Source organism: Podarcis erhardii, assembly GCF_964252035.2.
Source record: "Podarcis erhardii genome assembly, chromosome: 1".
Classification (NCBI taxonomy): Eukaryota; Metazoa; Chordata; class Lepidosauria; order Squamata; family Lacertidae; genus Podarcis; species Podarcis erhardii.
The window spans coordinates 46,507,356-46,746,340 of record NC_138497.1 but is presented as its reverse complement, the minus strand read 5'-3'; the positions used below and the strand labels follow the sequence as shown (position 1 = coordinate 46,746,340).

Sequence of the window (238,985 nt, the reverse complement as noted above, 5' to 3'; positions counted from 1 at the left end):
AGGCAGTGGTCTCCAGCAGTACCAATGTACACACACTCACACAGAGAGAGAGAGAGAGAGAGAGACCTAGGCCACTTGGGGATTCTACAGGATGCATAGCTGATTTAGGGCACTGAAGCACCCTGAGATGTATGATTGTGCTTTTCAGGGGCATTTCTGTGCCTCCAGCTCTACCTACGATGCTTAACCAGGAATGTGGTCCATGGGAACATGCCCAGTACTAATTCACTCACTTCACTTTCAGCTCCTGTGCTGCAAAACTGCTCCACGCACAGCTGCCTCAGCCATGACTGTGTCTGTGGTGAGTTTCTTTCCACTCACAGCGGTTCTTGGAGCAAAGCCCTTGGAGTCCCCTTGTAATAATACCCAGCCATGATTGCATGCATATGGAACTGGCCAGGGCAGGGGCTTTGGGGCAGCAATCCAGAGCTCCAGAATGAGAAGGAGGGTCCCCAAAATACAGCAGGGTGGGTTTATCACACATTGAAGAAATGTGTGTTATCTATAGAATACCCTCCACATGAACAGTAGGTCCAGAGTCTAAAATGACCACAGGCTCTGAGAGCCAATGAGTAGCATGGCTTGGCTGACAGTTTTGTTTCCAGTGCCATCCAAGATTGCCTATGACACTTGTCCCAAGGGGACCATCCTATTCCCTAATGTTTCAGCTTCCAGAATCTTCCTCTCCTCATTCCTCCATAGAAAACGAGTGTTGGCCTCCCATGGGTCTGTTACATTGCCAGCAGGAAGGTAGGACACCCTGATTCTGGCGCTAACCTTTTCTTAAAGGGCAGCTTGCTCTGTTGGTGAAATGCTCTCGGGGTTTGGCAGTTTCCCTCTCATGTTGAACATAAATCTGCAGGCCTGTAACTTAAACTCACATTTCTCTGCTCCTATCCCAAACAATGTTCCTCCTGAATAATTATTCCCCTTCTGCTTTCTGACATCCTTTAAAACATTTATAAACAGGGAGCCTGCTGTCTCTCTTAGGATCCTCTTTCTGTGGACTGAATACAAGCAGTTTCTTTAATAGCCTCCCCCGTCCCCCGCAACACACACCTTGCTCTGAATAGAGATGCTCTTTTAATCTTGGAAGAGGCATTCCCTATTCTTTCTGAGGCCAGGAAGGGTGTCTTTTTGGAAATGGCATCTGTTGTTTTAATCAGTACTACAGTCATACCTCGGGTTACAAACGCTTCAGGTTGTGTTTTTTCAGGTTATGGACACGCCGAAGCCCGGAAGTACCAAAACAGGTTACTTCCGGGTTTCGGTGGGCGTGCACGCGCAGAAGCACTAAATTGTGCTTTGCGCATGTGCAGAAGCATCAAATCGCAACCCGCGCGTGCACAGACGTGGTGCTGTGGGTTGCGAACGCTGCGGGTTGCAAACGTGCCTCCTGCACGGATCACATTCGCAACCCGTGCGTCCACTGTATGCTAAAACCTTTTTTAAAAAAGTAAATTTACTGCCCAATTAATCAGAGACTTTTTTTTAGATTGATTCAACACATTTGCATCAGTGTGGTTTTTTCTTTAACCAAGTCATCTGATTCATGAATCCGTTAACTTGCACTCTGCTTTGGAAATGGAGCAGGGTAACTTGTCTAGTTCTCTTCATGCTTCCAGCCCCATCACTCATTTCTGCGGCTGGAAGTATCCTTCATAGCCATGGCAACCCATGGCAAACACTTCTCCCATCATCTTACATGGTGGAAAGCACCATAGAAAGCGAAGGAACATCTCAAGCCAAACATGCAAAGCTGCCTTTGTTATTGATCAGGCCAGATTGCATGGTTTTTATTTCTGTGTAGGAAATTCCACAGTCAGAATCTGTAACTAATTAGCTGCAGCTCTGAGAGAGCGGAGAAGAACTTAGGTGGAAGGGAGAGTGAAACTTAAAAGATTCCCTTGCTCCGAGCCCAGTTGTGTATGCCTCACTTTCATTGGAGAACAATAGCAACCTTTCCCCTACTACTTCCCAGTCAGTGTTAAACAGATACCCTACGTTGGGAGGAGCCAACATGGTGCCTCCCAGATGTTGATGGACTCCCAGCTCCCATAATCCTTGGGTCTTATGGAAGTTGAAGTCCACCAACATCTGGAGAGCACGGCATTGGCTACCCCTGCCCTCTGTAGACCCGTGTGCCTTACTCAACTTGTTGTGATGAAAATGTCCATGGAGGACACAGAGGGCCACGGCTTCTTTTTCACAGTTTTCCGAGGCTGAACTCCATCAACTGAGCAATCTGTATGACTAGGGAAGGCTAAATCTAGTGAAGTGGTCATGCAATTGCTTGGCCATAGCCCCCGCCTCCCCACTGCTTCAGTGTTGACAATGCCAACCCCAGCCTTAAGCCTCAGCTCTCAACCTCATTTCTGCTTGCTTTCATGTGAGTCGTGCATATGAGTTCTGGGCTGCACTTGTGAATACACAAATACTTCTCTTGATGCTGATGACTTAGGGAAGCTTAGAGCAAAGTTGGGCACGTATCTTAAATATCTCTGGTTCTTGTCAGTGTTGCAGTCATTTTGCCTGGTGATCCTGCACTGCTCACTCACCACCCAAAGTCACATGGAATTAAGTTAATGGATGGACTCAATTTGACAACACATAGAGGAATGCATTAACTTTAGAGTCCATATCCCAGTCTCACCAAGTATCTAATTGCTAGGCCTTTTGTTTGTTCTTGCTGTGTCAAACTGGATGATTGATTTGGCCAGACAGGAAGATAACATGCAGAAGTCTCTATAGCCAATCTGGATCCCTTCCTTTGGGCCTGATGAATCTACACCTAGCTATTAAGCATTTAACTCCTTTCCCTGACACTGAGTCTTCTTGGTGTCCGCTGCATCCTGTCTCTCTCATCTTCAGTCTCAAAGGCTATCTATTAGTGATTCACAAATGGTAAACAGGGTTCTATACAAAACCAGAGAAATACATCCCCCCCTCAACTAGGACCAAAGGATTTGTAGCTAAAAGAGGAGGTGCAGATGAGTTGCCTTAATCAAGAAATTGCAACGTACTGTATACTTTTTCCTTTATATCTAATGATAGACAATGAATGTCTTGATAGTTCTTGCATTCCACTGCTCACCCACTGAGGTTACTCTTGAAATTTCCTCTTCAGTCATGGATCATTCTTCCTACTGCAGTTCCCTTGATGCCCATAGCTCAATTGCCTCTAATATCACAGTAGGCTGGCTTGTGTTGTTCTTTCAAACCCTAGCTCTAGGGTTACAAGCCTAGCTGTAGCATAAAAGGACTGGGTGGAGCTCTGAGAGGCCACATCTATCGAACCAGCTGGTCCGCTATTGCAAAAGGCGTGTTGCAACCTTGGGATAAGGCAGCTGATTGGTTATGGGGAGCAAGTAACCCTGCAAGTGTGAATTATGAGTTCCTTAAGCAGCTTCTGATAAATTAAACAGTGCGAGCGTTGTATTTACACCATGGGTTTTCGCATGACACCTGCTGTTTGGCAATTCTTGAGGCTTATGTCTATAGATTGACCCAGCCCTTCTTTTTCATGCAGTGTCTCATAGCGTTCCAGCCACTACACTTAGGGGACAAACTGTTTGAAGCGGGCAGTATTACGAACAGGGAAAACTGCCTTATACTGCATTGGACCATTGCTCCGTCTCCCCCAGCACCCTCTACACTGACTAGCAGCTATCTAAAACGAGTTTCAGGCAGGGGGTGTTCCCAGCCCTACCTGGAGATGCAAGGATTGAACCTGGGGGCTTCTCTCCTTTCCACCAGTGTAGGGGGGAAACGGGGGGAGGCATAGGTCAGTGGCAGCGCATCTGCTTTGAGTGCAGAAGGCCCAAAGTTCAATACCTGGTGTCTTCAGGTAGGGCTGGGAAAAAACTCTGAAATCCCAGAGAGCTGCTGTCCGTTAGTGCAGACAATACTAAGGCAGGTGGAACAATGGTCTGATTCAATTGAAGGCAGCTTCCTAAGTGTGGGTGCAGAATGTGTGCCCTGCAGCTTCAGAAAGCCTGAATATCAAGAAATCCCATATTTTCGGTGGTAGAAATTTGTATGCAAGGAGGCCAAGTCAGTTATACAGTGATACCTCAGGTTAAGTACTTAATTCGTTCCAGAGGTCTGTACTTAACCTGAAACTGTTCTTAACCTGAAGCACCACTTTAGCTAATGGGGCCTCCCGCTGCCACTGCGCCGCCGGAGCACGATTTCTGTTCTCATCCTGAAGCAAAGTTCTTAACCTGAAGCACTATTTCTGGGTTAGCGGAGTCTGTAACCTGAAGCGTATGTAACCTGAGGTACCACGGTATGAGCCGCTACCTTTCATTTTTCTGGTGTTCTATTGCTAAGAAATTCCCGTCTGCCTATTCTCTAGTTTCCCCCCCTATAGGATTGTCAAGGGCACACTTTTGCATTGTCGGGTGGACTCCAACTGGGGAGCCACCTTTGAAAGCCTTCCCCACTTCCTTAAGAGCCAAGCAAGCTCTGTCAATACATGCCTTTTGGCTCCCAGTCAAAGGAGGCGGGGTAATAGCACTCCTGCAGGCAGCTCATGTGACAAGGCTCCCGCCTCTCCCTCTCCTCAAGGAAAGTGTTTCCAGAAATGCAGCTGTGTTACTATATTAAGGTGTCCCCACCTGCCTTTGTTTCTAGGCCATCCCAAGCCAAGCTGCAGGGCGAAAGCAGAACATAATTGGGGGGGGGGGGAGAGTCTAGCAGCACCATATAAAGAAAGACATTTGAGCTTTCCCTTTGCATGGTTTCTGACATGATAGATTTCCCCTTCCGGGAAGACAGTTGAGTATTAAATAGAGCTGGCAAAGGCTGCATTAGAAAAATTCCCTTTCCCATCACTTCCATGGCATCCTGGAGGATAAATGAGGCCAATGGCTGGCTGCACTGCTCCTGCAGACCCTCAGAATAGCCAGCGTCTTTTGTTTTGCTGCACTCTTATTCCAAGCAATTGAAATCACGGTGGTGGCTTGCCTCTTTTCTTTGAATCCCCTGTCCTTTGTTTTCAAGCATTTGCTTTACTAAAAAGAACTTCCTGTTTTAAGTCAGATTTAACTACTCTACCCGCCTTGTGCAAGCTATTTGCATGTTCCTAAATTTATTTAGGAACTAGTCTTAGTAATGCTTGAGCATAATGCATGTGGAAAAAATCTGTTCTACAGCAGCAAGAAGCACAGCTGGTTAGCTGAAGCCTGCCCTTCCACAAAAACATCCTGCCCAAAATGTGCCAAGTGTTTAGAAGGCCAAAAAGATATATAGCATGGGAAGTGCAGAATCAGTTTGCTTCCTAGCAAAGTTTTAACTGGGCATCAAAATTGTGTGGTCGTTTGTGAGTGACTTCATATACCATTCGTTCCCCAAATTTATAGACGAGTTAGAGCAGCCATGATGCATTTGGTGGCTGGTGCTAAGCTAGCCCTGTTCTGCTGCTTATCAGCTGCGTCTGCCGAGTAACAAATGGCTGCGAAATGCCGGTGCCCATTCAAGTGTGCAGAGATAACAAGTTTGATCCTTCCTGGATGATACACTTCAGATATAAATTTCCTTCTATATGGAAATCAGGCAGTTTAAGGAGAAGGCTGGGCTAAACCTCTTTTTCCCTGGCATGTCAATTTCCATATGCAGGGAGAGGGTTGTGGAAATAAGTGGCTTCCCTATCTGATACAGCCCAGGAAGAGCTACACTACGTATTATTGCTTGGTATCCAAAAGAGCCTTCAATCAGGTAGGGCTGTGCTTGCCTAATTGGCTGAATCGTGGAGGGTGGGTGACTTTCAGGTTGCTGTGCTGCTGACTGCTCTGAGACCCTGCTCCCATCTTACTTCAGAAACGCCTCTTCTCCACGCTCGCTTGTGGGATGTAGTGGCTCTCCACACCATTGCTAGAACATGTCTTACCGCCATACAGTGCCTTGGAACAGCTTAACACTGCATTTTGATGCAGATACAAACTGCAATGCTGGGCTGGGCTTGAAATTGTACGCAGAGAGCAGTGAGGCAAAGAATCTCTTTTCCAGAATAAACATTGTGCAGCAACTCTCCAGTGCGCTTTAGCAGAATTGCCAGTGGCTATTGTAGCACAGGATCTGACCATGGTGGCAAAGTACCAGATATTCACTAGAGACTTTTCAAGGACAGTTAGGATCACAAGAACAATGGTATTTCTGGATATATTGTGTAACGTAGTAAAATGTACCTCGGCGACCCATGGATATTTTGGAGGCTTCAGCTTACAGATGCCACACGCCACGTGCTAAATTGTTCCGGTACTTCATTTATCTCAGTGTAAGAGCTGTCCTTCTCCTAAGTATGTTTAAACAGATGTTAGTCCCACAGAGTTCAACAGGACTTGTTTTCTAGTAAGTGTGCTTACTATCACAGCTGTGGTCCTGTCCACACGCAAAGGTTCTGTTCCAGAATGTGTTGTGTGCCGTACAAAATTTGTTTTATGTTTAAAGGAGGAAAAAGTCTACAAAAAGTATTGTCTTGATAGTGACAGAGCTCCCATTGGCTCTAGGGATTGTTTCCAAAAGTCCCTGGCAAATGTCAATCTAGATCAACCTTCAACCTCATGCCCTCCAGATATTTTAGACTACAACTCCCATCCTCTCTGACCTTTGGCCATGCTGGCTGGGTTTCATCAGAATTAGAGTCATAGAATCATAGAATTGTAGCGTTGGAAAGGGACCATCTACTCCAGCCTCCATCCATGGAGGAATCCTTCTGCCTAATGTGGGGCTTGAACCCATGATCTTGAAATTAAAGGTTGTGGTCAAAATCATCTGGAGTGTACCAGGTTAGGGAAGGCTAGTGTAGATATGGAGTCTTTAAGGACTCTTAAGCAGACTGGCATCATATAGTTTACAAATCCCTTCATATAAAGGTAAAGGGACCCCTGACCATGAGGTCCAGTCATGACCGACTCTGGGGTTGCAGCGCTCATCTCGCTTTATTGGCTGAGGGAGCCGGCGTACAGCTTCCGGATCATGTGGCCAGCATGACTAAGCCACTTCTGGCAAACCAGAGCAGCACACAGAAACACCATTTACCTTCCCGCTGGAGCAGTACCTGTTTATCTACTTGCACTTTGTCGTGCTTTCAAACTGCTAGGTTGGCAGGATCAGGGACCGAGCAACGGGAGCTCACCCCGTCACAGGGATTCGAACCACCGACCTTCTGATTGGCAAGCCCTAGGCTCTGTGGTTTAACCCACAGCGCCACCCACGTCCCTTCATATAAATGTACAGGATGAAAAAGAGAAGCAGCAGTCAAAAATAGGATCTTATGCAAAAGATGTGCCAAGCTCGTATCACCTTTCACACCTCCCATCCAGGATGCAAACACATGTTGGCAAGCAAAGTGAGAATCCATGCGAGGAAAACTGACGTTCAGGTGGAGATGCAGATGGTGCTCATTTGGAGGTTAGATATGCTAGTCGGTGATAGAAAATAGGAAGCTGTCAGCCATGAAGGGTAATAATCTTTCTCGTCTCAGGACTGAGACCAGATGGACATTTGCCATGATCACAGGTGGGAGAGAGATGGCCAGGGGAAAAGGTGACATTCAAATAATTTGAATTGGTCACACAACGACATTCAGTAGTAAAGGAGGGCAGGATGCATATTAAATGTTCTCACTTTTGGTTCTAGTTAATTCCTCTCTCTTTTTTTACATCATTGGTTCTCAACAGCCCTAGAGAAATATTTGCCATTCATTAACACCCTTTTTAAAAAGTTGTTCATATTTCTTGGCCACTCTGCTCCTAGACCTCAGAGTAGACTATATTTAAAGATAATCCACAGTCAGATCAAGTCAGGTCCAAACAGCAGCCAAGATTAGCACCACCGGTCAGGTTGCAGCTTGGAGATGTTGCATTTCCCTTCAAAGGTTGCAGGATGTTGGGGGACAGTAACATCTCAGCTATGATGAGGAAAGCCCCATGTGGCTTCTGAGTTACTCTTGCTAATGCAGGGCATTCTCAGGATCTGGAGCCCATGAAGGTGGCCAAGAGGCAAAGAGGGTGCAGGTTCAGCTTTCCTCATCCTTGCAGAACAAGCTACACCTACTGAGATCCCCTCACGCTCATTTGAAAGCAATACAGGAAGATGCCCACCTTTCTGCATTGTCTACTATGCTGACTAGTAGTAGCTCTCCGTAGTTTCAGGCAGAGGTCTTGCCCATTACTTGCTACTGATGCTTTTAATCAGAGGGACCAGGGACCAGATCAGAACTTTCACCATGCAAAGACTGTGATCGTCCCACCTAACTAGACCACTGGGGGAAACCTGACCTGCAGACAAGTGGAAGCAAAACAGTACATGCTTGAGAGAAATCATTCACATTGCAGTGGTTGACAGTATGATCATGCCAACATGAAGGTGCCTTTAAAGGAACATGAGTGAGCATCATCTTGAGTGAGCCTGCAGGTGCTCTTTTTGTATTTGGAGATTACTAGGCCATGCTGCCGCCCACTGGAATCAGTATGGGAATTTACTCACCCTGTTAATGTGTTTCTGTTCCCCTCTCCTTTTCAAAAATCATATTTTCCGTTTCATCAACGGTTACAAGTAAAATAATTTGGCTACGAGCCTGAAAGAGCTCTCTCAGATTAGCACATCAGCCAAAATGTTGCAGATTGCGATGGTGGGACACCACATCATTCTTTTTCTGCCCCCAAAAAATTTTTGGCACTTAACCAGCCCATGTGGGCACATCACAACCTAGGTGATGAAAGATGATCAGGTGTATCTTCCCAAAGGGTGAAGTTATTATGACTTATGGGCAATATTTGAGGTGCTAAATCTACTCATGGCAAATTGTACCTTTATTTTATTTTTCTGGAGACAAAGACCTGTATTGCTGTTTAACTTGTGATGAGGCAGTTCTATAGAAACAGTTACTTACTTGCATGTACATAGGATATCTATAGCAACAGTTTATGGAAATGAATAATATATGTATAAATATATATATATGTACCAAAAATGCAATAGATTACTGGGGGGGGGGATGGAAATAAATCAAATCCTACACAAGTTTCATTATGGCAGTCTGGTGTTCTTCCTTCCGTTACAAGCTTCGAAAGCAATTGCCATCAGGACTGCAGATCATAGTGAAAGATGTGAGCAGCATCTTTATGGCAGAGATCTTTGAAGGAGTGATATCGTTTTGTTCTGGCTTTAGCACTTAAGGGCTTCCTTCAGAACCGTCAATAGAACGGATACATGCATGAAATCCTAAAAGAAGAGAGTGCCTTTAGGGAACAGGCTGTGTCCATTGCCATTGCCACTGATAAATCCTACATCTGGAAATTGGAGAAGGTTTCCCATTAGGAGCATGTGCCTTATTATACACAGGATTTCTTGTTTGTTTGTTTGTTTGTTTGTTTGTTTGTTTGTTTGTTTGACACTGCAGAACATGTCTTAAAGCTCCCCAATTGGCTCCCAATACAGTATACAAAAGATGCACAGTATAAAACAGCTGCACCAACAAAGCTACAAGTCACATGAAACATTCATAAATCTCAGCACGGACTGTTTCAAGGGCTTCCTTATTTAAAAATTAACCGCTCAGTGAGTAGAAACTCTCTGGCAAAGCATCTTTGACAGCAACCTGTGCTCTACAAAGCTTTACCCATAGGCATTGCCTTTTGTATTGAACCCACCTGCCTAGCCCCATTGCCTTGGGGTCCCCCACCCCACCCCACATCCCTTTGAGTCCCAGTTGTTTTCATGGGCCTGTGTTGGATTGATTGAGTCCATCCAGCTTTCCATGGGTGCTGCAGATAAAAATATGCACACAATTGTGCAGCTGGTGGGGGAATAAAAATGACTCACTCATATTACCCTCCCCATAAATGGTTTGTGAGGTCATGTACGTGTGTCCCCCACAACCGTTTTACCCCAGCAACAACTCTAAGTTAAGTTAGGCCGAGAAATAATAAGTAACCCAGTGAGCTTCATGGATAAGTGGGGAATTGAACCAGAGTATCTTGGGTCATAGTCGTGACGTTCTAAACACTGGGCCTTACATACCCTCCAACATTTCTCCGGTGAAAATAGGAATGACTTGTTCCATTAAAATAATAGAATCATAGAGTTAGAAGGGTGCCTGAGGATCATCTAGTCCAACCCCTTGCAATTCAGGATTATGCAGCTGTCGCACGCGGGGATCAAACCTGCAACCTTGGCACTACCGGCACCACGTTCTAACCAACTTAGCTATTATTATTTATATGCCGCCCATCTGACTGGGTTGCCCCAGCCACTCTGGGCAGCTTCCATATATAAAAATATTTTTTATAAAAAATTAAACATGCCTTCAGATGTCTTCTAAAGGTTATATAGTTACTTATCTCCTTGGCTTGGGGTTGTATAACTCCATATCCTCCAACATTTCCCCAAAGAAAACCAGGACATCCTAAGGAAAAGCTGGACATTCCAGGATCAAATCAGAAACCGGGGTGGCTTCTGTAAATCCAGGAGTCCCCGGAAAATAGAGACATTTGGAGGGTCTGGCCTTAGAAAGGGCCTGACACTGGCATGAATAGCGTGTGTTGTGATCAATGGGCTGCTTGGAAGCTGCGCTAACAAAAACCCCACAATATGGGACATGAAACTGTCTCTCACGCACATACTTCATGTGGAAAACGATTTGTTCTTTACCAGGAACTTGGATTCACTGTTTAAGTCTGAAATGCCTTCGTGGAAGAAGGGGGTGGTCACACTTGCAACTCTTGTGTTTCAACCCACACAGGATTATCACCTGGGGTCCCATTTTTGTGAGGGTATAATAATGCAAAATGCAACACTCCCTCTTAAAATATGCTGAGTTTTGGAAATGTTGCATCTTTAAACTCTGCTGTGAATTTTGCACCCCCAACAAAAGCTCTTGAAATGATGCCTGATTTTATATGCTTGTGAAGATTTATTTTTTTTCCACTCCAAAGGCCACTGCTTAGCCATGTCTGCCGAGGCGACCGACTTCATTTCTTAACAGTGGCCTCTGACTCATGACTGGTGAGAGATAATGAAAGCATTTAACAAGGAATGAAATGTCTGGTTCCAGCAGCACACAAGCACCATCGCGTCCTCTGAGGACTGACCTGAATTATTAGACATGTCTTCCCCCTTCTCCTATACAACCTGTCGCCTTCTTTGGATCCCAGGATGGAGTGAGGCAGAGAATCTGCAAGCAAGGGTGCTGTTGCTCTGATAAGGCAGCCAGCTTTTCCTGTGAGTTATCTACCGCCTTTAACAACTGCATAACAACAACCCGCCCCCCACTGTATCTCCATATTGGGAACATTGTACCTGTTGAATTTCTGCCTGCTTTACAACTGTGCATTAAGAGCATCCAACAAAGAGCTTGTTGGATCAGACTAGTGGCTCATCTCATCCAGTATTCTGTTCTCACAGAGGCCAACCAGGTGCCTGTGATAAAGCCCAAAGCAGAACCTGTGATCAGCAGAGCACCTTGGCTGTGTAAGCACAGCCTGTCCTAGAACTATCCTGCTGCCCTCAGGTGCAGCAAAAGCCACAATTACATTGGTAGTACAGTGGTACCTCGGGCTAAGAACTTAATTCGTTCTGGAGGTCCGTTCTTAACCTGAAACTGTTCTTAACCTGAGGTACCACTTTACTTAATGGGGCCTCTCGCTGCCGCTGCACGATTTCTGTTCTCATCCTGAAGCAAAGTTCTTAACCCAAGGTACTGTTTCTGGGTTAGCGGAGTCTGTAACCTGAAGCGTCTGTAACCCAAGGTACCACTGTATTGAAATAAGATTCATCTGCTTGTCCTGTTGGTTTCTTTCCATGGAATTGCAGCGGCAGCTAGACTGGTGAGTGAGCAGCTGCCAGGCCCATCTAACACCAGACCTGAAAGACCTACATTGGCTCCCAGTACGTTTCTGAGCACAATTCAAAGTGTTGGTCCTGATTTTTAAAGCCCTAAATGGCCTCGGCCCAGTATACCTGAAGGAGCATCTCCACCCCCATCATTCAGCGCTGAGGGCCTTCTGGCGCTACAGGGCACCAAGCAGAGGGCCTTCTCGGTAGTCACACCCATCCTGTGAAACACTCTCCCATCAGATTTCAAGGGGATAAATAATTATACAACCTTCCATAGACACCTGAAGGCAGCCCTATATCAGCACACTTTTAATGTGTGATGTTTTGTTGTTGTCTTTTTGTATATTATGTTGAAAGCCGCACAGAGTGGCTGGGCAACCAAGTCAGATGGGTGGGGTAATAATAATAATATAATAATAATATATTCCAACTCTTTTAATAAAATGAAGAAGAAGAAGAGGAGGAGGAGGAGGATTTTTGTCCCACTCATCAGGCACCTCTTGTAGCACAAGCTCTGATGACACGCTGACACTTTACAGCCAGGTGAAAAACCTGGGTATTTTCTGTGCTCTTGAGATTCCGAGTGTTTAATCAGGTACAGGCCCCCTCACAACAGACAGGTATGTCTCTACAGGATCCAAAACTGGTCCCTTATTCTCCGCCTGCATCTGCTCTCCCGAAGGAACATTTTAATGAGACTCACACAGCTGTACTATCACACAGTGAACATTAACCATGCTAATTGCCTAAAGTTTAGCCTGTGAATACTCAGTGAGGGATACCTCAGTGACTTGCTGGTGTTGGGGGGTGGGGCTCAGTTCAGCTTCCATGAATTTGAAATGCAAGGCCAGGCTTGTGGAGGAACACAAATCCAAGAAGGGAGCATCTTCTGAAAGAGCTGCTCTATAAGCTTGTGTGACTTGTGCCTGAGCCCGGAGGAGGAGCTGATATCTCTGAAGAAAATTGCCATGAGTTGCCCAAATCCATGGAGGAAATTGTGTTGCCAGGCACCTTCACACTTGGGTATATAAAGGCCTGTGTGAAGTGAGGGGGAGGGAAGCTGAGGCTGGGAAGGAATTAATTGTCAGACAACTGCAGCTGTTAAGGCCTAAGCTGTGGAATCAGCTGGGAGATGCGGAGAGGCAACACACACACACACACACACACACACACACTCCTGTCTACCTTCCTGGATTAGTTTCAAGCTCTGTGCTTGTGCACCATATGCACAGCCATTCTGTAGCTCAAGGTCATTGCAGAAAAGGGAATTGAACAGCTTTGCTTTCCCAGCTAGCTTGAGTCAGTCAAGCTCCCATAGCAGTGGAGCTTAGCCTTGGAAAGGGTAAACAATGCTGCCGAAGTCTGCATGCAGAATGGCTCCTGGCACAGCTATTACGCTGCCTGTCTTGCCAGTTCCTCCTCTTCAAACTAGCCATTACCTGATGCAGAGCAGCAACAGCCCTGCCCATCCTCTGTCTCTCTACTGGAATTCAAGCACTGGTGTTTCCAAGTGTAAAAGATGCATTTCCGTAAGCTGAGCTGAGCCCCGTTCCAAATGAAAGAAGAGGCGGCATCCCAGAATGAAGTTTCAGAATGCTAGCTTGAATTCCTATTCAGTGAAGGGATTTTATTTTTTTTAACATCCTCTCCCATTTTCCAGAGGGTGACCGTGTGATTCTTAAAGTTGAGAGTATTAAGAAGACGTAAATAATTGTTGGACTTGACATTCACATACAGAAGCAAACCAAAAACATTTTCAGCTAGAGTTTCTATGAACAACCCTAGACCGCCGAAGCTCCGTCTGAATCTCCTCCCCTCTGACACCAGTTTAAGACTCTAGCCCTGCTCCACCTCTTCCTCTGCTCTCTCCTCCTCTGGGTCCTCCTGTCCGCTGGGGCATTCCCCTTTCTGGACTCTTCTGACGCTGAGTCCCCTGACTCCTCCCCCTGCCTCCGGCGGGCTTTAGGACCTGGTTCCCAATCCGGGTTCTCTGCTGTCCCGTGTGCCTGTACATTTGAACTTGGCGCTCGCGCCCACCCAGTGACCTTCCTCCTGACCGTGACACTGCTTCTGTCACTGCTTCCCTCTTCTGGGAGGCTAGCCGGACCTGACCTCCCCTCCGTTCCCTGACTCTCTGATGGAGGCGTGGTCAGCCCTGACTCATCTTCTCTCCCTGCTGGGGGAGACGCTGGCCCCGACACCTGGGACTCTTCCCCCCCACTGCGCTCTGGTGGGGAAGCTGGTCCTGATCTCCAACTGCTGCTCTGGGAGTCCCCGCTGGCCCCTTGCTTCTGGAGTGTCCCCCTTGGGACCCCCCTTGCCCTGGCCACCGGCGCCCCCTTCTGTGAATCTTCTGATTCGCTGGAGAGGCTCATGGAATCTCTCGGGCCACTGTCATCTTCTCCTAAGCTGCCCTCAGATTCTTCCCCTTCGCTCTCCATTTCCTCTCTTCCCTGTGCCTCTGTTCCTGAGCCCCTGACATCCATCCCCCCCTCAAAGCCCCCCCTTCCCCCTCCACCTCTTCTGGTGTGGGTTCCGGGTGCTCCAGTGCTGTGGGGGTGAGTGCAGGATACAGTTCTTCCCCCCTGGTGTGCAGCCAGCCGGCTGGATCCGGCCAGTCCGCAATGGGTTCGTCGACGTCGATCTCCTCTGCTTCCATCTCTCTGCCGGTGTGCTCGAACCCCGGATCCTCCCCCAACACGTCCATGTCCCCCTCTCCCCCTGTTGCCTCGGGTGACGCTGCGTGCGAGGGCCCGCTCAGCAGTTCCCTGCTCCACCCCACCTCCGGTTGATCTTCCCACCAATAAGAGCGGTCTGTGCCAAACCCTGAGAGTGATCCCTCTGGGGAGCTAGTCTCTGGCGCCGTTTCCTCAGCTGATGAGAACCCCTGGAACGTGCTGGCTGAAAGTGTGGGTGTGAAAAGATATTCATCGAAATAATCTGCCGGCATGGGTCTGTGTGGGAATAGTGCATGAAACTCGTCTTTGAGGTAGTGCTCCTCTACCGCATAGTAAGGCACCCACCTGTTGGCGCTGGCCGGGGTACCTTCCCTGGCTAGGAGATATTCAACCCCCTCTTCCCCCATCTCGAGTCTAAAATCTCTGTGGCCTCGTTGAGTGGCGCCGCCCTCGGTGACCCCCTCTTTGTGGGCGCCTCGCTGAGCGGGTCTGGTGCGGTCCCTGGCGCCTGAAACCTGTGGGGTTCCTTGTAGGGTGTGAGCACTGATCTATGAAAGACCGGGTGCATTCTGGAGCCCTCCGGGAGTGTCAACCGGAAGGCCACTGGATTGATCTGTGCCTCGACTTGGTAAGGCCCTAGCTGCTTGTGTCCGAGCTTCTTCTTAGCTAACGATCTGGCCGGCACTGCCTGGCCGGCACTAACCAGACCCAGTCCCCCACCTGGATGTCTTCCCCAACTCTCCTGTGTCTGTCTGCCTGCATTTTGTAGGCGTGTTTTGCTACCTCCAACTGCCATCGGAGTTGCTCGTGGACCTCTTGTAACTCCACTGCCAAGGCCTCTGCTCCCTGTGGCTCCCCCTCCCCCACTCTCTCTAATCCCGGGAAGGTTCTGGGGTGCCGCCCATTGTTGGCGAAGAACGGTGTCACCCCCGTGGACGCGTGCTTCGTGTTGTTGTAGGCAAACTCGGCCAGCGGTAGGTAGTCCACCCAGGTCGAGGGCTGTTGATTCGCGTAGCATCTCAGGTACTGCTGCATGATGGCGTTGACCCTCTCCGCTTGTCCGTTGGTCTGCGGGTGTCGTGCCGACGCTAAGTTGATCTTGACGTTCAGGATGCCCAGCAGCTTCTGCCAGAAGTTCGAGATGAACTGGCGACCCCGGTCGGACAGGATGGACCGCGGTAAGCCGTGCACTTTGAACACGTGGTCTATGAACAGTTTGGCGGTCTGTTCCGCCGTGGCCACCTTTGCGCAAGGAATGAAGTGCGCCATCTTGGTGAACATGTCTACGACCACGAGTACCGCTGTTTTGCCCCGCGAGCTGGGCAGATCTGTGACAAAGTCCAGGGCCACCCTCTCCCACGGTTCGAGCGGCGTCTGTAGCGGTTCCAGCAGTCCCGCCGGCGGCCTGTGTACTGGCTTGGCCCTTTGGCATGTGTCACACCTAGTGACGTAATCTGCGACTTCTCCCCTCATCTTGGGCCACCAAAAGTGTCTGGCTACTAATTCCGCCGTCTTGTCCTTGCCGAAGTGCCCGGCGCTGGGCGCGTCGTGTAACTGCTGCAGCACTTTCGCGCGGAGGTCGTCTCCCAGCACGTAGAGGGCCCCTTTGCGGATGAGCAGCCCGTCACGTATCTGGAACTCGTCGTCCTTCGCTGTGCCTCTTCGCACCTCCTCCATCTTGGATTGTGCGAAGGAATCCGTCTGCAGCGTGCGACGTACCGTGTCCAGGTCCATGGTGGCTGAAGCGCATGCCCACGCTTTCGGTGCGAAAATGTGTTTGGCCGCCACCGGTGCCGCTTCCTCGAGATACTGCGGCTTCCTGGATAGCGCATCCGCCATGACGTTGTTGTCTCCCAGGATGTATTCTATCCTGAAGTCGAAATCCGCAAAGAACTCCGCCCAGCGGATGTGTCTCTGGTTCAGGAACCGCGCCGTGCGCCAGTACTCCAGGTTCTTATGGTCCGTGCAGACCTGCACCGTGTGTTTGGCTCCGATGAGGAAGTGCCGCCACGCCTTGAAGGCTGCATGAATGGCCAGCAACTCCCTGTCCCAGATGGTGTAGTTCTGCTCCGACTTGCTGAGTTTCCTGGAGTAGAAAGCACACGGCCTCCAGTCCCCTTGCGGATCTTGCTGCAACAGGACCGCCCCCACGGCTCTGTCCGAGGCGTCCGTTTCAACCCTCATTGGTTTGCTGGGGTTTACGTGTAGCAGCTGCTCTTCGGACGCGAAGAGACGCTTGAGTTTCTGAAAGGACCGCTCCGCCTGGTCCATCCAGATGAACTTCTTCTTCTTGGAGCTGAGGGTGTCCGTGATGGCCACTGTCTCCATCGCGAAGCCCTTGATAAACTTGTGATAGAAGTTGGCGAAGCCGACGAACTTCTGGACCTCCTTCCGATTGCGCGGGCTCTTCCAGTCCAACACCGAGCGGACCTTGGTGCTGTCCATGGCGAGTTCCTTGTCGGACAGCTTGTAGCCCAGGAAATCCACCTCCGTCATGTCAAACTGGCACTTCTCCAGTTTGGCGTAAAGTCTGTGCTCCCGTAGTCTCTGCAGAACTTCCTTGACGTCCCTCTCGTGAGCCTCCTGCGATTCCGAGAAGATCAGAATGTCGTCCAGGAAGCAGACGCACTTCTTGTAGAGGAGTCCTGCTAACACGTGGTGCATGAAGGCTTGGAAACAGTGGGAGCCATTTTGCAAGCCAAACGGCATAACTCTGTATTCATAGGTGCCTAAAGGCGTAAACATGGCCGTCTTCCATGCGTATAAGGTTGTACGCCCCTCGCAGATCCAACTTGGTGAAGATGCGTCCCTTCCTCACCCTCGCAAGCAGGTCATCGATCTTGGGCATGGGGAATGCCGTGGGCTTCGTCCTCGGATTTATGACCCTGTAATCAACTACAAGCCTCTTTTGGGGGGTGTCTTTTTTCTTCATGAAAAACACGGGACTGCCCCCCACTGCTTTGGATTCTTGGATGAATCCCCGCTTCAAGTTGTGATCTATGAACTCCCTGAGCTCTTGCAGTTCGTCTTCAGACATGGAATACAGTTTTCCAGTCGGCAGCGTCGCCCCCGGCAGGAGGTCAATCTTGCAGTCGTAGGGCCTGTGGGGAGGCAGCTTGTCCGCTTCCTTCTCGCAGAAGACCTCCAAAAATGCCTTGTACTTGTCGGGCACCGCTTGCAGCATGCCCAAGTGTAGCTGTGGTTCATCCTCTCGCCCCTCATCTTCCTGGTTAGTCAGGATGCAGTGTTCTGCACAGTAGGAGGAGCAGAAGGTCAATTGACGCTGGTACCATGCTAATGCCGGGCTGTGCCTGTCCAGCCAACTCATGCCCAATACTATGGGCGTGTCCGACAGGTGGGTGACATTGAAGCTGATGACTTCGCGGTGATTTCCAATTTGCATCACCATTGGCGGTGTTTGCTGTACCACCTGTCCTCCCAGTAGCTCTCTGCCATCGACCGTGACGACGTTCAGGGGCATTGTGGCTGGTAAGAGCGCTATGCGATGTTGCTTGATGAAATCCACTCCTATAAAGTCTGCATTACTACCACAGTCAATGGTAATAGGGACTTCCATGGTGCGTCCATTGGGGAGCTGGAGCGATGCGGTGAGTTGCACCACTGGTTTGGGCGGGAGGGGGTCTGTGGGCTGTAAAATCCCTGGGGACTGCTTCACTGACTCGCCTGGCTGGGCCCCAGTGTCTCTGTCTCCAGCCAGACTCCGTCGTTTCCCTGCAGCTGTTCTCCCTGCTGAGCTGCTCCTTTTACTGTTGCTGAGGCTGCAGTGTGCCTTTGGAGCCTCTGGGGACACTCTTTGGCCATGTGCTGAGCACTGTCGCAGATGTAGCACTTCCTGTTCCCTCTAGGAGCCTTCGCCTTGACTGCTCCTGGTGTTTGGGCTCTGGTTGCTGTCTGAGCCCTGGCACCACCAATCTCCATCGGCTCTTCTCCTCCCCCCAGAGGAGGCATGGACTGCGCGCGCGCTGTCTCTCTAGGTAGGAAAGGAGTTGTTCTGGCTGGTGTGCTTTCCATACGTCCCTCATCCCTCCTCCAAGGGCGTTCTTCCAGGCGCACCCCTATTGCCAGCGCTTTTTGGATGACTTCTGAGGTGTTGTTGGGTCTCTCCCCCCTCGCCAGCCCATCTTTCACGGCCCCATTTAGCCCCTCCCAGAACAGATCTCTGACTGCAGCTGAGTTCTTCTCCCAGCCCAGCGCATTTACTAACGCAAAAAAGCGGGAGTGATATTGCCTCACAGTGGCTTTGCCCTGTTTCAATCCATGCATTTCCCTCCTGGCAACGTCCACATCCACTGTAGATTTAAAACAAGCGTCCATAGCCTTAATAAAGGCATCTGAATTTTGGAGGGCGGGATCATTGTCGCGCCAAAAATTGCGCAGCCACGCTTTCGCTTCCCCATGCAGATGAGTTATTATGAAGCCTACTTTCTCCTCCTCATCTCTAAAGTCCTTCCGAAGCAAATTGAGCGCGAACACTATGTCTGCTCTGAAGTTAGGATACTGCTGCAGGTTCCTGTCGAAATGGGCTACGATGCTGCCCCCCCTTTTCCCGAGGCCAACTCCCTCTGGCTTAGGTCCTGGCAGTCCCTCCTTGCCCAAACGTTCCCACCTGGTCTGCAGATCCTGGCAGAGTGCTTCGTCCTCTCTCTTCCTGGATGCTCCTATCTCCATGGAAAGCCTCGTGACTGCGTCTTGCAGCTGTTTTACTTTCTCCTCTGTAGTCATCTTTGCCGATCTTCGTGAGCTCGCAAAACGCCGAGTTTTGCCCCCCCCCCGCTGCGCCCACTCACGCTGCGAGGGTTTATTTTCTTAGGGAGACGGAGCTTACTGTCAGAGCTGCCCAAGGTCCCAGCTCACAGAGGACCAACGCCAGGTCGTTGTTATATACAAAAGTCTTTATTGAAGTTCAGTCTCTACTTCAAAGCCGTGGCGTGCAGCTCTACGTCTTAAACCCTAGACCGCCGAAGCTCCGTCTGAATCTCCTCCCCTCTGACACCAGTTTAAGACTCTAGCCCTGCTCCACCTCTTCCTCTGCTCTCTCCTCCTCTGGGTCCTCCTGTCCGCTGGGGCATTCCCCTTTCTGGACTCTTCTGACGCTGAGTCCCCTGACTCCTCCCCCTGCCTCCGGCGGGCTTTAGGACCTGGTTCCCAATCCGGGTTCTCTGCTGTCCCGCGCGCCTGTACATTTGAACTTGGCGCTCGCGCCCACCCAGTGACCTTCCTCCTGACCGTGACACTGCTTCTGTCACTGCTTCCCTCTTCCGGGAGGCTAGCTGGACCTGACCTCCCCTCCGTTCCCTGACTCTCCGATGGAGGCGTGGTCAGCCCTGACTCATCTTCTCTCCCTGCTGGGGGAGACGCTGGCCCCGACACCTGGGACTCTTCCCCCCCACTGCGGTCTGGTGGGGAAGCTGGTCCTGATCTCCAACTGCTGCTCTGGGAGTCCCCGCTGGCCCCTTGCTTCTGGAGTGTCCCCCTTGGGACCCCCCTTGCCCTGGCCACCGGCGCCCCCTTCTGTGAATCTTCTGATTCGCTGGAGAGGCTCATGGAATCTCTCGGGCCACTGTCATCTTCTCCTAAGCTGCCCTCAGATTCTTCCCCTTCACTCTCCATTTCCTCTCTTCCCTGTGCCTCTGCTCCTGAGCCCCTGACAACCCTCTTGACCAAAATGCTCAGGGTGATGATCTTCAGATGGAAAATGAAATCAGGGAGACATCTGAAGTGGCAGGTTGAGTAAATGCATGTTCTGGTCACGACACAGGTAAAAATTCTAGATGTCCTAAACCATTATGCTTTAGATCAGCCATGGAAGCAGAAGGGATTCAACTCTGAACTTAACTCTAAGTGATGCCCATCACTTCATGTAAGTGTTGTTGAAGCATGAGAACTGTGATGACTTAAGTGTTATCATATATATTGCCAATGAAGTCTAACGCAGTCATGTTTCATTTCAAATAAGCCCTGCTGTTGGCATCCATCTGTCTGGAGAGACAATGGAATGTGCCTCCAGGGGTGAAGCCCCAAAGTGACCTCACCAGGGCACAAGCCTGGGCAGTGTGTATGGAAGGTCTGGGTTGCCCAGACAACAACCCCTGTCCCCCGGGCCTTGCTGATGTGGTGGTCCATTGATGTGGTGTAATGTACACTGTGAGAGAATAAAGTTCACATTTGCACTGATGGGGTTCTGAGCTGGTAGCAACTAATAATGAAGGGATTCTGAGGTCATCGTGGATAGCGCAATTAAAATGTTGACCCAGTGTGTGGCAGCTCTTTAAAAAAAGTGGAGATTATTAGGAAAAGGATAGATAATAAAACTGTCACTGTCATCATGCCTTTATATAAATCTATACTGTGACAACACCTGGTCAGCACAACTTGGGGGGGGGGGAATAGCGCAGAGCAGAAAAGGGCACCCAAAATAATTGGAGAGCAAGAACAACTCCCAAGGAGGAGGAATGGTTACATTCAATGCTTGGAGCCATTTCAATTAGAGGAATGGTACACATAAAATTATACACGGAGGGGAGAATGTGGAGAGGGAAGAGTTTTTCTTCCTCCCTCAGAATGCCAGAACCACCATCCAAGGATGGTGAGTGGCACAATATTCAGGGTAGATAAAATGAAGTCCTTCATGAGGCACATAGCTAAAACTATGGAATTTGTTTCCATAGTTTGTTTCCATGGTTTCCAAGATGTAGTGAACGGTCACCAGTCCAAACAACTTTAACCTGAGGTTAGACATATTCCTGGAGATCAGGCTACCAAGCTGCTAGTTATGGGTATACATATTGCCTCTGGGATCAGAGGCTGTATTGCCTCTGAATACCAGTCACTGGGGAACACAAACAGGAAAGTGCTAGGTCATCATGTCCTCTCATTCATTCATTCATTCATTCATTCATTCATTCATTTTTTCCTCCAAGGAGCTCGAGGTGGCATACACGATTCTCCCCCCTCTAAATCTCCACAACAACCCTGTGTGGTAAACCCTGTGTGGTACATTAGGCAGAGAGGCATTGACTGGTCCGAGGATACCTAGAGAGCTTCATGGCCGAGTGGGGATTTGAACCCTAGCCCAGCACTTAATAGCACACTCTTATGGGTTTTCTATAGACTTTTGGTTGGACACTGTCGGAAACAGGTTGCTTGGCTAAAGTAAGCCTTTGATCTAATCCAAGGAAGGTTCTTCTTACGTTCTCAGGGTTATAAACTATTCCATTTTCTAATTCTCTTGACACAGACATACATATGGGCACATTTTAAGAATTTTTAAGTCGCTTTCTAATTAAATGTTTTAATAACAACAATTTAAATGTAATCTTAAATATATAGTTAGCCTTGTAGCCTGAGGATGTTGATCTCTCTCCTGGACCATAGCTGAGGAGGACCTAAGCACAACGGTTTTCATGTACCCCAAAGATTCAGTTTATCCTGTCTATAAACCAGACTCTAAGTTGGTGCCTGCCCTGAAAAGCCATTTAACTAGCTGACTGGGCTTGAGGTCATTATTAGTAATTATATCACTGCTGAAGACAAGGTTTGGCTGCCTGCCAGTCCTCACTCCAGCTTCCTATTCTGCTCTCACCAGAACAGAGAAACACACAGCCAATCAACCAAAGCCTTGACTGAACCCACATCTAGTTTTTCATTACCCTTGAAAGATGCTTTGAATGCTCAGCATGAAGTTCCTGGAACAACACTTGAATCGAAAAGTCTTGCAACTCAGAGCCAATTCTCATGGGTCTCTCTGGTGCGTAGCAGCAGCGTTTTTGGTCAGGTTGCATTGACTTTTCCTTCCCTGCCATGCATGGAGTTGATTGTGCAGATGCAGATGTCACACACCAAACTTGGCACAGATCGTTCTCTCTGTGCTTGCAAAAAGCTAGTGCTTTGAGTGCTGCTCACAATGGTACACAAAAACCAAACAGACACATAATACATGGTTTCTCCATAAGACCCACTCATATAAACTTATCTACATGCAAGGCCATTTTTATGAACTTGCAATGCACTTCGTTATTTTAAAATGTTGGTATAGCAGCTAAAAATATATTATTTTATTTGCTGGCACATGAAATCTTAGACTTGAATTGCCTACAGTCCTGGTCATACTTTTACAGCAATGAGTCCTATTAAAACCAATGGGGCTTACAACTAAGTATATGTGTAGGATCACAACCTTAATTTGGGTTGGCTTAGCCTGCTCAGCTTTCCATTTAAAGGGTTTCATAACTCATGTGTTTTGCTTCCAGTGCTTCCATTTGAGGCCCAAACAACTCTCAGTGCAAGAGAATATGAGGAATAATAATGCATTTTCTTGTGATCTAACAGTGGACAATGCTAAATGGTTCTCTTGTCCTTTGCAGAACTTGGCTGCATCATACGTATGAGTCCGGGTATATAAATGTGCAACTTGTTATGTGCTCTAATCTCATCATAATGAATTAAAAAATATTAAAGGTTACAGACAATGCAAACAAGAAAAAACAATTCCATTTTTTTATAATTCATTGTGTTTTAATTTGTTGAGGAGGTGGTGGCAATAACGTCAAGTGATACTTCTTTTGACAATGTACATTTAAATGCTCAGGTGATTCATTTTACAGAGAAGCTTCGAAGAGTGCATATTTTCCCAAATGCAGCCTCGGCCATCTTCCTATCTGACTTCCATTGATCCCAGTGGAGCTACCCATTACTTCAGCAAACAAATTGCCCAGGAGTTTGCTTGTTAACAGTAATAAGGAATGGGATGGAATTTGTAAAGGAGAAATAGTGGGCAGAGAAGAGTATTCTATTCTTCCCAGGGCTCCTCCCAATTAACTGGGGAGACATGTTGCAGGTGTGCTCTGCAACATGTCAGTTGACACAACAACAGTGCATTAGTGGTGGGTGTATACTGCATCACTCACACAACATTCTGCTTTATTAGTTATTTGCCATCTAGAGGGGCACCCTTGAGGTATAGCACAACAGAAGTGGTACATTTGTTGTAGAAAAAGCTGCCGGATTTCAGTTGGAAGCCTGGGGACATGCACGGATAGGAAACTAAATGGGATGTCTGCTGCAAAACTTTTGCAGGTGCGAACACTATGAAAAGTGAGGCCACCCTGATACCATTATGAGTGCAAATCATCATGAATGGGCATGATGGAGAGGTCCTCACAAGATGGGGAAACGGTTAAGAACCTCCACCTGTCAGCGAATCCTTTCCTGCAAATATCCTCCCTCCACATTAGTGCCACATGGCAAACACAAGATTTGTAACTCCCCTGCTTGCCATTCTGCATTCCATGGACTGCTTCAAGTTCATAAAAAAACAATGCTTTTGTCATTTCAGACAACTTTTAGGGCCAAGAGAGACATGATTTTAAACGCCTCCTTGGGTTCCATTATTGCAGTTCATTATGGGAGGTATCCAATGGTGGGATTCATCAGCAGAATGAGGGGTGAGGGCAATTTCCCCTGACAATTCCCTCTCCCCTGCCACCTTCCAGGCCCCCCCTTAATCTGCTCTACAAAACATGTTTAGGGGAGCACAAGGGCTGCAGGAAAGGGTGAAAACCTCAAAATTGCCTCCTCCCATTCCTCAGATTGATTTGTTGTGTGAGCAGATGGTCTTTTTTCCATTTGCCTTTTTTTCTCCATTTCTCTGACCCTAAAAAATGCCAAATCAGTTTCTTGCCTTTCTATGAATGCTCCGTGCTACTCAGAGCATTACTCAGCAAAGGGATTAACTAAAATGTACATAGTTGCGTTGGCATTTCAAGATAACACTGTTCACCCCATCCCTTGATCTTAAACACAATATAATTGAAAGCAAATCCAATTATTTGAGAGCAACTTACTCCCGAGTACTGCAGGTTGATGTACTGAGCCTACAGAAATGTGTAGCAGCAACAGTGTCCAGGATGGATTGCTCTGGCACAAGACAGGCACCTCATATTCTGGGCACATCCGTCCTGCTGCAGTCCCATTTCCCAAAGGTTACTACTTAATTTTATCTGCGTAGCGTTGTATCAACTCAGATGACACATTTCAACCCCATGGTGACTGAAATGTCATCTCAGTCTCACTCCCTCTGGGCAATACTGGGCCATACAATCACTGTGCGTAACACCACATCTGGTAATAGAAGCTGATGGGATGGAAGCTGCAGTTATGCCAACTTAGTGCTAAAACAGTGCTGTAGTTCATAAACATACACAGTGATAGCAAATGATAACACTTACAGAGCCAGCCAGCCAAAATTAAACTTTTTATGATTGAAATCTGATGCATGATTCTTGGGGAGCAAGTCCCTTCGGTGGGGTTTACTTTCAAATCAAGATTTAGGCTCTAAGTTTCATTGCTTTCTATGGCAGAAATAAGCAAATTCATAGCTGAAATCTATGGGGCATAAAAGTGGTCAACCTTGGCTGGATTGCACCCTTATTTCTGAGTAGTGGGTTATGGCACTTTAAAATAGATTCTAGAAAATCTATTTTATATTGCATATTGCAAAACGTTTTACCAGCAACATTTCCCCCCTCACTTTTGTTTCGTTTAAGATCAAGTCTGAGGAAGAGCCTGGTGAAACTAAAAAATGAGCATGCTCCTTTGTGACTGTTAGCAGCTGGCCCAAAGAGAAGTATTAGGATTCTGTTCTTGCTGGAGTTTTCTTTTAAAACATGGCGGCCTGCACTTTTCTGAAAATAAAGCCTACTTGCTTCTTTACCTTAAATGGTGGCCTTGAACCAAAGCAAATGGCAATTTTGAGTAGTTTCCCCTGGCATATTACAACAAATTAGTTATGGAACATATACAATTTATGCATCTACATACAGCCATTCTTTCTCTAAAATCAAATGAAAGAAAAAGGGTCAAACACAATGTGTCAATCATAAGGACATTCAGACAACCACAGGTCAATGTTATAAACAGCTTAGTGCCCTGTCTCCCACTGTGCCAGTACTGGATCCTTCAAAAGAAAGCTACAAGAAAGCAGGTGCTTATAGAATGAAGGAGCCCCAGTCATCTTCCAGCTTCTTGCAACTGGAGGCTCAGGATATCTTGACAATCACAATGTATTCTGTAGCCATCTTAAATAATGATTGGTAGAGACCTAGGGTCCACAGAAGAGATGTAGGACACTACAACCATCTTAGGTTCACTTCTCTTTTGTTTTGAACACAGCATCTAGAACATTTGCAGGTCTTCTTTTAGGGAGGGAAATGTGTTGTAATGGCCATTTTATATTTTCGTGAATCAAGCAAATCCTCCATTCAAATCTACAGGAACACCAGACTCTAGATTTTTCACTTTAGCAAGGAGTTCTGCTGCTCCTGCAGCACCTTCCCTGGGCCTGACTGCCATCCGAGTGCAGCTGCTACACCAGATGTGCAGTTGCTGCTGGATCAGGGCACCACCATGAGGATACTAGCTGTGCGCCCTCATCTCTACACTGGAGAGTCCTTTAAGCAGTTACTAAAATCTGCAGGTTCAAGGAAAGGGCTGACATTCTGAGTTCCAAGTCTCTTAGTGTTTTGGAAAATATATAGTAATATCAGAAGCTGCCTTATCCAGAATCAGACCATTGGTCCATTGTCTACACTGACTCAGCAGGGTCTATCCCAACCCTGACTCAGCAAGGGTCTATCTCAAACCTACCTGAAGATGCCAGGGATTGAACCATAGAGCTTCTGCATGAAGAGCAGATGTTTTACCACTTAGATACAGCCCCAGCCCCTGCTTTAAACACTTTAAAATGTCCTTCCGACAACTAGAGGAAATTTTGGCTGGACCATGCTCCTAAGAACTGTACATAGCCATTGATTTAGATGGAAGAGAGTTAAGCATGGGCTTAAATCTGTGATACTTAAACATGCTTAACCTGGACTAGTGATGCTGCAGTGCAGAGGTGGAGTGCATTCAAAAGGCTGAACTTGGGTTCAATCCTTGTCTTTTCCACGTAGGGCTGGGGATTCAGGGAAAGACTCTTGTCTGAAACCTGGAGAACTGCCATTTGCCGTAGACAACACTTGAGCTAGCTGAATCAATGGTCTGGGCTTTGCATAAGAAAACTTCCTATGGATCATGCACACAGCCATGGGATGTTGGGTGCTCTACCCTAAGCACATGTGCTGCTCCCATTTTAAGTCTTCGGATCAGGCCTGAAGAAACAGTGTCCTTTGGCCTAACTTAAATGTTGGCAGGTCAATGTGTTCGAACAGGAGGGTGGTGGGACTTTTCCAGCCTGAGGACAGCATTTCCTTGTGGGTAACTTTCCCGAGGCTGCATGCCAGAGGTGGGGGAGACCAAAGGCAAACAGATGGGTAGAGCGACAGATGCAAATGCAAAACCAGAGGCTTCCTCACACACAAGCACACACACCCTTCTTCACCCCAGCAAGCGAGAGGCATTATCACAGTGAAGGACAAATTCCAGCCAGGCAAAAGAGCTTTGAGCAGCATGTGGAGTAGGGACAGTGATAGGATGTGGCTTGGGGAACATTCTGAGCAACCTGGAGAGCGATATTTGGACCCCAGGGCTGAATTTTCCCACCTACTCATATCCACTTCAAGCCCATGTAAGCAGGAGGCTGAGGGCATGGCCAACAGTTAGGGATGGTGTTGAAAACAACATCTGGAGAGTCACAGGTTCCCCATCTCCACATACATGTTACCAGAGAATTGGGAGGACTTGGACTGGTAGCACCCAACATGTAGCTTGGGCCTTACTGTCAATGACTAGGAAAGAATTGAGCTGTTGTATCCTTTGAAGGTCCTCTACATCTAAAAGTGTGCTTGTGAGGGGGGAGTTCCTCTAGAGAGGGGTAGGCAACCTAAGGCCCATGGGCCGGATGTGGCCCAATCGTCTTCTCAGTCTGGCCCACGGACAGTCCAGGAATCAGCATGTTTTTACATGAGTAGAATATGTCCTTTTATTTAAAATGTATCTCTGGGTTATTTGTGGGGCATAGGAATTTGTTCATTCCCCCCCCCCAAATATAGTCCCGCCCACCACATGGTCTGAGGGACGGTGGACCGGCCCATGGCTGAAAGAGGTTGCTGACCCCTGCTCTAAGACACCTGCAGCGAATGATACTTCTCAATATCTTCACCACAGCTCTGCATCAAGGACGGATGTGGAAATGACACTGGCATTTCTCTTGGGGTGCTAGAGTGGGGGGGGGGGGACAACAGATCAAACACAAAGCACAATGCCACACAGTTTAAATGCCTAAATACCAACAGTTACAACAGTTCCCTGCTTTGCTATTATCATAACACATGTGAATCTATTACGGCATATCTGCAATCATGCACTGCAGTGGGGATGGGGAAACATAAAAAAAACAAACAAACCATGTGTCTTCCTTCTAGTAGAACCCAGGAGGTACAAGATTTGTGAAATCTACACTTGGACAGCAAATACCACAGAAATTTCTTTGAATGTCCATTCTCTTTCATGTGTGTACAGGTGTGTTTGTAGTGACATAGATCCTTAGGTGGCAGGTGACAGTTGTGTGCTGGTGCCAAAAGTCCAGGAACAAGCCCAGTTCTGGTCCACGGAGACTCTTCTAGGGCTGGAAGCAGAAGGCAGATGCTCTCTCTCGGAGAAGTTCTCGGCACAAATGACAACTCCAACTCCCTATAAATAAATACAGTAATAAAACCATCAGATCAGTGAGTGGTCCTGGGGTACATCAATCAATGTCAGGCAGAATAAGTGGGAAAGCTATTTAAACCGCACTACACAAGAGGACCAGTTTGCATGTCACACATTTCCTACAGGTAAAACATTTGCAGGTTGGAGGACATGCGGATCCACATGTGTGATCACAAATATGCATATTCCTCTGTGTGTGCATGCTATATGGATAGGCTATATGTATTTTATATTAAGGACCAAATGACAAAAGATGCAGGCGTTCTTCAGATGTTTCCCCACTGGAAGCATCAGTTTTGATTGGCACCCATCCCTCCACTACTCTGAGGTGGTACAATCCTTTTTTTAAAAAAAATATGTGGGTACACACTCTAATCTGAAATATGCTGTGCACATCTCTGTGTCTGTGCATGAGTGCAGGTACGTATACCTGCATTAGAGTTTTTTAAAAGCAATATTTAAAGCACCACACAACTACAACTAATTACAGTGATGTTTGTCACAGTTGTGTGATAAAGACAAGGCTGGCATCCATTCATCTTTGAAGACAGTGGAGGAGTGTGCCTTTGGGGGTGAAGTCAAGCTGTTGGAAGGTTACAGCGCCTGCTCTCTCCCACTTTGCAGTGGAATGCAGCACCAAATGGGGTTACAGATGCTTCAGGTTACATACGCTTCAGGTTACAGACTCCGATAACCCAGAAATATTACCTCAGGTTAAGAACTTTGCTTCAAGATGAGAACAGAAATTGTGCGGCGGCAGCAGGAGGCCCCATTAGCTAAAGTGGTGTCTCAGGTTAAGAACGATTTCAGGTTAAGAACAGACCTCCAGAACGAATTACCGTATTTTTCGCCCCATAGGGCACACCGGCCTATAGGACGCACCTAGTTTTTTTTGGGGGGGGGAATAAAGAAAAAAAATATCCCCCCCCCAGGCACGAGCTTTCCCCGACCCCAACCCCCAGAACAGGCAGTTCTCCGCAAGCCTTGGGAGACCGGCGGGAACTCCCGTGGGCTCCCAAGGCTTGCAGAGAACTTCCTGAAGCCTGGAGAGCGAGAGGGGTCGGTGCGCTTCAGCGAAAGCCTGCATTCGCCCCATAGGACGCACACACATTTCCCCTTCATTTTTGGAGGGGAAAAAGTGCGTCCTATAGGGCGAAAAATACGGTAAGTTCTTAACCCGAGGAACCACTGTATAAACAAGGGGGATACAATGATGTATTGCATACAGTGTGCCTAGTGAGTGGCAGTTGTGTTTGCCAAATATACAATACCTTTCCTTTTGGGTGGTTTCACTAAATTGTATTGTATTCAGCCTAATAAACAGATGGATAGTTGAAGATGTGTCAAAATTACTTCTGTCCCCCACTTCCCTATGAGGCTGATCAGAAGGAAGTTAACTATGTAGAGATTTGGCAGGCAGTTGACTCTGTGAGGTAGGATTTTGGACTCGCATAACACATTTAATTATTTAGTTAACTGGTTGATTTCCCATGGCACAGGCATGGGCCTCATTACACAATCTGGAAAATCACTCCTTAGCTTCTGTTGAAGTCACCACACACACACACACACACACACACACACACTCAAAGACACAGCAGCTTCCACAATCGATATATATATATATTTAAGGAATATTTTCAGGAACACTACAATGAGATTGGATTCCCATTAGCCTGTTCTTGCCTGCATAAATTTGTTTGTATCACAGCTAGGTAAGTGCTGACCTATAGTCACAATGCTAGAGATTATTTCCAAAAGCCATCACTTCGAAAACTTTGAAGGAAAGCAAAATTTGACCCGAGTGTGTAGCGGAGTCAATAAGATAGCTGTTAAAATGAGTAACTAGTGGGTGGGAAGTAGGAAGAAGTTTTCTTGTCTGCTTTTGCTGCTGTAATAAAGAACTATTTAACACTGAGCTTTGTGTTATTGGCCTAAGCCAGGGTTGGGGGACCTGTGGCCCAAATGTTGTCAGACTCCAGTCTGCATCAGACCCAGCCAGCATGGCCAGGGATTGTGGAATTTGTTGTCCAACAATATCTAGCTCGTTCCTGGTGTAAGCTGACCTAATACAACAAAGGAGAGGTTACATATGCCTGCTTGTAGACCTATCAGTTTCAGGAGATGCTGTTTCATCATGTCATAATTCTACAGTAGATGGAAAAGTGGAGATTGCTTCTGGTTACTCGTCTTTAACAATACCAGAAAGAACCATGATTTGCAAATGCCTACTTCTCCCTGCTGCTAAATATGCATCAGTTTTCAACACCTGAGACTCTAAGTCAGTGTTTCTCAAACTTGGGTCCCCAGCTGTTGTTGGACTACAACTCCCATCATCCCTGATCACGGGTCTTGCCAGCTATGGATGATGGAAGTTGTAGTCCAACAACAGCTGAGGATCCAAGTTTGAGAAACACTGCTCTAAATACCCTTGCAACTTCAGGGGCAACCCAAATTTGCCATGAATTGCTTTGGAGAAGGCTTGCTCTGTTCCAGACAAGATCCAAACCTCTCCAATGCATGCTGATTCAGTTTGTGATGTAGGTTTCATCTGAAGCAGGTGTACACCTCTAAATGTAAGTAGGTTTCATGAACAGTCATGTTTTATAAGTCAAGAAACCACCCATTTGGTTTGTGTTACTTTTGTTAGTGTAGGCTTCTAAAATGCTTGCAAAGCAAGTTATAAGTCACCTGAACTCATCTGCTGGTGCAAATCCTGTTTGATGTGCAAGGAGTTTGCATTAGTATTTGTGAATTCTTTGGCTAAGTCACGTTGTGTAATTGCACATACACAGCATGATTTACAACAATGACTGCTTTACCTTTTTCCATATCTTGAAAACGTCTTGACCTTGTCCCATATTTTGGCAACATGGGAACAGGCCTTTTCTGTGGTGGCTCCCTGTTTGTGGCATGCTCTCCCCAAGAAGGCTCATCTGGCACCTTCATTACATATCTTTAGGCACTAGGCAAAAACATTTCTCTTCAACCAGACACTTGGCTGATTAACATTCTATGGCCTTTTAAGTATTGGAGGGAGTTTATGGATTGGTTTTGCTTTATTGTGTATTTTGTTTTCCATTTTGTATTTTTCTGTTGTGAACTGCCCTGTGATCTTTGGATGAAGGGTGGTATACAAATTTAATAAATAAATAAAGTTGGAAATGGTACCCTGAGTGCTCTCTGAGCAGAGAAACAGGACAGAAATATTTAACAACAACAGCAAACAGCAAATAGGGTAGATTCCAAGCAACGTTACCTTCAGGAGGTTCAGAGACTGGTGGGTTTAAGCAATACATGTGATAGCCGCGGTCACAGTCATCACAGAAGAGCAGCTGGTCCTGATTCAAGAGTGTTAGGAGGAAAGAGAAGAAGACAAACACTAGATTAGTCATAGAAGCTGAAAGTATCTCATAAATGGGTGCATTGTGGTACTATAAATATGAAGTTGTGGCAAGAAGACAACAGAGAACATATATGAATGCAGATAGATACAGGAGCATCCCTCCTGCTTTCTGAAATGGCTGTCACTCTGTTCTCACTTTTCCACAGGCAGGAGTTCTGGACATAGCTGGCATGCATGTTGCAACTTGTATTTCAAATGGGGGGGGGGATCTCTCATTTTGCTCAGGGCATGGCCTAACAGCAGCATCAACACACACACAGAGAGGGGGTGGGCTTCTTGTAGCCCTTGCATAAAAAAAGCAAAGTTTCCTTGCTAAAACAAGAGGGGCTTGTGTAAGCAGCTTATTTTCTGTTTTTTATTATTGTTGTTGCCAGTTATTATCTTGGAAAGATGCTTAAAATCTCCAGTGCCAAGAGAAGCTGTTTGCCAGGTGGAGCAGAACTGCTATGTGGGTCGCTGTTGCTTAACAGGATGAAGGGGGAGTGGCAAGGCAATGGGAAGGTTAGTAAAGGCAAAGGGACCCCTGACCATTAGGTCCAGTCGTGGCCGACTCTGGGGTTGCGGCGCTCATCTCGCTTTATTGACTGAGGGAGCCGGCGTACAGCTTCCGGGTCATGTGGCCAGCATGACTAAGCCGCTTCTGGCAAACCAGAGCAGTGCCACGGAAACGCCGTTTACCTTCCCACCGGTGTGGTACCTATTTATCTACTTGCACTTTGACATGCTTTCAAACTGCTAGCTTGGCAGGAGCAGGGACCGAGCAACGGGAGCTCACTCTGTCACGGGGATTCGAACCGTTGACGTTCTGATCGGCAAGTCCTAGGCTCTGTGGTTTAACCCACAGCGCCACCCACATCCCTATGGGAAGGTTGGCATGATGCAAATGCACCTGAGGAGTTAATCCAGCGTTCCTCCCGGTGAGTTTGCACTACACCAACCTCTCCACTGCCTCTCTCCTGCCCTTCTCCGTTCCAGTAAGCTAGGACAGTGGCTCTATCCCATCTTTTGAGCCACTTCTGCAGCAGAGATTCAGCAGGCATCCTCAATGCTAATTTTCAGCCATCTCTTGAAGACCCTTTAACCGAATTTTCTCAAGATGAGCCAGTCATTTTTAATGATTAGTCAATATTTTATTTATGGTCTCTTTTGCTTTACAACAACCTCCTTATATTGTTGTGCCCCATCTTGATTTTTATATGAGTGGTCAGGTTTTTTAAAATAAATATATATTTTTAATTAAGCAACACTAAACAAAACAGCAAATTAGACCAGGTGGGAAATTCAGCAACCTACTTAAGACAAATGACACCAGTGGTATCAGGAGGAGGAGGAAGAAAGGTAAAAAAAAAAATCCATCTTCAGATCTGAGATTTCCAAGCATTTTACTAAAGAGTGCTTACAAAGCTAATGTATATGTAATTGAACTGTGCTGTGATTCTACCACATTACCTTGGGGACTTTGCATGTTCTCCAATGTCCGCTGCCTGCAGCCAAAACATATTCCAGGTCCTAATACACTGAGGCTTGAACCACCCTTAGCTATCGTAGTTCAAGTCCACACATATTCAAACCCAGATCAGAAAGGAACAGGGAGGAAAGGAACAGGGAGGAATGGGGCAGGGAGAAAGGAATGGGGCAGGGAGGAGAGAGAGCATATGCGCGCACCAAAACATTATAGATCATAGAAAAGGCTATCTTCTGCTTGCGGAAAGTGCTGCGATTTAAATGAATGAACGTTACAAATGAACTTGTAGCCTTTAAACTAAGTTGCTAATCTCAATACCGGTAAAGAAGATGAACTTACATCATTCTCAGACGTCCCACAGAGGCTGCAGGATTTGCACTCAATGCATTGCCACTGATAGGTTTTGACAGCCTCAGTCATGTTTGCTGTGAACTGCAAGCAGGTTGGGTGACCTGGAGAAATGGGAAATGTCCACTCTTAGTCAGGCGCACCTTGGATTGCTCCTTTAATCAAAGTCATAAAGTTCAGGAACAAAACACACATGGACATGGACCAATCACAACATGGGCTCCAAACTAATGGATATCAAAGAGGAAAGCAGGCATTAACCCTTTTGCTGCCGGGCACAAGAAAAACCAAAGTCATCCCTTCCCGCTTCCCCATTGGCAAAGCAGTTTTATTCAGAGCTCTTAAAAACATTGTGGGCTTTTTCTTCTTTTTCCTCTTTTACAAAAGCAAGGAGAGTGAGAGGAAGGAACAAATAGCACCTCCCTCTTCCAAATGAATCAATGTGGGCTTTGCCCACCACCTTGCTTGGAGACCAATTTGAAACTTGCGGCTGCAATAGAAATTTGTATTTTTAAGAGCTCTGCACTCCCAAGGTTGGTTCGCACAGAAGAAACCAAACTGCACAGCTAACCTTTCAGGATCAAACAAACAAAAGAAAAACACACCTCCCAACGACCCCCAGAACCAAAAATAACCTACAAAAGGAATAAACGAAGGAAAGCTAGCATAACAGTCACATCTATTGGGGACAGCTGCCGGGACTCTGGCCCCCTTCCCTACATGCGTGTCGATTCCAGCTTTGCAAAACAGCAGGACTACGGTAGCAGGATCAGCAATGGGGGGTTCTGGAGGGGAGGGGGGAAATACAAACAAACAAACCAAAGGTAGGGTCAGTGTTCCTTCTGCAAAACAAGAAAGACAACAGTAGACCACTGAGATAATGACAACAATCACCTTCTCAACCACATCTCCCATCCCGCCAAGGTTTGCCTACACATATGCAATCTTCATCTCTCACAAGCAGTCTTCTACATCCCTGTCTCAGCAACTCCCAAGTTTTAACATGCATCCAAAATGCACATGTGCAAAAGTAAGCAAAGGACGTACGTGTGGCTTCATACAGGAAAAGCTTGTCATTTCAAGTATTTGCATGGCTTAAAACTTGCAATCGTTAGCAATTGGGCAGGGGTGGGGACGAAATGACTTTTGATTGGAACAAAATCAATCGGTGTAAGAGCTGTGCTCAAAATGAACGTGGTTACAAGGAGCAGCAACAAGGAGCAGTGAAAATTCCCGAAGAATTGATCCTCCCTCTTGTTGTATTTCTGCACAATGCTGCGGCTAGACAGCATTCACCTTTCTTTTCTTCCAGTCTCTCAAAGGATCTGAAGAACTCCTAGGGGATAATGGCTCAGCTCTGAAGTTATTCGGTCTCAATGTGGCTGGCTGTCATGGGTATTGTCCCTTAGCATTTCCTGCAAAGCACAAGTAGACTCAAGAGGCTCCAAGTTCAAGGATCATGGGCTGGAGGGAGGCTGTTTAAGCTTTCACCTTCTTCCATTTTTCTACTCAACTCCCCCCACTGCTTTCCATGGGGAAGGAGACAAAAGGAACCTGTATCTTTTTCCACAGAGGTGGAGAAGCAGCTGCTGGAATGGAAAAGACTGAGCAGGGAGGGAAATGACAGATGGAAAAGAATAGAGCATGTCCTCCTACCCACCATTCCTTTGTTCAGGCTCACTTCCTAAGCATAGCTGTCAAGTGACCCTTATTTGAAGGGACAGTCCCTTATTCCAGCACCATGTCCCGCTGCTGTCCCTTATTGATGGATGTCCCTTAAATGTCCCTTAAATGATGTCCCTTAAATTTCAAAGGAAGCAGCTCCTCTCCCTCCCTCCCTCCCTGCCAGCCAGGGAGGAGGGAGGCTCCAACTGTGTTGCTTGGGTGTGTTGCTCCCCCAATAAGAAGTCTAAGAACGACTGGGGGGTGGAGCTTGCATGCCTTGTGTGTGGCTAGTTAATGCAAGCTGAGGGATTTTTTGAATGCTGGACGCCATTTTGTTGCATCTTAAGTTGAGGCTGCATAGGCCTTGTGGCGCATGTGATTCAGATTCTATTCAGTTGAACCTCTGGTTACAAAGTTGGTTGGACAGTGTTCTCGAAGCTACCCAGCATGAGTTTGAGCAGACTGCAGGAGGACAGGAAGACTGGAGTGCCTGGAAGAGGTGAGGCTGCAGGTCCCTTATTTTGGCTGCTGGTCCCTTATTTTCAAATCTGTAAGTTGACAGCTATGTTCCTAAGGCTGCTTTTGGTCTTTAAAAAGGTCAAGGGAAACATGAGCACCACTGCATATCACATCTAGTTTAGGTCTCTGAGCAGAGCCACCAAACTCAAAAGACCACGTAACAGCCTCCATTGTATTTTTGTTGTCTCCCCTCCACAAATTCTATTTTCTAAGGTGAGCACTTGAGAGCTAGTGAGCAGCCTAGTGAGCAGCCAATTCTAAACAACCGTTTGCAAGTATGACCATGCATGTGCTATTTGGGTGGTGCCACCTTGCATTTGTTCCTCTCAAGTCTAGCCATTCAACCTACTTGTCCGGGTATGTTCACTCATCTTGACAGTTCCATGAGGTTTTGAATGTACTTTGCATGTTAGGAGTCCCACTGATTCCTGTGTAAGGTAAAGGTAAAGGGACCCCTGACCATTAGGTCCAGTCGTGACCGATTCTAGGGTTGCAGCGCTCATCTCACTTTATTGGCCGAGGGAGCCGGTGTACAGCTTCCGGGTCATGTGGCCAGCATGACTAAGCCACTTCTGGCAAACCAGAGCAGCACACGGAAACACCATTTACCTTCCCGCTGGAAGGTACCTATTTATCTACTTGCACTTTGAGGTGCTTTTGAACTGCTACGTTGGCAGGAGCAAGGACCGAGCAACAAGAGCTCACCCCTTCACGGGGATTCGAACCGCCAACCTTCTGATCGGCAAGTCCTAGGCTCTGTGGTTTAACCCACAGCACCACCCGCGTCCCTGTGATTCCTGTGTATCCATAGCTTATTGTATTGTAAAAAAACGGTGGACCTGATTGCTAAACCAAACACTGAATGGGAGATCTGTGATTGCACCTCCCTGTATAATTTTTTTTTCCTAAAAGCAGCTGTGATGGAAGGTTGGAATGAGGCAAGGTGTGGAAAAAGTCTTGCCTACTATTCTATGGTACAACACTAATCCACATACGCGCCCCCCCCCCCCCAGCCCTAAGGCAGAGCTGTCATTAGCCACATACAGGGAAAACATACAAGCATATATGTAAGTTGTAAGCATATACATAGTTGCATGCATGGTTTCACCTCTGTAAGTAATAAGAGATCTGAGAACAGTGATTTGGACCAAAGCCATCATGTGCAGGGGAAGGGTTAAGGCCCCACAACATGTTGCAACTCCAATCCATCTCTTTTCCCCACCCCAGATATTTTGGGAAGAAAAGTAATGTATAATTTGGTGCTTATGAGTTTAACGCAACAATGCAAAACTGCTATGTCACCCGTTGCAGTAGGATATTACACATACTTCGGGGTGTAATTCTGTATATTTTTGTCTGTGAAATCAGAGTAGGGTCCCCTGATCAAGCACATGGTGATTAATTGGAAGTCTGCCTGGTGGAACAATTCACTTCTACCAAGCGAAATTAAAAAAAAGAGCGGAAAAAGGAAACCCTCACAAAACACAGTAGCACTGAACTAACAACTTGTTATGAATGTTTAAAGGCAGATGTGTGTGTTTGTGTGTGCATGTGTGTTGGAATTTACAATAAGGTTCATAATCATCTGTGAGCCTTGCAACCCATAACTATATGGGGAGACAAGAAATACATGTCTGTTGGTGCTGGTTATTGTTATTGTTATTGTTACATCATGTGACTGATCTTAAAACAAAGAAAGATGCTTGAGACTTACATGTTACATTTGAAATGACACTTGGGGGGAGGGCCCCTCCTATCTCAGTGAGGCACTTCCCTTATTATTAGATTCAATTCTCTACCAGCTGTCCAACTATCTAGTACAACAAACAAGAATTTATCTAGTCATTTCAGCTGACTGAGATTTAGGATGTGTGACATCCCCGTGAGAAAGGTTTCCTTCTTCAGATTCTTTGTTTGCTTTCCTTGAAATTTGTGAAATGTTTTGCTTAAGAGTCCTAATTGGGGGATGGCCTGGGGATGGATAGAATCACCCTAAAGTTTCCCCAGTCTTGCTCTCCTTTCTGTGCTTTCTGTCCTTTCTCCCTCATTGGCAGGCATCCCATAACAAGAATCCCAAAAATTACTGCCTCGGCCCTCTTTCACCAAAGGCCCATGCACATTCTTTACACAGAATCTCCAGCAAAATGCAAACTCTTCATCACAGTCAACTGTTCTGAAGTAGAACCATTAGCCATTTCCTAGCTTGCAATCATCTCTGGATCCGTTGGTCATCTCACCATTGCTTTACAGCAGCCCCAGAATTAAAAACAGAGGTTTTTGTGAAGGGATTTCTTTCTAAAAGAATACTGTTAGTCAGGTACATGTGAGAGAAAACAAATGGAATTCTTGAAGAAGAGCTTGCTTCCCAACACGCACACATATTTAAAAAGAGCGGTTGTCATTAATTGTGAAACCTTAATGACCAGAAATGCCATTAAGGGCAGGAGCAATTGCTGTATGCAGACATCCAATGACCACTAACGACCTTAACACAGCTCATTTATGCTTCTTCATTAGCAAATTCTCCGCTACAAGATTAATTGTGGCCACATATGCACAGCCACAGCAACCAGACATCTTAAAGCAAATCAATATCCTCTCCAAACAACAACCCTAATGACTTCAGGAAAAAATAATGGGCATTTACTTAAGAAAAATATAATATATCTACTCCTCCCCCTTTTACTAAATGGCTTTCCTTACAACAAAGATGAGGTTGTGCCAACTGGGCCAGGAGGGGAGCTCTAGGACCTAAGACAGCAGTTCCGTCCTCTGATTAGCCTTGCATGACAGCAGTCTGGAGGCAAGTGATTAGGCTAGGTGGACTTCAGGGAGGAAAACTCAAAGAATGTAAAGACAGGATATCACTCCAGGCTGGTATTTTCTTCTCACTGGTACACCCTATATTCAGTATTTGAGTAACTGGAAATTGAGGGCCATTATGGATTTTAATTGGTCAACGGTTGATAGGTCACATCTACAGTAAAGCAGAGTGTGGCCAGATTCACATTTCATACTAAGACAAACCTTGGCTTAACATGAATGAATGTGCAGCCTCCAGAAAGCAGCATGCAGCTCCTCCCTGGTCCTTTTTGCTGCTACACTGGACTGGGCTGAGCTAAGCCAAGGTTCTCCAAAGCCACACTCATGGAGCCACAAGCTGTAACCAAAAACAAACCAATATTTGGCTTAAAATAACCTTTAGACCAGGTCTATGTTGGATGGCAAAGCCACTCCCCCAGTGGATGGCAATGGGAAGCTCCTATTTCTAATACGATCTTCAAGGCCCAGTTTAGGCTAACCAGCATTCCAAATACAAATCTCAGCATTTACATCCTTGTCCTTGCCTTGGCAGCTTCCTAAGCTCAGTGTTGCTGAAAAGCTGTCAATATAACTTAGCTGTGTGCTGCGTCTCTGCCCTTCCCTGATCTTGCCCCTCTCCTAGGACAACCTGTAAGACCTTTCATCTAGCTAACTAGGAGCACGTAATCATAGAACAGCTTCCCTAGGATGCAAGGTGGCTCTATTTTCCAGTGTAAGCCTTGCAGGTGTGTACACTAAAGTTATGAAAAACCAGTTTGTGCAATTTAAGAGTCAACACAATACCGTTACCAGCTCAGCCTCCAATGCAATGTCATAGCAGTACAAAGTCATTACCAAAAGTAGGCCAATTGACTTCCCAGGATTTAATTGTGTTAAAAGTGATAGCTCTCTTCTTGTTTCAGAATTAAAACTCCAGGAAACAATTCAAGACCTAGGTGTACAACCCACTGAACTCAGCGGGAGTTTATTCTGTGTAAACAACTACAGGATCAAGATACAAATGCTACACCATGAAGCAAGGGAACCTGTAGCCTTCCAGGTTCTGCTGGATAAAAGCTCCCCTCCACCCTAGTCAGCATGGCCAATGGTCAGGGGCGATTGGAAGTGGAGCCCAATAATGTTTGCATAGTACCAGGTTCCTAATGTATATTCCTGATACATAGTGTTGTTTCTGGAAGACTTGTGCTTTATTATTATTATTTTTAACAGTCACTGGTCAGACTGTATTATTTTCCTCTGAACTCTCTCTCTCCTACTTGTGGTGGTTTTCTAAACAGAATCCACAAGTACAGGTCCTGATTGCAAATTTAACCCCAAATTCAAAGAGTTGTGGGTTCCTGAACCATGGGACAGATTTGAAAACTTAATGCTACTCTCTCAGCAGGTCTGCAAGTTGTTCCTGAGGTAAATCATATTTACCCAGTTCAGTGGACAATTGGTCAGTGATTGGTCAAAGTCTAAACACTGTAGTGGGAAGATTTGTTTATCATAGATGACAGCTTCCATTTATAGAATAAGTTATTGGTGTTTTTTTTCAATTTATGTGTTGTTGATGCTTACAGTTCACAGGCAGTTAAGCGCACAGAGGTTTGATGAAAAGATAATGAATTTTTCTTCTGGTTACGAGAAATTCCCTGGTTTTCTATTAATAGTGTTAGAAATTACCAGTTATATTATGAAGAGCAGTTATTGGACCTGTTCCTTGCCAGCACCCAGCACCAAATTGATCCTGTGAGGAATGCTCACAACCAGTCATCATCATCATCATCATTATTATTATTATTAATTTATACTCCGCCTTCTCCCCTGACAGGACACAAAATAGCTTACAGATAAAAACAAGAACCAACAAGAACAGAGAAAAAACAATCATTAAAAACAATTAAACATTGATAGAATTAAAACTATATACATATATACCTATCCCATTGTGTAGCACTTAAATCTGTTCTTTCTGCTGGCCCACTATGGTGTGGGGGAAAGACATTACATATCTGAAGGAGAAAAAGAACAAACTTTTCAAAGGCTTGTTAGTTTCTAAGTTGAAAGTTAGCGGATAATTTATTTTAAATAGATCAAATGTTTAGATTTGCTGTTCTTACATCTCAGATTAAACAGGTGTCTACCACAACACTTACAAAGATACTCACAAATCAAATACATAACTCACTACGGACAGGCATTCCCTATATAGTATGCTGCACTATCCTCATATGTCCTATCAATATCTCCATGATCATGGCTACTTAACTATACCATCGGCACATCAATTCCTATTATAAAGTGACATACTAAGCTCTCAGAAGAAAGGGATGTATTGTGAACAAGATTCATTCTTATGCCATTCTTTTTCCATTCATAGTCGCCAAAGTGACCATTAGGCTGAGCTGTAAGTGGCAAGAGGTTAGTTGGAGGTTCTGATTGGTGATCTTTCAGGTTTTAATTATAGTTTATATTTTAAACTCAGGCTTAAAAAGAAATGCATTGTATGTAAATACATTTTGCTGAGTTACATGTATTATAAATTTTATCTAGAGCTCAGCAGCCATGGCAAGCTTCCTTTTCACTGAACTGAGAGTCAAAGAGGAAGAAAAACTCAAAAGCAGATGAAGTTAAAGGAACCTGGGTTCTTCACTGTGACACCTAGGCAAAGAGGAAGAAGGCTCAAGACAGAGCTAAACTAGGATTCCTCATCACAGCAACCCCTGTAAAATGATGTGTCAGTCCTAGGGGAAAGTAGTTTTGCTATATAGAACTAGAAGACAACATTCTTTAAGACAGAAGTTTTCAACCTTTTTGGAGTCCACGGCTCCCTTGACCAACTGCATTCTTTCTGCGGCACCCCTGTGGGGCTCAGGAGCCCAGTTAGGTCATCCCTTGCCTGCAGAGCCGGTAGCCCCTCACCTCTTTTCGAAACCCTCCCTTGTAGAGTGTTCCCTCAGCCTCCGCTCTTCTCCCCTCTTCTTGGGAGTCCTCCAGGCAGTTGCTGGTCTCTGAGCTCTCCCGCCTGCCCCAAAGGAAGATGCCTCCTCATGCTGCCCCACAGGGACCTGGGCAGAGGATTCCCCCAGTCCTAGTGGCCCAATGGAGACGAGCCAAAGGTGAATGTGAGGCCAGCACCTCAGCTTGGGAGGCAGCAGCAGGGCTGCTGCAACAACAGCTGTGGAAGCCTTTGGAAGGCAAAGGCACGAGAGAGCATCAGAAGAGGGAGAGAAAGAAAGAGGGACAGAGGCCAGTGTTGCCCACGGCACCCCAACCACCATTCAAGGCACCCCAGGGTGCCAAGGCACACTGGCTGAAAACCACTGCTCGAAAAAATCTTCATCCAAGACATCCCTGTTGGAGGGTTTAAACAGCTCAACACTGCTCACAGCTCCATGTCAAAATGCAACCAACTATCAATTTCTGTATCAACCACTGTGGTTCCCATTGCAAGATCCCTGTATTCAACAACTATGCACATGAAACTAGGACTCCATGGTAGGAATCTTGGCCATATTTTCACCGCAAACCCAATAAAATGCATCTCTTTGTTGCACATAAAATTCTTGAAACTTCAGATGTAGTTTGGGGCAATTGTTTTGTTGCATAGAAATTTGCAAGGTTTGTGACAAATTTTTATATTTTCTATTATGCGATGTACAGTATATGAAGATCTTTTATATTTGAGTGAGAAGAGCCCAAGTTTCATGCTCATCACCAGATTTTAAGACAGTGACATTTTTGTTACATTCAAGGGGCCATTCATTATTTAACTTGTCGATAATCAGAATCTGACTTTATAGATAGATTGAATTGATGATTCCCACCTATTATGACTGTAGGAAAACACAAAAGAGAATCCCAGTGAAGGATTCATATTGCTACTACTTACATCACTGTTGGTGGTTTATAAGTGAGACATGTTCAAAATGCTAGCATGTATCTTCCTATCCTAACAACACAGCTCCTGGTCAGGGCTCCAGTCAGCCAGTCAGCCAGCTATGTTCTCCTCTAGCATATGCCATTCCACTCTTACACTTTCCCATTTTTCTTTTCCATCTGACACCCAGCATTCTGTGACTACTGAGCATCCTCAGTCCTCACTGGGCTGCCCCCTTATGAGCGTGTGTGCGCGCACATACATTTCTGCAAACCTTGATATTCCTCTGGATATGCTGGTACCTCCCTGATGTTTCTCAGTGGCCCCATTTTGGCCCTAATTCTATTATCACTTGCCACCTGAGTTTGCTATTGGAGTGAACTGGTTTTTTTGTAGTAGATCTTAAGTATATTCAGGTGCCAGGTGGATAAAATGTAGATAAAAGAATGGCCCCTTCTGTAAACCGCTCATGGGAGCCATAGAAAGCAAGAGAAGCAGCAAAGAAACTTCTCTCCTGGACATGACTTAAATAGGCATTACAGCACTGTTAAAAGATCAGAGGAAGGAGAAGCAGACTTTTCATCTGCTATAAATAAGCTTCTTTAACATAGTAAAGGCAAGACTGGGAAAGGCCAAGAAATACAAATCTGTGCTTTTCTAAACAATATGCAAACTGACATACAGCCATCCTTCGCACTTCTCCAAATTTTGCAATGCAGTTTTCCAGCCAAGTACCATGTACAAAAATATGCAATTTTGTGGTGTGCATAAAAATGTATATACTAGTGAAAATAGCATACAAAAAAGCATTATATAAGGGGAAATGGCTTTAAAAAAATGTGTATATTAGGATAAATTCACATTAAAATGTTGCTGAATTTTCATGGGGACTTCTAAAATAAAAACAAATGTGATGTGGAAATGTAAAGAACCTGAACTTAAAGAGTGGTGAAATGAGAAACTGAGAGAAGTGGAAAGAGAGAAGAGAGAAGATATAAAAACATCTAGCACGACACAGAAGTTTGGAGATAATTCAATAAAACCAAATCCTCAGGAAAGAATCAAGGGTCCTGAGAAAAATACAATAGCAGAGTTCTGAATGATACCCTTCTTGGAACACTTACAAGACAGAATGCACAAGAAGTCACAAAGAGGAAAACAGATCAGTGCAAGAGGAAGAACTTCGGGACAAAATGTAAGGAACAGGGAGGTGCATGTACAAATGTAAACAAAACTTGCATCCATCCAACTTTAATGGCAGAGCCTTTTCTGGCCTAGATCTAGGAAATGCAAAACAGCTAACATATGAGCTGAGTTACACACCCAAGAACTGCCTCACCTTCAATATCCTGGCAAGGAAGAGCCTTTACTAATAATAATAATTTTTTAAAAAAACACACCAGGGCATCAGACTGCTGCATTAAAGATGCAGGGCTGACACCTGGACCCAAGCATGCAGTAATTATTGATTGGAGCCTTAACCTGAGATCTGTTGATAACATGGCTTCCTTATAATTCTCCTTGTCAGGCTAAATACCTAGTGCATTGCCTCAACTTTTACCAAACGGCCCCTTACTGACATTCCTAGTTGCTAGGCAAAATGCTTGCTCCTTGCCTATGAAATCTGCTGGGGAAGCACTCAAATGACCTTATATTGATGCATCAGCTTGTTAATGCACTAGATAAGGCGCCCAACACTGTTCAATTCCTGGGGGTGAATTAGGTCACTGCGACCTCCAGAAAACACAGATAAACACACACACACACACACACACACTACATATTACAATGAGCAAAGCATTATGGGGAATGAATTGCTAATTGCCAAAGGCAGTTAGACAGCTTAACAATCCCAACAGGGAAGAAATCTGTCTTCATGCAAAGCAAGGGGATTTAATGGCAGGAAGACTGATATGTAAAACTGGAATTTAAGCTTGTCATGTAAGTGCTCTGAAAATAAAGCCTCTTCCAACTTATAAGATACTACCAATCAAAAGTACATAAAATTTAACTTACTCTGGGCAAATCTTTCATGCTGAATGTACCTCTCTGCAAGGGCATTTTGCTATACTTGACTGCTGAGCTACGGGCAGACAAACAATATGTTGATAGGAAGGAAGAGAGGCTGGGTGAATTACCACAATGCAAGAGCTACAAGGGGGTGCTCCCTTTGTACCCCCTTTTCACCCATCACGACACCCTCGGCAAACTTCATCAGGGGAATCAATTTCTTCAGGGGCTCAGGAAGTCATCCCTATATGATGCAGGCTTTTCAGCCTGGCCAGTTCACACACCACAGAGCTTTCAATCAACTTGCAAGCTCACTAACCCTTTCAAAATGTGCAGCCAAGCAAAAACGACATGGTCATGGTACGCTCAAAATTCAGGGTAGCAGACTGGCTGTGGTTCTTTCCACCCCCACCCACAATACTTAATAAACAACACCATTTCCCATAAACTACACATGTACCTTTAAACTTCTTTATAAAGCTATAATGCAATGCAATAAAGCTTCTCTCTCATCCTTACTGGGTTAGTACAAACAGGCAGCGTTGTGTGTGTGCATGATTTGTAGTGCTGCCCAACAGACAGACAGATTTAAGGTAATACTTACAAAGAATGAATCTATGCCCATGTACTGCAATGGCTTCTCTGGCTGATGAATGAAAGAGAAAGTTCCAAATGCATCCTCTATCATTTCACTCTCACCTGGAACTAGCCCAACGACCTTCTGAAACCGAAAGATCACCCAGATACTTAATCTTCTGTCTTTTCAAGTATTTTTTGAAACACATCATGTTTCGTTATGGTATTTTGCATCGAGTCTACAGATTTTGTACGTACAAGAAACAAAGGGATTTATTGTAGTGGATTTTCCTATATCGGAAAAAGCTAGCATTGATTCAAATATTTATGTAAAGTTGGGAGGAGGAAGAGGTAAGAAGGAAGGTAACTGGAAGAATGTTCTTCTTAATCCACAAAAGACATATGGCAATTGACAATATGCCTAATTTTATGATTAAATATATCCTGCTTGTAGGGGATACTGTGATTAGTTTTGTATTATTAGATGTTATGTGGACATGGGATGTGCAGATCTTATATGGCTCTTACGTTGACGTTTACATTACATTCCTACGTTTATTTAGTGGTTGCTTATGAAATGTGAGAGAGAGCAGATTCAATACAGTAGAACTGTATAATCTTAAGAGCAGGAAGGGGACCCAAGTCCAACCCAAGTCATCTAGTCCAACCCCCTGCAATGCAGGAATCTCAGCTAAAGCATCCATGACAGATGGCCATCCAACCTCTGCTTAAAAACCTCCAAGGAAGGAGTGTCCATCACATCTCGTGGGAGTCTGTTCCACTGCCAAACAGCTCTTACTGTCAGAAAGCTTTTCCGAATGTAAGCAAGTGCATCACATTTTCTATGCACCAGGTCAACAATGTGTCAGTGAGTCATACTGAACTGAAAACACTTGGAATAACGTATATGAAGAGTTCACATAGCACCTCCAGGGGAGGTTGCAGTTCAGGTTGTCTGAACCTACGGTATATTTGTTTGTGTAAAGTACCCTTCGCCAGTCTAAGGTCCTCTAGTGGTTTTGGACTCCAACTTCCAGCAGCTTTAGCCAGCAGAGTCAATGGTCAGGGATGATGGAAATTGTAGTCCAAATTGTCTGGAGGGCATCTGGTTGGAAAAGGTTGGTGTAAACATACCTTCGGAATTAGACAGCGTATAGTCATTCAATTCAGAGTCATTGAACAATGCTTTGCAGTTATATCTTTTACAAGAGAGAGAAGTCTGTAGGTTTACACAAAACGTTAAGGGATGCAAAGACCATGTGCTAACACACTTCATAGGAGGATTCTCTACCCATGGGCTCTGAAGAAGCCTGACAACATACAGCTGATCTATTAAATGATAGGAATACATTTGAATGGGTGCCTATAAGCAGGGGGTGGAGATCTTATTTCCAGTTTTCTAGCAGTGTCTTTCTTAGAAAATGGTATATTGTTTACTATCAACTCCAGTACTAAGCAACACACTTCAGAAACATTTTTTACTGTGGCATGTCGTGTTATATTGTGGGGGAAGATTATAATTTCCCAGAATTAGTAAACTGAGAACTAAACTAAGTACAGCAATACACATAACTAGCATGTGCACATGATGATTTAACTGTTTGTGTCATGCAGATACGCACTATTCAATAGTTCCACCTTTTACATTTAATCCTGCTGACACCTGATCGTAATACTAATGCACTGTTCTAATTCCCATGTCTAATAAAGGCCAAACCAAAATAAGAAGATTCTGTGCTGAGTTCTGCTCAGTTATTTACCTTCAGAGACTATTTCAACCACTTGATGTGAGTTCAATGTTTAAAATTTAACTTCCCATTAAAGAGAATGATCTATTGATTCCCCCCCCCTTTTCTTTTCAATTAGAACCAATTTAGTTTGCTTCCATTAGAAACAGAACATTAGCAAGATATGGTTATCATGTTTAGTTCTGTACTAGCAGTTGATCGTCAAGATCTGCATTTAGCACAAGCCATTAGCGAATAGATGGCTGGGGCTGCGAAGCTCATCCTGAAGTTCAGAAAACTGTATCAGGACTCATTGCTTCTAATGTTCCTGGTGCTACTATAGAAAAAAGGTTGCAAGCATGCGGTGAATTCCATTTTTATACCAGGCAGAATTGTTATGAAAGAGCAGCTTCTGCTGCATAAAAACGCTTACCTGGAATAAAGCCCCATTGAACTCAGTGGGTCTTACTTCTAAGTAGATATGAATATGAATCATTTACTGTCTGCAAATAACAACAGGCCCCAGGGAGATTAGACTGGCCTCAACCAGAACCAGGGCCTTTTCAGCAGTGGCCCCAGCCTGGTGGAATGCTCCCTCACAAGAGACCAGGGCCCTGCGAGATTTGACATCCTTCCGCAGGGCCTGCAAGACGGAGCTGTTCCGCTAGGCCTTTGGTCAGGGTTCAGTCTGACTCCTTTTGTCTTTGTATAAGAACAAGCATGAGGGAGGTTTCCCTGCCCGCTCACAGGTCCTTATAATATCAGCGGAAACAGTTGGTCCTGGCGAGTATTAACAGCTTTCAATTTTAACCTGGGGGTTGTCATTTGTCCAGTTTTAACTTTAACTTTAAATTATTTGAATCAATTTTGGATGCATTTTAATCGATTGATTGCTTGTTTTTATGCATATTGTATTATTTATATGATGTTAGCTGCTCTGAGCCTGGCTCCGGCCGGGGAGGGTGGGGTACAAATAAAATTATTATTATTATTATTTGAATTGAAAGGGACCCTAAGGGTCACTTAGTCCATCTCAACATGTGCTCCCCCATCCAATTTGAAACCATACTGGACCCTGCTTAGCTTTGCAAATGTGCCAGCAATTTTATTGCTGCACTACCAGGGGTGGGAGTAGGGTTAGGATTGCGTTGTAAACTCTAGTTAACAAAGGATTTCAGGGTGCTGGTACATTTAGACTTTTAAAAATAGTTATCAAATAGGTCTCCCTAAAGGGAATGGGCTGGATGGCAGGATGGGGTGTAGGGAATTTGGCCTCTATAACAGACTTCGAGGTCTAGTCACTGAACTTGCTACTGAGAAACGAATAATGTATAAGCAGGTCTTATTAGAGTTGAGGAAAGAAGTTTTCAGGTTGCTACATGTCCTGAAATATTTGGCATAGTTCTGATGGCACATTCGAGGGGGGGGGGACTACTCAACCCATTTCACCAGATATATCATCTACAAAGGGACCATTGAAAAGATGTGCTGATTAAAGTACAGTGGTACCTCAGGTTATGTACTTAATTCGTTCCGGAGGTCCGTTCTTAACCTGAAACTGTTCTTAACCTGAGGTACCACTTTAGCTAATGGGGCCTCCTGCTGCCGCCGCGCCACTGGAGCACGATTTCTGTTCTCATCCTGAAGCAAAGTTCTTAACCCGAGGTAATATTTCTGGGTTAGCGGAATCTGTAACCTGAAGCGCATGTAACCTGAAGCGTATGTAACCTGAGGTACCACGGTACAGTTCACCCCGTCTGTCCTATTAATGCTGACATAGCAGTGACAGAGTGAAAAACAGCACCATTTCACCAAACTGTACTTTAAAGTATTACCAAAAGCACTGATGAGAACACTGGTTTTGAACTGGAACTATAATAATCGCCTCTACAACAAAACACAAAAACATTTCTGTAGCTACCGTAAATCTCAACTCTACAGGCAGAACTCTGCTAGGCAGAACTATCAGACAAGGACTAACACCTGTGAATAATTTCCAAAGTTTTGCATCTCTTACATCAAGCAATGGCTACAAAAGGCTGTTTCAAACTGTTGTCCATTTTTCAGTACTTACAATAAATCTCTGTTTCCGTAGCAGTTTTTAGCTGGACCTCATCTGTAGGTCATTCAGTACTAGTGCAGTCAAGTATTTCTAAAGATATTGAGTACAGTGCTGTTACAGGAGTTTCTATCCTGAAATATAGAAGCTTTTCATGAAAGAGGAGGAGGAATTTTTAGAACTTGGTATTACTGAATATGATGCTTTCTTTTGTGGGGTCGTTAATCAAATTCACATTTTAGCGCTTATGCTAGTTAAAAAAATCAGGCTAGTAGAAAAATTGGGCTCTGCCTAAAGAGATGCCAGCAAAGTGGTTTACATGGTGGTTATCCTCTTTTGGAGGAGAAATGGAAGTTCCTATTCATAGGGAGCTCTGTAGTGTAACAATGGGCTTAAATTTTGTGCACACCAAACTGCATTTAAATCTGAAAGGGGATCAAGTGTACATTAACTGTAGGTCAATTTATGGCCATTAGATAGATAGATAGATAGATAGATAGATAGATAGATAGATAGATAGATAGATAGATGATAGATACACACACACACACACACACACACACACACACATTAAGAGAGGAACTACTGCGGGATTCTATTTGGTTTTACATTTCATTACATATACTACTGATCAGGCTGCCACACCAATTTTAAAGTTTCTATGAATTGTGCATCAACCTTACAAAAGTAATCAAATGCGTAGACTGATTCTGTCAGTCTGATCCTCAGCATGTTTGCTTCAGAGGTAAGTCCCGCTGAGTTCAGTAGGACTAATGTCCTAGTTAACCAATGAAGGCTTAAGCATTCCTAAGCAAAAGACTTAAGCATTGTGCTTTAAACCTTTAATGATTCATCACAATCCTTCTGGAAGTTCTGCTCTGAAAGCCCACTGAAATGTATGGGAATGTACAATAGCTGTAGCATGCAACTCTTGTGCAGTTTTCTCCAAAGGACTCTGCCCCTTGCCCCTTGGTTCCCTATTATAGAAACTACTGGAGTTTGTGCATAACCTGCTGCGGCTTTCCTGGGAGGGACTGACACCTGTGGAAGGGCCAGACTACAAGCCATATTGAACAAGCATTATTTCGAAGGAAAAGCGGCCTTTAGGGACTCCAAGCCAGTTTCCCGCTGAGAATCTCCCCAGCTGCCCCTGAAGGTGTGATTGACAGAATCTTTGAGTTAACAGTAATTGGGGGTTCAGTGGGAATCCAGTGAGGGACCCTAATCTGGGCCTGGGAGCTCCCAGAATGCATTTTAAATGGCCTTTTGAAGGTTTATTTCTTCAAAATAAAACTGGTCAGCTTAACCATGCTGTTTCTTTTCATGCCCAATGGAACATGTAGTTTTGCCTTGCATCTCAGTGGTAGCTGCTTTGCCTACAGAAGACCCCAAATTCTATTCCTTGCATCTCCCATTAAGAAAGACCTTGGCCTGAAACCTTGGAGTCAGTCAAACTGCCACAGTAGATAGCAGAAGTGAGCCACACGGACAAAAGTCAGACACAACATCAGGTAGCCTTGCACATCCTGTTCTCTTCTCTACCTTCACAGCAGCCGCTGACTATGACTATGGACAAAGTCAAAATACCAATGGAAAACAAAACAAAACAAAAAGTATGTTAAACATTTGTATTTCAGTTTTTGTTTGTTTGTTTTTTGAAAACTGAAATAATATTTTACCACATGGGGAAGCAAACAAAAATAAGTAGAGAAGGAAGTTTTATTTTCAGTATGGAGGACAGCATTGTAAACAATGAGGACCTTTAAAAACTATGTACAGCAATTGCAGTTTCACAAATTTTTTTCCTTTTAAAAAAAGGTTGGGTAAATAAATATTTACAGAGAAGTATACAGGAGGCGCCTTGGAAGTTGAATTTAAGTGAACACAAAACACAAGTTAGTACAGTTTGTGCATTTTGCATCTAATGGGAACATTTGTTTTTAATGGCAGCATAAGGTAGTCTGCAGATTTCCAAGTGAAATCATTGAAGTGACTGTCTAAATGGGTCTTCTGTCACTGACCCCAATAAGAGTTCTGCCATTGATTTTAATGTGCAATGTTCTGGAGCTCCAGCTCCTCAGTAGGATGCAGATTTGACCTACTGAGTTGAACATATCTGATGCTTTTCCGGACTGGATTCTGCATTGCCCCCACAACCAGCATCCCTGAAAGAACAACTGAGCATGCAAAATTCATAGCACCACTGCTGTACAGTTGTATATTTCAAAGTGGTTTCACTCCCCTGGACGCCTGAGCAAGCTCAATGAGAATGCATGATGGCTGGGTTTGCTCAGTCCTCTTAGAGCAGGATCGCTCTAAGAATTTCAGGAGAAGGCTTCAGGTTTAAATTGTATGGGGATGGTGTCATTACCTTTACTCAAAACCAAATCGTATAGCAGACTCCTGTGCACACTTACTAAGGAGTAAGCCACATTTTAACTCAGCGAGTGTTACTTCCAAGTAAAGGTGCATAGAAGTACATTGCACAGTACAATTCGAAGGCTCACACAATCAACTTTTTGACATCATCTGGTAAGCAAATATCCACTGAAAAGTTGTATCAGAATGGCTTTTCCAATTGGATTTTCCCAGAAACTATTCTGGATTAACTGGAACCTGGGGTCATGTTCATACGTCCTTCCCAGAATAGGTAGGGATCACTCTTTAAAAACTGTCACATAAGCACCAGCTATCAGCATGTCACATGTTGGTCCTAACAAATTACTATAGAGAGAACTATGACCTGTGACTAGATCCAACTGTATAAACTTTGCTATTCCTGGAAAGATTTTTTTTTAATATTCTACCTCTTCCCAAATATTATTTCAAATGCCTTTTAGAACAGTTGTAGAGAAAAAGGTTTCTCTCCAGATGTATTGTCCCGGTTGCTTCTTTTTGTCTTGCTTACATTATTTGTGGACTACAGCAAGCAGCTGATAGCTGCTGATAGCTCTTGAGTAGAATAATCAACGCAGGAAAACAACTTCTTTTCAGACAACAAAATCTATTTTATAAGCACCTAGTTTAAGTGGCATTATTGCTGAGAACTGGTAACACCCAAAGTTCCTGCCCAAGATCCAGCATTTCATTTTCAAAATATTTTGTTGAAAGTTTTGACTTTTGCCCTAATACAATACAACCAAGCAGGAAAGATTAGCAGACATTCAGGAAAATAAGCCAGAACAACTTTAAACTTACCACATCCAGTTTGGGGAAAGAAAAAAAAAGGAAAAAAAACACACCCAGCGTGTGTATGAATGGCATCTTTAAAGTAAGAGAAAGCATAGTTTATCTTTATTTTCATAACTTAAAAAAAAATTAACCTGAAAGCAAATAGTCAGTCTTTATCTTACATTTAAGCGCTCTAGGGAAAAATCCCCTCTTCACAAGAATTGCTTTTAAATTTTGAAGTTAAATGCATTTTAAACAAAAATACTGTGCAACATCAGCACTACTTTTCTCTCTTAAATATTCAAATAAATAAAATAACTTGTTCTATTTTTTGTCAAGGTTTTTTCTCTCTCATTTTGTTTGTTGTTTTCAGTCACTTCTACTGTAAATCAGTTCCAGTTTGACCTGGGCTTTTATATATATATATATATACGCACACACAAACTCATACAACACTTAAAAGAAAGGGATTTTTTTTAAAAAAATGGAAAGGGTATCTTTGTATTGCACAAGCTTAGGGAATCCCCAAGACTTCTCTGAGCAAGTGCCAGCAGGCGTTCCACAGTCCAGGCTCCTGTGTGGGATGAGACACAGGTATGAAAGGATCAGGCAATGAGAGGAAGATCAGAACATCCTGGCTATTCTTGGTTGGCTTCTTCCAACAGTTTTCTTGAAAGATGATGGATTCAGAATAAAGTGAGCGCAGGCCCGTTATCTGCAGAAGGAGAGGCAATGAAAGGGAAAACTAAAAAAGCAACCCTCATACAACAGGCAGAACACACTGCTCCAACACCCCCTCTTTGCACATTCAGTGTATTCCTATTGAACAGAGTCCACAAACAAGAATGAAAGTGCTCATATGCCTGAAACAGTTGCACAGAAGAGTGAATTTCAGCAAGTATATATGGATGTGCCACAGGGCTGCTGAGGTGAAAACTCCTCCTGATGACTTTCCAACTATTTTTTTTTTTAAAAAAGTGCAGGAGTCCTGTGCTTTATTGCCTCTAGGAGCAAAGATGAAAGCCAGCACTATACACTTCGCTGCAACAAAGAACGGCAATGCTATAGTTCAGGACAACTCTGTGACTACAAACCTAAGGACTGCAAACCATAAATGGCAATCATAGCTGTGTTGGTTTATGTTGGAATCAAATGAAAAACTTGCAGTTTATCCTTGGCCTAAATCTCCTGCTACAGGATTACGCTGACACCAACACCTCGGCCTATGAGCTGCTAAAAATAGCCACAATGACTACTTCTCATAAAAGTACATCACACCACCATCACCATTCTGTATACATGTACACATGCACACCCACACTTCATGATTGAAACATTTGCTGAAGGACAATATTGAATTCTGAAACCAAGAGGAGTAAGAAAGGATTTTCATACAGTGCACCAGCCAAATTCAAACATTTCACCAAGTTAACTCAAATTCTATGCTCATATACAAAATTGATTATTTTGAATGAACCTAATTTACATCCTTTGTTATTGACTCAATATTTTCTTTCTCTTTTTTTCAAAAAGTGAGAAAAAAAGGTGTGGTAATAGGAGAAAAATATATTGGAAATATCAACAATGGGAGTTTATGAACGTGGGAATCTGACTGGGAGTATATTGGTAAGGATATATATTTATGCAGTCCATTGGATTGTGGTTCCATTTGTACCTACAATCCATTACTTAATTAGTGTACTTCAACCATATTATTCAATGGGCTTAAGTATGGGCTGGATTGTGGCCCAGTCTATGTTTTCAACCGTATCTGCACAACCATGGAGATTTTAAAGGTTTATTAACAGCTGAGATACTTGGGGTTCTACAGCAAATAACAGACACCACACTTATGGGAATACTATTAGTGTATGTGGGTTTATGCATACAGAGAAAAAGGACAAGAGGGTTGATTTGGGTGTGCTTGTCCTACACCTGCAGCTGCTTAAGTGTGAGTCGGCAAACTTGTGAGTCAGAGAGTGGCTCAGCACAATCTAAAGTATAAATGTCCTTGTGTTTATAGCAAGTTTGCCTCGGTCCCTGTTGCTTGGCTAGAACCGAATGCTGCAAGGAGGACAAATTGCTGGAAATACTTTTTATTACTTTTGCTATGAGCTGTCTCTTGGGACAGACTGAGGTAGGATTACTTTATGCTACAGTTGAATATAACTGCTAAGCTAAGGGGCTGCGTTATCCTTTGGACTACCTGTCAGTAAAGGAACTGACCCTACCCAAACTGTCTGGTGTTTTTCTTTCCCATTCTGGGTTCTCCATTTGCACATTTGCTGTAACCTTTCATTCACCTAGGAGCAGAACATCCAGAGGGCAGATATTACTATAATGAGCAAAATTCCCAAAGAACCATACCTAGGCCTATTCCAACTTTCAGATTGCAAATTTTGTTTTGTCCCTGCCTCTCATGATGATGATGAAAAGAATTTGCTGGATTCAAATATGACAGCAGGCACAGAAGGCATTTAGCACAGATGGTGTCCCTTCTACAGGCTATGCTTATCAACTATCTGATCCGCTCCAGGCATTAGCAGGAATCATTTTCTGTATCTATGGAACTACAGCCACAGGCTGAAAAACAGCAAATCTGAACAACTTCTAACAATGAGTAATAGATGGGGGAAAGGGAAAACAAGTAAGGGTGAAACCACATAGACTGCCCTCACCACATATGTGTCCAACGCATAAACTATGGACCATCTCATTATATATAGTTATAAAATTATTTTTGCTACAGTCACAGTACTTAAAATGGGGTGCTTTTAGGCAATATGTTTTTATCAAGTTGGCAAATATTAGGAGAGGATCAGATTACCACCCATCTGCCATTAACTTCCATGGTGTATCAGGAGGTACTGCTCTCCGTAACTCAATGATTTGTGAGAAGACAGCTGATAGTGCCAAAAAAGAAAGAAAATGAGGAGGAATAATTGCTACAGCATTGGCCTTGGGAGATATCTGTATGAGAAATGCGTCTGGAAGACAAACTGTATTGAGGAGTTAGTGACCTGACATGGTTACCCTTCCTGCATCTGTTCCTTCTCCCTCCCTCACTCTTGTTAAGTTTTTGATGGTGTGAGAACAGTCTTTAATGTCCTGAGAATGTTGGGAGGAGGTGAAGCCCCACACACAGCTGCCTTAATCAGTTGTGGAGGATAATGCTGGGTGCCTTCTTTGATGCTGGACATTGTTTTGAGAAAGTGAGGCATTGGGAGGGGATGGTATGCGCATAGATACACAGGCTATCTATCAAATTGGACGGTTTGGGCAGAGTTTCTTTGAAGCTTGTGCCTGGACTGATCGGCCACAGGGCCATAAAAACTGAGGTCACCTGGGGGAGTCACTTCACCAATTCTTGAGGGCTTCCAAGTACACTTACTTGTGTACTTATTAGTATGGTTTCTGAATCTCATTTTAAAAGAATCGCCTTCCGCAAGACAATATCAAGTCAGGAGGCTGGAACAGATGGTGCAAGTTGCCCCCCTGTTTCTTGCAATAATGAGATTTTGTATTGTGGGAAACAGAGCAGACTTTCTTTTCTGTACGTATTAAATGAAGGGTGGTGCTTCCACAACCCAAGTTCAAACTCGCGCTCCCTAGGACTGCTCTATACTAGGCTACAAGTTCTTCACCTCCACATCCCACAAAAACTTTGCTTTCCAGAAGTCCCTTCTAAATGCTGTCACCTTTTCTTAGTTCTTGCTTTATCACTCTAGAATGTTTTGCAAACATTCAAGCACCAATGATGCTATATACATACAGTAGCTGTTGCTGGGAACTTGGTGTATACGGGAGTAACACACAAAGATATGGTCTGATCTTAATCCTATTATCAATTAAAGGCCGTAGAAGCACAGAGTCAGACCCTTGGCCCATTTAGTTTGTTATTGCCTTCCATAATATGACCCCTCTAGAAGTCTTGCACTAAAATTCCCATCAGCAATGGTGACTGGGGCTGTTGGGAGTTGCAATATATCATAGGAAGTCACTAGGTTGGGGAAGGCTGGTGTATACTGACTGGCATATAGGAATATTTCCCAGCCCTCCCTAGAGAAGAACATCCTATGTTAAGTCAAAGTATCACTGATCTGTTATAAGGGGACAGCAAGCAGTAACATGGCCTCGTAGAATAATAACAGGAAACAATCATTAATATAAAATATGGATCACACACACACACACACATACACCCCACATACATATATACACCATGACACTTTTTCAAACTTACATCTATCTTAAAGTCAGGCTTTTAAATGAATTCCTCTCAGGAACTCTACAATTGTCTAGGTCAGAGCTAAAGATGTCCCAGCACAATGTCAACTCTATAAATACCTAAAAGCATCACACAACACAACACAATGCTATTGTCCCTATGCAAACATAGTGCTTATCCATGCTGCACTTTGGGGATCTTAACCAATGTTAAGCTAACCGTACTTGAGTGCTGGCCCAGTTATGATGATCATATCCCACCTTTATAGCCAAGATATAAACTACTCTTTTGCCTACACATGCAGCCCCTTTGCTCTTCCGTTTGTAGCATGAGCAATGAAAAGAAGCTTCTAATAAATCATAGTTTATTGTGTCACCTGAACCAGGAAACTATGGTTACCAACCAGAACAAGCCAGGATATTAAAGCAATTTCAAATTGATATGATCATCCAAACTTAGCCAGTATGTCTGCATTGTGCTCTTTAAACAAGAATGCAGAATAGTTTGGGACAAACTTAAAAGTGCAGCCATTTCACAAACAATGAAACATACTTCATTTTGGAACATACCTTTTACTCCTGCTGCTCAGCTCCATGGTGCTGGAATGAGAGAGATTCTGTCTTCTCTACTGCCCTTTGAAGATTAGTGAGTATTGCTTTGGTTTATTTCAACAGGAGCTATCAAAAATAAGACTAAATGGGTTTTTGTTTTTTTGTTTTTCAAAAAGTAAAAGAAACGTGAGGTATTTTTTTCCTTTTCATTTCTTTCAAGGTTCACATCCTTTGTTTCATTTTTGCAGAATCTGTGACTTGATGGTTGTATTCCATCCCTGTGCTTGGAAATGTCTTTCCACAACGTAGAAGGTAAAGGAGCGAAACGTAAAACACAAAGCAGTGGCTAGAAAAAGATGCCAAGGTGGGGGAGAGATGAAGCATTCTTTACAGAAGACAAATGTGTCCAAAATAAGGAGGCAAGAAATTCCTCAGTTTTATGTTCTTTGTTGATCTTCCTTGCCTTTTTATTTTTCAAACTGTTAAAGGTGAGGACAGCAGGAATATGAAGGGGGAAGTCACAAAATCCAGTGTGCTACAGTAAATGCAAACTTTTCACAGTGCAAAAGTCACACTGGCAAGGGATTGAGTTTCCTTTCCATCTGGGAACTATCCATACCACAGCGGTTTCTCTTTCTGTATAGTTAGATTATCAAGTAGACTTCATTGCTTTTTTTCTCTTTTAATCTCAAAAGGTCTCTTTTTTCTAATAATATATAGAATATATAAATAAATATATAAACACTCTATGAGGCGGGTTCCTGGTGTCCAACCCTTCTGTACTTTTATTTTTTGTATCTGGCTGATATATATTAAAAGTCCAGAAAATTAGCCTTCTACTACTTATTTGTTAAAGACATCTACATTTCAGTGGTTGTAAAGAAAGGAAGGGGCCATGAATGATCATGAATATAAAATAACCAAAACTTTTTTTTTAATAAAAAGAGAAGGTAAGTTTTCTATTTTAAAAAAATTATACCGTTGTGCTTTCAGTGTACACATCCAAAAGTGAAAATGGGTCTAACTGGGGACAGGGTGGGGTGGGGAATGCAACAGCCACAATAAACGTAGCAAAAAGGGCAGGAAGTAGCTCATAGAGTTTGTGTGTGATTAGTTAGTTTAGCAGCTGCCCTTTTTCTTTGTGGACGGGGAGCTGCTGCCCTGGTTTGAGAGAGGCTCTTCTGAATCATCCTCTTCAAAGCCGTGAAAAGTTGAGGTGTCGCTTTCGGATGTGGAACCGAACAAGTCCTCCGTAGTGTGTGCTGCTGCTGCTGCTGCCGCCGCCGCTGCCTCTTCCTTCCTGCTTTCTCTTCCCAAATGAGCTGACATGTATGATGAATATATCAGCACATGGGTTAAGCAACAGGCATCATCATTAATTTCATCATTATCGCTTATTATCACTATTCAACAGTTCAAACTAAAGAGATCTCCCAGCCATACAAATATATATATATGTGTGTGTGTGTGTGTGTGTCTGTCTGTATATATCTAAAGTGGGGTTGAGGTTGATAACAGAGCAGTAGAACAGCAGCAGGAGCAATAAGGAAAGTATAAACTGAATTGCATTTGAAAGAGTAAAAAGCAAAACAACCATCACAGTTGCCCATAAACTAAGGCAGCAAAAGGGTTAATATTGTTTTCCTCTCTTTAAAACATACAGAAAACATTTTTTGGTGATTATTTTGAGCAGCTTTAAAATAACTCATACTGTGTGTAATAGTGGGAATTCATTAAGAGTATGGAGTAACATGACTGGCCTTCATTTTGGCATCAACTGCCCTAAATGTATTATTTGAGAGTAATAATCCATTTCAAAAGTTTTCCATAACTTAAAAAAAACAAAAACCCCAAAGCACCCTCATCCTGATCTTTCTGCACCTGTTCTCCTAAGTGGTATAGTTCTTTCGTAAAACAAAGTGGAAAACTTTTTCAGAACTAGTAAATAAGTAAATACATATTGCCAGCTTAGTAAAGTTTCTCTTTGTATATATGTACATATATAAAAAGGCAGATAAAGCAAATTTTAAACATTTTAAAGCATTTCATCCAAAGAAAGAAAGGTTTCTAATATGTAACTTTGACACAATTTTCAGAATACACTATATTCCTGGATCCATCTTCGGAGAGTGAAACAACAATACCCCCATTGTTTCTTGTTCAGTAATTCCAATTAGCATGACTTCAAATAGATGAAGGAAGTAGATATCGAGAAACTATTCTGATGTACAAATATCAGAAAATGTTCTGATGTACAAATCATATTCCCAAAGATGAAAATACATGTAAAATAGTAACACTTAATGATTTTACTATGTCTATACAGGCAAAGCAGTTAACCTGTCTCCTTTTTTCATATAAAGGAAGTTTCTTCAATGGGTAAATTAGTAAGGTTTTTGTTAGAATTAAGAATGATGCGCCCCCCAGACTGTATGTGCTTGTACCCAGCATGCTGTATACAGACTCAGACATCTGTGTAACAGATAACTGACTCTGGTAAACAATTCAAACTGAGTAATAGTTGCTTTGCAAAAGGATTCCATTTACGGGAGTATCCATCTCCCCCTCCTCCAATGGTAGCTTATACTAATATACTGGACTCTATAGTTAGAAAGTCTAAGTGTCACATTCTGCAGGTGGTTTGCAAATATGAAAAATAAATGAATAAGAAAAAGCTTCATATCTAAATTATAATGTAAAATTAGGGATGCTGGAAATACAGTGTTACCTCGGTTTAAGAACAGCCCTGTTTACGAACTATTCTGTTTACAAACTCCGCAAAACCGGAAGTAGTGTCCCGGTTTGTGATCTTTAGCTCGGTCTAAGAACAGAATCCGAACGGTGGAAGGGCACCAGTGGCGGGAGGCCTCATTAGGGAAAGCGCGCCTCGGTTTAAGAACAGACTTCTGAAACGGATTAAGTTGGTAAACCGAGGTACCACTGTATAGACAGGGGCTACAAAAACAAAAAACAGCCCAGAAGACTTGGATCCAACTTTAGCTGACTCATCCCAATGGTAAGCATATTCCTAGCAGAACCTAGGAACACATCTGAAAGACTAACAGATTTATTGTGGCATAAGCTTTAATGTTTTACAAGGCTGGCCCAAATTACTGTGATGCCTGAGGAAGAGAAGCAACTGCCCCCTACACTGCAAATCATGGTACACAATACCTCAGGCCGGTCAAGTTATTTTGGCACCTAAGGCAGAAAATCCTGCAGCTGCATCTTCCTGTCCCAGGAAAGTACAACAATGTCAAATAAAACAACCAATGCTTTTTTTTCTGGCAGTAAGCACTGGTTCAGTTGTACTATGGAGGCTCAGCCTCATGTTGCCCTTGGGGAGGGTGAAGCTTTGGAGTACTGATACCGTTTTTCCAGGGGAAAAAGCACTGAAAATAACCAAGAATTTTCTGCCATTTCATGACACACAAAATCAGCTACCTATGACAGCCACTTTACTCAGCCTAATGGTAGGGCTGGTGCTATAAATGACCTCCTTGATTATAAGCATGGAGTCTTATCCTCAGCTAGCAGGTGTATGTGTGTATTTGTAATTCAATATACTGGTAATGTTTAAATGTATGCAGAACGGGCCTAGGTTTGCCACCTTTGGTTGGGTTAAAATAAAGGATAGGTCGGGCAAAATATGGGACAGGTCAGAGGGGGGGGGGCTAAAAATCCCCCTTGCTCTCGACTAGGGTCCAGGAAAGTGGGCACAGATTGCAGCATAAATCTGTTGTGCTTTGTTTACTCTCTGTAAAGCACAAAATAGCATTCTGCTGTCACCAGCAGAGTTTGGAAGACGTAGGGACAGTTTTTGTGACCCACCGGTTTTGATAAAAAGTTGACTACTGGTTTTTAGAAGAAGTTTCTGCGTTATTTGGACAACAAAAAGTAGATTATCCTACCATGTAATTAATGTCAGGAGCAGAATCAATGCAACAGATTTCAAATTCCAAGGATTTTTGTTACTATAGACACTATACAGATGCCCACCACATCCTCCCAACCTCTCTTATGTGCATGGGAGTTTCCTTTCACCAACACACACCATCAGTCAGCAACCCTACATGTGTGAAAACCTGCGCAGAAAAGGGCTGCATGCACATAATCATGTGCATAAGAAGTAACTGGATTGAACCTTATGATTTTAACCCATGGGTTTATATTCCCCCAAATCCCCCCCCCCAAAAAAATAGAAACAAGTTTAAAATGGAATAAACATTGTTAAAAACTCCTTTTTTCCTTGTTAAAAACAATGCCCCAAGTAGAATGAAAACATCCATACAATCCCCAAACTCAACAACTGAGCTGGACAAATCTCAAGATGATAATGATAAAAGGATCACAATTTATATTAAAACAGACGCACATAGATTAAAAGCATTTTTTTTTTAAAAAAAAAACCTCTTCATAGTATTACACTGCAAATGTTTGACACACATCCTCAGTCTTATGCAATATTTTGTGTATGCTTGTGCGTGTAAGAGAGACAGAGAAAAAGAGACAGAGGAGAGCGCAGTGGAAATAATTATCCAAGTTGAATGAGAACAAATCTCATCTGTATATACGGTTTTTAAAATGCCCACCCAAAACTACATGTCTAACCAACTCCAGTTGTACAAGAAATTATAACAATAAATCCACAATTCCTAAGTATGAGAAAAAGGAATTTACACATGTCAGTCACTCACAGGAAGTTACAATAAGGAATCACCTACCAGATCGCCCACAGTCTGAACATGAGACAAGTTCCTCTGGTCGTCCGCTTTTTTTATTCATGTTAGATCCTCCAAGGCAGAAATCACAGTAGTTATTGGAAATGATGGCCCCATCTGGTCCTTTCTGGGCTGCAGGTAAGAAACATTCTTGCTTAAACCAGGAGACATGCAGTATGCAACTTTCACTCTTTTCTCTACATGGATTTGAACAATACATTTGACAAAGAGAATAACTGGAATAAAGCTAGTTCAGACTGCCCAGTGCATGTATCTGGGTGCCCCATGACTCCTGTGCTCTACGGCTGAAAATTAAATTGACTGGATCAGACTACAAGCAATTCCTGGTGAGTATTTATTGTGAAATTAGTGTGCCTCGTGCACATAAGGTTGCTTTTCGGTGTTTTGCAGCAATCACACTAGATCATTGACATTAAAATGCCATCCCGTGTCCCCCAGACCCCTGGTAATCTGGATTTACCTTTTCACGGGCGGGGGGGGGGGTCCAATAAGTGAACACAATTCCCACCTGTTGCCAACATCCCATTTGCAATATCTCAGCAACCCTTGCAAATTAACCCATCACCTTTGAGTCTGGAAGCATCTTAAACTAATTCAACTTAGTTCTCATTGAAATCAAAGAGACTTGAGTTACGACTAACTTGTCCAATATATTTCAACGCAACCTAGTTCAACTGAACATTTGGATCCAACCCATTTTCTTTTAAGTCAGAGAGCAAAAGCCAATGGCGTTCCAAATTACGGTACCGCTAAACAAGTTTTAAGGGCATCCAAGTGTGCTAAGCAATACCTCAATAATTTTGAGAACATTTCACATTTCTAAGTGCTCCTGAGAACTTTGTAGATGACTAGCTTTACAATCCTGGGTGTTTAATCTTCTCCTTTTACTAACTCTTAAACTGCAATGTTAAGCATACTTAAGGATTTTTCATAAGACCACATTCACAAGTAAAGGGAGAAAAGGGCAATCTCTTCCAGCCCCACTGCAGCCCTATGTGCCTGCTGGATAAATTTTCAGATGGGAAGGGTTATTTGTACTTGGAACCTCATTAATGCTGGAAATGTTGCCAACGGTGACTAAGGCTGGACCTCAGGGCTAAAGTCCAAAACCTTATGGCCCAGTATCCCAGTTAGGATATTCCAGTGAGGTCTTGTGCAGTTATAATTTTGTGCTGTTTTAATTTAACTTCTGCTTAGAAGTATACATCAATATTTTTAAAAAATTAAATAATGTGGAGATTGTCTTTCAGAACCTTTTCCCCAGCCCCCACATATTTTCTAGTGCTATCGCCAGTTTTATTTGTTCACTGTTTAAGATTTGCACCCTGCCTTTCCACCAAAAAGGTGCTCCCAACATGGCAAACAACAATAATATAAATACTACTAGTAAAACATAAAATAGTAATTAAATATACATCCAAAACTGAAAGCAAGGCAGATAAATTATCATTTAAAATGACTAAAGGTGACGTGTTAAAACCAATTACAACAGCCTGGCCTGTCTAAATAAAAATGTCTTTGCCTGGTGGCAGAGGTTCATCAGAGACTGTGTTAATGGCTGAACCTCTTGATGCAAATATTGTAACTCCACCAAAGGGGGAGGTGTGTGCAGGGAGGCCAGCACTGATTTAAACTGGAGTTTTTTTTTACTCTAAATTAAGCTTTATGACACTACTCTAGAAGACAATTCACATCCCAAATCAGGAAATCTACCATCAGCGCCAGGAAGAGACTGTGCAGTAAGGCTTGCAAATAACAATAAAGATCGCCAAGCACTTGACTCACGTTAAATAAAAGTGCTATTTAAAACAATTAAGGATAACAATATAATACAATGGGGTGCATGAGACTTTTGTTATCTGCTTATTCTGCGTCTTATAGGCCACTATAGTCCTTTGTGCTGGCACCTCAGATCAAAAAAGCAGAGTGGGGAGAATGAAGCCCCTGCATTTAGTTATGAGAAAACAAAAGCTCTTTGTTTGAGGCCTAGGCTGAGAGCTTCTCTGTCCTGCGCCCTTGAGCCCTCTTCTTTCCAGTTCAAATCTTGTGTTCAGAATCTGGCTTCCCTGTTTCCACATATTTCCAAGCCTTTATCCCTCAGAGGGGTGGCTGACATACAGTCTGAACCTATAGGGTAAGTGGCACTGAGCTGCCTCGTGTTCCTTCCCGCCCCCCCTACTGCTGACAGAGCTCATCTCTCTGCAGGTCTGACATGTTTCCATGACAACCAGAATCCCAGGCTCCTGCTGCCTCTAGTCTTGCCACCTGTTATTACCCTATCTCTCAAGTGTAAAGAGCTGATTTGTGGCCTCTTGTTTCCCCGTTCAAAAGCAAGTTTGCAAGGAATAGGTGGGATTCAAGAAATGAGAAATTAAAAAAAAAAAAAAGAAGCCACAGATTTGCATCAGCTAATAAATGGGAAAGGAAGAGCAGTAGAAACGGCAGAGAGGAGACAAGCTTTTTGGAAGCGCCTTGCGCTAACAGAATGAGAGATTGAATCCCTGCTGGAGACATGTCCACCTCCGGCTGGCTTATTCCCAACATTTAATGAGAAATGGAGAAAGTCATTGCGGGTGGGTTTCAAAGGGAATGGTTCATTGCACAGACCATTACATTTATTTTATTTTTTTATTCTTTGCACACAATAAAGGTGTGGACTGAAACAAGACATAGAATAAATCGGTCAGAGTGCTGAAGGACAATCCAGACGCAGCTTACACAAAACTTAAGACATTTCGCATTCATTCAAAAGGAGCCTTTTCCCACCCCCACCCCCCACCCCCAGATGCTTCCAACATTGCATTTCTCTGCTGCTGTTTTTAAGAACATTGGCTCAAGATGTAAGTCTTTGTAGTGGCCTGATTTCACAAATGGCTTGGAAATTGCTCTGATTATCCCCTCCACTCCAGCTGATTTGCAATCACCTCAGTTCACAAGGGAAGCTTCTCTTGGTGCAAAGGTCACCTTTGTCCTTCCAGCAAATGTAGAAGGGAAAGTGTGCAGTTTATGGGATCCGTCTAGAAGACCTGGTCTACACATAGAACAGGTCACCTTCAGGAATATTTTGCCTCAGAACAACATATGTATTCCTCTTTCCTTAACATCCAGCAGAAGGAGGGGTAAATGGACTGAAGGTGGGATAAAAATGTAAATAATCATAACAATAACGTGATACTGTGTTCAGTGAAAAGACACTGCTGTCATGCTCCTCAATGAAGGCAAGGGAAAACACTCTTTGCATTCAAATATACTTCCTGCCATTGACCAAGGAGAAAATACCACTGGGGGGGGAGGTCCCTCATGCAGCATTCCAAATAGCTGGTGCTTGGTGTGAGGAACAAATAGTTTCTCTCCCACTGAGAAGCCGTCTTGATTTATTTATTCATCCATAGCCTCCTGCTTAGATGAAAATAAAAGTTAAGAAGTTTCAAAGGAGATGTTGCATGGGAAATGGGGGGTAGCTTGGGATTCAGTGGGATAAAGGCATCATTTTGTTTTCCATTTCTGGAGACTAGGTATCAAATTATGCTTCAGATCTAAAACTGACATCAGCTGATCAGCGGAGAGGTTCCAATATTATTTTATTTTAATCTGTCCTGGTCCAAATCAACCACAATGCAAGGTGGCTTCCAGTAGGGTTGTCATCCCTCCCCTGACACTACAGATAAGAACAGAAAGTTTCTGATGGATCACCAGAAAATACATGGCTGATCTCAGGTGTGTGTGCCCCCCCCCCCCCATTTTACTCATCTGCACTAACTTTTGCATGGCAGACTTGAAGACCTGCTTGTCCCACTGGGGGAGAATGAGCACAATGGATGATAGGACTGAGAAACAAAAAAAGAATAACAGCTACAGCTGCCCTTTTTCCTGTATATGGAGCAATTAAAAATTCCATGCCAAGTATGTGGGGTAAAATGAGGCATTCCCAGGCCTACTGGTATTCTTATTTGGACTTTATGGTCTTGAGTTCCACAATGCAGAAATGTGTCTAGCTTCTATTAGCATAAGAGTCCTATATGCTAGCCATACTCTTCAGCACAGAGTGTGCATTCAGATGCTGCATATTACCATGAACAGTTGGGATGGCAGAAGCATTAAGCACAGAATGCTGCTAATATGACAATGGATAAATATATTTAAAACCAGAGTACAGTAGTAGAAAGTAGGGCAAAAAATCAGGAGCAGTTAGCATTGTTGGAGCTATCTATGACTATGCAGTATGAATAGTCACACTCACTATTTTGTAGAGCCGTGCAAAAACTTTTATGAAAAATATTATACACTCCAAAAATAGCATGCTGTCTCCATTTCTTGAAGTGGAAAGGCCAATTTAAAGACTGGTCTTGTGTTGCTGCCCTCTGAACCTCTTGTGGAGGAGGCATAAGAAGGGCTTCCGATGATTGCAGGGTCTGGGTGGGTTCATATGGGGAGAGGCGATCCTTGAGCTATTGTGGTCCTGAGCTGTTTAAGGCTTTATAAGTAAAAAACAGGACTTTTAATTGGGCCCAGAAAATAATTGGCAGTCAGTTCAGTCAGGCCAGGATCAGTGTAATATGTTCAGACCATATTGCTCCAGTGAGCAACCTGGCCAATGAATTCTGCACCAGCTGAAGTTTCTGAACAGTCTTCAGAGGCAGCCCTACATATAACATGTTGCAGTAATCTAACCTAGGTTACCAGAGTATAGGTGACAGAAATTGAGCTATTCCTGTCCAGACAGAGGCACAGCTGGGCCAGCAGCTGAATCTGATGAAAGGCATTCTGTACCACTGAGGCCACTTGAGCCTCAAGCAACAGCAAAGGATCCAAAAGTACCCTCAAGCTACATGCCTGCTCCTTCAGAGGGAATGTAGCACAATCAAGAGCAGGCAACCTCCCACCCATCTGGTCTAGAGAAACACCCACTAGTGCTTATCTCAGTCTTATCTGGATTGAGCTTCACTTTGTTGACTCTCATCCAGTCCATTACCAAGGCAAGACAACAGTCCAGCACCTCCACTGCCACACCTGAAGACGTAAAGGAGAAGGAGAGCTGGGTGACATCAACATATTGCTGACAGTGTACTCCAAAACTCTGGATAACCCCACTCAGCAGTTTCATGTAGCTGTTAAGCAGCATAGGAGATAAACTGAACCCTGAGGAACCCCACATTGAAAGCTCCATGGGACCAAAGAGCACTCCCCAAGCATCAGCCTCTGGAAACAACCATTCAAGTAGGACCAGAACCACCACAAAGTGCTGCCACTCATCCCTCCAGAAGGATACCATGGTCAATTGTTTCGAAAACTGCTGAGAGGTTGAGAAGAATTAACAGGGACACATTTCCCCTGTCTCTCTCCCAACAGAGGTAATCATACAGGGTGATGAAGGCAGTTTCTGTGGCAAAACCAGGCCTAATCCCTGGTTTTAACATCCAAAGAACCTGAAGGATGGTATAGATGGGGCAAACTTAACATCCCATTTTGGACTCTATTGTTTTATGAAGCAGACCTTTTGGAAGCCAGTCAGTTCAAATTAGGATGCCCTGACAAACATTTTCTCCAGAGTCCTTGGGAAATATACTTTTTAGACATCCACAGTGGCCAGAGTGGGGGATAGAAAGAGGTTTTTCTTGCAGCAGCTAACGTCAGGCAGCAAATCTATATCTGATTTTGGCAGATTCCGCACCAGCCTATTATTACCACAGATACTGCTGTGAAGAGATACTTGAACAGAAGACATGGATGAACTAGGAGGAAGGAAATAAGCAAGAACCCTGTACTGTGGCAATGATCTAAGTTCCACCACCCCACATGTCACAATGTATTCTGGATTTGTTTTGCATTCATTAAACTGGGCTTCTTGCATTTCTTTCCCATGTAGCTAAGGAAATAATCACAGCCTGCCATTTACCGTGCACTTGGCCTTTCCGGCCATTTCAGAAGGCTGCAGATTAGTCATATGGATTAACACACCCCCCCACTTCCCTTCCCAAGAGCCATACAGAGAGGATTCTTGAAGTCCAGACCTTGTGACCTTGTGGACCTGTCAGATCTGATTCACAACACGCACCCAACTTAGGGAGTGGACAGCTCTGGCATTCTGGCTTTCCCTGCCTCCTCCCTGCGTACAAAGGCACCACTTAACTACTACGTATTAGCAATATGAACAATTAGCATTCACATGAAAGACGGATGGCAACATAAATTAAATCCTGATAAGTGAAAGAAGAGAGGTTTTCAGGCTGTAAATAGACATTCAAAGAGAAGCCAGGTTTTGGCTGCAGGGGGGACGGGAGATTGTCTGAGTGACTGAAAGAGCGCACTATGTAAAATCCTGTTCCCAGATACAGTGGTACTTGGCACTTTAGCTAATGGGGCGTCCTGCTGCACAATTTCTGTTCTCATCCTGAAGCAAAGTTCTTAACCCGAAGTAATATTTCTGGGTTAACACCTCTAGGCCTGCCAGATATCCAGGTATGGGTATCCAATAGGTGTAGGACCTCTGCACAAAATATTTAACATCTGTAGTTGCAAATAATTTGGTTTAAGCAGATACAAGTTGGATTTTTTTTGCATATAGGTCCTTTGCCAGTGAGATGCTCATGCATAAACAGCAAGTGAGAAATGCTTTCATTGTGAACAGGGAGGGCAGACTCAGTCCTCCCATCTCACATGAAAGCTAAGTTTATCAGAACTGGGCCAAGAACAGAAGGCGTTTGAAGACGCTGCAGAAGCCATCAGAATCAACCTCAGAGCAACCCTACCACTACACCCGGTGAAGTGGCCCACCTCAGGCATCTTCTTATGGGGATATGCGGGTCATGAGTGGATACAGCCAGCCAGAAGTGGGGTCCAGAGGAAGAGCAAGACCTGGAAGGAAAGCTCAAGGTAGAGGAAAGGGGGCTGTGGTTAACACATGTCAGGGAACTGACATCAGAGCAAGAGGTGGAGGCAAGGCTCCAAAGCGATGCTGGAGAGGGGACCAGCAGGGGGCAAGGAATTCAGCGTAACACCAGTAGAGAAGGGAGGGAGATGGAGGATTCGGAGAGAGGTCTCCAAGACACTTCACCCGAGACTAGTGGAGAGAGCACGGGGACGCCTCTGTCTACTCCTTCCTTGCGTAGAAGAGTTCCGCGCAGTTAGAGTAGGAGGAGACTTGGCGTCAAACAGCTCTTATGCTGGAAGAGGCTCAAGAAACGCCCACTGACGGATTCTGCAAGCGACTGAACGGCCACGGAGTGAGGGCTGTCAGCCAAGGCATGGTTAGCCAGGCACTCTAGCCAAAAGTAACTTACACACAAGTAACCCCTTATAACCATTACAACACAGCCACAGGCAATTTAAGAAGCTAAGAAAGGGTTAAAAGCTGAGTGTGAGTTGAGTGTGCTTAGAGCCAGCAGATACAGCATGTAAGGGAAAGGAAGGAAGAGATAAGGAGCTAGAGGTGAAGGAGAATAGGAAGGGACTTGTGACAAGGGATGGCATGGTGCACCTAAGTGCTGTGGGCAGCTGGGCTCAAGGTAAAGGCTGTGTGAACAGAGACCATAAAAAGGGATAGCAGCAGCAACAACAGGCCTGAATGGCCATGTTCCTGCTGGAAAAGTGCAAATCACTGAAAGGATGAAAGCAGGGTAGGCAAAAGACAGACACTTGGCTTTCATAAGGCAGGTGAGCTATGCCACCCTGCTGGGCTATGGGATATGGCTCCCTATGGTGTTTAACTGCCCCCATTGCAAATCTGTGCACTGTGACAAGCTACCCTTAAAAGGCAACAAGCTGTCATTTGGTTTGTCTCATTTCTTGTGAAGAGGACATGGACACTTCAGATGGGACAGCATGCAGCAGCTGGTCTTTTGGAGTATGTTATTCTACTTTATCAACTGCCGGACCAGTTTTGAGTCCAACTGAAAGTCCTAGAGCTCACTGTTAAAGCCCTAAAACATTTGGAACTAGGATGGTTAAAAGACCGTGTGTGTTTGTATATATAAGTAGCTTGGACTATGTTTTATTATGTTTTTATATGTGCGGGAAGCCACCTAGAGTGGGATGATGATGATGACTATAATAATAATTGCTCACTGTTGCTCGCTTCACTCACCAGCTGCACCTCCCTGCCACCCCCTGTGAAACCTCCACCTTTACACCTGACCAAAAATGCCACAAGCTTATTTCTCTTGTTTTCAGCAGCAGCAGTGACAGGGGCTAGTGTGGGGTGGTTTGCAAAGCCCACTCCACCCTCATCCTGCCGCTTCCTGCAACGCAAGGGAGGTACTGCTACCACTGAGCAGTCAGGGCTCCCCTCTCAGAAGAAAATGCCTACGAGGATTTCTGTGTTACTTCTGGTACTACTCTTCCTCCTGTGAGTAGCATTTGAAAAGGGGGGGGTGGGGAAACTTCCCTCTTAAGCACCTAAATCTCATAGCGATTAACAAATGTTAAAGGAATTAATATGGCTTTAAGCCACTGCCTAGCCTAAGGGTGAGGAAGGGTGAAAGACAAGCAGCTTCCCTCAGAGCCATCCTGCCAACAGCATGCATAATGCCACATGGAATTATGGTGCAGGGCTAGCCTGAAATGCCCCTGCTACCTAGTTGTATAGACTTGAGTGTGTTTGTGTTGTTTACTGTGCTGTGGCTCGCAGTAAGACACAAAAGGAGGAACACGCATCAGTTTCTAATGAGTCTGGTAGGACCCTTGATGCTCAGCAATCCCCATCACTTGAGAATGTAACAGAGGTGATAAACAACTTGACTTAATTTCCTGGAGCAAGCTTAAGGGTGGTGGTTCTGTACATTGGGGGAAACCCAATGTCAGCTGTGTTGACATTAGCATCTTCCTTCCCCATCCCTGGAACAATTTGTGAAATGTTTTTAATCACAGACCAGTAAGGTAGAAGACGGACATAAAAGGAGGATAAACATGCACACAAATAACTACTACCGCTAGAGCTTGTGGTAATTAAAATCAAAATCCCACTGCATTAAATGAAACAAGAAATCTCAGCTAGATCATACATGACAGGTGGCCATCCAACCCCTGCTTAAAAACTTCAAATGAAGGAGAGTCCACAATCTCCCGAGAGAGACTATTCCACTCTCTAACAGCTCTTGCTGTTGGAAAGTTATTCTTGATGTTTAGTCGGAATTTCCTCTCTTGTAACTTGAATCCATTGGTTCAGGTCCTACCACAGTAAAATGGTTTGCCATTTGTTGATAGTCACAAGAATTCAAACAGATCCAATATGACTACTAGCAGAAATGCAGTGAGGTGTGAAATCCACCAGTGTTGATAACTTTGAAAATGACATATTTTATGATATAGAGATAGGAGAATGAGTTGTATGCTAAATATGGGGATAGTATCCCCCCCCCCCCCAGTACTGGATAAGGCACAGGGGTCTTTGTAGCATTAATAATAGTTTGATCCTAGCAAAGATTTTATGTTACCGTCGGTACAACTTCACCCCAGTTATAATAAATTCTACTATAGCCTTTCTTCATATAAGAGCTATACAACACTTAAAATAAAAAAAAAGACTCTCAATATGTCTAAAAGCACGGTAGAGATTAAGTGTCTCCGGGCTTTGCTTTCAGCAGTAGAATCAGCATCCCCTCAATAACCAGTCTTAGGACTTTCAAATAAGAGTTGAGAGGGGGACATCATTACCTTTTGAAACATCCAGAGGCTTTCTGGAGCAGAAAATATTATCAGATCTAGGCCTAGGCCCTTGCGTCCAACTTGCTCCCTTGATATTTATGGAGATCATATCATGTGTCACATAAGAAAGACATTGGAAACGTGCAGTGAATTTTGTACAATAACAAGAAGAAAAGAGACAAAGATAGAAGATAATAAAAAAGTGTGTTTTCTTGTTCTCAGAGCTAAACCACAGTGAAACGGCTTGACAATGGGCAGATTGGGTTCCCCCCTTTCGCTTGTCTTCCCTCGACATGTTCGCCCCATGGGAGCAGTGATGGAAAGTGCCCTGCTGCAGAGTTAATGTGAGGTTTGGAGCTGAATTTTTTGACTAGCTGAGCTCAGCACCTGGGAAAGCTGCAGTTGATTAGCTCCTCTAAAAGCCCAGGTCCCAATAATTCACAGAGGAGCAAAGTAATTGTGGCCACTGCTGAAATGCAAGGATGCAGGTAGCCCAAGAAGAATAGATGGTGGATTTGGAGCATTCCACAAAGGAGGGGGTGGGCAGAAAGAGGAGGGAAATGTATATTCTACTCACGTTTGTGATTTTCATTTCTGTGGACAGGTGGGGAGCGTGTCTCCTGCTCTTGAGCATCATCCCCCTCCTCACTAGCAAGGTGGGTGTGAGCATAATGGTAGCTCAATCCTGGCCTGTTCTTGTAGCGCTTTCCACAGACTGTGAACAGAGAAAACACAAAGAGCAGAAGACAGAGGATGATACATCAGTAACAACTAAAGTGGCCTTAAGTATTTCCTCACTGCTGCTGCCTTTCCCAGACAAACAGACGTTTATTTCTATTTCATAACACCAGAGGGATAGCTCTTCACTGAGGGCTAAATACCCACAAACAAAATACCTGTCCCTCCAGTCAGGTTTGAAGTAAAATATTTCTTTTAAAACACTCAGAAGAGGCAACCGGACATGGACTGAAAGTCTGAGGAAAACGTGTTTTCCACTGGACAGTGCATAGCTGAATAAATGAAATGTAGAGTAAGAATCGGCCCCAAAGGTATCTCAGGGTGTATTCAGATGTGGGGAATATTGCATTAGTTTTCTGGATTATAATTTCATCCCATTTTCTAACATTACTTTCACACCAAAGTACCTGTCGTGCTATGGAACTACAGTGGTACCTCGGGTTACATATGCTTCAGGTTACAGACTCCACTAACCCAGAAATAGTACCTCGGGTTAAGAACTTTGCTTCAGGATGAGAACAGAAATCGTGCAGCAGCGGCGTGGCGGCAGCGGGAGGCCCCATTAGCTAAAGTGGTGCTTCAGGTCAAGAACAGTTTCAGGTTAAGAACAGACCTCCGGAACGAATTAAGTACTTAACCCAAGATACCACTGTATGGCTTTTTGACCAATATACTGGCATGCCATGCTAAATTTCATTCAAACCAGTGGGTGCAGTGTGATACAACAACAAACGTCATTGGACAATATTTCTATGCTCACACCCCTTCTGCACATGCAGGCATCTGTTCCCCCATGATTCCCTTGTGCAAACAGCAGGAAAGAACTGTACACTGCTCCAAATTCCATCCCTTTACTGCAAACAGATTTTTTTCTGCAACCAACTAACATGCAAATGAGCGTTAAACATGCACCATCTTCTACTGGTTTTCCAGAAGTGGCGTTTACGTCCTGTGAAAGCTCAACTATAATTCAGAAAGTAACAGTTAAGGGAACATTGAGGAAATGGAATGATCTATGTGTGAATACAGTCTCAGTTTAAATTTAGATGCTGCACGGTTAAGGTCACAGCCTGAGTGCCATGCTGTGGTAGCTCGCCTTCAGACTAGGGACAGTGAGCTGCCAGCATTTAGGGATCAGATGCCTCAGAATTCATGTTAACGAGAAAATTCCCAGGGAAACATGCCCTGCTGAAGCTGATAGTCTTTATCAATTTTAAATATTTTTCCATTAGAAACTGCTTTCTGGGTATTAGCTTGTGAGCATTAATAACAAGTTATTATCAGTGTTCCATTGAAGAGACTGAAGCATGTGTTGTTGTTGTTGTTTAGTCATGTCCGACTCTTCGTGACCCCATGGACCAGAGCACGCCAGGCACTCCTGTCTTCCACTGCCTCCCGCAGTTTGGTCAGACTCATGTTTGTGGCTTCGAGAACACTGTCCAACCATCTCGTCCTCTGTCGTCCCCTTCTCCTTGTGCCCTCCATCTTTCCCAACATCAGGGTCTTTTCCAGGGAGTCTTCTCTTCTCATGAGGTGGCCAAAGTATTGGAGCCTCAGCTTCACGATCTGTCCTTCCAGTGAGCACTCAGGGCTGATTTCCTTAAGAATGGATAGGTTTGATCTTCTTGCAGTCCATGGGACTGCAATTCTTCGGCGATCAGCCTTCTTTAAAGCATGTAGAAGCATGTAGAAAGGTTAAAATAGCTTATTATGAACACAAATGATCTGTGCTTATATTAGAATTATATTATTATATTTGTTCATGTGCTTATAATCTTTTTAGGCCATCTCTGTGGATAATGTTTTTTTCCTCTCTCTCTTTCTCTTCTCTTTCTCTCTCTCACACACGTAATGTGTGTAGACCCATTATAATCAATGAATTTGAGACCATTGATTTTAATTGACCTGTTTTATAACTAACATTGGATGTCATGTCACCCTATCTATTCCTCAATGGAAACTGGCTTGAGTGAGAGAGCTGAGGCCCTGGAGGAAAACCATCCTAGTTATGGCAAACAAGCTGAAATTACAATGCTACAAACTATCTATTAACTCAAATTGAATGCAGCTCTGGTGGCATGCAAATTGCAGCTCTGGCACTAACAGTAAGTTGTAGTTGTTATCATTATTTAGGAGTGATACTTATATAGCACTTAATATACCACTCTCTAAGCAATTCTCATAAGATATACTATAAAATCACAACTATACTACATATATACAATTACAAAAACTCACAACAATAAAACTGACCAGTGCATACTTTATTTATTTCATAAAAATTATATACTGCTTAATTGTAATAATAAGCCTGCTAAACAAGTGGGTTTTTAGCAGGCCTTTAAAACTCATTATAGTTTCTGCCTCTTAAACTAAATGAGTCAGGTTGTACTATATCTAACAGAAATAAATGTTAGCAGGTCAACACCATGTGGAAATGAGGACATGATGAATAAGGTCAATGAAAAGCATCATTCTTTGTTTACACAACCGGCTGTTTTAACTACCAAGCATCAACATTGGGAGAGATGCACAAAACTGTGCAGGAACTATTTTGAAAGATTATTACCCTAGACGTCCTGAGAATATTGTCAATAAGCTTGAGAATATATCAAAATATTTCTAAATTAAGACATTTAATTAGAGGTCTAAGAAATACTGGATAATGGCAGAATTGGGAAAAGAATAGAACATCTTTTTAAAAAAGATTCTGATGAGGTGCAGCTATCTTAGCCCAGCTATTCTTTTAAGGAAATAAAAAATGAGTGGTCTGGATGGTAAGGGGCAATGATCAAAGCAATACTTAGACATATTTAAAACATGAATGTTGATACATATCATACACACTGTCCCATTTGACAGGTGTAGAATGTATAATTAATACTACCTTTCTTATTTATATAAGACTATTACAGTCAAGCAACTGTCAGGTATTGAATGTATAATTAATATTACCTTTCTTATTTATATAAGACTATTATCAGAATCCTCACATGTGTGCTGAGAGTAAGCTATTAGGACAGTTGTCAGGAACAATACCTAGTCTGCAGAGCTCAGTAGTTTTCTAGGCTTCAGCTTCATTTAACAGCCACCTCGTTCAAACTAAAGTGAGTGAGAACAAACGTCTAAAGCAGAGGTGCAGAACCTCTGACTTCAGGCTAATTAAACCCGCCAGGCCTTGCAATCCAGACCACAAGGCTGTTTTCAGCTGGCCACACACACCTGTTACTTACCTGATGTCATATGACATCAGCCACAGCATAAGCAAAGCTGCTATGGAGGAATCCAGAGCCTCAGAGTGTCCTCCCAATTTTTCCTCTGCAGCCCTAGCTTCCGAATGGATCCTATCACTGCCAAAAGCAGGGGGCCTTGCATTCAGTGCCAAATGTGCATTGGGGCTGCAAAGGAAATATTGAGAGCAATTGTTCCTTTGCAGCCCTGGTTTCCCGCCTGATGGAACAGGTGCCCTTTAAGCAAGCTCTCAGGGAACGGGCACCAGAAATTGAGGGGAGGGTTGGATACTGCCCACGGACTGTCAATTGATCAGTGATTTAGATAGATGTACTATGCTAATCAATGCGTGCTCCTAGAGCAAATTTTCCCACAAACGGAAGTAGCAGGAGCATTAGATGCCAGGAAACAACAAGCTAAGAACATTCCTTATTCCTAAGGAATTGCTGAGTGAAACAGGAAAAGAACAAACTTCAGGTGCTTGCTGAGAATATGGTAAGAACTGCGGAATAAAAAATATATTTGGAATTTTACTGTGGCGTGGTGAAGGAAAATGGAATGAGGCCAGAGGTAACATGCATTAAACAATGATTCCACAATATCACACAGAGCAATCACTTCCAACAAAGTATGCTGATCTGGGCCACTTTCGTTCAGTCTTCTCATCTTGGCATAAACTTTGGAATGTATCTGCACGTTTCACTAACTGAAGATTTTCCACAAAGGAAAGCTGAGTTTAGGATAGAAATTCAAACCAGCTATGGTGCCATCTCACGTCTGTTTCCATGCAGGACCTCATTTATTGTTAATTATATGGATTCATTCACCCTTCCTTCCTTCTCAACTTCAGTAAAGGAGATTGCCATTGATCAGCCCAGGTTTTCTATAACATTAGAGCAACTAAGCCAATGAAAGCCAGAGGAGACTTACATTCACAATCCCCCTGTAATATCAGGACAATTCCACCAATGTTATCAATGGAAACAGGGCAGGAAGAGGAGACTGAACCAAGCAAGTAAATTGCAGAGGTGAGTTTAGTCTAGTTTTATGTTAGCATTCACCCAACCTATCCTTTGTTCCAAACAACATTTTTTTGAAGTTTAATTTTTAAAACTTTATCATGGATCCTAGCAGTGCTTTAAAAAAAAGAAAGAAAAAGAAAAGATGCCAGGACTCACCATAAAGTTGTTACAGTAAGTGCTACGCTTTTAACTTTTGGGAGAAAAAAATGGTGTTGGTACTGTGTACCTTTGAGTACTCCCAGAAAAAAGCACTGAATCCTAGTATCCAAAATCAAAGGATCAGAGCAACTGAGTAAATGAAACACAGAGGAGGCTAACCTACAAGCCCCTCGTAATATCAGGACAGTTCAGCCAATGTTATCAAGGGAAACAGGACTGGCAGAAAAGACTGACCTGAGCAAGAGGTGAAGAGGTTGAAAGAGGGAAAAGTGAATGTACAGCATACCACCCTTCTTACGGATAGGCTCTTCACCAGTTATAACAAAAATAAAAAAATAAAAAGTCAGCTCCCAGTCTCCCACCACCATTCCAGCTTATAGCAATCTTGTTATCGAGCACATCTAGGAACCTGAATTAAATAGCGCTTTGCTCTTTGCTCACCTTTCTGTGCTTTCCTTTTCTAGTTGGCCAGCCCCTTGAGCAACAGTCACACCACATGGTAGGTTAGGGAAGCATTCATATAAAAGGCACTTCCGTAGACTGAATTCTATATTGGTTAATTCAAAAACAGCTCTTACGACACAAGATACCAGGTTGGGACTTCATTAGGTTAAATGTGTGGTGCTTAAGGTGCCTTCTAAATTGGTGGGAGAAAGTCCTCAATTACAATACAGTAGCGCCAATAAAAAGCCAATGAACAGAGCCTTTGCAGGGGTTAGAATGGCAGTAATGGAAACAGGAACTCTTACAAAAAGCAAGTTCATTCTGAGTTGCTTATTTCAATTACATTCTCTGCCGCATCTGTCATAGAACAGAGGGAGGGATTGATACAACTGAGCACCCAAGCAGGGCTCAGTCACGTACTGTGCATGCAGTGTTCGAACCTCCCATTGTTCTAGGCACATTTTGCGACAGGGGATTTCATTAGCGCGAGCAGTTTATGAGCTCTGGGCACAGTACTGCACCTAAGATTTCAGATTAAAACTGCAGAGTGGAAGGAAAGGAGGACCATTTTCTGCCTCCCCACTTCCAGCCACTCTCTGAAGACTGGAGATGAGACCCTCTTAAGAATATTAGAGGGTTAAGCAGGGGAAGGACTAGACCATGTGAAAAAATGAACATAATATTTTAGCTGCACTGCATTCATTTTCAGCTTTGTATTCTTGTTATAAAAATATGTGCCTTCACATTCCGTTGTTGCACCCATAATCTAGGTTTAAAGTGCTATTTAGCTCCTAGGTTTCGTATCTCAGTTTCTAACACTGTGTACATGACAGTTCTGTCCAAGTGAGAGATGGAGAAAGAGCAGCATGAGATTTTGCATTTGGACTGGAAAAAAAAAGTTTTGGGGAAAAGGGAATTGCATACCTGTAAAGTACCTAAGTATTCAGGTGATACTTTTTATTTCTAACCACAGAGTTGAGCTAGGTGTTAAATGAGCAATGCATATAACAGTTTTCAGGCAGAGTTTGTGTGTATTTTTTTAATGGAAAGCAACCACAGGAGGCTGGTAGTTTCTGCAGAGGGACAGCATGAGGATAAAGAGCTATTTCACCCCTTTCCCCTCCTGCCCCAAATCACCCCCAATTCACAATGGGAGAGAAAAATGGCTACCTCTATAGAAATGCAGGCAAGGGACTAGTTTTGAGAAGAAGAAAAACGTAACTGGGAGGGAGTAGGTGAAGCAGCTGCTTCTCCCCTCCTCACCATACCTCTGCTCAAACTGGCAGCCTCCCACAACTATTTTTTCATTTGAAGAAGAATGCTGGGAGGCTGCTCATGCAGCTCCCATGTAGCATTTAGTGTGGCCCTATCTGAACCACAAAAAGAAAAGAGAGTGACTCATGCGGTGGACATAGATACCAAGGCATGAAAAGCCGCAAATGAAGCAGAGAGGGAAACTGAGCCTAAGAGAAAGAAGGAGGTGAGGTGAGGTGTGGTGTGGTCTCTTGCCATGGGTTTCATTTTCACTCACTCTCTCGCTCAAAAAATAGCAAGAGCAAGTAGTGATGGGAGTGGCAGCTCAGCGAATTCAAAAGCAGTGAAATGTGTTTCATTTTCTGGAAAGGAATGAATTATGTCTTGATTACTGCACCAGACTGAAAGCAGAGTGGAGGGTCTGGACACTACTTACTGTCACAAACGTAAGGTTTATCATGGTCGTCCATAGAAGAAACATCATTCCTTCGCCTGCCACCTCCAGAACCCCGAGCCTAGAAATAAACCAAGATGTTAATGCAACAGCCACCACCCAGACATTACAGTGCTATCTCTAGGTATCTTCTGCGCTTTGCACATGCACAGAAGTGCTGAATCGCAACCTGCGTGTGCGCAGATGCAGCACTGCGGGTTGTGAACGCTGCAGGTTGCAAACGTGCCTCCCACACGGATCATGTTCACAACCCGAGCGTCCACTGTAAAAGGACACTTTCTACTCATGTAAAAACACCAGGCAGGTCCCACAAAATAACCCAGAGATGCATTTTAACTAAAAGAACACATTCTACTCATGTAACGCTGATTCCTGGACCGTCCGCGGGCTGGATTTAGAAGGTGATTGGGCCGGATCCGGCCCCTGGGCCTTAGTTTGCCTGCCCATGCCCTAGAGACTATTAAAACCGTCTCTACATGTAGGCGTAGGGACGCGGGTGGCGCTGTGGGTTAAACCACAGAGCCTAGGACTTGCCGATCAGAAGGTCGGCGGTTCGAATCCCCGCAACGGGGTGAGCTCCCGTTGCTCGGTCCCTGCTCCTGCCAACCTAGCAGTTCGAAAGCACGTCAAAATGCAAGTAGATAAATAGGTACCGCTCCGGCGGGAAGGTAAACGGTGTTTCCATGCGCTGCTCTGGTTCGCCAGAAGCGGCTTAGTCATGCTGGCCACATGACACAGAAGCTGTATGCCGGCTCCCTTGGCCAATAAAGTGAGATGAGCGCTGCAACCCCAGAGTCAGTCACGACTGGACCTAATGGTCAGGGGACCCTTTACCTTTACCTTTCCATGTAGGTGTATTTTCTGAACCAATGGGAGGACTCAGCTAGTGATTCACTTGACCTTGTTAGTGTTGCTATGGTAACCCAGTGCACCTGGCACCCTTATCTCAGGACAGCCATATTATTGGGAGGGGGGTACTCCTCAAGACATGAGACCAAGCACTGTGTAATTTAACCCATTGTTCACAATACACCAATACTAGGAGGGCCCTCTGAGACTAATTTTCTCCCTCTTGCCCATGTCCCTGGACTCCAGGACATTGGGCCAGCAGCCGCAATAAGCTGAGAAGGGAATGATGCCTCTGTTCTACAATGCTGGGGAGCAATGCTCTGGCAGGGTTGATGCAAGGCATCTCTTTTTAAAACTTCACAAGGGATACAATATAATCCTCATTACCAGGAGGAAACAAAGTGAAAGTGGAAATGTGATTTTTAAAGGATATAGTCTCTGAAAAGAGATGCTCTAAGAAATGAACACTATTAAGCATTTTGTACACATCCAAAAGTGTTATAGCATTGTTAATAGTGCAGTAATTATAACAACAGTTACATAGCACACAAAGTTTTCACTTTAAAGTCTCCTTGTTTAAAATAGGAGAGAGCGAAGCACATGCATAAATTAAAATGTCTGAACCTGGAGCTTTCAGTAAAAACTTTCCCCAAGCACATTCATGCATGTTGATTTCTAATTTCTTTTCTTGTTCCTATTTTTAAAAAAAGAAATGGTTGCTCTTGGTGCACTGAGGACACTGAATAATGAATGGTAGCTACACCTAACCTGCATTACACAATGCGCAAAATATACATCCCTCCCCCCCTAAAATGCATGCTCATGTTCTCAGGTTGTGTGTAATGTGCACTCTGTGATTTCAGGCCTTATTGTCCTGCCCATTATTTCTGCCCGACAATGTTCTTTAAATCTCCCTCTCACTGTCTGCAAATCCATATATCCTTGGCCTTCAACTCTCTTTCCCAACACTCCCATAATTTCATGGCTGGCCTCAGGGGGGCTGGCAAATAGACAGCCGCCCCAGAGGCACAAACTCGAGTGCCACGTGCTTGCTGTCAGTGCTTCAGCATGTGGCATTCAGTCATCCATGGCTGCCTTCAGCCTCCTGCCGTTCTACAGCAAGGGATTGATGTACATAGCCGGAAAGCTTCGCCAGAGCAGCCTTGGAGCGTTCAGATGGAGCCAAACAGGGACGCTTGCCAGAAGGACAGATGAAGGGGCCCAAGATTAAAAATGAAATCATGCTGCAGGAAAGGGGAGGACGTGCACAAATTGGGAATGGCCAGCACATCAGCTCCTCCGCATTATTTATGTTGCAGTGCCTATCATTCCCTCGTTGCTGCTCTGAAACAACCAAACACATGGGCCTAAATATACATTTAGGGGCCTCTACATTGCTTCTGGAAATCTAGTGCAATGGTGTTCTTAAAGCAGATGAGTGGATAAGAAACATACCTTCTAGGTCTAGGAAAAAAGGATGAGGTGCTTTGTTACAATGGCCACCTTCGGTTTTTTATGTGTCCTAGCGGGAGAGGCTGCTGGGGAAACATTGTACAGTGGTGCCCCGCAAGACGAATGCCTCGCAAGACGAAAAACCCGCTAGATGAAAGGGTTTTCCATTTTTCGAGGCACTTCGCAAGACGAATTTCCCTATGGGCTTGCTTCGCAAGACGAAAACGTGGGAGGGCTGTGTACTCCCTGCACAAACACCACTTTGGGTTCCCTCCAGACATACCTTTTATTGCACTTTCTTGGTAATTTGTGCTCATGGTGCTATCAGGGCTGTCACACACAGTCCAGCTTTCAATATTGCTTGCAGGGCAATTCCACTGCTTCATTTCCAGTCAGTGCATGCCCTATAACATTCTATAGCACAAATATTCTAACTTATTTTTGCCCCATTACAGCCGCTCCAGGCAGCAATAATGGGGAAGCATCACAGAACAAATCCGCCACTACTGTACTATGATTGTGTCAAGAACACAAAATGCAGAATACTTTCCGCAACAAAACCAGTTTGGAGAGGCCCTTTGACCCTTTTAATTGCACTCCGTCGGACTCTATTTTAACTGCAAGTTTGGCAGACTTGCCTGCAAAAATGCCCGCCTGCTGCCATCAAATGTAGTGTGTGCCTCATTCTGTGCAATAGGTCAGCTCCAAGACAAGGGCAGCCAGATGAAGTCATAGCATAAAGTGAAGGGTGGCAAGGCAGGCAGGCAAGGGTCAAAGAGGAAATTTCAAGAGTAGAAGGAGCCGCGTGCAAGAATGAGATTTTACGGGAAGATGAAAATATAGCTTGTGGACTTTTCCTACCGTTACCACAAGCACAATGTCTTTCCCTCCTGCTTTCTGCTTGTGGCACATTACAATTTAACAGATTGTAAGGTGGCCTGGGTGTCTCCCCCCGCCCAGCCCGTAAAAGCCACTTATTGATGGAGGAGAATAGAGGAGTTTGTGAACATTTGGCTAATGTAAAGATCTCCCTGCTGTGAGTCTGCTACCGGAGGTTTGCAGGGGCTGGTGCTTGCTCAAGTCCTGAGAGCCTCCAGCAGTTCACTCCAGAGAGCAGAGAGGGCCAGAACAGCCAGACAGCATGAAGAGTGGGAGGTGAGCTGCCTGCCTTCATGCTGTGTGGGTTTCTTGCCAGGGGATCTGATTACTGAGAGCCTCCAGCTGCAAGACCCATGCAGAGAGCACTGATCAATAGCCAGCTCTTCCCTGCACTGAGACCGCCAAGGGAAAAGATATAACTGCAGCCCATCTGAAAAGGCAGCTAAAACAAGCACCAAATAATAAAAGTTGTGCCATCTATGGACACAAATATCTCCATGTGTGCATTCATTCCCTCTCCCTCCCAGGTTTGTTTCTCTTACAGTTTTATTAAAAACCACAATCAGAGAGTGAAAAGACAAAAGATTCAAAGGAATCCTTGTTCATCACATCACTTTATAATGTATACATACCAATACATATGCCATACATACCATACAAAACGTATCATATAACACAGGTATCATTAAGCTCTTTGTCTATCTATGCAATCAATATAAATAGAAAGAACTGAATAGTGTTCTCCCTCCTCCCTCCCCCCCCCCCCCCCAGTGTGGCTGAGGCAACCTACCCGTCCTCTGGGCCTGTTCTTTCGCTTCGGAATATCTTCCTCCATCTCTTCCTCCTCATTCACTTCATCTGCATTTTCATCATTTTCCAAAACCCTCTGTAGTTAGAACAATAAACAGTAATTAAAAACAATTCCCAGAACAACAGAGGCTTCATAACAGAAAGGCAAAGGAAACCAGACATTGTGGATGCAGGCTCTGGCTTTGTTTGAATACAAAGCAACTTTGGATCCGGCCATTTCAAGTTATGGATTGAAAGTTCCAAACCTGCTCTCAAGGAGGACATGTAGTTTGGCTGTACCAAGCGTCAACAACCGATCATTTTTAAGACTACAAGGTGGGGTTTGGGGGTCTTCCAAAAACCTTATTGGAACCCTTCTGTTGCTCACTTTGTTCACATCTGTTCCAAGCATCTTCACAGCCCTGACTAGCTGGTGCTTTGTTGCCATTTTGGTTTTTTTCCAAATTAGTTTTCTTGGCTTTTTTCTTCCAGGGAACAGTGGCATCATTATGTAGCCTAGAAAGATGACCAATTTGGGGGTGGGGGGGGGGACACCTGGCAATGAAACAGCAGCCAGTCAGGGCTGTGAAGAGGCTCAAAGGGCACAGTGGAAGCTTCCATGGATCAACATATGTCTTCCACCCCTACTTTGCAATACATCCATTACACTGGAATGCCTCTTTTGGGTGTTTGCTGTAGTATTCCACCTCAAAATTATAGAGGAGTTTCAATTCCCATGATGCTTTTATTCAATAATTGTCTCAAATCCTGAATTTACTACAGATATCAAATACACTCACACACTCACACACTCACACTAGTGTTGCAGTCACAATGTTCGCCCTTCATGTAGTGTTGAGATGCAAATGTATCTTCCCACAAGGTGCCCCTGCAGTATTTGGTGCAGTGTTAATTTGCACTTTCTGCAGTGCATTTGTCATATGTGAAGTAAATCCACTCCTTCCCACATTCCTCTATTGTATATTCATTTTCCTTAATCTTGAAGGAAAGGGGAATGAATTGGGCTACCCACTGGGTTGTGTGGGCAGCATTTGCCCAACTGTTATTATGTTATGGTCCTTTGCAATAGTTAGTTATGGCATACCTACACAGCAACAGAGCAACACAATCACACACACACACACACACACACACACTCTTTCTTTCTTTCTCCTTCTCACCGGAGATTATGGTTATATACAGCAGCTGGTATTTGCATTTGTGTGTGCTCTCCTGTAGATTGTGGGATAAAGGTCACAAGAGATTAATAGGCTGGAGGTTGAGACTGAGCCACAAAATCTTATAAGCAGCCATTTCAGTATTACATAGACTGGAAATGTGACCAGGCCAATAGAAGAGCACTTAATCACCTGGATTTCTTGTAGAGTGTCCTCCTCTTTAGTATCTACCTTCTTTTCAAGCCCTTCTCCACGCAGCAGTGCTTCCAGTGTGGTCCCCTCTGATGTGAAGCCATCCTTCTTCAGAGGCAGGTCAACTTCTGACAAACCAAATACAACAACAGAGGCTATGGTTACTTCCTGCAGCGCCAGGGATGCACAAGCACAGATAAATCACAGAATGTGTGAAATTGAAAACCACTCAAGGAGGCTCTCTTGAGAAGTCCTGCCCAGCTCATCTTCTCTACTGCTGTTAAGACTTCTCTCATGTCATCAACTTACTTTGCGTTTCCCTATATGTGTTCCTAACAGTAAATAAGCAACCAGAAGATGCACATCACGTATAGAAGAATAGCCATGTGGATTTTCAAGCTGACTGAGAATGGGCAACAGTCAAACATGGATTTATGTGATCATTGTCTGAACACCCTGAAATAAAACACACGAGTCAATTTTTCCAATGGATTTGAATCCATTAAACTGGACTTGAATCACAATTCAAAAGTGGGGGTGTTGAGTTTTTTTTTCCAGACCTCTTCCTAGCTGACTTGTTTGCAGGAAGCTTTGTTATATTAAAACAATATAACATCCCTCTCAACATGCAGTCCATGGAGTCAGTCAGAATTCAACAACCATGTCGTGTGAAAAGCAGTTGTTACCCATGCAAAGTCTAAACAAGGGGAGAGCAAGAGGTAGATTGGAAGCTTCTGGTAGATCTCTGGGCGAGTTACAGCAGGTCAACAATAATTTCTGATCTCCAATTTTTTAACAAAATCAAAAAAGGCTTCTGTCCCGCCACAAGCTTGTAGTCTTCCCATCCTTAGTCTGAGCAACCAGTACTGTTAGCCTCGCCCTGTAAACAGTGTTTGTATTTTAAGTTCTGCTTTGCACAAAAATGATAGGATATTGGAGGCCACTTTAGATTGTTCCCTGTGATGACTACCTCCCTTTAGCAAATCATTCATGTGGAGCCATAAGAATGGTGGGCCCTCACCACCTGCCACACAAACCTCCCCAAAAAGTTTGCAATGGTGTGAAGAAATTCCCCATATCCCAGTGGCACACCCCTGTACTACAGTGAGGTGCTATTGTATTTATTTCTTTTTTTCTTTTTACTCTACCCTTCTGTCCAAAAGATAAACAGTTTTTAAAGTGCCATCCATTTATACGATTCACGTGTACATGTTGATAAAGCACCATCAAGTGGTGCCTTACATGTGTCACAGCAGCACATAATGAATTTTCAAACCACCTCTTTGTAATAGAGTCAGTTTATAGCAAGGTACCAAATGTTGACTAATACAAGCAAAGTATGTTCATGGATGAACCAATCCTAAGTCAGCCATTGAAAGAGGAAAGCTGGCTGCTGTTTCGGTGACCACAAAATGGCAGGCTTATTTTTTTAATAATCCACTAGATTATAAATTTTCCACTAGAATGTTGGCATGGTTACAGAGGAGCAAACTCCTAGGGGCCAAGCTCCCTTCGCCCCCCCCTAAAACATTTGAGAGGGTCAGGGCCCCCCAAAGTTGATGGTCATTGCCATTCAAATGGTGTTCGTGCATTGCATCATGCGATTGGTTATGTGGGGTAGTGCCCCCCACCCAATATTTTATTCAAGTTGGCACCCCTGCATGGTTATGATTAAGAAAACGCTTTTGGATAAATTTGGTATCCATTACCATGGGTCAGCAACCTTTTTCAGCCGTGGGCCGGTCCACCGTCCCTCAGACCATGTGGTGGGCCAGACTGTATTTTGAAAAAAAATAATGAACAAATTCCTATGACCCACAAATAACCCAGAGATGCATTTTAAATAAAAGCACACATTCTACTCATGTAAAAACACGCTGATTCCCGGACCGGCTGCAGGCTGGATTGAGAAGGCTCTCGGGCCGCATCCGGCCCCCAGGCCTTAGGTTGCCTACCCCTGCATTAAACTAACCTCCAGCTTTCCTGAGAGCAGACTAGACATGATCACATTCCAAGAAGCATGCTGTTTCACACCTATTGTCCCTTCCAACTCCTGGGTGCTTCCTCCCAAAGTGACAGCTAACTTAAGTGCTCATAAAGTGGTGATAATTAAGCACTGTCCCTCCTCGATAGGTGTCAGTCTCATTTCCTAATCACATCTGCTTTCAGCAATTAGCATACTCAGTCAGAAGGCCAACTTCAAAGCCCACTTGTCCCTTGACTAAATCCAAATTTGCAAATGGCTATTCACATCTCCTCTCCCAGGCCAGATTGGCCAACAGCCCCAAAGGAAAAAAATCCACCCACACAAGTGGCCTGTTTTCAAAAAGAGAGTCAGACTTCACCACCCTCAAAAAGGAACACACACACACTTAATTTAAAAAATGGGAATATATGGCTTTCTTTGCAATCTACTATGGTCAGCTCTGCAGATTAGTATCAATCCAGAGTGTTGAGTCGTTAGAGCACACTTTTATCATTTTGGGTTTGTTTGATCAATGCATATATCTCCTTTCTTGGATTAAATGCTCTAAAGCGGTGTTAAACTGCACCTCTGCAATCTGATTGCTCTGGACAGAAGTGGGTGCCAGAGAGACTAGCAAGATCCAGTGCCCAGAGAAAGTTGGGACACAGATTTTCCTGAGTCATCTTCCTCAGAAGGGTGCCCTATATCTTGTGGGGAAAGAAACAGTCCATAGAAGGGCTAGTAGGAGTGACTTCCTGGTAAGGCTCAGCCTGGAGAAGTAGTTTTTAGTCAGCACTAAACGCGGGTGGAGCTGTGGGTTAAACCACAGAGCCTAGGGCTTGCTGATCAGAAGGTCACTGGTTCAAATCCCCGCGATGGGGTGAGCTTCCATTGCTCGGTCCCAGCTCCTGCCAACCTAGCAGTTCGAAAGCACGTCAGAGTGCAAGTAGGTACTGTTAAATAGGTACTGTTGTGGCAGGAAGGTAAACGGCACTTCCGTGCGCTGCTCTGGTTCGCCAGAAGCGGCTTAGTCATGCTGGCCACATGACCCGGAAGCTGTACCCGGAAGCTGGCTCCCTTGGCCAATAAAGCGAGATGAGCGCCGCTACCCCAGAGTCTCTCGACTGGACCTAATGGTCAGGGGTCCCTTTGCCTTTACCTAAGGGGATGGCCAAACTGCCTCAGGTGACAATAGGCTACAGTAAATCCTACACTCTAGGCTTACCTATTAAAATAAAACTATCAGCATTTTTATTTGCTATACAGTATACAATGTATCACAACACAATGCCAAATCAGCTGCCATCCAAACTACTGTCTCTCTCTGCACAAAAGCAGCTCCACTTCCAAGTTCTAATTGGGAACGAGATACTTATTGGGTGAGCTCTAGCGGTGCTCTGTCACTCCAGGGACAGCTGCTGTGCAAAAGCAAACCAAAGCAATTCCGCTTCCTCAGAAATGCTTACACAAAGCTTATACAAACACTGTGTCACATTGATTCTCTGGACTAGCTGATTCTCATAAACAAATACCACATAATTGTACATCATGATTGATTCTAGTAGATAGTATCTGAGATGGTAAATCCCAGATCCAGGGCTGTAACCCCAATAATCTTCAAATAATAACTGTGTGTGTGTGTGTTTATGTATCCACATGGCACCTAGCTACTGCTGGGTGAATGTAGCCACTGAGCTCATTAACAGGATGTGGCAGGATGTGCCTTAAAGGGCAACACAGTGGCTCAGTGAGCAATTAAATCTCATGTCAGTTTCAAATGAGAATCTATCAGTGTCACAAGAGTGTAAAGTCTCCATTCCTGTTTCCCACCCTTAGCATTTTTATTTAAGGTGGAGCACTGGGAACAATGGAAGTCAGAAAGAATATCATGAAATATGCCACAGGAAGGAGAGGGGGGGAAACAGATTAAGCCCACTCTTCTTCTGGGAAATATGCAGAGAGAGAAGCTGTCTGTTAGCTGTCGAGTTTGCAAAAGATACCATCTTTTGGGATGGTGCTCTCTGCCAGCAGATGGAGTGCCCCGGGGGAAATGGTGGTGAAAAACCCAGACAAGCTGCATCCATCCATCCATCATATTGCTCATTTCCACATCTCTATAGCATTAAAGTGCAAGTGGGAGGGGGGGTAGATTTTTAAAGATTGGGTGGGGGAGAAAATATACAAACATACTTAGTCAAATAGCTGGGTTATTAGCTGGGAAAATGATAAAGTCCGGTCAATGTGGTACCTGGAAATTGCTTGTTTTGTATTTAAAAATTGTGAGCCACATCCACAAAGTCATTTTTATTGGCCTAACAAAGGGAAAGCTTCTCATAGTACTCTAGAATTTTACTCTGGAAGATGTCTTGTGACGCCCTTTCTGCACATAGCTCTCCCAATATTGACTTTTACCATCCTCACCACTCCAGACCTCCACATCATTCTCCCAAACCCAGTCCTGTCCACTCCTTCTTTCCCTCACTCTTCTCTTTCAGTTTTGAAACTTCCTTGCAGCCTGCATTATTTCTATAAACGATGATGATTAAAATGTTGTTTATAATATGACACAGCCTTAGCCCAGAGAGCCCCTAAGGCTGAAGTAAGGTGTGAGTGACTTCATCATGTGAACAAGAGTTTGAAATCATCCAATTAATTTAAGGGGATGTCAGGCTTTTAAGGTGCCAGAGCCCTTGAGATAAAAGCTACACTTCCACCAGCAAAAAAAGGACACATGTCAAACGTTCTCATAACCATGTATCTCGGCTCATTTTTGTATGGACGCTGTATTGTGCCTTGACTATGGAAGAAAGGATTGCCAGGATCTTATGTGAAAATAAGATCCTGCGATTCTGCCCTAGAACAACAGCTACTTCAAACTGCAGCCCCAAGCAGAGAAATCTTAAATTGCACTAGCAGACAAGATTCTCTGATGTGGGAATGTGAGCAGATGGCTGACAGTGTGCATATGTTGTCTTCGCAGGAAAGCTGCCTAACCATTACCTTCCCCGCACCTAAGTGTGCATGACTAAATTGCCTTAAAGGCAGGACTATGAATACTTTGCAATTAAAAGGGAAAGGTCTGCTCCAAGGTAACCCAACCGAATAACCAGAGAACAACTGAATTCTGCATAATATCGTGTATACACTGGTAAAGCTCCATGCTTGAAAGACCTTACTCACTCCTGGTCATCTTGAGAACAGGTGCATGGGAAAAGTCAGATTTGAACATGAAATATATAATTGGTGGTTAGCACACTAACTTTCATTGCAATAACTTAAAGCTATTGCACTGAGAACATAAAAACAGCCTTGCTTGATCAGACCAAATGCCTGTGTCACCCAGCGTTCTGTTCTCGCAGTGGCCAACCAGATGCCGATGGGAAGCCCAAAAGCAGGGCATGAATGCTGTAGCACTCTCTCATTCATGACCACCGCCCGCCCCCTAGCAACTGGTATACTCTGGCCTACACTGTCTTCAGCACTGTTGGTAGTACATAACCATCACGATTCCCAAATGTTGTTAGAATCATGAATCTACCATATTTTTACCCTATAGGATGCACTTTTTCCCCTCCAAAAATGAAGGGGAAATGTGTGTGTGTCCTATGGGGCGAATGCAGGCTTTCGCTGAAGCCTGGAGAGCGAGAGGGGTCGGTGCGCACCAAGCCCTCTCACTCTCCAGGCTTCAGGAAGCTATCCGCAAGCCTTGGGAGCCCGCGGGAGTTCTTGCTGGGCTCCCAAGGCTTGCATACAGCAGCCTGCAGCCCGAAACCCGAGGAGCGCAGCAGAGCGTGCCCCGGGCTTCGGGCAGCTCTTCGCAAGCCTTGGGAGCCCAGCACAACTTCCCGCCGGGCTCCTTAGGCTTGCGGATAGCAGCCTGTTCTGGGGGCTGGGGTCGGGGGAAGCTCGGGCTTCCCCCGCCCCAGCCCCACGCCTGGGGGGAAATAAATTTTTTTCCTTTATTCCCCCCCCCCAAAAAAAAACTAGATGCGCCCTATGGGCCGGTGGGCCCTATGGGGCAAAATATACGGTATTTATTGGTTTATAGTGTTTATATTGGACTAGATGACCCTCTATGACTCTATGGCACACTGAGGGAGAGCACACACTGGTGTTTTTCACATTCCTTGATCTTCCTCTGTGAAGGTGGAGCCCATGCATCTCATGATGGAGGTGACTTTTGGTCAACATCCTAGAAGCACAAGTCTCTTGGGTCCCTTCTTTCTCCCTTCCCATTGTATGTAGTGTGCAGTCACTGACAGACACCGTCCCTTAGTTGTAGAAAATTCTCTTGTAAACCTTAAATCCAAGCATCTCCCCAAACTAATGTAGGAACTTACTGTTTGAGTAAGCACTTTTACCAACCAGACATATGACCATTAAAACAAGTTTCAGTTGATTTTAATAATGCTTGAGTCTTCCTGTTTGTTTGTTTAAATAAAACGAGTGTTTTCTTTTTAATTTAAATGTACTGTTGCCAACCATACACCCCTAGGACAAGAGCATAAACCATCTACGAGTGAGATAATTCCCCCGCCCCTTTTGCTGTACTGTACTGAAACAAACTTCTGAAGGATGTTCCTTAAAGAGTAGCGGAGCTTTTTAAAAGCCAGAGACTTGAAAAATTAATGTGGGGAGTATGATTTGGAGAGTAGTGCTCCTTTAGGTCAAATGCACAGCTATTTGAAATTCAAAGACACCCTGCTTCCCCACTGCTATTTATCATACCAGTGCACTGTGGAAGAGTAAAATCTCAGAGTGTACCAATTCTTGGCTTTCTTTCATCTTGTGAGACAAGTTGGCCTTGCTGGAGGGGAAGCAAACCAGCCCAAAGAGTGTCCAATTGCCCTAATGCTCTCTGGAATATTAAACTGCCGGAATACCATAACAACCCCTTAGAAGTTTGATTAGGATGTTACTACTGAACACTGAAACACCGTAAGAGCCCTGCCTGGTTGTTGAAGAAAGTCCAGCATCCGTCACTAACCAGATACCTATGGGGAAGTTGAAAAGCAGGACATGAGAGCATTAGCACTCTCTCACTCTAGCTATCTCACAACTGGAATTTAGAGCCATGCCGCCTCTGATTATAGAATCATAGAATTATAGCCTTGGAAGGGATCCCAAGGGTTATCTAGTCCAACCCATTGCAATGCAGGAATCTCAGCTCAAGCATCCATGACAGATGCTTGGCCATCCAGTCTTTGCTTGCTATGAAGGTGAGTGCACAACCTCCTGAGGGGCCACTATTGAAGAGCTCTTACTGTCAGAGTTTTCTTACTGATGTTAGTCAGAATCTCCTTCCTTGTGACTTGAAGCCATTAGTTTGAGTCCTACCCTCCAGAGCAGGAGAAAACAAGCTTGTTCCCTCTTCCATATGACAACCCTTAAGATATTTGAAGATGGCTATCGTAGATCCTCACAGTTTCCTCTTTTTCAGGCTAAACATACTCAGCTCCTAGAGAGCACAACTGGACAGAGAAGTAGGATGACCTATTAATCATCAACAAAAAATAAGCAAGTTGTAATAATAAAAAAGAGAACAAATATCTCATCATAGGGAGGGGAGGGAACTGGGTCCAAGTGACTGTGTGGCTGCTCAGTCTGGTGCTGATGGGCAGCATCAAGACCCCTGGCTCTCCCTTCTTCTCATTCTTAAACAACCACTTCTGAAAGGGGGACCTCTTCAAATAGATCAGTGGCGAGCCATTTTCCTAAAGGCCACCTGCAGCAGTGGATGGGTGATCAGGGGCCACGTGCCAGTGGTGTGGACATCACCTAGTGCAGACAGAGACACACGGGGGGGGGGGGGGAGCACTTTGAAAGCAGTAGCTGTGCTGCCGACAGCAAGTGCAACCCTCTCTCTCAAAGTCTCTGCCTGCTGATGCACAAAAGGGCAGACCCCTCTTGCTACTGAAGCAGGGAGGGGGAAAGAACTTTGAAGGCACCAGTGACAGCCGGCATGACTCTGGCTTTCAAAGCCTCTCCCTGCTGAGGCAGAAAAGGGCAAATGCCCCCCTGGCCTAGCAGGGAGAGGAAAGCACTTTTGAAGCAGGGGTCATGTTTGTGACAGCCAGCACAATCCTGATTTCCAAGTCTGTCCTTACCAGGAAGAGATCTCAGTCATCCCTAAATTCAGAAGCAGGGAAGAAGAAGAAGAGGAGGAGGAGGAGGAGGAGTCTCAGAGCAGCTAACAATCTCTTTTCCCTTCCTCCCCCACAAAAAACACTCTGTGAGGTAAGTGGGGCTGAGAGTCTTCAGAGAAGTGTGACTGGCCCAAGGTCACCCAGCAGCTGCATGTGGAGGAGTGGAGACGCGAATCCGGTTCACCAGATTACGAGTCCCCTGCTCTTAACCACTACACCACACTGGTTCTGGGAGTGCTTGGGCACTTGCAGAGGCCCACATCAAAGGTATGCAAGGGGAAAGGTATTGGTATGTATGGTAGAAATCAGCTAACCAGCTCTGCCAGCAGAGGGCAAGGACTGTGCTTGTGCAAGGGGGCTTCCCTCATTTCCTCCCAAAAGCTGGCTTGTAGGGGGTTAGGAGAACCACCAGAATGGCGCGCGAGGGGAGGAGAGAGGGGATGGTTCCACCTGACAAGCTGAAATGCTTGCACCTACAGAATTATAGAAGAACATGACACTGACTTCCACCCTATGTTCAAAAATGGGGAATAGAGTATTTTTCTCTGACAGCTCTCTGTATAGAATACAGTGGTGCCCCGCAAGACGAATGCCTCGCAAGACGAAAAACCCGCTAGACGAAAGGGTTTTCTGTTTTGGAGGTGCTTCGCAAGACGAATTTCCCTATGGGCTTGCTTCGCAAGACGAAAATGTCTTGCGAGTTTTCCCGACTTTCCCCCCCTTCCCCCCCCTTTTTCTAAGCCGCTTATCCGCTAAGCCGCTAAAAGCCGCTAAGCCGCTAATAGCGCTAAGCCGCTAATGGGCTTGCTTCGCAAGACGAAAAAACCGCAAGACGAAGAGACTCGCGGAACGGATTCTTTTCGTCTTGCGAGGCACCACTGTACCTTTTTTTTTTTTTTTTTTTTTTTTGAAAGCATGACACATAGCTACCCTGCGCAGAAAAGGTGGCAATCTCTTGGACCACTGTATACATTACATTGTTAGGTGTACACCTAAGCTATTTTGTATATATCACCCCAAAAAGGTCAGGTGTAATGGTGGCAGACACATTTGCAAAACATCCCTATCATTCAGGGACCCAGAATCAGCCACAACATATGCTCAGTGACAAGTGTTGGTTACCTCAGTATAATGTGTGAAACAACCTTTAGATATAAAGGAGGTCTAGAGGGGAAGATTATATACCAATTACATCTGAGAGCAGCCAGTATAATCACAATTTCTAAAGATACTCTTCCAATCATTTATCAGGTCCCAAACCACCATTTAGAAATCACTGGCTTTGTCAGGTCTTTTAATCACAGATTCCTGCATTTGACTTCATCCCCTTATACTCTCTGAGGTTTAAAACGGGAGGAACATGATAACTTTCTTCACTTTGGTTTCTAGTCAATTAAATGGGAACACAAACACACTCTTAAAACACACTGTCAAATATCCATCCAGAATGCTCCACAAAGCTATTTGAAGAACTGCACATGTAAATAGCTTAATAAAGAACGTGTTTTAAAGTATTGTCAGTCCAACTGTGAATGCCCTCTGAAAACAAAATATTTCAGATGATTTCTAAGCAGTTGGGAGGTTTGTGTGTATCCTGTCATAGGAACTATGCAGAAACAGGAAGATAAAGCTCTTTCAGTAGAGCACCTATAAACAACAAGAACAAACTTAAAAAAGTTCTCTCCTGTAGGTTCTATGATTCATATTACCAATGCTTTTTTTCTTTAAAAAATGTTTAGGGGTACTCTCATCTTCCGACTCATATTGAAATACTGCCCCTCAATGAGGCCAAACTTAGATTCACAAAATGTTTAGGGGTATACGTACCCCTGCGTACCCCCAGAAAAAAGCACTGTATATTACTATAAAAATATTGTCCCAGAAATCTCCACAATCGATCAAGTAAGTATCCTAGCTATAAAGAGGGGGCAATTCATAGAAACATTTTTAGACAGAAAAGTCACTCACTTTACCATTTTGGATACCGCTTGAGGGGCAAAGTCAGTATATTTCCACACAATATCCAAAATGATTAACTGGTCTTAAGAATCAGTCTTCTGCATGTGGAAACCTTGCAAATGCTCCCAGGAAAAAAGGAAGAGCTACTTATGTGGGGTGGGGGGAGGACTGCTGAACAAAAACATATTCCTGATTCAGTACTGATGGGATGAGCTCCTTCATCGCAACAACCATATTAATTGGCCTAGCATAATACAATATACGGCTAGCCTGTCAGTACTTACTCATGCCCCGAGCTCTGGACTAACAAAGTCAAAATGGACGAGAGAGAAATGAGGCTGTAGGGATGGACACCAGCATGTTGCTTCCACCCTGTCTCACCTTAAGATTTGACAGTCAAACCAAAGGACAGGAAACTGCATGTTTGTGTTGTCTACTGCAGATATGCAGGGGTGATGGGAGGCTTTGCATTCTCCTCTAGAGTTTTGCCTGGCTAGAATGTGTCCACAAACTCTGAGAAGGCCTCTTGCTTGCCTGGGTGTGCATATATGTAAAACTGGACTACAGTGCTACCTCGGGTTAAGAACTTAATTTGTTCCGGAGGTCTCTTCTTAACTTGAAACTGTTCTTAACCTGAGGTACCACTTTAGCTAATGGGGCCTCCCACTGCCTCTGTGCCACCTCCGCCGCACGATTTCTGTTCTCGTCCTGAAGCAAAGTTCTTAATCCGGAGTACTATTTCTGGGTTAGCGGAGTCTGTAACCTGAAGCGTCTGTAACCTGAAGCGTCTGTAACCCGAGGTACCACTGTACTGTACAAAGATAAAAGTTACATTCTGGGTTCTGCCCCCTTCTGCCTCTGCCCCTCCCCCCCGGCATGTGGTCCTTGAAAGGTTTCCCAGAACAGAGTGTGGCCCCTGGTCTGGAAAGAGTTCCCCGTCCCTGCTATTTGTAGGGATACGGAAAGAGTTTTGTCATGGAGTCATTAGCACAACTAGTCTTCCCAAATGGTGGCAAGAGATGTGTAATTTTATTATACCAATAAGAGGTGTCTGAAAAGGGAATTTCTGCCTGCTCCCGGAGGGTATGCCAGAAGCTTTTATATAAAGTTTAGATAAAAAATACGAGCACTGAAATAAACAAGATTTCTGGCAGCAGAGAATATGCAGATGGGGAAAATGTGCCCTGTGGGCTCAACAAGAATCAGAACGGTGGGAGAAAAGAGAAACTGTGAACAAGGTAACATTCAAAGTCTCTGGGGTATCATTCCGGGGGGTGGGGAGCTTTAGCCAAAAATGCAGCATATAGAGTTGGAAGCCTTAACATAGCTGAAAGGTTCATAGTGCAAAAAAACAGAAATGGAAACACACAGCAGAGAGTAAAATGGGCCTGTTTGCCCTGAGGATATAGAGAGAACTGGTCAGATTCAGCTGATGAACTGAAGGTTTTGGCCCAGAGAACAAGAGATGGCAATCTGCTTGTGACTGCAGGGCTGGCCACAGAGGACTGGACCAGATGGACTGATCTAGCAAAAGCAGCAAGGCAGTTCTTTTGGAGAATACACCCAGAATATGACCGTGCGTATCTGAAAGTGAAACATGGGAGTTATCAGCCTCTGCCATCTATCCAAATGACAGCATAAACTGTGGGAAGTGGAGACAAATCCCCACACTCAATAAATTATTCTCAGTGCCTCCGCCTTCCCTGACCAAAAATAGTAAAGACTGTGAGGGGAGGAGAACTGCATCTGAGGAGAAAAGCAAATGATAATGAAGGGGGTGAGTAGTGGTGCCTCTGTATTTCCCTTCATTTGATTAATGAGAAGCCAAGAAGCTGCGGGTTTGGGAGAAAAGATTGATGGCTGCAGAGAGGCTCCACATTGCGGAGATGAATGACTGGTCATCTGCCCTTGATGTGCAATGAAATGTCTTTTCTAAACAGCCGTGCCAAATGCAGGCATGTCATGTTCCTTTTAGAAAGACAGATAAACACCAGGCAGATGGAGCCACCTGGGGTGCCTTGCCCCTCAGAAGGAAGGAGAGCGCAGGCTCCTTTGGGTACTCTGGCAAGGTCAGTGTGTTCGTTCGTTAACATCTGGCCATGAGATTCATTAAACTACGTTCCTTCTCCTTCCCACCCACCCCGCTCCCCCACAACAGTCATCTGTCTGCAGAACATGAGCAAGGCCTAGCCTAGGTGCCTTGCCGGCGAGGGAGGAAAGGACTTTAGGAGCTGAAGAGAACGATGTAATAAGCTCATCAATCTATGGATATCTTTGGCTGGTGAGCTGCTCTTCTACAGCTAGTGTGGAAGACGGAACAGCCCAAACGGCACAGTGGGCTGGGAGACGTCTTATCTCCATTAACGTGTTCTGCATGCATCAAAGCAGTAGGAGACCTATTAAGATTCAGGACTGAAGGACTGCAAAGAGAAGTTAGGTATGCTTTGGTTCAAGCCATCATGCTGACAGTTTAGATGCCTTTCAGGCATCATTTCTAAGAGGAAGTTGATTGATTTGTCCATTCAGATATGAAAAGCTAGAATCACAAAACTATAGAATTAGATAGATAGGGAAACCCCCTCGCCTCTGGTGATGAATTTGCCTGATCAAAACTTTAATCTCCCCTCAAAAAAAAATTTTTTTCTTTTTGCTTGAGCAGAAACATCTGCTCCAAAATGTTGTTTTCAGAGAAATTCAGGGAGAACTAGGTTTTAATGTCATAGTGTTTTACATTGTGGTTTTAATTTATCTATTGTATTTTATGGCTTTAACAGAAGCCACCTCAGCCACTGTATTCTGCTCTGGTCAGACCTCACCTGGAGTACTGTGTCCAGTTCTGGGCACCACAGTTCAAGAAGGACACGGACAAACTGGAACGTGTCCAGAGGAGGGCAACCAAAATGGTCAAAGGCCTGGAAACGATGCCTTATAAGGAACGGCTAAGGGAGCTGGGCATGTTCAGCCTGGAGAAGAGGAGGTTAAGGGGTGATATGATAGCCATGTTCAAATATATAAAAGGATGTCACGTAGAGGAGGGAGAAAGGTTGTTTTCTGCTGCTCCAGAGAAGCGGACACGGAGCAATGGTTCCAAACTACAAGAAAGAAGATTCCACCTAAACATTAGGAAGAACTTCCTGACAGTAAGAGCTGTTTGACAGTGGAATTTGCTGCCAAGGAGTGTGGTGGAGTCTCCTTCTTTGGAGGTCTTTAAGCAGAGGCTTGACAACCATATGTCAGGAGTGCTCTGATGGTGTTTCCTGCTTGGCAGGGGGTTGGACTCGATGGCCCTTGTGGTCTCTTCCAACTCTATGATTCTATGATTCTATGATTTTGCCCTGCAAGATGGCATGAAAGTCTTTTGAGGGGAAGCCCCATAAACTATGTGTATTTTACCATATTATTGGCAGATACAGCAGCTGCAGGCATATACCCTCAAGTTAACATTATCATTGTTTGCTGACAGGCTTGTAATCCATAGCACCACATACAGATCTAACATCACTGCTTTCAGTTCTCCTGCTGTGCTTGCACCTTGCAGAGCAATGAGCATTAGATTACAATGACAGATGTATGTGAAGGATCATCTGTGGGTACAGCATTACTTTAAATTCCCTGCTAGGGCGAACTTCATTCTAGCGAAAGGGATCTTACAGAGAATGACACTTTGTCTTCTGCTTATGATACTCACAATCCAAACTTCGCCTATTTTTCTTTCTTATAGCATATGCTGTTTGTTAAATGATCATAAATCGATTGGCTCTACACAGGGTGCTGTTTTATTACCTTTTTTCTTGTGGTAGTATTTCTAAAGTCATAGGAGTCTGAAGTATAAGTTTAAGCCAGTGTAGTCAAAGTGGAACGGGGATAGGATCATAGCTGTCAACGTTTCTCTTTTTTTAAAGGGAAATTCCCTTATTCTGAACAGGATTCCTCGCAAGAAACAGGAAAAGTTGACAACTATGGATAGGATATAAAGACAAGCCACTTTTCAGGCACACCTATAACCATCTTCTTAAGAGGCATAATTGAGGCTGGCCTAACCATCTTCCTTTCTCCCAATATTGGGCCCATTTAAGAGCATATTACTGCCCCCCCCTTTTCATGCACACTGGCAGTCAGGTAAAGGTAAAGATAAAGGACTCCTGGATGGTTAGGTCCAGTCAAAGGCGACTATGGGGTTGCGGCGCTCATCTTGCTTTCAGGCCAAGGGAGCTGGTGTTTGTCCATAGACAGCTTTCCAGGTCATGTGGCCAGCTTGACTAAACCGCTTCTGGCACAACGGAACACCATGACGGAAGCCAGAGCACACGGAAACACTGTTTACCTTCCCGCCACAGCGGTACCTATATATCTACTTGCACTGGTGTGCTTTTGAACTGTTAGGTTGGCAGGAGCTGGGATAGAGCAACGGGAGCTCACCCCGTTGTGGGGATTTGAACCGCTGACCTTCTGACTGGCAAGCCCAAGAGGCTCAGTGGTTTAGACCACAGCACCACCCGCATCCCTTATCATTCCTTCACATATATACACAGATGCAACTTTAGTTATTTTTTCCCTGCCAGATGTTGATGCAATACCAAACTCACTTTATGAACTCAAAAAAATAGTGCATTAGAGATATGATCTCTGAGTGAGGCCTTAACAAACCATAGCATATACATATATCTTGCTTCAGGGTAAATTACATCAGCTCTCCTTCCCATGCATACCCACTTCCATATACCCCATACAAATGCATTTATTACTTGGAAAGTGCAAGTGTTTGCCGGGTCTGAATGTTTTAGCATAAAATACCTGCATTTTATTAGGACATGAAGTACAAAATGTAGGGAAATATTGAAATGAATTGCAAACCAGTAAAAAACATATTTAATATCCATCAAGTGTAAAATGATTATGAGGCTGTAAAATGTTTACCCGGGAGAAGAATAAAGATGACAGATTGAAAACATTCGCTGAAGAAAAGGGGAGAATAATAGATGGGGACAAAGGAAAATTATCTTTTAGCTCTTACTGCTCTCTATGTATCCATAAAACTTGGCTTGTAACATTTCAAAATGGAATTTAATATCATTTATTGCTTATTCATTGAAAGTATACACTGGAGAGGAGGAGGAGGAGAATCACTGTTTAAATATTATCGTATTTCAACCTCCTAAACAGTTTAATCTGCCAAAGAGACCTATAAAACAGAATAAAATTAAAAGATCACATTTTAATGAAATACAATTCCACATTTCTTTTAACACATAGCACATATGAAAATTTGCATTGATTCCTTACACACTTATTACTGCATCAACTTTATAGAGTTCTGGCTTAACTAGACACCACATGGGAGATATGGCCAATCGTGTCTCCCCAGTAATGCTTGGTTTCTAAAAGTCTTCGAAACCAGCAGGGGTGGGGTGGGGTGAATTCAGTTTTGGACCATAGTGCTGGGGGAAGAGGTTTTTCCTTTTCCCCCATGCAGTTTTCCCAGTTAAAAAACCACACAGAGAACCTTCTATTTGACACTCAGGGCAAATGTATGGCATACTGGAATCATACCTATATGATGATTTTGCACATGGGGGAAAAACCAACAGTTTGGAGGGAACTTCTGGTACTTGTTACTTGTAGACCACATAGAGATGACTGCAGTTAAATGGCATATAAATTGAAAGAAAGATAAAACAGCTCTAAATTTAAAAAATGATACAGTCAAATCACAAAAACTAGTTTCAGCTCCTTTTCTAGCAGGTGGGTGTAGCACACAATCCCTTTAATTGACTGATAGTTATTGTTTTTGTGTTGCAGTTTTTAAATTACGCCGCTAGGTCATTGTAAATATTCTTTTTAAAAAATAACTGCCACTGAGTCTTGTTCAAAAGGTGGACAAGGAGGGGTGGTGTGCTCTAGCTCCTGTGTCCAGCATAGAAGCCAAGCAGGTTACCAGAGGAAATAATAATAATAATAATAATAATAATAATAATAATAATAATAATAATTTATTTCTACCCTGCCCATCTGGCTGGGTTTCCCCAGCCACTCTGGATGGCTTCCAACATAGATTAAAAATACATCAAAATGTCACACATTAAAAACTTCAACAGGGCTGCCTTCAGATGTATTCTAAATGTCAAGTAGTTGTTTATCTCTTTGACATCTGATGGGACGGTGTTCCACAGGGTGGGCGCCACTACTGAAAAGGCCCTCGGCCTGGTTCCCTGTAACCTTACTTCTTGCAGTGAGGGAACCGCCAGAAGGCCCTCAGAGCTGGACCTCAGCGTCCAGGCAGAATGATGGGGGTGGAGATGCTCTTTCAGGTATTCTGGGCTGAGGAAGATCAGACACCTGCCCCCCCCCCCCAGTGTCCCTATTTTCCAGTGACAGTTTCAGATTTACAGAAGCCATCCAGGATCCCTCCTCTAGACCCAGTATAGAAATGCAGTGGGCTGCTGCAGGAATGATGGGAGTACCCTGGTTCTCCTCTTTCAACTCTCAACAGACTACAAACATTTTTTGCAGGCCAATGACATTCATGGGCTTATTACACTGTCGGTACATCCACTTTTAGCAAAGGCATAAAAGAGTTTGCTAGTACAGTTGTACCTTAGATCCCAAACGCTTTGCGAGCTGAACGTTTTGAATCCCAAACGCCGCAAACCCAGGAGTGTGTGTTCTGGTTTGCAAGCGTTCTTTGGAACCCGAACATCCAACGCGGCTTCCAATTGGCTGATGGAGCTTCCTGCAGCCAATCGGAAGCCGTGCCTTGGTTTCTGAACGTTTTGGAAGTCGAACGGACTTATGGAACGGATTCCATTCAACTTCCGAGGTACCACTCTACTTGCAGTCACAGAACCACAGAGTAATAGGTGAAACAATGTTCATACTTCATACCCAATCTTGATGTGTGACATCCTTTAGCTATAGTACAGTGGTACCTCGGGTTACATACGCTTCAGGTTACAGACACTTCAGGTTACAGACTCTACTAACCCAGAAATATTACCTCGGGTTAAGAACTTTGCTTCAGGTTGAGAACAGAAATCGCGTGGCAACAGTGGAAGGCCCCATTAGGTAAAGTGGTATCTCAGGTTAAGAACAGTTTCAGGTTAAGAACGAACCTCCAGAATGAATTAAGTTCTTAACCCGAGGTACCACTGTACTCCATGCCTAGAACAATTACATGGATAGCTATGCCAATGTAAAACATGGAGGCAGGAACCAGGCTGTAGCTTTTCTGAGGATTGGCAGAAGATCTGGGAATGAGAGCCTATCCCATCATTCTCTAAACTGCTTAGAAAAAGAGTATATTGAACTAGCAGTATGTCTGTATTCCCTTCCTTCCCAAAAAGAGTAAAAAGCTGCACATTTGAAGTGCATGAACACAGCAGCACATGAAAACCCAGGGCCGTGATCCTAGACAGCCATATCCCTACACACTAGGGAGATAAGCTCACACAACCAGAAAAGTTTTGGAAGTTTTTACTGCTGCCACTCAGGTGACAGAATAGGTAAAACACATTGCCATATACAAGCAGCATGCTTATTCAGCCAGGAAGTTGGCTGCAATTAAAAACTTTTAAAAATTTCCAGCTGTGTGCACATTTCTCCCATCACCTGCATAAATGACGGGCTAGCATTGCAGTCACAAATCTGAGCACCTGTACTGGCTGGAGTTACAAAAAGTTACAGTGACAGATCTTTTATGGCTATACGTTTCTATTTTGCACCTGTGCTTTTGGTGTAGCAGTCAGGAATTTAAGTGCACAGTTTTATGTTAATCCCATGAACAAACTCACTTCTGACATACATCAGCTTAAATGAAAGCAGAATCAAACCCCATACACACAAAATAAATCCTGTAATATTACTCCCTCTACTGGCCCTAAAACAGTAGTTTTCTGTACTGATTCAAGGCATGGAAATATATATATATATATTTTTAAAAAAGAATTCTACAAATTGAAGACATGGGAACTACTTATGGTGTTTTGTCATTACTAAAGGCAAACAAGCACTATAAATAAATCTTTTTCTTCTGAAAATACTGGAGAAGCACTGAAGTTTGACTCTGAAGCAACAGTTTGTTTTTCCCCTGTAATCTTGACCAGATGTTTTCCCCACCATGCAAATAACATCACATGGAATTATTATTATTATTACTGTATTATTATTAATACCCCATCCATTGGGCTGGGTTACCCCAGACACTCTGGAGAAAGAAGGGAGCTACACTCCCTAGTCCAGCTTCCTGTTGACTCTGCCCTGTCTGCACATTGGGGGGAAGATCTGATCTGTAGGCTGTCTCCATCTGCATCTTCTGCCTGTCTATCTAGTAAAAAGTACAACAGGACCCCCAGCACTGCTGGAGGCAGGGAGGACTTTGGTAATGATAAGTAGAGCGACAATTTTTTTCAGAGAATGTGGCTTATTTCATAGTAAAAAAAATGCAGTAAATCTTACACAACGTGTTATCTCAAAAAGCAGATTACACGTCAAATATTTATTCACAGACTGAAGTAGCCATGTTACGTTTCTATATAACGTATTAGTTTCATTAAACAGTATATCTGGGGCAGTCATTCTGAAGGACTAGCAATTTTGCTATTAAATCACAGGAAGCAAAGTCAGCTGAATGCCACTGGTAAAAGAGTAAGTTGTCACATGTTACAAGAAGCGCAGAAAGAAGGCAGCAAACATTTCCAGAGCTTAAAAAAATGAGTATTGCCGGTGCTGTGTAAATGGGGATTTTCATATATCAAAAAGGCAAACTGTGTGGTACGGGGAAGGTGTGTAATCTGCAATTACCATTGGGGGAGGTGCTTTATCTAAATGGACAATATCAGTCAATCTATCAATTAGACTTTTATCCTGGCCACCTCCCATTTTATCCCCACAACACTGTGATGTAGCATAGGCTGAAGGCTAGTAACTGGCCCAAGAACAGCTTGTGAACTTTGAACTTGTGCCTTCCCAATCTAACTGCCATACCACACTGGATCTGTCTCCCATTAAGCTGTTTGCACCCTCTCTCTCCTAAAGGTAAAGGTAAAGGGACCCCTGACCATTAGGTCCAGTCGTGGCCGACTCTAGGGTTGCGGCACTCATCTCGCTTTATTGGCCGAGGGAGCCGGAGTACAGCTTCCGGGTCATGTGGCCAGCATGACTAAGCCGCTTCTGGAGAACTAGAGCAGCGCACGGAAACGCCGTTTACCTTCCCGCCGGAGCGGTACCTATTTATCTACTTTGATGTGCTTTCGAACTGCTAGGTTGGCAGGAGCTGGGACCGAGCAACGGGAGCTCACCCCGTCGTGGGGATTCGAACCGCCAACCTTCTGATCGGCAAGTCCTAGGCTCTGTGGTTTAACCCACAGCGCCACCCGCGTCCCTTCTCTCTCCTAACGGAGCAGGCATTGACCACTTCTGTTCTACTTCCACATAGCCCTATTTGTTTGTATGCCACCATGCTATCTGTCAAAGGGTACCTCCAGATGGGTGATACCTTGCACTACCCAATCATTGATCTTCCACTGAAAGTTATTACTGGAATTGCAACCAACTATTCAATCCATTGAGGGTACTGCACTTTTTCTACGCGCGCATCCTACTCTAATCCGCACCCCCCCAATAAAATGATATGTGGATCGTGTTAAATAAATAAATAAATAAATAAATAAATAAATAAATGTTTTCCACAATAGTGAGCATGACAGAACAGTGGTGATGGAGAATAGCAATTCATCTGAGCTGGGGGTTTTTTTTAAGCCCCCCCCCCCAATCTTTCCATTCTTGCTCTAGTGCTTGATTGATAAGGTACATCTGCTGAAATATTCCCTCTTCTACAGAACTATGAAAGGGAGAGAGAACTCTTTTGCATCTGGCCAGCCTAGTTTGAGAGCATGGATGCCAAGGGAGCCTCTCAGCTGGGATTTGGAAGGGGGAAGAGCCTCTGAAGGCTAGATCTAGGCATGCGCACAAGCCAAAGTATCACTAGTGATGATTGGTGGAAATGAAAGAAAGAAGTATGCCCGGCACTTGTTAGGATTAACCCTCAACCTTTTCAAGGCTATTTGAAGTTGTCTAGGATCTTATACACACTCATACATACAATAGAACACACCTTCTAGCACCTGATAAAAAGAGGGAAGGTTATTAGCTGGGGAGAGTTGTGTTTTTTCAAGCTGTCTCTGCGATAACAAAAACCTTGGCAGCCCTTCTTTGCTTCCCAAGTCTCCTCCTGAGTCAACAAGCCATTGAAAAGACCTTTTGCCCAGTAAAACAAATGTGATTACAGAAGCCGAGCTGAACACAGGAATGCAAACAGAGATCTGCATGTAAGCAGGGCTAACCTTACACACACATAAACCCAGATGCCATATTACACTCACTGACAAGAAAGAAAGAAAAATTGAGATTGCCCTCTCCTTTCCCCCCCCACCCCAAAATGGTGTGTTGGTGAAAATGCTACTCCTGTAAACAGTTAAGGACAGTAACACGGAATGAAGGACATCAGTCAGGCAGTTGAAACCACGTACAAAGTATTTTGCTTCCTCAGATTAGAATCCCTCTCTGCTGAAGGCCACCTGCTATCTCTCAGGAATGAACTAAGCCATGGGCAGTTCAAACTCCACAGTGACGCATGAAGGCCTCAGAAAGGGGAGAGGGACAGTCAAGCAACTCTTCATCTCTCCCAAGAGAAACGCCTGGTCTTTAGCTCTCCCTGGTTCCAGCATCTATGTTCAGCACTGCTTCTTAATAAGAAACAGGTGCTGGTTCTTTTCTAGCATTATTCTGCTCGTGAATGTTATCCTCTTTCTTCCTCCTCCGCCCCATTAGAATAGAATTGCAACGATACGTTCTATTCTAATTTCTAAAATCAAAAACCCCTCTTCAAAACGTTTGAACAAACACAGGGGGAACTAGAAGGGAAGAGGAGGAAATAGACTGCCTGAAAGATTGAGGGGGGGAGCTGAAGAGAAGAAAGGGAACTGCCTTCACACCAGAATTTATGTATGTTTTGTTTGAGCAGCCAAAAGCAGGGAAAACAGGGCTCGCAAACCCACTTCTCCGAGCACACCCAAGGAAAAGTTAACTGGATAGCTGGGAGGAGTGAGGTTGGCTCACAGCTTAGGATACAGTGAGGTGGGGGGGGGGGACTGAGAGAAATATCAAAAAAGGAGGAAGGCAAGCCTAAATGTAAAGATCGGTACCTTGTGCCACTGGTCACTTTACATAAAGACCACACAGGCCGCATTGCCTTTTTTTTTTTTTTAAGGTCACAAAGGTTTGCGAAAAAATCAATACTCCTTTGTGGGTCCTAAATAAATCACACGTTCATATTACCAGGCACTGTAAATCAATAGATATTCAATGGGTGCACGTGCACTTGAGACTTTAATAGAGCACAGGCATGCTGGAATGTTGGGCAATGGGCTGTGCAGAGGAATCACATTCAGTCCATGCCCCTCAGGACACAGTCTGTGTTCCACCACAGAGGCACAGGGCTGGCTCATCATGCCCATCATGTTGCGTTTTTGTGCTTTTCCACCTCTCTAAATTGGAGGTGGGAGAGCTGGGGCATTCCAAGTAAACGCATATCTGTAAACCTCTTTGAGGAAAGCACTCCAGAATTTGGGGGGGGGCACCACTGAGAAGGTCCTCTCTGTGGTAGGCATTTGGCTCACAATTTTTGATGAGTGCACCCAAAGGAGGCTCCCCACCAAAGGTCTTCAAGTATGGGTAGGTAGGTCGTCTGTCAAATATGGGTAGGTAGGTCGTCTGTCAAATATGGAGGTAGGTCGTCTGTCAAATATCCTGGTCCTAAGCTCTAAGGAGCATTTAATGGTCAAAAGCAGACCAAGTTCCTTTCACATATGATCCCTCTTAAATCCATTCTGCCTCATTCCCACAATCATCTGTGGTTTTATTTTAAAAATTCATATTTAAAGACAGACTGAAATAAAATATTTTGAAAGTATTCCATGTCAAAATACATGTTGCAACATTCAAAGAAGCATACTGTAAAATTTGGGGGATAGCTATGTTCCAATCTGCACATTACTCCAGAAACTGTGGTTCATACTGGAGTACAAAAACCCAATGAATTCCTAAAACATCCCCACTTGACCCAGGCCCAGTAGCTAGTTGATAGTCTTCTTTTCCAAATACCTGGTTTGTTGTTGTTTTTTAGCCATCTAACTAAGGTGGATATCCACACACACCTATTTGGGAATAACTCAGAGGAACTTCCTTCTGAGTAGATGTGTATAGGATTGAATTCGTAGTGGCTATCATCACACGTTCAGCGCCAAATCCAATAAGTGAAAGATGCATTATGTGGAGTGGTAACGCTATGTGAGGTTGCCTGGATTAGTTTTTCCTTTTGTGTCTGCCAATACGGGGTTGAGGGATAGTAGCAATGTTCAGCAAGCCATCTGTCTGGTCAAAGAAAAGGAGGCTTGGTTTGGTGTTCAGAGCTCTGGCATATATACTCAGATTGTGTCCTTGGCCAAGTCATCCACCCACAGAAGAGGCTGCCTGTCGTATCTTTGCAAGATTTACTGCTCTGGACTTGCCTGTTTCCAATCAAGAGGCAAGCCCAGATTAGTGACTCATGCAGAAACAAATCTTTATGGAGTCTTCTGAGGAGAAATAATTCTTGCTTTTACATACTCTCCACATAAACTTCTTCAGATGGAAAATTTGAATTTAAATTCAGAAGAACATATGCTTCAATTACTAAAAGTTTAAGAAATGCTCTCCTTGCATCTAAAAAGGGCTATGAATTGCAGATTAGCTGACTTTTCGGACCTGCAGCTAACACCTTTAATCTTGCAAAAGCTTGCAACCTCCTCTTGGAGAGTAAGGAGGGCAATAGGGAAACTCCCTTGGGACAATTCCTCCCCTCAGCTCCCCCTCCCCCAGCTTTGTGGATTCTCTGATATATCGTTACTTTCCCACAAGGTTCTCAAAAAAGCTGAGCATGCTGCAGAAAATTTACTGTGGGTTGTTGTGATATGCTGCCACAATGTTCTTCTGACACATTCTCTCCTCCAAAAACCTTTCCTTGATTTTTCACAGATAACTATTTGTAATTCCTAAATACTTTATAGAACACAATGTGACTAAATCACTATTTCAAGTTGATACTGCAGATGAACTTAAGACATTGTTTCTGCCATAATAAATAAATGTTTAATATGACTCTGTTGGGGTTTTCTTTTCAGACAAGATTTAACATCGCCAGACTCTTGATCATGTTATCTTACAGCATCAGAGTGAACAACCCTCCCAGGATACCATAGTCAAAGGGCACTCGAAAACAGCTACTTAGCATTTGATCACAGTAGATAAAAGAGTCCATAATTACTGTTAAATGAGTACGTACAGACAGACACATAAATTAAATTGTGCGTTGCTGGACAATGACATTTGGTTTCAGAGAGATTTCCCATTTTCTACTGTATGGCTGGAGGGAGGAGTTGTAGAAACATGCTAATGTGAAAAAAGGCTTTTGGGTTTATTCATTAAATACTTTATTTTTTTGTGGCTGAGACGTGACTAAGTGTTGAGCATGCTATAGATAGATTAGATATTAGGATTGCTGCGGTTAGATTTATTACACATCTCAGTTAGTATCCTAAACAGACTTTAGTTTGGTTTCCATTATTGACCATCTGGCTACTTTCTGTGATGAAGCCAAATGTGATGAAGCCAAATTAAGATCCAAATATGCCCAATTTTGCAATGGTTCAAACATAGAAGACCTATTCTTTACCACTGGGTCTTCTCTCTCTGGTGAAAAAAATGGAATCTGAACAAATGAGAAAACACACACAAAACACACACCAGTTTAGTTCTATGTGGCTTGCAATAGGGATTGGAGTCTTCCTGTTTGCCCAGAAGAGGCTGCCACTTTTGTGGGATTTTATCAAGAGTAAATCCTGCAAGTAAAGCTACAATTAGACATCCTGGTGCTCCTCCTCTCCAAAACTGAACAGTATGAGAACACCCTCCTTCTGATGAATATTTAAGCACCACAAACTGCTAGTGCTTTAACTGCTAACAATGAAACACAAGGATTTTCCCTTCTTCATTTCTTAATAGCTTGTCAATGAGGAGGAAATCAGGAAACAGCAAAGCTGGAAATATAAAGGAACGCATACATACGCATTTATATTGTTTTATTTACTTAAGTATTTGTTTGAAGCATTTTTATATCATTTACAAATGTCAACACTAGGACGGTACTTGTCCTCAGGTTTACAATCTACATTCAAGGTGTGTCACTGTCATGGATTGCCTTCAGTTCAATGAAAACTACAGTTCCCATGATTCCTTGTGACACACCATGCATATAAGCACACACACACACATTATTGAAGGGTTTCCTACACATTGCATTGCAAGAGCTGCATGACTACTTTTTTCAGGTGGTTGTGATTATCTGCTGAACTATGTAGGAAAGTACAACACACAAAAATATTTTCCCATATGGAATTGCACCCACAGTTGTTTCACAGACAACCATGCTATGGCTGTAATGGATGAATGGAGCCTTAGCAAACATTTATTAGGATATGCCATCATGAGGCATAACACTCAAGAGATACATTTCCCTCCCAAACGTCGTGTTAAAATTGAGAAAAACACTTGGCCCCAACATAAATACTGCAGTTTCCCACAGTATGATGATGATGATGATGATGATAATAATAATAATAATAATAATAATAATAATAATAATAATAATAATAATGTTGTTGATGATGATAACAATAATAAGAATGTTTCTACCCCACCCATCTGGCTGGGTTTCCCCAGCCACTCTGGGCGGCTTCCAACAAAATATTAAAGATACATTAAAACATCAGTCATTAAAAACTTCCCTAAACAGATGTCTGCCTTCAGATGTCTTCTAGCTGTTTATTTCTTTGACATCTGATGGGAGGGCGTTCCACAGGGCAGGCGCCACTACCGAGAAGGCCCTCGGCCTGGTTCCCTGTAACCTCACTTCTCGCAGTGAGGGAACCACCAGAAGGCCCTCGGCACTGGACCTCAGTGTCTGGGCTGAACGCTGGGGGTGGAGATGCTCCTTCAGGTATACTGGGCCGAGGCCGTTTAGGGCTTTAAAGGTCAGCACCAACACTTTTAATTGTGCTCAGAAATGTACTGGGAGCCAATGTTGGTCTTTCAAGACTGGTATAAATTACAGCCGCACTTAAATTCAGAATGAATGGGTTTTTCCTTTTAAAAAACACAATGGATTTTAGCAAAATTCTCTGCTTGCAAACAGGAGCTAGGCAAAGACAGAAAGGAAAGTTCAAAAGCCCTGAGGTTGTGCCTGCCAGAGTCACGAAGTTACATCGAGAGGAATACCTACCAGGTTTAATCTCCAGTAACTTCAGCCTGGAGTCTTCAGGAGGATGCAAGCGTCTCTTTTTGCGCCAGCAACGAGCAGGATATGTGTAGAGCTGACCTGGTGCTAATCCTGAGGGTTAGAAGGAACGAAAACAACAATTAAAACACACACAATTTTGTTTCACTGTCAAATCATCATTAGCCTTGCTAGAATCTCACTCTTTCTTCACCTCTGGAATTACACTTCATTACATCTTGTCTTTGAAGGGTTTTTAGCACCTCTTCAGAATTATAGCCAACTAGAGCCTTGCAAAACTCCTTAGCATCTTTCCATAGCTAGATGTCACTGGATGTAGCAAGTGTAATGCTAGATGCCCCAGCACCAGGAGTGGTCCCAAATTCATGCGGCACATTAATCATGCTAGCGATGGGTCCACAGCATCCCTAACACCACTCAGCTGCACAATGGTATGAATCCAGAACAGCTCATAGCAGCTTGATTTACAGCATGCACATTTGAATGCCAATCTCGTGTAGACACAGGGTGTGTTCACATTACTGCCTTGGAGTGTAGTGAAGTCATTTTCCCCCCTGGTGTGTTTCACAGCTCCCCCTGCCCCGCCACCTGTTCACATCAACATACCTTCCTTAGTGTTTGATTTGTTTTTGTGTGTGTGTACACACCAGGGAACATTGATAGGCAGAGATGTCTTTACCCTACGCAAAGGTTCTCACACCTTGGCTAGAGATGAATTACGGACAGCTTATGGACTGCAACTGATGTGAAGTTGGTTTGATAAACAATGCATTAAACAGTAGTATTTTATAACAATGTACAGCATACATATGCATTTTGGATAACGCCTTGTGAACACTGATTAAAAACCCAGCACTGGAAACGCAGTGAGTGTACAGCGAATGGGAGTGTGAACAAAGTCTAAGTTTGCTAAAGAAAGCTAGCAGAGTTTATTTCTGAGTAGGCATGAGAAGACAGTCTTCTTACTGTAAGATTTACTTGGGAGAACATTGGCAAGCAGCAGTTGCGACATGCTAAGTGGCACCAGAGGAGGCTTGCCTGGGGCGCATGATGTCAAGATGGGCTCACGGATGTGAATTTCTGAAGTTTAATGCAGACATGGCTTAGGTTTTGTTTTCCTCTGCAGGAGAAATGAGTTTGTTGCTGCATTTTGCAGAATCCAGAGTTACGGCATGACAACTCAAAAAAAGAATCCCAACAAGTTTGTAGACTGTGCGTTGAAAATCGGTTAGTTTGCTGCAAGTATGCCCAATAGGTATTAGAAATTCATAACAACCAAGAGAAAATGGTAATATGTAAAAAGGTAGCCTTTTAGCAAACTAACCTTGTGTACTGATCTGGAACACTGTATACTTACAATAGTAGCAACAGTGTGACAAACAGTTCACAAAATTAGGGTGGCAAGAAACAAATATGACATTTAAAATAAATCAATGAAGAGACATAATATAGTATTATAATATAGTCTAGACTTTATGTTCTTCTGCTTTTGGCCACTACAAAAGACCAATGAGTCCTGCAGGGCACTGAAGAAGAACCTGTTAATTGTAGCATGAGCTGCAATAGGTAAGAGACTGCAAGAGCCGCTAAGTACACATGGGTGGAGGTGCATGGGAGCAAAAACTAGGTTAACAAGGTAAGATTTAACGATTTCCCCCCAAAAGCATGGAACCTAGCAGGGTTCTGCGTTTGCTGAAACATCAAAGCACAAAAGCAGCTATCACGTGGGGGACAATTACTTTTTATAGCCCTTATTTAGACCAAGAGATACAGTAGCAAAATTGTAAGCCAACTCTAATTGGGCACCTTCTCAGTCTAATTCTCTTCTAAGCCTTTCTGTTTAAGCATAGCAATCTTAAGGTCAGAGACAGAACCCCCCGGGGAGCCTGAAAAGTGCTCCACTTGGACATTTCCATTTCTAATACCCTATTATTCATGTCCATTCATTTTCTCACTTAGAGGGTGAACTGCTTGGCTCATGGGCGTGCCACAGGAGCATCGCTGACAGGCACTGAAGAATGCTCTAGTGAATGTGGCTTTGATAATATGGTTGATGCTCTTGGGGGTCATAGTCCCAGCAGTAGATGAAAGGACAGAGCTGGTACTGGCGGGATTTTGTGGTTTTCCTTTCTTTCTTTTTGCAGGAGTTAGTTCTTAGATCTGTCTCTGTCGGGTGACCCACACAGGGCTAAATTTATAATTAAGCAAGAGGAAGCAGCTCTTTTGGCCTGAAGGCAACCTTTGCTTGCATCCTACCTTTGGGTATCATTTCAGAAAGGAGGAGTGGAATGAACCACTATGGGTTTTGATAGCACCTTTCACAAGAAAGATTTCAGGGCAGACTTTACCGGATCAACACATTACAATATTTCCAACTTAAAATATTTAAGAGGCTGGGGGCAGGGGGTTGGAAAGCTATTTTCCTGGCATGCAAATAGTAATGCTGCAGTATCAAGCAAATTTTCCTGGTTCTAAAAATGTTGTCTCTGGAGTCTTTACCCAACTTAGCTCCGACTGTGAGGAAGGGGCTTAGGTTGATTTGCTTTAAAATGCAGGCCACACAAATTTCTCTTCCATTCCTACATGGCATCTCAGGTCAAAACCACATAGGAATTTATATTTCAGCAGCAGAATGTTGAATTTAGCTTGGAAATAACCTGTATAATAAATCTAGCTACAACGTTGGTACAATTCAAAGCGCTCGATCCAGATAAGACTGAAGCACTGTTAGTGGGTGATTCCGTAAACAGGATGGATGGGAGATTGCCTGCTGTTGATGGGGTTATACTCCCTCTGAAGGAGCGGGTACGCAGCTTGGGGTACATCAGGATCCTTTGCTGTCACTTGAGGCTCAGCTGTCCTCTGTAATGTGCAGTTGCCTTCCATCAGCTTTGGCTGGTGGCCCAGCTACACCCCTATCTGAACAAGGATAGCCTAACTTCTGTTATCTATGCTCTGGTAACCTCTAGGTTAGTTTACTGCAATGTGTTAAACATAGGGCCGCCTCTGAAGATGGATCAGAAACTTCAGCAGGTGCAGAATTTGGCAAGATGGTTTGAGCATATAACACCGATCCTGGCCTGACTGCACTGGCTGCCCATTACTTTCCAGGCCCAATTCAAAGTGCTAGTTTTGACCTATAAAGCTGTAAACGACTCAGGACCACAATACCTCAAGGACCGCCTCTCCCCATATGAACCAACCCAGACCCTGTGATCACCATCTGAGGCTCTTCTTCGTGTGCCTCCTCCATGAGAGGTCCAGAAGGTGGCAACACAAGAAAGGGCACTTTTCCTGCAGTGAAATGCTCATTTCCCATTTGTGGAATGCTCTCCCCAGGGATGCTCACCTGGCACCTTCATTACACATCGTTAGGCACCAGGTGAAAACATTCCTCTTCTCTCAGGCCTTTGGCTAATTAAACAACCTATGGCTTTTTAGACTAGGAGAGGGGTTGCTGTTTTGTTTGTTGTTGTGTTACTTTTTTTGTTTTTATTCTGAAAATCACCCTGTATAGACCACCCTGTGATCCTCAGATGAAGGGTGGTGTAAGGTAAAGGGACCCCTGGCCATTAGGTCCAGTCGTGGTCGACTCTGGGGTTGTAGCGCTCATCTCGCTCTATTGGCTGAGGGAGCCGACGTACCGCTTCCGGGTCATGTGGCCAGCATGACTAAGCCGCTTCTGGAGAACCAGAGCAGCGCACAGAAACGCTGTTTACCTTCCCACCAGAGCGGTACCTATTTAACTACTCGCACTTCATGCTTTCGAACTGCTAGGTTGACAGGAGCAGGGACCGAGCAACGGGAGCTCATCCCGTCGCGGGGATTCGAACCGTCAACATTCTGATCGGCAGGTCCTAGGCTCTGTGGTTTAACCCACAAGGCCACCCATGTTCCATGAACGGTGGTATATAAATTAAATAAATAAATAAATAAATAAATATCACCTATAAAGCCCTATATAGCTTAGGTCCAGGTGCCCTGAAGAACCGTATTGTCCCATATGAACCTGCCTGGGCTCTGAAATCACTGGGGGATGATCATAGTTGCTCAGTAAAGCATAGGACTAGGCTCTTAGTTTTGCTGCCATTAGTGATAAAGAAATCGGTTTTTTCAAGGCATTTAAGATCCTGGTACTTTCCTAGAACATTAGGCTATATAACAGAAACTCATACAAGAGTTTCTGTGGGAATATTAGATTCTATTATCTCAGAACGATTTCCTAACTGGGCATAGCCACCACACATGCATATACAGCCCACCACTGAATAAGATTTGACTGTACCGGCCAACTTTGCTTTTTAAAAAAATCCCTTTCCATTCCCTGAGGAGAAGTTAGTGCTAAACGATGCCACCATGAAGAATCAACTTTATTGAGAGAGGTTCACCACACACACCTGCACACAACTCTGTGGTGATCTCTCCACCATCATCAAGCTGCTGCAGACTGTGAATATTAGATAGCATGGCTGTCAAGATTGCTATATGTGAAATAGTTGCAAAACACACATAAAATATTGTGGAGATTATTTCAGCATCTTGGACGCTGCCGGTGGTGATTCACAATTAATGTGACCATGCTAAATAGCTGCAATGTGAAAGAATGACCCAGATATGGGAACCAAGTAAAACAAATGGAACTATTGGCAAGTTTCTAAAGAAATATGTATTTTCCAATATGGACAATGATAACGAGCGTAATGATTTTTTTTAACCCTTAATAAATATCTCTCTCTCTCTCTCTCTCTCTCTCTCTCTCTCTCTCTCAAGTTCACCATAAGCAAATGGAGACAGGAGTGTCAAATTTTGCAAATCTAACTGTAGCTTTCATTCTGAAGCATCCACACTTCCTGACAAGAGAGCTTTGCATGCAATTAGGCTGGCCCACCCTTCCTCCTCTCAAGGCTGACAAACTCTGGAGTGATTCACAAACAGGTTAGAAATCGCAACCTCTCTGGAATCAACTGTATCAAGCTACTGCAAGTGAGCTTTAAACTTCTACCCTAGGGTAAGGAGGCTATTTAATAAATCATAAGAAGAATAAAAAAAAAAAAAATGTTCTCCATCTGGGGATTCTTCAAAGGTGAGGAACTCCACCAACTGTATGTCCTCTCTGGTCTGCACAGGCTTAAAAAAATATTTAAGAACATTTCTATAAGAAAGGAAATGGGCTGTGGTGAACTGAACTACACTGGTTTCCCTTGAATACTAGGAAGAGAAGTGGTTGCAGAACATGGTCTTCAGGTCCATAGTCAGAGGCATCTTGCGCTCCCATCTGGTGGGTGGGAACTAAGCTGCTAGGAGTTCTGCCCCATATTTATCAACCTGTGCTTTGACACAAATTTCCTTGTATTATTGGGACAATAGTCAGTAACTGACCCAGTTCATATGCTCCTTGCCAGCAACACGACACATTATAATTATTCAACCATGGGCCCCTTCTATAATGTTTTGTGGACATGGTTTAAAAACAAAAAAACTGGAGAACCACAGTTGACTATGTTCGCTTGGTATGTTTACCACATAGTTACAGAAGACATTCAGACTCTACAGAAAATATGTGGTCAACCCACAGAGGAAATGCAAGGACTCGCCTTTTTGCTATGACTTCTGAAGGGCCCTATCACAGCTTTGAGAATATTCACTTAAGCCCATAAGCATGAAGTCTGTTGAGGGGGGAGGGGGGAATCCCACTTTATATCATCTAAAAATTGTATGAAAAGAGAGCTCAAGAATGCTATGCTATTTTAATCTGCATTAAGTCCTAGGGCTCTTCCAGACTACTTTAATTGCAGGGATTACAAATGTTGTTTCTTCATCACAACTATATTCCTAAATTGAGTTCAGTGGTGTTTGCGGGCGAGAGAGAGAAATCCCTACCATTCCCCTGGGGAGTTTCTATAAATTCATAGCTGAATGACTCAACAACCCGCTGTGGTGAAGAAGGAGCAAGAGAAGAATGCACTTGCCACCTAGATGCACCATTAGATGATGCTGTGCTTGACTGGGAGAGCAGTAGTGTACAGACTTGCATGTGAGACTTTGGAGGAAACTCAAGCCTTTTTTCAGGAACCAACCAAAAGTGATCCAGAAGTTCTGATCAAGCAGCAGAACTTCCCCACTGTGCTTCCTTCCAAGTAAATTCACCCTCCCTCTTGCGTATTTGTAGAGTGGGGGTGGACACTTACCAGAATCCATGTGATATCTATGCATTTACCCCAGTGGGGCAAATGGCAGCTACAATGCAATGTCACACCAAGTTTTACCACTGGGCTGATAAATTTAAGACCTGCACCGCTTTACACTGCAACTAGGTGACCACATTAACTGGTTTGCGACGTTCAGGAGCCGATTTGTTCGGGAGCCAAGCCGTTTGGGAACCAAGGCACCACTGTACCCTTAATGGCATTTTCAGAGAGTGGAACTCTTCATACTACTGTGATAGATATGGGGAAATGACATTCCCTACATACCTTCCTCCTGCAGTATAATTAAGACAGAGGAATCCAGTCCTTTATTCAATCTGACAACTACAGGGTCACAAGTAATGTCAAGGCAGCTACTTTTAAAATATAAGTTAATTTACCCTGCTTTTGTTCCATATGACCTACTTGTTTTATTAAATACTAAGAAAATGTTGATAGTGGCAACAGTGGCTCATTCCAGAGATGAATGGAAGCTCATACTCATACTTGCTCGAGAGCAGCCTTCCCCAGCCTGGCACCCTCCAGAGGTTTTGGACTACAACTCCCATGAGTCCCAGCTAACATGCTGGTTACAACACATCCGGTGGGGCGCTGCCACTGCTCTGTCCTACCCCATTTGCCACAACAAAACACCCACAGGGCACTTGGCTGGAGAAGTCAGCTCTAGGGAAAACATTTGTTTAGGACTGGCCTCTGAGTGCCACCTGTGACTGAAGGAACACCAGGCACTCTTTAGAGGAAGCTTATATGTTTCAGGCGATGTGGAAACCAACAGCTGATTCATTCACTATGAGCTTTCCCACTTGATTAGCTCAAAGTGACACATGAAGTGGAATGAAATGGGCAAAAAGGCATTGCAAAGTTTCTCCCTCCACCTCTTCTCTCTTCTTCAGGGTTGTGAGATCAAAAGTTCAGAAATACCTGTCACTGCAGAGACACAGTTTCAGTTCTCTTCAGTGTTGTATTGCATCTAAAACCTGAAATAAGGGGCTCATATTAAGTGCTATAAGGATATCACTCCGGAACAAAGACAACATCCCTTGTGAAAAGACTGGCTGTCTTTAAAATAAGGGGCATTTGGCAATCTCCTTCTCACTTTGAAAGTGCCATTTATATAGCTTTGCACCACGGAGAGTTACATTCTTCTACAACATTATCCATCAACGAAGAATTAGGTCACTCAAACTGAGAGTGGCTGTCTTTTTAAGGTTGGGGAGGCAAAAGTTCCCTGGTCAGAACAGCAGCAGCAACTGGCAGCTTAAAAGCATTGATCTAGAGGAGGAGAATAATGGCAATGGGGGGGGCGGGGAACGCAGATGCAGCACATGTTAAAGTAGGGTGCCAGGATACTTACCAGCCCACTTGGGGCAAGCAGCAATTGTTCCAGTTAATGTAAATAGTCATGGCTGCAATGATGCATTGTGGGGTGGGCTTTTTTTGTTTTGTTTCTGTAGCTGAACACCTTATACTTAACATCCTGAGAAAAAAATGGAAGGGGGAGGGGGGGGAGAAACAACCCCTCAATCGCCTGTCCCTGTTTCAAACCAGGCATAAAGCTTTCAAACTCAAAAAGCTGATTGGGCAGATAACCCCTAGCAGCTACAGTAGAAAGAGGCACAACAGGGATGGGAAATGCCCTACATAAAAACCTGCTTTTCCTTTCCTAATTGATGAGACTGTATGCTAACAAGCAGTCCTACTACACAATCTTGTTAATCTGAAGTAACCTCGTGTTATCTTCAAAAGCAGAGTCTACTGAATTTGGAACAGGAAAGGGATGTGTTGAGCCTAGCCACTGCAATATAATTTCCCAAAAGAAGTATGGTGTTCTTTTTTAAATTCTTCTGCAAACAGAAGTTTAGAAGGCAAGTCCAGGAAGACAGTCATTTCTTACTCTTGCAAGGATCTCCCCAGTTTTGACATGGGCACCAGATACGTGAGAATACATGCATGGTTGTTGTTTTTTATCTTCTTTGTTCTCCTGAGTTGCCTCACAATTCAGTGCCTTATAGGGCAACCACAGAAGGTTCTAACCATTTGATTATAAAGGAAATAGCGGGACCCGCAATGAGTTATGTTGTTTATCTCATTAGTGTAGAAGAGTCATAACTCAAAGCTAAAGTGAAAGGTTGCTGGGGGGGGAGGGGGGAGAGAGGAAAGGAGTTATGTGCAGTACTGTGTGAAATTAACCCTCAACTGTTTGCCATGAGATACAGCATTTATTAAGAGAACTGTACGAAAGTAAGGTGATGCAACAAAGGAATGACACCCCCCCCCCGTTGGATAATGAATATATTTCAAGTATATATGCTAAAGAGCAGAATGAATTGGAAAGAATTGTTCACTGGACACAGTGCTATTCAGAAGTACAGTGCGTAACACTTGAAGAAACCAATACCCAGAGCCAATCTGTGCATTCAGGTCCCTGGGACTGCGCCACTCCAGAGTGCAAGTAGCAAGAGGCTGTTCAGTAAAATTATTATAGTAGTAAATTTTATTTAGTAAAATTTGTATAGGAGAAAGAAAGCTGGGTTACAGCCCTACTCTTTGGCACCTTAGCTTTCTTCGATATGGAGTGCGGTCCCCCAGGACTCTATCCCACACTTTTTCTGAACCTGCAGCAGTGGCTGGGGCCCACTGGAACTAGTGGTTGAGGACTGGGCAGTCAGCAGTAAGTGGAGCCAGAACCAATGCCCAGCTGAGTTTTGCAAGGCTGCGCAAGTGCAGAATGCAACTTCCTCCCACTCCGAAACAACTGGTTTGGATTTTTATAATGGAGGGGTGTATCAAGAATTCTATGTAAGGTATAGTTTGGTCCTTGCGTTACTATTAACGTGTTAAACTTTTATGGTATGTGCAAAAAGGGAACAAGGCACTCCCTATCGCTTTCTGAAACGGGCAATGGTAAAGTCACTCTAAAATTGCAAGCACGCCACTAATGCATTTTACCTTCTGAGAAATAAGGTTCATTATTCTCAAGTGTATCAGTAGCAACGTACGGATGCCTTTCCCTCGCAACTCTTACTTAAAACCATTTCCCATTCACTTTCCATTGCACTTATGCAATGAAGATCAATAGAAATAAAGGGGCTGAGATGATGCTGCATCAGAAGGAAACAACATGTCAAGCAATCCTCTCTAGTGACAGTGAATGGGGGCGAAGGAATAATTAGGGCTTCCTCAGTGGAGGCTGGTCTAGCAATGGAAATGGGACAGTGCCCCACCAACCTCAGCCAGCCCTCAGCCAGCCCTCTCCTGCCTCCCAGCCTTCTTAGTTACAGATAGCCCAGGAGGTAGACCTGCCTGTCATCTTCCTCCTCCTTAGTCTCAACTTTGCATTTGTAGAACCCAACAGGGAGGAGAATGGAGATCAAACTGGCATTAGCTGGCTCTGCCTGTCATTGGCTGTGGCTCCACCAGCTGTTGGGCCCCCTGCCTTCCGCCCCACCAGTCCCAATAAGCACCAGTCTCCACTGGGTTCACTCATCTTCTGCAGTTAACAAAAGGAATCCCTTCCAAGCATATCCTTTCAGGCAGGCCCTCCTGCGTGTGGCTTCTCAAAGTTCCTGGTAGCAGAACTCTGTGCGTCCTCCATGCCACCGATAAACAATGTGTACCTGGTCCCCGGTGCCTCTTTTCCATCCAGATGTAGCAGTTATTCTGAGCTACACCTGTCTGCGAGTCCAGGAAAGGAAGACGGACGCTGCGTTCAGCACATAGCCGGGAATTGTAGCTGCGACAGTGTTCAATGGCTTCTTTGTAGAACTGGTCCCCAAGTCTGCAGAGGAGGAGGAAGAAGCAGAGGATGAAGCAGTGGACATCCACCTTCCCCAGGATCAAAACAAAACAAAGAGGGGAAGGGGCATATAAACGTGTTAGGCAAAGATCAGTGCAATTACAGGATAATGAAATTACAGAAAAGCATTGAAAGCACACAATTAATTGAAGTTCTCCACACCTTCCCACCCCTCACAGGTCTATTATTCACAAAGGGAGGAAGCTAGTGAGGCCCTAACTTTTAAGAAGGGAGCGGATTGGTGGCTTTTTGTGGGTACACTCTGCAACATGACATTGACACAATAATAGCGCGTTAGTTGTGGATTTACACTGGGCTGTCCACGCATCATTCTGTTCTATTAGTTGTTTGGTGGTGTGTCTCCAATATTACCACATTATTGCCATCTGGACTATAGATGTTGTGCTATAGGGCAACAGAAGCAGGACCAAAAAAACGCCAGCAATATTTGTGGTATAAACAGTTATGGGTTTCAGCAGGCAACTAAGCCACATGCACTGATTGGACTGATAAAGCAGTATGTCTGCCCCAAACTTGTTGCAGGTGGGAGCGGGAACCAAAGCAAGATCATGTACAAAAGCCCCAATACCATCATGAACGCAAATAACCATGAATGCACAAGAAAAAGGACATCTGGAGAGGCCCACAGTTTCAAACATGACTGGATTTTCAGTTCCAACATGAACTGAGAACGCACCCAAAAACCTCTGCAACGTTAACAGAAACTCTGGGGGTCGACACTGCAGTTGCAGAAACAGTAGGCCGTGCTATGACAAGAGCCAGTATGAGAAACACACATGTTTTTCAAAAGCATGCAAGTTGAAGGTAGGCAGGTTGTCCTAATTTTAAAATGAAAAAATAATTGAGTTTAAAGCAGCATGTCTGATTCACTATTATGCCTTATTCTTGTAACAACTTTCACCTGACAGGCAATTATGTAGTTTAACAGGAAGCAAGTATACTTGCTAATGCGCTCTCATGCGCACTGAAATGGGCATCAAACGGCAAGCAAAACAGCATGTAATTTGCACTAATGGCTGTCTCAGAGAGTTATTCTCTGAGATCCTAAACATGGATTGATCCATGGATTGTGAACGCAATGGGAATTCCCTCTGAATTGGTCTGGGTGTATCTCCACATCAAAGTCTGTTTTTCTGAGACTATGGAAAATCCATCCCTGCTTAGGGCAGTTTTGTTTTGATTGATGTGTGGTGAGAACAAGATGATTTGTACAATTTATTAGTTACAGTCAGGATGTTTACCATCCTTGCCAGTTTCAAACCGGAACTAGTATCCTTGTTAAGCGCTGTGGTGAGGTTTTGGCCTAATTGTTAAACGACTAGCTAGGGAGAGGGGCTGTGCAGCATTCTTCTCCCACCCTCCAAAAATGAATTGTACAGCATTCTGATAATTAAAAAGTAAATAAAGCACAACATGGGAGAGAGGAAAATAGCTGCACAGGAAGGAAATAAAAGAACGACAGAATGCAGCTTTGAGGAGGGCTGAGCTGCTCTGATTCACTGCCCAAAAGGGACACAAGATCCTGCGGTTACAAGCCCCATGGGAGGCTATAAAGATCCTAGCCAGCAGGCATCTCCACCACTGCTCAGCGCTTCTCATCTACTTGACTGCCTCACCCTCCCTTTGCCTTCCTCACCAATGAAGCTTAAGAGAACAGGACAGGGTGTGGGGGCATATCCTGGTTGCTAAGCAACCACTGGACTGGACATACGTACCTCCCCCTGCACCACACCCACACACCCGCACACACCATGCTTCCCACTGCCAAGAAAACTGACAGACTGAGCAACTAGATAGCAGGAAGGTTGAGAGGTGGAACGAGAGAGAGAGTGAGACAGATGAACTGGGGAGGTGGAGGTGATGGCATGCCCTCCAACATGTCTCCGATGAAAACAGTGATGTCCTATTCCATAACAACAACAGCATTTTTATTATTTATACCCCAACCATCTGACTGGGTTGCCCCAGCCACTCTGGGTGACTTCCAACATACAGTGATACCTCGGGTTACATACGCTTCAGGTTACATACGCTTCAGGTTACAGACTCCACTAACCCAGAAATATTACCTCAGGTTAAGAACTTTGCTTCAGGATGAGAACAGAAATCGTGCTCTGGTGGCGCAGCGACAGCAGGAGGCCCCATTAGCTAAAGTGGTGCTTCAGATTAAGAACAGTTTCAGGTTAAGAACGGACCTCCGGAACAAATTAAGTACTTAACCCGAGGTACCACTGTATGTTAGAACATAATAAAACATTACTTCTATTCACAGAGTCTCCTAGAGGACACCCTACTACAACATTTCTCCAATGAAAATAAGGATGTCCCAAAGAAAAGAGGGACATTCCGGGATCCAATCAAAAACCAGGACAGCTTCCGTAAATCCGGGACTGTTCCTGGAAAACACGGACACATGGAGGGTCTGTGATAATATGAAGAAGTTTGGTCCAAGGAAAAGAGTGTGGAGTGTGAGGCTTGAGGGAAATTTGGCAATTGCATATATAGCCATGTCTGGGTGAGTCCATGTTCCCATGCTGAACTGTGTGGTCCTCCTCCTCCAGTAGTCAGCCGCATAGCAACATATGGCATTTTATCAGAAAGCTTATATGCGGGGTGGTGCAACAACAACCCTAATCTGCTTAATAACAGGAGAAGGGCATAAATAGGCCACAGTAGCTGTTAAAAGGTGCACCCACAGAGAGAGAACCTTGTTCTCTTTTATTTCTTCCCTCGCTCTAGACTAAATTAAACCCACCGCTTTTCTTGTGGCCTGGTTCCTTCAGCAGCTGCACGGCAGATAAGAAGTTTAACCGCTGCGGCTTTTCCTGGCACCGGAGCAAAGCAGCGGGAAAGACTCAGGCGAGAGTTTATATTTACGGCTGAATTTGCCCGCCGTGCAAGCGTAAAAAGGCGCAAGAGTCTCGCCAGGGGAGAAAGAAAAAGGTAGCAGATATTTATTAGGATTCTCCAGTAGCCTGAAGGATATGGGAATGTGGGATGAGGCGGGGTGGAACCAGTACAGCGGAGACATTTCCCTGAGGGACTGCAGGGGGCGGAGGCCTGTATGGCACCAGGAAGGGAGGGGTTGTGGCTGTGGATATGCAATCTGCAGGGAGATGCCAGCCTACTGAGAAAGCTCTTTGCACAGAAGTCCCAGGGCGACTGTCTAGACCCCTGTTTTCAATTAGAAAGTGCAGGCAGGGGGGGTGGGGAGAGAGACAGCAACACACAAACCCAACCTGAAGTCTCACTAGAAAGAAATGAAGCTGATTAAAACTGGGTGACGCGCACATTTGTTTTATCAGACACACTAACAAAGGAACTAATCAACAATTTAACAGCACAATGTCAAATTTCTGTGACTGTGAAAATTGGGATGCACAGTGAAAGAGAGAGAGAGAGAGAGAGAGAGAGAGAGAGAGGAGAATTTAAGAGAAAAGAGAGCATGCTGAATGAAAACAAACTATCACCCGTTGCTCAAGTTCTGTGTGTACCAAAAATTCCTCCCAAGAATGAAATATGAGCAGTGCCCATCACTTTGTATTAACAGAAACTAGGGAACAATAAACTACAGTAGCCTTTGCCAAGCTGGTGCCCTCCAGATGTTTTGGGACTAAAAAAAAGTCATGCTTGCTGGGGTTGATAGAAGTTTTAGGCTTAAACATCTGCAGGGCACCAGGCTGGCAAAAGTTGAACTATTGCTACCCATATAAGAATCCCTGCTGCTCACCACTTTAGTTGCAAGGCTAAAAATAAAAGTATAACTTCAAATCTTTTTGTTAAATACCAGTTTTGCTATGGTAGGGGGAAGTTATATGAAAATCAAAGGGTCCAATTATTGCCAGTAGTTGAAAAGCCGATAGAGGTCTGAAAATAAGAAATTTTGATTTTTAAGAATTTTTTTAAAAGATGTTTTTTAAAAATGATATGTCAGTTATTTGATGTTATCAAAAATGTTACTATAGCTTTAACCAGAAAATAAATGTTTTCATAGAATATAGGCTCTACTTTACCACATTTAGCTTTGTTCTCATCATTCATCTCTTGTTCTTATCATCTCTTTCTGGGTTTTAAATTGATTTTGGGGTGTGAGTGGATGCAGAAAGAGGGAGAGAGCATGAATAGCCAGCTAGAGTCTTCCTGCCATAACTCTAGAAAAGTCTCTGCGAGTTGGTTTTGTTTTTCTTTTAATGTTCCTCTCAAATTCCTGTAGTTCTGACACCTGACGTTTCCCAATGGGCTACACAACGATGTTAGTATTTTGGTGTGAAACCACCAAAGACATGAGCTGAACTCTTTGCCACGAACTTAACAAGTGACCTTAACCAAATCAAAATCTTTCAACTTCAGTACGAACAACAAGCTTAGTAGTGAACAGTGGCCAACCAGGTACCTGTGAGAAACCATGAAGCAGGAACTGAGCACAAGAACATGCCCCATCCTGTGGTTTCCAGCAACTGGTTTGCAGAAGCATTTCTGCCTCCAACCACAGACACAGAGCATAGCCACTGTGGTAAGTACAGTAGTCCCTCGGGTTAAGAACTTAATTCGTTCTGGAGGTCTGTTCTTAACCTGAAACTGTTCTTAACCTGAAGCACCACTTTAGCTAATGGGGCCTCCCGCTGCCGCCGCGCCGCCAGAGCACGATTTCTGTTCTCATCCTGAGGTAAAGTTCTTAACCCGAGGTACTATTTCTGGGTTAGTGGAGTCTGTAACCTGAAGCGTCTGTAACCTGAAGCGTCTGTAACCCGAGGTACCACTGTAGTCACTGACAGCCATAGTCTCCATGAATTTGACGAATCCTCTTTTAGAGTACAGTGGTACCTCGGGTTATATACGCATCAGCATAGGCGCCGACTCCATGGGGCCTGAGGGGGCCCGAGCCCCCTCAAAAATTCGTTTGGGAGGGCTCCGCCACCCCAATAATTTAAAAAAATTATTAGTTATATTATGCTTTGTAAAATCACAAAATTATGTTGGTATTTTTTATTTTCCTTGTTTGACGATAGTTACCTTTTAAAATACATTCAGTAATGAGTTAAAACAAAGCCACTCCCGATCTAGAGAGGGGGTGGGTTTGCGGGCTCTCGACCCATCAACAATCTCGCGGGGCTGGCGTCAGCCCCGTGAGAAGCGGGGATTCCCCCTAGCTCATTAATATTCACCGCCCACGGCAGCAGCCAATCGGCTGCCGCAAAGGGCGGGCCCTCACAGGTTCCGCTCGCCCCTTTCGTTCCCCCAGCAGCAGCGGTTTGGAGGTCTTGGGCCCCCCCAATATTTTTTATAAGTCAGTAAGGGCCCCCCCCCAATATTTTTAATAAGTCGGCGCCCCTGCGCATCAGGTTACATATGCTTCAGGTTACAGACTCCACTAACCCAGAAATATTACCTCGGGTTAAGAACTTTGCTTCAGGATGAGAACAGAAATCATGCAGCGGCAGCAGGAGGCCCCATTATCTAAAGTGCTTCAAGTTAAGAACTGTTTCAGGTTAAGTACGGACCTCCAGAACGAATTAAGTACTTAACCTGAGGTACCACTGTTTTGCAAGTTAGTGGAGGTCATTGTGAGAAGGCTCAAGACAAGCAAGATAAATACAGTGGTACCTCTGGTTGCGAATGGGATCCGTTCCGGAGGCCCGTTTGCAACATGAAAGGAAAGCTACTTGCAGTGGCGCGTCTGAGCATGCGCAGGTTGCGATTCACCGCTTCTGTACATGCGCCTGACATCATTTTGCGCATCTGTGCATGTGCAAGCGGCAAAACCTGGAAGTAACCCTTTCCGGTACTTCCGGGTCACCGCAGGACGCAACCTGAAAAAATGTAACATGAAGCAAACGTAACAAGGTATGACTATACTATTTTTTACATAGATTTTTAAAATATTTAAACAGCTTATATATGTCTTTCAATAAAATGAAAGATAAATAAATAACTGTGCAATCAAAATACATCCTAACCCAATTCCCATGGCCTTGCTAATAGTTTTCCAAACCTTAGGAAGCAATTGAGAAAGTGGTGACAAACTATCTGAATCACCCATAGCGGAGATCAGGCATATGGAACATTGGATATGAGAACCAAATGCAGCCCTCCAAGTCTCTGTGTCTGGCTCTTTGGACGTATCTCAGGCTTCATATCCTTCTCAGCCACACCCCTCTCCCAATGCCCCATCTCTTACTGACCTTGCTTACTCTTTCCCTCAAATACTTTTGCCTGGCTGGCATGTGTACTTGAACTGTGATAATGCCTCTTGTTTGCCTGGATGGAGGATGGATTGGTGAGGGAGATGCGGAACCCTCTACATGGCTCTACACAGCTAGAATGTAGCCTATGGCACAAAGATAGGGGTCACATCCATTGCTCTGTCCACTTTTGCTTCTGGCTTCCCCTACTACTGGCCTGTGGCTCTCCAGAAGGTTGCCCATGGATCCAGGCTTTGGGCTCCCCATCCCTGCTGTAGATTTTCCAGGTGAATCAAGAAGCAAAGCAGCAATGATGTTTCTTCCAGATGAGTCGTATATGAAAAACCAAAGCGGCAATAATGCACTGGGCATTCGTGAGAAATGACAAAAAGGAAATCAGCCATGCCGCTGCTATCTCTTGATCTATCAGCAGCGAGGCATGGCCGACTGTGAAGTTCTGCCAGCACGGTCAGTACCAAGAGAATGGTGCTAAGCTGACTACACTAATTCCTTTCTAACAGGTCCCAAGAGATGCATAATGGGCAGCTGCTTTTCCTCCCTAGGCAGCTCTCATATATGCCTGAGAGCCACAGGGCTCAGTCCTGTCACCACTTGTCTTTAACATCCGAGTAAAACCTGCCCAGTATATTTAAGGTGATTTTGGCTTTGGCCAACAATATGTTGGGGATGTTCAACCAGTCAATGGAGACCAGTGCTCAAAACTTTCATATTGCATCTTAAAAACCCACTTTGTTCCTACACGCAACCCCCTCCCCTCAAAAAAGAATTAAATCCTTTTGGTGGTGACTGTTAAAGATCCCATGTCATTGGAAGTGAAACTATGACACATCACCCAATGACAACACAGTCCCATAGATGTCATGCATTAAAACACCACCTTCTGTCTTCAAACAGCAAGGGGAGAAAACCACATTTTAATTATTTTGTTTCCATGGAGTTCTTTCCATTTTAGAGATGAGGAACTAGCATGCTGCTAAAAAAAACAACAGTGGTCGCACCCACTGTGGTTGAGGTAGGATTTCAATGGTGGGCTTCCATTTCTAACAGCACCAGCCACTGTTCTTGCACCTTCTAACATGCTGGCATCGCATATTTGGAGCATTCACAACACAGATCCAAATAATTGCTGTGCATCCCAGGTGCATTTTTATCTAAAACTGACTTAACTGTGTAGCAACTTGCAAATCCAATCACTGCCTCCCACCCACCCATTCCCATCAGACTTAATAATACCATTGTCAAACTTCCTGGGTGTTTGGGGACGCTTCTCTGCAACAGTGCATATGCTGTTTTTGCATCAGAAGAAGATAAATCATAGATATCACCTGAAGTTCACTTGACTCACCTAGTAGCATACGTAGAGAGATGCAAACTGTCCAGTGAGAATTTCATTGGCTGCATTAAAATATACAAATCACCTTGGTGAACTGCATTGTGCCACAGGTCAGTTCACAGTTGAGTCACTTCACAATTGGGTCAGAAGATCAAAACTGCGGCACCTTGTGCCCATGTGGTCCAGATCACTCTCAGTGCCAGGTAGGGGTGCCAACTTGAATAAGATATTTTTTGGGGGGGAGGTAAGCCCCGCCCTGCATAATTGATCACATGACATGGTGCGTGCACACCATTTGAATGGCAATGCCCATCAACTTTGAGGGCCCCTCTCAAATATTTTATTGGGACAGCCAAAGCCCCCTTGGTCCCTAGGAGTTGGCTCCTATATTGCCAGGTGGCCTTGAACCACGCCATTCTTCATTTGAGAGTCTCAAGCTGTATTGCTGTCATGGTTCACACTTCCTGATGCACCAATAGTGTAACAACAGAAGTTGCAGCAAAAAAAACAAAAACTTGTTTCACTTGATTGCCTTGCAGGTTCCTATGGCACACTTTCTTCACTCCTCTCTGTTTATAGCATTCTGAGTAATCTAATCTATTCAGGGTGTTCATAGATGCCGTCTCAGTGCCAGAGGTTTGGCTAGATGGTCTTAAGGTAGACTCTAACCTTACAATTGCATGCTTAATTGATCTGTCGTGCTACAAGTTTATGAAACTCAAAGGAAAGGGGGGAAGTGAGCTGTTTAAACTATGTAATTCTGTCCCCAAGCAACTAGCTCCATGCAGTGAAATAATTCTAGATTCACAATATGAGTCTTGTAAACCACAATTACATTTAACAGCTCTATAATAAATTTACATTAGCGTAATAATTAGATTTTATTTTGCTCCCGAGCCTGGCCTTGAAATACACAAATACAAAGATCCATTTATTTAAACATCTGCCTGCCCTGAATAGATATCATTTGCAGTAATAAAGATGGGATAATGCATAAGAAACATAATCAACATACATAACAAAGCACTAAAATCTATCTCATCCAATAAGTTATTAGTGCCAACAAGAGACACATTTGACAGAAAATGTCTACTTTCCCCTAAAGATCCTCCTTAACTTTAGTAATTAAAGTTTTTTTAAAAAATCAATCTCTTTATCTTTCTAGCATATCAACCGAACATTCTTTCTGATGGAATTCCAATGAAATCCATCAGAAATGAAGCTGCCTTATAGTCTATGGCCACATAATGAAGAAAGGCATTTAGATATGATAAAGGACTATCATGGGAACTGGTTTCTATTCCTCATCAGTCTCAATTCCATTTGCAAGGAGTGTGGTATGCTAACCACTGGACCTCTCCTGTCTAAACTTGAGCTTTCTTCACACACACAAAAATACATATAGATGGAATCCAATTGATTCCTTTGCACACAGAAGGGTTTTTGATGGGAGAGAAAGGGGGACTATTTGTGTTGATAGAAGGGGAAGAAATGGAGGAAGTGAGATATTTTACTTTCTTGGGCTCCATGATCACTGCAGATGGTGACAGCAGCCACGAAATTAAAAGACGCCTGCTGCTTGGGAGAAAAGCAATGACAAACCTAGACAGCATCTTAAAAAGCAGGGACATGACCTTGTCAACAAAGGTCCGTATAGTTAAAGCTATGGCTTTCCCAGTAGTGATGTATGGAAGTAAGAGCTGGACCATAAAGAAGGCTGATCGCCGAAGAATTGATGCTTTTGAATTATGGTGCTGGAGGAGACTCTTGAGAGTCCCATGGGCTGTAAGAAGATCAAACCTATCCATTCTGAGGGAAATCAGCCCTGAGTGCTCACTGGAAGGACAGATCGTGAAGCTGCGGCTCCAATACTTTGGCCACCTCATGAGAAGAGAAGACTCCCTGGAAAAGACCCTGACGTTGGGAAAGATGGAGGGCACAAGGAGAAGGGGAGACAGAGGATGAGATGGTTGGATAGTGTTCTTGAAGCTACCAGCATGAGTTTGACCAAACTGCGGGAGGCAGTGGAAGACAGGAGTGCTCTGGTCCATGGGGTCATGAAGTCAGACATGACTAAACAACAACAATGTAAGAACATAGCAAGACTCTGCTGAATCAGGCCAATGGCCCATCCGGGCTAGTAGCCTCTTTTCACAGTGGCCAACCAGATGCCTGTGGAAAACCCACAAGATGGACTTGAGAACCCATTCACCCTCTTCCTTGTAGCACCCTGGGCCCCTGAGAATGGTGGGACATTCCTAAACAGAACAGAAGGGGGAAATTGCCTCCCCTCCTCCTTCATAAGAAGATGCTTTCCGTAGGTTGTCTCAGACATTTATGCCTTCCAATAATTACCTTTCAGATGGATCCCACTTATCTTACAGGAGGGATTCACCAGCAACTTAACCTTCATTGGTCATGCAATTGCCTCCTTTTCATCCAGGTTTTGATCCCATCGTTCATGGCAGATGTGGTCTCTGCTTGCCAGGCACTTCTGGTCACATAGCAATGGCATGAGGTTATTTATTTTTTAAGTTTTAACTTATTAAGATACTGTGAAAGGACAAAGGAAGTCAAAAAGGCTTCAAGAAGGGGCAGTATTTTAGCCAAATCTGAAGACGGGACTTCATATTGCACACAATACTGCAGAGTATTTTTCGCCCTAAAGGGCGCACCGGCCCATAGGGCACACCTAGTTTTTTTGGGGGGGGAAATAAAGAGAAAATAATTTATTTCCCCCCCCCCCAGGCACGGGGCTGGGGAAGCCCAAGCTTCCCCCGACCCCAGCCCCCAGAACAGACTGCTATCTGCAAGCCTTGGGAGCCCGGCGGGAACTCCCGCCGGTCTCCCCAGGCTTGCGGATATCTCCCCGAAGCCCGGGGCACACTGCTCAGCGCGCCCCAGGCTTCGGGATGCAAGCTGCTATCCACAAGCCTAGGGAGCCCAGCGGGAACTCCCGCCGGGCTCCCAAGGCTTGTGGATAGCTTCCTGAAGCCTGCATTCACCCCATAGGACACACACACATTTCCCCTTCATTTTTGGAGGGGGAAAATTACGTCCTATAGGGCGAAAAATACGGTATTATTAATGATTTGATAGATGTTAAACCTTCCAAATTCATTTAAAAAGAGGAGATAAGGGACTTCCGGAGGCGGCGTGAAACGGCAATGGCGGTCCTCTTCGCGCTGTGAAGAGGGGCTCCGCAGGAAAGGGTCGTCTGCTACGGCAAAGCCAAGACCCATTAAGAAAAACCACAGGCAGAGTGAGCCTGTGGCCATGGGACTCGGCGGGCACCTGAAGCCCCCCCAGAAACGAAGAAGGAACCCCGTAAGGGGCTCCGGAGCGTGGAAGGGGGAGCGGTGCTGTGAGTTCATCGCTCTTTCTGCGGAAGTGAAGCCGCGCGGCTGCTGCCGATGAGCGCCGACCTTTTTTCCTGGAACATTAGACTCCAAACTACAAACCCATGAGTAGGGGATCTTAAAAATTTGGGACTAAAGTGACTGAAATTTGGCTAAAAGCGGGAGACGTAACCAGGAAGTCCGTCTCCTGACTGGGCTTAAAGGATTAAAGTAAAGATTTTGACAAGCTGGAAGCATTCCAAAAAGGCTGTAAAAAGTGTGGATTTCCGTGCAACAATTGAACTGTGTTTTTTATAATAACGATTGAAAAGAGATAATTTTGTTTTAATTTTGTTGGCTTTTGACTGGACCTCTCCTTTCCTTTGTGGATTTATAAATAACTGAGAAGCCCAAAGTCCCGGACTGCCGGGACAAAAAAGAGCTGTCAAATTGCTGAAAGTGTATTGAACTCTGAAAGTGCTACATTTGAGCGCTACAGTTTAGCTATAAATTGGGGAACTGTATCTTGCACATCTTTTAAGACTTTGTTTCAACATTGAGGAAGCTCTATAACCCAAAAGGAATCTGAAGGCTCTCTTTAAATCTGTTTTTAACTGTTGGGATTTTAATGGCGGAACAGTTCTTTCTTTCTGCTGAAGTACAATTGCACTCCCCCTAGAGGACTTTGGATTTACAATTCTTTGGGAACTGCATTTTGTTTTGACTTTTAGCTGCCTTGTTGTTTACTTTTTGGAAATGTCTTTCCCATGGGACTGTATATAACTTAACCTTGGCACGTAGTCAGGATTGGAATGAGTGGCACGGGGAAAGCAAGAGCGGCTAAAACGAAAGCTAAACAACTAGTGCAAACAACTTTGACTTCCCAGCCACGCAGATCTTCTGCCCCAGCTGTTCTAGTACAAGAAGAGGTAGTTGCGCAAACTGCACCAAAGGATATGGCATCTGGAGAATCTGGAACAGTTTTAAATCAAATTTTGGAACAACTGGCAATTCTAAATAAAAAGGCGGATGAGCATTCATCTAAAATTGACCAAGCAACAGTTTCCATTAGTAAACTGACTGATCAAGTTGCTCAACAATTGGGAATATCCAGGAAGCAACTGTGGAAAATCGTAAATTGGCTGAGGAAGCCAAACAGAAAGCAGAGGTAGCCAACCAGAAAATCGACGCATTAAAAGTGGAGGTAAAGCCCTTGCACAAACAGATCAATGAACAGCAGGCCTATCTGGCTATGACGGAGCTGAAGAATAGGGAAAATAATCTTAGGCTGAGAGCAATCCCAGAACTTGAACAGGGAGATCTGATTGGTTATTTGACATCAGAAATTACAAAGTTCTGGGGTATAGAAGAAGATAAGGACTTTAAAATCGTAACTGCTTTTAGATTGGGAAGAGTGGTGAGGAAAGACAGATCCAGAGACTGTTTGATCATTTTGAGATCTAAGCAAGAGAGAGATAAAATATTAGGCCTTCATTTTGGAAAATCACTTGTTATTCAAGGCATCAAGGCAGAAATTTACAAAGATATTCCGAAACAACTTTTGGCTCTTAGAGACACTTACCGTATTTTTCGCTCTATAACACGCACCTGACCATAACACACACATTGTTTTTAGAGGAGGAAAACAAGGGAAAAAACATTCTGAATGAAACAGTGGATGTATCATTTTTGGGCTTCATGCTGTGGCCACAGACATGTGATCTGATGGTGAATTTGGGGTGACCCAATGCAAAGATCCTGAGGATCTATGCTTTGTAACCACATTTTAAGTGGGGAGGGAAGGAAAAACACAGAAGGGACAAGGAGCAGGAGAGGGGTGTGCAGAGAAGCAGCTGGCTAAGAATGCAGGAGAGGGGTAGGGAGGAAAGGAAGGCAAAAGTTTTCCCCCACCCAAGCCAGCCATCCATCTCTCTCTCTCTCTCTCTCTCTCTCTCTCTCTCTCTCTCTCTCTCTCCTCCCTCCCCCTCCCCCCCTCTCTCTCCCTTCCCCCCTCTCTCTCCCTCTCCCCCAGCAGCACCGGAGCTTGCCTGGAGGGGAGGGGCTTTCCCTGCTCTTTGTTCCGTTTCAGCAAACACAGCAAGGAAACAGAGGAGGGTGGGCAGTAAGACCCTGAGGCAGAATGCAGGAAAGCAGCTGCTTCCTCTTTTCAGTTTTCCCTTCTCCGTGAAGCGCCGCGATTTGATTTTTGCCTGGCGATTTGATTTTTGCCTGATTTTTCGGCTCCAGGGACCACACATTCGCTCTATAACACGCACAGACATTTCCCCTTCCTTTTTAGGAGAAAAAATCTGCGTGTTATAGAGGGGAAAATACGGTACATAGAATTAACAAGGCTACTGAGAAGCAACTCAATTCCCTTTAGGTGGGAGTTTCCTCAAGGACTATCCTTCAATTTCAAAGGAAAGAAAGTTAAAATCAAAACAGCAGAAGATCAACAAAAGTTTTTGAACGACCACAAAGAGGACCTACAGAAAGGAACAATAGGATCTTGGCCTCCTCCTCCACCTGAATCTACACCTGCACCTATACCCTCGGGACCAGAGGACCAAAAGAAAGAGACGCCACCACAGGACTAACAGACTGGTTCAGGATGTCTCTGCAGCTTCTTAGTTGGAATATAAATGGCGGAAATTCCCCAGAAAAAAGAAGAAGAATTTTTCATATATTGAAAAAAGAACAATTGGACATTATTTGCTTGCAGGAAACACATGTGACTAGGCTCCACAGAAAAGTGCTAATTAATAAAAGATTAGGCCAAGAATTTATTTCATCGGACAAAGTTAAGAAAAGAGGAGTGGTGATTTATGCAAAGGAGAGCCTGTCACCCAAATTTTTATTTAAAGACGAGCAAGGAAGAATTTTGGCAATTGAAATACAGGTCCAAGGAGAAAAGTTTTTAATATTAGGAATTTATGCACCGAATGAGGGGAAATCAGAATTTTACAGGAAACTGCATGAGACAATTCTGGACTACCTGGACTATACCAACATCATTATGATGGGAGATATGAATGGGGTGGTCTCTACAAATATGGACAAGTCACAAAATCAAAACTTAACAAATGATGGCAGACTACCTAAAACTTTCTTTGAACTAATTGACAATATGGATTTGATTGATATATGGAGGACAAAGAACCCCTTAGGCAGAGAAGGAACTTTCTTTTCTGAAGCTCATCTGTCATGGACAAGAATCGACCAAATATGGATAACTAGAGGACTGGCACCCAAGACTAGAAAAGTGGAAATGTGCCCAAAAACCTGCTCCGACCATAATGCTATGAAAGTGGAAATGAGACTTATTCCAACCGGCTCCTTCAGATGGAAAATGAATGACACCCTATTAAGAGATCAGGAGATTGTCAAGAAGGCCCAAAAAACTTTAAAAGACTATTTTGAGATAAATTTGAATACTACGGTGGAAAAAAGAATAATCTGGGACGCAAGTAAAGCAGTTATGAGAGGGTTTTTGATACAACAGAACACAATAAAGAAAAGACTTTGGAATGAAAAAAAGGATAAAATTTTAGATATGATAAGAGATGGTGAGAAAAAATTGAGATCAAAACCTAAATCACAGGAGGTTCTGAGAGAAATTAAATTTTACCAAGCTCAATATGCTAAATTGATAAATCAAGAAGTTGAGTGGAAAATTAGACAGATGAAACAAAGATCATTCGAATCCGCGAATAAGTGTGGGAAACTGCTTGCATGGCAGTTGAAAAAGAGACAAAAATTGAACACGGTTATCAATTTAGAGATTGAAGGGAGGAATATCCAGAAACCAGAGGAAATTAGAAAGTGCTTCCAGAGATATTTCAAACAACTCTATATGCAAGGGCTGCAGGAAGAGACTGAGATAGACCACTTCTTAAAAAGTAATGGACTACCAAAATTATCCCCGGAAAAGAGAACAATCCTTAATGACAAAATAACGCAACAAGAAATTGAGGGTGCCATTCAGAATATGCAATTAGGCAAATCTCCAGGGCCAGATGGTCTTACCTCCAAGTATTACAAGACATTGAAAGATTTTTTGATACAACCGCTAATGGAGGTTTGTAACCAGATCATGGAGGGGGAAAAGGCACCAGAATCGTGGAAAGAAGCTTTCATCACATTGATACCTAAATTGGAATCTGAAAAGACTCAACTTAAGAACTACCGTCCCATCTCACTCCTAAATGTGGATTACAAAATTTTTGCGGATATTTTGGCAAGTAGATTTAAAAAAGTGTTAAATGAAGTAATCCATAAAGACCAGGCAGGCTTTCTTCCAGGTAGACATTTGTTTGACAATACTAGGAACATTATCGACATTTTGGAACTTTTGCAAACTAATATTAACACAAAAGCAGTGTTAATTTTTATTGATGCGGAGAAGGCCTTTGATAATATTTCTTGGAGGTTTATGAAGAAAAATTTGGAAGGGATGGGAGTGGGACGGGGGTTTGAAAATGGAATAGAGGCAATTTTCAGAGCAAAAAGCTAAATTGATTGTTAACAATGTGGTGACAGAAGAATTCAAAATTGAAAAAGGAACACGACAAGGGTGCCCCTTATCCCCTCTGTTATTTATTTCAGTCCTAGAGGTGCTTTTGAACATGATTAGGGAGGACCGGTTGGTGCAAGGAATACAGGTCGGAGTGAAACAGTATAAATTGAAAGCTTTTGCAGATGACTTGGTAATTACATTACAGGAGCCAGAATCTAGTACGAAAAGAGTTTTGGAACTGATATATGAGTTTGGTCGGGTGGCGGGATTCAAACTGAATAAGCAAAAAACTAAGGTTTTGGTAAAAAATCTGACAGCTTCGGAATCAGAAAGGTTTCAGAAAGAGACTGAGTTAAATGTGGTTAAAAAAGTGAAGTACCTAGGGGTTAACTTGACTGCTAAAAATTTGAATTTATTTAAAGACAATTATGAAAAATGTTGGTCAGAAATTAAAAAGGATTTAGAAATTTGGTCAAGATTGAAACTTTCCTTATCGGGTCGAATCGCAGCTATAAAAATGAATGTATTGCCAAAGATGTTGTTTTTGTTTCAGGCTCTACAGATTGTGGACAGAGTGGAATGTTTTGGAAAATGGCAGAAAGACATTTCTAAGTTTATGTGGCAGGGCAAAAAGCCCCGAATAAAATTTAAAATACTAACTGATGCAAAAGAAAGAGGGGGGTTTGCCCTGCCAGATTTAAAGTTATATTATGAAGCTGCAGCGTTCTGCTGGATGAAAGATTGGTTACTTCTTGAGAACACTGATGTCCTAGATCTGGAAGGGTTTAACAATGCTTTTGGTTGGCATGCATACTTGTGGTATGATAAGGTAAAGGTTCATAAAATGTTCAAAAACCATATTGTCAGAAAAGCAATATTTATTGTTTGGACAAAATATAAAGACTTACTAGAAAGTAAGACCCCGAGATGGTTATCACCAATGGAGGCTAAGGCCCGAAAGAGACTCAATATGGAGGCCGGTTGGCCGAAATATTGGGAAATAATAGAAAAAATTGGAGACAAATGGAGGTTGCAGAGCTTGGAGAAATTAAAGAATAAGGTGCAAGATTGGTTACATTATGCTCAAATTCAAGAGGTTTTTAAATTGGATAAAAAGATAGGATTCCAGGTGGAGAAGTCGAAATTAGAGACAGAACTGTTGGAACCAAAGACTAAGGTATTGTCGAGAATGTATAACTTGCTGCTCAAATGGAATACACAGGATGAGACTGTTAAATCAGCCATGATAAAATGGGCCCAGGATATAGGGCATAACATTATGTTTGAGGACTGGGAAAGGTTATGGACCACCGGAATAAAATTCACGGCATGTAATGCTTTGAAGGAGAATATTATGAAAATGATATATAGGTGGTACATGACCCCAGTCAAGCTCGCAAAAATATGTCACCTGTCTGATAATAAATGTTGGAAGTGTAGAGAGGCTGAGGGGACATTTTTCCACCTCTGGTGGACATGCCCTAAAGTGAAAGCCTTCTGGGAAATGATCTATAATGAACTAAAAAAGGTATTTAAATATACCTTTGTTAAGAAACCGGAGGCCTTCCTCTTGGGCATTGTCGGCCAGAAAGTGTTAAAGAAGGACAGAAGTTTCTTTATGTATGCGACAACAGCAGCAAGAATACTTTTTGCAAAGTACTGGAAGACACAAGACTTGCCCACACTGGAAGAGTGGCAGACGCAATTGATGGACTATATGGAATTGGCTGAAATGACGGGCAGAATCCGAGACTTGGGAGAAGAAACAATGGAAGAGGATTGGAAGAAGTTTAAGGACTATCTACAAAAACATTATAAGTTGTATGAATGTTAAGTATTTGCACGATTTAGAAAACACCAGTTCCAGCAAATAGACTTTGTAAAATAGAAAATTAAGTTATGAGTAAGAAAAGGTCGAAATTTAAGGTATCACTATGTTTAACTTTAAGGTATGAGCAATTGATAAAAATTATTTTAAATTTAGAAGTATAATATATGGAAAGTACAAAATAAGGTATGAAACAAGGTAATAATTTGCTGACATTCTTATTATAAATAATGCAGGGTAAGGAGATGTGAGGAAGTCCAGTTAGTTATATAAGAAAAGTTATTCTGAACAGTTGGTTATATTTTTTTCTTTTTTCTTTTTTCTTTTTTATTTCTTTCTTTTTATATGATTTCTTGGTGTATTTGTTCTGGCTTTTTGGTGTAGGGATCTTGTATTATGTATTTGAAAATTTAATAAAATATTTATAAAAAAATAAAAAAATAAAAAATAAAAAGAGGAGATAAGTTCCCGTAATGTTAATAATTGTGTAGAAAGGGGAACTTCAGTAGTTACCAAATCATTACAAATAAATACTGGCTACCTATTATATAGGGACGCAGGTGGCGCTGTGGGTTAAACCACAGAGCCTAGGACTTGCCGATCAGAAGGTCGGCGGTTCGAATCCCTGTGACGGGGTGAGCTCCCGTTGCTCGGTCCCTGCTCCTGCTAACCTAGCAGTTTGAAAGCACATCAAAGTGCAAGTAGATAAATAGGTAGCACTGCAGCGGGACGGCAAACGGCGTTTCCGTGCGTTGCTCTGGTTTGCCAGAAGCAGCTTAGTCATGCTGGCCACATGACCCGGAAGCTGTACGCCGGCTCCCTCGGCCAATAAATTGAGATGAGCGCTGCAACCCCAGAGTCGGTCATGACTGGACCTAATGGTCAGGGGTCCCTTTACCCTTTTACCTACTATATAGTGTCAAATATGATGCCCTAACCTTAAGACTTTAAGATTAAATTGAAAAAGATAACAGGCTCCTATAATTTTAATAGCTGTGTGGAAGAGGAATTACAATGGGCCTCATTCAAGCTATACTTTACTGATATTTCCTTGCCTCTCTCTTTCATATGGCCCCCCTACCTCAGTCCTTTCCACATTTTCTAACTTTTACCAATACAAAAAAGGCAGATAAACAGCCTACTGATATGGACAGCTATCAGAATAGCTATGAATATCCATGACTGGAAGGGGGGGGACCCCAGGAATGTGTGTACGGTAAGATAATGTGCCAAGCACAAATACAAGAAAATGGAATCTGAATGACCCATTTGCAATATAAGGCCCCTATCTAGAACCACCCTAAGATTCAGAGTAGGAAAATCTCAGACTCCTGATCACTCAGGCCTGATGACATTGCCTAAAAATCTGGTTCTCAACAATGTGAGGTTGGGGGGCAGGGTGCGTGTAAAGATTTGGAAATATTTTTCCATCCCTGAGTAAGTCATTTACAATGCAGTCCTTTACATGTTTACTTACAGTTGAGACCCACTGAGTTTAGTTAAACTTATTCTGAAGTAATTGTGGCCTTCATATTACAATTCTTTGTAATAGGAGTCTTTGTGGTGCATATGTATCCTATACAGCACGACCCTATGCATGTGACTACGCAGGAGTAAATCCTACTGAGTTCAGGAAAGTTGGCTGCTTACTCATTTACCTGGGAGGAAGCCTATTTTAGGAAATTAAAGAGACTTACTTTTGAGTAGCTATGTAGATAACTGCACTGTTTATGTAAGATTAATCGCCATTGACTAGTTTCTAGTGTTTTTCATTGCATTTCTTCTCAGCTGGTAAAAACTGTGATTCTCTGCTACTTTGAAGAGAAGGGAAATATGGTTTTAAATTCTTTATTAAATAATTAACAGTCATACCTCGGGTTACAGACGCTTCAGGTTGCGCGTTTTCGGGTTATGGACGCGCCAAAACCCGGAAGTACCGGAACGGGTTACTTCTGGGTTTCAGCACATGCGCAGAAGCACTAAATTATGCTTTGCGCACGCACAGAAGCACCGAATCGCAACCCGCACATGAGCAGACATGGCACTGCAACCCCAGAGTCGGTCACGACTGGACCTAATGGTCAGGGGTCCCTTTACCTTTACTTTAAAACCATTCCAAACAGACAAGAACTGCATAAATTCAGCAAAAGAGGTGGGTCCCACATAACACCTTGATTATCAAAGAATGAGAGGCTAGCACCAAAAATAACCACCCTCTCCTGGTTCCCCTCTGCAGATCTTAACACCTGAAAAGGTCAGAAGCAATTCTACAAGCAGGCAGCACTCTCAGATCTGCCTTTGCATCCCTGTGGCTCACGTTATATGCTAATAGACTTGCAGCACAACAATCCTATGCATGTTTACTCAGAAGAAAGTCTTGCTGTGTTCAGCAGGGCTTACTTCCAGGTGTACACTTACAGGACTGAAGCATCTGAAAAATCTAATAAGGAGGTCTGCTTGGCAGACACAAAATTTATTAATGAGTAACTCTCCAATACAGATTTTATCTGATTTATCTTGCAAGACACTTAGAAAAGCATAGGCTTTGGAAATGGCTTACAAGTGAGTTACAGCATTTACATATTAATTATAGATGGAGATTTCCAATTAAGTTGGTGGACTTTTTTAAAAAGGTACTACGGCTTCATGCAGATTCCTGAAGAGGACAATTGCTTTGGGAACAGTTAAAAGAAGCTGGAACAATAGATAAGCGAGATGGTTCTTAAGTTTTTAATTTGTCTGGTAATTCAGATAAAACCGTAATGGGTTATTAGAATGACGAGGCCTTAAGAATAATTATGCTTTTGACAGTTGTTAGAAATTGGAATTGTTTGTTTTTGATTAAACTATACAATTGATATGTCTGATGTTGGAAAGTGTATTAGCTGGTGTTCTTTTCCACTTTGGTCTTGGCTTGGTAGAGTAAATGCAAATACTATTATCAAATGTAATTAAAATGTAAGTAAAATAAATACTTATTTCTACTATGCCCAGGTTATCATAATTTTCCAGGGGGGCATGATAAAGTTCTTACAGCTTTCAAGTTCCACTTGGAGCTTTTGGTTTACTCAAATTAACACGCCTATCACCTTTTAAATGTATCTGTGCGAAGGGGGTGGACATTGTTTTGTTGTTTTGGTTTAATTATTTACTTGTGTCTTATCTTGTATTTTATTCTGTGAACCGTCTGGGATCTCTTGATGAAGGGCGGTATATAAATATAATAAATAATTATAATAATAATACTCCTGCAGTTCATAAGCTACCTCAGCTACTAGGGCATGCTTGTGATTCTCATCCTCCAAATCAGGGATCGTGTGCTGTCAAGTTGGGGCTGGCTCATAACAGATTCCAGCCTAACTTCAACAGAATAGCTACTGCCAAACATTAATTAGGATAAGAACAATATGAGGTGATGACTAAGAGATGAGAGGCTGTAGCCAGTTTGTTCGATCTTTACTCTTTAGTAGCATTTCAGTCACAGTTGCATTTAAAAAGAAAAAAGAAAAAGAATGCAAGCGGGAACAGAAAATAGTCAAGAAAGAACTAAGCGAAAAGCCCAAGACTTGGGAATGAATACAGAAAGGAGTGTGTCAGGACAGCAATGAGCTGTGGTATGTAAATACACTTAAGGCAAGGGGAGAAAATGTTCTGGAGCTGCTCCAGTGGTGCCAACCACTTGCACAGTTTGCCAAGATTAATCTTTGGGTTGCTACTTCAGGGCACGGGGGGGGGGGGGGATAGCTGCAATGGCATAAGGCAGGCTGCAATTGTTCGAAGGAAGGGCACCATAAAGCAATTGTAATACTAGAACACAGGGCCATGAATGTTGGAATATTCGGGACTGAAATATACTCGGAGTCGAGTGTGGATTTCATGCTCTTTATTCAGCTCATAGTAGTGAGGAATAAAAGTTCCCCCACAATATCTACTTTATATACATTATTTACACAATGGGCTGCATGTGATTGGCTAATTCCAGGATTCTCCTGTAGGACAATCAGGTTGCGGATTCACTTCCTCCTGGAGCTGGATTGGGTGGCTCCTGCGGACCAATCATACTGCTGCATTGTTCTAGGACCAATCAGACTGCTGCATTCTGAATGCTATTGTTTTAGGACCTGACTGCTGCATTTTGGATCCTATTCAACTCAGTACATAACACCGACAGACCAAAGGAAGTACTTATTTATCCAGCACATAGTTAAAACTGTGGGATTTGCTCACACACGTGATGTAGTGATGGCCAAGTTGAGTGGCTTTAAAAAAGGATTAGACAAGTTCATGGAGAAGACTACCAAGGACATGATGGCTACAGTATGTCTGTGTGCCTTCCTCTCCAAAGAGCAAATCTGGTTCAGAATTCCTTGTAGATACCCAGCTTCACCACCTACAACATTTTAAATATATTGAAATGTAATGGTGGCAAAGGGTGATCATCGATAGTGATGATTCTCCTGAAAAGTTTACATCAAGCAAAGTAAGTTTGGACCTGTGATATTTGCAGCTTGCCAGCTTGTGCTTCTTTATCAGCTGCTTCTATTTATTTCCATGACACAGTTCCACAAATGATTGAGGAAGGAAAATGGATTTTGAATGTTCCCCATTGCCAAGATGTATATCTTCTGGACATGCTGAGGAACTGGCTGTGCAGCCCTGTCCCTCCATCTCACATTACAAATCACTCAACACCAGCATCAATCAACAGCCACATCACATTCATCAGCTATCACCACAGACAGACAGAATTGGCTTTCATATCAGGTATAGGAAGGGTTTTTTAAGTACAAAGGCTTGTGTCATCATTATTATCAGCTACTTTTACACTCATTTCCAAAGCTGCAGCTGTTTTTGCTGAATCCCATCAGTAATACAATTGGTAACTTTGGCCTGCTCTACATATGCAGCAAACATGATGGGAATGAGATGTCCAGAGGTGAGAGAACAATTTTGGGATGCACAAGAAGCATCACATGTTGAATTCTTTTCTGCAATAAGAAAAATCCCCTGCAAATAGAAAGCCAGTATAACAGGCTTACCCTTTATTCCTGAAATAACAGGATTTTTGTTTTGCTTACACTTACAGAGAGTTATATTTTCAAATATGGGTTGCATTCAAAAATGGCATCCTCACCTGCAATCAAGTTACAGTCCACCACTTTGGGATTCTACCACATTCTGCAATGTGTGCAGCACAGGCCTATTATGATGGCAGGAAACAAACTCTTATAAAGTTATCTCTAGGGCAGAAACTCCAGCCCAGTTCAGTGGATTTGAGGAGAATTCTAGAATGTGAGCATGAGAATTCTTTGGGCAGCAGCTAAAGGGCTTTTCAGATGTATACAGCTGTGGATATATGACATGATGTACTGTAGGAACCATTATGGCAGGGATATACAGTGGTACCTCAGGTTAAGAACTTAATTTGTTCTGGGGGTCTGTTCTTAACCTGAAACTGTTCTTAACCTGATGTACCACTTCAGGTAATGGAGCCTCCTGCTGCCACTGCGCCGCCGGAGCAAAGTCCTGAACCCGAGGTACTATTTCTGGATTAGCGGAGTCTGTAACCTGAAGCGTCTGTAACCCGAGGTACCACTGTATTCCTCTGCTCCCTTTGTTTGATTCACCTGGCTCTTCCAGCAGGCAATAGCCCGCCATGGAGATAACTTTAAACCTGACCCAGCACTCCACCAAGTTTCCAGTCAACCTCAAACAGTTCAGGTGCATCTGCCTGCAGAAGGTACCAGTAAGAATCATCTCCATCAGGCTGTTGTTCATGGAGGGTTTCTTCCTTACATATACAAATAATACTATACAAGTAAAAAAAATTAGCCCAATCACAGAAATCACAGCGGGTGTAATTGAGCATAAAATTAGCATTAATAGGGATGACCGGATGCTTGATAGATAACTTCTAACAATTAGCTTCTAATGGCTGAATTATATTACACTATATATAAGAAGCATTTCTGTAGCTTTCATCCCAGTAATTTTTTTATTAGGATTGTCACTCAAATAAATCTTAGTTGATTTCAGCATATGAATTGTAGTCAATTAATCCATTAGCTGAGTTTGCTTAAATCTGCATAGGAGTTAAAAGTAGTAGTTCTGAAGCCTGAGGCATGCTCTGTTACAGCAGGAGAAGCAGAAGAAGAGAGTATTTCATCCTGTATGTGGGAGAAGGAGTGGGGAGATTCCTGTTAAGGTGATGTTTGCCATCAGCAGTTTCTACCAGAACTTACATTTAAAAATAATACGTTTAAAACATTCTGCCAGATTATCGGGATTTTTTTTGTTGATTAAAAGGTAAAAGGACCCCTGACCATTAGGTCTAGTCGTGGACACCTCTGGGGTTGCGGCGCTCATCTCGCTTTATTGGCCGAGGGAGCCGGCGTACAGCTTCCGGGTCATGTGGCCAGCATGACTAAGCCGCTTCTGGCAAACCAGAGCAGCACAAGGAAACACCGTTTACCTTCCCACCAGAGCAGTACCTATTTATCTACTTGCACTTTGACGTGCTTTCAAACTGCTAGGTTGGCAGGAGCAGGGACCGAGCAACGGGAGCTCACCCCATCACGGGGATTCGAACCGCCGACCTTCTGATCGGCAAGTCCTAGGCTCTGTGGTTTAACCCAAAGTGCCAATCCCTTTTCGTTGATTAAAAGCTGCTTAATTTGTTAAATGTCTGCCTGGTGCCGACATTGAATATGCAGGCATGTGGGCTCCAGGGGCGGAGATTACAGCTGCTTTGCTCCTCCCTGGTCCTTTTAGTGCAGCGCAGCAGCTAAGCCAAGGTTTGGCTTAGTCAGTGCATTTTCTGAATCTGAGCTCATGGTTTAGCTCTCTCCTCCTTAACCACAAGGTGCAGACAAGATCTGCTGGCTTAGCTACCACGCTGTACAGAGCTGAAAGGTTTTTGTTGCTTTGATTGCTATTTCTGCTTTAGTTGTGATAATTGTTGTTGGACTGATTTTGTTTTATAATGTTATTTTAAATATTGCGAGCCACCCTGGAAACTACACTAAACAGAAAAATATATTTCCAACATGCAAAGTGCTGATTCTAGAGAACCTGAAAGGATATTGACAGATAACCAAGAAACTTATGATATTTGGGAAAAGTTGCTGCCTCACGGCGAGTAACCCATATTGTCCAAAATTTGGCAGTCTGTTCAGAGAACACAGTGGAAAGGTTCATTTACTTTCCAATGTGCTGGAGAGTGGATTGTTTTATATTAGGATGAGTAGTGACAAAAGCTGGAATGGTGTTGGCACCAGTGTGCGATGGCTGATGACCAAGAGCAAGGGACGGTCCAGGGGAAGACAGAGTGCAGCCATCAGAGGAGGAAACCCCTAAAGAAGGAAATGCAAACCAGAATACTAATTAACAGCACAGGGTGGATGCAGGAGGCAAACTGAGATTCTCTCGTCTCCCCACCCCAGCCATGCATATGACAGTGCTGCTTTGTGGAACAGAACAATAGGTACATTATACAAACCTATAATTATCTCAAGAAGAGTGATAGCTAATTCAAGGCATTACATGAACACTGTAATATTGGATACAGTCCCACAAGAGGCAAACAGGGAAAGGGGGAGGGGGAGAAGAGAGAGTCTTTAAGCAAAGACTGAAAACTGCCTAGCGCAAAACATCAAAGAGGATATTTCATGGTCTCTTCCTGTTTGTTTGGATGCTCCCCGCAACCCCACTCTCTGCCTTCACTTAATGATTTAAAACACAGTTCCTTCATTCATGTGTGTCTTGGCCACATCAGGCCCTAATCAGTTCCAGTTAAAGAACATCCTCTCTCGTTTTTTCCGGGTAACAGCGTGGATTGCGGGGATAACAGAGCTCAGCTCCCCTTGCCATGCCCATGTAGGGTGGAAATGTCAAGGTAATGCACTGTAATTTGTTAAACAGCCTGAGAAACTTGCAGACAACAGAAGGCAGAGGGGACAGTAGAAAGAATCAAAATGCCAGAGATTTAGAGGATTACATGATGTACACAGGAATTGTCAAGCTAGAGTTAGCAACTATTTCTGCACCTCCAGCCTCATCCCCATCAGATGGTAACACCCAAAAATTGAGGATGAGATTGGTGACGGAGAAGAAGGGCAGAACGTTGAGACCTATCCAAAACAAACAAAAAAGAGTTTGCTACTTAACATATTAAGCAACTGTGCACAACAGTTTATGAAGAGATTAAGAAGGTTCTCTAACACAGAGCTGGACAGATGGCTTATTCTCTTAGTAGCAAATGCTTATTGCCTCATTATAATTTACCACAAGAACCCGTCTCATTCTCAGTGACATTCTAATTAGGAACATAGGAAGCTGCCTTATCCCAAGTCATTGGTTGATCTTCCTCAGTATTCTGACTGTGGCAGCAGGACTTCAGACTCTATGTATGTATCTAGAAAAACCTTGGGGCAGAAGCCTTATGGGTAAGTTAAAAAGGTAAAGGGACCCCTGACCATTAGGTCCAGTCATGGACGACTCTGGGGTTGCGGCGCTCATCTCGCTTTATTGGCAGAGGGAGCCAGCGTACAGCTTCCAAGTCATGTGGCCAGCATGACTAAGCTGCTTCTGGCGAACCAGAGCAGCACACAGAAACGCCTTTTATCTTCCCGCCGGAGCGGTACCTATTTATCTACTTGCACTTTGACATGCTTTCGAACTGCTAGGTTGGCAGGAGCAAGGACCGAGCAATGGGAGCTCACCCCGTCACGGGGATTCGAACCGCCGACCTTCTGATTGGCAAGTCCTAGGCTCTGTGGTTTAACCCACAGCACCACCCGTGTCCCACTCTGGGTAAGTTAAGCATACATAAATCCCATTGAAATGAATGGGGCTTGACCATGCATTTGTTGCTTTTCAGCAGACTGAACTCTATTTTCCATCGTCTAAACCTCCTGAATTCATTCTGTCTTCCTCGCATGATGCGTAGCACATTAAGTAATTCTATCCAAACAGCATTTCCTTTTTTTAAAAAAACTTACTATTTTATTCAGTTTCATAAAACCTCACGTTTACAAAGAAGGTTAATGGAAAAAATGGAAAGTATTAATTTACATCATGTGAAGCATTTGCTTTGTTATGCCAGTATTCAAGAAATATTCCCCAGTTCTTCCTAAACATTGTAAGTTTCCACATTTCTTCTTTCACTCTCAAATAACTTGTAAGCTTTGCCATAATGGTGTAATTGCAGAATTTAGAGCATTTCCATTCATTCCAATGCCAGTTGCCAGGGATGATGGGAGTTGCAGTCCAACAACATCGGGAGCGCTACGGGTTCCCTGCCACTTCTGCATTGTATTCTTAAGAGTTAGCAGCATGATTGAAAGCTATAGAAAATAAGGGCTCTATCCCAATATTTTGCATCACCAGATAAAGTGCAGTACTAAAGCAATAAACCGGCAACCAGGGAGAGGCTGACATAAGAGCAATTGTAACCAGCCATCAGGACCGGGCTGCCACAGAGTGGCAGAGTCCTGTGGCGGTTCCCCCCCAGGCACAAGGCTTTTGTGGGGGCAGGCAGCAGCAGGGAGGAGGCACCTTCCTGTTTTGCCTCAGGCGGCAAAATAGGATAGGCTGCCCCTGCCAGCCATGGTTATGAAATTCCCAGTTCCGTGTTACTTTTAAAAGTGCTACAAGACTTTTGAGGAAGGGGTGGCTTCAGACGGCCCCTGTTAACTGTTTCATGTGATACGGTGTTTTGTTATTAAAGGGTTGTGATCTACCTTGAGGCTTTGATATGGTGAGGCTAGAAACCTAGCAAGTATACAAAATAAGCCACCCCTGCTATGTTAATGTGCTTCTGGCTAAGTATCGTGCTGGAAGGTCCCCCCTCCTCTTGCCCTAGGCATCAATATATAGTTCAGAGATAAAAATGCAACCTCTAACTTTCAGAGAGAAAACAAAGGTTAGCTGCCCAATGCAGGGCTGCCTGTATGTATGTTTGCTTAACAGCACAACTCCATTATAAGAGCCACTTTACGGGCCAGTGCAAAGGAAGATTCAGATGTCATTGTTTACACTGTTGTACACCACCCTTGAGAAGGGACATAGTAGGTACTATAAAAATATTTTAAGTCAGCAATCTGATAACTCAGAGTTAAAGGATAAGAAAGAGAGCCTCTCCTTGCCCCCCTCACCGCCCCAATAGAATGACCAGATGCAAAGGAAAGCAAGGCTCCTGAACTGCTAATAGTTGAGGGAATTTCAGCAAGGGTAGCTTCTGCACAAAATGGTTGATAAGTCTCTCTAGAGATTCCTTGGAGTGTGCTGTCAAAGCTGTGTCATCTGCAAATAGCATCTCTCAGATAAGGATCTGCCATGCTTTGCCATGTGGAAATCCCTTGCAGACGACCCAGGGCCTGAAGACAGGCAGTCACAGGCTGCCAAGTTGTGCATTCATAGCAGTGACCAGAGGATAAATGACCGCTGGGAGGAGCGCAGAGAGAAAAAACACCATGGTGCATCTGCAGCAGCACATCTGCACGCCTTCATCTGCCTCAGCTGCAACAAAACACGCCTCTACCGCATTGGTCTCTACAGCCACAGCAGGCGCTGTGAGCTTGACCTCACCTCCAAAGGCGCTCTCCTTCGTTGTCTCCTGAGAAAGAAGGATGCCAGCTTAAGTGTCTACACAACAAGTAAAAGAGCAGGAGCCCCGTCCTCTTTTGCACCCAACCTCCATATCCACAATTCAGTGTTAAGTTTAACCAATGTTAACCCTAGTTAGCCCAAACTCAGTGGCACTATGCAACTAATTTTAGAGTGCAAGGTTAAGTTCCAGAAGCCATTCCCTTTCCCTTTCTACTAACTGGGGTCAATGGCAGTCAGATATACCTGAGACCAAAGTGAAGGAGAAGCGGTGAGTTCAGGTAAGGGAAAAGGCTTGAAAGAGTGTGCAATCCTTTGGCCTCATTGCTTAACCCCAGTTTATGGCCAGTTAACATTATGTCTCCATCAGCCCTGGCCGTGTCCCATTGGAGGTAGCAGCTTGCCCAGTGAGGTGAAGCTGCCACACTACCTTCTTGACAGCAGCATCCCTGCCGCATAATGGGAGGTCAGAAGTCAGCCTTGCTAATGGACCAAGAATGTTAGGCTACAATCTCAAGTCAAAATCGGAGTTAAACCATGGTTCCTTAAGTGTAAATTGGGCCCCAAACCAACAGAGAAGACCAAATGCGGTCAAATGCTTTATTTGACGTAGCTATCACACTTTTGCTCTTTGTGTTGCCTGCCAAATATAGAGTCTGAGGTTTGCCAGTCCTTGGCAGTTTTGAAAGAGGAAGCAAAGAGGGAATGGATTGGCACATTCCCGTATTCTCTCCTGCCTCCCTGCACAAGCAAGACAAAAGCACAAACATCTGCAGGGAAGATAAGAGGCTGCCGGGCTCGGCTCAGCTGTATGGGAGCTTCTCTGCCTTCACTGAGCGCTAGTGTTGAGAGCTAGGCAGCTAGCCCACTCCTAGGCTGAGCTGCACCATTTCATTGGACAGAGAGGACCCCACAATGATCAGCATTTACACTGGTCACAAGATAGCGGAATCAGACCAAGAGGCAATTACACAAGCATAACGAGTTCTTGGTGACATTACTCAAGGCATCCAAGATGAAAAAGCATAAATATTTCACCTTGAAACGTGAGAGGGGTAGTTCAGCAAATACCCTCTTCATCAAGTACAACGAAGCATCAATAGTAACCTTTTTCCCTCCTCCAGTGGACGGAAAACAGTGGGAAGCTTAGCCAGCCAGTTCACATTTCTCTCACCGCAGACATAGTCAAACTGATCTTGTAACCTTCTCCCTCTTCCTGCCCACACAACACCCGTCCAACCCACATAGCAGCAGCATTAACTCATATTTCACCTGAACTGCAGACTTCTTACACTTGTAACTCTGCCACCGAGTTCTGTCAAAAGAGCCACCAGCTGGAAAAGATCCTGGAATGGAATCTATGCAGTTTGGTGGCCTCCTGAGCCTCTGCAACTGGGGCAATTAAACCCGCTAATGCGCTTAACGTTTCTGGCAAAGCTGGAACATTTTTTTATATCTTAGGAGGGGACGGGACTTGAAATAATTTTTATTTTTCATTAGACAAATCTAACTTATAAGGTGTTCCTTTAGATAGCAGAAGTCTTTTAATTCTATCCCAGGCTTGTGAACTAAGATAGCAATGTTATTATGCCTTCAGCCTTTCTTGCGCATTGTAAAGTTAATGTTTTTAGGTTGTGCATTTTTATTCTCACACAAAAGCATAGCTCAGTGAGAGTCATTCCAGAGAAACACAAGTGAAATAAATCTTCCTCTCTGAGGTTTCACAGGCTTGCCACCCACAGCAGGCCATTGTTTACACACATAGAGAAACACCCTTTGTCTCTTGAAGTTTAATTTCCACTTAGGGTGGCCACTTATGCATGGTCAAAAAGAGAGAAAAAGATGTCACCAATAAAGATGGTAATAAAAGGTAAAGGGAGCCCTGATCATTAGGTCCAGTCGTGGCCAACTCTGGGGTTGCGGCGCTCATCTCGCTTTATTGGCCGAGGGAGCCGGCGTACAGCTTCCGGGTCATGTAGCCATGTATGGCGAACCATAGCAGCACACGGAAACACCATTTACCTTCCCGCTGGAGCGGTACCTATTTATCTACTGTACTTGCACTTTGATGTGCTTTTGTTTTTTTTTTTATAATAATTTTTATTGATTTTACAACATAAAGAAAAAACAAAACAAACATAATGCGACTTCCCCAAACCTCCCCTTCACTGCATCCAAATTTCAAAATTTTTAGCAATTCTTCATCCCATTTTTATATTTAATTCTCTTTAAAAAGAGTTTCTGCTTTATAAATTTCGATTTATAGCTGTAATTCTTAGTGTCCAATCCCCTGACATCTTAACATTCCGAAATTTTACAACAATTTTTAAGATAGATTTTAAATTTTTTCCAGTCCTCCTCCACTGTCTCTTTCTTCTGGTCACGGATTCTGCCGGTCATCTCTGCCAGTCCCATAAATTCAGTCACCTTGGTCTGCCATTCTTCCAGAGTAGGTAGTTCTTTAGTCTTCCAATACTTCGCCAAAAGGATTCTTGCTGCTGTTGTTGCGTACATAAAAAAGGTCCTATCTTTCTTTGGTACCAATTGGCCGACCATGCCCAAGAGAAAAGCCTCCGGTTTCTTTACAAATGTCCACTTAAGGATTTTCTTAATTTCATTATAGATCATTTCCCAGTAGGCCTTAATCTTTGGGCAGGTCCACCAAAGGTGATAAAAAGTTCCTTCACATTCATTACACTTCCAGCAATTGTTATTGGGCAAGTGATATATCTTTGCAAGCTTGGCTGGGGTCATGTACCACCTATAGATCATTTTCATTATGTTCTCTTTCAGGGCACTACATGCCGTAAATTTAATACCTGTGGTCCATAACTGCTCCCAGTCAGCAAACATAATATCATGACCAATATCTTGTGCCCACTTAATCATGGCTGATTTAACCGTTTCATCTTGTGTGTTCCATTTTAGCAGCAGATTATACATTCTAGACAAATTCTTAGTATTGGGTTCTAGCAATTCTGTTTCTAACTTTGACCTCTCCTTCTGAAATCCTAGTTTTCTGTCCTGCTTAAAGGTTTCATTAATCTGGTAATAGTGTAACCAGTCTCGGACTTTAGGTTTCAATTTCTCGAAACTCTGTAGTTTCACCTTTTCACCATCATATTCTACAATTTCACAGTATTTTGGCCAGTCTGTATCCATGTTCAGTCTTTTTACCGCCTTAGCTTCCATTGGTGACAGCCACCTGGGGGTTTTACTTTCAAACAAATCTTTATATCGATTCCATACATTATACAATGCTTTCCTAATAATATGATTTTTAAAATTTCTATGTACCTTTACCTTGTCATACCATAAATATGCATGCCAACCAAAACTATTATCATAACCTTCCAGGTCCAGAATGTCTGTATTCTCAAGAAGTAGCCATGGTTTCAGCCAGCAAAAAGCTGCTGCTTCATAATAAAGTTTTAAGTCCGGCAGGGCAAAGCCCCCTCTATCCTTTGCATCAGTCAAAATCTTGAATTTAATTCTGGGTTTTTTGCCCTGCCAGATAAATTTAGATATATCTTTCTGCCACTTCTTGAAACAGTCCATCTTATCTAAAATTTGCAATGTCTGGAACAAAAACAACAGTCTCGGCAATACATTCATCTTAATTACAGCAATTCGGCCTAACAAGGAAAGTCTCAATCTTGACCATATATCGAAATCTTTCTTCACTTCAGCCCAGCATTTCTCATAATTATCTTTAAATAGATTCACATTCTTAGATGTTAAATTCACCCCCAGATATTTTACCTTTTTAGTAATTTCCAAACCCGTTTCTCTTTGAAAACTATCTTTTTCCCCCACCGTGAGATTTTTTTCCAACACCTTTGTCTTGTGTTTATTCAATTTAAAACCTGCTACCTGACCAAATATTTCAATAAGTTCCAAGACTCTTTTTGTACTAGTTTCTGGCTGTTGTAGTGTCAAAACTAGGTCATCTGCAAATGCTCTTAGCTTATAATGTTTAGTTCCGACCTGTATACCTTTAACCAGCTGGTCTCTTCTAATCATGTTAAGGAAAACCTCCAGTACCGATATAAACAATAGAGGAGAAATTGGGCATCCCTGTCGTGTCCCTTTCTCTATTGGAATTTCATCCATAACCATACCATTTACAATAAGTTTGGCCTTTTGCTCAGAATAAATTGCACTTATACCATTTTCAAAATTCTTGCCTACCCCCATTCCTTGGAGATTCCTCTTCATAAAGCTCCAACAAATATTGTCAAAGGCTTTCTCTGCATCGACAAAAATCAAAACAGCTTTTCTATTAATGTCAGTTTCCAAAAGTTCTAGAATATCTATAATATTCCTCACATTGTCTGACAAATGCCTGCCTGGTAGAAAGCCTGTTTGGTCCCTGTGAATCACCTCTAACAGCACTTTTTTGAATCTTTTTGCTAGAATGTCTGCAAAAATTTTATAATCCACGTTCAAAAGTGATATAGGGCGGTAATTCTTGACTAGATGTTTCTCAGTTTCTGTCTTTGGTATAAGTGAGATGAATGCTTCCTTCCACGATTCGGGAGCCTTTTTCCCCTCCAAAATTTGATTGCAAACTTCTTTCAATGGTTGTATTAACCAATCCTTCAATACTTTATAATATCTCGCAGTTAATCCATCTGGTCCTGGTGATTTTCCCAGCTTCATATCCTGAATGGCACTCTCTATTTCTTGATCTGTAATTTTCTCGTTTAAACTCCTTCTGTTGTTTTCAGAGATTTTTGATAGTCCGTATTTTCCAATAAATTCTTCTATCTCCTGTTCATTTTTTGGCCCTTGTTTATATAATTTCTTAAAGAAACTTTGAAAACAATTACTTATCTCATTTGGTTTATTAATAGACTTCCCATCTACTTCGAGTGATGTCACTGTATTCAATTTTTGTCTCTTTTTCAGTTGCCAAGACAGTAGCTTCCCACATTTATCTGCAGATTCAAAAGTCTTTTGTCTCATTTGTTTAATTTTCCATTCTATTTCCTGGTTCGTCAATTCCATATATTGTGTTTGATAGAATTTTATTTCTCTTAATATCTCCTGGGATTTAGGCTTAGATCTCAATTTCTTCTCCCCTTCTTTTATTAGATTCCAAATTTTCTCTTTCTTCTCATTCTGCTTTTTCCTCTTTATTGAATTCTGTTGTATTAGGAAGCCACGCATCACGGCTTTACTTGCGTCCCAAATGATTCTTTTTTCTGTGTCTGATCTCAAATTGATCTCGAAGTAGTCCTTAAGTGTTTCTTGGGCCTTTTTGCAAATTTCCCCATCTCCAAAGAGAGTGTCATTCATTCTCCATCTAAAGGTTCCAGCTGTTGTCAGTTTCATTTCCATCTTGACAGCATTATGGTCAGAGCAGGTCTTTGGGCAGATTTCTGTTTTTTTAACCTTTGATGCCAGATTACTAGAAATCCATATTTGATCAATTCTAGTCCATGTCATTTTTGCTTCAGAGAAGAAGGTCCCCTCCCTTTCCAGAGGGTTCCTAGTTCTCCAGATATCGATCAGATCCATAGTGTCAGTCAGGTCAAAAAAAGTCTTTGGTAGTCTTCCATCATTAGATATTGTTTGTCTTTGGGCCTTATCCATGTTTGTAGAGACGACTCCATTCATGTCACCCATCATTATAATTTTAAAGTCCAAAAAGTCCATTAAAGTCTCATGCAACTTCTTAAAGAATTCAGCCTTCCCCTCATTTGGTGCATAAACTCCAACAATCAATATTTTTTCTCCATAAATTTGAATTTCCACTGCCAGGTATCTTCCTTGGTCATCCTTGAAGATCAATTTTGGTTCAAATTTTTCCTTGACATAAATCACAACTCCTCTTTTCTTGACTCTATCTGATGATATAAATTCTTGTCCTAATCTCTTGTTTGTTAAAAGTTTTCTATGTATCCTGGCAATGTGAGTTTCTTGTAAACAGATTACGTCTAAATGTTCCTTCTTTAATAAATGAAATACTTGGCCCCTTTTTCGAGGGTGGTTCAAACCATTGCAGTTCCAGCTGAAGAGTTGCAGAGACATTTTGGTTACTGGGTAGACCTTCCACCGACTGCACCAAGTTGATGTGCTTTGATGTGCTTTTGAACTGCTAGGTGGGCAGGAGCAGGGACCGAGCAACAGGAGCTCACCCAGTCATGGAGATTCGAACCACCGACCTTCTGATCGGCAAGTCCCAGGCTCTGTGATTTAAGCCACAGCGCCACCTGCATCCCTAAAGATGGTAATAGTGGGCACGAATTCATTAAGTTCATTTCACCATAGTGGGGGGAAGTGTGGCCAGGTGATCTCTGTCCTGCTGAAGCTGATGTCTCAAGGCTAACTGTTGATGACCCTTCCTGCTCTCTCTACTTATGGCTCTGTATCTTTACAGAATGACCCTTCTAACAGAAGGCTGTAAAGTATGACACATTCCCATGCCACAAGCTCAGAGGTGGAGGAGCTAACTGGGTCCGGGGCTGCTATACCACCAAATGGGAAATAACCAGCTCCTCGTGCTGGCATTTTGGAGCCAAAAGTGCTCAAGGCTGATGGTTTGCATCCCACAAAACCTGAGAGTCCTGCTCCAGAGCCGAAGACAGGATGCTCACAGGTGCCATGCCCTGAACCAGACTCGACACAGGAATCAAAGGCTTCCCATGCTACCACACACCTGCCCGGTGGGGTTGTGCCCACAAAAAGGTAAAGAAGGGCTCCTTTGAAGGCCAGGGCATTGGCTCTTCAAGAGTAATACCTATGGAGCCTTATCTCCCATGATCACTGAATTCATTTGCAGGAGGGGCATTGGTTGTGCCCCAGGTTGCCAAGGCTCATATGACATCAGGGGTGCCAACTTGAATAAAATATGGGGGGTCAGGTAACCCCCACCCCACAAAATTAATCACATGATGCGGTGCACGCACACTATTTGAATGACAATGCCCATCAACTGGGGGGCGGTCCCCACAAATATTTTATGGGGGGGGTCAAAGACCCCTCAGCCCCTAGGAGTTGGCTTCTACGTTTGACATCAACATAAAATGGAGCTTCTAGTGTCATCAGCCCAGTCCAGCGGAATGCTCTGTTGCCAGGCTTATGCATGCATCTTTCCATAAGAGTCAGTTGATGGGATTTTTTAAAAGTGTTTTCATTGTATACAGGTATCATTGTAAAATGATAGATAAATAAATAATCTGTGCTGGTGTAGGGCATCTTCCTATGTTCCTATCATAGCTGCTGTTCCTTTATGGCTGGAACATTCCCTTGCAGCTGTTCCCCATGGTATACCCTGATAGGGACAATCCAAAGGACTGCTAGATCTCTCCAGGTTTTGCAATTCATTATAGTCAAATCTTAAATCCTAAGAAACGCTTGGTAATTTAAATGCAGACTCATGGTCACAGACACCAATGCAAAACATTTTATTCCCTGTCAGCTTGTTCCACTTCCATCCTACAGGTGTCACATCAGTAATTATTGTAAGAGGACTCTAAAAATTATTTCCCCAAGTTTATGGTTTGGGGTTTTTTTTTACACATTTTTAGTTAATTGAAAGCTCCTTCAATTGTATCTTCCCCATATTACTGTATTCCAAACATGAACTGGTAACCCCAACAAAAAGTAAAGCGGGTGAGAAGGACATGTCCCTAATACTGTATGTGACTAACAACCAATCATCTTTACATTTGTCACCATAGTAGAGACTATTCCCCCCACATATAGAACAGTAAGAGAGCATCAGCTCTAAGGAATGCTTAAAAGGGATAGAGAAAGGAAAATAAATTCTAACCAGGCCAGATCAACTCATCATGGGAAACTGGAAACAGTATCAGGAGTGGGGGAGAGCTGGCAAACATATTCACCTGGTGAATATTTTTTTAAAAATCATATTATAAATAAAATAAAATAACCAGCAGCCCCAAATTTCCAGATGACATAAACATAACAATGCTCTAGGAAAAATACAGGCCAAGGGACTAAGTCCCTGGGCAATTTTCCCGAAGTACCAGTGATTTCTGGAAAAGACCCTGATGTTGGGAAAGATGGAGGGCACAAGGCGAAGGGGACGACAGAGGACGAGATGGTTGGATAGTGTTCTTGATGCTACCAGCATGAGTTTGACCAAACTGCGGGAGGCAGTGGAAGACAGCGTGCTCTGGTCCATGGGGTCACGAAGAGTCGGACACGGCTAAACGACTAAACAACAACACCAGTGATTTCAGCAAAAACTGGATTCATGACATTTTTACTCAAAACAAAGATCAAAGAGAAATCATTTACCCGTACCGGCAAACTAGTAAAGCTGCCTTCTTGCTTTAGGAAATATATGCATTGATTTAAATGCGGAAATGATCCAACTCTTCATTTCAAAATGACACTACCACCCCTGAGAACTCTGGTACATTTCCTAAGGGTTAACATATATAACTTGCATGCGCCTGCTCAACTGCTAGAACTCTTGAGTTGTGCTCTGCCATCCAAGAAAGCCACATTAGATTCCTGTCCCACTTTTTTGTTCCCTGGAGTGGCCGGCTAATTAAGGAACAACAGAGGCTGCCTTTGAAGACACCTCCTTGGCTAAACACACTTCAAGGGAAGAGATGTAGGAAGAGTGTTCCTAGCTGCAACCGTTCAGCTGCAACTCCAGCATTACTTAATTTTCTAAAGAACTTTTCATTTATTCTCAGGCAGTTATAGATTGATGGAAAACTAGAGTCATCATAGCTATATTCTGTTTCCACCAGTAAATCATAGGGGTCGTGAGTAATAAAGTACATTGTTTTCATGTCCTGGTTGTGGGAATCTGGTTGGCCACTATGAAAACAGAGGGCTAGACTAGATAGGCCTTTGGTCTGATCCACAGGACTCTTTTCATATTCTTAAGAGTTAGGAATGAATAAAGCCATGCCACAGTAAATAAAACTACCACCACCAAAGATAGGTACAGTAGGTGCAAACTGTTTATTTACCAAAACAGCAAGGAGCCTTGAGGAACCTTCAAGATGCAACACGTGTCATTATGATATTATAGGGCTTTGGCCATTCCACCTTTAATTTTTCTGAGAACTCGTAGCTCAAAGTTCTTCAGTCTTTCCATACCTTATGATTTAAATCCTTTGAAGGAAGCCTATAAATGAAAATGAATAGCCCTTTGTTCCAGTGGCATCCATCTGTGTTATTTGGCGTATGTATCCTTGCTGATTAGAGAAGCCCTTGAATACAGAAACTGTTTTCTACTTTTCTTCTGCATTATTTGGGAGAGTTCGAAAGACATAATAAAATCAGTGACATTCTATATGAAGGGGGATATAAGGCTCTCCAGATGGAGGGGGAATCTGTGGCTCTCCAGATGCTTTTGGACTCCAGTTCCCATCAACCCCAGTCAGCATGACCAATGGTCAGGGATGTTGGGAATTGTAGCCAGCGTGACATGGAGGTCCAGAGGTTCCCCATCCATGTGCTTAGGGTGGAATCTACGCACATATAAAAGCTGTTCTGAAAATGCCTTTTTTAAAAGCATTTTTTAAAATACATTGAATTTTCCATAAGGCTCACCATCGCCATCTAGTGTCACATTGTATATTGCACTTAAAACACACTTTAAAAGTTGTGTTTGCAACTGTAGTTCAACGTTTCTATTGTGATTGGACTTCAAGTTTAAGGATCCCAGTTTAATATACCTCATAGAACAAGGACATCTCATGTTACTGAGTGGTATTTAACTACGTTTTACACAAAGTGTCATTTAGTTGTTTAGTCCTTTAGTCGTGTCCGACTCTTCATGACCCCATGGACCAGAACACGCCAGGCACTCCTGTCTTTTATGAACATGGGTAAGTCAGGTCAATTCTTTTCAATGGGTCTGATCTGAGTGAAACTTAGTTGAATGCCTTTATAGTAGCCCTGCTCCTGCACCATTAACAGATGCCTTGAGAAGAGAAGATTAATTCAGCCAAACTTTCCCCTCACATCTCTGTTTAACACTTTCCAGATTAACAACTCTTTCATTGTCTAAAAGTGTCTAAAAGTAACAGCTGTTCATGGAGGCGCAGGTCAATTCTGTGTCCAGGGAGGCTGTCTACCAGCTCTATCTGGTACATAGGCTAAGACCCTATCTGCCTGCAGACTGCCTCGCCAGAGTGGTGCATGCTCAGGTTATCTCTTGCTTGGACTACTGCAATGCGCTCTATGTGGGTCTACCTTTGAAGTTGACCCGGAAACTACAGAATGCAACAGCTAGACTGGTGCCTGGGAATGAGAGTTGGACACTGGACTAGATAGGCCACTGGCCTTGTCCACCAGCCTTTTCTTATGTTCAGGAAAATATTCCACACTCCTGCCCTGAGGATACGTGAACATTTTTAGAGGCCTTGTTCTTTTCCCTCAACAATGGCCTAAGACCCAGAAATTAAGTTAAGCTTTTCTTATCAGTTTATGTCCATGCCAGGCAAAACATGTTGATGAAATGATAAAATATGGGCCAGACTGTGTTTAAGCTGCATGCCTGGCATCCCCCAGGAGGTATGTGGACCCAATTCTGTGAACACCTTCCTAGCTGAGACCAGAAAGGCATCCCTCCATGTTGAACCTCAGGTGCTTTTTATTTCAGTAGACATTTTAAGGAAGCTTTTCTGATTTTATCTTTTGTATCTCTTTTGTATCTCTTTTGTAACCTCACTGTAAACTGTTTAGAAATTACAGTGTAAAGAAAAATATAAATTGTTGAATATATATATATATATAGTTGAAAATACACACATACACCCCAAAGGGGGGAAACCTACAGGTTAGGCCAACAGTGATGAAACGCAAAAAGTGACCCTCAATCAGAATGAATCGCTATGCAAATAACAAAAATAATGTTGTTGTTGTTGTTTTAAATCTCAAAACAGGAATTTTCAATTACTAATTTTATCTCCTGGATGCTATTACTATTTTTTTTTTAAGGGAATAAACAAAGGTTCTGTTATAAGGCCATTGCAATTGTGTTTGCACATAAGAAGTCAAAATAGAGCAGTCACACAAAGGTACAAAAACTATCCTGAAAGAGGCAGAGGGAAAGCACACAAGAGTAAGAAATATAATCCTAATAGGACCTTTAAATTCATAAACAGAAGATGATAATAAGCTGCGTATTCCCCTCTCAGAGAGGCCAGAGGGAGTTTCCATGGTACAGTCAAGGCATCAGGGAAGCCGTCTCAGCTGCAGCCTGATCCAGCCATGGGAATTATCACCATCTGCTACAGAAAAAAAATGAGAAAGGCAAGAAGAGAAAAGGAGGTGCATATCTGAAGCTTGAGTAACCAAAACCTGGATTCCAACAGGGAACTGTTTGGGGGAGATGGTCAACAGAGCAGAGCCCAAAAGTTCTCTGACACCAAACCACTCCATTGTGAAAGAGGAGTTCAAGGGTATTTTCATTTTAAGAAATCGTTTTTACACCAAGACCTCTTTGCGCTTTTGCAGAACTGTGTCAGCCCAACAGCAGAGTGGGTCTCTGTATCAGTCCTCTAAGAGTGGTTTGATCTGCAGCAATTAGCAGGTGATATACTGTAATGTGTAGCTCTGTGGCATGATTTTTCACATCAAATCTCTTTTGAAGACACAACATCAAGCCAAAGCAGTTTTCTTCTGGCTCACTGGTAACCCAGTTAGTTTGCTGAAATTGTTGCTGTTTTTTCAATTGTTATGTTGTGGTTTTTATACTGCCAGTATTGTTCTTACAGTCTTCTCCAATAAAGAAAACAATGCCCGACCTGAAGAATTTGGAGCAAATGATTCAGCAGAGGAAACACAGCCCAGAATAACTAAGGAGATAGTACAAGAATACTTGGCTAGTTTAGATGTATTCAAGTCTCCAGGGCCAGATGAACTGCATCCAAGAGTATTAAAAGAAGTGGCAGATGTGATCTCAGAACCACTGGCAGTCATCTTTGAGAATTCCTGGAGAACAGGCGAAGCCCGGCAGGCTGGAGGAGGGCAAATGTTGTCCCTATTTTCAAAAAGGGGAAAAGAGAGGACCCAAATAATTACCGCCCAGTCAGTCTGACATCAATACCAGGGAAGATTCTGGAGCAGATCATTAAGCAAACAGTCTGTGAGCACCTAGAAAGGAATACTGTGATCATCAATAGTCAGCATGGATTTCTGAAAAATAAGTCATGTCAGACTAACCTGATCTCATTTTTTGACAGAATTACAAGTCTGGTAGATGAAGGGAACGCAGTGGATGTAGCCTACCTTGATTTCAGCAAGGCATTTGACAAGGTGCCCCATGATATTCTTGTAAAGAAGCTGGTAAAATGCGGACTTGACTATGCTACCACTCAGTGCATAGTCAGTGGATTTGTAACTGGCTGACTGACCGAACCCAAAGGGTGCTCATCAATGGTTCCTCTTCATCCTGGAGAAGTGTGACTAGTGGGGTGCCACAGGGTTCTGTCTTATTCAACATCTTTATCAACGACTTGGATGATGAACTCAAGGGCATCCTGATCAAATTTGCAGATGACACCAAACTGGGAGGGGTGGCTACAGTGGCGTAGCGTGGGTTGTCAGCACCCGGGGCAAGGCAAGTAATTTGCGCCCCCTAACCCGTGGATTTGCACCCCCTAACCCGTGGATTTGCCCTAACCCCAGATGTTGCGCCCGGTGCGGCCGGCCCCCCCTGCACCCCCCACGCTACGCCACTGGGTGGCTAACACCCCAGAGGACAGAATCACACTCAAAATGACCTTGACAGATTAGAGAACTGGGCCAAAACAAACAAGATGAATTTTAACAGGGAGAAATGTAAAGTATTGCACTTGGGCAAAACAAATGAGAGGCACAAATACAAGATGGGTGACACCTGGCTTGAGAGCAGTACATGTGAAAAGGATCTAGGAGTCTTGGTTGACCACAAACTTGACATGAGCCAACAGTGTGACGCGGCAGCTAAAAAAGCCAATGCAATTCTGGGCTGCATCAATAGGAGTATAGCATCTAGATCAAGGGAAGTAATAGTGCCACTGTATTCTGCTCTGGTCAGACCTCACCTGGAGTACTGTGTCCAGTTCTGGGCACCACAGTTCAAGAAGGACACGGACAAACTGGAACGTGTCCAGAGGAGGGCAACCAAAATGGTCAAAGGCCTGGAAACGATGCCTTATGAGGAACGGCTAAGGGAGCTAGGCATGTTTAGCCTGGAGAAGAGGAGGTTAAGGGGTGATATGATAGCCATGTTCAAATATATAAAAGGATGTCACATAGAGGAGGGAGAAAGGTTGTTTTCTGCAGCTCCAGAGAAGCGGACACGGAGCAATGGTTCCAAACTACAAGAAAGAAGATTCCACCTAAACATTAGGAAGAACTTCCTGACAGTAAGAGCTGTTCGACAGTGGAATTTGCTGCCAAGGAGTGTGGTGGAGTCTCCTTCTTTGGAGGTCTTTAAGCAGAGGCTTGACAACCATATGTCAGGAGTGCTCTGATGGTGTTTCCTGCTTGGCAGGGGGTTGGACTCGATGGCCCTTGTGGTCTCTTCCAACTCTATGATTCTATGATTCTATGATTCTACATTTTTAAGTGGGTAGCGTAATAGATGTAGTCCGCCTTGTATAATGCATGTATATTAGAAAGGTAGGGCATAGTTCATGGTGCATTGGGGCGTTAAGACCCTATTGGCTCCACACCTATTTGGAATGTGCCTACATAGATTCTTGTGCAGCAAGGGTGGAGAACCCGTGGTCATCCAGATGTGGATGGACTATATCACCCCAAACATTGGCCATGCTGTCTAGGGCTGATGGGAGTTTGAGTTGAACAACATTTGTGAACCCCAAGTTCCCTGTTCCTGGTTTAACTCTTCTTTCAACCCCCTCTCTACACTACCACCTTCCTCCCCATCAAGTGCTGTTTGTCCCATTTGGGGAAAGGTGTGCTGTTCCCCACGGGAGAAAATGGCAGCTCAGGGAAGAAGAAACAATTGGCACTGTGTGAACAGCACAGGGAAAAGAAACTTGCTTCTCCCAGTGCATTTCTGTCTCACCCCCAGCGCCTACTTGCTGCTACTACATTTTTTTTCAATATTTTAATTGTGGATCTCTTGGGTTGTGCCTTCTTACGTCCTGAGGATTGTAGGTGGGAGAATATCAATGGACTGACAGATAGCTAAACCAGAGAATAAACTATTTGTGGGAGAGAAATAAGACATAATATTTCACATACTTGGGGAGGAAGGAGAATGGAACTGCCTTCTGCAAACTGCCTGGCTGGGGTTAAAGGCAGTCACTTACACAGAACTGAAAGTGTTATGGCTGAAGTATTTATTATTACTGGGCCAGATTCAGCCAACCAGTCTCAGTAGCAGAAGCCTGTGGAAGGATGTCCTCTAACTCAATGGGGCTTTCTCCCTACACCCAAAAATTGGCTTGGGGGTGATCAAGAGAATCCTCAGAAAAGTACAGTGGTACCTCTGGTTGCGAACAGGATCCGTTCCAGAGGCTGGTTCGCAACATGAAAAGAACGCAACCCGCAGTGGCGCGTCTGCACACACGCAGGTTGCGATTTGTCACTTCTGCACATGTGCGTGATGTAATTTTGCGTGTCTGCGCATGCGTGAGTGGCAAAACCCGGAAGTAACCCTTTCCGGTACTTCCGGGTCGCCGCAGGACGCAACCTGAAAAAACGTAACATGAAGCAAACATAACATGAGGTATGACTACATGAGAAAAGGAGAGAGGAGATTGTTCCATCAAGCAAGGAGAAATGCTTGTACTGACAGAACGACCTCCTTACAATGAATTCTGATTATTATTATTATTATTATTATTATTATTATTATTACAATTACGGTTCCTCTGGTCCCTGGTCAAGCAGGTTTTGCTGACTTTTAAAGCACCAAGAAAACCTGATTACCAGCTCAGTCTATACAATGGCAAGGGAGATCTCTTCCATACTACAATCAGCACATTGAAATCCCTATCATCTGCCTCTAGAAAATTTAAAAACAGGATGAGAAAAGTTCTTGCATCTCTTCTTCTCAATAGTGACTGGGCAAAAGGGAGCCAAAAAGCTTTGGGCGTGATTATATGCAATAAGTGACGGTCAAGGAATGAAGCAGGAACACAGCAGCTGCTTGTTTTCTTACTGCTACAGAGCTTTGGAGAAGACAGGCATGATCTCCAAGTTGACAGATGACAATCGACTGAATGATTCCTTAGCCAAGTATCAAGCTGATGAAGATACTTTGAAGTAAAAACAAAAAATCCAACCCAATTTGGCAGTAGGATTACAGCCTTTTTTCTGTAAGAGCTTCTGAACTTTTGAAAGCTATAGCTTTTCCTGGCATGGGGGGGGCATTGTGTGTGTGTGTGTGTGTGTGTGTGTGTGTGTGTGTGTGTTGTCTTTCATGCAGCAGCTAGGCAGGTTTTCTGCCTGATTAAAAAAAATGTGGCAGCCCTACTTAGCTGCTCAGCCCTATCTTGGCCTCCATCAAACTGAAAATTAGTCGCCAGATTTCAATGCAGCAGGTACATAAACAAGGGAAACAGGATGTGGCCAAACGAACAGAATCAATTTTATTCCGAATCTCAGCTCTGCCCACACTCACACTCTGCATGGAGCATTTCCTATGCAGGTGGCAAGAGGACTTCACAGGATTTGCCTTCAGCATCTCACATATTGGGAGAAGCCTTCGAGAAAGGCAGTGGCAGTTTACCAGGGAGACATTTTTACAAAACGATGCAAACATTAATTGTAACACTGTTTACAAATTACATCACAAAGAATGCCCAGGTGGTGCCTATTAAATGAGCACAGCCACATTCTGTGGAAGAATCCATGATTGCACTGGATATAAGATCATGGCCACTAGGCCCATCACCTCCTGGCAAATAGAAGGGGAAGAAATGGAGGCAGTGAGAGATTTTACTTTCTTGGGCTCCATGATCACTGCAGATGGTGGCAGCAGTCACAAAATTAAAAGACGCCTGCTTCTTGGAAGGAAAGCAACGACAAACCTAGACAGCATCTTAAAAAGCAGAGACATCAACTTGCCAACAAAGGTCCGTATAGTTAAAGCTATGGTTTTCTAAGTAGTGATGTATGGAAGTGAGAGCTGGACCATAAAGAAGATTGAGCGCCAAAGAACTGATGCTTTTGAATTATGGTGCTGGAGGAGACTCTTGAGAGTCCCATGGACTGCAAGAAGAACAAACCTATCCATTCTGAAGGAAATCAGCCCTGAGTGCTCACTGGAAGGACTGATCCTGAAGCTGAGGCTCCAATACTTTGGCCACCTCATGAGAAGAGAAGACTCCCTGGAAAAGACCCTGATGTTGGGAAAGATGGAGGGCCCAAGGAGAAGGGGACGACAGAGGACGAGATGGTTGCACAGTGTTGTCGAAGCTACCAGCATGAGTTTGACCAAACTGCAGGAGGCAGTGGAAGACAGGAGCGCCTGGCGTGCTCTGGTCCATGGGGTCACGAAGAGTCGGGCATGACTAAACAACTAAACAACAACAAGTTTCCAAAGAAAAAAATATTTAGCTTTCAGTGCTTGGAAGATAGGATATCCCCTACCAAGGCATAACCTTGAATGAAATCTTGCATACTATATTTCCAGTTACAGATAGGTAGCCGTGTTGGTCTGCCATAGTCAAAACAAAACAAATTCCTTCCAGTAGCACCTTAAAGACCAACTAAGTCAGTTCTTGGTATGAGCTTTCGTGTGCATGCATGGTATCTGAAGAAGTGTGCATGCACACGAAAGCTCATACCAAGAACTGACTTAGTTGGTCTTTAAGGTGCTACTGGAAGGAATTTGTTTTGTTTTGCATACTATATGTAAGCAATACACACTACTGTAGTTGCATGGAACACAAATGACGTGTTTAAACCGCAGCCTAAAAACAAATAAGAATTTGCTCTTCGCTCCTATAAAGAATACTGGGAAATGTAGTTCAGCAAGAGAGGCCAGAGATCTCTGACATGAAAAGCTCATCCACCTCTCCACACTACACTTCCCAGTATTATTTGAAAGAAGCCACTGAAGGTTAGCTGGTTTAAAATAAGTAGGCCTTTGGAGTACGGATATGTTTTGAATCAGCAGAAAAATCCTAACTGGGACAGTGCTGGCACTGGAGGGAGCCACATGGTCAAGTACCTCTCACCTGGCCCATGGCTTTTGATGTGAACCAAGCAACATAAGGAGAAGCAACCCAAGGACCATGAAGACATCGGTAACAGTCTGGCACATGATTGATGGCAAGGATTAGGTAGGGGGACAATCAGATGGCAGTGGAGAATTAGGGAAAGTAAAGTTTACAGTAGTTTAACAATGGTTTTCCTAAAGAGGCTATCAAAAAGGGATTTTATGGTGGAGAGGGAAGCAACTTGCTTAGCAGAAAGAAGAAGGCCGTTCTGTTGCTGTCGTTATATATTTATTTATACCCTGCCTTTTCCCCTGGCAGGGAATCAAGGTGGGTTACAGATAAAAATACGAACAGTTCTAGTGTCAGGAATGAGCTAGCTCCAAGCGAAGGTTTGCAGCCAACTGCAGAAAGCAGCCAGGAACAGAGAGGCTTTGATGTTAGGCAGGGGAGAGCGGGAAGCTGCAGACTTCAGCTCTTCCTGACCTTGACAGGAAGGGTGATAAGGCAGTAGCTGAGAGCAGGCTAGAACATAATCAAAGCTCGCGGGAAGTAGAAACAAGCACAAAAGAACTCAGAGACAGCCTGCCAGAAAAGGAAAAAGTTGGAGCTGATCCACTCAGTCCAAAAAGTTGGCGAATGGGAGGGCTGCTAGATAGGAAGCAAAACAAGAGACGTAAGGTTCATAAGTTCAATATCTTCTGTCGCCGGAAGAAGTCTTCAGAAGGGTCATCTTGAATAATGGTGTCAGAGACTTTGTTAAGAGCCGTCCGGAGCTATCTGTTTGTTTTTGCAATAAATCCTCCTTTTTAATTACCTACGCTTACTGCGTTATCAAGCTGGGAACCTGGACTCCTGACATCCAGGCAGAAGCTGCAACAGTAGCAGCAGCTTAGCAAACAATATAATTAAACTGTGCAATTAGTTTAAAGCATGATTTGAAAGAGAAGCAATGCTTCTATTAGTATACAGTATTCAACTGAAACTATCCTTGATGCTTGCTTGGCATAATTCATTTAGGAATAAGTCTATTTTTAGAAAGGAGTAATCAGGACAGTGCCACTCATCCAATGTACAGATAAAACATCTATATGGGCCTGCAGGGGAACCATGTGACCAGCTTCTGGAAGGCAACCTTGTGGCATTGCTGCTCTCTACTCCCAGGCTGCCATTACAGGAGGAGGAGAGGACAATACTGAAGTTTGCCTATCATTCCCCTCCATACCCACCTCCTGAATATACTGTGTAATAGGGAAAATGTGTTTTGTTTCCAGGAACACCTTGCGAATACTCGAATTCAAATTTGGTGCTGTTGAAGCTGATTGTTATAAAGTAGTCAAGCACTTGTGCTATTTAAGCCATGACAATTAAAAAAAAACAAACCCAGACAAGGTGGCAAATAGAATTGATTCTTGAAGGCCTTGTTTTACTGGAGAATATCAGAAGGTCAGCGGTTTAAATCCCCGCGACGGGGTGAGCTCCTGTTGCTCGGTCCCTGCTCCTGCCCACCTAGCAGTTCGAAAGCACGTCAAAGTGCAAGTAGATAAATAGGTACTGCTCTGGTGGGAAGGTAAACGGTGTTTCCGTGCGCTGCTCTGGTTCGCCAGAGCACAGTGGCGTAGCGTGGGTTGTCAGCACCCGGGGCAAGGCAAGTAATTTGCGCCCCCTAACCCGTGGATTTGCGCCCCCTAACCCGTGGATTTGCCCTAACCCCAGATGTTGCGCCCGGTGCGGCCGGCCCCCCCTGCACCCCCCACGCTACGCCACTGCCAGAGCAGCGCCACATGACCCAGAAGCTGTATGCCGGCTCCCTTGGCCTATAGAGCGAGATGAGCGCCGCAACCCCAGAGTCGGCCACGACTGGACCTAATGGTCAGGGGTCCCTTTACCTTTACTTTAAGCCCAGCTGAGTATCCATTCCAAAGAGCAGTATGTCTAAAGTGGCCACTGGATTTGTTTCTTTGACCTTTAAAGGCATTCACCTGTAACAACTCATCTCAATTCACAGGTGCCTCTGGTCTTTGCTTTCTTCAGGGTGTTTCTGCACTGCAGATAATACACTGATTTAGCAGCCATTCTATCTCCCCAGGGAGCATTGAGAACTATAGTTCTGTGGGGGAGGATAAATAGGGATCAGGCACTTGCTTATGTTTCCAGACTGTCTCACCAATTCCTGATTCATTTGGATGGAAGGGAATTGCCAGGCAAAAACACCAATATGTGTAACTTGTTTGTTTGTGGTATTTCCAGTACTTTTTTCTTTAAAAAATGTTTAGGGGTACTCTCGTTTTCCTACTCATATTGAAATACTGCCCCTCAATGAGGTCAAACTTAGATTCACAAAATGTTTAAAGGTATGTGTCCCCCCAGAAAAAAAGCACTGGGTATTTCTATGCCTCAGAGTTCTCTTGAGTGGCTTATAGCAATTAAAATGCAATCAGCTAAAATGCAATCAATAAAACAAAAGCAAATGGCAGAAAAATCAATAATATCAATCTATCAGATTCATAGTATAGACAGATTTTTAAAACCTTCAAAATTTAAAACCCTTTGCAAGTTTTTTTAAAAAAATATACCCCCCCAAAGTCTTTTAAAACCTCCAAGGATCCTTTTAAAAGAATGGGGGGGGGGTAAAAGTCTTCACTTGGCAACAAAATGAGGTCATAGGCACCAAATGAGCCACACTGAGCAGGGCCTTCCATAAGCTAAGGTTACCAGAAGTCCCCGTTTCCCAGGGACAGTCCCTAGATTTACAAATCAGTCCCCTGACAAAATTCATCTATTTAATAGGAAGTTGAAAAGTGTCCCCAGATTCATTGAAAAAGATCTGGTAATCATACCATAAGCAAGGTGTTACCACAGAGAAGGCCTCTCAAGAGAAGGTACAAAAACCACCTGAACTTACAGCCTATTCATATGCATATTTATTCAAAAGTAAATTCCATTGTGCTACTCCCAGGTAAGCAGGCATAGAATCGCCACCTTAAACACTGATAACTCAATCTTAAGCATGTTTACTAAGAAGTACTCCTGATTTCAGTTCAAACGGCTCAGGACCACAATACCTCAAGGACCGCCTCTTCTCTTTTGAACCTTCCCAGACCCTGAGATCATTTTCTGAGGCCCTTCTACGTGTGCCTTCTCCACAAGGGGTCCAGAGGGTGGCAACACGAGAAGGGGCCTTTTCTGCAGTGGCTCCCCATCTATGGAATGTTCTCCCCCGGGAGGTTCACCTCGGACCTTCATTATACACCTTTAGGTACCAGGCAAAAATGTTTCTCTTTAAGCGGGCCTTTAGCTGACTGACACTCAATGCCTTTTTAAAAAGTGTTGGGGGCGTTATTGGACTGCTCTTGGTTTTATTTTGATTATGTATTCTGTGTTTTTATATTGTGATTTTATCCTGTGAACCGCCCTGAGACCTGCAGGTATAGAACGGTATACAAATTTAATAAATAAAGAATAAATAAACTTGCTTCTAGTAAGCGGGTTCAGGATTACGGCTTGTGAGGTTTCTAGTTCCCATCACTGTGCTCATGACCTTGAATAAAATAATCTTCTCATATATATTTCAAAGAGAAGTAAAGAATAAAGAAACAACAAGGTGATGTTTCAACTGGTATCTCTAACAGAGTATGGAATCCAAACTTTAATAACTGTTACCATTTACCAGCATTCACACAAATTCCTACATGGGCACAATATGCTGATAAAAGAGTGGAAACTACACAACCTTTGGTTAATTTCCTCTTACCTACCAACTTCTATTGATTTCATTGGTCTTTTCCTTGAACAAGTAGATTTGGGATTGTAGGCCTAAGCAACGCATTTCACAATACTTTGTGACCCTGCCCTTGGCTACTCAACCATAAAATTGAATAACAGTGACGAACCGGTCTGCATGACAAGAAAGCAAGTTTTCAACACTGTGTGAGGAAGTTAGGAAAACACAAGAAAATCCATTGTTCTGTTCAGACAAAAAAAAATGCTTGGAATTCAATTTGTGCAGAAGAAGCGGTGCAATATAAAACGTAACCGTATGCAGTGATATTGCCAACTGGGGTTTACCCAAAGAGAACGTGTGCCTACATAGAGGACACGGGATGTGGGAGAAGGGTTAAAAGCAGGACCAGGTGATGAAAGGTAGAAGAGGCTGTCGCTACTTCATCTCCTCCCTGGGGAATTTTAAAGGTTTGTGCATGGTTTCCAGAGTGTGACTTGGTAACACAAGTGGACAGAAAATTTTTGAATCAACATGGACCATCCCTATGGTACAAAGAAAAAAAACCAACTCTAAAGCAGACAGGACTATAGCTGTCAACTTTCAGATTTGAAAATAAGGGATCAGCAGCCTCGAAAATAAGGGATCAGCAGCCTCACCTGTCCCAGGGACAGTCTATGGGATATCTAACAATCCGGGATAGCAGCGAGAAGCTGTGGGATACGGCACTGGAATAAGGGAATTTCCCGCAAAAAACGGAAAGGTTGACAGCTATGGACAGGACACAACATGGAAATAATTAAGCAAATGTCTGTAGGTGTTACAATGTAGGAGGCCAGACTAGATTACTGTAATGGTTGCTGCAGGGATTTCCTATACAGTGGTACCTTGGGTTACATACGCTTCAGGTTACAGACTCCACTAACCCAGAAATAGTACCTCGGGTTAAGAACTTTGCTTCAGGATGAGAACAGAAATCATGCTCTGGCGGCGTAGCGGCAGCAGGAGGCCCCATTAGCTAAAGTGGTACCTCAGGTTAAGAACAGTTTCAGGTTAAGAACGGACCTCCAGAACGAATTAAGTTCTTAACCTGAGGTACCACTGTATCCACTGTTTCATCAGCAGTCCACCTTCACCTTCACACCCCGGGAGCCCTTGCCCTTTCTCTGGAAATGAAGCAACTTGGACACAGAGGAAGAGACAAGGAAATAGGCAAAGGAAATTAGAAAAAGAGCCCATGTGGGGGGACAAATGAGAATGTCTTACCCACCCACCCAAAAAAACAACAACATTGAGTCAGCAGTGATCATGAATATGAATAAAAGGCTCTTTCTTCCTTTTCTGCTCTTTTATAAAAACAAAATAAAAAAATTCCTTCCAGTAGCACCTTAAAGACCAACTGAGTTAGTTCTAGGTATGAGCTTTCGTGTGCATGCACACTTGTGTATCTGAAGAAGTGTGCATGCACACGAAAGCTCATACCTAGAACTAACTCAGTTGGTCTTTAAGGTGCTACTGGAAGGAATTTTTTTATTTTGTTTTGACCATGGCAGACCAACACGGCTACCTATCTGTAACTGCTCTTTTATAGCTTACTCTATGGCTTTTATTATAATGTACGTATTGTTCTTTTTCAGATTTTACGTCATGCCTTGCGCTTTGAAAATTTTGTACATCACTTGTGGGCTCCTTATGTGTCAAGTGACTAACAAATTGAATCGATAATATTAAAAAGACATCAGACAGTGTGCTTGCATTTGCTTGTTACCGGCACATATCAATTTTGTTTTTATTTCACATGTGTTTAAATATATTAAACCAATCATATGCATTTCCATATGCAATCGTATTCATGCACAGGAATGTCCCATTATGTTCAGTGGGACTAGTTCTTAGGTAAATGTACATAGGATTTAAGGCTGCAATCATATGCACAGTAGTAGTAGTAGTAGAAAAAATCTTCTTTCTTATCTTTCTTCCAAATACTCAAAATGGCATAAATCATTCTGCTCCTTTCAGTTTTATCCTAACTACACTCCTCTGATATACTTTAGGCTGAGAGGCACTGATTGGCCCATGGCTATGCAGTGATCTCCATGGCTATGGGGATCTGAACCCTGGTCACCCAGGTTCTAGACTAAGCTCCCCTCCACAGTAGTGTTTAATTGCAGGGACGTGGGTGGTGCTGTGGTCTAAACCACTGAGACTCTTGGGCTGGCTGATCAGAAGGTTTGTTGTTCGAATCCGTGCAATTGGGTGAGCTCCCGATGCTCTGTCGCAGCTTCTGCCAACCTAGCAGTTCGAAAGCATGCCAGTGCAAGTAGATAAATAGGTACCACTGCAGTGGGAAGGTAAATGGCATTTCTTTGCACTCTGGCGCTCATCACGGTGTCCCGTTGTGCCAGAAGCAGTTTAGTCATGCTGGCCACATGACCTGGAAAGCTGTCTGCTGACAAACGCCAGCTCCCTCAGCCTGAAAGCGAGATGAGCACCGCACCCCATAGTCGCCTTTGACTGGACTTCCATCCAAGGGTCCTTTTCCTTTACCTTTTACAATGGTGCCTCGCAAGACGAAAAGAATCCGTTCCACGATTCTCTTCGTCTAGCGGTTTTTTCATCTTGCGAAGCAAGCCCATTGACAGCTTAGCGGATTAGCGCTATTAGCGGTCTAGCGGCTTTTAGCGATCAGCTGAGAAGCGGCTTATCAGCGGATCAGCTGTTAAGCAGCTTAGCGCTTAGGAAAAGGGCGAAAAAAGCGGGGGGGGAAACCGCAGGAACTCGCAAGATTTTTTCGTCTTGTGAAGCAACCCCATAGAGAAATTCGTTTAGCGAAGCACCTCCAAAATGGAAAACCCTTTCGTCTAGCGGGTTTTCCGTCTTGCGAGGCGTTCATCTTGCGGGGCACCACTGTACCTATGTACACTAACTCTGCAGGGAATCAGGAATGTCACATTTACCGTATTTTTTGCTCTATAAGATGCACTTTTTCCCTCCTAAAAAGTAAGGGGAAATGTGTTTACATCTTATGGAGCGAATGCAGACTGCGCAGCTATCCCCGAAGCCAGAACAGCAAGAGGGATCACTGTGTAGTGATCCCGCTTGCTGTTCTGGCCTCAGGGATAGCAACACAGAGCCTCTTCAGGGCAGCGGGAAGAATGCTCCCCCTGCCCTGAAGAGGCTTTGTGCGGCTATCCCAGAAGCCAGAATAGCAAGAGGGATCGCTGTGCAGTGATCCCGCTTGCTGCTCTGGCTTTTGGGATTCAGAATATTTTTTTTCTTGTTTTCCTCCTCCAAAAACTAGGTGTGTCTTATGGTCTGGTGCGTCTTATAGAGCGAAAAATACGGTATATCCTCATTCACTTAGCAGTAAATCATACTTAACTCAGTGAGACATACCTCTGAATAAGCATACAGAGGAACATGCTACTAGGCCAGCAAATAGTTAAATGACTGGCTACAGATTGGAAATCTGATTCCCCACCAGTCACCTACTTTCAGTCCCTTGATGATTCCCCAGAACTAACTACACACACACACACACACACACACACACACACACACACGTTTCTAGACAGCGTCGGGTACAGTCGCCCAGTCTTCCTGAGACATACAATGCATTGCTAATTTGCACATATTAATGCAAATGTACCTGTGTTGAAAATTCGCTACTATTTACTGTTGAATCTGACCATTAAAGAACAAAACACCCAGGTAAGACCAGTCTAACTCAGGGGGGAAACTATCCAACAAATTTTCAACATCCATATGTATCCTTAATTTCCAGAGGGCTGTACAGAGGATATATTTTTGCTGAATATTCTGGTTCCCCCAGCCCACTGACTGAAGTGTACCAAAATTGGAAACTGCAGCATTCTAGTAGTGGTTAAACTCCCCCCCCCCACTTTTCCTCTCTTCATAGGAGAGGAAAAGGTATCTTCTTACAGAGTTTCAAAGTGTCCTCTGATAAGCAGACAGGATCATGTTATCTACCTTCTCTTAGGTGTCATGTCAAAGGGTCAGAGCCTTATTTCAGTTTAAAAGTCCTGCCTTCAGGAGAAGTGAATGCAGTGAGTAATGCAATAGCACCAGGGCACTCAAGAATGCAACTGGAGTAAGAGTCTAGGTGGGTGGGGCACGACAAGGATGTCATCTTATCCCATTCAAAATAGAAGGTTCTGACAGGAATCAGTGGAATTACAATGTATTCAATTGAGGAACCAAACCTGATACAGGCTGGTTGTCAAGATTTACTATCCTAGAGGCCAACATTTTAACATTTCAGGTTTGACTTAAAGAGCTGTGCATACCATTTCTAAGGACGTGCAAACACTCTGGTTTTTAAGGGGAACAAGGGTTGCTCCAGTGCTTCTCATCTTGCATTGTGTATTTCTCAAAAGCCCCAATCCTACATTCATCCTAGACCCGTGTGTCTGCCATTCACAGCACAGAAGGTGCTAGGGTAGCATTGTAATAGTAGACTGTACCATTCCTGCTGCCGCCCCCCCTTCCCTCACTTCCTGGGAACCTTGTAAGACCTTTTATGTGGGCAGGCTTTTAGGGGCTCAGGGATAAAGTGAAAATTGCAGTGGAAAGTGTTTTAATTCTGTTTAAATTGAATAAAATACAGTGGTACCTCGAGTTAAGAACTTAATTCGTTCTGGAGGTCCGTTCTTAAACAGAAACTGTTCTTAACCTGAAGGTCCACTTTAGCTAATGGGGCCTCCTGCTGCTGCCACGCTGCTGCTGCATGATTTCTGTTCTCATCCTGAAGCAAAGTTCTTAACCTGAGGTACTATTTCTGGGTTAGCGGAGTATGTAACCTGAAGCATATGTAACCTGAGGTACCACTGTATATGAAATTTTATTGGGGATTGATGATTGTTGTTTTTCGCTTACCCCAGAGATGATGTCACACTGTAAGTCTTACACCATGAGATTTCAGCATGGGGTAATCTACTAATCTAATAATAACAAATAGTGCAAAAAAGAGTTCCAGTTTCCAGATGTTCTGAAATTCTGAATTAGCACACAAATTAAGAGGTTAGCTCTTCCATTTGAACACTCCTTAAGATTGTATTATATTCCTCAGACATGGAGACTGTTCGTTCCTCATTATTATGTCATTCTAGCAATTCCTAAAGTCTTCTATGCTCTTATGAGTTGACTTACAACAGCGGCGCTGACTTGTCCCCCACATTGAGGGGGCCCAGCGTCACGTGACCTGTCCTGCCCTCACCTAGCACTCCAGTGCTTGCCCACCAGCAGCAGGGGCTGAGGAGCATGGAGGTAACTTCACCCTCCGCACTTCCTGCCCCCGCCCAGAGTGCCAGCGCTGACCCATCAGTGGCGGAGAGAGCACAGGGGCTGAAAATCACCCTCCACTCCTCCCACCCCCACCCGGTGCAGCGGCAGAGCATATGCTCCTGCCACCCGTGTTGGGCATGCAGGGTGTGTCCCCAAGGGAGGCAGGGCGCAGAACGAGTCCGTTGCACCCTGTTAGGATATAGTTCCGTTCCACCTTTAGAATAGGCATGTGGAGTTGTTGTATGTCACATGTCTGTTTACTTCCAGCACAGTCTGCTGGGAACTTCCGTTGTATATAGCTTTTGCCTATGCTGTTTGCTTGGACACGAAGGGAAGCCGACATGTTTTTCTTTTGTCCTGATGCTGAATAAATGCTTGTAATTATGCTTACATATGCCTCTGTCCGCTACTTCTGTTGCAAAGAGTTCTTATCTCTGCTAGCTTGCGTGTTCATTCTCTAAAGGTCTCTGAGGCTTGAGTTGCAGTTTTGATGCTGTTCCGAAAACCGGAGTTCGCCCGGTTGCCAGCCGGTGGGTGGAGCCAGCTGGGGGCCTGCCAATTGCCCCCGTCTCTCCAAACGCATCCCAACACACCTGGCCCAACTGGACGCAAAAATGTTGCCTCGACAGCATTCTCGTGCGGTGCTGCCCAGCTGAAGAGAGGGGCAGCAACACTGCCGCAGCTCTCCTCCTTCTCTATGCCTCCTCAGTCAGACGTGACCCAGGAGCAGAGCTGCGGCTGGGCGCAAGGGAGCTGGCTGCCCCCTCATGGACACAGCGCAGTGAAGGAGAGGGGCAGCAACACTGCTGCCATGACTCTCCTTCTTTCCACTCCCGGGCCAGACCTGACTCGAGGAGCCTCTGTGTGGGCTCCTGGTTGCTCCCCCCAAAAAAATGATATGGCGGGGAGATGGCGGCCCCCTCAGTGTTGAGGTGGGGGCTTGGCTCCCTGCCCAGAATTATTGAGGGGGCAAAGCCCCTTCCACCCTCTATAGTTGGAGCCCCTGAGTTATAAGGTACTAATTTGAAGAATCTGAGTGATATCCAACTAAGTTACACCGAGGGCAGTCCCAATTAACTTAATGGACTTAAGGTTACTCTGAATATGAATCACACTGGATGCATCTCCCTGTCTATACCTTTAAGCGCACAGGGATGCCTCGTGTTGTGGAATCAGGATGCAATATGTACCCCATTACTTGTGAGAGGCAACCTCATATATTTTTTTTAACCATGTGGATATACTGTGGGGAGCTGCAACAGTCCTCAGTTCCCATTTATACACATGGCTAAAATAAGTGAATAAATAAATAATTAAAAGTCATCATCCGTCCCTGGTGATTTAATGAAATAGAATATATTCTGTTTTGCTGGGGGGTGGTTTTATGCTTACACCATGAGCCTTCAGGATAGGGTGAAATAGCCCTCAGAGCCAGAAAGGCAGTGGAAATTATGTCTTTGGTGTCACTGCACCAATGGTCAGTAGCCCCAGCCTTCTCTGCTGCAGGATGTGGGACACCCTCTTTACTGCAGCAGGCAAGGTACAAAGGCAGCCTTAAAAGAGACAGGCTGACAGAGCCTCTGGCTTGAGACCTGGCTGCCTTGTGTATTGCAAGATCAAAACCTGGTAACTATGATGTCTCTAAAAGAATAATCTTGCCTCCAAACAATGAAACATGAAAAGGAGCCAGGGCGTGACTGGCTGCAACAGAAGCACACCCAAGTCGCTGCTTACAAGGCTGGGATGGGGAGGAGAACAGTATAGTTCTGTAGTGGGAAAAGAAATTGCCCCAGTTGTGCTTTGCTGAAACAGTATGGCAGCCAAAGCCACTTATACCATGGCTTTCTGCAATCTGTGACCATGCAATCTGGCAACCTGTAGTGGATCTCCCTAACCAAGAAATGGCACTATCATTTACCTCCTTCCTTTCCCTGCCAAGGTCTTAAAAAAAGGGATCTGGTCAGCAGAAAAATCGCCACGATTCGGTCAAGCTTGCAAGAATGTGATTCAGACAAGTTTGGGATTCACTGGGAATGGAAAGTCAGAAGAAGCGCAAATCAGAGCCAAAGGTTTCTCTTGAAAAAAGGAAGTGGACTGGGGTGCGCCCAGCTGTACCAGTCTGAGAAATATTGTGACAGAGGGAATGTCAGCATTTAGGTTTTTCTGGGAAGCCAAAGACCAACGATGAAAGAGCCATTTTCGCAGCCTGGATTAAATGGGCCACGGGGCTTGATCCAGCAGTGTGTTCATTCTCATTCTCATTCTCTCTCTCTCTCTCTCTCTCTCTCTCTCTCTCTTTGTGTGTGTGTGTGTAAGGGTATAGTGGCAGAAAGGCAGCCAGAGGCAGTTTTGACATTCAGCACAGTTGCCATAGTCTTCCTGTACTTTAGGGCCTGAAATGGACAACAGCAGGAAAACCAGAGTGATGGAGGTGGTGTACTGAAAAGTGTCAGCAATGAGCAGAAAGCCCCTGGTTCAAATCTCATTTTTTGTCATAAAACACACTCATTGCCTCATGCCATTACAGAGTTATGGAAAGGATTTTTGAGAAAAGTGGACAGGAGCACTTAGGGAATGCATTCTGTTAATACTTTCTGATAGTATAATTAATTTGACCTGATGTCAAATACCACACAGTCATTTTCCTCCATTCCCCAACCTCTAAATGAGGCTTCTAACAGTTCACATGACAGGTTTTGCTGTCAGGATGGATAGCAGGTATTCATAAGCGCTTTGCACATGAAAGCTAAATAACAATATGCTCCCATGCCTCTAGTTGGAGGGTATGCTATTTACTAAAAATGCTCTTGAACCAATTTCAAAAAGGCTTGAAAAGTAACTTTCAAACTCCTGCCACCTCCAACATTGTGACACGTTTGAGAGGTATGGTCAGCAGTAGCTGGAAGGTGATGTATGTGAAGATGCTGGTAACATTGATCTTCTGTGAAGCCTTCTATATTAGGGTCAAGTCTCAGCATCCCTTAAGCTAAGCTGAGCGCTGCTCCCAGTGCTTCACTCTTGGGTCCAATTTCTGTGGCTTTGTACAACTCTGTATTAAAGTTTTAGCACTGAGTATGCTTTGTAATTTGCTCCTCCCATGCCTCAGCAAATAAAACAAATGCAAATGCAACATGAAAATACTGGTTATTAAACTCCAGGGAGGTCAGAGTGCCTGTTCAAGTCATGGCCAGATTGCCATTAAGAATTGTCACTTATACTTAATGCAACATGAAACCTGCTTGGAACGGCAAGAATGTACAGCCATGCAGCACAGCCACAAATGGCCATATAATAGAAAATCTTCATTCTCACCCTTCCAGTGCTCCACCGCTTCAGCCACTGAGTCACTTTATATGTACCCTATTAAATGTCATTTGTAATGGGACACGCGACATCTCAGAGGGTAATTGGTAAAGGCATAGAATTACTATGCCATATAGGATCAAGTGCATTTCCTTACTGTAAGAATCTTGGTTGCTTGGGGATCAGCTAAACTCTGTATCTCCCCTATCACTGAAGAGCAAGCACATTTTTGTTATGCAAGGCAGGAGCTTGAGAAAGGGTTGTACGGTTCCAAGCCTGAATTCACTTAGGCTGTATCCTGGTCATCATTTATGCCCAAACTGCATGCTTGGACCTTCCCTAGCTGAGCCAATTGGGATGTGGAGCCTCAACATCAATATGCCCACTTCCTGCTCTCAGCTTGGTTAGAGAGGTCTGTGTTCAGCTGAAGGAAGAGTCACTCAGGATGGGGAGCCAAGACCACAGAGACCAAGGACAAAAAAGCAGGAGGATAAGGCAGAATGAGAATGCATACTGTAGGTCAGGGGTCAGCAGGGGGCCAGTCCACTGTCCCTCAGACCTTGTGGTGGGCCGGACTATATTGGGGAGGGGAATGAACAAATTCCTATGCCCCACAAATAACCAGAGATGCATTTTAAATAGAAGCACACATTCTACTCATGTGAAAACACGCTGGACTGTCCACGGGCCAGATTTAGAAGGTGATTGGGCCGGATCCAGCCCACGGGCCTTAGTTTGCCTACCCATGCTCCAGACGTTATGGGACTCCAACTTCCATCATCTCTGACCATTGGCTATGCTGCCTGGTGCTGAGGGAACCAGAGTCCAACAATATCTAGAGAACCAGACGTTTCCCCACCCCTGGTTATAGAGACAGGAGGAAGAAAAAGTGGTTCATGTGGAAATGAGTTGTACCAGTGCACAAGGCGCAACTAGGTCGAGAGTAGCCTGGTGAGGGCCTACAGTCAAAGGTGAAGGAGCTATACATTGTTATCCATCAGTGGATAGACATGGAGGCCCAAGACAAAGCAATCCCCTGATCTATCCAGACTCACATTGCCTAGAAACTGAACGGAATGTGACACTCAGATATGTAATGGGCCATGACTAGGTGAAGTAATCACTGTTGTTGTCACTGTGTATTGCTTGGCAATAAAAGATTTTTGCAAAGTGATCTGAGTTTTGCAAATGGCACTATGGATTCCTACAATGTGCAGCACCCCATGCCAGCCTTGTGAGCAGTCCCTCCCCCTTCTCTCTCCCTCCCTCCTACACCCCACCAAGTGAAGAATTACTAGTCTTCTCTCCCCTGACAAGGCAGCTCTTATTATACTATAGTTATTTCCCTGTGCTGCAGTGGTTTTGCTGCCTGCCGTAACACAGATAACTGAGATCAGATGCGTGATTAAAAGACCACCAAAAGAAAGAGAAACTTGCAGGTTAAGTCATGGGATCTCCCTCTCGATGGTATCTTCAGTATTTGCTTCATCCTGATGACCACCATGCGGTTGCAATCCTAACCAGTTTCCTACCATTTGACTTTTTTATCTAAGGTCAAAATGAGGTACACTTAGGGCCATGAAAATCGGGGGTGGGGGCTAAAGTATGCCTGTTTCTGTGGTCTATGTACTATTTGAACCCCATTTTGTCATATGTGAAAGCAAACCTTTGCTTAGTTCTTATCCAGAGGCTTCCCAGAATAAGACCTTGGCATCTGGTCCACCTTCATTCACTGGGAGAATTATAGATACAGTACTCAGCTCCCTGCAAGATCTAGGACAAAGGTTTAGTGCTTTTGTTTATCCTGGCTACTGTTAGACCTACCGGTTATATTACGGTAGTTGTGCATATTGCAAAATCAGAGCTATATATTAAGTGCAGCCTTCTGTAGCTTTCTATACTAGGGTTGGATTCAGAGTAGCACTGAGTAGCATGTTGTCAGCACAAAGATTTCAATCTGCACAACAGGACTCCTTGCCCCCCCCCCCTACACAAATACAATTTCAAACCCAATACAGATGCTTCTTGAAAATGTGGGGTTTTCAATAGATGCTAAAACAACAGTACCTGTCTGGGGGAAAGTTGCAAATGGTAGATACCACAATACTAAAGACCTGAGTCCTGTATCTTAGGGAACAGACTTCCTAGTGAGAATGGGATCTGCAGGAGGAATACACATCTCAAAAGGCAGAGCTAGTGAAATCATGCAAGTGAATACACAAAAGCATGAACTGTGCAGTTCGGCACACATTATTTATTGGACCTTGCTGTCTGCTTATGGTTTCCAGGCCCAGAACTTGGGAAGACCCCTGTACAATACATTTTTCCTGGCGTGGTTTCCCCCACCATATCTGATGATGGGAGAAATAACATCTAGAAAGAGATACAGGAGCCCCTTCAGGAATACTTCCTTGAGCCCTTTGGCTTCCTGGCACAAAGTTCTACACTACTGAAAGTTCCCTCGCAAGTCCATTTCTTGTCAAGAGCTCACAGCTCATGCTGCTCATCTTCTCAATATTATGCACATTGACGCAATCATTATCATCATCATCATCCATGCCACCATCCTGCTTTCTTTTCCTTTTGCTGTTAGCTCCATTAAACAAGTAGCAATATATAATAACTGAGGGAGGGGCTCTGTATCTTGCCTTGCTCAGTTTCCCTGTATTTGGGTTTTATTCTTGGTGATGTGCCACAAAGATCTAGGAAGTGATCTGCATGAAATAAGCAGAAGGCCGCACAGCTTCTGTTTCGATTCCAGAATGAACTGTACTAAGAATGCCCTTAGTCACCAAACCCATGCTTGTCCTGGTCTGTATTTCTGAGCCTTATGATCTGTTATGTTCACAGTGGGCAGAGCTCGGAGGAGCACCCTTGCTAGGATTATAAAATGCAGGTTCATGCAAGATTCACAGTCCCCTCCATCTGGTACATTTCTCAAGGGTGGTCAAGGGAGAAGTAGCACAGACAGAAAGGGCAGGGGATTTCTGGGGGGCAAGAGAAGAGAAAGTTATGCATCCATGTAGAAGCACCAGGAATCAGCATTATGGTCAGCAAGTGAACAAAGTTCCATAGGATGGAATGCCTATTCCATACTTCTTTTAGGCTCTGCCAGGTTTATGTGCTAAAACAGAAATAGCCAATGGAGGCACCCGCCAGATGATGTTAACTACAATTTTTGGCATCAGTCCCAGTAACATGGCCAATGCCCAGGGATGATAGGAGTGATAGTCCAAAACATTGCATGGCATCACATTGGCTAAAGGTAAAGGTAAAGGGACCCCTGACCATTAGGTCCAGTCGTGGCCGACTCTGGGGTTGCGGCGCTCATCTCGCTTTATTGGCCGAGGGAGCCGGTGTACAGCTTCTGGGTCATGTGGCCAGCATGACTAAGCCGCTTCTGGCAAACCAGAGCAGCGCATGGAAACGCCATTTACCTTCCCGCCAGAGTGGTACCTATTTATCTACTTGCACTTTGACATGCTTTTGAACTGCTAGGTTGGCAGGAGCAGAGACCAAGCAATGGGAGCTCACCCTGTCGCGGGGATACGAACCGCCGACCTTCTGATCGGCAAGTCCTAGGCTCTGTGGTTTAACCCACAGCGCCACCCGCGTCCCATCACATTGGCTACTGCTATACTAAAGCATGCTATGATTTAAATTCAAAGTGGGCCTGGAAGAAGAGGTGTCCACAAAAATAGAAAACTGCTTTCTAAGCTGCGCTTATTTCCTTCCTTCAGCTGAGACAGGTAGCAACCCCCTCTTCTGTTGCTGTCTTTCGATACGATAGGATTACAACCTCTCTCCTCCAATAGCATTCCGAGGTCTCCCGTGATCTATATTGTTCCCTTTGGGCTTCAAGTGCAGAAACATCTGGCACAAGCCTAGTTTTATTTGTTACAGGAATATTTCTGCAGATGTCACCAAGCCTGGAGATAATTACTGTACCTGGCTTTCGGCTGACGGGGTGGGGGGTGGGGTGACGGCATTCGGAAAGAGAGAGTGGAAACAATGTGCACCATTACTCTTCACATCTGTTGGATAAGGCCTTTTAAAACTTCAAAAGAAACGGCAGAAGAAAAGTTGTCATGAGAATGACAGTTGGCCATTGTGTCTGAAACTGTTTTAGAATTTATCCCCCCCTTAATTTAGAAATAAAATAAAATAAGGCTGAAGAAGTTTGAGGTTATAGATGCATGCGGTTATTTTGAAAAACTGATTAACCTGCAGCATTTATGGTGTTACATTTTTTTCCACAGGGGCTGTGCTTTATGAGACTCACCTGGTGAACTGGTACATGACCAGCGCCCCAAGCTTTCAGCCCAGAAGCCTCTAGAGCTAGCGGTTCTACAACTCCCATCATCCCTGAGCTCTGGCCTTGCTAGCTAGGGGTGTTGGGAGTTGTAGTTCAAAAACATCTGGGGACCCACAGGTTGAGAAAGGCTACTCTAGAGCCTTCTGGGCATCTTCACTGGTCATCTCACACTGCCACTCTCTCTGTTGCACTTTGGTTCTGGTTGTGGGCTGTCTATTATCATCTAGTTGGCTATTGTGTGAACAGAACGATGGACCTGTGCTCATTTTGGCATATAAATCCCTCTGCAACTCAGGACCAGGATTCCAGAAAGGTAATCTCACCCCTGATATATACCCAGTTGATCACAGCAAATTGAAGTCATAAAACTACTACCAGGCACAACTGTGCTAAGCAAAAGGTGAACTGTACAGGAAAGCTCCATAACAGAAAATCTTTAACTATCTTGGCTTATAGATTCCAGGTGTTCCCTGTGCCTTTAAAAAGCCACACCACCAAATGAAAAATGTCTGAGGAAAATGAAACCGATAAATTTTTCAGTATTTCCCTTCCTGTTCCCTCATTTCATCTCTCTATCTTGAAGATAAATCCTCCAAGAACAGAGATTATACAGTCATTTTAATTCAGCTGTTTTTATCTCGGGGTATAAATATTTTGTGAGTTTTAATGAAATTTATTTATTTTACAGGAATCATCTCATGGGAAGGGGGTAGAAATGTAAATAAATGTTGGGTCTTTGGGGAGTTTTCAGTAACAAAAAAAGGAGTTCCGTAACTATAGAATAGTCACTGAAAACATCTCTGCTCATCTCCTTCTCCAAACAAATGGTGAAAGGGATGTCCTTGGTGGCTGACCTTTGGAACTGTATCTTTCAGCATTGAGTGGGAGCTGGTCTCAAGCAACCTCCGGCAGATTAATCCTCTTCACTGGTGTGTTCTAGTAAAAAGATTAGCTTGCTGCAGCAGAACCAGCAAAGTTTTGCCATACTAAAGACTAGCAGGTGAGAGGAGTGTGTGTCACAGTTTGGCAAAAGAAGTACAGAATAGTAAACCTAGCATAAGTTAAATAAATAATATTGATGCTAGTTCTATATTTTAGTTAGGGTTTTAAATGACACTGATAGTTTTATTTGGAATGCTATTTAATGCTGCCGTTTTAGTTAGCCAAGGTTTTTATCTATTTTACTGGGTCTCTTTTTTTTAAAAAAAAAGCTGCCTTGAGAAAATTTGTAAGCCAATTTTTAAATGCAAAGTAAAAAAATATATATTATTTTTTAAAATAGAAATAATAATACTGGCTTAAGAGTCAGAGTTTTTAAGAATGCACCAGGGGAGTTATACTTCATTATACTTCATGCTTCTGGCATAGCATTCAAAAAGAAAGTTGTGGTGGGGGAGTAGCTGCTCCTGCTATGTTTCGTCCCCTGCAATTTCTATAGGAGTTCAAAGATATTCTGAATGTTTGCCCACTCATGGCGTTCCTCCGTGTGTGTGTGTGTGTGTGTGTGTGTGTGTTACTCTTAGTGTAATGTGGATCTAGCATGCTTCCTCTGGTGACATTTGTACAACATATAGCAGGCAATCAGTATATCCTCTGAGCCACTGTACTAAAAGCTTTCCCAGTCTGCAGAAGGGTTAAATTATACTGCTTCAGTTTACAGCACAATAAAATGCATGCAACCTTGCAATAACCCTAGAATTCACCTGTGAGAATTACTGCATGCTCTTGCCCATTCCTTGTAAGCTATCTCCACTCCCTTTTTTTTAACCCTTTCCATAGGGAGTGTTACAGGGAGGGGTTTTTTTTCCTGGGGAAAAGGGCATATTTTTTTATTTACAACAGCAGTCAAGAGTACACCTTTTCCCACAAGTCTTAAATGTGTGATACTTTCTGTAACAACTTCATGGCGAGTTCCAGTTCCATTTTTTCTTTTAAAAAAGAGCATCCATGAATGGGACTGTGCATTCACAAAGGTCCTACTGATGGCTGCATTACAAGTAGGGGATGGGAGAAGAGTGATAATGTTTGCGGGCACACGAGAATGATGAGACAAGAGACCAGAGTATGGGTTCAAATTGGCCACAACTTTATTGAACTTCAGAAGTGGGAAACTTGGCACAGGCCTTGGCAGGTAACCCTCTCAGCCCGCCTGGCTGCGGATATGCAGGCAGTTGAGGCCCAGTGAGAGGGGACTGCAAAGCGCAAACTTACACAGCATGCCCTTCCACCAACCTCGTCCCGGGAGTTTGACCTACATGCCGCCGCTCTAGGGCCTTGGACTCCCGGTTTTTGCCCTTTAACAGGCCCTGCAAGCGCAGCCACATGGGGAGGGAGCATGAATGCATCCCCCCTCAACTTGATGTTAGACTAAAGGCTACCTTGCCAAGGCCTAAAAACCGCCACTTGAGGCCCTAAGCCTCGGGGTCAGCCTCTTTTCTTTTGGCCTTAGGCCCACCCCCGGCCGGCCATCCATTGTCCTCCCTGGCTGAGGGTGGGTCAAAGGCCAGCTCAAGCAGGTGGGTGGCACCCGCCCAGGTGAGCTCCGCTTGGTGCCGCAAACCCTGCCCACCTGCGGGGAAGGGAGGGCAGATACTGGCTGTCAATGCATTCCAAGACTAAGCACAGCCACCGAATGTGTGGTGGGATGGAGGCGTGCAGGGCCATACTCTTGCCGTTGGTGTTGCTGCTGATTACCTAGATAGGGATAAGGCAGAGTGACGGCGAGGTTGAGAGACACGCAGGTGCACCACTGTTGCCACTTCCAACAGGTGCAAATATGTGGCCTGATCTTCCCACCACACCACCCACATAGGTTAGTAGGCTTGGGAACTCCAGTGCACCAAGCACAAGGCTGGCAAACCAGCAATAAGCAGCCTTTGTCTCACAGCTGTCTGCTGTGCATCAACTGACAGGAGAGCTGGGACCTATTTCTGCTGCTTTGCATGGGGTTCTCAAGCATCCTCTCCCACTTCTTCTTCCTTTCAACCACAGCTTGCATCTGGCATCATATATGAACACAGAACCAGGTTTGCCCCAAACAGCCTGACAGGCGAATCTCTGAGGCCCGGCAGGCCTAATTAAGCCCAAGGGCCAAAAGTTCCCCACCAGTGGATTAAACCTTTAATTGTTTGAATCTCATTCAGGTTAGAGCTCTTTAATCCAATACAATCCTAACAAGAGCTGGTAGTCTTGGAATTGCCAAATTAAAAAAGAAACACTGAATGCATGAATTAAATTAAACAATCATAACACAACGTTTGCATCACCTGGAAAAGGGCTTTTTAAAAGCCCAATTCAAAGTGCTGTAAATCCCACTGGATCCAATACTTCTGAGCAGACATGCAGTTAGCCTGGATCCAACCCACTTGTTCTAAACTGACTAATGTTTCCTATACTTCACACACTCAAAATCTAAGAAAATATTTCTAGTCGTCAGTGTAGCAATCAAGAAGTAAAGAAGTGTGTGCTGACAACAGTTACCAAATAAGCAGTAGTGGAGGGGAAACAAACTGGAATCCTGATTCAGCATCATATGCAGCTTATGTGATAATTAGTAACTCTATAAAATATTTGCACGACCAGAATTCATGGTCAGTTTACAAGCAAATAAATGACTACACAGAGGCCAAGAAAAGAATCAGCTTCTTTGCTCTGAGCCAAAACTTCCTCAGCAATACAGGATGTGAGAAAATATTAACAAACAATATAGGATGTATAGTATTATTATTATTATTATTATTATTATTATTATTATTATTATTGCCAGTCAGCCTGGAAAGATCACAATGAGTCAGCAGCTCTGTGTTTTAACATAATCCTCTGTGCTTCCACAGCCAAACTATAAACCTGTCAATAATGTAAAGGATGCAAAAGATTCTGACCAGTTCAGTGTGTTCATTCGTTTCCTTTCTGGGCAAGAATCCCAGCAAAGCAGATACTTATGCATAGCCTGTCCTCATTTCATCTAATTACAAGCTTCTCTCTAGGGGAGAGGCTAGAGGAAGGCAGTGGGGGGGGGGGAGGTTTGATCGCCCAATTGTAGGTCACTTAGGCAAGGAGTTTCTGGAATATGCATTGATCCATTGAGTGCTAAAACAGCCAAAGTTCCCAGAGTTCTCTACTAAAAAAATAATAATAAATAGCCTTTTCCATTACACAAGTTGTTGGAGTCAGCCAATGGAAAACAGTTAGAACATTAGAGTTAGAACATGCAGTGCAATAAATCAGCACATGGTGTATAAGAATGTTTGAAGAACTAATACATTAGCCAGCACTACAGAACTTTGTCTTCTCCCCCTTTCAAGGCCTGGGTCTAGTATGTATTCTCAGAGGGGAAAGAGAAGATCCACACTGGAATTTAATGTGGATTTGAAGCAGCTTGTGTCACGAGGTGTATGATTCTTTTTCCTGTATCCACACAACATTTTCTTCCTAGAAGTGGCAGCCCTCACTTTACACCCCTGCTAAATTCAGATTTTCCCAATACACAGATAATTTAATAAGGGAAGGAAATCACATGTTACCCAACTGCAGGCGCACTGAAGCACATTGTGAGGTTCTGCTGTCCATCACCACATTCCCTACTCTTCTGAGTAAGCATGCATAGGATTGCACTGTTAGATAAAGGTAAAGGAACCCTGGATGGTTAATTCCAGTCAAAGGTGACTATGGGTTGAGGCGCTCATCTCGCTTTCAGACCAAGGGAGCCAGCGTTTGTCCACAGACAGCTTTCTGGGTCATGTGGCCAGCATGACTAAACCATTTCTGGCGCAACAGAACACTGTGACAGAAACCAGAGCGCACGGAAATGCGTTTACCTTCCCACCACAGCAGTACCTATTTATCTACTTGTACTGGTGTGCTTTCGAACTGCTAGGTTGGCAGGAGCTGGGTCAGAGCAATGGGAGCTCATCCCATCACAGGGATTTGAACTGCCAACCTTCTGATCGGCAAGCCCAAAAGGCTCAGTGGTTTAGACCACAGCGGCACCCATGTCCTTCCATTGCACTGTTAGTTAATGGCTAGGGACCTCCTCTGTAGTGCATGTGTAATTTTCTCCTGGTGCACTCTATTCAGCAGAAAGACAATACCAATCAAGGAGCATAATCCAGGCCATTTACACAGAGTGTGCATCATGCATCTGCCCCAAATGCAATAAATGTTCAGAATAAATCACACCAGCCCTGTAAAGCACCTCACAACATACCATGTACAGTGGTACCTCAGGTTACGAACTTAATTCGTTCCAGAGGTCTGTTCTTAACCTGAAACCATTCTTAACTTGAGGTGTGCTTTCGCTAATGGGGCATCCCACTGCAGCCGCGCCGCCAGTGCATGATTTCCGTTCTCACCCTGGGGCAAAGTTCTCAACCCAGGGTACTACTTCTGGGTTAGCAGAGTTTGTAACCCGAAGCAAGCGTTTGTAACCCAAGGTACTACTGTATAGCAGAAGACCCAAACTATGACTTTCATGATGCATCAATCATTTGTAGCCTCCGGGTCTGTGGTAAGGCAACTGTTGCTATCCCTCTCTACCCACTTAAAAATCTGGAAGATTATTATCAAAATCAAAATTATCAAAATTTGGGAGATCATTATCATTATTATCATTATCATTATGAATTAAACATTTATTAGCCACCTTCCCAGTGTTCAAGAAAACAGGACAAACACAACAGAAAAATAGAAAGGCACCAATGAAACCACACAAAACTACCCAGCTGAACCAGAGGCCAAACAGTAAATATGCTTTTGCACCCCTCCAGAAGGCCAATAAAGAGCAGTAAATTCTCACTTCATGGAGCAGGGCCTGAGAAAAGAATCGAAGCTGACATGAGTGACAGTATAGCAAGGCATTCTTTGGGCTCCTTCAGATGACTCTTTGTTCAGCATTCACCTTGATTTGCTTGCACAAACCTTACATAGTAGTTAGACAATGTCTGGTCTTTATTGAGCATTCATTTTGATTTGTTTATGGGACAGTTATATGCCAATGAGTATTCATCCTGATTTGATTGCAGGGTGTTTACATGTCTTCCCATTAATCATTTGATTTTCAGTGAATTTTCTCCACCCCCCACCCCCCGCTTTCCTAATAACCAAAAACATCCCCTTTAAAAACAGCAAGAAGAATGTGGATTTGTTGTGCTAAGGCAACAACCGGGCGCTTTAATCCACTTTCATTGCGACAGTCAAAAGTTCTGGTACGCACTTGAATCCGGCCCACAAAATAGCCACTGTCTGGAGACAGCCTTTGAAATGTGTGCCCATGCTTTTGCCAGTTCCCCACGTGGTTAAGGAAGGCAAAAGAGTTCAGGCATATAGCTGCTTCCTTCCTTTCTCTGTCTCAGTAACACTTACTATACTTTACTCCTTCTGTCAATAGAGCAAGTACAGTGGTACCTCAGATTACAGATGCTTCAGGTTACAGACACTTTAGGTTACAGACTCTGCTAACACAGAAATAGTACCTCGGGTTAAGAACTTTGCTTCAGGATGAGAACAGACGACAGCGAGAGGCCCCAGTAGCTAAAGTGGTGCTTCAGGTTAAGAACAGTTTCAGGTTAAGAATGGACATCTGGAACGAATTAAGTTCTTAACCCGAGGTACCACTGTATTCTTACGACTTCAGCTTTCTGCAAGAGATGCATGGGGGAGAAGTCCGGGCTGTGTATCCACAGTCTGCATCCTCAAAAAAAGGAACCAGGAAATCCTTGCTGTTTTTAACCCAGATCTTACTTTGTGTGAACTGCCTCAGTTTTGTTGAAATATTTTAAAATAATAGTTTTGCCAATACAAATTCTAGTACTGTACACATGCTGCATCCTATTATTCCCAAGCTGCGGGTTAGAGAGGGCTGTGGCTGGGAGTTCATGGCTTACAACAGCTGCGTATTACAAAGAGTGTTGGAGGTTGGACAAAGAGTTTGTGACAACCCTGCAAGGAAGTCCACAAAATATGGTTTGAAGCTCAACATCAAAAAAACGAAGATCATGGCCACTGGTCCCATCACCTCCTGGCAAATAGAAGGGGAAGAAATGGAGGCAGTGAGAGATTTTACTTTCATGGGCTCCATGATCTGCAGATGGTGACAGCAGCCACGAAATCAAAAGACGCCTGCTCCTTGGGAGAAAGGCGATGACAAACCTAGACAGCATCTTAAAAAGCAGAGACATCACCTTGCCAACAAAGATCCATGTAGTTAAAAGCCATGGTTTTCCCAGTAGTGATGTATGGAAGTGAGAGCTGGACCATAAAGAAGGCTGATCGCTGAAGAATTGATGCTTTTGAATTATGGTGCTGGAGGAGACTCTTGAGAGTCCCATGGACTGCAAGAAGATCAAACCTATCCATTCTGAAGGAAATCAGCCCTGAGTGCTCACTGGAAGGACAGATCGTGAAGCTGAAGCTCCAATACTTTGGCCACCGCATGAGAAGAGAAGACTCCCTGGAAAAGACCCTGATGCTGGGAAAGATGGAGGGTACAAGCAGAAGGGGACGACAGAGGACGAGATGGTTGGACAGTGTTCTCGAAGCTACGAACGTGAGTTTGACTAAACTGCGGGAGGCCATGGAAGACGGGATTGCCTGGCGTGCTCTGGTCCATGGGGTCACGAAGAGTTGGACACAACTAAACAACTAAACAGCAACAACAACAATTAAAGATTGTGGGGCTGGACTGAGAGAGAGTAACTTATGATAGCCCTGAAAGTTTGATTAGTATTGTAGGTCAGAGGTAGAACTGTGAATTCCTCACTACAGTGAGTTGTATTGTATTCCTGTTTAAATGATAGCAATTATTTCTAAATTGGCATCTATACCAATAAAAGCATATACAAAATGCTATGCAAACTTGTGTCTCCTTTGTCCTCTCTTTTGGGTGATGCATAATTGCCTACCCTATCGTCAATATTCTGAACCTTTCACACAGTACAATACAAAATCTCCTCTCCTGCGCATATACACATCCCCAGTCATAATGATGGGCACTTCGCCAGCCCAAAATATAATTGCCGGTTCCCACTATTCTCTCTCTTTGTACTATGAAAAACCCAAGATTTTATATGCTCAAATGAAATTGCTCAAGCTTTTAAAAGAATAAAGAGAAAATATATTTGGGGGGGGAGAGAAAAGCAATCATTTAATGACTGACAGGCAGATTTTGAGGACAGAGGAGCCAGACCACACAAAAGGTGTGAACCCCATAGGAAGAAAGTTGACAAGGGAGGGAAGCGGAGAAAGAAAAAGGCCATTAGGGCTGGGGCTTCTCAACGTACCCACAACTCCATATCTACAGCCCCAATTATCATGCAAATTCCCAAATTCTGTGTAACATCATGGTTCTATGCGACATCACAGATATCTCTTATTTTCAGACTCTAGTATTCGAAGAATTATGGCTGCGGTGAGACCAGGTGCAACAGACCTATGCAGACATTCTAAGCATGTAGAGTTTATGTGGGAATTGGGGGGGAGGGGAGACTTGGCTGCAAGTCTCACCCTTCACCTGCCTTCATTTACCAGTAGATTGTGTGCACAAGCCCATATTGCATATAAAATCCTCTTTCAAAGCCATCCAAGTTGGTAACCAGCACTGCCTCCTGGGCGAGAATGTTCCATAATTTGACTACGCACTGCTTGAAGAATTGTTTTCTTTTATCTGCCCCAAATCTTCCAGCGTTCAGCTTCCTGCCACCTCTGCATTCACTCTGTGAGCTTAGAAGAGCTGCAGGTGTAGAAAAGAGGGAATTTCGGCAACTGCCGCTTTGCACTCGTCCGCTGCGCCTCTGTGGCCTGACAATCTGCTCCTGACAAAATTTGCTCTTCCACACAGCTATTATTAACAGGAACTCAAGCTCTAGCCTCTACTGCATTTAATCATCCTATGCTATTTGCTTTTCAAAGTTTGATCTGGCTGCCTTCCTTGCTAGAGCTATATCAGACTCTGGCCTGCAAACCAGATTGGCCAACTTCGTAAAGCTCACTTTCCCGTGCAACATGCGCCTGAATATGAAAACAGGGAGGGAGAAGCCGGACAGATCATGTTCCTCCAGCATCTTTCACATAATCCTACCAAGGTCTGAGGCAAGAGCAGTACAGTGGTACCTCGGGTTACATACACTTCAGGTCACAGACTCCGCTAAGCCAGAAATAGTACCTCAGGTTAAGAACTTTGCTTCAGGATGAGAACAGAAATTGTGCTCTGGCGGCGCAGCAACAGCAGGAGGCCCCATTAGCTAAAGTGGTGCTTCAGGTTAAGAATAGTTTCAGGTTAAGAACACACCTCCAGAACGAATTAAGTTCTTAACCCGAGGTACCACTGTACACGAAGAGAGACTTACATGCACGGGCTCTTTCCACACAATCAGGAATCCTACCTTTTCCCCAGTTCTGCATGCACAACATTACAGCCACCGTTCTGTTCGAAGAGTTGCGTGCAATGAGTAGAGAATCCAGCTCGCCCCTTCCAGATCCACATATGACAGCGAAAGCTGTTTGACAGTAGAACAGTCTCCCTCGGGAGGTTGTGGACTCTCGTTCACTGGAGGTTTTTAAGCAGAGGTTGGATGGCCATCTGCCATGGATGATTTAGCTGAGATTCCTGCACTGCAGGAGGCTGGGTTGGATTGTAGAAGACCCTCAGGGTCCCTTCCAAGGCTAGGATTCTATATGCCACCCAAGTAGGACTTCTGTGAGTGACCTCATTTATATGGCACACTCAGACCTTAAGTGCAAGAGGTACCGACTGACTTGGAGGTTTGCTAAAAAGCAACACACTCAGCCTAAAAAAAGTTACAGATAGGTAGCCGTGTTGGTCTGCCATGGTCAAAACAAAATAAAATAAAAAAATTCCTTCCAGTAGCACCTTAAAGACCAACTGAGTTAGTTCTAGGTATGAGCTTTCGTGTGCATGCACACTTCTTCAGATACCTGAAGATACGTATCTGAAGAAGTGTGCATGCACACGAAAGCTCATACCTAGAACTAACTCAGTTGGTCTTTAAGGTGCTACTGGAAGGAATTTTTTTATTTTATTTTGTTTTAGCCTAAAAAAAATCATTTTAATCAACAGCTAAGAATTCAGCACCATACATAAAATGGTATAAAATGGAACAAAAGAAAGAGGCCAAACCCCAAAGATAGATGGGTCTGAAAGAGAAACCTGACATGCCTTGATTGATAACCACGCTCCAAGTGTGTCGGAAGGGGGGGGGGAGGTGGTTGCTGTTGCGAGAGCTTGCCAAAGGAACTGCAGCCCCAGATCCCTGCAGCAGCTGCTTCTCTTCCCAAAAGAGTCACATGTGGTTGCTTAGAGAGGTGGATAGACACGGCTAATTGACTGGGAAAGTTGAGCAGAGGTGGAATTAATACGATGGGGGACATAAGCTCAGGTGGGCCGTTCCATTACCAAGGAAGAGAAGCGTTCAGATGGAATTTGAAATCCATTTTCTGGCCGGAGCCTTGCTCAAAGTCACAGTGGCAGCTCAGCGGCGAACATTTCCCCCCTTCTCCCAAGGAGTGCCTCCCCTCCTCCCAACTCCAGCTGCCCTTAACTTCGTATCAGAGATAACCTGGGAAATGCATTGCGGTAGGCTGACCAGCCTTGAACTTTGTGTGGCGGTTGCTTAGCAATGGCTAACCTTGGAGACATACCGTGAGACAGAAGAGCCCAAAAGTGCATTTGGTGGGTAAGCTTGCAAGGAAAACAAAACCAGAAAGTAAATAACGGGGAGGGGAGAGAAACTCAACCTTCGGAAAAAGAAAATGCCTGGCCTGTAAGGGATAGAAAAGCAATTAAATGCACGGCTGGAGGAAGCAGGAGGAGGAGGAGGAGGAGGAGGAGGAAGGCTCTTCTCCTAGCACATGATGTGTGTGTATCAGTGCAATGTGCCTCTTGTATTAGTCTATGTGTGGGGTTGAATTAGGAGCAAACTTTTCATTAAGAAATACACCAAGCTATAAAGAGGACTGAGATAAGGCTAAACAGAGCGCTTAATAGGAGAAAAGTGATCTTAGGCAGTAATGTACTGCCAGTGCTGTGATAATAAGTGACCCAATATTACAATTGTGTCACATTCCTTTTGGCTTGGAAATACGCATGCTCATAAGGAACAGGTGCTGGGCAATGCAATTTGTTTTTAAATCCCTTATTTTTATTTTTAAAAATCACAACAAGGCATAAGACATCATCAGGCTGATCGTTAATAGATATGAAGAAGTTTATTTTTAATATGTCTGGGGAATTTCTCTTGTTATGCTGGTCCATGAAGGAAAGGTACTTCAGGCTTCCACTGAAGCAGAATTCTTATAAACAATGTTTGTTTCCAGATTGAAATAATAAATGGAAGATTTTAAAAGAGCCTCGGTAACATCCCTGGGATTTTTATTTTTTTTTAAGCACCTGGAATTTGGTGCAATGCGCTTCCTCGGAGAGGCAAAATGCTGCTTGTCAGGAAGGGAATGCCAGAGATAGGTCATCTCCAGCAGAGATGGTTTAGCAAGATCTGCACAGGTGGTGGACTCCAGAGATAAGAAAGCTACCTAATCCTCTCTTCAGATGCAAAACCACAGAGCTGCCAACTCTTGCAATGTTATTAGGAGACTCGCATTCTAGGCATCCCCTCCGAAGCCCACTGGTTGATGCTAATCTTTTTTTTTTCTCTCTCTCTTTTTTGAAAAAAATAATAATTTTCCATCTAGCCTTCATTTTTCTTTAAAACACACACCGTGTTAGCAAGGTGTATACAAACGATTCAAAGGAAGCCAGGAAATATACTTGGGGTAATATGGCTTAGGGTATAAGCAGTGCTTTTTTTCTGGGGGTACACAGGGGTACGCATACCCCTAAACATTTTGTGAATCTAAGTTTGGCCTCATTGAGGGGCAGTATTTCAATATGAGTAGGAAAATGAGAGCACCCCTAAATTTTTAGGGGGGGAGCACTGGGTATAAGTCCACCCAAAGTTTAAGCATTTTTTAAGGTCCTTTGGTTTAAGTGTATAACTTAAGCATGTTCTTCCTATAAAAGCAATAGGGAATGCAGCCCTAGCCTAGGCATATTTACTTAGGAGTAAATTAAATGGAATTCAATCGGGCATACTCAGAGATGTGCCTAGACTGCAAGCCGTTCTATGCAGAGTTAAAGGCACCTAGGCTTAGCAAACCGAAATGAATGGGGTTTGACACATTTAACAGGACTGGACTGTGAAAAGCAGATGCTTACATCTGGCAGCATCATGTGGGTGGTGCTTTTCATGAGTCTTGCGCTGACAGTGTTTTAAGGAGAGGAAGCACAAGTTCCCACGTAAGAAGAAATTGTATTTTTAAACATGACATAAACAACCAGTCCGGCAGGGTTCAGCAAGGTGTACTCCATGTACTGAATGGCCTTGCTGCTGCCATGAAACAGGGAACAAAAGAAGCTGCCTTCTCCCACCCACCCCACCAAGGCAGACCACTGTACTGGACTATACTGCAGAGCAGCAGTTCTCCAGGGTTTCTGGCAGGGAGTCTTTCCCCGAGATGCGGCCAGGGATTGCACCTGGGATTTTGAATGCAGAACAGATGCATCATCACTGAGCTACAACTCTTTCCCCCTTTCTTCCATCAGATGAGTTATGCCATGGGTAGGCAAACTAAGACCCAGGGGCCGGATCTGGCCCAATCACCTTCTAAATCCGGCCCTCAGACGGTCCGGGAATTAGCATGTTTTTACATGAGTAGAATGTGTGCTTTTATTTAAAATGAATCTCTGGGTTATTTGTGGGGCATAGGAATTTGTTCATATATATTTTTCAAAATATAGTCTGGCCCCCCACAAGGTCTGAGGGACAGTGGACCAGCCCCCTGCTGAAAAAGGTTGCTGACCCCTGAGTTATGCAAATGTGTGAGCCTTTCCCACTGGCATGGCTGCTATAAGACATTATCTGCCCTGGAACAGGAGTGCTCGGAAGAAGGGAAATATTTGCTTCCTGCCCCTCTTTGGTGTCTCAGAAACTGAGGGGAAGAGTTGAATGCAGTTTTGCTCAACCCCTCTTCTGGCCATGGCCTGGGGCAAAGGAGAAACATATCATCAACGCTAGCCATCTCCCACCCATTTTTAAAGGCAAAGACATATTGGTCCCCATCACACACCAGGATGAGGCCACAGGCTGTCGACTTGATGCACTGGTCACACAGTGGCCCCAAATGACCTCCCAACATCCTCTCCTCCAACAACCATCATCTGAAGAGATTTCTTCAGTCCTTGGCTTTTGGGGGTGGGGATGGCTGCATCACTCCCTGGACCCAGGCAGAACGTAAAGCTACACAGGCCCAAAATACCCATTTCCACCAAAGGTGTTTCTCGTCTTGCCTTCTCATCTGTGTGAAGGATGACCCAGGTGAAAGCATATGATCAACAGCTACTAGCCGCCATGGCTGTGTTCTACCCCCCTGTCCCCCAATGTCACAGACATGATGACTCTGAATACCAGCTGCTGGGAATAAGAGGTGGGCAGAGTGTTGTTGTCAAACCTAGACAGCATCTTAAAAAGCAGAGACATCACCTTGCCAACAAAGATCCATGTAGTTAAAAGCCATGGTTTTCCCAGTAGTGCTGTATGGAAGTGAGAGCTGGACCATAAAGAAGGCTGATTGCCAAAGAATGGATGCTTTTGAATTATGGTGCTGGAGGAGACTCTTGAGAGTCCCATGGACTGCAAGAAGATCAAACCTATCCATTCTGAAGGAAATCAGCCCTGGAAGGACAGATCGTGAAGCTGAGGCTCCAATTCTTTGGCCACCTCATGAGAAGAGAACACTCCCTGGAAGAGACCCTGATGTTGGGAAAGATGGAGGGCACAAGGAGAAGTGGACGACAGAGGATGAGATGGTTGGACAGTGTTCTCGAAGCTACAAACATGAGTTTGACCAAACTGCGGGAGGCAGTGGAAGACAGGAGTGCCTGGTGTGCTCTGGTCCATGGGGTCATGAAGAGTCAGACACGACTAAACGACTAAACAACAACAACAACAGAGTGCTGTTGTGCTCATGTCCTGCTTGCAGGATTCCCACAGGCATCTGGCTGGCCAATGTGAGAACAGGATGCTGGACTAGATGGGCCATTGGCCTGATCCAGTAGACTCATCTTAAGTTCAAGTGTTTCCAAGAAGTGTATGAATCTTCCAAGTCCTGTCTTTTGTTTTGTTTTGGTTTTTTAGCTGAAAAACAGCCTTGGAGGCTGCAGTCAAGGAACAGAAGAGCAGTGGGGCAGGAGGCATTGCTTAACCCTTTCCCTTCCTACCATTTTTCAGCCCAAAAGTACTACTCTCTTTGTGAGGAAAGATACAGGATTCCTGTTATCTTTTCTCACCATACAGGAAAAAAATAAGCTTTGAAATTGCAATTCTGAGCTGAGAAACAGCAGAAGGGGGAAAGGAACAAGCATCTCTTTCTCTTATTTCTCCTTTCCTCCTGTCAAATTGGTAGCTGTCAGGGGGTGCTTTTCAGTTAAAAAGGAGGGAGTGAAGGAAGACTGCTCATTTTGCCTGTTTAACATCCAATTTGGCCCTCTGGCCACGTGGTAAAGCTCTAAAAGTGCTCTTGCGCCATTTATTTGCATATGCAAACTTTGCTGAAATGGAAGAAAGAGAAGAGAACCATTTATTTAATGGAATCTACTTAATAAGCAATAGAACTTTTGCATTTGAATTACAGACACAGGAAATGCAAAATGGGTTTTCATTGTCTTGTGAAAATGGCCTAAGTGTTCTCAAGAGTGTGAAGTTATATAGCTCCTGTTGGGTTTTTTTACTCCTGAGCAAGAAACATTGCCAACTAACCAGGCAAAAAAACCTGTGCTGACCTGCTCTTTTGCTTTTATGTGCAGGAATCAGGGAGGTGAAACTTTTCACCAACAGAAAAGAAACATTATTACCTATTAATGTTTGCACATCCAGCTGCTGAGCTGTAGCTGGCCGATGAGAAGCTGGCCATAATCTTTGGCTGGTTTTTCAGGGTTGATGACACCATGATGCTATTTGCAAGAATGGAGAAAACCTCACAAAATGAAGACACCCCCCCCACACACACACCCAAAGTCTGTAAGGTCCAATCCTTGGCCTGAGGCAGGAAGAAGTGAAATGCTTTAGAAGCATCAAATTCTTTATGCAAAGGTTCAACACAGGATATGCAAAGAGCAGGTCACTCCTGTAAGAAGTCTAACAGCTGCTATTTCCTCCTTAAGGGGGGAAAGGGGCAGTTCAAAAGGGTTGTTCTCTACCAAAGGTCCTCCCAATTTCCACCACTGAAGAACCTGTTAAAAGTTCACTGCCCCCCCCCCAAAATAAGCCAGGAGCCCATCCGTTTGTTTGTTTGTTTGTGTGTGTGTGTGTGTGTTTCAGGGAGGGGTTACTTATAATAATAATGATGATGATGATGATGATGATGATGATAATTTATTTATTTATACCCCACCCTCCCCAGCCAAGGCCGGGCTCAGGGCAGCTAACAAGCAATAATAAAAACAAGTTGAATGAATACAACTTAAAAACAAGATTAAAACACAACATTAAAATATTGAAACATTAAAATATTAAAATGCAGCCTCATCACAGGAGGAGAAAGGAAAAAGAAAAAAAGAAAGAGGGGGAGCACTTATGTCACTACTGTACTTCTGATTCTTCATTCTGAGATTTCTCAGACTAGTTCTATGCCAACTTTGAGGTACTGCATTTTGCCACTGCCTTCTGTGTCCTGTGAATCAGCAGTGTGGTATTATTACTATTTTGAGAGGAGTGGCTTCCGTCCTGCAGAACCAGTTTGGCACCTTTTCCCTCCCCTCCCTCCCCCCTTCCATCTTTGGCTTTATAGTGGAATTGTGGGAAGGATGCTTTCCATTCCATTTTGTTCTCCTTGGGCTAATGGTCATGGAAATGACAGTCCCATTTAAAAAATAATAATAATGGATGCTACTTCTCACTGCACACCTGCACATCAAGTTTTCAATAAATAATGCTGCTATCTGTGCTGCTTCCGTGAACTGATGCAGGATGAAGGCTGAACTGCTGGCCCTGCAGGGGATGGCGCAGGGAAAGGATGGAGGGATCAGGCATAAACATGGAGGGAGAGAAGCAGCAAGGAGGGGGGGCTCTGGCAGAGGACATGTAGAACAAGGCTTGTGAAGAAGGTGCCAAAGGCCTCCGGTAACTGGCAGTCTTTACTATTGTCATACACACACACACGCCATGCCTCTAACTCTTGCGGCTATTCCAGTTCCCTGATGGGAACTGCATTTTATGAGGAACTCACATTGTGTACCTTGGCTGGAGCGGATGGCACTGTGGTCTAAACCACTGAGCCTCTTGAGCTTGCCTATCAGAAGGTCACCAGTTCGAATCCCCTTGATGGGGTGAGCTCCCGTTGCTCTGTCCCAGCTCCTGCCAACCTAGCAGTTTGAAAGCACACCAGTGCAAGTAGATCAATAGGTATCTGAGGGGTCAGAAGTAGTGACATCAACACAAATGGAGGTGAGCATCATGTGGCTTCTGTCATGGTGTTCCGTTGTGCCAGATGTGGTTTAGTCATGCTGGTCACATGACCCAGAAAACTGTCTGTGGGCTAACGCCAGCTCCCTCAGCCTGGAGCGAGATGAGCACCACACCCCATAGCCACCTTTGACTGGACTTAACTGGACTTACCTTTACCTTGGCTGGAGTTGGAGGGTCCCCATCAGGGACTGGTGGAGATGAAGCCAGATGCAGACCTGCTGCTGCTCACTGTGTGAATGGTGACACTACATTAAGGTGAAGGCAGCCTGGCTGGCTGTTACTATAGAGCCAGCATGCAGAAAGGACCACAAATATATTTTCAAAACTAGGTGGGTGTGAGAAAACAGCATGAAAGGGGTGTCATACCCAACATGCACACATGCACTATACACTGGCGGAGTAACAGGGGTGGGGGGGAGCGCACCGCCCCCGGCGGCACAATCCCAGTCGGGTGCCATTGTGGCTGCCCCCCTCCCCCCGGTGCTGGGCACCATGCCCCCACTGGTGACAGTGTGGGCCATGCCTCCGGGATGCGCGTCACACCCCCTGGCACACAAGGGTGACCAACCCTGACTTAGTCCATGTCAACACCAGACAGAGTTTGCTCCCCTCCTTTCAAGCTTTCTTATTTTAGCAGGAATCTGAGGCACACATAAAGTTCACAGCACCCTTGCTTGACTCCTGAGTCAGACTCTTAGCTCTGCCACCCTGACTCCATGCAAATACAGCAGGTGCCATCAAGGCAGGACTTTCAGGCACGGTTCAGGGCCCCAGTCGGTAGAATGAGCAGCAGGGCTGACTTACCAATTTTGAAGTAAGTAGAACAGTGCACATTACCATCTAAAGACTGGTGGGAATAGGCACATAAGATCATTCAGTCCAGAGTCTAAAAACAATCATCTTATAGTTTTAAGTATATCTAAGTTCTTGACACCTGCTGATTCAAAGTCAGAAGAGACAGTTGCCAAGTCTACCAATTTCCCACAGTGCTAATATACAAGAAGTAGAAGTAGCCCTCATTGAATCTGATTGATCTCTCTATTCCACAGCCATAGCAGCTTGTTATTCACACCATGCATCCCTGAGCATGCTCTTGCAAGTATATGCTACCCAAAATGGTGCCACACAGAGGGCTCTGCGGGCACAGGGAAAGAATAAAAGCTCTGGGACTAAATATAGGTTCCATGCAACTTGTGGAAAGCAGTTTGGGGAGAGGGGAATTTATAGCTGATAAACAGTGGGGCAGGAGTGTTACGCTCTCTCTGCCCAACATTTCTTCCCTCTGGGTCTCTCTCTCACACAAGGCATTCCAAAGGAACACTTGGAACCTTCTGGGGGTTAAGGCTGCTTAGCTCATCTGCTTTGCATGCAAAAGGTCCCAGGTTAAATCCCTGGCATATCCAGAGCGTGCTGGGAAGACTCCCTGTCTGAAACCCTGGAGAGCTGCTGCCGGTCAGTGTAGACAATACTGAGGAAGGTGGAGCAATAGTCTTAACTCAGAACAAGGCAGCTTTTATGCATATGGTCTTCCATACCATTTCATGGAGAAGATGCCATTGTTGCACAAAATCATATGGAAAAATGCTGCCATGCATAACCTTGGGTTAAGAACTTAATTTGTTCTGGAGGTCTGTTCTTAACCTGAAACTGTTCTTAACCTGAAGCACCACTTTAGCTAATGGGGCCTCCTGCTGCTGCCACGCCACTGGCGTGCAATTTCTGTTCTCATCCTGAGGTAAAGTTCTTAACCTGAGGTACTATTTCTGGGTTAGCGGAGTCTGTAACCTGAAGCGTGTGTAACCTGAAGCGTCTGTAACCTGAGGTACCACTGTACAGAAATGCCAGACAGCCGCAGTTTGCAAGCAATTTCTGCAATGGAAGGAGTTTCCAAAAGTCCTGCCATGAGATCACAGAAATCTCTGCACCAATGTTTAAATCAGAGGTGGGGAACCTGAGGCCACGGAGGTTCATGCATCCTCTCAGGCTTCTCCTCTGAACTCTCCCTAGGCCTCATTCCTCATTGGTCCTGCTGCAACTAGCAAGCATTTCTGTGGAGCTGGAATGTATCCTTGAACTCTGATGTTGCCTCTTGCTTATGTGGACTGAGGAGAGGGGGTGAGTGTTAGCATGTGTAAAACTACCCTACTGAACATGCTTTTTAAAAAAATAATGTTGATCCATCTATTTTTGCCTCTGACCCAGGGCCAGATTTAGGTTTGATGAGGCCCTAAGCTACTGAAGGTAAAGGGGCCCTTCTATGTCCAGCTGTCCTTTGTCAACAACAAATTGTCGCTGTTTTTTGTGCTGAATCTATGCTATATGGTAACTTATGGACCTAATAGGTATCTAAAGCCATTTGCACATAACAAAATATGTGATATTTTAGGAAGCAGGCTAGCAGGCGGGGCCCATTACTTACTTCATAGGAGCCTACAAAGCACAAAACACTGCTGCTGTATGTGGGTTTAATTTATTTGTTTTTTATCTTATATTTTGGAAATGAACATCCAGGGTTTTTTTCCTTTAATTTTTTTTTGGGGGGGGGCCAAGAGAGTGGGGCCCTAAGATATAGCTTGTTTAGCTTATATGTAAATCCGGCACTGCTCTGACCCCACCCACCACTCATATATGGTCCTCAATAAGTTTCCCAGAAGGTAAAAATGTGGCCTTAGGGCTGGAAAATGTCCCCACTCATGATTTAAATGATGCCTACAACTAGATGCTTTCCAAAGGAAAAACCCAATGAGTCCTGCCCAATGGCTTATAATCTGGGGAATGGGGAGTTACAAGATATCAGTGAAGTAAAAGGAAATCAATCTTGGACAAAGAAAGCAAGATTTTGATAAGTTGCTGTAATACAAGCAAAGAAGTGGCATGGATACCAGAAGGAATAAAAAATCCAAATATGAGGGGCAATTACAGGGAAATTGTTAAGAGATGAGAGACAGAATTTCAAATTTAACATAGCAAATGAATGGAAGTCATTTACTACAAATGAATAAAATGAAAACAGAGGAGAGCTTGGTGCTGTTTTCTTTATTCACAAAAAAAGCGGCTGTCAGGGGTGAGCTGTAAGGTAGCCAGTTATGCAGATGCTGCTGCATTATTCAGGAATGTGAAAACCCAAACAGACCTCAAAGGGCTCCAAAATAATTTCCGAAAGAGGGTGAATGGGCAACAGAATGACAAACATGTAAGCATAATGTTATGCACATTAGGACAAAACAATCAAACTTCACATATGCACTGATGGGATATGAACTGGCAGTGACTAATCAGGAAACAGATCTTGTAGTCCAAGTTTCCATCATCTGTGACTATTAAATTACATGCTATTCACTAGTTCATTCACATGAAGCTGACGGATAGCACTAGACACAGAATTTGCTCTCAGCTGACCAAACCAATTAGTTCTTCAAAGCATAAAATGTGGAGGGTTGACAGGGTTGCCAGCTTATTCACTGGCCCTGGCTCCTGTGCCATTAACAGCAACTCGGTCTATGCAAATGCAAGCTGGATAGAGGCCAAGAGCCCCAAATGTGGATGGTTATTTAAATTCAGTGGGCTTCTCTCACATCTGCAGCTTCTGAACATGTGCCCAGCTTCTCTGTGCAATTTCCTTCCCCTCTCAGGAGGGTGCAATTTCTCAGTGGAGGTGTAGTGGGTGGGTGGGTGGGTGGGTGGGCGGGCGCGTGCGCACACCCACACACCCACACACCCACACACATGCTTATCCCTTTCCCTGTTTTTCTGTTCAGAATTCCCTTGCCCATGGAGTTCTGTGTGCTTATTCATTTATTTTATTTGTTCTTTACATTCCCACCTTTCTTCCAAGGTACCCAGGGTGCCATGCATGATTCTACCCTCTTTGTTTTATCCTCACAGCAAGGTAGTAGGTAATAGGTTTGGCTTCAAGACAGTGACTAGCTAAAGAGCACCACATGAGCTTTATGAGGATTGGAATGCTGGTCTCACAGGTCCCAGTGTGACCCCTACACTGGCTGCCGGAAACACATGCTGTTAGTGTTTTGTAAACCTAACAGCGACCCTGTAGAAATAGGCAGTTGGCAGGGGGGGTTATTTAGGGAAAGGGTTAAGTACATCTGTACATCTTTGTACCATCCCCTTCCCATTTTTCGACTGAAAACCAGAACCTCCAAAGGCTGCTGCCTCTTCTTCTTCTTCTTCCTCTTCTTCTTCTTCTTCTTCTTCTTCTTCTTCTTCTTCTTCTTGCAGTGCTGCCAGGGCTTCTTCCCATTTGTGTGTAGTTTGCCTCTGTCTCCTCTCACTGGCTTTTCCTCAGGCCTGTGGATGAACCACTCCCCTCCTCTAACCCTCTTCTTTTTGCAGGCAACTTCTTGTGTCTTCTTTTCTTTCTGCAGTCTTCTCCTTCCCTGGGCCTGCCACTCTGTGTCCAAGCAGCTTAGCCAATGACAGTAACATCAAGTGAAGCTCCTCTTAACTTCAGGATTTTAAGTGGCAGTCCAAACCACAATTTCCTGTGAGTAAGCCCAATAATTCAATAGGGCCTAATTCTAAGTAGACATGGTTAGGATTGTGCTGTTAGTTAGCCTTTGGAACATAGTGTTTTGGAATATACATTGGAGGGCAGGAGGAAGAAGTCTGTCATCACAATAGCAATAGATATTTTTTGTGATTAGTTACTAGAAATATTCCCCAAGACTAAATGCTTGTAGAAGATTTCTGTTCTTTTGGTGGTAATGAGCTGAAACATCAACTGATGGGGCTGTGCCTCTTTCAACCACCACAAGAATCACTCTCAATCTCTGTAAAGTGGGGTACAATGCCAAATGCATAAGGCCCCAGTCACAAGCAGCCACCCAATAGCTATTTCTGGAACTAGGTAATGCCTTAACAGAAGCCCCCTGATTTGCAAAATGGCATGCTGGGTTATAACCATCATGAAGGTGACCAGGAAAAAAAAACTCTCTAGTTTTTAAGCAGCCCATTGTCAATCTCTCAGATAAAACTGACCCAGGAATAGAATACAGTGGTACCTCGGGTTACAGACGCTTCAGGTTACAGGCTCTGCCAACCCAGAAATAGTACCTCGGGTTAAGAACTTTGCTTCAGGATGAGAACAGAAATCGCACGGCGGCAGCAGGAGGCCCCATTAGCTAAAGTGGTGCTTCAGGTTAAGAACAGTTTCAGGTTAAGAACAGACTTCCAGAACGAATTAAGTTCTTAACCTGAGGTACCACTGTAAAAGGCATTGGGAGGGAAAAGGAGAGGATCAAAGTATTATTTGAATCCAGGTTCACCAGTGCTTAATCTCAGAGCTTCTGAACCCCAACACACCACTGTCATGGCAAGACTGTCATGTGCAGTAAAAGACGGGGACACAGCATGTGCAGAATGCATTTTCCTCAGCACTAAGAAACCATGACCAAACCCATAGATCTGGAATTGAGACAACAAGGCTTGGGGAGTGGATTAAGTGCAATGCAAGTTATAATCAATATTAGGCAATTAAGCTTTTACCATAATATTTCAATATTTAGTGCAGGTGAGACCAACAGATCTATGTAAGTCTGGCAAGGTGAGCTGTATTACTTCCATTGCTAGAAGCTAATTATTATTTGCCCTTCATCCTGCAAATTGTTGGCTATAATTCCCATTTATTTCAGTTGAGTTACTTATAAGAAGCAAGGCTAAGCAGTCCTTAGCAAACTGGGATCTTTCGCAACATTGATCCCATAAACTGAATAAAGATAAAAACCATTTCGTTTTAGTACCTCCGTTCGGTGAAGAATTGCACGCCCTGTAACTAAACTCTGCAGTATTAAAAGATATAACATTGAACACCAGCTTTTGATGAAATATAAATAATTGGGTGAAGCAGCCCACATCAGTAACACCCCAAAGGAGTTGCCTGAGGAGCAAATGCCATAAGAAACCAGTCAAGATTCAGTGGAAACACCCTGTTGTGATTACATTCACACCATACGGCTGTGGAATTTGTCATCTCATTCTCTGCCAAGATGCAACAGTTCTGGGCACTGCTGAACATGCCATCAAATGATTCACAGCGGCTGAAGTTGTATTTTGCTTACATTACAACACCCAGCCAGGGAAAGTGTGACCTAAGATGCATTTTGCTGAACTTCATCAGCTATTCCCATATGAGGGGAGAATTGGTGTATTGGAGGCCATGCCAAAAACTTCAGAGACACTAAATTAAATCCTTCCTTGAGGCCATTGGCTTGGAATCTGTGACTCGAACGGGCTCTTTTAGGCTATAAACCATGTCATGAAAAATTCCTGACCAGGGCTTCTTGCAGTGGTTTAAGAGAGAACTATTTAAAATTTGATTGCAACGTTCTTCTCCTTTGTTATGTTCTCATTCAAAAGGAAAATAAACTCTTGCTTTTCTACGCCATACCCAGCACACTTCTCTTGTGCTGGGTTCAGAAGGCTACTACCATGTTACAACTTGTGCTCCTCAAACAGTTCCAGCAGAGAAAACTAATGGAATTGGTTAGTTATTCATCCCACAGGTAGCGAGCGCACTGTGGCCTCTTGGACATAGTTGTGGCTTTGGATGCTTCCCTGATGTCACCACATTATTGCAGTCTGGAGGGACACAAAGAAACCATAACCTCGGAACATTTGTGGAATTAAAAGTTTCAGGATGTTAGCAGGAAACTACAGGACATACACCTATTGTAAACAAGGCAGTATGCCCCCACCCAAGAGCAAATGCTATTGAAAGCCTGAGAGCCAGTGTGGTGTAGTGGTTAAGAGTGGTAGATTCGTAATCTGGGGAACCGGGTTCGCGTCTCTGCTCCTCCACATGCAGCTGCTGGGTGACCTTGGGCTAGTCACACTTCTCTGAAGTCTCTCAGCCCCACTCACCCCACAGAGTGTTTGTTGTGGGGAAGGAAGGGGAAGGAGAATGTTAGCTGCTTTGAGACTCCTTCAGGTAGTGATAAAGCAGGATATCAAATCCAAACTCTTCTTTATTTATAACTGCCCATATAACACCACAAGCACAAATCAGATTGGATTTCAATAAGTAGTCCTCTAACCTCTCCCACAAACTCTCACTCTCTTCCTCTGACAGCATACCCTATGCAAGTGGTTTTCAACCAGTGTGCTGTGGCACCCTGGGGTGCCTTGAATGATGGTCAGGGGTTCCGCAGGCAGCACTGGCCTCTGTCCCTCTTTCGTTCCCTCCCCCTCCTCTGATGCCCTTTCACATCTGGCTTCCCCAAAGTTTGCACAGCTGTTTATTGCAGCAGCTCTGGCTACTAGCTCTGCAGGCAAATGGTGCCTCTGGAACGGATGGGATGGCAGCTCAGAGACCAGGGATGGCAGCAGTAGCTGCCCAGAAGACTCCCAAAGAGAGGGGAGAGGAGAGGAGGCTGTGTGAACACCCCACGAGGGAGGGTGTTAGAAAAAGGGTGAGAGGCTGCCAGCTCCGTAGGCAAGGGGTGACATAACTGGGCTCCTGAGCCCTACAGGGGTACCAAAGAAGTTGGTCATGGAGCCGTGGACTCAGAAAGGTTGAAAATCTCTGCCATTGGTCTTCAACCTGATTCAAAGCAGGTCACTGTAGAAGCACTACCACCATGCAAATATATGGTAAAAAATTAAGAAATGGGTCTCCAAATGCATGTTGGGGTTAAAGGTATGTCCTGGAAAAGTTGAAGATACCTGCCCTATGCAACCCCACAATACTTGCTTGTTTCTGATTAATATTGGTTTGGTGTTGTTTCTACTAGTTTAGCCTATGAGTTGTTCACAAGATTCTGTTCCGAATAGAACACCCTGTGATTACCACAAAGAAGTGTACAATGTGACGTGTGAATTGTTATTAGGCAGTCCTATTTCATAACTTGCTCACTGCACTGTTAAAGGATTTATAAAGAAAGCAAATTGCTGAAGCTGGTTATACTGCCCGGATGTTGTCTCCAGACCTCACTGAAGCAGCAGTTGAATGACCAGAAATTGAATTAGAAAGTGTAGGGTAACTGACAACATACATCAAAACATTCACAAAACCACATGCCTAGATTGCAAACATGTGATCAGAACACAGACTGACAAAATCTAGAGTCCATTGCTTAATAATCCATTGTGATTCATCTCCCAGGATAAGTGTGCATTGTGGAAAGCCCACTTCATTTTATAACACCCTCAGAACGTTACGTTGTACAGTACTTAAATTTCATTGAAATTGTTGAGACAGTCTCACCAGAAGTTACTTTGTCCCATTGATTTTAGTGATACTTAAGCGCAAGGACTCATTATTTGTGTAGACTTTCTTTGAAAAAGATTGAATGTGGAACCCATTTAACACAATTCGAAAACTTTCCCCAAATATGTTCCCCATTACCATGAAAGTCCTTTCCCCTCCCATCCCCACAGATAGGGAGATTTGTAGCTTAGAATTCTTGCAACAATTTTGATTTCCATGTCCCTTGAATGTTATTCCCATCCAAGCCTATTATTGGGGCTTTTGGGGTGGCAGGGGGGAGGAGAATACAGTATGTATAAACAAATGTAGAGCCTTTGAGAAATTCCTTTACCACCCCATGACAAATTTATGAAGCCAGCTCCATCCATGGGCTGTGCAAGACTTGAATTTTGAGGAAACAAATTACAAAAGCACTAAGCAACTAATCAAGTCATTCATGCAACTAAATAAAAGGGGAACCTGTCATTTTCCAGATTCCCCAATAGTGCACCCTTCCCCCAGCTCATAGCAGTTCTCGTTTCCTATCTCTAGCCCATTTCGTTCAGCATCCACATCCACTCACATATCTTGCGGCTATATTTATCCAACACTTTTCCAGGAGGTCAAAGATACAAGGATGACAGAGCTTTACTGATTAGGATGGTTTTGCTTCTGAAACAAATTATAAGTGGGATGCATTTCAAAAAGCATTTCTAAATGTCAAGAGCCATAGAAGTTAAGAATGCAAGAAGAGCCTTGCTGGACCAATGAGGGTTGCCTGGAGCCTTCATTACATATATTTAAGCAGGGGGGGAAAACATTTCTCTTCTCCCAGGCCTTTGACTAATTTAAGCATCAATGTGGGGTGGGGATATGGTTTTTGTTTGCTACTTTGTTATGTATTTTTGCATTTTTATATTGTGAACTGCCATGTGATCCTTGGATGAAGGGCGGTATAGAAATTTAATACAGGCAATGACCAATTTAGGCACATCCAAATGATGCGCAATCACACATGCATAGCACTGAACCTGGAAGTAGCCCCAAAAAGTCATAAAAATGTCACAGAAAGGGCTGGAATGGGGCAGCACGGGAGTGAAGTCAAACCATTGGGTTAGCATCACTGAATTGACCTCCCCAATGTACAAGCCTGGGCAGTGTAGATGGAAGTCCTGGGCTACCCAGACAAGAAGACCCCCTCTCGGCCTTCTTTGAGTGGTCCAAAGAAAGCAAAGCAATATGTTTGGCACCAGCTTGGTTGCAGTTGTTGTCAGAAGGAAGCATACAATACGCCATCCAACCAACCGTCTTAGGGACTCCAGATTTGTGTAGGGTTTACTCCTTAACCTTTTCTTCTCCTGCAGATAGCCTGCAGGGCAGGAGAGGTTTAGGATCAGAGTTTTCCTTCTCCTAGATGGGCTACCCTCCCAGGTTGGCGAGCCCCATGATCCCCATCTGCTTACATTAAACAGTGGCAATTGTCACTTGCATAATTGCTAACACAGCAGAGCTGTTGCTTTAGCATAATATTTTGGATTGGCTCATGACCACCATCAGATTGCGACAATGTGCTGTTATTCTCCATCCCAGCTGCATCTTTGCTGGCACATTGCTCCCTAGATTTAAGCCTCAAGACTCTATTTTTTTTAATGATTAACATCTGCTGAAAGGATTACTCAATGCCAGACTTGTGTTTTTGAACCAGCAAGCAGGTAGCTATTAAACTCCAGTGAGTTTTTTGTTTGTTTGTTTTTTTAAAAGTACAATTATCTTCATCTGTACTTCATCATAGTGCAGATTTAGATCAAGGCATAATCATATTTAGGGGGTCTTTTTGTTTCCTTCACCAATGAGACTCCTCAGGCTTGGTTCAGACACACAGCAGCCACCTCCATGCAAATGAACTAGTCCAGGCTGGCTTGGACACTTCTGTGTGACTACATTCTTCTTTTTTATTCTTTGTTTTCAGGCCTGTTAAGCCTGGCGATAGTTTGAGGCATGTTAGTTACTAAGCACATGATGGCTGCTGATTTCATCAGCACACACACAAAAAGGCTCTCAGGGCACCGTAAAGACTAGCAGATATATTGTGGCTTAAGCTTTCATGTGCTATGCTCCATTTTGTCAGGTGCATGACATGTTATCCCAAATTTTTTGTGTGTGTGTTGGTACACATATGTATGTATTCTACATAAACATTGGTAAAGGTAAAGGTAAAGGTAAAGGTACCCCTGCTCGTACGGGCCAGTCCTGTCCGACTCTAGGGTTGTGCGCCCATCTCACTTAAGAGGCCGGGGGCCAGCGCTGTCTGCAGACACTTCCAAGTCACGTGGCCAGCGTGACAAGCTGCATCTGGCGAGCCAGCGCAGCACACAGAAACGCCGTTTACCTTCCCACTAGTAAGCGGTCCCTATTTATCTACTTGCACTGGTGTGCTTTCGAACTGCTAGGTTGGCAGGCGCTGGGACCGAGCAATGGGAGCGCACCCCGCCGCGGGGATTCGAACCACTGACCTGACGATCGGCAAGTCCTAGGCGCTGAGGTTTTACCCACAGCACCACCCGCGTCCCTACATAAACACTGAGTTGTACCCAATTCTGCTAGTATGACCAGAAGGGACACTTGCCCCAGTGAACTCTCGACCTGTCTCCCCACTCATGGCTTTGGCAACCCTCAAAAGGCCACTTCCAGTGTTCACGGGATGCTCATTGTAGGCTGGAATGTAGGACAGAGCACTACAGGAGATGGGGTGTGGAATAGTCTGCAATCAGGCAAAAGCATCTTTGGTCAGCAGAGGAGAGCAATACTCTGCCCCACATCCCAGCCATTTACTAAGGATCCCTGCCTTGGAAGGTAGCATGGGCCTGTAGGGGAGGAAAAGGTTGGGAATTCCCTAGTGCAAGCAACGTTTATGCTGGCATTCCCAAGGGAATACTGGGGAAATTGTAAAGAGTGGACCTATGAAAGTGAACCATCATTCGTTTTGTGGTTGTTTGTTTACATTGGAGGCTGATTCTCTCCCAATGAGATCAGGATGGAGATCACCAACCAGGAAGAAGATTGCATTGGTGAGGCTGCCTATGGACCACACATTTAAAGCACATGTCTCCCCCCAAAGAATCCTGGGAAATGTAGTTTACCCCTCACAAAGCTACAATTCCTAGGATTCTTTGAGAAGAGTCATGTGCTTTAAATGTATGGCGTGTATGTAGCCTTGGGCACCGACCACTAGTAGTACAGCAGGAACAGAGGGGATATCTATAAAACTTTCTTAGCACTTCTCATGAGCAGGAACCACAGGAGATTGGGGGAGGCAGGTAACAAAGCTGGTAGGAAGAAAGGAGGTGAGTTATCCAGGGATGAAGATGAGCCGGGGGACAAATTATGTCTTGCGTGAGCAAGGACATCTCTTCAGACTTCAGGTGGCCACAGGGCCTGGAGACAAACAGGTTGTGTATGTATAGTAGTGACCAGAGTAGGAATGACTGCTGGGAGGAGCACAGAGAGAAGAAATACTGTACCATGATGCAGTTGGAGCAGCATGTTTCTCCTATATTGGTCTCCACAGCTGGTACCTGCAGCCTTACAACAGTTTGACTTTACTCCCAAAGGCACACTCCTCCATTGTCTCCTGAGGCAGGTGGATGCCAACTGTCCCAACTGTCCACTAAGAGGTCAATATCAACAATCATCAACAGACAACCAACAGGAGACACTCCAGAATCCAAATACAGGGAGTGATAGGAACATCATTTAATCCCCGCTCTCCAGGGTGTTAAAATAAGGCAATGTCAGGCAAATACAGGGTGAAGAGAGACACCCTACTGGAGACAGACAGACAGACAATAAATTTCCAAAACAAGCAAATGTAAAAAGTCTCAGTTCTTTATGGCTGCTTGATCCTGCAAGTTTTGTCCAGATAGCTCCAGCTTCCCTTTCTTGATCAAAGGCAGGCCCAGAAAGGAAAAGGAAAAAATAGAAGGTGAATAAAGGAGGGTCAACAGAGATTTGGGGTCAAAAGGGAGGGAGGAGAGGGTTGCACAAACGGTCTCACATATTACTGTCTTCACCACTAAAAATAAGCCTCCCTTGAGGAGTCTATTTGTTCCAGTGCAGACAAGAACAGGTAGGTAGCCCATTTTTATCCAAGGTAGGCCTTTGCCCATGCTTAGCTTCCGCCCCCCCCCCCCAGCCCAGGTTCAGGAATCCCAGCCTGGTTCCCAGCCTTCCAGCCCTCTAGATGCTCCCTGCCTCTTCGCACCGTGTGGGCAAACAAGGTGTTCAGCAATGGGAGAAACAATACAATGGGCAGTCACACCATTGGCTGAATCCCAGAAGAGAGGGAGGGAAAGCGGAGAAGCGCCGGAGACACCCAAAAGGATCTGCGGAGGCATCGCTATTGTAGGAAAGGAGGAGGAGGAGGAGGAGAGCACTGGGAAACTGAAAACAAACAGAAAAGGGCCCCCAGTGCCTCCAGTTGGGAACTTCAAAGTATTTCTTCCGAGTATCCGGCGGGACTGGAAATGCAGTACTTTATATTCCCCACGTGGAATTAATAGCGCTGCCTAGTTCGGTGTTATACTGAAAACGAATGATTGTTATACACCAAGGATACAAAGAGTTTAAGGGGGCCGCTGATTTAGGAGGTCGAGCGATACCGATGGTGACCAGGAAAACCTTTTCGAGGCCAGTTTCTTTGCAAGGGGAGACGGGGACGCCAGTTGTTTTGAGACATCACAATCAAAATGCAGATGATGCTCGACTCCCTTTCATTGTCAGGAAGGCAGTGGCGTAGCGTGGGGGGTGCAGGGGGGGCCGGCCGCACCGGGTGCAACATCTGGGGGTTAGGGTTAGGGGGCGCAAATTACTTGCCTTGCCCCGGGTGCTGACAACCCACGCTACGCCACTGCAGGAAGGAAAGACACAACGGGGCTGAGACGCATCGCGCTGTGACCCCCCCCTTCTCTGCCCCCCTTTATGTGTCTTAACTGCCTTTGCCCTCATAAACTGGCGCGATGTATATTTATATGGCCGATATATATTTATACGGTTTATCCTGATCAGCAACTTTTCCAAAAGAAAGAAACGTTCTACAGTATTTAACTGCGTTTAACTAACGCAAACTAAAAACAACGGCGCAAGTTGTGAATCTGGAAAATGGACAGTAACACCACACACACACCCACACACACACACACACACCCATTCCTAGGAAAGCATCTTTGGTCCGCGCGCTGCCTATTGTTTCCTTTCCGATCACCCCCTCGCGCGGGGGGGCGGTGTTGAAAGGAGAAGAGACGGCTAATTATATTAAAAGCCTGGTTCTGTCCCTTTAAAAGAGCGGGAGAGAGTCGGCGGGGGGCGAAGTCGGGGCCGCAAGATGAATTCGTCGGCGGGCAGCGAAGGGCTCCCAACGGGTCACGTGGAGGGGCAGGAAATGATTGATGCACAAGGTTGCTGGGCGCGAAGAAATTTAATAGCGCCGCGCGAGGAGCGGCTTCCCACTTCTGCTACTTTGCCGGGCGCACACGCTTCGTTTGCACCAATGATGTCAGCGAGGCCCGACTCCGGATCCACCCCCCACGCGCCGCCCGCCCCCTTCCAGGCTCGCGATGAAAACATTGCCCTTCCTTCGAGGGAGCCCCTCCGGAAGTGGCTCCTCGAAAAGAAACTTCCACTCAGCCTTTATGGTAGTGGCTTCGTGCTGGCGGCTGTGGGCTTGGCAAGCCTATGGCCATCGGGGCTTACTTCCGAGTAAACATGCCCGGGAGTGGGCAGCTGCTGCTGCCGCTGCTGCACGCCCAGCGGATCTGTGCAAGCAGTAATCAAATACCGGCTGACTCAGGTGCAAGGGTTGCATCGGGGCCGCGCAGGCAATAGGGGGCAGGGCTGGCTGAGCTGTCAAGGCGGCCACCTACTGCTTCACTTGGGGGTTTCAGCAAGGAGGCTGAGCGACCTCGCCCCCCTGAAACCGACGTAACACGTGCGACTCCAAGCGAGCATAACTCCAGATCGCTTCCACAAGATGTAAGCGCATACTGGATCAGGGCTGAGGAGGTGTGGGTTCGCCCTCGCCCAGCCCCCAGTAGTCACGACCAGGGGTGCCAACTGAATAAAATATTGCGGGGGGTAAGCCCCATCCCGCATAATCGACCACAAGATGCAGCTCACGCACACTATTTGCATGGCAAATATCAACTCGGGGGGGGGCGGTCCCCTCAAATGGAGGGGGGGCGAGGGGGCGTCGGGCTCTAAGGAGCTGGCTCCTATGGTCACGAAGCTCACCGTCTGCTCTAATCTTACCTAGCTCTTAGGTTTGCTATGATGATTTTTTTTTTTTTAGTAATCTATTTTCATAAAAACCACGTGCGCCGCCCCGAGCCACTCGGAGGAAGGGCGAGATACGGATGTGACAAATACGGTGTTTTTAAACTTTGCTGGGAAGCTGCATCGTCCCTCCGCTTTTGGCCACCGACTTTTGTGTGGCCCCGCTCTCTCCTCCCTCACCATCGCAGGAAGGGGATCGCTCGCTAATGATCTGAAAATCGCAGCTGCCGCTTCCCTGACGGTCCTGCTTAGAATTCACTAAAGGAAAGGGTCTCATTATGCAAATATTTCATTCCAGAAAGGGGAAGGGGGGAGGGGAGATGTCAGTTATTTAAATATGACAGCTCGCCGTGCATCCTCTCTCCCCAACCCCCACCGCCGTCCCAAATTGAGGCTGCTTCCTCCCCCGGTTTACTCTCCCCTCCTCCTATCCATTCACAGCAGCGAGGATCCCCGGAACACCCCTCCGAAGTGTGTGTTTTTCCCCCGATCGGAGGAAGGAAGGCTGAAAGGTGGCAGACCCCCCCCCCCCGCCGGATAACTTCAGCGAGCGGTAGCGAAGCAGCCCCAAAGGAGCTTCTCTCCCCTCCGCCACTACCACGCCAGGATCCCTGATCCGATCCGGTCCCCGTTGCAAGTGAGCGCCGGTTCCTTCGAGCGCAGAAGTAACCCTGAAAAGGTTAAGAAAAAGGAAAAGCCCCGCCATCCCCAGTCGCGCTGCCAAATCCCGCTCTCCCTTTAATGCCTGGAGGGATTAAGCGGGCTGTGTGTGCTGCAGACCAGAAGGAAAAACCGGGGAGGTTCCGAAGAAAACTACCCGCCTTTAACCACCAGGGTTAGGAAGACGCACACGCCCCCCGCCCCCGACGTAGTAGGGCTGCCCCCAGAAGCTGCACACCGGGGCTTTCTAGATGATCTGGAGAGCAGCCAGATTTCACCCTCAATTGCACCCTGGCGGCGTCCACCGAGTGGATGCATTCCAGAATCGAGCTCCGGCATCCTCTACTTTTAAAAGCGAAAAAAAAAAAATATATCGAACGGTATGCAAAGCAGATCGCCGGACTTCCTGCGCTTTATCAAAAGCAACCAGCCACCAACCCCGGTCATTCATCTAGAACAAGTCGGTCTCTCTCTCCCCATACACACAATTGTAATGGCTAATATGTCCCTACTGTCCTGCCATGAAAAGATCCGTGCTGCCCTTTTGCCAACAACGAGCCAGCCAAACGCTGGCGGCTCAAACTCCTTCCCTCCCGCAGCTTTCAAGCCATCCCCGAACTGCAAACAGGGGGGGAAACAACTCCCGAAACTGCAACCCGAGCGTTTTCCAAGCCAGTCCTTGTGCGCCCGGTTCCCACCAATCGATCTTTCTGTGCTGGACGCTGACAGCGCTGCAAAGGCAGCCCGGACGCCGCGCGCAGGACTCTGTCAAGTGCAACGCACCCCCTCGGGGATCCGTCAAAACCTTGCCGTTCCCGAGAGCCGAAAAAGCCCCGAGAGCTGCGAGCGGCGCCGGTGCCTCAGCGCCCAGAAACTCCGCTTTCATTTCATCACCTCCAATCAATTAAGCAGGACGCGGACGTAACAATTTCTTCTTATTAATTACCGAGCGAGAGACTTCGTGTGTGTTGCACAAAAAAGAGAGAGAGAGAGAGAGGAGGAGATAGGAAAGAAAAGAAAAGCGCGAGGGAGGCTAGAGCAGCTGGGAGTCTGGAGACGCCAGGTTCAGTCTGGCAGCATGCATCGGAAAGGCGCCCTTTTTCATATTTAAACCACGCGGAATATGTACATTTTTGATTCCTACTTACGCTTTCAGGGGGTTGTGAATGACAGTCGCCATTTTGCTACAATGTAACAGAATATTGTGTCTCGGAGTTCTAAAGGTTCGCTCAGGGGAAGCGCTCGGCCAATCGAGAAAGTGGATACCGGCCCGCCGCCCAATCAAGCGCTGAGGGCGGAGCCAGGGTTCTGCTAGTTATTAGGGGAGCTGTCAAAGCCCAGAGGTCACTCCCTTCTGTGCAACTGTTAAGAGAGCAGGTCTTAAAGGGGCAGCGACGCGGCAGAGGGGCAATCGGCGCTCGAACTTAGATAGCGGGGAGTTTCAAGAGTTTTTAATAATAGTTTGTGTCTTTAAAAAAAACAAACAAAACTGCACACGCACAGAGGCGAGCGTGGGGTGGGTGTGCGCGCGCGGGGGTGAAACATAGTTCCTTCATTGTTTCCATAGCTTCTCGTTTCCCGAAGAGCATCTCCTCCAACTATTCATATGCAAGGATTGGGTTCGTGCCATTTTATCGGGGGGGGGGATTACATGTGTGCTGACCCTCACTTCTGCAGTGCACGTTCTAGTTGTTCGGGGTATTAAAAAAACCCCAAACAAAACATGGTGGTCTCCATTTTGTTTCCCTTGATCTCCAGCCACTTTCCCCTTTAGGTTTCTTGGAACGCCGCTCGGTAATTACAGTGACTTCAGGGCAGCACCCTTCCCCCTCCGCCAGGAATTTCTCTGTGTCAGTCATCCAGCTTCTGCAGCCAGTGCACTAGTTACATAATGCACAGTGGCCAAACCGACCGCCTGTTTGTTTCACTCAAAGCAACTTTTTGGAAGCGTGATCGTCTGGGTGTAGCGTGTTGAGACCTGACCTTTCTGATCTTTTGACATGAGAAAAGGGAGCGGGAGGGAGGGAACTTCGCCTACATTTCATTAAAGCACATATAAGTGCTCCGAAGCAGCGAAGTAACTTCTCGGAGGCAGCAGGTCTTCTGACTGCAAGGGAAAGGAGTGGAGACGGAGCCCCATTTCTGGGAAAGACACCAAGACGTCTGAGTTTACCTGTGGCTAATTACATGAGTCTGCAAATGAATTACCCAGAAGAGGAGCTGAAAGATTTTTGATGTGTCTAAAGGCTGAAACCATACCCACTTGAGAGTAAGCTGAAATCCCATGCATGCTTACTTGGCAGTGAAGCCCATGGAACTCAATGAGACTAACTTTTGAGTGAACACACTCAGCAGGCATGTATGTGAAACCTAATCATTGGACGTTTGAGGACTGAACTGTTAAGCACACTTTGGGTACTTCCAGAGAGGGACCTGGTATCATAAATGGGTCGTCGAGATCTACTTTTTCTGTGTGTGTGTTAGGCATGCTAGCTTCCACACATTCCTCTCCCCACCCCTGTAATGGATATTCATGGGTGTTCCACTACTTGCCATCCACACCAGGGTTGTTGCTTTTTGGTCTCTCCCCTCAGTTACTTCTCCCCTGGCATCCACTACCTTTTTAAATTACAGGCATGAACACAGGTATTTCTATACATCTGCATACCTGAAGAAATTGCATCCTAAGAATTGTACATGAGCCAGCATAGCCAGCCTTGTTCAACTAGCTACCATGTTTTATTGGGGGGGAAATAAAGGGTGGGGCTTTGGCCAGGGGATAATTTTTAAAATACTGTGGGTCTTGTCAAATACCTCTGTGTTTGTTTGTTTGTTTGTTTGTTTGTTTGTTTGTTTGTTTGTTAAAGGGGGGTCAGGTGTTCATACAGTGATTACAACCTCTCAGGAGATATTGAGAGAGTCTCTCCTCCAAACCAGATGTGAGGCAATCGGTAGAAATAGGAGTCTTGTATTGTTATCTGGGGCAACTGGAAACAAAACGGGACAACCTACTGAAACAATAGGGACAACGCGGGTGGTGCTGTGGTCTAAACCACAGAGCCTAGGGCTTGCTGATCAGAAGGTCAGCAGTTCGAATCCCCGTGACGGGGTGAGCTCCCGTTGCTCGGTCCCTGCTCCTGCCAACCTAGCAGTTGGAAAGCACATCAAAGTGCAAGTAGATAAATAGGAAGGTAAACAGCGTTTCTGTGCACTGCTCTGGTTCGCCAGAAGCGGCTTAGTCATGCTGGCCACATGACCTGGAAGCTGTACGCTGGCTCCCTCGGCCAGTAAAGCGAGATGAGCACCACAACCCCAGAGTCATCCACAAGTGGACCTAATGGTCAAGGGTCCCTTTACCTTTACCTTTACTGAACACATGACAAAACATTCACCCTAAAAATTGCACTAACAAGCTGGGAGCAATTGCAGGTGTACACTGGGCTAGTTTTACATATCTGATTTTCCACATTAAGGGGAAATCCAGACTAAATGTAAACAAACAAACAAAAATGCCAGCCTTTATGTATGTTTGTTTGTTTGTTTACATTACAATGTCATGTGGATGCAGGGTGGGTGTGGAATTGTGAGCATAGCAGCAACAATTTCACTATAAACTCCCCTCTGGAAGCACCCTTGGTTAAGTCAGGCTTCCTCAACCTTGGCCCTCCAGATGTTTGTGGCCTACAACTCCCATCATGCCTGACCACTGGTCCTGTTAGCTAGGGATCATGGGAGTTGTAGGCCAAAAACATCAGGAGGGCCGAGTTTGCCTATACCTGGGCTAGAGGTTTCCTGTCCCTGCTTTAGATGGCAGAGTATATTATTCATCTTACTTCAAAATGTGGCAAATCAGCCCTGGGACATTTGGAGGCCCTCCTACGAAGTGGAGTCCTGAGCTTTGATTGTGAGCAAGGAACTTGTTCCAACACAATGCTCCATCTGTGGTCCTGTAAGCTGTATGTCTGTCTGTCTGTAGTTCTGCACATGCTCTTAACTCAGGAGGGATGATTTGTTGGGAACAGATTCCCAACAGTTTTGAACAACGCCTCCTATGAATGGAGTTTGTACACTACTACTGTGGGACTGATGGCATCCTCTAACATAGTGGAGGGTGTGACTACTACCCAGGCTCAGCTTCCAAAAAGGATACTCCAGTCAATGAAATTGTTGCTAGATCAAATATTGGGGGGATGGGACGGGACCAGAACGGTGTTTTTTATTTCATGCAGAAATCAAAGGCATGCAGTGTGATAGGAGACATCTACCCTGGACATGCCTTTACAGTTAAATGCAAGTTAATGCTGATACAAGGCATCTGCAAGGCATACCTAACCTACCCCATATGCAGTGCAGTGCACATCTGGCCTGCTTTGACACCATATGGAAGCTAGTGTGGGTGTGGTGTGGCATGCTGTTACTGCACTGAACATTTTATTAGTCTGAAGGGCAACTTTCCCTGCTTCGAAATACTGCTCTACAAACATGCGCATAGACAGAAACCACAGAAATCTGACCTCCCAATTTACATCTTTATCAAAAGGCAAACTGGGCACATTTGTTTTTGTTGAACTTTGCGTAGTTGTACAAATAAACCCACGATAGTATCTTGATGAGAAATAACTGGAAAGAGGGAGAGAATGTCAGGAGGATTGCTACCTGGGAATGTATCACTGCACAGTTTGCATCCAAGATTAAACCGAAGGGTGGCAGTCATGGATTTAAGGGAACCGAACCACACTTGCACCTTCCTAGAGACAGTCATTGCGACTGCGTGTGGAATGATATTGTAATAAAGGGGGCAACAGAAAGAGCAAAAAACCCATAAATCATCTTTGTCCAGCAGCACTAAACAGTTGCTTATCATCTTGCAGTGCAGATCTGACTTGTGTTTCAACTAAATCTGGTCTCATGCCATGCAGTCCTATACATGCTTGCCCAGGAGTGTATGCTTAAGACTGCAGCCACAGTAGTCTTAAACAAAAGAGAGAAAGGACCATAGTTCAGTATTATTTTCATGTTCTCCAGTCCTACCATTAGGAAGCATAAGATGTTACTTGTTTATGGGCTTCCCATGGGCAGCTGGTTGTCCAACATGTGAAAGACGACATTGGATAAGATAGGCCTTTTGGCCTGATCCACCCAGCTTTTCTAAAGCAGTCTGCTGGCTACATACTTACATCGTTATACCATCATAAGCAGGGGGCATTTTGGGCTTATTAGGCCCCAAAATATCTCTGTACAAATGTGATTATTGAATCAAGGAATTGGGCAAAGTTCACAATGGGTACAAGTCTTTGTGGGGGGTGGGGGACGTATAAGAGGTCATGGTACAAACTAAGCCAAACGCAGCCCATTGGCCATGGATTATGCCCTGCAAGGTGTCCGACATGACAACAGCAACTCTTTTTGCACTGTGAGGCAGAGAAGAAAACAGGGGCCTTATCGAGTCCCTGACAGGCCACAGCACACACCTAGCGGGCTGTTCAGCTTGGTAACTCTCCAGTTGTTCCAGACTGATAAATGATATCAGTAGATTTTGTCTTCATCCCACTACTATTCTGAAAGCAATGTGGACTTTGGAGGGAGAGGAATTGAGTGTGTGTGTGTGTGTGTGTGTGTGTTGTTGTTGTTGTTGGTGGTGGTGGTGGTGGTGGTGGTTTAGAAGTGGCCTAGATATTCAATTGATCCAAAGGATCCACATAGAAAGTTTATGTTGTGAGATGTTATAAGCAGGGCTGTTTGCTGCATGGATAAAGTAATATGTGCATAGACTAGTTCAAAGATACCTTAGGTCAGGTACCAAATATAAAGTTCTATGAAACTACACAATAAGAGTGCATACCCAATGGTGCACCTTGTAATTAAAGGATGTATTTCTGGCTGCTGTAACAGTTCTTGGGGGAGGCTGTTTATCAGCTAATACAAAGGAGAGGTTGGAACTGGTCCAGCCCTTTGAGCAACCTAAAAATCAAAGGGGAACCAGATAAGAATTTCATAAAGAAGATATGCTGCAAAGTCCAGGAATGCTTCTTCCAAGATAAGCAGCTCTCACTTACCTTCTGCAGAGCTCCGGCATTCAGGAGTGTGGGAATCTTTCCTTAAAATAACTGACACCTGTCAAAGTTGTTTGCAACTCACATCCTCTCATGAGATACAGTACATAAACAACTCTTTGACTGCAGCATCAGAAAGAAGCTGCAACTGCAAGTGTACCAAGCTCAGTGGTTTTAAAAAAGTACATGCCGTTGTTTTAAAGTCTGGTATCTCTGGGAGGCCACAAAGAACATATTTAGCCTCTAAAGTCTCTCTTTAAGCGTATATACTTGGTATGAATTTGGCTCATAATTCACATAACAGGAAATTTAAACTAATTTGTCCTCTTGGGTTTCATTATACACAGGCAAGGGAAAGCTTGAGTGCAGTTGGACATGTATTCTGGAACTTAAGAAGGCTGATTTCAAAAAGCTTAAGGAAATAGCAGGTGAAGTCCCATGGTCAGAAATACTCATGGAGAAGGGAGTCCAAGATGAATGGGAGTTTCTTAAAGGTGAACTACTGAAGGCACAAAGGCAGTCAATTCCAACATGAAAGAAAAGTGGGAGGCACCCAAGGAAACCAGTGTGACTGCATAAGGAGCTTACAGATGAACTGAGATGTAAGAAGGGAATGTATAAGAAATGAAAGAAAGGAGAAATCACAAAGGAAGAGTATACACCAACAGTTGCAGGGAGTAGGTCAGGCAAGCCAAAGCTCAGAATGAAATCAGGCTTGCAAGAGAGGTTAAAAATAATAATAAAAGGTTTATTCAGCTATGTTTGAAGCAAGAGGAACAAGCAAGTAGTATGTCCCTTGTGTGGAGATGATGGAGAAATGCTATTGGGTGACAGAGAGAAGGTGGAACTGCTACTTTGCTTCTATCTTCACACAAAAAAGAAAGCAGTGCCCAACCTGGTGATAACAGAATAAATAATGCAAGGAGGGAGCTGCATCCCAAGACAGCAAAAGAGGTGTTAAGGGAACACCTAACTACCTTAAATGACTTCAAATCTCCAGAGCCTGATGAGTTGCACCCAAGGGTGCTAAAGCAGCTTGTGGGTGTAATTTCAGAGCCTCTGTCTATAACCATTGAGAATTCTTGGAGAACAGGTCAGGTCCCTGCATACTGGAGTCAGGCAAATGTTTTTCCCATCTTCAGAAGGGCTGGGGGGTGGGGAGAAGATCAAGAGCAGATAATAAAACAGTCAGTCTGTGAGCACTTAGAAAAGGATGCTGTGATTACTAAGACCTAGCATGGACATCTCAAAAATAGGTCATGCCAGATGAATCTCATTTCTTTCTCTCTCTCTCTCTCTTTTTGATTGAGTTACAAGCTTGGTGGATCAGGGAAATGCTGTGGACATAGTATATCTTGATTTCAGTAAGTCTTTTTGAAAAAGTCCCCCATTATATTATTGCGGAGAAACTGGTAAAATGTGGACTGGATGAGGTAACTACCAGGTGGATTTGTAGCTGCTTGACTGATCAAACGCAAACAGTGCTCACTAATGGTTCCTCATCATGCTGGAAAAGAGTGACAAGTGAGTTGCCGCAGGGTTCTGTCCTGGGCTTGTTGTTGTTCAACATCTTTATAAATGACTTGGATGAAGATATGGAGGGGGTGCTCATCAAATTTGTACATGACACCCAACTGGGAGGGGTGGCCAGTGCTGTTGAATACAGAACTGGGATTCAAGATGACCTTTAACAGAGAACTGTGCCCAAACTAAAAAAATGAATTTCAGTAGGGACAAATGCAAGTTTATACAGTGGTACCTGTATACATATGCTTCAGGTTACATACGCTTCCGGTTACAGACTCCGCTAATCCAGAAATAGTACCTCGGGTTAAGAACTTTGCTTCAGGATGAGAACAGAAATCGTGCTCCGCCAGCACAGCGGCAGCAGGAGGCCCCATTAGCTAAAGTGGTGCTTCAGGTTAAGAACAGTTTCAGGTTAAGAACGGACCACCGGAATGAATTAAATACTTAACCTGAGGTACCACTGTACACTTAGATAGGAAGAACCAGCTGCACAAATATAACATGGAGGACACCTGGCTTGCCAGTAGTGCATGTGGAAAGGATATAAGGGTCCTAGTAGACCACAAGCTTAACATGTCAAAAGTGTGATGCAGCAGCAAAAGATGCTAATGTTATTCTAGCCTGCATCAACAGAAGTATAGTGTCCAGATCAAGGGAAGTAATATAGTACAGCTTAATTCTACCTCAGTCAGATCACACCTGGAGTGTTCATTTCTAGACACCACAATTTAAGAAGGATGCTGACAAGCTGGAATGTGTGCAGAAGAGGGTGTTGACCAAGATGATCAAGGGTCTAGAAACCAAGCCTTATTAGGGAGCTTGGTATATTTAGCCTGGAAAAGAGAAGACTGAGAGGAGACATGATAGCCATCTTCAAATACCTAAAGGACTGCAATGGGGAGGATGGAGCAAGAAGTTAGTTGTTAACAAATTGTTCTGTACTTTGGCTTCAGCCTCTCTCAGCGTGACCATTTCACTCAGTTGGTCCCAATGTTCTAGTTGTCTTACCCTTAAGTAACACATTAGCAAAATGGCAGGCGCTCTTTAATTTTTCCAGGTCTTGGTTACAACAAGCATTGACTTATCCAAATATATTTAGCCCACCTATAGTGCAAAAAACCCTTCAAGGGAGCTAACCATTCTTAGCTAAGATACAGCAATTAAAACAATTAAGAACATTGAACTAACACAAGCAGCAAAGCACTACAAAAAGCAGCAGCTAATGGAGGGAAATCACTTCCATGATCCAGGACTTCAAAATGCCCTTTGAAACAACACAGGCTCTGCTTCACCCTAGAAGGCCAGAAATGAAAGAGCAGGATGAATTTCCTAGGAAAGGAGTTCAATAGTTTTGGCACCATTATAGAAAAGGCCATACCATACCTCAGGCAGCGGGGGAAGATGGAGCAGAGCCTTTAAGGACAAACTTAGTACAATGGTACCTCGGGTTACAGACGCTTCAGGTTACAGACGCTTCAGGTTACAGACTCCGCTCACCCAGAAATAGTACCTCAGGTTGAGAACTTTACTTCAGGATAAGAACAGAAAATGTGTGCTGGCGGTGCAGTGACAGCGGGAGGCCCTATTAGCCAAAGTGGTAGCTCAGGTTAAGAACAGTTTCAGGTTAAGAATGGACCTCCAAAACGAATTAAGTTCTTAACCCAAGGTACCACTGTAGTTATTTAGGTACCCCAGGCACAGGCCATGTAAGGCCTTATGGGGCACTTTGAATTGGGCTCAGAAACCAACTGGAAGCCAATGGAGTTGTTTCACAACTAGTGTCCCATGTTGTCTTTGGTCGCTGTTAGCAAATCAGTGGACTTTTGGTGCAGATTTGTTTGACACATAGAGGAGGGAGAAAGGTTGTTCTCACATAGAGGAGGGAGAAAGGTTGTTTTCTGCTGCTCCAGAGAAGCGGACACGGAGCAATGGTTCCAAACTACAAGAAAAAAGATTCCACCTAAACATTAGGAAGAACTTCCTGACAGTAAGAGCTGTTTGACAGTGGAATTTGCTGCCAAGGAGTGTGGTGGAGTCTCCTTCTTTGGAGGTCTTTAAGCAGAGGCTTGACAACCATATGTCAGGAGTGCTCTGATGGTGTTTCCTGCTTGGCAGGGGGTTGGACTTGATGGCCCTTGTGGTCTCTTCCAACTCTATGATTCTATGATTCTATGATTCTATGACTTTTTCCACCGTTGCTGTTTACCAAGTTGATGTTTTCTCTGAGGTCTCAAGGGTTGCCAAATTTTGAAAAGCAAAAAATAGGACACACTTGCCTAGAGCAGCATGGGGAATCTTTGGGAACGCACCGCCTCCCTCTCCCCTCATAGTGCAGCCGCATGACACACTGCCTGGCCGCAGCCAGCATTTGGGGCCTTCCCAAATGTGCAGAGCCAGTGTGGTGTAGTGGTTAAGAGCGATAGACTCGTAATCTGGTGAACTGGGTTCTTGTCCTTGCTCCTCCACATGCAGCTGCTGGGTGACCTTGGCCAGTCACACTTCTCTGAAGTCTCTCAGCCCCACTCACCTCACAGAGTGTTTGTTGTGGGGGAGAAAGGGAAAGGAGATTGTTAGCCGCTTTGAGACTCCTTAGGGTAGTGATAAAGTGGGATATCAAATCCAAACTCCTCCTCCTCCTCCTCCTCCTCCTCCTCCTCTTCTTCTTCTTCTTCTTCTTCTTCTTCTTCTTCTTCTTCTTCTTCTTCCCTTTCCGCCTATTTGCATACAACATGCTCTCCTCAGATCTCTCCAAAGGGCCCCCCATTATCTTGTTCTAGGGTTGACCCCCCCCCCACTGAAAACAGGTTTAAATTTTTAGCATTGTTGAGTCCTGACTGAAGCTAAGTTCTGGCTGAAAACTGGGACACTTCAGTTCATATTACATTACTCTTGCAAGAAGCAGGAAACTTCACTGCATGAAGAAATCTATCTAGCAGCAGAAACCTCCCTGTACCCTGGAAAAGTAGCATGATGATTAGCAGGCATGGCCTCACTTGGGCCCTACCAACCGTATGTACCCTCAAGATTGACACTCCAGTATTCAGCCACAAACCAAACCCATCTACATGCAAGTCAATGGGCACATGCAAAACGATTCATAAATGTCTGTATGCAGTATGTACATTTCCCTGCAAATTCTTTCCTATATGTTGGTCTGTCTGCACACCTACAGCCTCAGATTAATTCAGATTAATATCAGATTAATATCATATCAGATTAATTCAGATATGTGCAAATGCATGTTAATGCACATGTAAACCAGTTTGCCTGGTTTACATCCACAGAAATTTTACTGGCAAAGCCTTACAGACTAAGAAAAGGGCTTTGTTTTTGGATTCAGTCCATTTGAGTCAGCTAAATCCAAGAGCTGTAAACTTCACCATGAATAATGGATAGAAAATTAGAGACACAAAACTTTGGAAAACATTCTCTCACTTACTAGTTTGTCAAATCTCCCTGTCTAGGCTCCATATTTCCCAGTCACAGAGCTGATGAGACTGTACAGAATTATCTAGAGAACACCAATAAGTCTGCAATAAATAGCCTAGGAAATAATTACATTGATATTAAAGTTATCATGTTTTAAGGACTTAATGTTAACTGTTTTGATAAATATAATTAATGTTCTAACTGTTGTGAAAAACATGTGGGAACCTGGGGAGCAGGGTAGTACCTCTGATGGGGGACATGACATGCTCCTTCTGGGGTAGTTTGTTCATCTTTATTTATTTATTTATTTAATTTTTATTTTATTTACAACATAACACAAACCCCCCCATCCCCCCAATACACAAATCCACCCTCATTAAACGTGAACATAACATACAGTAAGCATAACATACAATACAAACAACCAAATAAAAGACTTCCTTTATCCTGTATCTGGCCTCCTTATTTACTTCTTATAAACTTTTTCCTTTATGAATAATTATTAAGATTTTTCTAATTATAACTTAAATATCCACAAAGTCTCCTGCAGACATTAATCGAAACAAGTCCAGGTATGTATTTTAGGGCACTGTTTTGTGAAGTATTCTCTGCATTTTCCCCATGCTTTTTGAAACTTGTCTAGTGTGATCTCTAATTCCCTCTGTTGATCTAGCCAGTTCAATATACTCTAACAGTTTATCTTGCCATTCCTTTTTTGTTGGCAAAGTTTCTTTTTTCCAGTTTTTAGCAATTAGGATCCTTGCCGCTCCTGCGGCATAGAGGAATATTTTCTGATCTTCTCTTGCTATACCTGTGTCCATTATCCCTAGTAGAAAAGCTTCTGTATTTTTCATAAAGTCATACTTAAACATTTTTTTAAGCTCATCATATACTGTGTTCCAGAAGCTTTTGATTTTTTCACAGGTCCACCAAACATGTATAAGTGTCCCCTCTGTTTTACCACACCTCCAGCACAGATTTGTTTTTGTCTTATACATTTTAGCTATTTTTGTAGGTGTTAAGTACCATCTATAAAACATATTGATTAGGTTTTCCCTCAATACTTCACAGGCTGTAAATTTCCAGGTCTTTCTCCATAGTTCTTCCCATGCTGTTAAGTTAATGGTTTTCCCAATATCTAAAGCCCACTTGATCATTACCTCCTTGACCTGTTCGTCTTTGACCTCCCACTCCAATAATGTATCATACATTTTTGATATTACCTTGGTTCTGTTTTGTAATAACACTTTTTCTAATAATGAAGGTTCATTTGAGAAACCTTTTTTCTTATCTGTCCTGAACACTTCATTTTCGGCAACACGTTCATTTTAACCACCGATATTTTGCCAACAAGTGATAATCTTAACTTATTCCAGATTTCCAAATCTCTTTTTATTCCTTTCCAGGTTTTTGTGTAATTATGTTTGAACAGATTACTATTATTATTGGTCAGCCAAATTCCTAAATACTTGGTCCTATTTACTATTATTAATCCTGATATCTCCTGTAGTTCTTCCTTTTCTTGCTTGGTCATATTTTTGACTATCATGTTGTTTTATTATTGTTTAACTTGAAGCCGGCTACTTTCCCAAATTCTAATATTCTTTCACTTATCTGTAGTATGCTTTCTTTGGGGTTTTCAATAGTCAGAATCAGGTCATCTGCAAATGCTTTGATCTTATATTCCTTTTTCCCTAATGAGATACCTTTTATTTTAATATCATTTCTTATGGCATTCATCAATAATTCCAATACCATAATTAATAATAGTGGTGACAAGGGGTAACCTTGTCTTGTCCCCCTCTCAATACAAAATTCTTCTGTTATTTCATTATTAAGAATAAGTTTGGCTTTTTGTTTCCTATATATTGCCTCTATAGCTTTAATATAATCTTCCTCCAGTTTCATTTCCTTTATGACCCTTTTCATGAAGTCCCACGACACCTGGTCGAATGCCTTTTCCGTATCTATTGATATCAAAGCAGCCTTTTTGTCTGATCTTCTAGGTATTCTAGTAAATCTATTACATTCCTCATCTTGCTGTGTATGTATCTTTAGTCCCCACCCTGCACTCCACTCTCACCTTTGGCTCCTAGAAGCTGTCTGCATGCAACAGCGGCTACATCCTGGGAATGGCTTTGACTCGCTGGCTAAATCAGGTGAGGGCAGCCAATAGGTCTCAAACCCTCAGTGAGTTGGAGACTTCCCCCTGCAAGCAAAGACAGGTTCCAGCAGATTGAACAAAGGAGACCATCTGCTGGGTCCAACAGTCAACAAGGCAGTTGCTGTAGAGGGGGTTGAGGGGCCAATGGGACTGATCAACCTGGGAAGGTAGCCCATCTAGGAGAAGGAAAATCTGATCCTGAACCTCTGCTGCCTTGTGGAATATCTTCAGGAGAAGAAAAGGCTAAGGAGGGTACCCTACGCAAATCTGGAGTGGGGAGTCCCTAAGATGACTGGATGGTGCCTTGTATGCCTCCTTCTGGCAACTCTTGCAGCCAAGCTGGTGTCAAATGTATTGCTTTCCTTTGGACCACATCAGCATGACCGAGGGGGGGGGTCTTGTCTGGGCAAACCAGGACCTCCATCCACACTGCCCAGGCTTGTGCTCCAAGAGGGTCACTTCAGTACTGCTAACGCAGCAGTTTGACTCACCCTTAGCAGTGGTAGGCATTAGAGTCTCAAATTTCAGTTGTGCCATGTGCAATGCCAAAATCCAGCACCCCTTGCCTCTTGCTTTCTGTTGGATGTCATAGTTGTAGTGTCCCAAGCAGAGTCCCAGAAGCTCTGCGCCAAGTGCAACAGCACCAGTAGTGCTCCCCTACATCTTCCTTTGCCTTTGGAGGAGCACTCCATTGTCTCTCGTGACAGACGGATACCAGCAACAACAACACATTGAATTGTTAAAAGGCATCCGCTAGGAATCCATACTCTTCCATATCCTCCCTTCCAAGAAAATCTTTTAAGACTGTGTATTCTCAGCTATGAAAACAGCTTCCTTTCTGGTATATAAATTACTGCTATGGAGCAACTTCATTACTACATCCCTGGTACCCTGAAAAATGTACAACTGTAACAGAGAACCTAAAGAGGCTTGGAGAAGGAGAGGAGCCGTTTCTTTCATTTTCCTAACACTTATTGCAGCCACTTTGGCTAACCTCATACAATTCAATGGGATGGTAAAATGGACTAGAGAGGATCTTAAGCAATCAGTTGAACTCTTCTGCATTTGAGCCTGATATAGTGATAGCAACGTGTGTATGTGTCTGTGCACGCACACATGTGTGTATTGTATATGCAATGGATGAGGCTGGCCAGGGAGGATGTGGCTTTTGCATTTTTTAACAACTGCTGGCTGTGCACTTGTGAGTGGGTTGCACAGCCTATGAAGAACAAGAGGGAGGGAAGGGACTTCTGAAATATGGCACTCCTGTGAGCCAGCAATCACACACCAACTCCTTAGTGTGACACTGAGGCAGCACTTGACCTTGCAAGTAATTTTTTCTTTAAAAAAAAAAAATATTAAATATAACCCGGAGCGCACAAAGTGGTGCAGGCACTGCTGCGAGGGAGGCAGCAGCTTGTATTGCACATTACCAGTAATGTCATGGGCCTGCTAACACCCACGCAGTCCTGTTTCACGGAATAGTGCTGCAATCAAAGTACTAGCTGGGGGCTACAGGATCACATTTTCCTAGTAACAGTATATGGTATTTTGAGCATTAGGAAAATGTGGTTTTCCTGCTACAGCAGCATTTGCTTGAGGGAGGCCAATTGGATCCTTGGCGCCCACGAAGGAACTGCTGTGCATTCATTGCTCAGAAAAGCAATTGTCTGCATTATACAGACTGCATAAGCTCCAAAGACTCATCAGGCCAAAATCTCTAGGGAGAATCCATGCCTAGAGCCACAGTTAAACACAATTTTTAAGGGAGCAAACTCACCCATTATTGCAGGCCTGTGCATAACTCAGGGAAGAACTACAGTAGATAAATTGTTGCCTTTTCCCCTTGAATAGGGGAAAAGAACAAATTTTCCACAGAGAACAGGATAGTGACCCACAGGGAGAAAGGATTCGGTCATTTCAAAGCACCATAGCATTTATTTTATAAGATAGATATTATTTAATTTCATATAAAGCATTGTTTGTGTCTGAGGCTTTAAGAATATTTTTTTACCAGCGAGTGTTGCTTACCTAAAAGGGCCTGCAAAAGAAAAGATCCTGAACATTACAAAATTGTTGTTACAGGTTCAAGGTCCTTGTATTAATTTACAAAAAACTTGGGTCCAGGAGACCTGGGGGACCCCCTGAACCCTTATACCTTTGCTTGATCACTGAGATCATCTGCAGGAGTGTCACAGGTTGTTTCCCCGAGTTGGCAAGGCTCATTTGATAACTGCAAAAAACTGAATCTTTAGTGTCATCTGCCCAGTATTGTGGAACACCCTGCCAACAGAGATACAGTAGGCACCTTCTGTTTCAACTTTAAAATACAGTGGTACACCAGAAGTCGAACAGAATCCGTTCCGGAAGTCCGTTCGACTTCCAAAACATTCGGAAACCAAAGCACGGCTTCCGATTGGCTGCAGGAAGCTCCTGCAACCAATCGGAAGCCACAGAAGCCGCGTCAGACATTCGGGTTCCAAAGAATGTTTGCAAACTGGAACACTCACTTTCGGGTTTGCGGCGTTCAGGAGCCAAAACATTAGACTCGCAAGGCGTTCAGGATCCAAGGTACGACTGTATGTGCTGAAAACTTTACTATTGCATCAGGCTTATGCAGGCAATTAATAATACATTGTAATAATACATCTTTCCATAATAGCTGATTTCTATTTTTAATATTTTTATATGGTTTCTATTATATGGTTTTATATGCCTATTGTCTTTGTCCATGGAGTTTTCTTGGCAGGGATACTGGAGTGGCTTGCCAGTTCCTGCTCCAGGTGGATCACGTTTAGTCAAAACTCTCCACTATGACCTGTCCGTCTTGGGTGGCCCTGCACGGCATAGCTCATAGCTTCTCTGAGTTATTCAAGCCCCTTCGCCACGACAAGGCATTGTTGCAAACCATTCTGATAATTTTTATGAATAGAGGTATATAAATATTTTTAGGAATAAATGACCCCTTTTATTTATCTGACACCACAGACAACTCACATGTGCTGTAGCTTGTTGGCTCTTGGAGAAGAGACAGTAAATTTCATGTCAAGTCCTTCAGCCTCAACTGCAGATCCTCCTTGCTAATACAAGTCATCTTTCTGAAGAGGCAACAATGAAGATCTGCAACAGAAACAGACACCTTTTGTAACCCCATACAACAGCAGGAGCCACATTATTCAAACCATAGCTTTGTTTTTAAACACAATTCCTTCCAGTACAACCAGAAATGCAGAATGCCTCAAGGCTATCAAGATCTACTCAGCATCTTCTGAAACTGATGGCAATCTCAGGGTTTACACAAATCCATTGAATTCTGGTACTATGGGTCCTATTTTCCAGGATAAATGTAGATGGAATCAGTGGAGTTCTGTTTTTTAAAAGAATCAAGCAAATAAAATAAATAGGATTCATGGTAGACCTCCAAAGACATAACAAAAAGGCTACTTGTTTTGACCTTTAAAGCTCTGATCACTTTAGGCTCCTGAGACCTAAAAGACTGCTGGCGTTTTCACACCTAAAATTTAAAATGCCTTTTTCCTTCACTTTGTAATGCAAATTATAAGTGTATTGGCCATAATTCTCATTCGCATTACAATGCCCCTCTTCTAGGGTCTCTTCTGCATTTAGAACGGCAACCAGACACTAGAAGCTAACATAAAAAAAAAACAAAAAAAGAAGACTTGGAAGGCAATTTGAGCCTTGTTTCTGAAATTGCACTGCTTCTCTCCTAAGTGATGGTTTATGTTGCTATTTCTTGGGAGGAGGAAGGCTGGCCATCCTAGTCAAATAAAATGTTGTGCTAGCTGGTGAACTCAGATCAACGCACCACTTTTGGATTGTGCCAGTCTAGACAGGAGCCTTATTGGCATGTATGGCAAAATCTGCTGTGTATTTCCTCTGTCTCCTGCCCCAACATTTTAAATCGACAGTTTTCCCACTGTGTTTTTTCTCACCATTTTCTGAAATTTCCATCATGCGTTCTAACTTTCTAGAAATAATGGTGGTGGTTGGAATGGCATGCTTTAAGAAGAGAAGAAGAGCCCTGCTCCGTCAGTCCAAAGGCCCACGTGGTGCAGCAGTGGCCAACCAGATGCCCATAGGAAACCCAATAGTACTCTCCCTTTCATTCCTATGATTCTCCTCCTCCTCCTCCTCCTCCTCCTCCTCCTCCTCCTTCTTTTATCACTCGTAGCCAAGTAAGGTTGTCTTTCATGAATATGGCCTTAACGGTGTGTCTGTAGGTGACTATGGAGGCCAATTCTGGACCCACATGTCCTGGACATAGGTTTCCAGGTAGGAGTTGATTGATCAAAGCGAGGATTTCCCAAACTGGTACTCAAAGGCATGCTATCTCTAAGGGCTCTTCCACACTTCCATTTGCTCTGCCACTTTCCCCTGAGCAGCAGGGAGACGATCCATTCTTTACCACTGAATCAGAACAAACTACATTCGGGTTTCCCATAGACTGACGTTTGTAGCGATTCAGCAGTAAAAAGCGGGTTTTCCCAGGGAAAGCTGGGAGGCAAACAAAAAACCTCTCGGATCTGTGCTTTCTAGGCATGGGACAAATGTGTGCATGAGCTGTAAGAGTGGAGACAGAACATAGTCATCATGACTAGTAACTACTGATAGCCTTATTCTCCATGAAAAGCCTTCCATGTTGGTTGCCATCGCTACATGTTATGGGAGCGGATTCCAGAGTTTAACTAGGCGCTGTGTGAAGAAGCACTGTCATTCGTCTGTCCTGAAATACTGCCTCATATATTACAGGTTAAAAGGAAGATACACGCTTCTCATTCTCTTAACATTTAACCACTTCTGCAGTGGCTGTGCTGGGATTGAGAAAGTCATGGGATGGGAGAGCCAGGTTCCTGGTTAGTGGCCGCTTTGCCCCATTAGACCACTCTGCCTTAGCAGGAAAGTGCTGCGGAGGACTTGTCAAGACTTATTATGAAATTCTCAGTGATGGATCAGTCGGATCAGACATATGCTGCAGGGCTCAGTACTATTTTTGCTGCTGACCATGTCGCAACACTGGCACACGGTTTGTAAGGATCCCCAGCAGAATCCTCATCAGACTCAAGGTGGTTTGTCATGGCCCAGGAAAGACAGATTAAGGCAATGAGCCTGCTTCTGACTTCACGATGGGCTGAGGTTTAATTCAAACCACTTTAATTCAAACAAGCCCAATATTTATTTATAAAAGTATTTATATGCTGCCCTCACACAAAAGATCGGGGATGCACAGCAACATAATAAAGCTTCAAAAGCAATACAGAACAATCATTAAAATGACTTGCTACACAAGAAAAGTTAAAATGACTTGCTACTCAAGAGAAGTTTAAACAACTGCATAGTCCTGTTGTCATAAAAATAAGAGAAAAACCCAGATAATAGGGAAGTTAACATGTTCACAAAGTGAATGAAAAGCAAAGCAAATACTAACTGGACCTCAAGTTATATTAAACTCTAGATTCAGTCTAAATAAAAGCACATTAATATTTTGCAGGTACCAGAAAGCCAGACTTCTGAAGTTTTTAAATCCAGCTATAAAGCACGCTACTGCAACTTAGTTAGGTCTGAACAAGTGCACTATAAATCATTGTGGCGCATGTGTGGATTCCAAGAAATAATAGCAGCAGCCCGTTCCTATGCATGTTTGCTCTAAGAAAATTCTTATTTCAAAGGCGGGTTATACTCACATGCACAAGATTTCAGAACCAGGCTGAAATCCTATGATTTCAGAACCAGGCTATGAAATCCTACAAAGGGAAAAGTGAGACTAGACAGCTGCCCACCTTCTACATCCCTGTGCTTCAGCTGAGATGGTCTCTGCTTCTGCCAGTGAGCAGCACAAGGCTACTCAAGAACCATCTTGTTGCATCAAGGTAAAAGGAACTCTAGTTCTCAATAAAAATATCCCTCCTTGTCATTTGTCTTTTTTTCCGTTACATAGTTTTAACGGATGTCCATTCTTTTAATGTTTCTATGTACACCTCTTAGAGAGGTTCACCTGAAAAGTGGTATATAAAGAAAGAAAAGAAAAGAAAAGAAAAGAAAAGAAAAGAAAAGAAAAGAAAAGAGCCATCATGCACTGGAGGATCAGGTTGCCATAAACAGAAAATAATAAATATCGCAAGTATTGATATTGAAGCAGTTTGTGTGAACATCAAAAAACCTTCACACAACATCCTAAACACTAAGCTTTTTTGTTCCTTGAATGTACTGACTTTAAGAGAATATTGTGATTTAGATATTGGAAGCTGCCTTGGGACAGCATGGCCCTAAAAGGTGACCTAGAAATCTCCAAAAGTAAATGAATGAATGAATGAATGAATGAATGCAGGTTTATTTCCCAGACCCACTCTCTGGGATCTCTTTTGTACAGGGACCTTCAATTGCTTTATTTGCCCTCCTCAGGGCCAGGTCCTGAACCCAGAATCTCTAGCACTCTAAGTTAAAATCTCAGCATCTCTATAGACTGACACACCGGTTTTAATCTACAAGACACATGCATCCTCCTGCATTTTCTACAGGTGAATTAGTTGGTAACAGTATGCACTAGCACTAGGCATGCTGCAGATTCCGTATTCTATTTATACATTGGGAACAATTTCCCCACCACCACCACCTAATGCTTTCCCTGGGTAAATAAACACCCACAGCGTGGAATAGATCCCACATTTCCAGAGTATGGAGGTTGCACACCAAGGGTCAGCATGCAAAGCGGAGTGCCAAAGATATGCAGCTGTTCCCTTCAGTCACTGTCTGCACTTACAGAACATGGGAATTCCGCTTGTAGTCCAAATCCCAACGTAAGCATATTATATTCAGAAGAACTCTGGCAGCAGTCCAGCTTGCAGCACTAACAACAACCCGATTCAGATTCCTGAACGGCATGACAACATTGGTGCAATAAGGGACAGATCCCTTCTGCCTTACTGTGAGAACTTAACCCTTGCCCCATTCAGGCATTAAAGGTTCCAATCCTATGTTGAAAGATTCAGGGCCGATAAAAGAAAGTACTTATTCATGCAATGAATGGTGAGACTATAGAATCTGCACCCACAGCAGGCAGTGATGGCCACCAACTTGGGTCGCTTTAAAAGAAGATCGGACAAATCCATGGTTGGATGCAGTAATGCTTATGAATACCAGTTGCTGGAAGTCACAGATGGGAGAGTGCTCCTGTGTTCTGGTCCTGTGTGTTGGTTTCCCACAGCTTTGCAGTCCTAGAGGAGGCCATGGCTGGCACTCTGAAAAGAAGCACTCTTGATCATAGACTGCAACACGATTGAAGAGTGGAGGATGAAACTAATGGACTATGCGGAACTTGACAAACTAACAGGAAGGATCCGGAACCAGCGAGACCAGAAATTCACTGAGGACTGGATTAAATTTACAGATTATATGAAAAAATTATGTGATGATCAGACAACGTTTGTAAGTTTTCAGGAAGTTCTGTGAAGAATTAATAGTAGAAATATTGTAAAAAAGAATAGGCTAAGCTATTATTATATTGCAATTAATCAGGGAATGTGAAAAAAGTGACTAAGATGGAGAATTACACTGGTCAACAACAAATTTGTTGTCTGTGTTTTTTCAGTTGATTTAGGACGAATCTGATGCGCTGAATCCAAAAATCACATTGGTTTTGCTCAATCAGGTCAAGTTTTTGAGCTATGGCCACATGTCGGTTTTTTACGTTTTTGTTCACATGTACGCTTGTGTGGAGCATTTTAGAAGAAGTTGGTGGGGGTAAAATGCCATGTCAAATAATTGTTTTGATTGGAAATGATTATTTTAATGACAATAAGTATTCAGGCCTGATAGTTCTGGGTGATTATGTCTAAAAGGGATCAGTTTGAAGCCATAAAACCTTGAAATCTTCCATAAATTGGTGCGGCAAAGCATAAAGTTGCTTACCATGCTTATTTTGGTATTAAACTTGGTGACCAGGATAAAGCTTGGGCACCACACATGATGTGCAAGGCATGCACCGAGACTCTACGTGGGTGGACCAATGGCAAGAGGAGTCTGAACTTTGGAATTCCCATGGTTTGGAGGGAGCCGACAAACCATGTCACTGACTGCTACTTCTGTGCTGTTGATGTGACTGGGATCAACAGAAAGAACTGGAGCAGCCTCAAGTATCCTGATCTTCAATCAGCACATCGTCCTGTAGCTCATTGTGATGAAATTCCAGTGCCTATCTTCGGAGAACTTCCTGACATTAGTGACGAAGATGCCTCCAGTGTTGAAGGACATGAAGAAGAAGAAGTGGTTCTTGAAGATGATGCTCCACATCCATTTTCCCAAAAGGAGTTGAATGATCTAGTTCACGACCTCAGCTTGTCAAAGGACTCTGCCGAACTGTTGGCATCCAGATTGAAGGAAAAAAACCTCCTCTCTGACAGTGCTCGCATCAGCTTCTTCCGCAACAGGCATCAAGAGTACCTCCGTTTTTTCTCGGAAGAGAAGGACTTGGTGTACTGTGCAGATATTGCGCAGATTCTGCTCAAGCTTGGAGTGCCACAGTACAAACCCAAAGATTGGAGACTGTTCATTGACAGCAGCAAGCGATCACTGAAATGTGTTCTGCTATACAACGCAACCAGTTTGCCTCTATACCCCTGGCTCACTCGAGTACACTGAAGGAGAACTATGAAGTGGTGAAGTATGTGCTGGAGAAAATTGGTTATGATCAGCATAAGTGGTTTATTTGTGTTGACCTGAAGATGGTGAACTTTTTCTTGGGACAACAGTCTGGCTTCACCAAGTATCCATGTTTTCTGTGTATGTGGGATAGTAGGGACCGTGCTCAGCATTACACGAAGAAGGACTGGCCTGTGCGGGAGGAATGGGTGCCTTGCAAAGAAAGGAAGGTCATCAATGACCCTCTGGTGGACAGAGACAGAATACTCTTCCCACCGCTGCACATCAAGCTCAGCTTAATCAAGCAGTTCACCAAGGCTCTGGACAAGGACAGTGACTGCTTCACTTACTTGTGCCAGGCTTTCCAGGATTGACCATGGAGAAGTTGAAAGCTGGCATCTTTGATGGTCCTCCATCAGCTCATCAGAGATCCAGAGTTTGGAAACTCAATGAACGAAGTGGAACTGGAAGCGTGGAAGGCATTTGTTCTGGTAGTGAAGAACTTTCTTGGTAACAATACTACGCAGAACTTGTCAACAACATGCTGACTGCTTTCAGAAACCTGGGCTGCAACATGAGCGTCAAGATGCACTACCTATTTTCACATATGGACCAGTTTCCTGAGAACCTGGGTTCAATGAGTGATGAGCAGGGGAGAGATTCCATCAGGACATGAAAGAGATGGAGACCAGGTATCAGGGTCGCTGGGACGCAGTCATGATGGCTGACTACTGTTGGACTCTGAAGAGAGACCTCCCTGCCGCTGAGCATCCCAGGAGTTCCAAGAAATGGAAGTTCAAGCCCTGAAGTTTGAAAAATGGTGAAGCAACATGCAATTTACCTGTACTTACCTTTATCAATGCCTACCATTCAGTTTACAGTAAACCTGACCTGATGGAGAGAAACGGATGCCATTTCCTGATTCAGCAGTGCAAAAATACCCTAAATCAGTTGTAGAAATCTAGACAACATTCAAAAAGTAAAAAATTGTTGCCCAGTGTTATCAGACGAGCTGGTGGAAGTCCAAAAAAAAAAAAAAAAGATGATGTTGGTGATAAAGTGGATTTTTTAAAAATAATTTTATATTGGAAAATTAATAAAAAAATATATTTTTTTTAAAAAGAGAGTAGACTGCAACATTCTGTTGCAGATCCTATTAGTTTAGTTTAGTTTAGTTTAGTTTAGACCTTATACTTCCCTTCTCTTCCTGTCAGGACAGCATATTAAACAATGAATACATTTGAAATATCGAAATATCTAGACATCAACACAATGAACAAACCAATATTGCAAAAGACAAAGCACCAGAAGGTAATAAATGCCCAACTTTTAAAATGGCATTTTTTCATAATTAAAAACTATAAATGATTGCCCAGAATGGTTCAAATATCTTTGGAGACATTATACTTGCCTCAAGTTCACATTCCTTCCTCTGATTCTCTGTAGTGCATTCCAGTATCTACAAACCTCCATAATTACGTATGTTGAAAAACTAAAAAAGACGTCCATTCAGCTTAGATCTGCTGGGTTCCAGTAACCACCAGAACTTATATATGCCAGTTTCAATGTTTTGCATAAACATTCATAATAGTTTATACATTTTCAAAAGTATACCCTAATTCACACGAGACCCCATTTCAATAAGATTCTTTATATGCATCAACCCACCACATATAATAGGTCCCATCAGGACAGTTTTTTAGCACAGAGACGTGCTATCAAAGCATAATTTGCAGGGTCAGGTATTGCTGGAGTGCCCCACCCCAGTCTATAATGTCCCAGATGTCACTGTTCATACCGCAACAGATGCTAGACTTTCGTATTATGTGACCTGTGCTAAGATCTCAGCCTCCTTGATGGTCCCAATAACCAAAAGATATATGCAGAAAAAAATAAGGTCTAGGCAATCCAAGAAAAGATACATTCTCCATTTGCATATATTATGCAAATTGGTGAAACTATAGAACTTGCATATTTCCTCTTATTTTGTATAGTTTTAAAAGTTTTGCTATTTTGCATAATTCTGGTTTTTTTCTCCTAGTCAAGGGAGGATGAAGAACACTGACAGCTCGTTCAAAAGAGTCTCTGGCTTCTGAGTTTTCAGTAACCATTGTCCACATAACCTTCATGCATCTTTACAGACATAAGGCCTAGAAATGTACTTGGTTTTTTAAAAAAGTACACTACTACATTTTATGCTTCTTCTCTCCATAAAGACATAGCCCTGTCAATAAGGATTTCAACACACCCTGCGGCACTATTTTATCTATTTCCAGATGAGCCCCAGTGACCAACATTTATTCACCAAACTCTTAGGTTATGTTCTATCTAATCAATTCCTTTCCCCTGGACATTTTGAAGTTAAGTTTAATTTTTGCATTAATTTTTCTACAGTGGGAATACATTCTTGCAAAACTTAAAATGCCATGTAAGACCTCCCATGACACTTATTTCTGCTGCCACCACCTCACTAAGTGGCATTAATTACCAAGGGAGAGAAGATTTTGACAGACTCAGCAAATGTCATTTGGTGGCATCCTAGTTGTAGCGCTGCCCAGGCTGCAGTGGGATAAATCCATGTCAGGCAACAAGGTTATGACTTGCACCTGAAGCTCATCAGGCATTGCTTAGCCACCCTGATTGACCATCTGATGTGGGAGGAAGTAAGTGTTTGAACTGGTTGCTTGCTCATGAGTCAGCCAACCAGCAAGCAGCTGGTTGATGGCTGCAGCTGAGTAAGAGAGCAGGGAGGTTGATAAGGTTTCTCCAGTGTGACAAGGAAATTGGGAAAGTAGTACAGACTGCTCTTGAAAAAAGGATGGTCAGCTGTTTATGTTCTGAGCAGTGTAGGACCCTGGGACTGCAACATGATGATTTGTGGACACCTATAAATCCATAAAGCTAAATTTAAAAAATGAATAAGGATTCCGCTCCTAAACACAGAGGTCACACAAAAGATTGAATGGCATATCTGAATTTCAAGTACATAATATATACAGGATCCATCCAGCTCTCTAAGAGTCCAGGTAGGTAGGTAGGTAGGTAGGTAGGTAGGTAGGTAGGTAAATAAAGGCCCAATTCCCCGATCTTTATTGGATGCACAGAAAGCCTTGAGATCCTTCATCTATACTACAGTGATAGGCATGTAACAGCTGAAGCCAGTGCAATAGGACTTCACCCCCTTCCTTCCTTCCCTCCCTCCCTCCCTCCGAGCAGGAGAAGCCCCAGTACTTCACATGGAAGAAGAGAGGAAATATAGTCTTGTCTGTACAGGCATTTCTGCTTCCCCTTAGTGAGTACAACCCAGTATCTTCTCATTAGAGCCAGAAGTGAAGATGTACAGTAGAAGCCATAAATATGGGCTAGAGTGCTGCTCATAATTAAGCTGCAAAATCTCAATAACGACTCAGTGAGATTTAGACTGCCATGATATAAAAACTATGATCCAATAGGATGATGCAGAATGTCCATCAGGTGTCCAATTAAAATTTACCAACTTCTGCCACTTTAGCTCTTGTATAAAGACAGAAACCTCACTCTTGTATAAAGACAGAAATCTCACTCACAGAACTACCTTGGTTTGAGGCCTTGTAAATAATAATTTACAGGCAGTTAACCCTTTACCATTCAACTATGTATAAAACCCTTTACAACCAATGATTTTTTTTCTTTCTTTCTTTCCACTGTATAGAAGATACATAACTTGAAACAGTAATGTGATCCTTTGCTCCTTTCCTTCGGGCAAGCCATAAGATTTTTACTGATACTCATCCAAACTCACAATAACTTTCATCATTTATGTTGCCATCTTCAGATTTATTTTTTCTGTAAAAATGCTCTGGAGTGAAACCAAACAGTTCTTCAAAGAAAGCCAGACTGTCATCTGAAATTACCATTCCCTGTCATCTCTGTTGTATGTTACATAAATTACCTTCCAAGTCAAAGTCAGTGCTTGCTGTTGCTGAATCCGGTAGCTCTACACACTTGCAAGTAGTTGGTTGAGCTACAGAATCGGCCGTTCCCTCTGGAGGAACTGATCACACACAAAAAATCATTGTTTGTTTGCTTCCCTTGGCTCTACTGCACTTCCAAACCGCCTTATCAGGAAGAGTTTAATCACTCTGTTTGTAATAGTGCAATCTGACAATGCCTCCTTTGGCATAATTCAAAAGTCAGCAGCGGTAAAACCTTCACCTACTTATAGCTTTGGGTTGATCTCCTTCAAAACGGACAGTAGTCTTTCATCATGGGGTGCCATCCCTGATTCTTCTGATTGTGATTTTTAAACTGTTGCAAGCTCTGTCAGTTTGCATTTCTTACTGCAGAAAGTATTGATCTGATGTGTAGAGATTGTTCCTATTCTAATTAATTCAAGAGGGTTCTGGAAGCTTCTCTGCATGAAAGAAACAAGCAAGGTTCATGACATTTGGGTTATTCCTTCAGAGAAGCTGAATACAGCTGGCTTAAACTGGTTCTGTTATCTTTTTCTGTCAAGGTCATGCCGACTGTAATCGTAAGGCTCACTCTCTTTCTGTCTCTCTTTCCTTCTAGTGTGGTGTTCTGAATATAGTGTTACGGTTTAATCTTTTTATAAGTTATTGTAAGTTTAAGTTAAGTCTGCTGCAACTGGATGTCTTATGGACAGTGCCAATCCTGAATGTATGGATTTGTGACCATTATGCTCATTTGCCTGCAGTAGTGGTAAAGCTCTGCTGGATGAAATATTAATTTACTCTGCTAACTATATGTTGGAATCT

At 43.9% G+C, this 238,985-nt stretch overlaps 1 protein-coding gene and 1 long non-coding RNA gene across 4 annotated transcripts; one reads left to right on the top strand and one right to left on the bottom strand.

The window, feature by feature from the left end:
• Window positions 1–23,032: 23,032 nt before the first annotated feature.
• Window positions 23,033–213,634, bottom strand: DPF3 (double PHD fingers 3). 3 transcript variants are annotated; one of them, XM_081881861.1, is made up of 11 exons: window positions 213,549–213,634; window positions 118,899–119,059; window positions 109,061–109,168; window positions 83,620–83,747; window positions 82,251–82,346; window positions 78,263–78,341; window positions 71,556–71,693; window positions 61,319–61,447; window positions 33,395–33,507; window positions 31,444–31,525; window positions 23,033–28,166 (listed from the first exon to the last, which is right to left on the bottom strand). In XM_081881861.1, exons 1-11 carry the CDS (start codon window positions 213,578–213,580, stop codon window positions 28,096–28,098), a joined length of 1,137 nt encoding a protein of 378 aa, XP_081737987.1. In that variant the 5' UTR covers window positions 213,581–213,634; the 3' UTR covers window positions 23,033–28,095. The 3 variants fall into 3 exon arrangements, 1 of the variants encoding a protein (XP_081737987.1); XR_014161516.1 differs by lacking the exons at window positions 23,033–28,166; window positions 31,444–31,525 and adding exons at window positions 51,843–52,530; window positions 56,613–57,916 and having other exon boundaries at window positions 33,414–33,507; window positions 213,549–213,617; XR_014161515.1 differs by lacking the exons at window positions 23,033–28,166; window positions 31,444–31,525; window positions 33,395–33,507 and adding exons at window positions 50,346–52,530; window positions 56,613–57,916.
• On the top strand, window positions 97,020–98,748 carry LOC309353100. The gene is made up of 2 exons (XR_014161529.1): window positions 97,020–97,532; window positions 97,629–98,748. It is a non-coding gene; the product is annotated as an uncharacterized lncRNA (long non-coding RNA).
• Window positions 213,635–238,985: the final 25,351 nt, after the last annotated feature.

What these genes read in the sequence shown, in the direction of transcription:
- DPF3 (XM_081881861.1), bottom strand. Translation starts at nt 213,580, where the DNA reads ATGGCGACTGTCATTCACAACCCCCTGAAAGC. An exon ending in CAGAAATGAAAATCACAAAC is followed by an intron (nt 61,448 to 71,555) that starts GTGAGTAGAATA and finishes TCTTACCTGCAG; the next exon opens with CCCAGAAAGGACCAGATGGG. An exon ending in GTGGGACGTCTGAGAATGAT is followed by an intron (nt 31,526 to 33,394) that starts GTAAGTTCATCT and finishes CTCTTGAATCAG; the next exon opens with GACCAGCTGCTCTTCTGTGA.